The sequence below is a fragment of the Mirounga angustirostris genome, unplaced genomic scaffold (assembly GCF_029215605.1).
Source record: "Mirounga angustirostris isolate CCGP_5_RB_7025 unplaced genomic scaffold, mMirAng1.0.hap1 SCAF_8, whole genome shotgun sequence".
In the NCBI taxonomy this organism is placed as follows: domain Eukaryota; kingdom Metazoa; phylum Chordata; class Mammalia; order Carnivora; family Phocidae; genus Mirounga; species Mirounga angustirostris.
In genome coordinates, this window is record NW_026991716.1 from 130,162,268 (window position 1) to 130,450,625 (window position 288,358).

The 288,358-nt window shown below is 43.9% G+C and overlaps 1 protein-coding gene, 4 long non-coding RNA genes and 1 pseudogene across 9 annotated transcripts; 2 read left to right on the top strand and 4 right to left on the bottom strand.

Moving 5' to 3' along the window:
• Window positions 1-10,546: 10,546 nt before the first annotated feature.
• MTHFD1L (methylenetetrahydrofolate dehydrogenase (NADP+ dependent) 1 like) lies at window positions 10,547-196,650 on the top strand. Of its 4 annotated transcripts, XM_064598226.1 has the most exons (30): window positions 10,547-11,096; window positions 18,514-18,598; window positions 19,731-19,781; window positions 19,871-19,924; window positions 23,235-23,359; window positions 24,883-24,983; window positions 27,899-28,035; window positions 43,122-43,233; window positions 49,935-50,026; window positions 51,606-51,703; window positions 54,493-54,666; window positions 62,182-62,318; window positions 63,795-63,841; window positions 68,495-68,602; window positions 69,468-69,542; window positions 70,989-71,091; window positions 75,727-75,803; window positions 81,259-81,399; window positions 84,270-84,338; window positions 90,031-90,142; window positions 119,627-119,766; window positions 125,597-125,638; window positions 126,441-126,541; window positions 127,086-127,263; window positions 145,273-145,380; window positions 148,157-148,309; window positions 157,099-157,303; window positions 189,111-189,473; window positions 191,895-192,015; window positions 196,287-196,650. In XM_064598226.1, exons 1-28 carry the CDS (start codon window positions 10,873-10,875, stop codon window positions 189,140-189,142), a joined length of 3,081 nt encoding a protein of 1,026 aa, XP_064454296.1. In that variant the 5' UTR covers window positions 10,547-10,872; the 3' UTR covers window positions 189,143-189,473; window positions 191,895-192,015; window positions 196,287-196,650. The 4 variants fall into 4 exon arrangements, with proteins under 4 accessions (XP_064454296.1, XP_064454294.1, XP_064454297.1 ...); XM_064598224.1 differs by lacking the exon at window positions 189,111-189,473; XM_064598227.1 differs by lacking the exon at window positions 157,099-157,303 and having other exon boundaries at window positions 10,549-11,096.
• LOC135365627 (uncharacterized) lies at window positions 90,149-116,638 on the top strand. Its single transcript, XR_010413807.1, has 2 exons — window positions 90,149-115,786; window positions 116,232-116,638. It is a non-coding gene; the product is annotated as an uncharacterized LOC135365627 (long non-coding RNA).
• LOC135365626 (uncharacterized) lies at window positions 176,145-196,287 on the bottom strand. The gene is made up of 3 exons (XR_010413806.1): window positions 195,657-196,287; window positions 191,357-191,489; window positions 176,145-176,500 (listed from the first exon to the last, which is right to left on the bottom strand). It is a non-coding gene; the product is annotated as an uncharacterized LOC135365626 (long non-coding RNA).
• On the bottom strand, window positions 186,650-187,794 carry LOC123837133 (RNA transcription, translation and transport factor protein-like; annotated as a pseudogene).
• Window positions 196,651-200,018: 3,368 nt separating the features above from the next.
• Window positions 200,019-207,663, bottom strand: LOC135365628 (uncharacterized). Of its 2 annotated transcripts, XR_010413809.1 has the most exons (5): window positions 207,527-207,662; window positions 207,129-207,319; window positions 206,730-206,875; window positions 205,399-205,457; window positions 200,019-200,262 (listed from the first exon to the last, which is right to left on the bottom strand). It is a non-coding gene; the product is annotated as an uncharacterized LOC135365628 (long non-coding RNA). The 2 variants fall into 2 exon arrangements; XR_010413808.1 differs by having other exon boundaries at window positions 207,129-207,663.
• A 1,186-nt stretch (window positions 207,664-208,849) lies between these two features.
• On the bottom strand, window positions 208,850-226,569 carry LOC129045542 (uncharacterized). The gene is made up of 4 exons (XR_008505423.2): window positions 226,418-226,569; window positions 216,194-216,319; window positions 215,440-215,582; window positions 208,850-210,437 (listed from the first exon to the last, which is right to left on the bottom strand). It is a non-coding gene; the product is annotated as an uncharacterized LOC129045542 (long non-coding RNA).
• Window positions 226,570-288,358: the final 61,789 nt, after the last annotated feature.

Sequence of the window (288,358 nt, forward strand, 5' to 3'; positions counted from 1 at the left end):
AAAAAAATTAAGATGGGTTTTTCTGTGTGTAATTTCATGTTCCAAATTTTTTTGACAAAAAATTTATAGAGAACAGAAGCATGTTAATATAAATTGGTAATTATAGATCATTTCTTAAGCAATTCTATTTCCAAATATAAGCATAATACCCTACCCCAACATAACAAAAATATATGTTGCCTAACTTTCTTTATATAGAGGAAAATAACTTTTAAATTTTTCTTGAGAGTGTTTTAAAGTGGAGAACTTCTAAACCTCACACTGAGGATCCATCACACCTTTTCTGCCTTGAGGTTGAAAGTAGGTGGGGTTTTCTGTAAGTTATGAAAGGTCAATTTATTTTTTTTTAAGATTTTATTTATTTGATAGAAAGAGAGAGAGCAAGCAAGAGAGCACAAGCAGGGAGAGCAACTGTGGGAGAGGGAGAAGCAGGCTCTCTGCGGAGCAGGGAACCTGATGCGGGGCTTGACACCAGACCTTGGGATCACGACCCAAGCCAAAGGCAGATGCTTAGCCAACTGAGCCACCCAGGTGCCCCTTGAAAAGTCAGTTTAGAGAAGTAAATGATAGTAGAAAAACCATGCCCTATGTAAATTCCATACATAAATCCTTAGGGGACAGAAAAATCTTAAAAATCAGGCTTGTAATGAACTATAAACACAGCTGTTAAACATGAGTATTAACATTTGTTAAGTTTTCTTTTGTTAAAAGGAATTTTTTTAGGGACGCCTCAGTGGCTCAGTCAGTTAAGCAGCTGCCTTTGGTTCAATCAGGTCATGATCCCAGGGTCCCAGGAGCGAGTCCCACATCGGGCTCCTTGCTCATTGAGGAGCCTGCTTCTCCCTCTGCCTTCTGCCTGCTCTGCCTTCAGCTCCTCCTGCTTGTGCTCCTTCTCTCTCTCTCTCTGTCAAATAAATAAAATCTTTTTTTTATTATGTTAATCACCATACATCATTAGTTTTTGATGTAGCGTTCCATAATTCATTGTTTGCGTATAACACCCAGTGCTCCATGCAGAACGTGCCCTCTTTAATACCCATCACCAGGCTAACCCATCCCCCCAGCCCCCTCCCCTCTAGAACCCTCAGTTTGTTTCTCAGAGCCCATAGTCTCTCATGGTTTGTCTCCCCCTCCGATTTTCCCCCCTTCATTCTTCCCTTCCAGCTATCTTCTTTTTTTTTTTTTAACATATAATGTATTATTTGTTTCAGAGGTAAAAATTAAAAAAAAAACTTTTTTTTTAAAGATTTATTTGAGAGTGCACATGAGCCGGGGATGGGGGGGTGGAGCAGAGGGAGAGAGAGAATCCTCAAGCTGACACCCCGCTGAGCTCAGAGCCCAGAAAAACTCTTTTATAGGAGATCGTAAATTTCTTTTTGGAAGAATATTCTAAAATTTAGCACGTGACTCATTTGACCCCTTGAGATGGAAATTTTTTTTTTTTAAGATTTTATTTATTTGACAGAGAGAGACACAGCGAGAGAGGGAACACAAGCAGGGGGAGTGGGAGAGGGAGAAGCAGGCTCCCCACTGAGCAAGGAGCCCGACGTGGGACTCAATCCCAGGACCCTGGGATCATGACCTGAGCCGAAGGCAGACGCTAAATGACTGAGCCACCCAGGCGCCCCAAGTTGGAAATGTTTTTACCAGCTCAGTACATTGCCTGACAATTTGTACGTGTTCCATAAATATTTAATGATTGAATAGATCGAGTCAAAAACTTGTATGAGCACAAAATACGAGAAAAACAACGGGGTCTACTTTGCTTTTTAAAATTGCAGCAACCACCCTCAGAAATCCAACATCTTGGGATTTCTATGGGGTGGGCAGAGAAAAGCCTATAGGCCCCTTTCCCATTTCTTGGCTGATAGGATTCCAGGGATATTTACTGTGTGTGAGATTTCCAGGGACCTTTTCAACCAAGAATCGACATGGTCACGGGAGAGTCAGATGATCAGGCCCCTCTCTAGAGTTTAGACAGAACACCTTTCCCAAGAACTGGTTTTGAGAATGTGAGGACAGCCAAGAAGAACCAAGAGTGCAGCGGTGGGGTTGAAGTCAGGTGAGAGAGACGGGGAGAGCCCAAAATGCTGAGATGTTTTGGTGCCAAAAGACAAACTTGCCTACTTTACAACGGTGGTGCATGCCCGTGAGCAAAATCCACTTTATCTATGAAAAACAATAAAGCTTGATTTTCCTGACAATGGTTTAGACACCATCACACAATAGGGAAAAAAAAGAAGCAAGCAGTTCTACTTCATTAGTTCTAAAACCATGTTTATTCAGCTGAATTTAAAAGAACAAGGCTTGGATGGTGAGCGAATCATCTGCTCTGTGGGGCAAATACAAGCTCCCAGATGTCCTAGTGTTTGAATGCCAGTGTATAGCTCTCCACGGGGTCCTCATAGAACCGTTCACGCCAAGACCTTGGCCCAGACGCTGAACCTCGCTTGCACATTTTGAAAAAGTTTTAACGTAAAAATCTCAATTCCCAGCTTCTTTAAATGAAAAAAAAAATCTGGCTTGTTTGGGCCTGGACACTGGCAAGGCAACTCTGTGAGATCTGAGGAACTCTAAGGGCAGAAATCACCCTAAAACGTGGTGACTTGCTCTAACATTTGGGGAGACTGTTCCTTTGTTCTCCATCATAGACTTTATCAGTCAATTTAAAGCAGCCATGGAGTACTTCCATGCAGATGTTGTAGATAGAAAATAAAGGCTCTTAACATAAAACATGTCATAGAGGGGCACCTGGGTGGCTCAGTTGGTTAAGCGTCTGCCTTCGGCTCGGGTTATGATCCTGGGGTCCTGGGATGGAGCCCTGCATTCGGCTCCCTGTTCAGCGGGGAGTCTGCGTCTCCCTCTCCCTCTGCCGCTTACCCCTGCTTAATGCGCACGCGCACGTTCTCTCTCTTTCAAATAAAATATTTATTTAAAAAATGTCAAAGAAAGTCTGCTGTACCTGTTGCTGCTTTTTTTTTTTTTTTTTTAATTTGAGAGCAAGAGAGAGAGAACAAGTCAGGGGGAGTGGTAGAGGGAGAGGTAGAAACAAACTCCCCACTGAGCAGGAGGGAACCCAACATGCCTGAGATTCTCCCTCTCTCCCTCTCCCTGTGCCGCTCCCCCTCCTGCTCATGCTCTCTCTCTCTTTCTCTAAAATAGGTAAATAAATCCTTAAAAAAAAGAAAAAAAGGAATCCTCAGTCATAAAGGGCTACTAGCCTGTCCCTGTCCCACCTTTGCATCTGGAGGGAGCCATTATCTTTGGACAATAAACATATCTGTCCTCTGCCCCAGAGGGAGATCCTGTATCTTCCAAGACTATACAAATGTCCTTGCAGCAACAGCCTGGAATAAGACTAATACACTGCAAGAAGAAATGCAAAATAAAAGAGAGTTGTCTCAGAACGATGATACAATTCTGTGACATAGAAAAAAAATTTTTATTTATCCAATATTGTTAAGGTTAGAGAAAGATGGTTACTCCTAGCCAAATGAGAATATAAGCTGGTATAAATTTTTCAGAAATGAATTTGGTAATAGGGATCAATAACATCAAAAATCTCTGACTCAGAAATTATACATCTAGGAATTTATTCAAAGAAAAGCATCAGCTGGGCGCCTGGGTGGCTCAGTCGTTAAGCGTCTGCCTTCAGCTCAGGTCATGATCCCAACATGCTGGGATCAAGCTCTGCATCGGGCTCCCTGCTCGGCGGGAAGCCTGCTTCTCCCTCTCCCACTCCCCCTGCTTGTGTTCCCTCTCTCACTGTCCCTGTCAAATAAATAAATAAAATCTTAAAATACAATAAAATACAACGTTTAAAAAAGAAAGAAAGAAAGAAAGAAAGAAAGAAAGAGAAAGAAAGAAAGAAAGAAAGAAAGAAAGAAGGAAAGAAAGAAAGAAAGAAAAAGAAAAAGAAAAAGAAAAAAGCATCAGCTGCACTTAAAGATACATGTATCAAGTATCTCCAAGCCAGGCCTCACCTGCAGAGCTGGTTGGTAATAATGTAGATTTTGCAGAAATCTGTCCTGACCCTTGAAAAGTCCAAGTGTCCTCACTACACTTTTTAAATTTTTTTAAAAGATTTTTTATTTATTTATTTGACAGAGAGAGAGTTAGCGAGAGCAGAAACACAAGCAGGAGGAGTGGGAGAGGGAGAAGCAGACTCCCCACTGAGCAGGGAGCCCGATGTGGGGCTTGATCCTGGGACTCCAGGATTATGACCTGAGCCGAATGCAGACACTTAACCGACTGAGCAACCCAGGTGCCCCAGAAGGTGCCTCTTTGTGGTACTCTTAAAAGACTTTGAACTATCATACTTGTAACTTTCCATTCACATGCCTGTGTTCTAGTGGATAGTTGTGCATGATAAACTCAGTGAGACGGGTTCACAGTTGACTCCTTAATTATGTGCCTAGCATAGAACCTGGTATAGAGCAAATGCACTCTTATGTATAAAAATTATTTTAATTTCACGTGCATATTCCTTATGCTGAAAATGAAATTTCTTTGACTTATGTCCAAACGTCATCTCAAAGTGCACCGAAATGATCTCCATCCACTAGGGGAAGAACATTAGTGAGTGAATTTTTAAAGGCTTCAACATAATGGAGTCCCTTCCTTTGAGCATGGTTGACTTTTGCTAAGCAGACTAATACATATTTGAGTTTTGGGTAAATGGATTCCAATGTATCTGTCAAAATGAGATAATGATCCCTATGAAACAAACCTGGGATGAAGTATCCTAAATTTAGTTTCATAAATCTTTCTCTCCTATTCTTTGGTCACACAAGTGTGCATTATGAGCATGCAAGAACCCAAATCCCTTTCTTCAGGAATGTGAGCACCTTGGGCTCAGGTTGTGTTGACTTCAGGATCAGGCTCATGAGGAAGTGAAAGTGAACAGAAGACAAGGCCTGCATATCATACACATCAGGATTCAAAGAAGTCAACGCAAATAGTTTAACTGGCTTGATCAGCACAGACATTTGTTGTCCTAGGCCTTTTAAAGAAATTTTTTTTAATTACATATTAAGGTCACAATCATAATAGATTTTTTTTTTTTTTAAGATTTTATTTATTTATTCATGACAGACAGAGAGGCAGAGGGAGAAGCAGGCTCCCAAGGAGCAGGGAGCCCGATGTGGGACTCGATCCCAGGACCCTGAGATCATGACCTGAGCCGAAGGCAGACGCTTAACCATCTGAGCCACCCAGGTGCCCTTTTTTTTTTTTTTGACAGAGAAAGAGAGCACAAGCAGACAGAGCGACAGGCAGAGAGAGATGGAGAAGCAGGCCCCCTGCTGAGCAAGAAGCCCGATGCCTAACTGACTGAGCCACCCAGGTGCCCCTAATAGAGTTTAATTAAGCAGCAACTATTATAAAGAAATCATGTGCTATTAAATGGTCCTACATGTCATATACATAATGTCCCCCCCTTGTTTTGTTTCACTATTTCACGGTCAAAGCAAAGTGGAAGATCTAACTCCTTTAATAGCACTTATTACAACTCATGGTTCTCTGATTCAAAAAGTGTTTTATTACCTCAATGTTAAAAATAGCAACTCATTTTCACCTAAAATTATTTAAGATTAGAAAGTAGAATATTAGTTCAATTCGGGGCATCTGGGTGGCTCAGTCAGTTAAACATCTGCCTTCGGCTCAGGTCATGATCCTGGGATTCTGGGATCCTGGGATCCTGGGATCGAGCCCAGCATCAGGCTCCCTGCTCAGTGGAGAGCCTGCTTCTCCCTCTCCCTCTGCTACTCCCCCTGCTTGTACTCTCTCTCTGTCAAATGAGTAAGTAAATAAAATCTTTAAAAAATATATTAGTTCAGTTAAAAAAAACAATGTGTCTCTAGGTACGGGACATTATGACACTTGAACATATCATCTACTTTACAGATACAGAGTGTCACCTCAGAGGTATGGATCGCCATAGGCTTCTTTTTTTTTTTTTTTTTTTAAGATTTTATTTATTTATTTGAGAGAGAGAGAGCACATGAGAGGGGGGAGGGTCAGAGGGAGAAGCAGACTCCCTGCCGAGCAGGGAGCCCGATGCGGGACTCGATTCCGGGACTCCAGGATCATGACCTGAGCCGAAGGCAGTCGCTTAACCAACTGAGCCACCCAGGCGCCCTGGATCGCCATAGGCTTCTGCTGATGACTGAGAACAGTCTCCAAAGTGCCTTATCCAAAATGGCTTTGCTGCACATACATAGAGTCTAAGTGATTTCAATATCCGGGATTTCCAATAACAAGTTAGTTTTGTGGTTCCTCATTAGTTTGGCTTAGGTGTGACCTTTTTAACTTAATCTTTTCTATTCAAATTTCCACCCATACAGATTATTTAATTAAATGTTGAGAAGTCTTCTTTGGAAATTACTGTGCCATGCGGAGCCATGGAATTCCTAAAACTGCTGTAATTTCCTTGCAATTCAGGATGATCAGGAGGGTTGCCCTTTAATATGAAGATGTTATGTTATTGTCCACTTCTCTGTACTGTACTATTTCTTTCTCAGTTTAACAACTACTAGTTCTGAGTTTTCTGAGAACTGCTTCAGCAAAGGATGACTGAGAGGTCAGTGACACCCCCCACCCTCCACCCCCTTCCTGTCAACCTTCTTCCCATTCTTCCCTAGCGCACAGAAGGATCTCATTACAGAGCTACTGACAAATGAATGAAAGGATATTCACAGCAGCACTGTCACATCGAAAACTGGAAATAATACAACCAGCAACAGGGAGAGGTAAAATAAATCATGGTCTACCCACAAAATAGGTTATAATATATAACCATTTTTTCAAATGTTCTCCTTTCTAACATCATTAAATCAGATATATAGTAAGTGAAGAAGAGACATATATATATGTATATATATATATATATACACACACACACATACATATACATATATATAGTATGGTTGCAATTTTATAAAATAATTTCAAATAAGATCGAAATTATTGTTATGTTTCAGTGATAGTGTTATGAGTGATTCTATTTTTTACTTTATGCTCCTCTGTAGATTATAAATAAATAGTATATTTATATATATATATTTTAAAGATTTTTATTTTTATTTATTTGAGAAAGAGCGCGCACAAGAGGGGGTAGGGTCAGAGGGAGAAGCAGACTCCCTGCCGAGCAGGGAGCCCGATGCAGGACTCGATCCCGGGACTCCGGGATCATGACCTGAGCCGAAGACAGTCGCTTAGCCACCCAGGCGCCCAATAGTATATATATTTTTAAAGACCACTCAGCTCAAGCATCAGATCCTTTGTTGTCTCCAATTCTCCTCCAGAACAGTTAAACCCCAGCACTCCCAACACCTTATCTCACAAGCCTTTTTTGGGGGGGGGCGGGGGGGACAGCTTTATTGACATAGAATTCACATATCATACAATTCACCCATTTAAAGTGTACAATTCAGGGGCGCCTGGGTGGCTCAGTCAGTTAAGCATCTGTCTTCGCATTAGGTCATGATCCCAGGGTCCTGGGATCGAGCCCTGCGTCAGGTTCCCGGCTTAGCAGGGAGCCTGCTTCTCCCTCTCCCTTTGCCCCTCTCTCCCCACTCGTATTCTCTCTTGCACGCTCTGCTCTATTTCTCAAATAAATAAATAATTTTGGGGGTTAAAGATTTTATTTATTTATTTGACACAGAGGGAGAGAGAGCACAAGCGGGGGTGGGGGAGGGGCAGAGGGAGAGGGAGAAGCAGGCTCCCTGGTGTGGGACTGGATCCCAGGACCCTGGGATCATGACCTGAGCCAAAGACAGATGCTTAACTGACTGGACCACCCAGGCACCCCTAAAAAATCTTTTTTTTTAAGTGTACAATTCAATTATTTCAGAACATTAATGAATTTGTGCAACCATCACCACCATTAATTTTAGAACATTTTCATCAACTGTACCCATTAGCTATCACCTCCCCATTCCCCCTACTCCTAGCTCTAAGCAACCACTAATGTATTTTCTGTCTCTACAGATTTGCCTATTCTGGGCATTTCCTGTAATTAGGATCATACAATATGTGGTCTCCACTGTGATTTTATTTTTTTTAATTTTTTAAAAAATTTATTTATTAGAGAGAGAGAGTGAGAGAGAGAGCGAGAGAGAGAGCACAAGAGGGGGAAGGGTTAGAGGGAGAAGCAGGCTCCCCGCTGAGCAGGGAGCCCGATGTGGGACTCGATCCCAGGACTCCGGGATCATGACCTGAGCCAAAGGCAGTCGCTTAACCAACTGAGCCACCCAGGCGCCCTCCACTGTGATTTTAAATATCACTATTGTCAGCACTCATTAGGTGGAGTAGCTAATTGTCACTATTTTTTTTTTTAAGATTTTATTTATTTATTTGACAGAGAGAGACACAGCGAGAGAAGGAACACAAGCAGGGGGAGTGGGAGAGGGAGAAGCAGGCTTCCCGCTGAGCAGGGAGCCCGATGTGGGGCTCGATGTGGGGCTCGATGTGGGGCTCGATGTGGGGCTCGATCCTGGGACTCCAGGATCATGACCTGAGCCGAAGGCAGACGCTTAACGACTGAGCCACCCAGGCGCCCCGCTAATTGTCACTATTGTGGCGGAGCTACCATTGGAACTTCCTGAGAACAGAGACTGGGTAATTTTTTTTAAGACTTTATTTTTTAGAGTAGTTTTAGATTCACAGCAAAATTAAGAGGAAGATGCAGATATCTCCCATATACTCCCCATGGACTGGGTGATTTTCATCTTGGTGACCAGTTGTGCATGTTCACTAGTGTCCAATGAATGTCTGCTAAATGAATGGCCGCCAATTTATAATGAGACAAGCCTCCAAAGGGTTTATGATTTGCCCAAGATCATCACTGGCAGCAGGTGAATGAACCACTCAAGTCTCCTTTCCAATATTCATATGCTTGTGCAAGGCATAACTTCTGTGATTTTGTTTCCTCCAATATAAAATGGTAGTAATACCCACCTCACAGGGTTGTGGCAATGTTAAGTATTCCCCTACCCTACAAAGTCAAATTGTGTCAAATGAGGCCATCACCCTGTAATGAAAACTGCAGGCAATAGTATAAGATTAAGAACATGGCCAGGGGCGCCTAGGTGGCTCAGTTGGTTGGTTGTCTGCCTTCAGCTCAGGTCATGATCCTGGAGTCCTGGGATCAAGCCCCGAATGGGGCTCCCTGCTCAGCAGGAATCTACTTCTCTGTCTTCCCCCTGCTCATTCTCTCTCTCTCTCAAATAAATAAAGGGGATTAGAAAAAAAAAGGATTAAGAACATGATCATTTGACTCAGGCAAACCTCCATACAAATGACCTCTCTGGATCCATTTCCCCCAGGTTGAAAGTCAGGACAATATTCAACACATTACAGACAGTCTCTGACTTACAACTGTTCAACTTACGATTTTTCCACTTCATGATGGTGTGAAAGCAATAAGCATTCAGTAGATATGGAACTGCAACCAGACTTTTTCTTTTCTTGGGCTATCAATACACAGCAGTATGCTCTCCTCATTCTGGGGAGTTTTGTAGCCAGAGGAGGCTCCCAGTCAGCCACGTGGTCACAGGGGTAAACAACCCATATACTGACAACCAATCTGTACCCATATAACCACTCTTTCTTCCACTTTCAGTGCAACATTCAATAAATTACATGAGATACTCAACACTTTATTATTATTATTATTTTAAAGATTTTATTTATTTATTTATTTGAGAGAGAGAGAATGAGAGAGAGAGCACATGAGAGGGGGGAGGCTCAGAGGGAGAAGCAGACTCCCTGCCAAGCAGGGTGCCCGATGCGGGACTCGATCCCGGGACTCCAGGATCATGACCTGAGCCGAAGGCAATCGCCCAACCAGTTGAGCCACCCAGGCGCCCCTCAACACTTTATTATAAAACAAGCTCTGTGTTAGATGATTTTGCCCAACTATAGGCTACAGTAAGTGTTCTGAGCACTTTTAGGGTAGGCTAGGCTAACAACCTATGATGTTCAGTAGGTTAGGAGTATTCGATGCAGTTTCAATTTACATAGTTTCAATTTTAGGATCGGTTTATCAGAGGGTAACCTCATCATGACTCCAGAAAGATCTATACATTTATTAGGATTAAATGAAATGGCACTCCAGTACTTTGTACAGTGTTTAGCTACTGGAAAACCGGTGTTTGGGGTTTGCACTAGTTTTATTCCCGCTTTACTTGGGAATTATAATCCTGATAAGATTATAAACAAAGTATCGATAATCTCGTTTTAACTGTGCAGGCAGCTGAGGTTCACAGAAGATTAACTCGCCCAAGGCTACAAGTCAGCCTCTGAACTCCAAGACCCACGCATCCTTCACTGCTAGATCACCTCCAGCCTGAACAAATCCAAGCCCGGGTATCTAAGCCTGGGGTAGGCCAAGTGGCCTTCCGGGAAGCAAACTCCCACCTGGGGCAGGGTTTTTCAGCATCGTGGGCAGAGGGAGGATGTACCCTCTCTCTGGGCTGGACCAGAGGCCGCCCTGCCGCCCCACCCTCCTGCGATTTTCTTCGCTCGTCAGATTCCCAGCAGCGACGGAGGGCCCGAAAGCCTGCCTCCGAGGGCCAGGCCACTAGGAGCAGCCCGCGTCCCGCAGGCCCCCGCCCTCTTCACGTCACGGCCTCTAGGTGCAGGGCCCCCTAGGGGCTCCCGCTCCGGCTGAGGAGGAAGGTGCCGGTCCTTCCTGCCACACCGGCCCGTTACCCGCCAGCCGGTTCCCTGGCCCGGCGCCCGCCCCGCCACCCTCCGGGGGAGCCTGCCGCCGCCGCCTCTCTGCGCTCCGCAGCCACATCCCCGCCCGGACGGAGGGCCCGCCGCCCCTCGCTCTCGCCGCCTCGCGGCGCCCGCCTGCGCCCCGGCGCCATGAGCGCGCGCCTGCCGCTCTTCCTGCGCGGGCTCCGCCGTCCGCAGCAGCCCCCGGGCCCGCCGCTCCGCCTCCGAGCGCCCTGCCGCGCCAGCAGCGGCGGCGGCGGCGGCTGTGGCGGCGGGGAGGGCCTGCTCGGGCAGCGGCGGCTGCGGGACGCCCAAGTCGGAAGCAGCCGCGGCCAGGGCAGCCAGGCGCCCCCGGCGCGGGACTCGATCGTCAGGTGAGTGTCCGGCGCTCGCCGCCGCTCCGGCGCCGCAGGAGGTGGGGCGGCCGGGGCGCTCGGGTCTCGGTGAGGTCCCGGCCCCCCCATCTCCCCGCGGGTGTTTCGCCGGGCTCCGGCTCGGAGTGCTTGGTGCTAACTTGCTAGGGGCGCCCGGCGGCTGACGGGGGGAGCGTGGGCATCGCAGGGCGGGAGTTTGTGCGGGGCGGGGGACGGCGGCGCCCGGGCCGGCGCGGGCGCGGGCATCCCCGGCGGGTGCCGCGCCCCCAGCCCGCGCGCCCCGCTCCACGTGCGCCACCCCGGCCGGCTCTGATGCAACGGCGCCGAGCGCGGCGGGGCGGGGAAGGGGCGGCGCGGCGGAGGGCGGGAGCGCGGAGGAGGCGGGGCGCCGCGGGCGGGGCCGGGCGGGGGACGTGAGGCGGCCCCGGGCCCGGGAGAGGCGGCCTTGGCCGGGCGCGCGCGCCTACCTGCGCGGTCCTCCGCGGCCCGCAACGCCGCAGCCTCCTGCGGGTGGGGAAGCGTGCTTTCTTGAGTTACATGATCATTTTCTGGGCGCGTTAACGTGGAGCCGGGCCCACCTGACAACAGGCAGAATGCGGCCGAGGAGTCGGGCCCACTCGTGCCCCCCATCGCTGCACGGGTGGGCCGGGAGTCCCCAGCGCAGCTGCGTATAGAAAGTTCTCGCCCGATACAGAGATGACCTGCGGGAGTTCTGGGCCCAGCCTTTTCCTGCCCCCCCCCCCCCCCCACCGGAGACGCCACTTGTGCCCCTCCTCCCCCCACCCGCACCCCCTCCTTGTTCCTCAGTGGGAGAGAGGGCAGGAAGAGCCTTGAATGGCCCTTCCTGGAGAAGTGGGTTCACTGGGGAACTAAACCTGTGGAGCGAGGCACTCAGGACAAACCTGGACGTGCCGGGAAAGCCCTTACCTGCCTCTCCACCCCCAGGGAGGATTCCTGGTTCCAGGTTGCCTTGTCACTGAGTAGGCTGTTCTCCATCCATTCACATCCTCTTCCTTTTTCCTTCTGTCCCTCCTTGTGAAAGTAATTGCCTTTCCCTCCTCCGTTCCCAAAGCCCTTTATGGTGTAGCCGATGACTCTAAGGAGCCTTCTGCTTAAACTATCTTGTCTTCTTTCGGAATGTAGGAGTACTTAAGGCCTCTCTTCGGGTCATTAGAATTTCACCAGGGTACAGCTGAGCTCCCCTTAGTGGGTCAGGGTTTGAAGACCGTATGGGAGGCAGAAATCACCACCCCATCCCCCTCTTATTTTCTGGGTAGCTCTTAACGGCTACCTGACACTTTCTTCTTCATTTATTGTCTGTCTCCCCCAACCTCCCTGGAATGAAAGCTCTGTGGGGCCACGGCCTTGTCTCTTGTTCACTGCTAGATGCTTCCTCCTGGAAAGAGTGCCATGTGTAGGGTGGCCACTTGGGACATGATGGTGAATGCATCGCTCAAGATTTGGGTTCATTTGTAGATTGTATTCATGAATGTTCTTTTCATTGCCTGACTTAGAGATGAGCAGAATGGTCATTTGGGGGCCTGGGTCAGGATCCTGCTGGCCCTGGCGGCAGTCTCAATTCCTGCACTCCCGTGGGGGAGTGGTAGTCTACCTCACAGGGTTCCGGAAAGGAACGCGTGAGAGAACACGTACAAAATGCATAACCCAGGAACTGTCATAGCAAGACCTCCACAAATATTGGCTATTTATTTATTTATTTTAGAGCATTCTAAGCCAGGGGTTAGCAATTCTGCCAAGGACTAGATAGTAAATAGTGTAGGTTTTGCAGGGCAGTAGGCAAAATAGAAGCTATTTATGTAGGCACTTTTATGTGAGGAAAAAAACATTTTCATAATTTTTTTAATGACAAAGGCCAATTTTATTTATGGATACTGACATTTGAATTGCACATGATATTCACATGCTACAAAATGTTATTATTTTGATTTTTCTAACCATTTATTTATTTATTTATTTAAAGATTTTATTTATTTATTCATGAGAGAGAGAGAGAGGCGCAGAGGGAGAAGCAGGCTCCCAAGGAGCAGGGAGCCCGATGTGGGACTCGATCCCAGGACTCTGGGATCATGACCTGAGCCGAAGGCAGACACTTAACCATCTGAGCCACCCAGGTGCCCCTTTTCTAACCATTTAAAAGTGCAAAAAGCTGTTTTTAACCTGGTGTGTCAAAGTTTGCTGGCCCTTCTGTTCTAAACTAAGAAGAGAAAGTGTTGTACAATGAATTACTGCTTCATGGGATTATGGTTAAGGAATAGGTGCTTTGCTTTGCAATATGACTCCAGTACTTCCTAGGTGTGAGAATTGGGGCAAGCTGTTTGATCTCTGTTCATATACAAAATGGGAACCATTATCACCAGTTTCAAAAGTTGTTGTGGACATCACTATACTCTGCTAATCCTAAAAGGCATATTTTTTAATATCTCCAAAACTAGGCTTTAATTGATTGTCTGACAATTGCTGTTGGTCATGTGACAGTCATCGCCTATTTGTCATTGCCTGTACCTGTGGGAACCTGGCCATGCATATTGTTGTAACTTAATTGACTTATGTGCATCATCTAACAAAACTTTCCTCCAAGAGATTCCCCGAGGACTGGAGGAAATAGGGAGGTGGGCCTAGCTAGGAGTCACCTAGGATAGACATCCACAAATCTGTGTATGTTAGGTTTTGTTTTGTTTTTTAATTTCATGAAATATGCCAGAAAAGTGAATGAATAAGCTCCCTCAAAAGCGTAGTGACCTCTAATTTCTCCATTAATCCCCAACATTTCCATCAACAAGTCATGGAAGGGCTATTTTAGGAAATGAAATGATTTCTGTTTTTTTCTGATAACTGCCCAGTGATACCTGGTAGAATTGAGAAAGCTCTAACAAGAAAACTTGCAGAATGGGTGTCAGGAATTTAAGGAAAACCTCAGGGACAAGAGTGATACGGTTTTTCAAAAAATGCCACATCACTAACACCTTTGATGGCACAGAGGGTGATATTGAATGGAGGGAAAAAAAGAAACTGCCGTCAAGGACTCTTGAATCAAAAAAGTCACTTGGGGTGCCTGGCTGGCTCAGTCCAAGGAACGCACGTCTCTTGATCTCAGGGTCATGAGTTCGAGCCCCCACGCTGAGTATACAGATTACTTAAATACTTTTTTTTTTTTAAGTCACTCAGAAGAGTCATATCCTGAATGTGAAGAAGTTTTAGGAATGTTTCAGTTTGGTAGTTTTACTTTTTATGCTCATACGAGTGGTTTATGGCAAACAAAATATCTATGTCTAAATCAGTCTTAAAAATTCTTTTAATACTTAACAGAATACACCATTTGTGAAGAAAAGATTGTGCCATAGTTTAACTGCCAGCTTGTTTTTCTTTCTTAGGGGTTTGTAAAACAGTGACATGTCTTTCATTCTGTATCTGAAATTGGGTGAAACACAGCAAATAAGATTCGAGCTCCCAGATCAGCCCTGTGCATGAGTAGGAAGCAGGCTAGGCTGCTTTAATCAAGATACCGCCAAGTATTGTGGACCTTAGCGTCCAGAGGGAGGCAGACAGGGAAGGTAGGATGATGACCCTATGATGCCTGCTTACTGCTCCAGCACCTGCCTCCCAGCCAGCACGAGGGAAAGGGGGCCAGGGTGCTGGTGGATCTTTCTCTTAGCCGCACGTTCCTCGCCTCCGTCTGGCCAGTGCTCACAACCTTGTTGGCCAGCAGTTAATGTCATGAGCCCATCCAGTCACAGGTGAACCGGGAAATGCGCTCTCTAGCCGATGCCATGTGCAGCTCACGCTCTGAATTCTCTTAAAGAGGAAAATGAGTGGAAGTGTTCATAGGAAGTACCCAGTCATCCAAACCATCCTCAGTTGTGTCCATACTACTGTTACTATTATATTGAATGTATCCACGAAATTACCAGTGCTGTAGGTTTATTAAACGGCTCTGTGGTGCTTTCAGCCTGGGCTATTTCTCCGAATACTGATGGCTGTCCTTAGAAGACACTGTTTTGGAAATTTTAACCCTGTGTGTGCACTGGTACCTCTTTTGCCTTTGAAATCAATAAAGGGGCTCTGCATTCAGGGATGTCCTTAAATTGGTAGTTTTAAATAACCTTGTCAGCGGCTGCCTCTGAGACTCTGGCGTGGCCACAGCTAGCTGCAAGGGAGACTGAGAAATGAGGTCATTATTCCAGCAGGCTTATGCCCAGTGGACACATTATTTCCCAGCCAAAGGGAGACCAACTTGTTGTAGAGTGAGTGCTAGTGTAACTTGGGCGCCGGCATGCGAGAGCACCTGCCTCTAAGGTCCCAGACCAGCAGGTTCAGCTACTCACCGCTGACAAAATCCAAAGGCAGAGAGACAAGGGGTGAGACAAGAAGGAAATTTATTTCAGTGAGGCCAACACCAGGAAGATAGTGGACTAATATCTCAAAAACTGTCTCCCAAGTGCTGAAAATACTTCTAGGTTTATATAAGGAAAATGTGGGACTCAGGTTGGTGGGTACAGGCAGGTGGGCGGTCAAGGTCGGGTCATTGTCTTGGGGTCAATCACCGGTGGGGTCTTGCTGGCCCAGGGCAGTCCTTATTGCTTGAGGGGGTGGTTTGGGCCCCCCCCCCCCCCCCCCATCTAGGGATGCTTTGCCTTCCAAGTCTTTTGCCTGAGTTAAGAGATAAGCTGGAAGAAAGAATTTCATCAATTAGAAAGTTAAAGGTCAGGGGCGCCTGGGTGGCTCAGTCGTTAAGCGTCTGCCTTCAGCTCAGGTCATGATCCCAGGATCCTGGGATCGAGCCCCGCACCCCGCATCGGGCTCCCTGCTGGGCAGGAAGCCTGCTTCTCCCTCTCCCACTCCCCTTGTTTGTGTTCCCTCTCTCACTGTCTCTCTCTCTCTGTCAAATAAATAAATAAAATCTTAAAAAAAAAAAAGTTAAAGGTCAAAATGGAGGTAATTGAAGTCTTTTCCAGTAGTAGATACTTTAATCTACTAGTTACATTATAAATTCTTACAATCTTCTTCAGTAATGACACATGACAGCCTGGCTGGAGAGTCACACATTCCTTCTAGCTGGAAATTGACAAGGCAGCTTTTCTCCCAGGAGTGAGAAAATCTCTGATTAGAAACATTTATGCTACTTTTTAGATCTGTTAAGCCTGGTGACTGCTTTCGTGCTTACTTTACTTGTCACTGTAGGAATCATGAATAACCCCAAAGAATGAAACCTCACACTTACAAGAGGTGGGGAGAACTGGCCAGCTTTATTTGCTTTGTTGGTGACAGGTTTGTGCTTTTATAGAAGTGTTTGGTCCCTTCACGCTATTGAGGGTGGTGGTCAAGGCTATGAACAGTTTTTTGGGGAAACTGTTGGTGTCAAATGAGTATTTTTTAGTGTCCTAGGGTAGCCATAGGACACCTGTTTCACGGATGAGGCTACTGGAGTTGATTAGAGATTCAGTAAACTGATCATGCAGGTTCGTTGGAGGCCCACGTCCTGGTGCATGGCTGTTTTGCCTCTACCCAAGCCTAAGAGTCCCCTGGCTCCCTTGTTGAAAATGCACGTTCCTGGGCCTCACCCAGCCCTGTCGAATCTGACTTTCTGGGGTGAGACACAGAAACCTTGCTTCTTACAAGCTGCCCAGGTGATCCTCAAGCACATTGCCAAAAACCACTTGGGTCCTACGCTCCAGTGACTTCCAGAACCAGGCAGGAGGACCCACTCAGCCCAAATTAACAGTCATGAAAGGCAGGGCAACAGTGTGGCATGTGGCCCTCAGCCACACATTATGGGACAGGAGATTTTAGTGTTCATTTATAAGGCAATTTTTTTTTTTTTTAAGATTTTATTTATTTATTTGAGAGAGAGAATGAGATAGAGAGAGCATGAGAGGGGGGAGGGTCAGAGGGAGAAGCAGACTCCCTGCCGAGCAGGGAGCCCGATGCGGGACTCGATCCTGGGACTCCAGGATCATGACCTGAGCCGAAGGCAGTGGCCCAACCAACTGAGCCACCCAGGCGCCCCTATAAGGCAATTTGTAAACTTTCACATAGTCTCAGTTATTCAACACAATAATACAGTTTTTTCTTGGAGAATTAAGTTGCTTCAGCCAACTGTTTAGAAACAAAACAGACGAAAATCTTCACAGGCCACGTACAGTTGCGTGCCTCCCTATTCTGCCTCGGGTAGCCCAGTGGCAGGTGGGAAGGCTCATCCTGGTTGAGTTTTGAAGCCTTTCTGTCTCCTGAGCACCCCTCTCTTTTCCTCTGCCTACGGAAGAGCAACTTCCTCCAGGGTGCTCAGCAGCTTCTTTGACAACTGGGCGAAACTGAGCAATGCCCTTGTGCCCTCAGCCATGTACTACTGATACTGTGTGGCCGGAACGTCACCTTGTAGTTTTTGGAAGCTGTTCGGTGCACGTTAAGACCCTGTCAGACAGAAAACAAAACTTAGAGACGGTCTTAACACAGGGCCTGGGTACTGCCTCGGCTGAACCTTTTGTCTGTTATCATGAGAGAAGAAAAGCCAACTTCGTATGCAGGTGAGGACCACGTCACAGTGATGGGGGTGAAGGAGTCTGCAATCGCTCGTCCCAGAAGACTGCAGAAGGAGCATGTGACTTGTACCACATCATCTAGGGCTGCCCTGCCTAGGCTGGCACCCCTTGTCCTCCTCCCACCGGTGGTACTCAGGTGGTGATGGCACCTGCTGGGACTTTTAGGAAGTCCAAATGCAGACTTGGGTGGCGGGGCGCCCCGAGGACTGACGGGCTCTCTCCGTAAGAGGCCTGGGGAGAGTATCATATTCTGATGCAGCCCTACTGTTTCCGTTCCCATCCACCCTTCTCTTCCCCCACTGCCCTTTTCCTCTCCCTCCCCCGCAACCCTTCCTCCAACCTCCCCCTCCCTTCCCCTCTGTTTTCTTCCCCACCCTCTCCCTTCACATTCCTTTGAATTCTGGGACCTAGGATTTTTCCGTGACCCACCCGTTTATCTGACAGCAAGCCCCCTCCCCAGTCTCTGTTACCCTCCCCCCACCAATGTTTGCAGTCCCCATGGGACCCCCTAGGGATGGATGTGGGTGGAGGAAGGGGATTATTTAAAAAGAAACGCAACGGTTTTATTATAGCCAACTTGGAAAATACAAGAGAATTCACCCCTGGAAAATAATTGTTTACATCTAGTTTGCACGCCTCTGCTTATTTTTAAAATCAGATGGTCACAGTTTACTCTGTGTTGTACTTCAAGATGGTTATCCTGCCCCTCCTCGCCACACTTCCCACGCTTGGAGCGCATCCTTATGTCATCTAACTATTTTCACTTACAGGAACGAACTTTCTAGGAATATGTGTTGGATCGGTCCTTTCTAGTCATTAACAAAGACATGACTATGTGTTGGTTTTCTTTCTCAATGCAGAGAAGTCATTCAGAATTCAAAAGAGGTTCTGAATTTATTGCAAGAAAAAAACCCTACCTTTAAGCCGGTGCTTGCTATTATTCAGGTAAGCTGAGACCATGGTTCCGTGCTCCTCTTTTAGGATGCCTTTCAATGTAGAAGAGAATTGTCTGCAGAAGACCAGGGCATTTCTTGTCACAAAAGTGGTCTTCACAGGGAGGAGAGGGCAGAGATGAAAATATGGTCATGTCCCTCTTCCTTTGGTCATTTTGCTTCTACCAGGTCACTGGTTAGTTACCTCCCTGCCTGAATGGGTCTTTTGTGAGTTGCTTTGAGAGGTTAGGAGGTAGGCACCCACATCAGTTGTGTTACATAGGACATTATTGTGTCCATATGTGCTCAGAGATGCTTATCAGATGTGACTTGAACGTGATAAGGGGAAAAGTTCCCCCTTTGTTTCTGTGGAAGAAGGAGGCTTGATGATCTTACTACGAAACCTGGTAAAGCCTGCCATAAGCCTGAAGGGCCACACGTCAATACATGTCAGAAGGACTTGGCATTTCATGTACATCTCTTGACTGTGGCCCCTTCGTTCCCAACTGTAGTTGGTGCTGTTTGCCCTCCTTCTTGGCACCCCTATGGGGTAACAGGTGCAGAGCAGTCAGGAGATGAGCCAAGCCTGGAAGCTCACACAGCACAGCAGGTGGGCCGCCACCTCATTTTGGCACGCGTGTAATGTGTCAGAATAGCAGCCTGGAATGCCATCAGCGCTGTGATTTTCAAGACTGTGGAGCTATGCTCAAGTCACTTGCGTTCTTGGGGTCTGTCTCCACATCCCCTACAAAGCTAGGCAAGCCAGAAGGTTGAAAGAAAAGTGATCTAAGCCTGGACCTCCTGGGATTCTGCTTGCTGATGGGTTTCCAGGTACGGACAAGTCACCTAAAGCCCTGTCCGTGGTGTCCAAACACCCTTTAGAAAGGGTGCTGGCTGGGTGGCTACATGAGCCTTAGGAGGGCTATTACTTTTTAAAAATAACATAATTTGAAAGCTGAGAATTGATATGTCAATAAATACCAGCTATTAGTCTCCTTCTGTGAGCAATAAGATTCTGCATTTCCTTCTCTTTCTAATAAATTGGATAATTTATAATCACAAAATTAGCCTCTGTATTACGTTTCATGCTTTGTCAAGATGTTTTTGTTGCTGTTACATTCTCCTTCTTACTCCCATCTCCAAAGGCAGGTGATGATAACTTGATGCAGGAAATAAACCAGAATTTGGCAGAGGAGGTGAGGATTGTCGAATTCTACAAATTCATCTAATTTTTTGATGTTACATTCTCTCACAGTGACAGAACAACTTTGTGTTCCTTTTGCAGGCTGGTCTGAACATCACTCACATTTGCCTTCCTCCGGATAGCAGTGAAGCCGAGGTAACTACCACGGGCACTTGAACAGAGGGTGCTTTCCTCTTTAGACATAATATACCTGTTAGCATCTCTTAGTTGTCATTCGAAAAGATCAGTCTTGTCTTTGTGGCTGAATTCTTAGAGGGAAGAGTTCACTTTTCCCTCTAGTATAAATGCTTCTTGATCTGTTTGTCCCTTAATACGTGTTTCTGTTGAAGACTTGAGTTAGACTTGGTGACTTGGGTTGTGTTTTTTGGCCGCCGCAGCAGTGTCTAGTGGAAACTGTCTGGCTGTCGGGGTCTGGAGGACTAGTTCTGGTTTCGCCCTGTCGTGACAGGTTGTTGGTCCTTGGCCATTCCTTTGGCTTCCCTGTGGCGCAGTTGCCTTATTAAGAAAACAAAGGAATAGAAGGAGATAGTCATCAGCGTCCTTTCCAGGCAGATGTTCCGGGAGTAACAGCCTTTGCAATTGTCATCTCAAGCCTGGGAGAAGCAGCCACCCCCATAAGTAGTGGTGAGGAAATTGGCGCACGGGCCATGCTAGCATTTGGCCCTTCTGTGACTAGCCTTTCTTCAGACGGGCTGTGGCAGTGAAGATTTGATTTGACTGTCCATGATGGAAAACGTCAAGTAACAGAATATGAAATAACACAGAAGTTTATTTTTCTCATACATAAGTAAAGTTTAGAAGCGGGCTGGTATTGTGGCATCACAGGGTCACCAGAAACTTAGGCTCCTTCGATCTTGCTGCTCTATCGTCTGTTGGACTATCTCGTATCCAAATGGCAGATTCAACTCTGCAGATCACATCCACATTCTAGCCAGTGTCAAATAAATCCAGACTTAGTAAGGAGAGACATAATTGAAAAGGATTATTGCAGTAGGGAGTATACTCTGACCATAAGATCTGTAATCCTCTGAGAGGTAGGCCAAAGGGTTTTTCTTTTACAGGGAGGGGTAGAGAAGGCCAGAAAGAACCCAGTGTGAGAAAGTGGGATGAGAGAGGACCTTGATGGGATGGCAGGTCAGAAGATGTTTTACCCTGAGGCCAGACTCTTCTCAGAAGGGATTGTCTGCTAACCAAGTGAAGGGTGGGTCAAAGTTTAGCAACCTAGGGGAAGGAAGGAAACTTAACATTTTCAGCATTTTGTTCAGATGGAGGCAAGTAGCTCACCTCATCATTTATGAGACAGTGAATGGGCATTTTTAGGGCCTGTACTTGGTTCTTTGCAGTACATAGAGGGTGGGGGTGCTTTTTTAGCCTTCCTTGTTTTCCCAGATCATGGGGCTCAGTTCAACAACTTCTTGTCACCAGCAAGAAAAAGAAAGGACAACGACAAAAGACAGGCCCCCAGTCTCTTCCCTTCAGGAGCAGTTTCCTGAAAGTCACAGTTATGCTTCAGTTATGCTTCCATGCCAGTGGCCTGAGCCTCATTGCTTGGCCACGAAGCAAGGAAGGCTGGGAAATAATAGTCTTTCCACCAGGTGGAAATCATCAAATGATCTAACATCTATTACAGCGCCTAAAAACCAAGAGTCTATTGCTGAAGAAGAAGGGAAACTGTATCTGGGCAAATCGTTTCTGCCACACTTGTCTTTGTAATATATTACAGATATTGACCCCTGACGTACCAGCCTTAACAAATGCAGAGACATTTGTTGCCCCTTTGCAGAAGGACACCCATTGTCTGCATTTGGGTTGTTTGCCCCTGGTATTGCTAGCCCTTCACCTTTTTTATTCCCTGACTTATTTTTTGATGGAGTCATCTATTCCCTATTTTTCTCTGACATTCTAGTAAATGTAAATTTGTATGGTGGTGGTATTATTATGTTGGAAAAGAGTAAGGATCTTAATTTATTAATTAAGATTTCATTGTTGCGTCTGCCACATCCTAGGTACGGGTAACCACAGACCCCTCACTTCATTCTGGGCTCTCGTTCGATGTCACTCCCTCCGACCACCCCCAACCCGCCATTACTCCATTAGCCCTTTACCTTGCTTAATCTGCTTTAGTTTTCTTTTATTTATTTATTTATTTATTTATTTATTTATTTATTTGAGAGAGAGAGAATGAGAGAGAGAGAACACATGAGAGGGGATAGGGTCAGAGGACGAAGCAGACTCCCTGCCGAGCAGGGAGCCCGATGCGGGACTCGATCCAGGGACTCCAGGATCATGACCTGAGCCGAAGGCAGTCGCTTAACCAACTGAGCCACCCAGGCGCCCTGCTTTAGTTTTCTTTACCATCATTTACCATTTCCAGAGATTATACCATTATTATTTTTCGTTTTCCCTCATGTCTTCCCCACTGGAATATAAGCTCTCGGGGGGCAGGCACTTTATTCACAACTGTATTTCCTGTCTTAGAACTGGCACAGAATAGGTACTCAAAACATGCAATATCTGTTGAATGAATGAAAGCATGGTGAATAAATGAAACAAAGTTTTCTTTCTGGTTTTTGTGTATCAAACAGCGTTTTCCTCTCTTACCAGGTAGAAATACCACAGTGATTTTTGCTGGACAGTGAAACAGAGGTGGTAACGCAATACTTCTCACAGTGAGACCCATATCCGTGGGCTGGTATCTCTTTTACTTATGAACGAATAATATTGTGAAGTGAAATGAATCCATATATTATCTCCTGGCATAAAATAGAGATAGAGAGATAGAGCATTTCTTATTGAAAGATACACCTAGCCATTCATTAGCTTTTACATTTTTACATTACCTTCCCAAGTTGCACTTTGGTCTTTTTCAGAAATAGTGAATTATTTTAGTGTTTCCTATAAAAAGGAGGTATCTGTGCTTCGAATTTATCAATCACAAGCCTTTGGAAATGCTTTCTGGGTCCATTCAGATCCAGGGAACATGAGGACTTGAGTGATGGCTTCTTGGGGTTGACAGTTGGGAAGGTTTTGTTGAACACGTTGCGTTTGAAACACAGGGTTGTCTGGGCCAGTTTGGAACTCTTGAGATTCGTGCCTCCTGGTCTCCCTGAAGCTGGCAGTGTGTTTCACTCAAGTATAATCGTGGAATTATCTTTTGCCTAACTCAACGTTTGGTTTGGTTTGGTTTGGTTCTGTTGTGGCAGGGAGTAGCGCAATAAGAAAGATTGAGAAGTCACTAAAATTCTGCGCTGCTTTTGAAAGCTTTTATAAACATGATGAGAAGAGGAAATAGACTTTCTTCATTCTGCTTTACAGCAAGTCTTCAACAAGGAGTGAAAAAGAAATGATGCATTTTTATGAATCTATTTTTTTTAATGTAAAGCTTCTTCTGTTGGGTCTTATTTTTGTAATACTGATTTTAGGGTTGTTTTTTTTTTCTCTGTAGATTATAGATGAAATCTTGAAGATTAACGAAGACACCAGAGTACATGGCCTTGCCCTTCAGATCTCCGAGAACTCGTTTAGCAACAAAGTCCTCAATGCCTTGAAACCAGAAAAAGATGTGGATGGGTGAGAAAATATAAAAGAAAAAATCAAGTCTTATTGCTAAATGAGCTTTTCTACTGTGACTTTTTTTCCTTTTAGTTCCACTGTTTCAGCTGTGTCCGTAATTAAGAGTGGAAGAAATCCTTTAACTAGTTCAGGAATTTGAGGGCTTTTTAAATTCCGTATAAGAAAGTTACATATTTTGCAATGGGTACTTGCCCTTGGCTTGGGTGCCTTTCTGGAAGTAACGTCCTTCACATTGTCACATTCATTTGGTAACCTCCTGCCTGACTTATGGAGTCCTTGACCAGCCTTCCTCTTCTAAATAAGGTTTTCCTTGAAAATTCTGCCAGACCAAAGAAATACCCCAGAGTCCTGAGTCACCAGCAGTACCCCATGCTTCCTTAGTCCCAGGCCGGTTGAGAAAAGCAAAACAAGCACTTTTATTCATAACACAAGGTTTTATTTGAAATTAGAGGGGAAGAACTATAAATATGTGGTGTGCTAATATTGTGTCTTTGATTCACATCTGGCGTGACACCTGCTTTACGAGACAAGGAGTACTGCCCATTCATGTGGGCGATTTGATAGAGAGTAAAAACCTCATTTTCCTTCAAGGAAATAGGAAATGTTTTGTACTGCGACCAAAAAGAACATCAGGTATTTAGTGTTACGAGGTTATAAGCAAATTGAAAAATTAGACTCCCAATCCAGTGTGTCTCATGGGAGCTGGATTGGAAGGCTGCTGCCTGGCGGACACACCCAGGCTCCTTCCGTTACTCTAGCCTCTGTGGGCCCTCAGACCGAGGATAGACCCAAACACAGGTTGAAATGTTGTCATGAAAACATCTGATCCAGTACTAGACTAACTAGAAAGGAGAAGAAGCCCTAATCAATGAGAAAACATCCAGAACCTGAAGGTATCAAAGTGTAATTTCAAATCTTTTGTGAAAACTTTTCTGTCCCCATTTTGTTACTAACTTGTATTGAGACCGTCGGTTTCAGCTAGATAGTTATGGACCATTCGGTCCTGGATTTGAATGAGGAAGAGCACAGAAGCCATTAAAAGTACATGGTCACTCAGATTTTATTTCTGAGTGACCATGGAGGTAAGTACTGATGTTAAATGGGGATCAGACTTGTGAATCCCACGTCTTGCTAGGTCACCCCGGATTTCTAGGATTGGTCCTGGATTTTGATACTGATTGAGATTTAAATGCCCTCAAGGAAAGTGAGTTTGGCTACATGACAATGGTGCAACAGGGAGGCCTTGCATGGCCTTATGCTCTGGTCCTGCTATCCAGGCAGAACCAGAATTCCCAAGGTTGTCCCAACCCACAGGGGCCACTGCAGAGTTTCCCAAGGGACTGCTCTAAGAAACTCGTGGTCTTCATTCCTGCCCACTCCTTAATTTATATTTAATGATTTAATATAGCCTATCTGTCCAACATTGATGGGGATATTATTTGGGATTGATACTTGTGAGTTATAGATGAGTGAGTTTTGACAAAGTTTTGACTTACAACTTTCCTTTTTTTCAAATTCAGAGTAACAGACATAAACCTGGGGAGGCTGGTCCGTGGAGATGCCCATGAATGTTACATCTCACCTGTGGCCAGAGCTGTGATTGAACTTCTTGAAAAGTCAGGTATGATTGCTCCTTCAGAAATGCTGCAATTTTCTCTTTTTTGGGACTTAACTTGATTTGTTTTATTTTATTTATTTATTTATTTACTTATTTACTTATTTATTTAAAGATTTTATTTATTTATTTGACAGAGACACAGCAAGAGAGGGAACACAAGCAGGGGGAGTGGGAGAGGGAGAAGCAGGCTTCCCGCTGAGCGGGGAGCCCTATGTGGGGCTCGATCCCAGGACCCTGGGATCATGACCAGAGCCGAAGGCAGTTGCTTAACCGACTGAGCCACCCAGGCGCCCTCCACCCAGGCGCCCCTTAACGTGATTTTTAAATAAGGATTTCTTTCCAGAAGATTCTAACTGAAACATAGATAATACAAGTGATACTCAACATAGAAACAAGTGATATTCAAAGTCGACTCTTTTTCTCATCGTCTGGGAGATACAAATGACTATGACAAATTTTTCTAACAAGATTAACTGTATTATAGTTTTAAAAAGAAACTGGTAAAAGGCGAAAGATTTATGCGACCTGAAGAGAAACCAGAGTACCTGGGATCAAGCCCCGCATCGGGCTCCCTGCTCAGCCAGGAGCCTACTTCTCCCTCTCCCACTTCCCCTGCTTGTGTTCCCTCTCTAGCTATCTCTCTCTGTGTCAAATAAATAAATAAAAAATCTTTAAAAAAAAAAAAAAAGAAACTGGTAAAGATGAGTGGCCTGTTGTGAACAAAGGCTTGGCTTCTCTCAGGAAACACTCAAAATAACCACAATGAAAAATGTTCCAAGTTTCAACTTCTCAAATCTGTCAATATGTAAATGTAAATAAAACTTACATTTAACATTTAAATGAGGAAGCTGTCAGATATAGTTCAGGGTGTGGAAACCTTGATTGGGATTTATCAGTGAGCAGTATCTCTTTCAATAATCTGTATTTAATTTCCATAATTTCCATTGTTCTCCCCTTGACCTTTCTCTTTTATGTCAGTGACATAGAAATGAACAATTTCTTTTTCTTCGTTATCAGATTGATGAGTAAATTGTTACTGTGTGTTTTATATATTTTAAGGACTTTCTAGCTGAGTATATAAAAATTTAACTAACTAAATTTTTCTCTATTCCAGCTTAGTAAAAGAGAAGCAAATGTCCCTCCTCCATACCAAAACATACAACCATCAAACAAAAATTGCAAAATATTTAATATGCCAAATATATAAAGAACTTTTACAACTCAATACCCAATAATAGTAATAATCCAATTAAAATATTAGAAATGTCTGGGGTACCTGGCTGGCTGTCGGTTAAGCATCTGCCTTCGGCTCAGGTCATGATCCCAGGGTCCTGGGATCGAGCCCCATGTCCGGCTCCCTGCTCGGTGGGGAGCCTGCTTCTCCCTCTCCCTCTGCCTGCCGCTTCCCCTGCTTGTGCTCTCTCTCTATCTCCCTGTCAAATAAATAAATAAAATCTTTAAAAAAAAATATTAGAAATGTCTGAATAGACATTTTTCCAAAGAAGACATACAGATGGCCTACAAGCACATGAAAGAGTGCTCAATATCACTCATCATCAGGGAAATGCAAATAAAAACCACAATGAGATATCACCTCACACCAATCAGAATGGCTAGAATCAAAAACAAAAGAAGTAACAAGTGTTGATGAAGATGGGGAGAAAAAAGAACCCTCGTGCACTGTTGGTGGAATTGCAAACTGGTGCAGCCACTTTGGAAAACAGTATGGAGGTTCCTCAAAAAATTAAAAATAGAAATACCATATGATCCAGTAATTCCACTCCCTGGGTGTTTACCCAAAGAAAATGAAAACAGTAATTCCAAGAGATAACATGCTCCCCTATGTTTACTGCAGCATTATTTACAATAGCCAAGATATGGAAGCAAGCTAAGTATCTACTGATAGATGAATGGATAGAGAAGACGTGGTATACATATACAATGGAATATTATTCAGCTTTAAAAAAGTGAGGTTTTGGGGTGCCTGGGTGGCTCAGTCGTTAAGCATCTGCCTTCGGCTCAGGTCATGATCCCAGGGTCCTGGGATCGAGCCCCACATCGGGCTCCCTGCTCAGCGGGAAGCCTGCTTCTCCCTCCCCCACTTCCCCTGCTTGTGTTCCCTCTCTAGCTGTGTCTCTCTCTGTCAAATAAATAAATAAGAAATCTTAAAAAAAAAAAAAAAAGTGCGGTTTTGCCATTTGTGACAACACGGATGGACCTAGAGGGTATTATGCTAAGTGAAATAAGTCAGAGAAAGACAAATATCATATGATTTCACTTATATGTGGAATCTAAAAAACAAACAAAGGCAGAAACAGACCCATAAACATAGAGAACAAACTGGTGGTTGCCATGCAGGGTTTGTGGGCAAAATGGGTGAAGGGGCATAGGAAGTACAGGCTTCTAGTTATGGAATGAATAAGTCATAGGAATAAAAGGTACAGCAAAAGGAATATAGTCAGTGGTATTGAAATAGCGTTTATGTGACAGTACTATGCTTATAGTGGGCACAGTGTGACATATAGATTCAACATATAGTCGAATCACTTTGTTGTACACCTGAAACTAATGTAACATTGTGTGTCAACTCTACTTCAGTAAAAAAACTCCTCCAAAATATATACCAAAGTTCCATTAGAAGATTAATTTTTAATACATACCTCTAAGACATTAGCCATTAAGCTGAGATAAGCCATGTAGACACTTTCTCCATTTTGTGAATGATCAGGATGATGATTCTCAGTCACTCAGCCATAACATTCACAAAGAAAGAGTAAATCATGGCTGATAGTCATTATAGGCTCTAACTTGGCTCAGAGGGCCAAGTTTTAAAAGGTTCTTTTTCCTAACGCTAAAGCTGCATGGGAGAAAGGCTCTGAAGTTTTGATTATAATACTGAATTTCCATTTGGTGGATAGGTGTCAACTTAGATGGAAAGAAGATCTTGGTAATAGGAGCCCATGGGTCTTTGGAAGCTGCCGTGCAATGCCTATTCCAGAGGAGAGGGTCCATGACAATGAGCTCCCAGTGGAAAACACCTCAACTTCAAAGCAAGGTAAGCATCTTTCATGGGGGAAACATAATTTTAAGTGCTTATATTGGAAAAGGACTAGAAATGTATAGGCTAATCATTGAACATAAGAAGTGAGAGAAAGAACAGCAGAAAATCTCAAAGGATGAAAACAATAAAAAGCAGAGATTAATGAAATAGAAAGCAAATATATGTCAGAGATTATCAACTAAGCCAAAAGTCGGCTTTTGGAAGAGTCTAGTAAAATGGAAACACCACTAGCCCAAATAATCAAAACCAAAAGAGAACACCAGCAATGTTAGGAATGAACAAAGGGACATAACTGCAGAACAAAAATTATTTTCTAAAAAGGAGGCTATGAACTATTTAGACTGGTAAATTTGAAAATTTGTATGAAATGAAAACATCTAAAAAATGTAATTTACAAAATGGATCTAAGTAAAATTGATTAGACTTATATACATTAAAGATACTGGATCAGTCTACCCACCAAACATGCAAACAAAAGGAGTTCTACCATCATCAAAAAACAGATCATAATCTTTTCTCCAAAGAATAGAAAAAGAACACTTTCTAACCCATTTTATGAGTGTTCAAACCAGAGGACAGGATGCTTAAGGACAATTACAGACTCATTCCATCTGTGAACATAGATAAAATAATCATTATCAGAATGTTAGCAAACCAAATCCAGCACCAGGTTTGGGTCATCATAGGATTGCAAGCATGGTTTAATATCAGAAAATTCCATTAAAATCTACTGACATAATTCACAACATTATCAGATTAAAAACTATGCTGTCACCATCATAGATACAGAAAAGTCATTTGATAAAATCCTTTATGATTTTTTTCCTAAAAAACCTCTTAGTCTAGGAAATTAAAGGAATTCCTTAACCCAGTAAATATCTATAAAAAGTTAGAGCAAGTATTTCATTTAATAATGAAATATTAGATACATTTCTTTTAAAATTTGGAAAGATATAAGGGTGCCTGTTATCAGTACTCCTAATCAGCTCTGTATGGGAATTACTAGACAGTGCCATAATGTGAAGAAAGCGAGAATTTGTAATGATTGGAAAGGAAGACACCAGATTGTCATCAATCCTAGATGATACCATTACCTACATTAAAAACTCAAAAGAATCTAGGGCGCCTGGGTGGCTCAGTCGGTTAAGCGACTGCCTTCGGCTCAGGTCATGATCCAGGAGTCCCGGGATTGAGTCCCACATCAGGCTCCCTGCTCAGCGGGGAGTCTGCTTCTCCCTCTGACCCTCCTCCCTCTCGTGCTGTTTCTCGTTCTCTCTCGCAAATAAATAAATAAAATCTTTAAAAAAAAAAAAACTCAAAAGAATCTAAAAAAATATGAGAATGAGTAAGAATTCACTTGGGTTCTTGGATATAAGATCAACATGCAAAAACCGAATGCATTTCTAAACACCACACCCATAGTTAAAAGATTAATTATTTTTTAAAGATTTATTTCTTTGAGAGAAAGAGAGCACACGTGTGAGTAGTAGAGGGAGAGGGAGAGAAAGTCCTAAACAGACTCTGCACTGAGTACAGAGCCTGACTCGGGGCTCAGGTTCGATCTCACAACCTGGAAACCTCGACCTGAGCTCAACCAACTGTGCCACCCAGGCTCCCTATAATTTTTTTATTAATTTTTTTAAATTAATTTTTAAATTAGAGTTTATAATAGCAATGAGAATATAAGGCCCTTAGGAATATATTTAACAGAAGTTATTTCTGATCTTTTGAAAGAAATGTAATTTTGATGAAGGTCATTAAGAAGACTCAAAAACAGAGATACCATGTTCATGGATAAGAGGACTCAATTTCAAGAGAAGCGAACATGGCAGTATGTTGGTGGCTTTGCAATAAAGAGACTTGGCCTTGTTTAAAAAAAAAGGACTCAATATCTTAAAGATACTGATTCTGCCCAAATCAATCTATAAATTTGAGTCAAAGTCCTGACTTTTATTGTTTTGGAGAGTTTGACAAACTGATTCTAAAATTTAACAGAAGGGGTGCCTGGGTGGCTCCGTCGGTTAAGCGTCTGCCCCTGCTTGTGCTCTCTCTCTCTCTCTGTTAAATAAATAAATAAAATCTTTAAAAAATAAAATAGAATTTACACAGAGGTAGAAGGGCAAAAACAAGACAATGTTGGAGAGATCTTGAGCTGTAAATATCAATGTGAAAGAATCTTTTAATATAGTACTGCTGGAAAAAAAACATTTGCGAAAGGGTATATTGCATGTGACACCATTTATTTAAGGTCTAAAAGCAATACCATATATATCTATGCTTTAGGGCTACATATATAAAGTAAAAGACTAAAGAAATGTATGGTCCTTGAACCAAATCAGGAAACCATTTACCAGGACAAAGATGTGGATGTAGGTGGAAAGGATTACTAGTATTGGTCATGCCTTTTTTCTGGGCAGTGGGCTGGGTGTCCAGGTGCATTCTATCATCCTTTTACATTTTCATGGCTGGAACAGTTAATAAAGCTTTTAATTTCCAAAAATGGCAATGAATTTTTACAAATTTCATGCGAAGTGAAGTTAAATTAAAAGTGTGTTAAAGACAATAAAGTAACTGCAGAACAGCATCGAAAAATACATGTTCTCATGTTGCGCCATGAGAACAGATGCGAGCAGTTGTAGTCCTGCCCAGGGAAGGCAGGTGTCTCAACGACAGAGAAGTGTAATATTTGAGCGGCAGCTGGATCTAATCAATGTAACTCTCCCATTAAGACAGCTCAGAAACGTGGTCTCCCAACTAAGCTCAAAACCTATGTGCCTTTTTAGTGGTCACCACATGGTGGCAGCCTATTCAAGAAAATTCAAGGACTGTGCTTTGTAATTCAGAGCGAGAATTTTTGTTTTGGAAGCTTAGCGGCAGAAGAAAACAAACCCTGCTCTCAACTGAACAGCTGTGGTGAAAAAGAGAAAAATACCTTCATTGGCAACTGAATGTTTTCACAGCTGTCACAGATACTTTGCTGGTTGTATCTGTATTTTGGTAAAACAAAGACATCTTTCAAAGTACTTTTTTATTATGGAAATAAATCACCTTGACTCTTCTTTGGGATGGATAAATCTCATCCTACCTTTGAGACCGATCTAGTGGCTTTACCCTCTAGAGAATCTAGGAATTGGGTAACTTTCCTGTTTTCCAATATCCAGGAAGGTTCTCTCGAATAGTTCTAGTTCTTGTTGCACACACATTCTGCTTCCTGAGTCCTGGGTACTTACAGTGGCACCACCGTGAATCTCAGAGACTGTGGCCTTTCTCCTTATTGCTTCATCTTTGTAGCCAAAAATACGGGAAGGCAGGTTCAGGGCTCCTCATACTGGTCTTTGAAATTTATTTGGCTTCTGGCATTTGGCCCCCCCTCTACCTGGCCTACTTACTGCTTGTCACACCGCAAGACAAAGCCTTATTCTTTCCATTTTTCATGCCACCAGCTAGCACTCCACTAGCCAACTACCTCCCTGCAGACGAGCCTCCATGATTCTGCCTGACATTTGACTTTTCACTCCTCCTGTATTTTATTTCTAAAACACAAGCCACCGCTGGGCCTTGTTTCAAAGAATTCAGACTGCAGACCTCTGCAGACTACAGTGGTAGCAGGTAATGTGGTACCAACAGCACCAGGGCACGGGGTTGGCACTCTGGGGCACCTGCCCGGGTCAGGGTGTGTGTCCACCCTTGCTTGCCACGCCCTTAGCAAACCTTCCCTGTGAAAAACAGTGAACGTGGAAGTTTAACAAGAGTTTGGGATTCTTGTTTTCTCATTTCATCAACAACGAATAGTGCAATGTAAGATTATAGTACAGTTAGATTCTCCTTATCAGCAGTGCTAAGTGTTGGGGAAAGAAAAGGGAAAACAAAGGATTATGGCTATTAGGTCGAAGGGAATCATCTTTGCAAAGCATTTCTTACAGGCTGATTTGTACCTGACGTGAAGCAAGCTCCCCCTGTTGGCTGTCTGGTTGGGGATTTCCATCATGAAAGGTTTCGGGATCAGGAGGTGACCATGTAACATTAGAGACCTGCCTACCACCTCCTACACTACATGTAGGCTCTCAAGTTTGGGATGACGTGTAGGCAGTCACGGCCGACTGTGACCAGTAGGAACTGCCTGGGAGCATTCGGGGTCAGACACGTTTGTGTTCTCGGTAAGCGGTAGGACGTAGGCTTTGGTGACAAACAGCTCTGGGTTCAAGCCTTAGCTGTCACTTAACTTTTCTGAACCTTGTCTCTTCATGTGTAGAGTGGGGATCATACTCCTGCCCCCCTCATAGGGCTGCTGTGGGGGGGTTCAGTCGTACAAGTGTGCTTAGCACAAAACTTGGCACCTACGAACATCCACATTAATAGCTTGGCTGCTATTAATGGTGAGTCAGGAGAGACACTGGCCAGTTTCACAATGTGGAAAAGTCAGTGGGTCAATGAAATCATAAGGAGATAAGCTAATAAAATAGCGGGACCTGGGTCCCTCACTGGAAGCCCAGTAGACATGCTTCCAATGTATGGCTGGCAGAAGGAGTCGCTGTGGGAGGGCCTTGCAACATCTGGAGGTGGAAAGGATGAAACCAAAGCAAGACTAAGGGAGAGTGTCTGGGAGAGTGGGTGCCCAGCTTTGGCCTTTATCACTCCCCCCGCCCCCGCACCAGTATTACCAACTTTAAGTAATGTGGACCTCTTCCTTCCCGCAAGCTCTGTGTCCCTCAGAAGCCACTCTACTTCAAGTCCAGTCTGGTGGGGGTTCCTTGGTTATTAATTACTTCTTATGGGAATATATTCCTTCCTACAATGTTGAGGGATGTTTACATGGAGTTAGTTGAATAGAAACGGATTCTGATTATGCATAAAATCTCCATGGAGCCTAAGCATGAAGAATTGAGATTTGCCTTTTCAGAGTTTTGTGGAAAATAGACTTCTGTAATTTTCAACTTTACCGCTTTATGCCCATCTGAGTGTGTCACTGAAAATTAAGAATAAGTTTCCTGCTTTGTTTCTGAGCTTCACTTCTGGGTTTGCTAGAAGTTACGCATTTATACGTGGGGGAGGGGAAGAATGTCTGGGCATTTGTCCAAATTAGCTGCATGCAATGGAGGATCATGGGCTGTCAGTAAGCAAAAGCACGAAGTATGATGTTTTTGGGTAGGGTTCCTTCCACCATCAGAACACAGGCCCCACACTTATCTTCCCAGGCCCCTGGAGTAGAAGGTCTCCCCAGGCGGGGACTGGACAGAGCCCCGCCCAGTGAGAACTGGCTTCTCTCTGCCTCACCTTGATGAGTTCACCCTGATGCCAAAAGCAGTTTAAGGTGAGAGAATGTTCTGCATTTAGTATTTATGAAGTGGAGTGGTGCCCCTCTCCAGGGAAGAGAGGCTCACAGATTCCTTGGGGCCCTGCGTGCACACCCCCTTACTCACACTGCTAGCAGGAGAGCCTCTTCTGAATTTGTGGTTAGACACGGCTGGAGGACGGGGTGAAATGGCCTCCAGCTGTGACAAATCGGGTCAGTCCCAGCTGTGTGTAGAAGAAATAACCCAGAAATAAGAGAACCGTTTTATTTTGTTTTTCTCAGAGGATCTCATTTCTCCTCCTTCTGAGCACAGAGACCCTCAAAACTAGTACTAACACAAGAAGGGAAAAATACAAGTCTTTCCCATTTGAAGGATCAAAGGGTGTCTTTTTTTTTTGAGCAAAGCTAAGTGATTACAAAATCATTTCCAGTTTAAATTCACTACATAGCGTGGCTTATAGAAGGCTTTTAAAAGTGAATTGGAAAATTCTAAATAGACTTGTATGGTACATATGAAATCTTGAAAAAATAATAATCTTTTTTCCAAAGATTGGGGAAAAAATTCCAGCTTTTAAACTGGATGAGATTAGTGAGTTTACATGATTGGGTTTTTTTTTTAATATATTTTAATTTTTAATGCATTTGCCTTTTAAATGCTGTGGGAAGAAAACGTATAGTTACAAACCCAAAATACAATAATACTGGTTTTTCTGGAGATCTTTATGTCTTCATAAGGCTTGGAGTTAATGTTAAGTGACTTGCCATTTCTACCCGGAGGGCTCCTTTTTGCATTTCCTGGTAGGGCAGGTCTAGTGATAATGTAGTCCTTTAGCTTTTGTTAATATGCAAATATACTAATCTCTCCCTTGTTTTTGAAGTACCTTTTTGCTGGATGGAGAATTTTCAGTTGACAGATATTTTTTCTTCAGCACTTTAAATATGTCACCCCAATGTCTTCTGGCCTTCAAGGTTTCTGGTGAGCATAATCACTCTTTTTCACAAGAAGAGGCCACAAACCAGTGGCCTTATTATAATGGCAGGAACGGTACCTCACATTAATTGAGTCAGTGAGTCCTGTGAACCAGGCTCAGCGCTTTGCTCATGTTGTGTCCTTGATTCTGCCCAGATTTCCTGTTCGGCAGGACCCTCATTCTCCCCATCGCACAGAGGAGGAAACTGAGACTCAGAAGTAAAGAGACTTTCCAAATCTAATTTTAAAATAATGGAGGTGGCATTACAGCCTGAATTTTTAGCCACTGTCCTGAGTCAGCTCTCATTCCAGACAATCACAAAACCCAGTCTTTAAAAGTACCTTTACAGTCTTATCTTTTACACCCGAAAGCACCTGACAGCTCAGATGTGAAACGTCGGAGAGACCAAGGCCCAAGACGTTAGACTTGCGTTGAGTTCACTCTTGTTTTATTCCAACAGTTTATCACCCCACAGACATCCTTTTAAGAGAGGAAGCCGAAGTAGACTCAGTACTGTTCCCTCCCTGAGGCCTTGGACTTGTCACCAGCCCTCCAGGGAGGGTGTCCACCCTATTGAGAGGGTGTGTGGGGGCACGCTGGTCACATGTGGGGGCGCGCAGGATGGCGCCTCGACAGGGGTCTCTCTTCGCCCCCCACCCGCACCGGTTACAGGTGGCAAGGAGACTGCCCCGGGTCTCGGGGCACCACGGATCTTGTGCCAAGCAAATACCAAGGTTATTCAGTAACGTGTGACTAAGTGACCTGAGTCATGTAGGGCCCTGAGCGTTCTTTGACAGATTTGTCCATGTTCCTGGACTGAAAATGCCTTTGGATGTCACCTCCCATTCTTTTCACTCTTGCCACTCTCTGATCATTGCATTACTTAAGAACAGCAGATAAGGAGGTGAATGGGACTTTTTTAAAAGTCCCCAAATCAGGCTGATTATATCTAGCACTGGTGAGAAGAGAATTTGTGAGAGAACCTGCTGGAACTGACGGGCATGCCCTCCAGGGGACCACGTATGGTGACACACCTGTTAGTCGTACATAGTTTGAGGTGTATACTGCACAAAAGACGGGCTCCCTCCCTATGTCCTGTGGCGAACAGGCCGGTGACATCCCCTCCAGCGCACCTAGTGTTATCCCTATTGGCCCTTCTGCCCATTGGCAGAGCCTGGCTCCACCTTTCACCCCTTTTTCCCCAGTGTAAATGATGTTTAAGGAATTAAAATCTAATTTAAGGAATTAGAATACTTTAATGGGTAGGTATTAAACGTAATCCACAACAGTAAAGCACCTTACGTTTGGGTAAAGATTTCCTTCTCAAAGCTTTTTTCCTCTATCACCTCATTAATGTTACACATGCAAATGAAGTGTGGCGAGCCTAGTCACCCATGAGAAGCAGCGGAGCCTGCACTTGAACCGAGGTCTTGTAACCCCAGAGCATTCTTCCCACTGCACCTCAGTCCCCTTCCATCGAGTGCAACTTCTTCACTTTGCAGAGGAGGTGACTGAGGCCGGAGAGTGACTCGGAGGAAGTGGAATGCAAAAACGGCCCAACATGTAATCCAAGGTTCAGAATTGGAAAATGCGAGCGTGTTGGGAAATGCAAAGTTCAATTTCCCACAGCTGCCTCACCTTGCATTAACTCCACCAGGCTGCAGCTATTGAGGTTCGGGGTTAACAAAATAAAGGTAGATCGTCCTGCCTCTGTGAGGCCTGGCTGGCCAAGTGCTGCTTTGAGAACTGTAACTTGGGCCTTTTCCTCATTTTTGTGCCATGTGGTTCTGAGTCTTTGTCATACCAGATTCTCTCTCACCACCCACAGACTCTCTTCTTTCTCTCTGTGTCTCTTAGCCATCCTTTTTAATTTTCTCCCTGGAGTGGGAGGAAGGGAATTATTTTTGATGAATCAAAGAATACCCATTACCAGATGTGAGGTTGTGTTTGCCTTCTCTCGTGTGTTATAACCCACGTCAGCAGCAGGCGCCCCTGAAGATGGAGTAACTATCTTTTCTATCATTCTGGACACAGCTGAATCTCTTTGGTATTCTTCTCAAATACGGAGCAGTTAAGTATGTCGAATGGTGAAGAGGTGAACTTAGGAACATGTAGAAAAAGGAAGGTCATTTATTATCCTTTGGGGGAAAATGTTGGTAAATGAGTGCTGTAATCATAATCCCTAGCTGTCCATTTGGCTTGTAGTCATTCTGATTTATGAAATAAGCACAAGATAGGTCTTCATTTTAAAAGCCAATGATCGGGGCGCCTGGGTGGCTCAGTCGTTGGGCGTCTGCCTTCGTCTCAGGTCATGATCCCAGAATTCTGGGATCGAGCCCCACATCGGGCTCCCTGCACAGCGGGAAGCCTGCTTCTCCCTCTCCCACTCCCCCTGCTTGTGTTCCCTCTCTTGCTGTGTCTCTCTCTGTCAAATAAATAAAATCTTTTTTTAAAAAAATAAAATAAAATAAAAGCCAATGATCTGGGTGCCTGGGTGGCTCAGTCAGTGAAGCGTCTGCCTTGGGCTCAGGTCATGATCCCAGGGTCCTGGGATTGAGCCCCGAGTCGGGCTCCCTGCTCAGCGGGGAGCTTGCTTCTGCTACTCCTGCTTCTCATGCTCTCTCTCTGTCTCAGGTAAATAAATAAAATCTTAAAAAAAAGAAAAGCCAATGATCTGTTCTGATCGCAGAGGAGAGTGGAAAAAAGACGCACACGCAATTTGTGAAAGGAAAAGAATTCTCCCAGGATGAGATCACTTGGTGTGTGGGGAAGAGGGTAAGGGAATACCTTTTGCTGAAATCGTCGTTCTCTCATCTTGCCAAAGTATTACAGTATCTGAGTGAAAATGGGTTGGTGTTCTTATATCAGAGTACTTACACAATCAGTTATTTTAATATTTCTATTTGATAGCATGCTTAATATTTCGGTAAAGCGTGGATATCGATCCATAGGTACAAAGCCGTAATCCTATGGTAGAGGTTCAGTTAATTCAAATAAAAAGTTAGACGTCCTAAGTTAAAATAACGCATGAATAAACAGGGACTCTGCTCATGAGACACTCGGCCTGAATGAAGTCTCCATCTGCAGGGAACACACTTGACTCCAATGGCAGGGATTTGCCAGGCACAGGTGCGAATGCCCATTTCTACAGGAAAGTCACACATAGATTCCTAATTGCCAAAAATGGGTTTTGTTGCTTTTAGTTTGGCCATTGGGTGTCATTCAAACCTGTCTACTGTGCCCTTTCCCCTTCACCTGTCTGACTACACCACACTTCCTACGGGGCCACACCAGAGTCACCATTTGCTTCTCTTCTCTTTCCTGGAATCTGAGTTCTCCCAGGGGTGACTTAGGCCCCTTTCCTTCCCATTCTATCCGTTTCTCTCAGATCTCCAAGGTTCTGAGTCTAACTCCATCTGTCTGCTGACGAGTCCCAGCCTACCTCCCCTCCTCCCTGGCCATCCTGAGTTCCAAACCCCTGCATCCAGCTTCCCACCAAATGTCTCCTCCTCTTGCATGTTTCCCTCCCACTCCCTCCAACCCATTCTCAGTCCAGCTTCCAGAGTAACCTTCTTCCTAAAACACGTCTGGTGGCCTGAGGGCAACCAGAGTAGCCCAGTCTAACAGATACTTGTCAGTCAGCAAGAAAAGGTCAGCACATTTGGGAATTTGGCACTTACAGAAAGAAAAGTGACATTCCATTAAAACTTAAAAAAGGGGGGGATGGGGGGATGGGTTAGGAAAAAAAAAACCTTTGTTTTCTGTTTGTGGATTTCGTTAAATATCTATGTTCCTAAAAAAAAAAAGAAGAAGAACCTAACTCTTTTTAGGACTTTTTTTTTTTTTTAAAGATTTTATTTATTTATTTATTTGAGAGAGAGAGAATGAGAGACAGAGAGCATGAGAGGGAGGAGGGTCAGAGGGATAAGCAGACTCCCTGCTGAGCAGGGAGCCCGATGCGGGACTCGATCCCGGGACTCCAGGATCATGACCTGAGCCGAAGGCAGTCGCTTCACCAACTGAGCCACCCAGGCGCCCTCTTTTTAGGACTTTGCCATGAGATCGTCAAGGAGCCTCTGTGCCCTGTAAGACTTCACAGACTCTCCTTGTTGTTGCAAAGCACCATGAGGAATCTGCTGTGGAAGATGTGATCTGTAAAGTCACGTGACCGGGCTCACCCAGACGACAGTGTGTCCCAGTTCATCGAAAATGGAAGAATGAGGGACGCCTGGGTGGCTTAGTCCGTTAAGCATCGGACTCTTGGTTTCAGCACTGGTCATGATCTCACAGGTTGTGGGATCGAGCCCCGCATCAGTCTGCACACTCAGTGCGGAGTCTGCTTGAGGTTCTCTCCCCTGCCTCTCCCACCAGTCAAATGAATCTTTTTTTTTTTTCCCAAGGAGTAGAGAACATTTATTTGTAACTCATTTTATGAGGCCAGCATAACCCCGATACAAAAATATAACAAGAAAATTACAGTCGTTCTTTTAACAGACACACAAATCAGAGCAAAATATTAGAAAACCAAACCCAGAGAATATGTTAAAAGGATAATATGTCATGATCAAATTGGCTTATTCTAGGAATTTAAAAAATGGTTTGAATCAAAGAAATTTCTTTAAAAAAAAAAAGTGGAAGAACAAGTTCAAGGTACCCTTCCCTCAAGACCCCTCTCTGTACTTAGTGTGATGCCCCAGCTCGTGTGCAGAGACAGATCAAGAACGCCGATGTCCGTGTGGGCAAAATGACTAGAAATGGGGCGTTTAATCATTTCTTTTCCTCTCCCAGTGGTTTGTCCTATGCCCCCCTCCACCCCTCCATCTAGAAGATCCTAGTTCTAAAATCTTGTAAGCAGGAATTTTTTTTCTTCAGCTCCTCAGCGACCTCAGTGTCTGCCCCCAAGTAGCCCTTGAGGGTCTGAGGGGTGGCCGCTGAGGCTATTCACTAAGGAATTCTGGACCTTTTTTATTCTCTTTAAGTTACTATAATTTTAGAAGCACAGCTTTCCTGGAGAAAGGACCCATTGGTTTATTTTTTTGGAACTCTTTTCTGAACTGTGTTGATAACTTCTGAAGAATATAGAAACAGGTTGTATAGGTCTCGGGTAATATAATCACGATTCATCAAAACCTCTCTCTCGACCTTGGTTTTTTTTACTCATCCCAGCTTTTAGTATATATGTATATCTCATACCTGAGATTCCCATATGTGCCCACCCTTTCTTTCTTTTTTTTTTTGAAAGATTTTATTTATTTGACAGAGAGAGAGAGTGAGAGAGGGAACACAAGCAAGGGGAGTGGGAGAGGGAGAAGCAGGCTTCCCGCGGATCAGGGAGCCCGATGCAGGGCTCGATCCCAGGACCCTGGATCATGACCTGAGCCAAAGGCAGACGCTTAACGACTGAGCCACCCAGGCGCCCCTGCCCATATGTGCCCTTTTAAAACACATTGATAGCAAAAGATAAATTCTGTCTTCTAGTCAAGTGGGGGGGGGGGGCTGTACTTCCTGTAATTTGAATTTTAAGTTGCTTTTTTTTTTTTGCTAAATACAAAACCATGATGTTCCTTATGATCTTGAAATCACATCTGTCCTCCATCTCCCTCTGTCCATTTTCTGATGCTTGCCCCCCGCTCTTAAAAATCAATGACGTAGAGAAAGATAGTTTTCATGATATCTGAACTATACGTTACTCCCACATGCCCCACATTAAACGTCAGCATTTCTGTGTCTTGCTATTGTTTTAACATTTGGTCTTCTGCCTGGGGAGTGGGCGGTGCTCTGTAAGCTGCTTCTACTCAAGCCTCAGCAGAGAAAAGCAATATTTTGTTATGAGGTAGAGTTTCAAGCCAGGCTTTGGCCAGGGTCTTTCCCATTTGGGAGGAGGAAAGTAGAAACAGCCAGCGAGACGATAATTCTCCTTGAATTTTAGCTCATTAAAATCTTCCTTGCTCCTCAGTTGAGTTACTTATTGATTTAAGCATCTAGCAGTTTTCCTCTCCAGAAAGAATTAGCATCTCCAATGTGATCATTGCTAATGGCGGAGACTTTTGTCTTTTCTCTGTGGGATCAACTGTCCTCCAGTTGCTTATTAGCACAGCCCACTTTGGGGTTGTGTTTAAACACAGAGTTGCGGAGTCGGAATGAGATCCTGAGATTTATAGGTAATGAAAAGAACAGGTTGTATCAAAGGCACCACGTGTAGGAAACTAAGTGTTCTTAGGGGACTTGTGTGAACCTCTGATTCTTGGCTTTTTCCAAAATGAATGTTTCAGTCTTGTACATATTAACTTCCTCTTTATAGAAGTTTTAACATGTTCTGTTTTTGCTGCTATTGTGCGTGAAAATGTAGCACCATGGCGTTTCTTATCTGCTGATCCTTTCCAACAAGAGTTAAACATGGAGTTTCTCTTGAGGCTTAAACTGTGGTTGAGGATCTGCAGTATCAGTACATGAAGAAGTACATGTTTTTATTCAGATGTTTGAAATCCTCTTTCCTTAAGAACACTTTTCGCCCCTAAATACGACATCACCCAAAAATCTCGCTGCTTTTCACATCTGTCTGTGGAGAACGTGTGACATGAACTGCACCAGGGTGCTGGTGATGTTAGCGGTAAACTTCTGAATTCTGTTTCATAGTGTTGTGGTCCCACAGCATAAAAAAAAAGATGGTTGTTTTGGTAGGGACTTCTCTTCTTTTTAATGTGATTAGTGCAGTTGATTTACTGTGACACCATTTCAGTGTGTTCTTCCTGGGCCTTAATGAAGTACGATAGAGAAAAGCAGTGAGCACTGTTTGGCTCATTAGTGGGACCCAGCAAATGTTAATTCCCTTTTCCCTGTTGGCGTGATCAAACTGATCAGTGTTCCCGGGATGTTAACTTTAAAGGTTGGCTTTATCGGCTCTTTGAAAAAAAGCCATGCCGGGTGCCTGGGTGGCTCAGTTGGTTAAGCGACTGCCTTCGGCTCAGGTCATGAGCCCGGAGTCCTGGGATCGAGTCCCACATCGGGCTTCCGGCCCAGCGGGGAGCCTGCTTCTCCCTCTGACCCTCCCCCTTCTCATGCTGTTTCTCTCTCACTCGCTCTCTAATAAATAAATAAAATCTTTAAAAAAAAAGAAAGAAAGAAAGAAGCCAATTGTTACCATGTTCCTCTATCAGGACACTTGGAGCTTTTCTAGATCCTGGCGTTTTTTCTTCATAATCCAGGTAGGACCGTCATGGATTTGCTTTGCCTCGCTGCCATCTCTTGTTCCGAGATTTCTAAGAGACGTTAGCTGATGCAGCCTCTTGCCCAGACTGTGTTACAGACTCTTAGGTTGAGTTGCTCACCTGGTGCTTCCCTGGGCTCTTCAGCGATCAGCCTGTCCAAGCTAAGAACGGTTGAGGGCACGTGGAGCACGTTCACTGATGGGGTGGTTGGGTGGTGGTCACGGCAGTGGGGCTGTTTTCATGTTTTGTCTGCCACTCCTTTGTCTGATTCTAAAGAATCTGCAATCAGTTGCAAGGCACTGAAGTGTATGGAAAAAGCAATGGGGGAAGGAAAGCATTGTGGGAGAGTGGAGGCCGGGCAGCTGTCTCTTTCTCCCCTGATTGAGTGTTCTAAGACTGGCTCCTCTAGGGGAAACAGGACTTACCAGAGAGGTGCTTACACTCTCTGAGCCTCAGTTTCCTTGTCTATTAAATGGGTGTAGTAGCACCAACCCACATAGCTGACAAGCGCAGTCATAGCTCTTTTCCCCCACGGGGTCTCAGATTCCTCCTTTACTTTTCTGGCTCTTCACGTATGGATCCAGTTTGTGATCGTCGGTTGCTTAGTTGGGATGGTATGGGGACAGGTGGCCATTCTTTGGTTGAGGTCAGAGCCAATCTCTTCTAAATGTTACCTTCCTACCAGACATGTTCCTCCAGCACTGTTATTAAAATTGGACAGGACGGTTGTGATGAATGTGTTTTGTGCTAATAGTTGCATTCTTTTCCTCGAAAAAACAAAAAAACAAAAACGAGCAGTTTGACAAGAGACTAAGCAGAGCCTCCAGGAAAATGAGATTCTTTCTTGAGCTCTTGAAAATCCTCCCATAGATCCAGTAAAAGTTCCATATGGGCCTAATTTGGATTGTGTAGTTGAACAAGCCAGCAGCGCCGCCCCCCGCCCCCCCCCCCGACCCTGCGCCAAACTGGCCAGATCTTAGAGTGGCTCCCCTCCAACCCCCCCCCCGTCTTCCTCCTGAGCTGCTGCGTGAATCCAGATGCCACCCACCCCATACACCTTTCAGTCTCCTGCTTCCATCTGTGCAGTTTTCGTGGCCCCATCCTTTTTCTTGATACTGCAGTTAGTGGTGAAGACGTGTGGATGGCGATAACTGCCCACGGTGGAGGCCCTGAACTGACTGCTCCTTTTCCTTTTCTTTCTGGGATGTGATAGTCACGCCCTGTGCTGATTTGTGCTGCATTAGAAAGTCAGTGATGTGGGCGCCTGGGTGGCTCAGTTGGTTGAGCGACTGCCTTCGGCTCCGGTCATGATCCTGGAGTCCCGGGATCGAGTCCCGCATCGGGCTCCCTGCTTGGCGGGGGGTCTGCTTCTCCCTCTGACCCTCCCCCCTCTCATGCTCTCTCTATCTCATTCTCTCTGTCTCAAATAAATAAATAAAATCTTTAAAAAAAAAAAAAAGTCAGTGATGTGAGTCTGTCCATGTCATCCGTGTGGCACCAACCTCTGGATGGTCATCTACTGCATCGGAAGCTAGTTGACACGGATCGCTAGTCACGTGTCCCTGCCACAGATTAAAACGTGTGTGGTGTTCTTCTTTTTCTTTCTAGCTTCTTGAGGCCGATATTGTGGTCTTGGGCTCTCCCAAGCCAGAAGAGATTCCCCTTTCTTGGATACAACCAGGAACTACAGTTCTCAACTGTTCCAATGACTTCCTATCAGGTGGGTAAATGTCTTAAAATTGGTGTTGGGCTGCTGAAGAAAGGAGGTGAGATTGTTATGAGAAACGTGAACCTTATTCAGAAGAGAGGACATCCCTGAAAGGTTGGTCATCGTCAACATCCGTGCACAGGACAGGAAACTCAGAATGTTGATGTGCCTACCGTTTGGGTTACCTGATATTGAAACCATATTGTCAGGCAAAGAGAAGCCAAGATGCCAACCACAGTAGCCACCTCCTGCGCCCACATGCAGACGTGCCCCTGTTGGCCTCTCACGTTGAGCAGTCCAGTCACCTGTGACCTGAAGTAGATAATTTGTCCATGTGTGAGGTACACTAGAAATAGTGGTTTTCAGTCTCACACAACGAAGCAGAATCTGTTCTCCCAAAGAAACCTTAGGTGAATTTCCACATGTCAAGCAGATGAAAACAGTTGCTGGAAGGGATGGGAACGGAGACCAGCCCTTCTGCGTCTCCCCGATTGCCTCCTCAGAAACTTCCCTGGAGCCCCAGAGTTACCTCAGAGCAGTGTGAAAGTCACCATCAGAAACAGAGGTGGGGGCACCTGGGTGGCTCAGTTGGTTAAGCGGCTGCCTTCGGCTCAGGCCATGATCCCAGGGTCCTGGGATCAAGCCCCACATCGGGCTTCTTGCTCAGCAGGGAGCCTACTTCTCCCTCTGCCTGCCACTCCCCCTGCTTGTGCCCTCTCTCTCTCTCTGTCAAATAAATAAAATCTTTAAAAAAAAGAAAAGAAAGAAACAGAGGTGGTCTGAGGATGGTATTTCACCAAGGGATCCAGGAGTGCCTGGGACCACACGAGACCCACCTTCAAAGGAGCTCAGGCCGTGCCCACAGCAGGGCGCTCAGGCGAGGGGCCAGTAGAGCGGGCCCAGAGGGATGCCCTTTTCTCACTCACTGAAAGACACTCTTGAGGCTCAGAAAGCTTTCCACTGTACCTAGCCCACCTTTACAAGTCCCTGAGTAACATGTGTGCAAGAGACCCTCCCTCCCCATTACCTGCAGCCTTCAGATTTCAGCATTGGAGAGGACTCTGCTGAGCTGGCGTGGTGTGTGGCATTTTTCCCCAAAGATGGTCAGAAGTGGAGCCAAAGTGGGTGGAGGCCTCGCCCCTCTTCCACTTCTGCCAGGACCACACTGGGGTTCTAGATCTTGAAACCTAGACTGCTCTATAGGAGAGTGAAAGAGAGAATAGTATCAGATTGTGTGTGTGTATGTAAAACTTTGATCCAGTCACCTTGAGATAACTATTTTACATTTTTCCACCAAAAATGCACTAAACTTAATTTGATTGGAATGTAATAGAAGGAAAAGAAAACAATGTGATTATAAATGTTACTGAAATTCATATAATAACTGTTTCTTCAAAAAGAAAAATAATGGACCCACCCCTCTAGGAAATGTCCCGCCTCCCATAATTAACCAATCAGATTAAAAACCCTCTGGGGCTGCAGGGGGTGGGGTGGATTGGAGGATGCAAGGGATGATGCTCAGGAATTTCCCAGAATGCTCAGGTAGTTGGCTCTTGGATGAAGAGCACACAGATGAATGAAGGAATTAGAGGTATATTATAATGTGAATATAGGATTCATTGCTCCTTTTAGCAAATAGAAGGCTTGCACTGAATGACCTCTTTGAAGTATATGTAGTTTTGGGGTATAACTTTCTTTTCCCTCCTGAAAAAACCAGTGCCTAACCCATAAATGATGGGCATGGCAGATTTGCTCCTCTGCTTAGAATTTAGATTAGGAAAGCCAGTTCTGACTTTATGTTCTTTTAAATGAACGCTTCTTTGCTGTTATATTTACTTGCTGTTTTTTTAAATTAGAGTTTATATATTTAGGACAATTTTGGCATAACCCTGGCTGGTGGGAGAAGCTACTTTTTGGAATCCCTTTGAGCCCTATGCTTCAATATATGAAGGTGACAAAATTTTTTTAGTGAAACTGCCTTATTTTAATACATTTGTTTTGAGGACCTTTAGTTTTTTAAAGGCATTCATAAAAACATTCGATTTCAATGCAGTGATCCTTCTAGGGGAACAAAAAAGACCAAGGCATTATATTTTGACAGAACAATTATGTAGACTGACTATGGTTAGTTTATTTTAAATGTGTCTGGTCCCGTACTAGTAGTTTTCTTCTTGATTTTTGAATGCCTAATGCCCAAAATAGTACGTGACACAGAGTACATGCTCAGTTAATACTGAGTGTTGAATGAATGAATAAACTTGGACTCAGAATTGTACTGTGATTGCAGTTTTAAGTTAGTTGCAAATATAGAGATATCTCCTGGAACTTGTCTCCTCAAAAATAGGGCTGAGAGGCAAAGAGAAAGATGAAAAATGCTCTACTGATGAAATAGATTAAAAATGAACATTTTACAGTCAGCATTATTCATAAGAGCACGATATTTCCTGATAGTTAGTTTTAATTTTATTTATTTATTTTTTATTTTTTAGAGAGATTCCCCCCCCCCTTTTTTTTTCAAGATTTTAGTTTTGAGTAATCTCTAAACCCAACATGGGGCTTGAATTTACAACTGTGAGATCAAGAGTCCCACACTATACGGACTGAGCCAGCCGGGTACCCCAGTCAGTTTTAATTTTAACAAGTTTGATTAGTATGAAAATTTGATCTCTAAATAGATTGAAGAAAGGCTTTTCTCCCTTCTTTTTTGCATAACCTTGCCATCTTAAACAAAGAGACTTTTTAAAGCATTATTAAAAGGAAAGGTGCTTTTATTTCAAAAGAATTCTTAATAAACTGGTGATTGGGTAAAGGCAGGGTTTATAATGAAATTTTCACACTCATCTTAATGGTACAGGGATTCCCGCCCCCCGCCCCCGCCATAAAAATAGATGGGATGCGGTGATTTATAATGAGGTAATTCTATAGAGGCATTTTATTGAATACCTAATCCAGGAGAGGTTTTTCAGGTGGCTGATATCCCAGAAGCAGTGCTCAGAAAACAATTACACCTACCTTGTTGGATCTGTTCACTCTTCTGTGGCATGAGTCTAATGTTTAGATTTAAAAGAGGGACATGTATCTTCCCCAAATAGCACTGAATGATACTATGGTGCTTTACTCTGGCATATAAAAATCTGTGAGATGCCAAAGGGAAAATCTGATCTATTGGAAGTGAGTTGAGAAAGTGAATGACTTAATGATTAGGTAATAAATCCTTACCAAGTAAAAATAACTAACTGAAGAGGGATATGTTAATGTTCAGTTTTCTAGCTATAAGAATAATATTTTATTATTAAGTTTCAAATCACAGAAGCTGTGATTTTGTAATGCTCTGCTTGCTAAAGAGCAGAATTCATCCTAAGCAAGACCATTTCACACTCTTAATATTAAGACTTATTTCCTGGGGTGCCTGGGTGGCTCAGTCGTCAGGCGTCTGCCTTCGGCTCAGGTCATGATCCCAGGGTCCTGGGATGGAGCCCCGCATCGGGCTCCCTGCTCAGTGGGAAGCCTGCTTCTCCCTCTCCCACTCCCCCTGCTTGTGTTCCCTCTCTCGCTGTGTCTCTCTCTGTCAAATAAATGAATAAAATCTTTAAAAAAAAAAACTTATTTCCTGATGTGCCAAATGGGACAAAGGAGAAGCTGGTCTTAAGTCTTGGGCCCAGAGAAGAGTATCAAAACAGCAATTTGTGGGTCAGAGTATTTGACAGCATCATTTTAAGTGAGCATAGGTGTATTTAGTGTGGGGTGCATCTCGGGGTTCATGCTAATGATCTGGGGGATCCTGGGAGGCCTCCAGCTTTCTCTCTTATGGTCCCAAAGGGAGGTAGTATAATTAATGTAGTGGGAAAAGCATGGAATTTAGGTCAGATTGATCTTACTCAAAGAGAAGAGGGAGGTTTTGGTTTTGGTTTTCTCTTAATTGCATCGTATTTACAAGCTGTGTGACTTTAAGCAAATAACTTAAGCTCTCTGATCTTCAGTTTCCTTGTGGGTAAGGTGGGAACAAGGCTCTTGAGAGGAATAAATGAACTTTGCCTCACAGCACCTCTTTCTTAGGATTTGCCAACCAGTGGCTCTCCTCCCCCCTCCCTCCACTTCATTGTCCTCACACCTCTAGCATACAGAATAGCTGTAGACTTCATATTAGCAAAATGTTAAGTCTGTATTTGAAAATCAAGCCCAGGGAAGGACTCTTCCCAGTGAGTTTCTGAGAATGTAAGAAGGTTAGAGACCTTAGACACGCATGTAATATGGTTGTTCTCTTCGTGCACTTGGAATAAACTAAGGGTATTTGCTTATAAATTTTGAACTCCAATTATTCTAAAATCTGTTATATCTATTACCTGTTTCCCTTACCTTTTTTTTCCAGGAAATTCTGGAAGATTTGGACTTAGATGTTATTGCCGGGTTTCATTTCAAATTTTAACTAGTTCTCAGTATAACACATTTAATGTTCTGACTTTTTAAAAAAGTCTCAAGCTGTTTAGAATATACAGCTATGTGTTCATTCCTTCCTACTTCGGTATCAGTGATTTCAAAAGGGCTGTTTATATAAGTTGATACTAATATTTTAATTATATTTCTTTTTTGGAAGATTCTTACCTTATATTCTGTTTAAAAAGTAGTAAGACATTGTTATTTGATAGTGGAATTCAGATGTTTTAAGCTAGGAGTTCAATCCTTGCAAGCATTATTACAAACATTATATTAAGATTTCATTTACTGCATTTTACTGTTATCCTGTAAGATGAATATATTTAACTTAAAACTAATGGCCAGTGATTTTGAAAGTGTTATCTGTACTGATTTGTAATTTTTTAGCTTTTCCTGTTTTCAAAATTTCACATAAAGTTTTTTTGAGTTCCTTGTTCTCCCAGAGGATGAGAAAATATTTGAGAGTTCAATCTATGGGTTCATACAGCACTTTTGTGATAAGAAGGGTACCCTGGGCCAGACTGCAGAAAGCTGAAACGTTTCCATATAGCAGAGATAGCAGGAAGACCGAAGAAGAATTTGCGTTGGTCCCTCCCATTTCATTTCTGGCAAAATTCCCAGGGTGGTCTCAAAACAGCTCCTGTCAGGGAAAGCACGGTTCTGATTTCCAGGGAAAGCAATATGACACGTTAGCCTTAAATTTTCTTGTTGTAGCAAGTTTGGTTAGCAAGAAAAAATTATAAATGAAAGGCCATCTTTTAAAGTGATTCATTGACCTGTGCTTGGAAGAACCACAAGTTAATGAGGAGTGTTTAGTGGGAAGTGAAAAGACCCATTTGGTTTGGGACGGGACCCCTGGGACCCCTGCCGGACTCGCAGGCTGAGTGCAGACAGCCTTGGCAGGCCGAGTGTAGACAGCCTCCGGGTGGAGCCCTGCCTGTACACAGGCAGAGGGGTGAGGTAATGATTTCCTTTCTAGATTCTCTTTAGCCATGAAATTTGTTAAGAATGTTATTCCTGATGCACTGAGTTACCATCTTCATTGCTTCAAGTTCTCTGGGTTCAGAACTTTTTAACCAGGTCATCCCTAATATTAATATCGTAAAATACAGTTTCTCAGTTTCTATGGAAGAATGGTCATATCACTTTGATGGCAGGGTACTTGTGATTCTGTCCTGGGAATGTGCATTGATAAATTGATACCAGCTCTTGGCATATAGCTTTTTCTTATTTCCTCATCATTTAAAGATAGAGATAAAAATGAGAGAAGCATATTTCTTTTCCATAATGGTTGGACAAGACCTTTAGATCAGATCTCTAGTGGTTCAAACAAAACAAAACAAATCTCATTCTCTAGACTCTTGGCTTTTGCTTAAATATGATTTATAAAACTGTGAAGTGTTGCTAATCTTGAAATGATACCGGAGGGATATGATTTTCCAACACCCTTAATACATTTGACTATAGAACATCGCAAAACACTTACTCTTAAGTGTTTTGTGCTCTTTCTTGCAAAGGACTGTCAGCAAAATGGATAATTTAAAAATAGCGTGGTCCAAACTAGAGGAAAACAGTTTCTTAATTCAAAAAAGTTGCTATTAGAAATGTTTCTTTTCTCTAAGGGAGGATATAAACTAAAGCATTTTACATGTGTGCTTACTTTTCATAACCTCTGTAAGTGCCAACTGAAGAAAGGGGTAGAATCCTTCCACATGCCTCTGTAGTTTGAAAACCAGGTCATCCCTAAAATTAATGTCCTAAAACACAATTTCTCAGTTCCTATGGAAAATTGGTCTTTTCACTTTTATGATGGGGATTTTTAAAGTTATCAAAGACAGCCTGATCTTTCACACAGCACTTTGCGATTATGCTGTGTTTGAGTCCCCCTTCCTATACTTTATATACATAAGTGAAACTGCTTTTATTTCATATGAATCATTTAAACATAGACGTTAGATGCCCAGGACTTTGGTGTCACATTCAATTCTCACAGACTTGTGTGGGGTTGTAACTACTTACAGTAGTTAACAGGCCCAAAGTCACAGTCGCCGGTTAGAAGTAGAAGCACGATTTTTACCCAGTCTTGACTCTAAAGTCAGTCAAGAGCCCCAAGGCTGTGCCGGGGACTGGTGACCCACCTGGAGCTGTGCATGACAGCCTAAGTCCCTTGGCTGAAAAGGAGAACATCACTCAGTGTGCTGGCTTTTTACTAGGAGCAATTGGTTGTAAATGACAGTATCCTGAAAGTCTGTTGTTTTTTCCCCTCAAATTTTTTCTAGGGAAGCTTGGACATGGTTCTCTTGGGGTACATCTTCATGGTCTCATTGCAGAGAATGATGTCAGTCTCCTTGCTGCAGCTCTGCGGATTCAGGTTGGTTTGACACAGCTCTTTGAGAATTTTTGAGTTGAGAACTTTGATGAATAGTTGCCAACATTTTGCAAGTGTTTTCTGTTGAGCAGACACAGTATTAAGCACCTTACACACATAATGTCATTTAATTCTTACAACAGCCCTGAAAGATAATGTCATTCCCATTTGGTAGATAAGGCCTTTGGTGACATGACAAGTGTGGGACGGGGACCCAAATCAGGGGCTGTTGTTAGTTATCGATTGCTGTGGAATAAATTATCCCTCAAATTTTGCAACCTAGGACAATAAACATTTATTATCTCACAGTGTTTGTGGATCAGAGATTTGGGAACAGCTCAGCTGTATGGTTTTGGCTCAGGGTCTCTCATGCAGTTGAAATCAGGAGGTCAGCAGAAGGCTTTACTGGGGCCAGAGCCTCCCGCTTCCAAGATGGCTCACTCACATGGCTGTTGGGAAGATGCCTTAGACCCTCACCATGCAGACTTCTCAGTAGAGCTGCTCATGATAGGAGCAGCTAACCTCCCCCAGAATGAGTGATCCAAAGGAGAAGGCAAGGAGGAAGCCGCAGTAGGTTTTATGACCTAGCTGTCAAAGTCAGCCACCACCATTTACCTGTTTCCTCTTTGCTAGAAGCGAGCCACCAATCTAGTTCACATTCAGGGGAAAGGGAATCGGGCTCACCTTTCAAAGACAGGAGTATTAAAGATTGCGGACTGCTTTTTAAACCACAACCATCTATATGACCCAAAGCCCGAGATCTCCAGCTCGCCACCGTGCGAGCTATGCATTCTGCTGGCAGTGACCTTGACTATCAGGAGAGAAACCGGAGCCTATAATTCCAGCCACACTGGAATTAAGCAAAAGCACGTTTTAGTTTCTTTCTTACGGACATGGTATATACGATGAAAACTTCTTACTTCCAGGGGCGTCTGGCTGGCTCATTCGGTAGAGCATGCGACTCTTGATCTCAGGGCCGTGAGTTCAAGCCCCACGATGGGCATGGCGCTCACTAAAAATAAAGAAATAAATAAACTGACCCCCCCCTTTAAAAAAATAAAAATAAATAAAACTTGTTACTTCCAAATGGGATATGATACCTTTCTGTAAGGACTGTGTCGCATTTCAACTTAAGCCAAATTTTATTTCTCTGGCTCTCTTTGTGTATCACCATTTAACAATTCAGTGCTCTTGTTCTATTACATCAACTGTAAAAGGATCATACTTGAAATGGTGTTGCAGAGTTTGGAAGCTGGGCATCCAAGCTGATTATTCATGCATTCTCACATTTCCCTTATTTTTTCTCTTCTGAGATGGAGAACCCACTTTTATTCTAGTACTTGACGACTTTAGTGAACATTTAACCTATTTTAAAAGTACCTATATCTCACATTTTCCTTTTTAAGACAAACCTACAACGCTAATTACATGTGAACAAAAGTGTTCCTGATACTCACTTGGGTTATTTTGCAACTCTAATCCTTTTCATGACATAACATCCCTGAACAGTATCTTCATAGTTTAGATACATACCCTGTCAGCCTTTACTTGGATAACATGCTTTCCTTTCTGTCCCTTGAAGAACATGGTCAGCAGTGGAAGGAGATGGCTACGCGAACAGCAGCATGCAAGGTGGAGACTTCACTGCTTGAAACTCCAGCCTCTCTCCCCTGTGCCAAGGTATCCGCCAGAATTGTTTGTCGTGACATCAGGGCACCAAAGGGCCTCAGATATCCAAAGTTACCCATTGGGTGGGGGCACACTTCATGGTATTATGGCTTTGATGGTGGATAATTTTCTCTAATCACATTGCTGCACTATTTATTCTATTGTTTAAGCCCTAAAGATTAAATAGTAATGAACATGTGTACCATATTCTGTCAGTTCTAGGGTGTATATTTCTTTCATTTCTGAAGTCAGGATGTCCCTTACTGTTGATGTATCCTGCATTAAATGGCATTGTTTTTTCTTCTTAGTGGTCTATAACATAATGCTGTCTTCTATTTGACAAAATACAGTAATATGATGTTTGGAATATGCTTTCCAGTGTTAGAAATGCCCAACTCATCTGTCAGCTTGGTCTTCACAGCCACGTAGTGGGGGCATATGGGGGCATATGACCAGCCAAACCAAACCCCATTCTATGTGGGAAGTGAGTTTAGCTTTCCTCAGAACATAGTAATATCTAATATCTGACAGGGTATGCTGTGATATTCCAGATGGATATTTTCTTCAGAGTAGCATTTAATGAAGTGCAAGCTATATATTCTCTGCATAAATTTGGAAATATATACTGCAGGAATAATTCATTAGATAAGATATCAGAGCCAGAGGCAAACTGAGGGTTTTAGAGGGGAGGGGAGTGGGGGGATGGGTTAGCCTGGTGATGGGTATTAAAGAGGGCACGTCTTGAATGGAGCACTGGGTGTTATATGCAAACAATGAATCATGGAACACTACATCAAAAACTGATGATGTAGTGTATGGTGATTAACATAATAAAATAAAATTTTTTAAAACATGCTATTAGGGCCAGAGAAATGCATTTTCTAGCCTCATCGTGGGTCCCTCTGGCTGCCCCCCACTCCAGTGAATTGGCCCCACCCTCTTCGTCCAGGCATGCACAAATGCCATTGGAAAACAATGCACTGAAAACAACACATCATCAGTAGATAAAACCTCCAGGAATTGATGAATTTTTCATTTGATAACAACTTGCTTTTTAGATTTGATCCGTTTCCTTATGCCACAGCTGAACACTCATGGTTCCATTCTACCCACCTGGCTATGTTTTCACCCCTGAAATAGACTGAACATCATAGTCCCCTTCTGTGTTCATTAATACATAAATTCTAGGGAATGTGTGTTTTGTAATGTCACCCCTCTTGTTGTGTAATCTGTTTCATCAAATATCTTAAGTTACTTACGTTGTTAAAAGACTTTAATTTTTAAAAGTAAATGAGTACGTTCTACTTACAGAGAGCGAAAAAAAAAATGAGGTGGACTCTGCCAAATTGTGTACCAAAGTCTTTGCATAAATCTAAATAAATTCCACTTGGGGGAAGAAATGTTTTATTTGCTGAACCAAATTTGACTTCTGAGGTATGGGCGGGGGGGAGAAAGACAGGCTGAGTAGTTTATAAATTCCTCAAAAATCAGAACGATATCACTGTCACTCTTTAGCTAGTGAGGAGAAAACTTTGGAGGTTTTCTTAGAGTCGGTGTTTCCATTTAGGAGACTTGGGGAGGAGAGAAAGAGAAAACAGGTGTAGACAGGAAGGCAAAATGAAGTGGGAGCACAGGCAGTGAAGCAAGAGGGGGAGAACTGGAAATGAAAATGCAGGTGTAGCCGGGGAAGGAAGCATAGAGCTCAGCCGTCATCTGCATCCGGGCTGAGCTGCACTGACCCTCTCTGAGCTGCCGTACTTCGCGCACTTTAGAGAAGTTCGGGTTGGAAGTGGGTTCACCGTTACCTCGTGCCCCAGGGTCAGACTTCCGTGGGGTCGTGGAGGAGAACACAGAGCAGCGTGAGGGCCTCAAGTCGAGGATCAGCAGGAGCGAGAGAAAGAAAAATCAGAGCAGGGGGCCGCCTGCCAGTGGAGACTACGGGGCCCCCAAATAAGGGCCCCAGCGTGAGGCAGGGCACTGCTGTCTCCCCAAGTGTCAACCCTGATGACCTGCTGTCCCCAGCTCTGTCTTGTGCCTGCTACGTCTTCCTCTCAAACAGGTGCTCAGTCCAGCAGATGGATGGCCTGAACCCCCATTAAAACAAGTAGCTGAGCTCAGGAGCCCCAAAAGACTCCTCTGAGAAGCGCAGCACCTGCCAATTTCATAGCACTCCTATAAGCTGAACAGTGGTGTTCTCATCTTGCGAGGAAAATAGAATAAACAATTTGCCCAGTGACACTCAGGAGTTCCTAAACTTAACTGTGTCTGAACTTGAGCTTCGAGTGCTAGGTCCTTTTACTGACGGTTATGCGATTAATAAAATCTTTTGAAATGTGATTTTGGATTCGAAGTAGGAAAAAGAGAGGGAAAAGTATGGACACAGATGAAACAAAATAGCATTTCCACATTTTTGAATAGCCAAGAGACACAAGCAGCTAGCCTAGTAATAGTAAGAGCATTATGCAGTGACCCATCTATTCATGGTTAGTGAAGACAGTGATGACCCACAGAGAGCACTGTACTCTACAAGGAATATACAGTTCTCTCCTGTAGTATCGGTGTTATCTTTGTACCTGGGCGAGTTCTACGATCTTCATGAGTTTTTAAGAGTTGCTTCCCTAAAGAAATGTACCATTTTTTCATGCACATTAATTATTAGCAGTTGTACTTCATACTGTTTGGGAGAGAGGACCACAGAGCAATTGCTTTGATTGAATTTTTGGCGTGGCGTATGACTTTTCACTCTAGCAGTGACCACCTAAGCTGAGGAGACTCTCGCCTCTTATGTGTTTCCCCCACAGTGATCTTGAGATTTCAAAAGCACAGACTCCAAAAGCCGTGGATGTCCTTGCCAAGGAGATAGGATTGCTTGCAGATGAAATTGAAATCTATGGCAAAAGCAAAGCCAAAGTACGTTTGTCCCTGCTGGAAAGGTTAAAGGATCAAGCAGATGGCAAATACGTTTTAGTAGCTGGGTAAGACTACTTTTAAAATCTATTTTACTAAGAAAGCATGTTTATAAAACTTTCTTCCCTATTTCTATCTGTCGTCACGCCCCTCACATCCGTCGTTTTCTCAAGCTTGACATTTTTGTCCATTTCACTTGGTATTCCTTCATTTGACATGAGGTAAGTTTTCATTTTCAGTGCAAAACAAATTAGTCTCCTCCACATAATATAAAGTGTAACGAGTTGCTAATCCAGTATTTTATTTTTTTGTTTCTCATATTATGTTTTGATTATCCTTGTTCTGTCTTGGATTTTTCATTTAGTTTTTCTTTGTGATAAAAATCAAAATAAGAGTTAAAAGTAAAATATTTTGAACTGAGCAGGGGGGTATTTGTGTTCTACTCAGAAATAACATCTTAATGGAAAATGTATAGGTGATTTTCCTGTTAATATCCTTAATGTTTATTTATGTATTTGCATTATAAAAGTTCATTATTTCTCTTTTCTTGCATTTTAAAATTAATATTGGGCCATTTTCATTTGTGTTGGTCATTTTATAAAAGATAAATGCAGAGCTTTTGTGAAAAGGAGTGTTTATTTTCCCTCTTTTTAAAAGAAGAAATACGTTCACGGGCTGAAAAATGATAGAAAACAAGGGATTTAAAATATTTTTTCAGTGTGACCTGAGGGAACATCAGGAGACCATATAAATTCCTTTGTTGTCTTGAAATTTCATTGTGACTTAGTGATGATATATAGGCCAAGGCTTAAGGCACAAAAACCTGTTTGTTAACAGGCAGAGACATCTCTTACAACTGGACTCGTACTTAGCGCACTTGGTTAACTTTATTTTTACAGATATTATTATTAATGTAAACGCCTTGTTTCTTTTTCCGGTTATAAAGTCACACATCCTCATAAAGCCATTCCAAAATGCAGGAAAGTATCAACAAGGAAGTAAAACATCCCAAATCCTACCACCCGGAAGAAGGGGCTGGTAACCTTTGAGATCATCTTGACACAGGGAGTCTTTCATAAATGAGCTCATCTTCCCCGCGCTGTTCTGTAAACAGTGTGGTTATTCAACAGTGTGTCGTGTACCTAGCTCACTCCGTGTGGGCCAGTGTAGAGCTGGCGATCATTTTGCATGACTGTGTATCATTCCACTGCTCCCATCCTAGATTCTGGCACAGGGGGCAGTAAAAATGCCTGGGATGCGGGTGGACTCCATGTCACACATCTTCCCAGCACCGTGAAGCCCCCGGGTGGCTCAGTGGCCGACAGGTCAGCATGTTTCTAATTCCTCAAGGATATTCAGGCCAAAAAATGATTTGAAAATACCATAAGGATGTGCCACGATTTATTTAGCCCACTCTCTGTTGATGGGCACTCAAATTGTTTCCCATGTTTGGCCACTATAAATGATGATAAAATCAACAGCCCTGTGTGTGCTCACTTGTATACTTGCCTAATGACCTCCTTAGGAAAAGTCCCTAGAGGTTTTAAATTCAGTGTTTTAAAACTATTTAAAATAAAGATAAAACTACAATCTATAATTTCACCTCCTTAATGGCCAAATAATTTCTTCATATTTCTTTCCCTCCCCTTCTCTCTTCTCTTTCTCCAGCTCCTCTGTCACTCTTTTGGAAGGATAGACAGCTAGGGCTCTCAGAGTCACTCAGTGCCTGTGGTTTTAAGGAATTTATACCATGCCTGTGGCTTAAATCTCCCTCAGGCTTTCAGGCTCACTACAGTTGGACTCCCAGTCCTACCGGGGTCCTTTCCAAGCTAGGACCCCACCCCTGATGTCTCCGTAACTGAGCTGCAGGAAAGCTCCATGTTGAGAGGAAAGGCTGGCCTCACCTACAGGAGCCCCCAGGGCCAGATCTGCGAAAGGAGCCAGCTGACTTGGGGAGTGGGTTGGGGGACCACTGGGTCCCAGGGTATGGAGCACACATGGAATCAGTGTTGCTTTTCTGGAATGTGCTTGATACAAGTTTATTTTCAGAAGTAAACTCTGGGACATTCAGAACTTCAAAAGTAAATTTAGTATTTTATCCACAAATTTGCTTCCCTTTTTCCAGGCCCTGAGTGATTTTGGTAGGTGGATTTGTTGGTTTTCTCCCCGTGCTTAAGGTGAGAAGATTTAAGGAAAACCCAGGAGGATGGGCTCTCCGTATACCAAGGAAGAATCAAGCAGTAATTTTTCATATGGAGTGGCTGTGATTTACTCTTTTGGGCACTTGTTAATACTGGAAATAAAAACAAATCTATACGTGGCCCTGCCCTTAGCTGGGAACACAGAAGTGGTATTTCTGAAACAGAAGCTCTGATGGTATTGTTATCGGATTCTTAACTTGAAGCCTACCCTCAAGGCTGGCCGCATGCTGGAGAGTGACAGCTAGCCTGGTTTCCCAGGATTATGGCTGTGTGTCGGCCCATGCCCAGTAGAACATTGCTTCTTGTCCCACCCTGTCTCTTTGCTGGCATTGGTACGTGCATCTGAACTGAAGAAGCCAGGTTGTCGTATTGTCGATAGAAATGAAGTGAAACTTCAATTCTCAAGTACAGATTTAACCCCAAGAGATAAACAGTTCTTTTTCTGAAATTGTGGTATATGTTCCTTTTAAAACAAAGATCTATGAAGGAACAAAAATTAAATTGTGTTCCTTTCAACTGCATCAGGAAAAAAAGCTGTGGGGGTAGGAATTTGAGACGTACCTGCATCTGCAGGAAAGCCTGAAGAGTTTTAGAAAATATATACCACACTGTGTAAACCACACAAACAACGAATGATGTATTTTTTAAGTGTGTAAGCTGCCTTTTTAATCTAACTTTTTAATAGCTGGATATTTGAGATCAGTTTAAAACACCAGACAGTCATTTTATTTATAATCTAAAATGAAAAGTTCATTTGCGATAAAGACCGCCTCCATAGTTTTACTTTTGGTCACATCAGTTATGGAAAGTGACAATTGTCAAACCATTACACATGCTGTCCCTGCTTCTTCAGAAATAGAAAGGACCCCTCCATTAAATGGAGAATTATTTCCTTCTCCTGCAAGATTTTTTTTTATATTCTGGAAATAAGACTGGCTTACAGTATAAAATATTTAACATAATGAGAAGCAAAAAGGAGAAAACAAAATCTCTCATGACTCGGAAGTGTTAAAAATTTTTTATATTTCCTTCCAGGATTTTCTCTCTATATCTATCCTTTTTACACGTTGAGATCATGCTATAAATACCATTTGGTGTCCTGCTTTTATTTCTGAATACTGTAACATGAGTCTTTCCCCACGCTTTACTCAAGTAATTCTTCAGGAAACCTAAATAATATATTCGTGGTTGCACATTTGAACTTACGCATAAATGTGATTTAAATGTGTCAACAGTAGAAATAAAATATAAAACAATGGGATTTAAAAAAATCTTCTGTTAATAACCCAAATGCAGCACAGATTAATTCGCTTTAAAAGCTATTCTTCAAACTTCAGAATTTCTCATTCCGTCAGAATCATCTGTATTCCATCAGCTACACATCGCGTGGTATTTACACCTATACGTCACTGTATTTTCTTTGCCTGACAAAATGAAAAGTATTGGGACTTGTTCAGGGAAATATGCCAAAAGAATCTTAGGGGCTCTTGAGTTTTACATATTTTCCCAGTTACACTAATGAAAAGGAATTTGTTTGAGAACTTGCCTCGGAGTGCAGCTGTAGGGCATTGGATGTGTGTGTAGGCTCGGGCTCCGTTGGCCCTTCACCGATCTCTGTGCAGAAGTTTGTAGAACTTCTCTGAATTGCTCAGACAGAGCAGGTCAAAAAGAAGCCCAAATTTGTCTGTGAACAGACTGAATTTCACATTAAAGAGTAATTAAGGGCGCCTGGGTGGCTCAGTTGGTTAAGCGACTGCCTTCAGCTCAGGTCATGATCCCAGGGTCCATGGACTGAGCCCTGCATCGGGGTCCCTGCTCTGCAGGGAGCCTGCTTCTCCCTCTCCCACTCCCCCTGCTTGTGTTCCCTCTCTCGCTGTGTCTCTCTCTGTCAAATAAATAAATAAAATCTTTAAAAAAAAAAAAAGAGTAATTAAAATCATTCGCATCACTTTCTTTCATGTGTAGCATGCCAAATACTTCATTTGATTTTTTTTTTCTTTTAATATTCCTTTTGGTAAGTGTAAAAATAACCTTTACTGACTTTTTTAAGATTTTGTTTTTCTGCCTTGGAAAGCTATTTAAATATCCGTTGAGTTTTTTGCTACATGTATTTAGAAGAAACCACTGAGGATGGGGCCTTTGAACTGCTCACATCAGTCAAGTGCGATGGGAAACACAAGCCAGTGGACTATAAAGTTTGTTGTCAGGCATAAAAGCCTTTAAAAACTTCCCAGTCAGGAAGATACCTGGGATGAGTGATATATATTCACACGCTGCTTGAGCGTGTAGTTTTGGAGTGCCTGGTTAGACCCATGGCTCATGACAATGATACTGTTCTCGAGTCTAGATTTTGAGAACCATGCAGTTTTACCACTCTAATCTGCATAAGCAGTCTCTTTGACCTTGGAGTAAATGGTAAACTTCTTTTAGTATGTGTCTAAACTGTCACGGAGTACTTCAGTACATTGTTACTGTAGTCGACAGTAAACGTATTTGTCTTAGAAAAGACATCATTGCTTTGTCAAGCGTTTTTTGCTCACGTGTGCCTGGACAGGTGACAGAAATGCAATGAGAATAGGCATAGTCCTTCCCCTCAGCAAGCTTGTGGGCTGGTAGGCAGGACATCCATGTCAGGAAGCTCGTCATGATACCCTCAGAAAATTTACATAATAAATACACAATAAATGCTGTGGGACATAGAGAGGAGCAGATAAAGCTGCAGGGAGATGTTGAGGAAGAGAATGAACAAAAACCACAGTTCCCACTCCATAAACTCTAAGCTCTTATAGAAGAAAGAAATTAGGTTAACATGGTGCTCATTGTTTTCTGAATCAACTTGATAATTTGGAGTCAGAGTTAAGGATAGTGGGACAACAATTAATAAACCCAAGTCTGCAATCAAGTGTAGGAATGAGGTAAAATAAAATTTTCATTGTAGCTCTCCTTTTATTGCTCCCAATAAATACTTCCTGCTTTTTTGATTTTCTGAATTGTATTAGTTGGCAGGAAGCTAAGCGGTCCTGTGTTTCTAATTAAGAATTGGATGGTTAGCCGAAGTTTTGAGGAGGTCACTTCTGGGTGTGTCTGCTTTGGGCGGTCTCCAGCAGCTATGTTAGCCCATCCTTGGGAATGAAAATGTAATTCTTCATGTGACACACTGAAGCCAACCACCTATTCCTTTGCAGACAGTAAATGGTCAGTACGGTGCTTAATCTACCCTGTCTTTGATACCACACTTTTTTTCAGGCTGTCATAAGATTCTGATGCCTGTGGCTGACCAACTGCTTTTTTTCCTGTTGTACTAAGAAAATTGAAAGTTTACTCAAAGTGTAAACACTCACTTGTAACGGACTTCGTGATGACCAAGTGTCGTGTGGCTTGAGGAGTTTCGAGGTTGACTTCACCCAGCGAGTTCGGGTTGGCGCCCCAGCTCCCTACCGCCAGCCTTGTCCCTACTCGCAGTGATGGCTGCCGGGCCCTCACCTGGTGTCAGGCGTCTCTGCGTCACGTGATTCTGTGCGTACTTCCGTGGTTCCCTTCAGAGACTCCCCTGTCACACCCCTGCCTCACCCTCAAGGTTTCTCTCTCCTGCTCCTTCTGAGTTTCCTTTTGCTTTCTTCTGACCGTTCCTTACGAGAACATGTTCTGGACAGTTCTGTCCTTACCCCTCTTTGTACTGTGTTTACTCTCACTGAGGGATCTTTCCTGTTGCCATGCTTTAAATTGCTAATTAGTATGGTTAACAGCAGTTAGACACTTTCTATCCATACAAGTAACCTGGAATTTCTTCTGTTTCCATAGAAGTGACCTGGGGAAGTCCGGTGGCTTGCCTGGGTTTGACGGCCCCCTGTGCTGTTTACTGTTGCGCGGTCCCGGGCGAGTTACTGAACCTTCTCATTCCTCAGTTTCCTCATCAATCAAATGAGGATAAAAAAGAACCCAATAAATGTAAAGCACAGAGCCTCACATACTACCTACCCCAAACCTACCCTCAATTTTATCTGGCTAACGTTTATTCATTTGCCGGGTCTCAGCTTCGGTGTTACTTTCTCTCTGAAGACTTCCCTAATGCTCCAATCTCATCAGATCCTCCTGCCACGTGCTCTCGTAACACAGTCTCGTTGCCAAGTTTCTGTCCTATGTGTTTATCACTTTCATTTTAATTGCCAGTGGATCTGTCCATATGTCCCATCAGCTGTACGCTCTGGGAGGGCAGTGATGGAGTCCAACTTGGACTTGCATCCCCTGGATCTAGGGGCCTGGCACATAGTAGTACTTAATAAATGCTTAATAAAAGAAGGATTGATTGTATTGCCATGGTGGGTCTGAGGTCGTTGGGGACGGGATGATGTATCTAAGGACGTTAGTTCATTGTGGTCACATCACTAGGTTTCATAGGTCAAAAAAACTCTGATTATCAGTTTTGTTGTGATGGAGCATCCTGGACAACCTGATTCATGCCATCTAACTCACTGAGACCAAGTTGTAAGCCACAAGGACAGTTTTTAAATCTTGGAACACTGGTTAGAGTATGCTAAGGAACAGTTTTATGGGTCCTGACTTGGGAATATAATACACGCTGGTCCTCTTACTTGATGCCGTGATGGTGTAACTGTGGTGTGATGTTTGGTTTTGTAGGGTGTTGTGGTCAACAAGCTCCTCCAGAGTAGTTCTGCTCTCCTTAGTGTGCTGAGGAGTGTTGGGCGAATTCTTTCCCAATATTTGAGGGGCTGTTGGATGAGAAGGAATGGAGTTGAGTATGTCTGACTCCAGGAGATAGGAGCTGCTGGAATGCAGACGTCTCTTCTCTAGGACAAAAAAACTCTCTAACTGTAAAAACTATCTGGAAATGAATGGGCTGCCCTAGAGGTAATGAGCCTCCATCACTGTGTTGGAACATGGCAAAGACAAGCCCTGAACACTAATATCTAGAAGGAGATGGAAGAGTGGGGACGACGGGATGCCTTCCAATCCTGAGAATCTGGCCATGGATCACTGAGTAGGCCTTGTGCCCGCCCACATTGTGCTTCCAGTAAATGGCCCTAGAAGAGAGAATGAGACACAACATTGTCTTGATTACTTAAACCATTTGATGGATAATTCTATGCCATTTCTTGAAGCTGAGAATGTTATCACTGCTGAATAACTTTTCTTTTTTGGTCTCTTGCTGAAGGTGTGTCTGTATCTTGGCTTTAGCGTAAGCGTGGCCTGTGTCATGTGGGTAGACTATAAAGGTCCATGAAAATTGAAACACTTAAGTGAATTTTGGGATGATGTGTTCTCTTCCAGTCTCCTCTGATTTGGTTCTGGTACCTTAGGTTGATTTTGCATAGGTTGTTCAGGAAATATTATGAAATTCACTTTTCCCCCTCTCCAAACCAGGATCACACCCACCCCTCTTGGGGAAGGGAAAAGCACAGTGACAGTTGGGCTCGTACAAGCAATGACTGCACACCTGAACATCAACTCCTTTGCCTGTCTCAGGCAGCCTTCTCAAGGACCAACTTTTGGAGTTAAAGGTATGTGATTTAACAACTGGTACATTTTTCAGAGCAAAATTTGGGGCAGAGAAAAGTTGTGAAAGAACATTATCAACAGATAGGGAGTTAAAACTTGTCGGAGGAACTGGTACATTTCATCCCCACGGGCACCCCCCCACAAACACACTCAGTACGTGGTGGTCACCCCAAGGTGTTCCTCCCGCAGACGGGGCTGCAGTGCGGGGGGTTCAGCCGAGCCCCCCAGGAAGCCCATTTCCCTGGTTCCCTGGAGCAGTCGCTGGGCCCGTGCTCACCACTCCAGCCTTGGGCAGAAGCCTTCGATCTCATCAGGACCTTCTTTGCCAAGCCATTTTGCAATTCTGCCATTCATATTGGTGTTTTATCATCCCTGCCACAGAGAAAGGCCTTTCCCTCCAAACAGTTAAAGAGCCTTTCAGTTGGGCCTGAAGGCTCATCCTGTCAAAGCTGCTGTCAGGCCTGCCGAGCTCTGGAAACTGACTGGCCATGGCCAGAGATGTGGTGAAATTTCTGCCGTCTGTGCTGGGCCCACATCCGGCACCTTCACACTCACTACTCCTCCGCTGATTTATCGTGAGGTCATCCTTCAGCTCACATTACAATAGCATTTATTGCTGCGATTACTATTTGTTCTTGGCACTTTGTGGTTTTTAACAGGATAATATTTATGTTACTGTCACAGCTGTTAATAAGCCCTAGCTCATTAAATACTGATAACTCATAGGATGTCATACATTATGCGGCGGAATGAGCACTAAACTCGGAGCAAGAAGGCTGTGGTTTAAATCGTGGCTGTGTCTTTTACCGCTGTGTGGCCATTAGCCAGTTGTCACCTCTCTTGAGCCACATCTGTGATCGCGCAAAATGGTTTATAGTATCTGGCTTACTGGGTTGTGAGGACCAAATGAGAGAGCATATAAAAAACATGGCACACTGTAAAAAGGACAAGACACGGAAGGTATCACTCTTGTTTAAAGAAAGCTCAATCTTTTTAATGTAGTAACTGAACTATTTCGAGCAATAGTCAGCATACCAAACCTTACATACTATTATCTAAAATCAATTGACTGAATTTTATAATGTGTTAGTCTGAGTTCACCAGATGGATCTTTCTGAACAAGGTTTTTTGGTACTTCAAGCACGTGCAATTTAGATAACACAGAGCTGCATAGATCTGAGAATAAATGAATAAAATAATCTCATGTTTGCTGTAATGACATTTGCTGTATTATTTTTACCTTTTTTTTTTTTTTTTAAACCAAGAAACTGAAGTCCTTCCATTGCATAGTTGGACAGTCGGGACTTTTTTCCCCTTTTATTCTGCTTTGAAAGACAGTTAATGTTTTTTACTACCTGTTGTTTCATCTTGGGGGTGGCCTTCCTGCTGGGTTTGGGGAGCTGTGTCCCTAGGACCCCATTCATCCTGTGTCGCTGTACTTGGTAAATGATTTCAATGGTACCTGCTCTATTGTTCAGGAGGCGCTGCAGGTGGCGGATACGCCCAGGTCATCCCCATGGAGGAGGTAAGATCTCAGCGAAAAACATGTCATGTGTCATTGTTTTCCCTTCCTGGAACCTTTTTTCTGGGCCCCATAAGCCCAGGCCCATAATCCTTTATCCTCAGTCCCAGAATCCTGAAGGCTCTGAAAACCAAAAACATTTGCATGACTTACAGTGGTGAAACCTGACATTTACTGTTACGGGCTATTTATGTCTATGGCATTTGGTATAAATATTCATATATTTTGCTGCAGATTTGATTAATAGATGCGGACCTAGACCCTGCTTCGGTGTATTATTAAAAAATTAGAGGTATATCACACTATGTTTCTAAATTACCAAAAATTCTGAATCCCAAACCCCACGTGACTCCAAGGCTTCTGGGTAAGACAGTGGAGACGTATCTCCTCCTCAGTCATCAGTTATACTACCCAATTCAGGAGGACTTGGACTCCTCCCTTGGGCAAAGTGAGACTCCAAAATAGTTCTGAAGAGGGGCGCCTGGGTGGCTCAGATGGTTAAGCGTCTGCCTTCGGCTCAGGTCATCATCCCAGGGTCCTGGGATCGAGCCCCACATTGGGCTCCCTGCTCACCAGGGAGCCTGCTTCTCCCTCTCCCTCTGCTGCTCCCCCTGCTTGTGCTCTGTCTGTCTTTCTGTCTCTCTCAAATGAATAAATTTTTTAAAAATCTTTATAAAAAACAAAACAAAATAGTTCCTAAGAAAAATGGGCAAGAAGGGCCAAAGGTGTCCATTCTTGTTTCTGTAAGAACTCCAACTCCCGCATAACCACCCCCTTGTCCCCTGCATCTGACCATCTATCCAGGTCTCATCACTTCTGCTCTCTGCACTGGCCTCTAAGTTCTGGTCCCAAGAAGTCTTCCCCAAACCCGAGTCTGAGCCGGTTGCTTTCCTGTTGAGTGTATTTCAGTAGTTACTCCATCACTGTCTGCAGTATAGCGAGGCAGGTCCTCATGTGCTGCTCCAGCCTATCCCTCCAGCCTCCTGTCTCAGGTCCCCACGAGCCACCCTCCCTCTCCCCACCTCGTCAGACTCCCTGCTGACTCCTGCCCTGTTGTCTCTTGATTCCAAGCTTGGAGCGTTCTTCCCTTCCTGTCCTGCCCTCCCTGCCCCAGCCTGTCCTTCTCTAAGTTTTGTTCTACCCCCCAGATCCCCTCCTGTTCTGTTGCTCTCATCCGGTTCAGTGGGCCATGGTGAGTTAGCGGCCGTAGACCCAGCACTCAGCCCAGCGCCCAGCGCCCAGTAGAGGCTCACCAGGAAATGTCCGTTGGTTTCGTTGAATGAATAGGAAAGGTGTTTACCTGTGAAGGCCTGAGTGTCAGGGAAGCTACAGGGAAAATCTGGACACTTTTCAAGTATTGGGGGTGGGGTGAGAAAGAATAGTTCGGGGCATTGCCGAAAAGATAGCCCCGAGCCTCCCATCTGAAAGGCGGTGAGTAATATTCACAAGCCAGGACGACCCAGAGCCTGGAGGCCAGGTTGGGGATATGGAGTACAAGGAACATGCCCAGGGGAATGGCTCGAGAATTTCTGCGCAGATATTCAAAGGGCGTTGGTGTCCTCCTGTCACATGGCATCAGCTGCATGGCTCAGACTTGGGGCAAACTTGAGGCATATGATAGTTGCAACTGCCTTATGATCATTAAATAAGCCAGAAACAATCAGGCAGTTTGTTCCTTGAGTTCCAAGACCTCCCGTATCTTCTTCATCTCTCTATCCCCAGTTCTGAGCACAATGCCCGGCACTCAGACCACATTTGTTGACCGACTGCATGAATAGACAATGTGTACCAAAAGAACTTTAGTAAATAATCATGGGGAAATGTTTGAATAAATTCCAGATGGGTTGAGGAATTGAAGGTGAAAATACTAAGACTTGAAGGGTGAGAAGGAGCCAGGGTTGTGCAGAATGGTGGGGGGGAAGTATCCCAGGGAGTGGCACCTGCTCGGGGGACAGCACTGAGGGGCAGGAAGGGGTTTGGTCTTTTCAGGGAACAAGAGGCCACCAGCATGTGTCCATGGGCCAGCAGGGGTGGAGGGAGTGAGGTATAGAAATGGACGGGGACCAGCTCTTCCAGGCTACGGAGTTCATGGCCGAGAGCCTGGATATTATTTGAATATCATGGTCCGCCATGGAAGGGATCTTGACAGAGTAATAATATTGATATAAACTGAGTTTTTTAAGAAGAGGGCTGGCTTCTGTGCAGAGAATAGACTGCTAGGAGTCCAGAGCAGATGCTAGGAGTCTAGTAAGGAGGCCCAGGGGTAAGATGGTGGTGTGGCATTGAGGACAGAGAAAGGATGGTAGTGATGTAAGACATGTTTGCTGGGTTTGCAGAATTAGATGTGGGGAGTTAGAAAGGGGGAGGGCATCCAAGATAGTGGGCTGAGCAACTCCATTTATTGAATTGGAGGATGGGGGGCAGCGCGGCTGGGTGGCTTAGTCAGCTAATTGTACCACTCTTGATCTTGGCTCAGGGTCATGAGTTCAAGCCCCCCATTGGCTCCACACTGGTCATGGAGCCTACTAAAAAAAAAAGGATCAGAAATGGAGGATGGGTCAGCGGGGAGTCCGCTTCTCCCTCTGACCCTTCCCCCTCTCAGGCTCTCTCACTCTCTCTCCCTCAAATAAAAAATAAAAAACCAAAATCTTTAGGACGCCTGGGTGGCTCAGTTGTTTAAGAAATGGAGGATGGGGTGGTAATGGCCATGTGGCTGGAGATGGCAGGGGCAAAGGGGTTGTGGTCAGAAGAAGAAGAGAAGCCTGTTTGGGGCCAGTGGACACCCCAGTGGATATCAAATAGGCAGCAGGGAAGAAAAACAAGCCAGTTGTAACATGACGGAAGGATTCAATAGAAACATCAGAAGAGAAATATTAACTAGCCAATGATTGTTTATTTTCACTAATAATCAAATTAATCTACATTAAAACTTCTACCAGGTATTTGACTTACCAAATTGACAGAGTTGGATTTTTTTATAATAATAATAATAATTAATAATAATAAATTTTAGCAGTGAGAGATTGAAATATACTTTCATACACTGCTGGGAAGCAGATGTTGGTAAAGCTCTCCTGGAAGGCAAGTAAAAATATGTATCAAGTGCCTTAAAAACAGTATCATACCTTCTGGCCCAAATAAATCCATTCTTAGTTTATCCTGAGCAAAAACTGGCTGTGTGTGCAAAGATTTAATTTTAAGCTATTTTCACACAGCTTGTAGCATTAAAAAAAAAATGGGGAGACAATCTTAAATGTCTAATAATAGGATATCATATTAACTATATTTTGAAGACTATTTAATGATGTAAAAATGCTAGTAATATTAACACTAAGTATAAAAGTTAAGGTGTAAGGGCACCTGGGTGGCTCAGTCTGTTGAGTGACTGACTCTTGATCTCAGCTCAGGTCTTGATCTCATGGTTGTGAGTTCGAGCCCTGTCTTGGGCTCGCACTAGGTGTGGAACCTACTTAAGGAAAAAAAAAAAAAGCCAAGGTGTAAACTCTTATGGTGTTATGATCTTGATATTAAAAATGACAAATTTTAGGGGCTCCTGGGTGGCTCAGTCGTTAAGCGTCTGCCTTCGGCTCAGGTCATGATCCTAAGGTCCTGGGATCGAGCCCCACATTGGGCTCCCTGCTCAGCAGGAAGCCTGCTTCTCCCTCTCCCACTCCCCCTGCTTGTGTTCCTTCTCTTGCTTTGTCTCTCTCAGTCAAATAAATAAATCTTTAAAAAAAAATGACAAATTTTATAAAATATACATATGTAATTTTTCATATTTTCTACTGATCATATACTTTATTTTATAAAATGAGGTTTTAACTGATCAGCTGGTGTTTCGGGGTGGTATTTCAATTCTTTCAAAAAGCAATTTTGGTGGTATTATCAAGGTCTTTTAACCACACTGCTGGAAATATATGGCTTATTAGCAACTAATTTAAAAATATTATTTGCATGTATTCTTTGTAATTGTAGCCTTCTTTGCAAAGGTGAAAATTTGGTAGCAATTTAAATGTCTGGACATAGGAGACTGAAAACTTTTGGTACATCTATTATACAGACCCTATGAACTGTAACTACATATAAACAAGATTATTACATTAAAATACGTAGTAATAAGTTCTTAAACAAAAAGTTACCAAATGTATTATAAGTATTCTGAGTCTACAAATAATTAACATGCATGCACATAAGACTGGAAGGAAAATAACAGAATAGAGTCTCGAGGGTGATACATGTTTTTTACTTCTCAGACTGTCATATTTTATATTATTCTATTGTTACTGTTTGTTTTATTCCCTGCCTCATTTTAAAGTATATCTGATATGACACCATTTTCTAAATCATAAAAACAATGCATGAAAAACAAGGGCCACAACATACTTTATATGAGGATCATTAAGGCCATCAGAACGTCTCACCCTTAACCCAAGAACGAAAGACGAAAGAATCTGTGGTGAGCCAGTCCACTTAAGAGTTCTCTGGTGTCAAGTGGAAAACTCTGACATTGATTTTTTTATTTAGGCTGTTTTGTGGACTTAGCTCATTATAAGGGTATGTGTAATTAGCGCAATAGTTTATTTGTTCAGAAAGTCCCTGGAATTACTGCCGTGCTTGTCGGAGACAAGTAGAAAGATGTTTTCATGTCATTTATAGTTCAACCTTCACTTGACCGGGGACATCCACGCCATCACCGCTGCCAATAACCTGCTGGCCGCCGCTGTTGACACAAGGATTCTGCATGAAAACACTCAAACCAATAAGGTGAGGAAGTTTCCTTGTTGGCCCTTCTGGGCATCTTATCCTGGGATTTCTGGATTCTTAAGAAGTTCATGGGAAAGCTTTAGAGTCTGTAAACTGCCTGAAATTGTATTAAACATTTTGTGAACTCTCTATGTCCTTATTTCTTGGGGAGAAGATCCATACTTTTGGTCGGATTCTCAAATGAGTTTATGACCCCTGCCACGTTGTTGGGTGAATTATGTTGTGCGTTTTAAGGCAAATATTCTTTGAGACAGGACTTCAGTTTTAAAGGCAGTTGGTAGGCCAGTTCTCTTCATTCCGTCCAAAGGTCCAGTCTCTGCTCTGTACTAAGGGGATTGGAAAGATACCTTTTTAAGCCTGTAATGTAGCCATTCTAGATGTGCTGTGAAAGAGATTAGACCCCCTTGTTGGGCTTCAGGTGCATGCAGCTGATGTAAACACACACCTGATGGGGATAGAGTACAAGTGCTAATTCCTCATAGACATAGGACATGGATAAAAGTGGGACTTTCTGGCCTATTTACAAGGGTCCTGACTTCCTCCAATGAAAGTAATCCCTTGTGAGTTTTGGAAGCCAAAGACAGATAAATATTAATTTGATGGTTGTGAGGCTGTGTAGATAAAGAAATATTTATATTTATGCAAAGTCTTTTGCAATGTTCCTTATTTCAGATCTAGTCAGATTTATTAAAAACGATAGAACTTAAGGCTACATTGCTTATATTAGCCAAGAATTTTAATAGGGTCTCTAATCTAAACAGTTTGGTTATAAATGTAATGAACTTTGTCATATCCTGTGAATTATCCAAGTTCATAGTTGGCTCTTAAGCTTATGTGGTATTTTATTTTTGTTTTGTGTTTTTAGGCGCTGTATAATCGACTTGTTCCTTCAGTGAATGGCGTCCGAGAGTTTTCAAGCATTCAGCTTGCTCGGCTGAAAGTAAGTTTGCAGTTAGTGGCTCTTCAACAAGAAAATAATCCTAGAGACAAATCAGAAAAATGATCAAAGCCAGCAGTTTCGAACGTGATTTGATTTTTCAGACACTCTTTGGGGAGTTACACTCTAGAGACAGAACAGTGTTAACAGAAGAGAACCCAAAGCCTCAGACCTGACTATGCCAAAGAGCAGGTGGACAAATTAGTTCCCCTCTAGAGGTCCTAGTTCCTTCAGCTATAAACTGAGAGGACTGCTTGCAGATCTAGAGTACCGTAGTCAATGGACAAATCAAATTTCCGAGAGTTCTTCTCTTTCATGAATTTTCTTTGATTTCTAGGAAGTAAGATCTAGCCTCCGAAAATGTATCTCTGTGAGGTTTTATTGCAGGAAGATGCAAAGGTTGTACTAGTAGAAGCTGTCTTGATTCTCACCCATATTATCATTTCCTAGTTCTGTTCGTTGCTGTCCTACTTATCACATTGACTCCCCCCTTGCTCTTTTCAGAGACTAAAAACTAACTTTAATGGTATAATAAGCAGCAGCCACTGATGAGTGATAATTGGTTTTAAAAACTCATCCCCCTGGGCGCCTGGGTGGCTCAGTCGTTAAGCGTCTGCCTTTGGCTCAGGTCATGATCCCAGGGTCCTGGGATCGAGTCCCACATCGGGCTCCCTGCTCGGCGGGAAGCCTGCTTCTCCCTCTCCCACTCCCCCTGCTTGTGTTCCTGCTCTCGCTCTCTCTCTCTCTGTCAAAAAAAAAAAAAAAAAAAACCTCACCCCCCCTGCTTCTTCCTGAACCACGTTTGGTTTGTTTGAGAATACTGTACAATATACCAACCTCAGCAATCACAACATACATCATTTCTGTTGGCATTTGTATTTTCAGGTTACTTTCTTACACTTCATTATGAACTTTCTTAGAATGTTTCCTTTACAGAAAGAGATGCACTGAGAGTTTTAATCCTTTTTTTTTCCCCCACAGTGAATTAGAGATAACTTGTTTTAAAAAAAAAAATAGGTATCAACTTGGCCTGAGTTATTGGTATTTATGTTTCAAAGAAGAGCTAATGAGCTGGAACATCAATTATGTGGACAGCAGTCGATGTCCCTTCTGAGTAGAGCACGTGTGACCACGTTGTAGCACAGTCCCGAGAGTCTCTGTGTCCTAGCAACCATACCTCATTTTCATGTCATTTTAGGGTATATTGCAAATATCCATGTCCTCCATTTCAGGGATATTTGGGCATCTGTTTAGGAATTGGCCTAATCTACAATTTACTCAAAGTTCAGTGTAGTTTTGGTGTTTTATTTTGTTTTTGGTTTGGTTTGGTTTTTAGTTCAGTGTAGTTTTAAAAAGACTTTCCAGTCATGGAAGAAATAAAATAAGAGGGATAATTTGGGTTACATTTTGCTTTCTCTTCCTCACATATTTTCCCCTCTTCATCGTTAGAAACTGGGAATAAATAAGACCGATCCAAACGCACTGACGGAAGAGGAAATGGGTAAATTCGCCCGTCTCAACATCGACCCCTCCACCATCACGTGGCAGAGAGGTGGGTGCTGGCTGCGGGTCGGGATGACATTTATTCATCACTTTCCCAAGCGCCCGGTTTCATTTCTTCCCCTCAAGCTCCCAGCCTGGGATCTGGAATCCCGCCATGGGCCTCAAGCACTGCTCTCCCCTCAGCCTCACCTCCTGCTGTGGAGGCAACGTCACTGCCCATCTTGCCCCAGCTGCCCCGCCTGGCTCTGTCCCATTCACTCACCCTGACACGCGTCCAAGGAAGATGACTTAGTTTTCTCCTCCGTGGCTAGGAGCGCGTGACGATGCTCAGAGTGTCTCGGGTGGGTTAGGAGGTGGCCTGGGTTCCTGACCCTTCTGTCTGTTCTCCTCAGACCTGCCCACTTGCTTTCCTCCTTTCTGCCCGCTTCCAGAACCTTTTTTATCAGATGCCTAATGGATTGCAGTTACCTTGTAATAGAAGTTCTTGTGAGCACTGCCATCTCCCACTTCAGTAGGTTTATAACGTAGAGATGTTGTTCTGTCACCTCTTTGCTCAGAAGCCCCCAGTGTGTTGATAAGATCCTGTGTGGGGCACAAGGGCCACCACAAAACTTGTCCGGAAGCACCACCGCGGTGTGGCCCCAGTGGCTTTTCCTCCCTGTCTGCTTTCCAGACAGCTGGGCCTAGCCTCGTCCTTCCACCTGTCCTCCCACCGGACACAGCCCGGGTCCACCCCATCATGAAGCTTCCCTTCTGAGAATCCACTTCACCAGTTCATTAAGAACTTAGTGTTTTCCCGCAAGCCGTGAGGTGGAGAGACAAAGGCCAGAGACGGAGCCTTGGCTCCACCATGTATGAGCTGTGCAGCTTTTAATGAACGACTTACTCTGTCTTCTCATCTGTAAAATGGAGTAATAATTACCAGCTTCTGCCTTGCATGGCCTCCCTGTAGCACAGAGTGCTTTGCAAATTCGCTGGCGCTGCCCAAGCCATCAGTAGTGCCACCGAGGGAGTAGTTGCAGGAGGGGGTTTTCTGAGTGTGGGTCTCCCAAACTGAAGGAGAGTAACATCATTTTGGAAACTCAAAAACAATGTTTCATTTAGGTCCATAGGTTTTAGATCCTACCAGCTTCATTTTTAAGTAGCATGTTCCATTTAGTTGGCTCTTTGTTGTGATGGTAATTTTAAATGGATCTAGAATATTCCTTTGTGGATGAACCACAATTTCCTCTGCTATTTAACAGACATACATTAATTGTAGTAATGGATATGAACATTATCAGCATTTTATTGGGAAGCCTACTGACTTTTTTAAATAACGGAGTGGCCACTTTTATCTTTTTAAAATTTTTTAAAATTATTTATTTATTTATTTATTATTAGAGAGAGAACCAGTAGGGAGAGGGGCAGAGGGAGAGGGAGAAGCAGACTCCCCACTGAGCAGGGAGCCCAATGTGGGTGATCCCAGGACCCCAGGATCGTGACCTGAGCTGAAGGCAGATGCTTAACCAACTGAGCCAGCCAGGCGCCCCTGGAAGTGACAACTTTTAAAAAGTTATTCCAGATAAATACTAGAATTATATGATTGTTTATGGCATGAAAGTGAAGAAAATGTTATTGGTATAGACAGGCAACCTGGATTGGAGGAGTTTAGAATGACATTTGCTAAGTAGTTTGGCTCTCGCTCTCAAGAATTAATATAAAAAAATGGAACTCTTTATCATGTGAATTGAGGACATTTAATGTAGGGTCTTTTTCCTTTTTTTTTTTAAGGCAGTATGAGATTTGACCTAGAAATAGTGTAACCCTTGTGATGAGGTTAGGTCCTTATATGATTTGGTAACTAGGGGGGACGCTCAGGGACGGCGTGGTGCTGAACACCTCCTCTCAGAGTATATGAATGGTGTGTATTTATGTAATGGCCACCCTTTCTGTCTCTGTAAGAAATGTAACTGGTGGTTCTTTCATCCTGTGCCTGCTATCAGACTATCAGTAGCTTATATAAGACCTCACTGGGGCGCCTGGGTGGCTCAGATGGTTAGGCGTCTGCCTTCGGCTCAGGTCATGATCCCAGGGTCCTGGGATCGAGTCCCACATCGGGCTCCCTGCTCCTTGGGAGCCTGCTTCTCCCTCTGCCTCTCTCTCTCTCTGTCTCTCATGAATAAATAAATAAAATCTTTAAAAAAAAAAAAAAAAGACCTCACTGCCTGGCAACCACGTGGGACCAGAGCCCATAGACTATTCCAGAAACAATTAACATAGAAAGAAGGAACAGTAGCCATCGAGTCATTTTGCGGTTCCTAGAGGAGCATGAGCCCCTGCCTGTCTGAGCACCGTCCCAACCCCAGCCTTCCCTTCCCCCTGTCTCATTGGTTCATCCACCTCCAGGCCATTAGCCAAGGTCCCGCAAGCCTCAGTCACCCTCAGTGAGGTGACATCAGTGACTGGTTCCCAGCACTGCCCCGACAGTCTTGCAGGGAATCATGACAGTTCTTCCACCGAAGCCAAAACAGCGGCCCTGCCCCTGACGGAGTACCTTGTACCGCCCAGAACCTGAACCTCTATTGTTGTTCAGGAAGCTGCTAGGCGTGCCCTGGGTGTTCCTCAAGACCCGGGCAGCATGGTAGTGCCCAAGGCCCCCTTCAGACCCACACTCCCTTGCACCTTCCTCATCTCCCCTGTGCAAGTCAACGCCTCCGATCAGAGATTGACGTCTTGTCATCTTTGCATCCCTGTCCAGCTTGCATGGGACCTGCCACAAAATTGGCCCTCAGTAACTATTCCTGGAATGAATATGTGCATTCCGCATTCCACCTTTAGGTCTATCATTGAGAGGCCAGGAATTAAGCATCACTAACTTAGGGTTCCTTTCTGGCATCTATGTTGTGTGTAGGAATTTAATTTTCATGTCTCTTCCGTAGCCCTGACACACCCACATGCCTCCCCCCAACGAACATCTGAAGCCCGCTGGACTGTGAGGCGCCCCGCTCTGCCAGGACCCCACTAAATGCACACGCGGGCTTCCGATGCCCGTGCTTCGGGCGGATCCTGCCAGCCTTTTTTATTTTTTTCTTTTTGGTTTGTTTGTGTTCTCTTTGCTAAATAACAGCAGCTGCTTTTCCATTGCAAACATCATACCCATCTTATGCCAAGATTGTGTACCCCGCACATAAGAGTGGGAAGTGTTTTTATGGTGACTGCTCCATGGGTCTTGGGAATAAGTACTAGCTAGTGAGAGTTTTGGAAAGTGTTCCTTTCTCTGTATAGACTCTGCTTGGACCTTAAAATCATCAAGGCTTCTGTGTGTTTGATGCGTGATGTTTGGATGTGCGCTTGAGTGTGTTAGCGTGTCTGAGTGCGTGCGGGAGAGAGGGCGTGTTGTATGGGGAGTGGGACCAGCTGAGTCAGGGAACAACGGGTGGGCGAGGTGGGCAGGCCAGCTGGTGCTTCGTTGTGAAAGAAAAGGTTAACATTTTTCATCCTACAGATGCTCTCAGTCCCAAAATGCAGAATTCTTGTCATCATTTTTGCCAGTGCTGTATAATGCGTTTAGGAAATTGGCTCTAAGTGTCAGGGTGGGAGCTTGTTGTTTGAAGCTACATGAATTATTAGTGAAACCTACGTCCTTCTCACTGATTTCCTGCCATTGTAATTTCGGTTTTCACTCAACAAACCTAGTCTTTACAAACAAATACAAATCAGTGCAGTTCAGACCAACCAGTGAAAGCCATACAAAGAATTAGTGCCTGCTTTGATCAGAATTGACTTCTCCCCCCCACCCCCCCACATTCCTACTTTATTTATTGTATTGGGGCAAAATGTACGTATCATGACATTTTAACCATTGATGAGTGTGCAGTCTGTGGCATTAAATACGTTCACAAGGCTTATGGCGGTTGCTATACCATCCCCAGTGTCTATACCCGAAACCTTTCATCATCCCCAAGAAAAACTATGTACCCATTAAACAGTAACTCCCCACTCCCCCTCAGCCCCTGATAACCACTGTTCCACTTTCTCTCTCTGAATTTGGTAGTTCATCTAAGTGGGATCATACAACATTTGTCCTTCTCCATCTGGCTTATTCCACTATGCATAATATTTTCATTGTCTGTCCGCGTTGTTGTTCATTCCCTTGGTTTTGGCTGTGTAATTTCTACAGACCACATTTTGTTTATTTGTTCACCTGTTGGTGGATGCTTGGTTGTCCCACCTTTGGGTGCTGGGAATAATGCTGCAGTGAACATGAATGCTCAAAGACGTGTTCAAGTCCCTGCTTTTGGTTCTGTTGGTTATATACCTGGGAGTGTCATTGCTGGATCTTAACAGTTGTTCAGTGTTTAACCCTTTCAGAAACGAATTGGCTTCTTCTTATGACTCAGGTTCAATGTAAAATGTGACCACTTCAGAAATGGTTTTCCTTTACTACCTAGTCAAAAAATGGCACCCCACGCTGACACACTCTATCATATCACTGCCTTTATTTTCTTACGGCACTTACCCCGGACTGATATTTTCTTGTTTATTCGATCCCTCTCTATGTCTGTTCACTGGAATATCAGCTGCAGCATAGCCAGACCTTGTCTCTTGCTCCCACTGCCTCCTTGGCACTCAAAACAGCTCTAGACACATGGAGGCAGCCAGTCCATACTTGTGGATTGAAGACACTTTTTCTCTTTTTCAGTATTGGATACAAATGACCGATTTCTACGAAAAATAACGATTGGGCAGGCACCCACAGAGAAGGGGTATTCCCGGCAGGTACGTGACATTTCTTCATGGGAATGGCTTTGTTCTTGCTAGCATTGGTTTATACCAACCCTGAAGCTGGTTCTCTGCTTCTCTCTTCTCGGTCGTCCACCTGCAGTGGCCAGTGGGTTTCTCATCATTTCAAGGTGTTGCTTCCCATCCCTCAGCAGGACTGGGAGAGGATCAGGAGGCAGGAAGGCCCTGGTATTTTCTTACCATCCTTTTCCTGGGTGACTTTAGTTGTAGTTCTGGGAAGAACCACTCAGGGTGTCTTTTGAATATAAATTTTTACATATTTTATTGCAAATCCACCAAGTTAATACTACATCTGCTTAACAGCTGAAAAAAGAAAATCTCAGGGACACCTGGGTGGCTCAGTTGGTTAAGCGGCTGCCTTTGGTTCGGGTCATGATCTCAAGGTCCTGGGATCGAGCCCTGTGTTGGGCTCCTTGCTCAGTGGGGAGCCTGCTTCTCCCTCTCCCTCTGCCTGCTGCTCCCCCTGCTTGTGCTCTCTCTGTGTCAAATAAAGAAAATCTTAAAAAAAAAAAAAAAAAAGAAAATCTCAAACACATTACTCAAGTCTCATAAACCAAAGAATAAACACCCCATTATTTAATAGCCTGAAGTGTTTTTAAGGATTATATCTTATTACCCAAATGCAGAAAATGCAGAAGGTAAATTATGATGCTCACCTTCATTTCATGTGGAGAAGGATGCTTAGGGAACATAAAATCATTCTGTGATTTTTCAATCAGGTGCAACAAGCCTCTAGATTATAATAAACCTTATAATTTAAGATGGTATTAGATTTATGGCCTTTACGTTGTCAAATTTTTATTAGTGAAAAAATAATCACTTTTACTATAATATTCAGTTCTCATACCTAATAGACTTTTGGACCATTGGAAATTTTGAATTAAGCAGCGAATATGAGAACTGAATCAAGACAAACTAAGCCCATGTACCTTCCCTCCCTGCTCCTCTGTATCCTGGAACTTGGACCCATGAACTGATTTCCAACAGTTAGTCCAAATCCATGCTAGAAAACCAGAATCATTGCCATATAATTTCGGGAAGCTTCTGAAAGCTGGGAAGATGGAGTTGGATTCGCGGAGGAAAGCACAGCCCCAAACATGATGGGAGTGTTCTAGGGGTCTCTACATTCAAAGGCAAGAGATGTCCTACTTCTGAGTTAGAGTGGGCCCACACATCCTTCAGCGTCAGTGGATGGGGACAGCTCCCGAGAGGGAAACAGGCATCGTCCCGTGACCCCTATGCTGGGCTGCAGCACGGGAACCTGAGTATGGTCCTGAGGCCCGTGCCTCAGTGTACCACCCAGCCCGGGGACCCCTCACGTCCCAGTCACAGACTTGCATGTGTACTGTGCCTCCTATAGGCAGTGAAAAGCATCTTCCTCAAAGGAAAGCAGTATATTGTGGCACTTTTTTTTTTTTTAAGATTGATTTATTCAAGAGAGAGCACGAACAGGAGGGGCAGAGGAAAAGGAAGAGAGAATTTCAGGCAGACTCCCACTGAGCCTGGAGCCTGACGTGGGGCTTGATCTCACCACCCTGAGATCACGACTGAGCCAAAACCAAGAGTTGGACGCTCAACCGACTGTGCCACCCAGGTGCCCCGATTGCAGCACTTTTTTTAAGGAAAGGGCAACCGTTTCTCACCTCGTGGATGGCATCCGAAGGACTAGCCATGGCCCTGTGAGTGTGCACAGGCCTGGTAGTGGAACATCGGCGAGTCCTGGGTCCTGCCCTCTCTGATCTCTACAGGTAAGCTGGGGTCGTCAGAAATCAGGGCCACTGACAGGTAAAAATGAGGATCAAAGCCAGGCATCACCAGCGTCAAAAGTAAACGTGCATCACGAAACGTGACACCAAAGCCAGCAAAGGGACGCTCATGATGGCCAAGGAAAACAAGATGGCAAGTCCTGTGGGAGGAGTCTTTACAAAGAATACCATCGGTATCCTCAGAAGACTGAGAGAGCCTTCATACAAGGAAAAATGCCTGCTGTGAAAAAAAGAGATGAAAATCTTGGAAGGAAAACCATGATGTGAAAATAAAAATCGAGTTCGTGGACTGGATAAGAGAATAAGCCTTAAGTGAATTAGAGAGGGCAGGGCAAGCCTAGGAATTCTGTCTGAACACGGTACCAAAGGGAAAGCTGTAAGTGTAAAGAAAAAGACGGAAGACACGGGAAGCCTATCAAGAAGTTCTAATATGCATCGCATAGGAGGTCCAGGTGAGAGCAAGAGAAGGGAGGGAAGAATGTGTTCAGGGAAATAATAGAAAGCAAATGCACCGGCTTGATGCAAAACATGAATTTGCACATTTGAGACTCTGACAAGGGCCACGCAGGATGAATGTAACACTCACACCAACACTAAGGGTACAACAAAATTCCGAAGAGCTGCCGCAGACAAAGAAGTCCTGGCTGGTCCCTCAGGAGCGAGCCCCGGGTGGGCATCAGAGTGCTCACCGGCAGCACTCAATGCGAAGTGGCCCTGGGAAATGGATTCCGACTCCTGAAGGAAAAGGAGTTTTCAGACTCCTTGAGGAGAAGAAAAGCAACAACAGTCGGGCGTGCTGAGTAGAAGATGCAAAAGCATCCGGACAAGTCGGACACGTCAGCGGCCGCTGCAGGTGTGGACGTCACGGACATGAAATGCAGAGCCCCGAAAAAAGAGACCACTTTGACATCGTAAAAAGTTAAGCTCTTGAACATGAGAAGTGGACACATACAAAAACATCAAAAGACCAGTAACAGAGTGGGAGGGAATGTTTGCATTGGCTATAACGGAGGAGTAATACACCAGACTTAAAAAGAGCTTCCACGATGTGCTACTCACATACTCTGCTCCCGGTGCGGCCTTCACTGCTCACCTTTGCCGCCGGGGCTGCCTGGGGGCGCCTGGGGGGCTCAGGCGGTGGGGCATCTGCCTTTGGCTGGGGTCATGATCTCAGGGTCCTGGATGGAGCCCCGTATCGGCCCCGCTCAGCGGGGAGTCTGCTGCTCCCTCTCCCTCTGCCCCTCCTCCTGCTCGTGCACATGCTCTCTGTAATAAATAAAATCTTAAAAAAGCAAAAAACCGGGACTGCGTGTCCCACAACTCCCTCTTTCCTTTGCCTGCGCTCTTTCTCTTGCATATTTTCTGCCTCTCCCTCCTCAAACGTGAGTTTTATAAGGGCAGGGGTTGTATTGTCAGAGCTGCGAACTTTGTTATAGAGCAGCATAGGTATTCAATAATTGCTAAATAAATGCATAGAATAAGAGCAGTTTGTAAACACAAATAAAATGCCAACAAGTGATCGTAAAACTGCAAGTTAAAACAATGAGGTACTATTTACCCGTGCGCTTATAAAAACAAATAAATTAGTATTGAATGTTACTGAGTTTACAAAGAAGTAGAGGCATTTATACAGTGTTCGTTGGAGTTTAAATTAAGTGTCTTGGATGATTGTTTGTACTAAGATTTGAAATGACCTAAGAATTCAGCGTTAGGATATAGAAAAAGTAAAGGTGGAGGAATTTTTGCCCATGTGCAAGAAAAAAAAAAATCTATGTATAGGGGTATTAACTGCAGCATTATTTGTAATGGTGAAATTTGAAACAGTCTAAACATCCATCAGGAGGGGCAGTTTCATATCTTCCGTACATCATTCTGTACCGTAGACATGGCAGGTCCCACATCCGGCTCCCTGCTCAGCAGGAAGTCTGCTTTTCCCTCTCCCACTCCCCCTGCTTCTTTTCCCTCTCTCGCCGTGTATCTGTCAAATAAATGAATAAAATCTTTAAAAAAATAAAATTAATAATTATTTCTTTTTTAAAGATTTTGTTTGTCAGAGAAAGAGCGAGCAGAGAGAGAGATAGCACAAGCAGGGGGAACGGCGGGTAGAGGGAGAAGCAGGCTCCCCGCTGAGCAAGGAGCCCGATGTGGGACTCGATCCCAGGACCCTGAGATCATGAACTGAGCCGAAGGCAGATGCTTAACCCACTGAGCCACCCAGGGGTCCCAATAAGTGATATTTAAATTGACCTAATTTGTTTCATTTTTGATGTTTTTCAAGGTACAAAATTTTGAAGTTATAATGACTACAAATGTAGAGCTTATGTGTGTATTATAAATGCTACTTAATTACTTACATAGTTAATATTTTAAGAGTATCTCTAGTTTCATGTTTTGCATAGAAAGCCTCAAAATTTTCAGGCATTTTTAATGTGCACCGTTTATAATGGAATAGTAGTATAGAGGATCCTAAATATCATACAATGAAAAGTCACTGATGTTTAGAATGTGTTATATTGAAAATGTAATAATTGAGCATAGTTGTATTTGACTTTCAGGTAATATTTTTTCACTACATCCGTGACTAATGAAATCTCAACCTGGAAGTAGCCAGAAAGCTCCTTATTTCCTTCATTTCCTTTCTTGTCAGTGACAGAAAGGGACAATAAAATGTTTTCAAAGGTGACCCCTGCCCATTTCCTCTCTATGTAAGGTTGCATTTGGCTGCCGCACAGGCCCCTTGGGAAGAAGAGAATTCAGGCAGAGCCGAATGAAGTGATTTTGTCCAGTGGCTGAACTATGAGGAGGAGGAAGGCATGTTCCTCGTTTCTCTTGTGGTTCCTGTTGGACCGCGTACAGCCTGCAGGGAGAGCCAGGAGAGGGACTAGCAAGGCCCAGACATATTTCACAGAAAGTTGCTTCTGTCCAGTGTTCATTGCTGGGCACTTCAAGGTCTGATGGGGCCAAGCCCCCATGGGCAGCATAAATTTGATTCTGTGTCACCTTTTGACTTGGGGGGACTATACATGATGGGGTGTCCACACTGCTGTGTGAAGCTCTAACTCTGGGAAACCGGCCCCAGCCACCATCTCTCACTGTCTGCTCCTCATCTCTTTGCTGGACAGACAAATGCCACCCCTTGGACACACCAACGATAACAGTGGAGCAGCCAGCAGGTGTTTATTTAGGGGACATGTACTGAGTGCCTGCTGGGTTTCACACCCCGTCCTCCACGCTGGGGACTCAGGAGTAAAGCCTTCCCAAGGTTCTTGCCTTCGTGGCACCACTTTTGGTCGTGGAGAGACGTGCGTCAGACAGACAGTTGCATTAATCATTAATTACAAGTCTGAGACATGCTGCAAAAGCCAACCACAGAGTGCCACAGGTGGGGGTCGCAGCGGTCCAGCCAGGCTGAGTCCTGCTCAGCAGAACAAAATCAAAGAAGTGCCTGGTCATCAGTAGAGAGCCCGCCCCAGAGGGCACCAAGCACAAGACCGTGCATGTTTCCAGCAGTGCAAACACTTGCGAATGTGAGATTGGCGCTTTGAGGCTGGATGCCCCGCCCCCCCCAGGCCTTCAGGAAATTAATTGCTGAAATACCGCTCCTGGTGCAAATGGACGTCCAGATGGCACTGTCGCTGACCAGTACTTCTGCTTTGCCTTTTCAGGCACAGTTTGACATCGCAGTGGCCAGCGAGATCATGGCGGTGCTGGCCTTGACTGACAGCCTGGCGGACATGAAGGAGCGGCTGGGAAGAATGGTGGTGGCCAGTGACAAAAATGGGCAGCCCGTGACAGCCGAAGATTTGGTGAGTGTGTCCATCTCAGGAGCTCGAGAGAGCTCGCCGTGGCCCTGTCCTGTGTTCAGGAGAATGGAGGTCTTCTTACCAGCATGTGTCATAGAAATCCCAGGCCATGTCTACACTCAGGTTTTCCCCTCACAAGCCTGTTTGTTTTACAGCGTCTATAATGTGCTCGTCCCTGGCTGCAACCAGAGCACATGACATTTATTTCCTAAGCCTTCCAGGACTCTTGGCAGCCCCGATCTGCGCTCTCTGCGCTGGGCGGGGCAACCTGTTAGCTCACGGCTTTTTCACAAAGGGCGATCATGCCTGCTTTAAATGGAGGACAGATTGCCTTTCCAAAGAATAAGAAGAAAGTGACTCCACCTGTATGAAAGGGAAGATAGAGTGAAAATTGGCCCTGGCTTGTTTAATTCTGTGTTTTATATTCGGGTGTCCCGTTACGACACCAGATCTTCCTCTTAATCCGTTTTACTCATCTAGCTCCCTTTTGAGTGCAATGATGCCTTCTATTAGCTTCCTGGGTATCCTGGCGCGTCACTGCGTCTTGTGAGCGCTCATTCTAATTTAGCATGCTCATCTTTTTTCCTCTTCGTAATTACTTTGCTGTTAACTTAAACCCTGTTGGTGGTATAGCTGTTTCATGTGCTTGTGCGTAGATAGGACGTAGGCATTAGGAAAGCCATTAAGCACTCTGATCTTCAGCTAACTTTCCCACATACGGCTCACGTACCGTGATGGCAGCTAAAATGCACGCTGATAGTTGGAAACGGAAAAGGCAAATTAATATTTTAATTCTGAGGGCTTAGGATGTAATTGGAATCCTTTGCCAGAGTGTCTTGATTACTTTTTGGCCACTTTTGGAGAGATGAATCTGACCGACTCATCTCGTAGGTCTTGTCAACTCAATTAGGTATTTTTATTAGCAGCCCCTAGGATGCTTCGTGTAAAGCTTGACAAGAAAACCCAAATCCAGCTTGCTGTAAAGGTACTGTTTTTTAAACATTACGAACATTGCGACATTTCTACGGAAACTAACATATTATGGTTTCTGTATCAGTATATTTCCCTGTATCCTCTTAATCTTAGGTATCAATAAATAGGCATCCGAAATAGTTTGAAACTTAATCTGCAAATATGATTTCTCTACATTTATTTTTGCGTGTGTGTGATAAAAACCTCAGATCTGAAAATAAACCCCAAGTTTACTCTTTTTAGTCATCTTTTGTGTCTCTTGTTTACAAAAAGCTCCTAACTTCTTCCGATTATGTTTTATGCAGCTGGAACTATCAATAGCTGGTCTTTCATGGAAAATTGAGGGAGGATTTTAGGAGCTTCTGTCTTTTGGTTTCACTATTTTATAATTTTTTTATATACTCTGATTTGGCCAAAAGGACTTACGTATTGCCATGAGAATTCGAGTAGATGGCTTCTAAACGTTTCTCCTACGATGATCAATTTTGGCAGCCCTTGAAGAATGTATCCAGACTCTCTCCCCCTGGACTCGGGATATGGAACAGGTGCAGGGTTCAGAGTGACCATGACAGCCTCAGAGCTACTCTCTCTTCATGGGCTCGAGGATAGTCAATGTGTTAGGAGCAACATAAGATGAGAGATGTCCCAGGAAAATAAGGAGGTGCACACTACCTGAGGCAGTCCAATCGAAATGTCCACCTTCCATCCTTCTCTAGTTTCTTGCTTATACTGGGAAGTATAAGCAAACACAGCATCCAGAAAGCTCAGCAGACATCTACTTTTGCTGTCTGCTTTGTGTAAAGAATAGAGAACTAATTTCTTTGAGCCCTTCCTGGCCAGCAGCTCTCACAGTAAAACATCCTAATATTATTTGTAACAGGTAGGTGACATTTCTTATGCTTTGTACAGGAAAGCAGAAAATAAATTGGATTTTCCTGTAAACCTTACACCCTCAAGATTCTGCCACCTGATGTGTTGAGATCTGTGACGTGCCATGTTTATCTTTTCAAGGCGATGTTCCCACGGCGTTTACTCATGGTTGCCTTACGGTCTCGGTGTTTTGAAGGCACTTGGCCAATGTCTGTCGAAAAGGTGGAAGGGTTTTGTATTGTGGGTTTTGTTTTTCTAAAGCTTTCCTTGTGGACTTTTTTTGGCCCACTTCTTCCAACAGTTCTCAGATTTCTCCCGTTTCGTCCTTCTCCCGTCTGTCTTTTCCAGGAATGGGAAACTGGGGCGCAGCGGGAGCCCCACCCAGAGCTTTGTGGGCTTGGGAGGAGGCAGCTGCATTTTATGTGCAGGTGACATCAGCTCTGTTCCAGGCAGACAGACAGCCGGAGGCACAGAAAACGAGAAGCTTTTCCAATGTAGCCGCTTCCTGAGTGCCTTCTCTCTCTGTGGGATGATGCATTGGGAAACCAGTGGTTTCTTCGTTGCTTTTAGAAAAATGGGTGCTTTTAGACTTTCCCCTTTATCCCTCTCCGTTTCCTGCTCAGTCAACAGCCTGATTTTCCTACTTTATCTGATTTCTTCAGGCAATAGCATAATCTCTGGTAATGAAAAAATAATGTGCGTAATTGCCAGAAGACACTTTTAGGCAGACTGAAAGATCTGCTTTATGGCAAGCCTCGTAAACACCATCAAGGAAGGTTTTCTTAAAAAAGGCGAGGACTGCCAGTTCCCCATCACATCACATCTTAGAATGGTTGACATCCATTCAGGTGGGGGAGAGAAGGTTCCAGCCTGTGTTCCCTGCAGCTCGGAGGTGAGCGCAGCCTGTGGGAATGCCCACCTGTGAGGCAGGCTGCTCAGAAATGGCCACAAGATTCACCTTGGCACAGATGATCTTTTGTCAGCAATCTAAAGCAGGTTTTGTTTTGTTTTGTTTTGTTTCTCTCCTTTAGGGGGTCACAGGTGCCTTGACAGTTTTGATGAAAGATGCAATAAAACCAAATCTGATGCAGACCCTAGAAGTAAGTGATTTTCTTTTTATAGAAATTGTTGACGTCAGAGAAAGACAATTATCATATGATCTCACTGATACGCAGAATTTAAGAAACAAGGCAGAGGATCATAGGGGAATAGAGGAAAAAATGAAACAAGGCGAAACCAGAGACAAAACCATAAGAGACTCTTAATCTTAGGAAACAAATTGAGGGTTGCTGGAGGGGAGAGGGGTGGGGGGATGGGGTGGCCGGGTGATGGACTTTGGGGAGGGTATGTGTTGTGGTGAGCACTGGGTGTTGTGTAAGACTGATGAACCACAGACCACTACTCCTGAAACAAACAATACATTCTATGTTAATAATTTAAAAAAATATTTATTGTGATAAAGGTCATAATAGCTGCTAGTATTGAATTAAGTCTACAATTATTTTTTACATATTAAAAAACATTTAAATGTTTAAAAAAAGAAATTGTTGACATTGCATTCATTGCATTGTGTGTGCATCCCCACACAACGTGAGCATTTCCAGCCAATGTGAGCCCACAGGGAGTATCAGAATAAGTCCTTGGACCTCCGAAAAAGTTAAAAGTGTATGTATAGGTTCTTTCCTTGGGTAATGCAGTAGAAACATAAAAATTCTGTATCTAATATGTCGGTAAGTTGTGGAGTGATGTTTACGTGATGTTTTCTGTTTTGCCTTTTTTGGACTTAGCTTCTCATAATCATTAGGTTTAGGGTTTTTTGGTTTGTTTTTCCCAAACAAAACACAGAGTGTATGCTAAGAAATGCTTCCCAGGAAAACATGCTGTACCCCCCTTTCATAAGATTTACCCTGCTCTTGCCCAGAGGACAAGTAGGTTGGAGGAAGACAAGCAGAATCTCCATCCATTTATTCATTCAGCCGATAGAAAGCTCAGTTTGAATGTACCCTCTGCCATTTACTGACTGTGACCTTGGCCAAGTGTTTACTAATCTCAGCCTCTATTTTCCCCCATGTAAAATGGTGATAGTAAGGAAGACTAACTTAGCAGGGCTATTGTGAAGATTCAGTATTCACTGAACCCATGACTTGGGCAGGCCTTGCGGTAGGAGCTTAGGACAACAAAGTCCCGCCCTCTTGGAGCTTGTCCCTTGGTGGGGGAGACAGAGGATAGAGAAATGAGTCAGTACATAGCATGTCAGCTGGTGGCGAGGACTGAATTAGAAAAATAAGAGGGAATGAGAGAACAGAGAGCAAGGTGGGTGGCGTCTGATGACCAGAGATGTGAACAAACCAGGAGACTGAGCTGCGTGTGAGGAAGAGCTTTCTGGGCAGAGGGTAACATGTAACGCAAAGGCCTGTGGGCAGGGATTTGCTCTATAGTCAGAAAGGCTCCAGTAGAGAACAAGAATCCAGATGCAAGGCAACATGACAGAAATGGCAGAACCAGCCAGACCTGGAAGGTCCGAGGTGAGGGTGCAGTGCTGAGCCGGGGGCTAAGAGCACAAGCACCTTCTTAGTGGGGCCTCTCCTTCCTGCAGCATGAGCTCCTTCCTCTCTCCTGCCAGTCCATCGGCATGCAAGCAGGCTCTGATATAAGTCATCTTAAAACAAAACAGTCCCCAAAATTCCCAGTACCCAGTGTCCCCACCTAGCTACTGCTCCATTTCTCTGCTCTCTGTCACAGTCAGATACTAATGTCTATGACCTGGGTCTCCCCTTTGTCACCTGCCTCTCCTCAGTAACTTCAGCCTGACCTGAGCTTCCACATCTCCTGGATGCTCCTGTCATGGTCACCTGCCCCTCCGTATGACCAAGTCTTTGTTTCTCTGTCCTTCTCTGTGTGGCCTCTTCACAGAGTCCGACCCAGCTGATGTTTCTTCTTTCTGGAGCCCTTGGTTCTTCTGGCTTCTGGGACACCTCGTGGCCCTGGGCCTCCCACTGTCTTCCCCTCCATCTTGTTTGCTGGCCTGGCCTTGGCTCAGCTTCTAAATGTCAGAGGGTCTGAGCCCTCACTTCTCCAGCTGTACTTACCCCCCCATCAGCCACGTGCTGACCCCCAAACTTTTTCTTTTTTTAAGATTTCATTTATTTATTTGAGAGAGAGAGAGAGAGTGAGCACCAGCAAATGGAGCAGCAGAGGGAGAGGGAAAAGCAGGCTCCCCACTGAGCAGAGAGCCCGATGTGGGGCTCCATCCCAGGACCTGGGAACACAACCTGAGCCGAAGGCAGATGCTTAACCGACTGAGCCACCCAGGCGCCCCATGACCCCTGAACTCTTGTTCTGAATCTCGTGACCTCAGAATTTCAGAGTTGTGGATGTACTTGCTGAGAGCCATTGCATATCAAACTTGGTTATAAAATAGGGTCTTTGATTTCAAACCTAGTCAGTGGTTCCAGCCAAAATCCTAGAAGTTGTCCTGGAGCCTGGTTCCCTCTCCCTGGCACCCCCCCATCTCCATCCCTGCGGAGCCTCCCTCCCTCCCTGAAGCGTCTCCAACCTGTCCACTTCTCTCGCTGCCCTGGCCTCCAGCGTACCCTCCCACCTTGCCACAGTGGCTACTGCTAACACTCTTTCTTCCAGAATCCTTTCTCTGCTCAGCCACCCGAGAGCTCTGAAACTGAATCAGGTCCTGTTGCCCTCCTGCTTAGAGCTCTTGGGTGGTTTACCCTGATCCTCATTCTGGCTGGAAACCCTGCAGGATCTGGCCCTTCCCTGCCTCTTCCCTCATTCTCTCTCTCCCTGCCTCCCAATTTCATGTGTCTGGCTCCTTCTTGTCCATTAGGACTCATGTCCTTTAAATCTCAGCACCCTGGAGAGGCCTTCCCAGGCCACTGAGTCCAACACAGCCCCAGTCATGAGTCCTACCACTGTCTTGTCATTCTGGGCGTGGCACAGAGTATCATCCAAGAGTTTCCTACTTCTTTGTCCATCCATCCACCAGGATGGGAGCAGGACCTTTTCCACCTGGCTCACCACCAGATCGCAGCTGCTAGAAAGTGCTTCGCACATATTAGGTGCTCAGCAAACATTTGTTGAATAATTAAATGAATACTTACTATTTTTACTATATGGCTCCTAAAAATATATATTTGTTTAATAAGTAAGTGAATGAAAATAAAAAACTTATAAAGAAACATGCTTTGCTTCCTCATAACACTTCTCCCTTAAAAATGAACATGTTATTATCATCATTATTGGGGATAATCAGCTTACTGTTTTAAATACTTACCTTTCTTTTATTTTTTTAAGATTTTATTTATTTATTTGACAGAGAGAGACACAGCGAGAGGGAACACAAGCAGGGGGAGTGGGAGAGGGAGAAGCAGGCTTCCCACTGAGCAGGGAGCCCGATGCGGGACTTGATCCCAGGACCCTGGGATCAGGACCTGAGCCTAAGGCAGACGCTTAACGACTGAGCCACCCAGGAGCCTTTCTTTCTTATCTTTCTTAAATTAAAAATTACCTACACCTTGGGCACAAGCACAATCTTGTGCTCTAGTGCTCATGTTCGGATACACTTGATTGTTACTCCCATAGTGGACTTTCAAGGGTTACTGTGCTGCAGGTTGCCGGGAGACTGGTAGTTCTCAGTTCTGCACGTTAAAATCTCCTGGAAAGATTTTTTTTTTTTTTAAGATGTTATTTATTTATTTTAGAGAGAGAGAGAGAGAGAGCAGGAGTGCAAGCCGGGGGAGGACCACAGGCAGAGGGAGAGGGAATCTCAAGCAGACTCCGCACTCAGTGCAGAGCCCAACACGGGGCTCGATCTCAGGACCCTACCATCATGATCTGAGCCCAAATCAAAAGAGTTGGCCACTCAGTCGACTGAGCCACCAAGATGCCCCATCATAGTTTTTTAACTAAGTACTTAACTCTGTGTACCGTATCATAGCCATAAATATTAGGTGAGCATGTGTGTCTCTGTGTTTCAGTGTCTAATAATGATGTTCGACAAATTTGTCCATTCAGACTCCAGACTAGGAGTTTGAAAAACAGGGCTCTAATACTGCTTTAGTGACTAATTCACGGTGAGGCCGTTAATTTTAAATTAAAACGCTGCTGACCTAGTCCTTAGAGTGGTTATCTCAGGAACAGTGAGGTGTTTGTGCTGATCTGGCCACACCCTGTCACCTGTCCCTCACCAGAGACCAGTGTTTGGTGCTTCTCAGACCGAGGGCCTCACTGAATGCCACAGTGTGTAGACCCAGGGACGGAGGCTGTGACCTTGTCCTCACAATACTGTCCCCAGCTCCACTAGCTTACCACAGGCAGCCACGTTCCCGGACTGCAAGGGGAGGTGATGGAGACTTGAAGTTCTTCTAAACAGTGTTTTCTTCAGAGCTTTTAAAAGGTTTATCTGGACAGAAGTGAGAAGTTAAAGAGAGGTATACAGATCTAGACACTAGACACACACGTGAAAATATCCATAGGCACCTACGTTTGGATTTCCTATTGCCAGCTTTATTTCCACAGACATTTGTGTGACCTCATCAGGACCCTGTCATTGTGCCTCCTGAGGACTCTGGGAAGAAAAGTAAATAGAGAACTCACAGAATGGCTTTGATAAACTCTGTCTTTTTCATTCTCAGAGATGATTTTCTTTCACTGCCTTTCTTCCTGCTTTTGTTCAGCTCTCTCGTCTTTGAAATATGTTCGGTTAGCAGCCCATCATGGTTCGTGGGAATTTTCCATGGCTCCCAGCCTTCCCCCCACCCCCACTCCCTGCCTCCCCCTGTCAGTAAGAGGGCAGCCTCTGTTTTCACAGGTGGAACCAAGGCCTCACAGACACACCCCAGTGGCCCCGGCTGGGCTCGGAATAAAACCCCAACATTGCAACGCATGTGGATAAATTCCCTTAGATAGGGCTACAGTCTGTTCTCACTGATAAAGGAAAACTATAGAAATGGCATTTAAAATGAAAATATCGACCGATTTTCTTTAATGAATTAAATCTAAAAGTTTTGATAATTCCTTTATATTGAGGTTGATTTGGTGTTTTATTATTGTTTTTGCCTTTTTAGTAAGAATTACTCTAGCATTGTACCAAGAGTGAAAATTTTCTTTGCTTTTATTGTCTCAATACTTACCAGATTTTTAATATGTAAGCCAGTTAAACAATGAGAAAGACTTAAAACAGAATTTGTAAAAATCAGAAGAACAAGTTTATTATTGTAGATATAAAAACGAGCTATAATGAACGTAAACCTTATGGGATTGTCCTTCCATACTACACAGGTCATTAATTTTATTGATTTTTTTTTTTTTTTTTGCTTTCTTTAGATTTTTCTTGAAGTGATTGATTTCTCAATGGAGGAAAAAAAATAAATTTAAATAAGCCTCTTAGACCATTGGGGTTCAATTCTATTCTTTAAAAAATAAATATATATAAAATGCAAAATACTGTCAAGTGAGGTAAATAGTTTACTTCATAGTCAGTGAGGCAGCTAATGAGTGCTTTATCAAAATTATAGTAGGAAATAATCAATCCTTATAGGTTTTTCTCCCTAGTTCAGCATTTAGTGTAGAATGACACTGTTGTAGAATATACCAGGAATTTGGTCCTTTGAGAGAGTCAAGGTGTTTTCTTTTTCTTTGAGAGAAGTTGCACACTGAATATGCAGTATTAATAAAAGCAGAATGGCTTCAGTGAGTCTTTAAATACCAAGACTCACCATCTTGGTTCATTCCTCCCTTTGTCTTTGAGGGTTTTAATTTGTTCTTCAATTTCTGTAGGGGACACCTGTCTTTGTGCATGCTGGCCCCTTTGCTAACATCGCCCACGGCAACTCTTCAGTGTTGGCTGATAAAATAGCCCTGAAACTGGTTGGTCAAGAAGGATTTGTAGGTAAGTCATTTCTGTTAAATTTAGTTGTAGAATATGGAAGAAATCTAAAAGTTGATGACTGAACAAGAGCGCTGTCCATTCTGACTCAAAATATATTCTTTTAGACCGACCTTTCAAAGATGGTCTCAATATTGGAAAAGCACTATGGTCTCGTCTAGACTAGTAAAATGATGTTGTGTTTGAACTGTTGATTCGATGTCAAGTACCCATGGGTTTGCATATGAGCTCAGACACTTGCTGCTAGAGTGATTTTGGACACATTTTAATGACCTCTGAGCCTCAGTCTTCTCATCTATAAAATGGTGACTACAATATTGTAGCAAACCTTATGGAGTTATTGTGAAAACCAAATGAGATTATTTATTGATTCAGCCAATATTTACTGAGGACCTACTATGCACAAGGCATGCTACTCAGAGCTGGAGATACACAGTGAGGAAAACAGACCCAGCCCTGCCTTCATGGAGCATACTGCCTAATGCTGTATGTCATTAATAGAAGAAGTGCTCGTTAACTGTTAGCTGTTATTAGCAGTCGAAATCAGTTTGCTCTTCCTCAAATTGGAGTATGTTTTTGTGTCGAATGGAGGGGAGATTCCCAGCCATTAGACTTGGAAATTTTAATTGGTAGGACTTCAGATGTTGTGCTGCAAAGGTGTCCTTTGGTGGCACCTGCTGGTCTTCGGTTTTCGATGGAAATTCCAGTCAGGAAGAAGGGGTAGCTGCCATAGAGTTTGCTCTGTCAGGGCTAGTCCCAGTCCCACCCGTGAGGTGGAAGCAACAAAGGGCAAACAAATAAGGATTCTTGGAATAACACCATCATTTGACATCAGACAGACCACAGTGGCAGATTTTTCACATGCCACCAGGTAATTTCCACTCGCCACATTCGTGCCTGTAATCATCAAGTCTAGCAGTTGCTTCTTTCACACTAATCATCAGCCTTGTAATCAAACTCAGAAGTGAATTATTTTACTAGAAAAGATTCTACTGGGCTAAAGAACTTAGCACTGCACTTTTATGCTCAGCCATTATAAAGTTCACTTAGAGTTATTGAGACCGTTTTTAAGAATTCCCTATAGACATGCAGTCAGGATCCAATGAGAATTTATGTAGTTCATTCCTCAAGGTCTGTATTGTATAGTTCTTGTGTACTTTGCTGCTTTGGTACGGAATCTACTATGAGAGTGGCTAGACTTGCCATCTAAATGGATTTGCTCCATTGATCACAGCATAACTCTAGAGCTAATGGACCAGGAGTCTGGGAAGGGCAGGCACTGAAAAGTTGGGTGCTTATGTGAAGTGGTGGTTCTAATGCATCAACTCCACAAATGAAAGAGCTTCTAGAAGAAAACACTCTATTATGTGCTGACAGAGCTCTCTGCTCCTGTGCCAATCCTTACTTTGTCCGTATACATTTACAGAATATGTGTTATCGTGGCAAAGCATCTTTAAAGGTATAGGCTGATGATGTTTGCAAAACATACTGGCTTTCTGTGTGACCTTGGACCATCCATTAGCCTCTCTGGGAGTGTCCCTGGTAGACATTCTCATGTGAAAAAGGTGAAATGAGGAATTGCGTATGGATGGGCAGCCCTGACCCTGAGATCAAAGCTGTGGGATCATAACCCTACCTGGTAGTGTGACCTGAAGTAAGTTACCTAGCTTCTCTAGGGTTCAATTCCCTCCTTTCATAACTGCAGTATTTTAATGAGTAGTATCAAGTGAGAAATGGCTGTGTAAACCATGGCAAACCAGTCAAATGTCAGTCATTTTGCTAATGCTTTCTATGATCTCTTCTAGTCTAAGAGGGTGTAGGTGGGGGGGGATTCAGTGACAGAAATCTGCCCACTGCCGGATGGGTTAGGGTGCTAGCTCTAGAGTCAGAGTAACTGGCTCTACTCCTTTCAAGTTGTGTGACATTAGGCAACTTAACCCTTCTTAGCCTCAGTTTCCTTATCTGTAGAATGGGGCTTTAAATAGAACCCTATTTAAACCCCATAGGTTTGAATGAGGTTTGAATGAGACTGCTTGCTAAGTCCTGGCACAGCATCTGACACATGGCAAGACTTGGTGATAATTCTTAGCCACTTCTCATTATTACTCTCCCCATCATTGATCCTTGACTAATAAAGGTTAAATTTCCCCTTTTTCATTTAGGGTTTTGGGGTGGTTCTTTTTTTTGTGGGGGGAGTGATTTTATTTTTAACTGTGGTAGAATACATCGAACAAAGTTTATCATTTTAACCATTTTTAAGCACACCATTCAGTAGTCAAATACTTTTGCGTTGGTGTGCAACCATCACCACCATTCATCTTGCAAAACTGAAACTCTGTACCCATTAAACAATAACTCCCCACTCCCCATTCCCCCAGCCCCTGGCAACCACCCTTCTACTTTCTGTCTCTGAGTTTTTGACTATTCCTCATATCGGTATTTGTGCCCTCCTGTGACCGGCTTATTTCACGTAGCATAATACCCTCAGAGTTCACCCATGTTGGATCATCTGTTCAAATTTCCTTGGTTTTCAAGGCTGAATAATGCTCCAATTTATGTATGCCATGTTTTGTTTATCCACTCATCTGTCTGTGAACACTTGGGTTGCTTTCACCTTTCGGCTTTTGTGCATAATGCTGCTATGAACGTGGTACGCAAATAACTCATGTTAGTTTTAATTCAACTAAAGATCGCGCTTCATTATGTATAACTGTGTGACAGCAGTGACTTGCAAAATATATGTAGACTCAAGACCCATAATGTTAAACTCTCACGAAGGAGGTACCCTAATGCCATGGCTGCACTGGAATGTGGGAAGCAAAGCCAAGGTGTTGAACTGTGGGAGCAGGGCATGCCTGGAAACAGTGCTCTTAGCCCCCTTGCCTGGTCAAGCCTGGTCTGTGGGCTACATTGGATGAAATTTCAATTAATAGCTGGTTCCTCTAAACATTGTTTTAAATTCTTCTAATCACTTTCTGTCATAAGAATGGTCTCATTCTAATAAAAAATGTGGGTGTAGTCTTATATGAAATAACTCCAAATCTCATTCCAGTTTAAGTCTCTCCAATCTTGGGCCTGCATTTGGCTGATAAGGAGAAGGGAACGGTAGCTTTTTCTCTGTCCCCCGTTAACGTGCACTTAGTCTGCCTCTGGCCCCTCTAGGGTTGAAGCTTGGACATTCGATGGTACCCGTCCAGCCTCTTCCAGCAGAGGACCCGCACTCTTGGCAGAAACCCTCTGGGCAGTATCCCTTTGAGAAAGTCCTACTGCTAATTCAGTACCTGATCTCCAGGCACCACAGACCTTTGACCTGTGACCTTACCATTGGTGAGAGTGCAGTTACAACTCTCACCTGAGTCTCTGCTCCACTGCAGGGGCTGTTTCTCTTCAGCCTGCAGACTTGTAGTCATCTCCAACCCACCACTGTGCCCCTGCCTTAGAGGAACCTCCAGTTGTGCATTTAGAGCCTTACTCGTTAGCTCCATATCCTTTCCACTGGGATGTGGGCAGTGGGATTCTGCACATTGATAACTTGCTTTGAAGAAATCCTTTCCTGGCTTCTAACTTGATCAACGCTTTGAAAACTCAAGGTAGCTGTTGGGCTCAAGGATACAGAATCTATTTTCAAATAATGTCTTTGCAAATGCTGCTAGGTTTAGCTTCACCCTTTAGCATGAGAACAATTGACACTGTTTTGGGGCTTCAGACAAAAGTGAAACCAAAAGAGCCCCATTTTAACATCCTCCCACAGAAGTTAAATGCAGTAGACATAGGTTTATCTGAAGTCTGTGAGAGAATTTATGTCCTCAGAAAAGTCATTGTTTATAGGAGTCTGTGCCTCTTAAGATATAAAAAGCCCAAATCCAAAAGAAGATTGATAATTTGGGTTACGTTAAAAGATAAATTCTGTATGATAAAAGATACAGGATTTCAAAAACAAGTGACGGACTAGGAGAAACCTTTGTAGAGGTAACAGACAAATGACTAACATTTGGAATGTATATAAACCACCAAGAATTATGGATTGATTTTTTAAGACAAGTAAGCCAATAGAAAAATGGGCAAAGGATTTGAAAGGGTAATTTACAGAAAAAGAGCACCCTGACAGAATTTCTGGGTCAAACTGAAAATGTGCAAACAATCTAGCAACTTCAGTTCTATGTCATACCTTGGAAAAGAAGTAACTGAAGATTTATTTAAGTCCTTTGAAATAATTGACTTCAGTACACATGTATTGAGCTTCTGCTGTTATGTCAAGTAATATACGGTGGGAGCTGGGAATCAGAGATACAGGACATGTTTCTTAGCCTCCAGTCATTTATAAGGTGGTGTGAGGGATAAGCCCATAAACAGAACCTCAGTGGTAAGTGCAATGCACTTATGAGATTAAGTATCCTACTGATTAACGAAGAACCTTAAGAGATGATAGGCATCTCTTAGATAGAATTTTCCCGATACTATGGGTTTTGTGAGATATATTTAGTCTAATTTTTTGTTCTATCCTAACACACACGGGGAAGGAATTATTTTGTCTACTCTGCAATAATTATTCCAAGATAATGGGATCAATATTCCGTTTAGACTAAAAATAGAGTGAAATTTATTTAATTACAGTTGACCCTTGAACAGTTTGATGGTTGGGGCACTGATCCCCATCCTGTGTAGTTGAAAATCCCCATATAACTTTTGACTCCCCCACAACTTAACTACTAATAGTCTACAGTTGATTAGAGCCCAATCAATGACATAAACAGTCAGTTAACACATATTTTGTATGTTATGTATATTATATACCGTAACCTTAAGATAAAGCAAGCTAGATAAAAGAAAATAATATCTTTTTTTTAAAGATTGTGGTGGTAGAGGGAGAGAGAGAATCTCAAGCAGACTCCCCAGTGAGCGCAGAGCCGGACGTGGGGCTCCATCCCAGGACCCTGAGATCATGACCCGAGCCAAAATCAAAAAGAGTCAGCTACTGAACCTACTGAGCCACCCAGGAACCCCAAGAGAATATAGTATTAAGAAAATCATAAGGAAAAGAAAATACATTTACAGTACTATACTGTATTTATCAAAAAGAAAATCTGAGGGCGCCTGGGTGCCTCAATCGGCTAAGCGTCTGCCTTCAGCTCAGGTCATGATCCCAGAGTCCAGAGAATGAGCACCGCATCAGGCTCCCTGCTGAGCAGGGAGCCTGCTTCTCCCTCTCCTCCGTACTGTGCTGTCTCGCTCTCTCTGTCTCTCTCTCTCTCTCTCTAATAGATAAATAAATCTTAAAAATATATACACACACACACATGTATATATAAAAAAAGAAAATTTGTATATAAGTGGACCTATCCAGTTCATACCCATGTTGTTCAGTTAACTGTAATTGCACAAATTTGTCAGTCTAGACCAAAATAGCCCCTGAGAATTTGGGGGTAAAATGCTGTGGTCCCCGTGATAGCTATTTCTATTCCTCCTTTAGCCAACAGTCCTCATGGGAGTCCACTTAACCTCCATTCACTGCTGTAAAAGCAAACATTTCTTTGGCATCAAATCCTAATCATGTGTTATTTTTTAAAAAATAAGAAGAAAGAAAAGGAAAACAACATTGAGTTTCTAGGCTTTAATAAATTATCTCATTTTTAAACTATTTGTAAGGATTTCAAACTTACACATGATCCTTGGTTTTTTAAATTTGCTTTCTGTTTTCTTAATTTGGTTTGGATTCCCATTTCGAATGAATACCTTTCCTTCACTCTGGAATTCAGCATACACTTGTACGCATTTAAGCTAGGAGTTCTTAACTGGTAGCTACCAGCCACCCCTCCCATGATTAAATACAGAATTCTATACGTACCTATATAGTTGGTTGGTTGTGTTTTTTTTCTTTTTTAACAAGAGAAGGGCTCCATGACTCTCGTTAGATTTTTCAAAAGGGTCCATGATCCAAAAAAGATCAAGACCCAGGGTCTCCTCATAGCCTAAGGGATGCTGTGTGGCATTTCCCCATACTTCCTTTATAGTGACCTATACGAAGCTTTGGTGGCTTTTAACGTTCCACTTACATTTGACATTTAGCATCCTCTTCCAAAGTGCTGGGCAAGATGTTGCCTGAATTGAGTGAGTCTTCTCCTTGGCATCTGCAGAGAGCGCCACTGACCTGCCCTGGGTTCTCCCCAGGCTGCCTGGGTACATAAGCAGAGCAGACTGTGGGTCAGGAGAAAATGTTAGACCAGTGCCTGGTGGTTAAATCATGCACTGAGCTTCGCCCTGAATGTTTCAGGATTAGGGTTTCGAGATCAGAATAAATAACCATGGTCATTCTAAGACAAACTGAGGGGGATTGGGATGCAAAGGCTCGTTAATATTTTCATTACAAATGCTGCCATTCTCTGAGCGGTTCCCAAGCTACAGACCTGTGTTCCAAACCAGCCATCACCTGCATTCTCACCGAAGCCTGAAACAGTTCTGGGGGGTGGGGTTGTTATCCTCGTTTTTACAGATGACCCAACTGAAGCCTAGAGAGATTACAACATGTGTCCTCTGTCACCCAGCCAGTAAGTGGCAGAGGGTGCAACCTCAGGGCCCCCTCCTGCCAAAACCTGTGCAGACGGTCAGTTGACCACTGTGCCTACAGTGATTTTCTCGTTTCTCTTTAGCTGGTTCCCACCCACTCCCATGAAAAAACACCAAGTTTCAGATGACCTGTCTACAGGGGATGGCCACAACTTAAAATCGTACCAGTATAATTATACTCTGCCGAACTGTAATAATGTCTGCCAACAGTGGTGGGATACTTTTGGGTTTTCTTTCATTTCTTTTTTTTTTGTAAATTATTATTATTATTATTTTTAATTTTAATTCCAGTGTAGGGACTTTTTTTCTTCTTCTTCTTTTCTCCTGACCACTTTAAGAGATGTTTCTCCCTAATACAGTACTAATTAGAAGGTTATCTTGTTGAGTCACAACATCTTACTGCTCCCCTTACTTATCCACTGTCCTTTTGCAAAACGTTTAAATCTTGCTCCTTGGGCTTCAGGAAACCCTGCTCGCAGCTTCAACCAGTCACCGGCTTGTTGTCTGTTTCCATTTTTTATTGCCATCAAATTTTAAATATCCTTTCATTTCAGTAGAAGAGAACCAGACCAAACTAAACATTCCTACAATTTCACCCACCCTTTAAAAAAATCTGACGTCAAGTGGTCTCCCAGCTTTCTAAGCTGGAATTCTCCCAGACCGCACTCTGTTTACATTATTTAGAAGCACAGATCTCAGCCTAGGCTCTATTTTTGTTAGGATACTTCCAATTTTTTTTCCTCCAGTGATTGTATCCGTAATTAAATCAAGGACAAGAAGTGCAGAGGTGTCCGTCATGTGCTAATCTTCGGGGAAACTACTCATCGCCAGTGATGTTCTTTTTTTTTTTTTTTTAAAGATTTTATTTATTTATTTGACACAGAGAGAGAGAGACAGCAAGAGAGGGAACACAAGCAGGGGGAGTGGAGGAGGGAGAAGCAGGCTTCCCGCCAAGCAGGGAGCCCGATGCGGGGCTCCATCTCAGGACCCTGGGATCATGACCTGAGCCGAAGGCAGACGCTTAACAACTGAGCCACCCAGGCGCCCCACCAGTGGTGTTCTTTAAGCCTGGTATTCAGAAGCCCAGTCAGAGAAGGTGGTTTTCACTATCCCGGGAGTTCTGACATCTCTAATGTAGCTTGAGACCTGATCACATTCTCCCTCATTCTCGAGGCTGGTCCTTATTCCACCCCACCTTTCTCTGCCCGTGCTTCTGTATAAAGTCACCCTCCCCTCTTTCATCAGCTAGTCTTCTGCCCTTAAAAAACGTAAGTGGGGAAAAAAAGGTGAAATATACTGAGTATACAGTTTCCAGGAAAATATGCAGATTAATATAATAAATGCCTGTATTCCCATCATTCACTGAGTTGTGTTAAAATCATAACATCGCTATGTGCGCTTTAGTTTGTTGGGGTTTTTTTGTTTTTTTTTTTTTAATTTTATTTATTTGTTTGAGAGAGAGAGAATGAGAGACAGAGAGCATGAGAGGGAGGAGGGTCAGAGGGAGAAGCAGACTCCCTGCCGAGCAGGGAGCCCGATGCGGGACTCGATCCCAGGACTCCAGGATCATGACCTGAGCTGAAGGCAGTCGCTTAACCAACTGAGCCACCCAGGCGCCCTGTTGTTTTGTTTTTTAAATAAAACATTCAACACAGAGTTGAGGTCCCTGTGAATCCCTCCCTGATCTCCTTCCCTTTTCTGCTTCTCTAGAGGAAGCCACTCTCCCAATTTAGGGATTATCATTTCCAGGCGTGGTTTATACTTTTATTCCATAAGTACGTATCCGCAAAAGATCTACAACAGAGATTCCTGGACCTTCTCGTTTCATGTAGTGTCTCAGCAGTTTTTTCCTAAGGCATATGAGGCCAACAGAAATACCTAACACATCCATTTATTAAGTAGTTAGGTCCAAACAACTTAATGGATATTTATGTCTTGACACCTTAGTAGCTGCCTGAAAAAAAGAATACATACAAATTGAAAGGAAAGATATTATTTCATTTTTTTTTAAAGATTTTATTTATTTGAGAGAGAGAGAGAGCACATGAGAGGGGGAAGGGTCAGAGGGAGAAGCAGACTCCCCGCCGAGCAGGGAGCCCGATGCGGGACTCGATCCCGGGACTCCAGGATCATGACCTGAGCTGAAGGCAGTCGCCCAATCAAGTGAGCCACCCAGGTGCCCGATATTATTTCATTTTTAAATAGCCACCATAACTTATTATTGAGATGTGTGTCTTTGTTGGGCACTGAACAACTTCTCGGTCCTTGAGATCGGTGGACGCTTCAGAGTTCATTTCCTGTTCCCCAGTGGCTTTCACACCGTTCGTGCTCTTACTGCAGCAACAGTCAAAAATTTGGCTTCACAAACATATGTCACTGAAAGGAGTGTAGGGCGATAAAGTGGAAACCAGGAACTACCTCAGAGTAGAACTTGCAGGGCTCAACAGATGTCAAGTATTACCGAGCTTCCCTGCAAACTTGAAAACACCCCATGGCTCCTCCAAGTTCAGTGCAGTGGCTCAGGACAGCCCAGCACGTCAGTTTCGGAACCGCAGATATGCAGCATGTTTCTGTAGCATTTTATAGGTTTGAAAATTTTATGCATTAATAAATCTTACTATCTGCATTGCGCTACAAGAGAGATCAGCCAACTTTTTATATAGGCTTTGTGTGTCATAGCATCTCTGTGCAAATATTCAGTTGCAAAAGGCAGCCACAGGGAGCCCCGAAAAATGCAGGAAGGAAGCCATGTTCCAACAGATTGATTTATTCAGACTCTGACATTTGAATTTCACCTAATTCTCACATGCAATGAAGTATTATTCCTCTTTTGGTTTTTTCCCCCAAACATTAAAAAATGTAAAAAAAAAAAAAAATTGAAGACTATAAAAAAGTTGCAGGCCACCTAAAAGCAGAAGGCAGGCTATTTTTGTTCAAACTGACATTCCTGCGTTTATCCGAGTAGCTGTGATCAAAGAAGCCTCATCCAACCCGTAGTGAAGTCTTCCTTGGCATGAACATAGGCACATGCATTTGTGCGCTCTTCCTTCAGGGGCACTGAGATTCCTTTCTGGTGTTCTGTTGCAAATAATGCTACCGGGAACATTCTAGTTTGTATCTCTGAGAATACGAACACAAGTCTCCGTGCAGCAGTCTTCGAGGGTCTGTTCCCAGGAGTGAGGTGTTAGGTCTGAATATGACCACTTGGCCATTATGTGTTGTAACACATAATGTAACTTCTCCTGTCTGTGCCTTGTCTTTTAAATGTGTTCATTGTACCTTTTCTTTTTCCATCCTTTCTGTTCATGATTTCTGCTTTTGGAGTCACAAAGATCATTGATATTGGCTTATAAAATGCTGCCTCTTACATGTAGGCCTTTAAATATCTCAAGGTTTCTGTTCGTTTAGGGTGGCCCTTTTCCCGAAGTCATAACATTTGTGAAATTTTTTCCTCCTTGGTGACTCTTTCGGAGGTGGCTGTCAGCGCCAGCCCTTAAAAACAAACAAAAAAGGCCCAAGCAGGTTCCGTAGATTTAAATCAATCAGGAGCTCAGCTCCCCTCGTTCCATGCCCCCTTTCAAGGTCGCTGCTGGTGGTGGGACCTGCACTTGGAACTGCTCTCTAAGCCACCTACTCTGGCCAAGTGAGGGTCTCCCTCCTACTCCGCCTCCCCAGGGAAGAGCAGCGACCAGTTAGATGGTCTCCGACACTGCTTGCCAGGCGCAGAGCCCAGGCTTTCTGCAAGGAGATCCACGCATCATCTCCCCCTCCCCCTGACTAGTCACCTCTTGATGCTGGACTTGCCTTGGCAGTGGTACCTGGTTTTTGGAGAATTGAAAAGCTATCCTACTGCCTCTTCTAATTCTATGTTGTCCAGTTCTGAACATTTGTCATAAACGGTCCCGTGGGCCTTTGAAAAGAAGGTTTAATTTTATGGCCTATTTACTTTTCTGTTTGACAAGATACTTTGAATAAAACTATCTTAACTTTTGCAATACTGTCAGTTCATCTATTTGGTTATTATTTGTATTGCTGATATGGTCTCTAAATATAAATCAATCCAAAAGTGTTTTTGAGATAAGGAAGAAATAACTTTCACTATAGAAGATGTCAAAAACTTCAGGTCTTTATGATCTAGCTCAGCAAAAAAAGGAGTATGTGATGATACCAGTTTTCTAGAATTGATTTGCAGAAGAAGAATACAAAACATTTATCCCCTTTCTTGTGGGAAAGTAGTTGAAGAGTTTTTAATTAGAAGCCTAGTTTCTGTTTGTCTTTTTCCATGGTGCACATGGGATAGTAAATTATGAGAAGTCATGCCCCCCACCCCATTTCTCTGCCTCTCCACGAAGTGCCCACCATCCTGAATTTTGTGTATTGATGATAAGACTTTTTAGTTATTGCTGCCGACTTACATATATTTTGTATGTATCAACTCTGTCATAAATTTTTTTAAAAAATTTAGAAACAGGATTTGTTAATTAACAATCACCAGATTTTACAACCTGATCTTTCAGAGTTTTGGTGGAATTAAGTTAGAGTAATATTAAGTTACACTAATATTTTTTGTTTCCTGTTTTGGCTGATAACAGTTTTTAGGTCATTTTCTGCTACATATGCTGAAAATCAAGATAATGGAGATGATTTTCCATAGAGCAGCCAAATATAATAGATTGCCAGCTCCAGCTGCCTAGGTTTTTTATTTATTTTTTATTCAAGTAGAGTTAACATACAGTGTTGTATTAATTTCAGGTGTACAATATAGCGATTCAACAATTGTACGCGTTGCTCAGTGCTCCTCAAGATAAGTGCACTTCTTAATCCCCGTCACCCATTTAACCCATCCCCCCACCCCCCTCCCCTCTGGTAACCACCAGTTTGTTCTCTATAGTTAAGAGTCTGTTTCTTTGTTTGTCTTTTTTTCCCCCCTTTGTTTTGCTTCTTAAATTCCACTTATGAGTGAAATCATATGATATTTGTCTTTCTCTGGCTTATTTCACTTAGCATTATACCCTCTAGGTCCATCCACTGTTGTTGCAAATGGCAAGATTTCATTCTTTTTTATGGCGGAGTAATATTGCATTGTATATATATCCCATCTTCTCTACCCATTCATCTATCGATGGACACTTGAGTTGCTTCCATTATCTTTGCAACTGTAAATAATGCTGCAGTAAACCTAGGGGTGCATGTATCTTTTCGATAAATATCCAAAGAAAACTAAAACACTAATCCAGCTGCCTAGGTTTGAATTGCCCTCTGCCATGTGCTGGACGTGTCCTTGGGTAGGTCACTTAACTTACCCAAATCACAGTTTCTCCAGTACCTATCACAAGGCTTATTCTGCAGATGACATGCAGTAATGTTGGAAAAAGTACAGACCCAGACCCACACGGAACAGTGGATGCCAGCTACCATTTCCACCTTAAGATGCTAAGGATCTTTACTTTTTAGATAACTCTTCACAAATACTAATTCAGTTTTCAAGTGAAGAATAGCTTTGTGAGTACACTTGATGAAACTCCTATGAAACTCATAGAGGGATTTGAGTTCTGCCAGTGGGAAACACTGTTGCTTGTATCTCTTCTTATACAAAGGCATCCAGGACTATCCACACCAGGGATCTAAGAGATCTAAGGGGATTGGATTGCTTCAAATACCCTCCTTTCGGGTTAGGGAAATCCTTCTAGAAGGCCTTGTTCAAAATACTCTGTGGTTACCAGGGAGAATGACGGATGCCCTGGAGCCCAGTGGATTCACAGGTGCATGATATCATTCCAGCATATCCCTGTCTTGCCTAAGCCTTGCACTATGGAATGCAAAAGAGCTCAAGAAACTGAAACTCAAAAATTGTTGAGAAACAATGCAGAGAGTCTTTGCAATGGCATTAAACATGAAAATTAAAAACATACGGTCTGAAATTCAACTGGCATATTTAACATCTCAAATATACTCTGGTGCCAAAAGGGATGCTAATCACAACATGAGGGATTCAGCTTCTTATTTGGGAAAGACCATCACTGCCAAGGGGAGAGAGGCAGGAAGCAAATCATTTTGCAATCTGAAAAAATAGAGTAGCTAAGTCACGTAGGATATGCTACTTTTACCCGTCTTGCAGAGCCAATAGGTCCAATACTCTTGCTTTTATTTCCCGGTGCACTTGTGTAAGAATTTCACCTAGGGGAAATGTAAGTATCTTGGGAACATCCCACATGTATGTAATATAAAACAAGTACCTTTTGTTTGTTAAAGTAATGTTCTAATCATTATAGAGGACTCAGAAACTTTTCATAAGAAGAAAATTCAAGTCCTATCCAGTATGTCCATACAGATATTTCACATTTTGTTCTAATCCTGCCCTTCTTCTATGCAGGCTTCCTTGTAAAGGACGTTGTAATCCCACTGAGATGAGTTACTCACTTTTATCTATTTATGTAGACCTTGTAGAGTCTATAGGTCCAACACTCTTCTGAAAAAAGGCCATTCTCCAAACTGTTTCTCTCTTTCTGCTGCACCCACCCCCACCGTTCCCCACCGTGTAATCTCTTATTGGGGAATTTTCTTTCCGACATTCTGCTGGTCAGTTCTGAGTTTCATCCTGCTCAGCTCTTAGCCACATCGGGTGGGGCTTCTCTCCTCTTCCTTAAAGCTCTTTCTAAATGTCAGCCTCTCCTGGCTCTCCTCCCAGCTGCTATTTCCAGGGCTGTCCCTTTGTGGGAGCGCCCCATCTATATACAGCTGTATCCCTAGCTTCTCCATAAAAAGTCATTAAATGTCTTCCCAATTCAGAGAACTTTATAGAGGCAGGGAAGGGAACAGTTCGTAACTTTTTCATCAATATTTCAATTACATTAGAAGATGTTCCGAGTGGTCAGGTGTTTGCACACATATGTAAGACTGAGTGCACAGGGTAGGCATGAATGCAGAAGGATTAGGTGTTCTTGGCCACTCAGATGTCACAAGTGGTTATTGGCATTGGTGACATGATCTTCTGAAAAAGCACACAACTCGTGGCAAAGTTAAGGCTAACCTTTCTTCAGTGTTCACTGTTGTTTGCATTCGTTGAAAAATGGGCATATATTGATAGCTTGAAAAATATTATATTTCTATGTAAAACAAACTAGGGGGAAGGTTCTAGCCCCCTATAATCATAAGCAGGTTTTTCAACTACAAGAGTGTCTGGAGGGAAGATCCTGTGGGCAGGGGACAAATTTCTGTGGGACCACCCTGCATGTTGCAAGATGTCCAGCATCCTGGCCCCACCCACAGCTCCTCCCACTCACTAGGAGAACCAGATAGACCCCCAGGTGGTACCCCTCTGTTGGGCACTGACAATCCTTCTGCACCTCTGTTCTTTCATCTATAAAGCCAGGGAAAACCATGCATCTAAAGCACATAGAGAAGTTCCTGGCATGGATAAGTTTTACTCCTAGGGACAAGAGTTTACCTTCCTTGAGGACCTGCTGTGTGCTGGGCACCCTCCTGGGGGCTTTATAGGTGTTATATATGTTCATATGTTTTATAACAACCCTAGGAGATAGTTACCAGGATAACCTCCTGTTCTAGGAGAGGAAATGGAACATCAGGGTGAACTATTAGTTTGTCTGAAGGCAAACAGGTAGTGCAATGAGGATCAGGGATTTGAACCTAAGTCCTTGGCCCCAGAGCCTTTGCTCTTCCCGCTGTGCCTTACTGTTTCCTCAGTGGTCGCTGTCATTCCATATCATCATCATAGGGCCTATGCAGAGCTCCTAATGGGCACTAAATGTTTTTTGAATGAAAAATTATTAATGCACATGAGTTGGCTGAATGACTTACCTGCTGGTAAATGTGTCCAAATTTCCACTAGGCTTTTAATGGTGAATATGGACATATTTGCCAGGTAGTTTGTTGAAGCAGTATTTAAATAAAGAGCAATTAAATAAAAACAGTAAAATGTTTGGGGAAAGTTTTGAAAGAAGTTTTGAACTTTAGGAATATCTAACCTAACCTCAACTGTTTACATTTACAAAATGCCAGTTTATTTTCAATGAGATATCTAGCCTATCCCTCGTTAAGATTTATGCATATTCTGGGGCGCCTGAGTGGTTCAGTCCTTAAGTGTCTGCCTTCTGCTCAGGTCATGGTCCCAGGGTCCTGGGATCGAGCCCCGCATCGGGCTCCCTGCTCGGCGGGAAGCCTGCTTCTCCCTCTTCAACTCCCCCTGCTTGTGTTCTCTCTCTTGCTGTGTCTCTCTCTGTCAAATAAATAAAATAAAATCTTAAAAAAAAAAAAAAAGATTTATGCATATTCTAAATAATGTTCTTAATGTAATTGTGCTTCCCATCATAAAACGTGGAGTTAAAGTAGACCTTTATCAGGTTTTACGGAGATTAGTACTATGAAAGTTAACATAAAATGATTTTAAAATGTGATCAAGATTAAACTTGAGGTTTGAAATTCACAAAATGCAAGGCTTTTTAAGGAGGTTATTAAGATCCAGTGTTCAGTGAATGACTTCTAAATTTCCATTGTGTGACTGTTATTTTACCCTATCTTGGCTGAGAACTTTCAACCTAAAAAGACTCAAATTACCCTAACCTAATATGTGAATTGTAGTTTAGAAAATTATAATTCCATGAGGTTGTTTTAAACTTTTAGCAATGTTTGGTATAATTACAATATTGTACTGTTCTTATTCGAAGAAAGCAGTAGAATTTCTGGCAAGGAATATTAGGAAACTGGTAACTGTTAAAGGAACAGTGGAGCCTTTTGTGGACCTCTTTACATCTTTTGGGGGGCAGAGAAAGAAACATTAATTATTAGTGTTTTCTAAAACCCTCCTCTCTTCCCAGATTCAACCATAAAGTTGTTTGGGTTTTTTTTAAAGATTTTATTTATTTATTTGACAGAGAGAGAGAGATCACAAGTAGGCAGACAGGCAGGCAGAGGGAGAGGGAGAAGCAGGCTCCCTGCTGAGCACAGAGCCCGATATGGGGCTCCATCCCAGGACCCTGGGATCATGACCTGAGCCGAAGGCAGATGCTTAACCATCTGAGCCACCCAGGCGTCCCAACCATAAAGTTGTTTTATCTATTAATACTTTGGGGGGGTTTTGTGGCTTTTTAAAAGATTTTATTTATTTAGGAAGAATGACAGAGCACAAGCAGGGAGAGGGAGAAGCAGGCTCTCTACTGAGGGCTTCCAGAATGATATTGTAGAATTACTGTTGCCAGGACTCCCGTGAAGATGGTGTTTCTTTCCACCCCCACCTCCCTCACATAAGTCATTCCCGCTTCCCGAAGGGGAACAGTTGGGGGGTGGGAAAGGGCAAGAATCCTATCCAAGGGTGCTCCCTCCCTAGGAAAGGGCTCTGTCAGCAGGTAAAAATGTGGGTGCTGTAAGACCTGCAAGACTATCTCCATGTATTTCCACAAACACAAGATCACAGAAATACAATGTCCAGTGAAAAAGCAGGTTGTGGGATTGTAAGTACAGTCTAGCATGTTCATAAGATACAAAAATAGCACTGTCTTTTGTTTATGCCTTTGTATGTATGTACAAGTAGGAACGCAAGACCTGGATAAGCACCAAGTTAGTAAGAGTTTCCCTCTGGGGATGTGGGGAGGAGGGAGCTCAACTGGGGGCCCAGGCACAGGAGATGGCAGGGGGACCTCAGCTCTCTCTATGTTGTTTACCTTCTTTGTAAAAGGAAAATAGGCAATTGTGGCAAGATGTTAATGTTTGTTAGTTATGCATTGGGGGAAGGGTGGAGAGGAAATTCAGGTCTGTAATTTAGGACAGAGGCTGAGACCAGAGCCTCTGATTGGCAGTCCTCATTAGAATGTGGTCAAGTATTTAGCATTTTTGAGCTAAATCTAGATGTTAATAGTCATGCTTAGAGGGTCAGGGCTTTACATTACTTTCTAGCGGAAGTGATGGATGAATGCCAATAGCTGATGTAGTCAGGCCGGCCCAGCCAGGTGGTGAGGCTTCCTCTACACACTGAACTGGGAGAAACCGAGGCTGTGTGCGCTGCTTTCCAGGGGCATCAAGGATGGCTTATTCGGGGGCGCCTGGGTGGCTCAGTCGTTAAGCGTCTGCCTTCGGCTCAGGTCATGATCTCAGGGTCCTGGGATCGAGCCCCGCATCGGGCTCCCTGCTCAGTGGGAAGCCTGCTTCTCCCTCTCCCACTCCCCACTGCTTGTGTCCCCTCTCTTGCTGTGTCTCTGTCAAATAAATAAATAAAATATTAAAAAAAAAAAAAAAAAAGGATGGCTTATTCGTCCACGAAGTGCTCCTTATTCCACACTGAGATGTTCAGTTATATTCGAACGAATGAGGTTCTTAGAAAATTTTCCATATTTTCGGGGCACTTGGGTGGCTCAGTCGTTAAGCGTCTGCCTTCAGCTCAGGTCAAGATCCCGGGGTCCTGGGATCAAGCCCCGCATTGGGCTCCCTGCTCCTCGGGAAGCCTGCTTCTCCCTCTCCCACTCCCCCTGCTTGTGTTCCCTCTCTCGCTGTCTCTCTATCTCTCTCTGTCAAAATAAATAAATAAAATCTTAAAAAAAAAAGATCCTGGGATCCTGGGATCAAGCCCGCATCAGGGTCCCTGCTCAGCGGGAGTCTCCTTGCCCCTCTCCCCTTCCCCCTCCCCCCTGCTCATGCTCTCTCTCTCTCTCTCTCAAATGAATAAATAAAATCCTTTAGAAAATGTCCATATTTTCAAGTGTTGAGGCACACGAACATTCTGAATGTCAAACACCAACAATCTGAGTACCTTCTCTTGATTTCCCCCCATCTTGTTTAGTCCTTTTTTGTTTTATAAAATTGCATGAATGCTTTGGTTGAGTATGGATTTTTATTACTTTTTAGGGTTAGGCAATAATTTAATGATGTAACTTCTAAAAATATTCAAAACAACTACAAAAACAGTTTTTTGCCTCCAAAAAGCATTTCTTTGTTTAGTACATAACACACACAAAGGAGATAGCATTGAGAGCAAGAACTGTTCTTGAAGTCAGATGAGCAGGAAACCCTTTGGAGTTCCACACGTATAGCCTGTCCTTCTGCATCCTGGCATACATACTTGTTCCTGCTTTCCTGCCTGAATTCTGGAGCTTGTGATCAGACCCTCTTCTAACAGTTACTTTGCATCGCATAGCTGTGGGGAATTTATGGGCACATCTCAACCTCTAAAATGTCAGCTCTTTCATCAGCAAAACTTTAAACAAATCTCACACATCTTTTCTAAATTAGAAATGTAACCTTGACCGCAGTCCCAGAGTTACTATTGTGCACAGAAAGAAAACACTGCGTAATGTTGAAATAATGTGCAAACTGAAATGATAGAAATGAAAAATGCTTTAATGTTTCTGAATAGGCTTTGTTTTCACAAATGCATCAGTTATAATTAGGTTCACTCACAAATAACAGCAACAGCGAAAGAAAGGGGCCCAAAGCAAATGCAAGTTTATTTCTCTGTCACATGAAAGAAATCCAGTCGACGGGAATGGCAGCTCCTCAATCATCAGGGGCTCTATGCTACCTAGTAGTCCAAGATGGTTACCCAAGCCCCTGCCATCACATCTGTATCCCAGCCAACAGGAAGAAGGAAGAAAGGCACACACCCTTTTTAGGAGCCTTCCTGGAAGTTACACCCTACATTTCTGTTAATTAATTACCTTAGTCACGCTTAACTACAGCTAAGCCATACTTAGCTACAAGAGAAGCTAAGACATTTTCTGATTCTACATGGTCTCCTTCAAATAGAAAGGTGGGTTGATAACCCACGGTCAGCATGACATAGCTCCAGAGGTTTTCCAAACATATATAGTTGAGTTAATGCCACATCACCCATGTCACCATCTCCTTTTTGACAGCACCTGCCAGGTGGCCAGGCTGGATGGAGGAGAGGCAGACTTTTGGCTTCTCTACATAACCATGCTTAGGATTATTTTTAAGTCAGCCAAACCGACCAGCTCACTTTCATTCTTAAGTACATCACAGATCATTTTTGAAGAAGAGTTTAGAACATGGCCAAAAGTAAGACCGGTTTTATAAATCATGACTCCTTATAATGGAATATTATATAATAAAATATTATCTGGCAGATGTTAATATCTGCCATAATGAAGCCTTGTATAAACGCTTACCTTTACCAGTATAATAATAATATTTCTATACACTTAGCATTTCCCTGTATAATACAAATAATCCTATTTTAATCAGCAGCTTTACCCAAGTCAGACTCACTTGTAGAGGAAAGGCCAAGCTAGGGACATACCAAAGAGAAGTAGAGGAGAAAGAAGTGGCAAATTGAGGGTTCACTCTTCGTTTATACAAAATGAGAAGTAAGGCAAACTGTGGTTTCAGCACCTTTGGGGCTTAGGGATAGGGTAGAGGTCAGGAGGTGGGAACATTAGAATTATTCCTCATTATTTGTTACCTTTTACCTAGAAAATATGCTACCAGACATCTCAAGGGTATCTTTCCTCTGTCAACAGTAGAGTGATAGCCAGGAACATAGATTCTAGTGAAAATAGTTAAAAGTGCCTGATTTGTTTTTTTTCTTCACATCAAATTTTCCAATAATGTATCACTAATAATATATCCATTTTTTTTTAAAGATTTTATTTATTTATTAGAGAGAGAGAGTGAGAGAGAGAAAGAGCACAAGAGGGGGGAGCGGCAGAGGGAGAAGCACACTCCCTGCTGAGCAGGGAGCCCGATGCGGGACTCGATCCCAGGACTCCAGGATCATGACCTGAGCCGAAGGCAGTCGCTTAACCAACTGAGCCACCCAGGCGCCCAATATATCCATTTTTTAAACAGAAAAAGCCTATACTGAAAATAAGCCAAAGAAAAAATTTGTGCATGCCTCCTTTTCAAGGTTGTTTTCTTAACTTGGAGCTTTTTACAAATGTAAACATGAATTACTGGTCTTTTCAGCGTGTTCTCATTTTATTGTCTTAAAATTGGATCCTTTCAAGGTCCAGTCCTGTTGGACAGGCATGGGGTAGGGGGGGCTAGTCTTACGCTCCTGTCTGTGTCACAACTACCACAGGAAACGTAGAAAGCAGGACCATGCGGACCATTCCTGCCTCCACGCCCAGCAGTAGAGCCTCAGGATCAGTGAGAGGAACATTGCACCTGCCATCCTAAATATAAAGATCATTGTTGATAACACTGAGCTTGCGGTCATTGTTCCTTGTGAGCTCCCTGTGCTGACTGCACGAATGCTGAGCAGAATGGAGCCAGGCTTGAATAATCATGACATTGATCTTTCAGGAAACGAGTAGGACTAGACATGAATGTAAAAACAGCAGGTCTAGCCTCCTCCCTTCTTAGATAAGAAACCTGCAAAGTAGAGTCTGGGCCAGTGACCCTTGGATGTTTTGACCAAAATTGAGAGCCTCAAGTACATTTTTTATCACACATGCATGTGCGCACACATGTGTGCATGTACAAAAAAACTGAATCACGCCTTCTGAAACAATACTACTTACTCTTGTGTGATGTATCTTAATAATTCCTATACTGTTTCTTTTTCTCTTTTTAATTCTGGGTGCAACCCCATACGTTAATTTTGTGACCCACTAATGGGTCTCTGCCTTCAGTTTGGATAATCCCAGCTCTGCCTGTTTGTTGAATACATTGTCATCTTCCAGCTTTCAAGTTTAAAATGTTTTCTTCTGTCTGTCTTAGTTTCCTCTATTAGAAGTTGCCCTGCTAGGAATGTTGATGTATTTCATTTGTTCTCAAGCTCCATGATCATAGTTTCACTTGCTGGGTTTCTTGTACTTGCAGAAAAAGCTATTACAGGTTTTTTTATGTTCCCCCCCCGCCCCGGGAAGCTTTCAGATAAAATATATTTCTCTTTTGACCTCTTTACTTTTTTCCTCCTTGTGTTTGTTTTCATAAAATGCTCCATGAAAATTGTCCTATTTCATCTTTTGATTATTGTAGGGTGAGACAGGTTAGAAGCAAATCCTTTCCGAATTGGCCTCTCTTTTGAGTTATTTTCCTTGTGTCCAGTTCTTGGGAGCAGCAAGAGAACAGCTCTGCCCCCATGCAGTCATCCGAAATTCCAGGCCTCTAGCCAGAACTCTGGGACGCCATTGTTTGCTAAAAACAGAAGGGTTAAAACCCTGGTCATGGCGATGACATTGTACAAATGCTCATGATTGCAACAAGAAGACGGGAACTATTTGGATAATGGATTCATGAATTTAATTCAGTTGGATTTTTATAAGGGAGGTAAAAATAACATGTATAATTTAATTTTCATCTTCAACATTTTTTTCCAAAATTAAATTTCACTTTGGTCAAAATTATTTTATAAAATAGGATGATTAATGACGGTTTCAAATAATGGGAACCAGCATCTGTAACTAATTAATTCCAGAGGAAGGAAATTCTGGGTCCTGACACCAAAGCGCATCTTAGTGGCATTACTGGTATTTCCAGCGTTTTTTTTTTTTTGTCATTACTGAAAACTTATGGTTCAAGTTGATCTATGTCCTTTTTATACTTTGCTTATCTTTTTCTTTCCTTTCCCCAGATACATCCTCTATAACTTTCTCATGCATTCTATACTACTACCAAAATTCTCTAATATATGTATATAAGCATTGCCATCACCAAAAGGGTAAGTGGAAAGGCTCAGGCTAGTATGAATACTGTTTAATTACTGATTTCTTTATGTGGGTCTCCTAATATGTGCCTGGTTGGTTCTACATATTCTTAGGGAAATTTCACCTTAAGACATTGAATAAGGGCGCCTGGGTGGCTCAGTCGTTAAGTGTCTGCCTTTGGCTCAGGTCATGATCCCAGGGTCCTGGGATCGAGTCCCACATCGGGCTCTCTGCTCAGCGGGAAGCCTGCTTCTCCCTCTCCCACTCCCCCTGCTTGTGTTCCTGCTCTCGCTATGTCTCTCTCTGTCAAATAAATAAATAAATAATCTTTAAAAAAAAAGAGAAAAAAAAAAAGACATTGAATAAAAGCAAAGAAGAACACAGATTAAATAGACAAATCCAAAAGAGGAGAAGGGATTTGATTTTTTATAAAATTTCATAGACTTAAGATGATTTGGATCCTCAAAATTAATATGTGACTTTGAATGGAGTCTTCCCTGAGTTTATCTGCAAACAGCTGCAGCTGGATAGACATGTTTACATAGGGCAGAAAGAGTCGGTTTGAAGAGTCTAGTTTCCACTTGCTTTAGCACTATTCAGGAATTACAGCCCATGATGCTTCAGAAGGAAGTCTAGTCCAGCATATTCCTTGCTTCCTCCTGTACAAAGGTTTTATTTTTATTTCTGATTTGTTGGGAGAAAATAAGTGCTGACTACATGGAGGCTACAGTTTCATTCCTCCCTCTGTTGAGAAGAAATTCTTCCGAGGATCCAGTTAGCAGAGTCGGCCCTGTGCAGACATATTTCTTACCTCAACCCCTTTTGAGCCAAGTGGATTTGCAAGGACTAGTTCTTCCGTGAGCCCTCTCACAGTCCATAAACTCAAGTTCATGTCCAAAAGGAATGGGGTACTCAGTATGTCATCTATTTGATACCTATGTTTTTGCATGTATCATAAAGAAAAAAAACTATTGCCGTGATAAATTGGCTATGAAATCTGAAAGTTTTGATATTCTGAGGACACATGGAATCAAGGGCTCCTTAGTTACCCAGCAGGTGGAAATTCCACTAGTAATTCTCAGGACAGCATCAGGCATATCAAGTAGCCAGAAACTCAGGGAAAAATGGTCTTGGTGCCTCAGTTTAACTTTGTCTCAGAGCCAAGGAGGGGTTTCCCCAAGGTAAAAACAAACATGAGAATTTAGATCTAAAGCAGTTGTTGCCTTTTCTCCCACTGCGTACGTGGTGATAACGGGAACGTGCAAGAGAATGGGCATTGTTCGTTTCCGCAACCAGTCATGGGAAGGCAGATGCCTGGCTGGAGGAGGCTGGGAAGTCAAGTTTTGGGGGCTGACTCTCCCAGTGGAAGGGGGCCATTGGTTCTCGGGAGGCCAGGTGGCCGAGTGAGTGTTCTCTGCTGTGGCCCACTGCTGCGTTGGGTACCAAGCCCAATGGAACTGGTCTGGGGAGCTTCGTCTCTGGGAGCTCTTTCCTTGTTCTCTCGTAAACTCCCCGCTGCTGCCCAGGACTTGGCCCTGTTGGCACACAGACCAAAAAGTAAGAGAGGATTGTGATTCACAATCCCTAGATTATTTGCTCCAAAAGAGAAAACAAATTTATGGATTCCGTTTAAAAAAGAAAGAAAGGCGTATCATAATGAACAAGACTCCAGGTTACATGCTTTCTGTTACCACAGCAGACCCATATTGCAATGAGAAAACAAGTCACCAATCAGAGTTCAGGAAAAGAATTCAGAGCTACGTTTCCTGTACCAAAATATTGAAGTACATGGTATCAAGATTTTTGCTGGAAGCACCACCTACCAAGCAGTTCAGCTGGAGAAATGTGGCGTGATTAATTGGCTCGTGGACAGGACGGCAGGGCCCGGACACTGGCATAGACCGCAGTCAGATGGGCCTTGGTTTCAGCCTGAGCTCCATCCGTCAGGGCAGTGTGAGCTTGGGAAGAATGGTTTATCCTTAGCCTTACAAGCCGTATGTGACAGGTCAAGGTCCCTCGCAGGTACTGAAGGGTGAAACGAGACCGACGCCGTCTAGTATGTTGCCTGACACACAGGCAGTGCTTAGTGAATGTTAGTCTCTGTGCTCTCCCTGTGCCCAGTCTCTAATTAGAATAGCTTTCCCCATCGTATATGTTTCTTCTTGGCAGGAAGACCGACCACTGCTCCCACCTGTGTTGTTCCATATTGATTTTGTTCTGTCCATCCTTCCTTTCTTTCTCGGTGAGGGGAGTGCAGCATCCCCCAGTGAGGCGCTCGCTACTTTTCATCTCCAGGAACTGCCGTGGTGTAGTGAGCATGCAGAGATTATACTGCCATTATCCTATTTCAGGAACTTCTGGTATATACAGGTATCGTTAGCATAACAATTTTATATAATTTTTTTTATTCCGGCGTCTAATGGATTTGTAACATTCTCAGGAAGAGTATCTAGAAAGTATAAGACTCCTTCGTCATGCTTGAACCACAGCAATAACAACCTCTGTTGTTATTTTGGTAGATAATTCTAGTTTGGGGGTTTTTTTAGAAGGGGGTTGGTGAGAATGCTGTGCATTGTAGGATATCTGGCAGCATCCCTGGCCTCTACTTCCTAGATGCCAATTACGACAACCAAAAATGACTGCAGACATTACCAAATGTCTCGTGGAGGGGGAGGGGGAGGAGGTGGGCAGAATCAGCCCCATTAGAGAACTACTGATCTATCCTTAAGGTTTGTGATTCCATAGTAATGGGTTCAGTAAATGTACCAAAGCATGAACCATTCAGAAGTCAGTGTGCTACCCCTGAAGCTAATAATGCAGCGTATGTTCACTAAATTGAGTTTAAATTTAAATTTTTTTTTTAAAAAGAAGTAAATGTGAAACAGACTTGAATTCAAATTTGCTATGTAGTGGCAAATAAATAAAAATTTTGAAATACCAGAGGGAATTCAAGCAAGAAAAAGTACAATGGGGAAAAGTCAGAAAGATGTTCCTTTTTTTAATGAGGTGATTCGTATTTCTGATCTTGGTCATGTTAAAAATGTACTCTGTTTCCTCCCTAAATGAAGACATGAGTACATACATGAGTGCTTAAGGGCCAGGCAATATAATAGAGGTTCAGTAATTGTTAGATGAGAAAAAATGGAGGTTTTTCCTTAATGCTGAGATGCATGTGTTTAATTAAAAGTGCAGAAAGCGTGTAGTGCAGAAGAGAGCTCTGAGCTGAGCATCCGAGGGACCCGGGACACCATCTCAGGAAGGTAACTGGCCAGGCACTTGGGAGCCCCGAGGAAGTTCGTTCCTCAGAACTCTAGAATTTTGTGAACCCCTAATTTTTAGGTCCCCCCTATGAGGTAGTGATGTAAATGCTTTTTTTTTTTTTTTGTAAGTTAGCTGATTGGTACTTGCTTATCTGAGTCCTCATTGTGATGAAAATCTTCAATGCATTGTGTACTGCACATTGGACACATGATAGGATAATTTGACGTAGAAAAATCATCCCTCTGCCTCATCGAAGAATTTCATGGACACGGTATGTGCCTGCCAGTCGTGTTTTATTGCCGTTTCTGTTCAGTTTGTCCGGTGTGACTTAGGGCGCCCTCGCAGAGCCTCACGGAAAGCAGGAGCCTGGTTGTGCAGGATCGGTTGTCACTTTCCACCTGAACCTTGAGCTCTGTTTCCTGCGAAAGTGCTAACAGTTTTTGTCCAAACAGCTAGTCCCTTCCCAGCGCAGACCCACCGACACTTCCTTTCTGAACAGATTATGGGTTATAAAGTTTGATTCAAGCCTTGCTACCAAATCATGACCTAGCAGCTTCTGTGCTTACACAGAAGAGTATCAGTCAGTTTCCTGTTTTCCGTCATGTTGTAAGGTGAATAGCTGTGACCTCCGCGCCCCCCCCCAAAAGAGATTGCCAAGACAAATAATTGTTGTGGCACACGCAAACATTTCCCTGCGAGCCTTTTTAAATATGCAGCTTTCAGAGAAGCATATTACATGCTTTTCAAGAATGCAAAGTCATAGTAAGTACCCCTGCTTCATGACTCAAGAACAGCTAGCTGTCTATTAAAGTCAACATTAAGTAACTCTTTAGCAGGTACGTCTTTTAAAATTTATCAATAGCAGCAAATAGGGTAAGTGACTAAATTGCTTATTTCAGATCACTAGGAAAACTTAACTTACAGGTTGCTCTGTTGACCATTCTCAGGAAGCGTCTGGGAACTGGAACCTGCCGGTGGGAGTGGCTTGTCCCCTGCTCACGTCAATACACAGATACACAGCAGTGCGCGCTGTCCATTTCCAAGCTGATACGTGTGGATGTCGCCTTAGGAAGTGGTGCTTCCTTGTGTGACTAGCGACTCTGCTCCAGCACACCTTTTCCACACTGTCTTCCTTAGCAGCCAGCTATTCAAAAACAAGTAACCTAGAAAATGATTCCATGCCATATTTCAGAGCCGTCTGCAAAGTGTGAGAATCTGGCACTTTCTTCTGTTTTCTACACATTATTTGCCTCCATATTTCCTTTGCATTGGGAAGCCACAGCCCCTGGACCTTTATTACTGTATCCTGTTTCCTTCCCCAACTGCAGTTCTCTTTGTTGCTGCTTTTTTTTTTTTTTTTCAGTTTGTCTCTTAAAATACGAAATTAAGCTTAGCTGGCCCACGTAGACATCTGCATGGTCATACCTTTATCAGATATGACATTTACACCTTTTATTAAGCCTATTTTGCTCCTGTAAGGGAAAAAGGAAGCATGATAGGGAGATATAAGAACATTGTTAATTATTTAATTTTATTTTTTGTATCTTCCTGTCTCCACTGAACGATGGCCCTGACTCAATCACCACTGGCTCTGAATCCCACCCCGCTAGTTTCTTCACATCTCTGATAACTCGTTCATTTGTGTGCGCCAGGTACCGTGACAGGTAGCAGACCTACAGAGATGAGGAGGACATGGTCCCTGTCCTCTGAGTGGGAGATGCCACCTAAGTCTAATTGGGATGCCGCATGCAGAGATAGGTATGGGCCCGGTGAAGGAGCAAACCAGAGGGCCGGGAGGGGCAGGAGGGCTGACCATCTCCCCTGAGAGGATTGGGGCAAACTTCTGGAGCATCTGGGCCGAGGCTTGGACAATGAGTTAAAGAAGAGAGGTGGGAGAGAGGAACATTCCAGTTGTTCCCATCTGGAGGAGGGTCAGAGGTGACAAACATAGTATGTGTGGGCTCTGCAGGAAGCTTGATATTAGTAAAGCACAAGATTTCAGGCAGAGTGAACATGGACATAGGCGCGTGCTTGAGGTTACATCGGGGTGGCCTTAGTTTTTATGATAAGGAACTTGAATGTTTTCCTTGAGGCAGTAGTGAGCAGATGAAGGTAGGAGAGCATGGCGACTACATGGCGAAGTTGAAGGAAGAGAAGAGATGGTTTTTGAAGTGAATTTGAGCTTGCAGCTTTTCAGGGGAATGAAAGGATTATAAATGAACTGTGCTATTAATACATTTGTGACCAAGTGTTAGAAAACTGCTATTCTCCTGCTCCCTTTTTGTTTGTTTTAGAGATACACACATTCATCCAGTGCCCACTGTATGCCTTGCAGTGTCAGTCTCTCAAACAGACATGACCCCTTTCCTCTTGGAGCTTAGTCTAATAGGGGAGCATCAAGTGGAAAAGGCATCCAACTGGAAAGGCCTTGGCCAAATGCTGCACACATTCGTCTACTTCCAACTACAGGGCAACACAGAGCAGTTTTTCCAATATAACAACATTGGGAAAAAAACACACACGCCACTCTGTTACTTGTATCCCTACTCCTCAGAGCTGATCAGACCAGAGAACAGGTCATGTTGGCTGAAGTAACGGACTTCTCCGGTCATCATGGATCATTTCTCTTCATCTTCCCAAGCTGATTTCTGCTCTTGCTCTCTCCTTTACCTGTGAATCCCTACACTCCTCCCTAACCTCCCTCCACCCCCAACTCCTTACTTCTCTGCCTGGAGAAATCCTATTGTCCCCCAGAGCCTGACTCCATCATCCCCATTCTCCAACCCTACCCTGCAACATCCCCATGCACCACGTCCCCCTTCTCTGCAGTCCAATAGCAGACAGTCTCTCCCCCTCACCTCCCTGAAATGCTTGATGTTAGGGACCCTAATCCTGGGCCATTACCCTGAGCAAAATGCCTGGACGTAGCAGGAATTAAACAAATGCTTAAGAATTGAGTATGATTTCTAGCAAGTGGGAGAATTGTTCTCTTGGTAATAATGATGCGGACCATTTCTGTAAGCTCCCACTGTGCACCATAAAGCAGTAACAGAGTACTTGACATGTGCTATCTCGCTTAATTCCCCCAACAAGTCAAATGAGGACATTGAGATTCTAATAGGTTAAGTAACTCACCAGCATTCGCTTGTTGGTTGTCACTGTTCAGTTGACAGCTCATATGCACAGCTGTCCGGACTGGACACGGTCTGTCTGATACTCACCAGGAGGATGGTCACCTTTCCCCTACTGGGAGCCCACTCTGTAAGGACCACTGACAAAACCAACTGAACATTCCTCTTCTGGGGGCCACTATACCACTACCATATGCTAAAATCACCACTGCTTTTCCCAGAGGGTACCACTGAGATAGGGATTGTTACTGTCCATGATCTCTCGTTTTGACCACCACTAATCAAATCACTAGAGTTGTCCCAAATAGTGGTAAAAAGGAATGTCTTTTGCTTCTTTAGCTCATTCTGCTATATTACTTATTCAAAGAAAATAAAGGACAAAGTGACTTTATAGCTAAATTCATTCCAAATTGAATATTTTTAAAGAAATACTTTTCAACTTGTCAAAAGCATATCAACAGTCATAAAAATTTTTTACATCCTCTGGCACCATGCTCTCACCCTTGGGAATTTATTCCAAGAATATAATTTGAAAGAGGTTAAATCTCATATGCACAGATATTTTGCAGCATTATTCATATTGGAAACAACCCAAATGTCTAATAACAGGGGGAACAATTTTGTAAATCTTGATACATCAACCTAACAGAATTATAAGCTGCCACTTAAGATCATAAACTTTGAAAGTTTGTAGTACAGGGAGAAAACTCTGAAAATTTTAAAGTAAAGGAGCAAACTACAAAATTCTACCTATTCTGTAAAAATTATACAGGCATATGAAGTACTTAAAGGAAACCATAAAGAATTAGAATGACGGGTTGATGTATTTAGAATTTGAAATTATATGTGACACTTCATGATTTTATTTTCTGAATTCTTGTTAAAATGTGTGCATTCAGTGACTGCTCAAAACAAATACCTTCGTTCATTCACATTTTAAATGTTTTGATTTTATCTTAGTAATTTTTTTACTGCCAATTCCTGTCTCTTCCATAAATTATGGCCTTGGTTGGACAGTCAATATATAGTGCATATTTCATAAATGTTTACTTCCTATTGCATTTAGATTATTTTTTTCCTAGAGTGTGCGTCTCAAATTTTAGTGGGCATTCATCTCACCTGGGGATCTCATTAAAATGCTTCTTCTGATTCGCTGGGTCTGAGGTACCTAAAATCTGTGTTTCTCATAAGCCCCCTGGTGGTGCTGGTGCTGGTGCTGCCCATCCCAGAGCTCTCCTCTGTGTGTGGAAATGATGCTGCTGACCACATGCCAGTCAATAGTCATATCTTGGAGGGCAATGTTAGGTATTCTCTCAGTTACCTCCACAGTAACATTTCTAGCAATTTGGGGGCAGAGGAGGGGATGGCTAAAGATGAATGTCGTCTGTGCTTACGGAAGAAAGATGCTATCTGATCAAGCCTGATGATTAATCTTCTTAAGCCACTCAACTAACTTTGAATTTTGTCAATCGACAGAAATGACCAGGTGGCATTAAATAAATGATTCTATGCATGCTGTAAAAAAGTAAGAAGGGTCTTCTATGGTAATCATGCTAGCAATGTCCTTTGATGCAGTCTGGAACCCAATTAAAAAGTTGACACCATCTGTGGTAAGAAATGCTTTGCTTTGGGTGTCCATACTGGAAGAAGAATCTTGGCCTTGGCAATGAATCCTTAAGGCATGGTGGTCTAAAGCAGAGTGGAGAGCCATCTTTTTAGAGAACGGAGAGAAGAGGAACATTTTCTATGACTGTGGGAAAATCGGTGTCCCGTTGCATAGGAACAAGATGCAATGCATAGGAACAAGGTGATGGGGAATTTCAGCTGTCCTTTGAACCCGAGTCATACCGACGATGGCCAAAACTTACTCTTGTTTTGAGAAGATGATAGCAAGTTTCCACCTTGATTCTCCACAGTAACTGAAGCTGGCTTTGGCGCTGATATTGGAATGGAGAAATTTTTCAACATCAAGTGCCGAGCATCTGGCTTGGTGCCCAACGCAGTCGTGCTGGTGGCCACGGTGCGTGCTCTGAAGATGCACGGAGGCGGGCCAAGCGTAAGTCTACTTCCTTCCCAGCAAAACACGTTTTATGTATTTATTTTTTTTAAGATTTTATTTATTCATTTGATAGAGAGATAGAAAGCACAAGTAGGCAGAGTGGCAGGCAGAGGCAGAGGGAGAAGCAGGCTATCCGCTGAGTGGGGAGCTAGACTCAGGGCTCGATCCCAGGACCCCAGGATCATGACCTGAGCCAAAGGCAGCTGCTTAACCGACTGAGCCACCCAGGCACCCTGCAAAACATGTTTTAAAATTAAGAGGAAGCAGAATTTCACATCTGAAACCTTCAAACCCGCTCCATAGCTGTGGTATTTTTATTTTATTTTATTTTATTTTTTTAAGATTTTATTTATTTATTTGAGAGAGAGAATGAGAGAGAGAGAGCATGAGAGGGGGGAGGGTCAGAGGGAGAAGCAGACTCCCTGCCGAGCAGGGAGCCCGATGCGGGACTCGATCCTGGGACTCCAGGATCAATAACCTGAGCCGAAGGCAGTCGCTTAACCAACTGAGCCACCCAGGCGCCCAGCTGCGGTATTTTTATACGTCTCCTTTTTCACATGTCACCATTTTGAGGCACTTACCATTTGGTAAATTCCAGTAAATGGTGACACTCACAAAGTCATTTCTAAGCAGTATTTTGGGAAGGAGCATAATGTGAGCACTTTTGAGTCCCAAGATTTATACCTGAACCTCAGGTCAACATTTTATAACCCTATGGTGATGGGAGGATGGAAGCTCTTGTTCCTGAGCAGAGAACATAAGGATTAGAGTGATTGCTTTTGTGGGTGAGGTTTTTAGTGTTTGTACAGATAGTTTCTTGGTTCACTGATGCAGTGTCTCATCAGATTTCATCTAGAACTATTTTCCTTCTGTTTCTGCTTATTCTGATTTCACTTTATAGCTCTGTTATAGCACTGAATTATTTCTAAAAGAGCTTTGCTTGGAAAAGATGCCCTATTTTAACATTTTTTACAGACTTTTGGTATTAACCTGTCATATATGTAATTCACATACATCTGAAAGAAAATTTTTTCCTCTTTCATTTTGAGGTTTCTTTCAAAGGGAGAATAAGAAATGTTATACTGAGTAACATACTTCATCTTTGAAATAAAATTAAGTTGGAGTGTCATTATCATTTATAATATTGTTATATTAGACAAACTACCAAATCTGATTGCTTAATTGGTAATACTGTGTATACAGAAATCACATAATCAATGATTATTACATAGCAAATAACATTTTTGCCATCATGAAATACATCTCTGATGGGCATTGTATAATCATGTTAGCAATTCTTTGTCCTAGGAGAGGCTGACATTATTTTATCCCATTTTATAGAGAAGGGATTTGAGGTTCAAACCAGTTTGGGGAATGTGAGCAGTGTGACCTGGCCTGCTGAGAGCCAGATCTGAAGTCTGAGGTTTAGATCCAAATTCCTTTCTCTGTCCACCAGGCAGAGCTGAGCATTAATGAAGGTTAAACATTTTCTGAATCCCAAGTCCACTAGTAAAACCAAACACTTCAGTAGTTCATTGTAGCCGAAAGCTTCATCATTAATTCAGGTATAAGACTGACACATGTATTATTAAGCAGTAGATCCTAAAGAATTCTGATTTTGTTCAAAACACCATTTGTTGCTACAATGACTCCTTAACTTTAGATTTTGAATCTGTATACCAATTTCCATTTCTCCCTCACTGTTTTGCACCCTGAACGTTATAAAATCAAAAGACTTTGATACTGGAAAGGGCTTAGAGATTGTCTGAGTCTGGCTCAGTCCTTGTAAAGATGAAATGACTAAGCTAACAGAAGGATTCAGTGATTTGCTTCCTATCATCCATCTTCTTAAGGGACTCTTGAGTTCTAGTCGAGTGTTTTTCCATAGTCTCCTTTCTGTCCCATAAAAATTCTCTGTGTGATTTATAATCCTATTTTAGTTCCTCTTAATGTATGTACTTGTTTTACAGTGGTTGCTTTTCCCTCTGACCTTACTCTTGTACGTCTTCCACTTCACATCATGGTTCCAGCCCCAGTGATTGTTAACAGGGCTCACGATTGGTAGGCACAGATCTGGGTGGAGAATGATAGAAGGAAAGGATCGGGAATCCTGGGAAAGCTTAGTATCCCTCTCCTGAGCTCCAGAAGAGCCTTCCACATCACATTGGTTTATGACTGTCTCTGTGTGTCTCCCTTCTCTACTCTGAATTCTTTGAGATCAGGGACTATGTCTTATTAATGTGCGTATCCCTAATAGAGCTATAAAGTCTGTATCCAGGAAGTGTTTTCAACAACTAAATGATAAATGAACTTTCATCTTCTTAATCCTATACTCTGTATTAGCAATCTCAGTGTCTTTCCTTCTTACTTGAAACAACTCTGTGGTAATGTTTTTGATCCATTATAATTTCTACTTCCTTTGGGTATCATTACACAAATAACCATGGCGGCCTCTTATGTTTATTCAGCTTGTTTTTTTTCCATAATCTGTGCAGTGGAAAATCCTGTCACCCTTGAACTTGCCCATTTTAGCCCCAATAATTCTAAATCATATCCTGTCTTCCAAAGTGCTGACCATTCATGCTGCAATGTAAGAACGAACATTGTTATACTTATGGATCTTGACATCCTTTACCATTAATTCTTTAAAATACATTGTATTAAGAACCAATATGCTGTGTATTTATGCAAAAAGAGATGTATTATAAGGAATTGGCTCACACATCTCTGGAGGCTATCAAGTCCAAAATCTACAGAGTCGGTCAGCAGGCTGGAGATTTAGGAGGGCTCATGTTCCAGTTCCAGTCCCACTGTGAAGGCAGTCCGCTGGAGAATTTTTCTTGCACAGAATCTTTTTGTTCTACTAGGGCCTTCAGCTGATTGGATACAGACCACCCACATGGTGTGCGTGGAGTAGGAGGCAGGGCACGGATCTGTTTTACTCAGAGTCCACGAGTTTAAATGTTATTCTCACCCCAAAGAGACCCCACAGAAACACTCAGAATAATGTTTGACCAACTATCTGCTACCCTGTGGCACAAACTGATACCTAAAATTAACCATCACACCCATTGCTACTGATTTTCTTGCATGGTGCAATCACCAGATCTTCTTTTCTTTCTTTCTTTTTTTTTTATATTAATAACCAATTGGTCTAGTACTATTTATTTAAATAGTCCCTCCTTCTGTCTTATCTTTAGGCCTACTTTGTGATACATGTGTAGGTCTTTTTCTGGAATCTCTCTTCGGTTCTGCTGGTCTATTTACATATAATTGTGTCTGTGCTGCCCTGATACCTTTATGGCAAACTCCACACCAGGGTGTTCTGTTTCTTCATGCGTGCCCGGCCTGGTATTGGTCCTTTTGACTTCCATATGTATTTTAGAATTAGCTCATAAAGTTCCATAAAGAATCTTTTCAGGATTTTTATTGGAAGGGCATTGTATCAATAGATCAATTTAGGGAAATTTGACAGGTTGCCGTCTAAGATGATGGGAATGCCTCTTCACTGATTTGGGTCTTTTTAAGTGTATTTTAATAACGATTTACAGTTTATTCCACAAACGGCTTCTTCATCTTTTTATGGATTTGCTACTGTGTACTTTACATTCTTGTATAGTTTAACAGGTTACTTCTGGATTCTTATATGTTACTTTTATGTCCACTGACTTTTTAAAGTATAAGGTCTAATGGACACAAAACTTTATATTAGTTTTAAGTGTGAAATAGAATGATTGGACATTTGTATACATTACAAAAGGATCACAAATCTAGTTAGCATCTGTCGCCATGCATAGTTAAAAATTTTTCTTGCAGTGAGGGCTTTTAAGATCTACTCTCGGGGTGCCTGAGTGGCTCATTGGTTAAGCATCTGCCATCAGCTCAGGTCATATCTCAGAGTCCTGGGATCAAGCCCCGCATCATCAGGTTCCCTGCTCAGCAGGGAGTCTGCTTCTCCCTCCTTCTGCCCCTCTCCCTGCTTGTGCACATGCGCACGCGCGCTCTCTCTCTCTCTATCTCAAATAAATAAATAAAATCTTTAAAAAAATCTACTCTCAGCAACTTTCAAGTATGCAATACAGTATTATTAACTACAGTCACAGGCTATACATTACATCCCTGTGACTTTAGAATTGTCTTAGTAATTGTACTAATTTATCTGTAGACATTTGAGAGTTCCATGTGGGCAGTCATGTCTGAAAATAATGACAGTTCTGTTTCTTCCTTTCTAATCTTTATACTTTTTTCTTGTCGCTAACTAGGTCTTTCTAGTTGGCAGTGCAGTTATTAGATAGGGGTGGTAATAGTAAGCCTCCTTTTATTATCCTGATCTGGAAGAGAATATGTTTAATACTTCTTCACTACATATGATTTTTCTGTAGGTTTGTAGTATATATTTTTTATCAAATTAAGGAAACTGGCTTCTATTCTTATTTTGCCAAGATTTTATTCTAAATAAATGTTGAATAACTTTCTTTGTCTATTGAGATATGTTTTTTCTCTTTAATCTATTAATATTACAAATTATATTACTTACTCAACTTTAATACTTCATCTTTAAACTGCCCTTGCCACCCCCTACATTGTTGTGAGAAATAGGCCCCAAAACGGGGAAAGTAATGGCAATTACCTTAACATTATTTAGAATTACTTTAACATTATTTAGAATTTATTGAGAATGATGGTACACCTTATATAAGTCAGGTTTCACTCAAATTATAAGTTCCATTTTATGCTAGGATAATGGGCACCAGTAAGAAAGTTCTCAATGTTGGTTCAAGTTAGAATCACCTATACTGATCCTGGGTCTCACTCCCAGAAATCCTGGTTAAATTGGTCTGGACATCAGTGGTTTTTTTTTTAAAGATTTTATTTATTTATTTGACAGAAAGATAGCAAGAGCAGGAACACAAGCAGGGGGAGTGGGAGAGGGAGAAGCAGGCTTCCTGCCGAGCAGAGGGAGCCCGATGCGGGACTCGATCCCAGGACCCTGGGATCATGACCTGAGCCAAAGGCAGACACTTAACGACTGAGCCACCCAGGCGCCCACATCAGTGTTTTTTAAAAGCTTCCAATAAGACTTATGTTCAGCTAGGGCTGCCAGTTGTTGGTTTAAAAGTACATTTTGTGCTTTTAAATGCACCTTTTCAAAAAGTGACCATGATTTGTTTTTCCTTTAGATCTTTATCAGAGTAAGCTTTTTTTTTTTTTTTTTAACAGCAACAACAACAAAAAAGGACAGGATAAAGTGGTCAAGATTCCCAGTAACAATAAATAAATCTTCCTCCCTTCAGTGTTTAGTACGATGCCAATTAACCACCATTTATTTTTTTAAAGAGAAGAAAACCAAGCCCCCAGAATGGCAAACACATTGGCAAGTTGCTGATTTCCAAGCGAGTTACCCTTGTCAAATCCACTCAAATCTTTTCAATAGATTTGGGCTTTTCAACACGCCCAGCCTGCTGGGTACGGTTAAGTAAAAGGCATTTGCTCTAAGAGTTCCCTGCTACCGTTCTGTACCCTTGTGGATGTATTTGGCTTCCATGGAAGTGGGTACAGGAGATGAAGTGGGGGTTGTGCATCTGCTGGGTGGTGGCGTGCACAGGATTGGAGGTGGGTGCAGATGTGCAGGCAAAAGGTAGGGTGGGAGAAAGGAAGTCCTTCAGCCCCTACAGAAACAAACACTGCAGTCCAGTAGGGCTCATTCGGATGCATTTTCCATGAAGCTGCTAGAAATTCAACCTACCTGGCTACTCTTAAATACAACAAGTATCAGAATAAGCATTCTAATGGGTTTTTTCTTCATTTCTGCCTTTTCTTGTCTCAGGTAACTGCTGGTGTCCCGCTAAAGAAAGAATATACAGAGGAGGTAAGAGCAGGTGTCTTGAAGGCTTATGTGCAGAACCATTTAAATCCAGTTAACCATTGTCTAGCAACTGAATCTCAATCAGTCAATGAGTCCTCCACCAGTGGCCTCTTGGGAAACTGCTTTTCTCATGATCCCGGAGGAAATGGGTGGGGGCGAGGGATCAAGTCCATTCATTTAATTCTTCATTCTTAAGAAATGATGGATGTAGGAGTCACATATGTACTGTTTCCTACCCTCTGAGCAGCCGTCAGACAGGAGCCCAGTCTCCAGCACAGAAACAAATAGGAAGCTTACACCCGTGTATTCTTCTGCTAAGGAAAAAACTGACTTTTGGAGCATATACATTTGGCTTTAATCACTCACTTGAGCTGCTTGACTCTTGGGTAAATAGACTTTGATTTACTGGCAACAGAACCTCTTAGCTCCTACAGATGGCACCCGGGATTTGAGCCGGGAATGGCCAGGCCACGCTCCCCACCCTCCCCGGGGCCTTGTACCAACCTACAAGAGAACGAGCACATTGCTTGTGCCTTGGCCACCAGTCAGCAGCAGAAATAGCCGCCTGGCTCAAGACCTCGATACACCATTGGACCCAGACTGATTTCAGAAATTATTTTGAAAATGAGCCTCCTCCTTCTGTAAGCCACCTTTTCTTGGAGGAAAAAGTGTTTTATGGGCTTGTTTAATAGCTTCTAGGACAGTAAAGGGAGCAAGATGGAAGCAAAACCCGCCAGAGTGGACTGGCCAGTTAAGTTTGGCAGCATTGGTGGGAGGCGTACATGGGGGTCTGGTTTTCTTCCAGAACATCCAGCTGGTGGCAGACGGCTGCTGTAACCTTCAGAAGCAGATTCAGATTGCTCAGCTCTTTGGGGTTCCCGTTATTGTGGCTCTGAATGTCTTCAAGTAAGTGAAGCCCCCCCACTTAAAATATGTTCCTCTTGCTGGGCCACCGTGTGAACTCTGTGTCTCGAGGGTGTTTGGTCTTTCCCGGCTTCATCTAAAACTATATAGAAATATTCTGCTCCTTCTGTTTGTTTGTTTGGTTTGGGTTGGGTTGGTTTCATTTTAACAGAAGTTTCCCAAATGTTTATGGGAAATGAAATCTATATAGTGAGTTAACATTTCCTTGGCTTTTATTTATTTATTTTTTTTAAATTCCACCCGGCATTTCTGTCTGAAAGACTATGGATGATCAAAGGGTTAGGTTATGGGATTTTCTCAATAAAACCCTTAACAACTTGAAATATTTGAGTCCTGTTGGAGAGGTTTTTTTTTTCCCGCCAATGCTTTTCTTTAAGTCTGATTTATCTAAACACAATGTAACCACTTCTGATGTTGAGAATATATTCAGTGTTAGGGAGCAAAGTTCTGTATGAACGGTTAGTCTTTCTTTAAAAACATCACTAAATGAATACAGATGCAAAACCACAAATGTTTTCATCACTAGGACTGACACCCGTGCTGAGATTGACTTAGTTTGTGAGCTCGCGAAGCGGGCTGGCGCCTTTGATGCGGTCCCCTGCTATCACTGGTCCGTCGGTGGGAAAGGGACGGTGCAGCTGGCTCGGGCTGTGAGAGATGCTGCCAATAAGGGAAGCCGTTTCCGGTTCCTGTATGATGTTCAGGTAAGCTCCACCTCCCCTGTGCATCGGTCCAGTGGCGGGGTGGCGGTGGGGGAGGGGGGTGAGGCACACAGCTTGTCCCGTCCAGATATGGAAAGTGCAGGGGAAAGAGGTTGAACCACCTGACCAAGGCCCATGGCCATGGGCAGAAGCTATCCTTGCCCCAGGGCCTGTGCTCCCAAAGCTACCCTCTACTTCCCAGGAGCAGGCCTGAGTGAGGAGGGGCTTTGGGGAACAGGATTCTACAGCTGACACATTCAGGGCTTGCTCTTTTGAGCAACTTATGTTTTTTTCCTTTTTTTTTTTTTTTTTAAAGATTTTTATTTATTTGACAGAGAGACGCACAACAAGAGAGGGAACATAAGCAGGGGTAGTGGGAGAGGGAGAAGCAGGCTTCCCGACAAGCAGGGAGCCCGATGCGGGGCTCGATCCCAGGACCCTGGGACCATGACCTGAGCCGAAGGCAGACGCTTAACGACTGAGCCACCCAGGCGCCCCATCTTTTGAGCAACTTCTTAAGGCTTGTGAAACCATGAGCAGTATCTTCCTCGTCTGTTTCTGCCATAGTTCTCATCCTTCATTGTGGTTTTCTGGAGCTATATGTATGATATTTGTGAAATATGTTTAATTGTATAATCCACATAACCTGACACTTACCATCTCTACCATGTTGGGGTGTACAGTTCAAAAGTGTTAAGGACAGGGCGCCTGGGTGGCTCAGTTGGTTAAGCGACTGCCTTCGGCTCAGGTCATGATCCTGGAGTCCCGGGATCGAGTCCCGCATCGGGCTCCCTGCTCGGCAGGGAGCCTGCTTCTCCCTCTGACCCTCCCCCCTCTCATGTGCTCTCTGTCTCTCTCATTCTCTCTGTCTCAAATAAATAAATAAATAAATAAATATCTTAAAAAAAAAAAGTGTTAAGGACATTCACATTGTGGTGCAAGCACCACCCATCTCCAGAGTTCTTTCTGTCTTCCAAAACCTAAACTCTGCACCCATTAAACCCCAGCTCCCCATTCCCACCCCCACCCCCAGCCCCACCCCTGGTAGCCACCCTTCCCCCTTCTGTCTCTACGAATCTGATTGGTCTGTATATCTCATATAAGTGAAACCATCCAGTTCTGGTCTCTTTCATGATGGGCTTATTCTCCATCTCAGCCCTTTCAGGCTGCTGGAAGGAACAGCACAGACTGGGTCGCTAATGAACAACAAAGTTCAGTTTTGGAGGCTGGGGCATCCAAGATCAGGGCTCGGGCAGGCGTCTGGTGGGGCTGGCTTCCTTTGTCATGCACGGCTGTGTTCTCATTGTATCCTCAGGTGGAAGAGAACTGGGGTCTCACTAGGGTCTGTTTTAGGAGGGCACTGATCCCATTCCTGAGGCTTCCCGTCTCCTGACCTAATCACCCTGAAAGCCCCGCCTCCTCCTAATTCCATCAACCTAGTTGTCCCCAAAGTCCCCATGTCCCCTAACACTGATCACATTGATGATTAGTCTTTAACATATGAATGGCAAGGAGAGGGTACAAACACTCGGTCTGTATCATTTACTTAGAGTAATGTCAGGGTTCATCCATGTTCTTGCATATGTCAGAATTTTCTTCCTTCCACTGTATGTATATGTCACATTTTGTTGATTCATTCATCTGTCAGTGACCATTTTGGCTAATTACACTTCCTGACTCACATAAACAATGCTGCTATGAACATGTGTATAAAAATATCTCTTTAAGACTCTGCTTTCAATTCTTTGGGGTATACACCCAGAAGTAGAGTTGCTGGGTTGTCTAATGCATTTCTTTTTTTTTTTTTTTTTTAAGATTTTTTATTTATTTATTTGACAGAGAGAGGGAACACAAGCAGGGAGAGTGGGAGAGGGAGAAGCAGGCTTCCCGCCGAGCGGGGAGCCCAATGTGGGGCTCGATCCCAGGACCCTGAGATCATGACCTGAGCCGAAGGCAGACGCCCAACGACTGAGCCACCCAGGCGCCCCTGTCTAATGCATCTCTAAACAGCTGGATAATGAGCCTTCAGTCAGAAAACCTGAACTTCCCAGGACCTCACTCAGTTCATCTTGACACCCAGCTGCACATCTCTATTTTGAATTCTGCGGCTTCAGCCCTGGCTACTGGATTTGTCCCCATTGATAGCCCATGATTGTCAGGGTGCTCAGCCTTTAAGCTGGTTGCTTCTTCTCCCATTCCTTCATCCCTCGCACATTCTGTGGGTCTCTCAAATGTCACAGACAGTAACATCGCTCCTCCTTCCAGATCAGATGCATAAACCAACAGTATACGTGGAGAGAGGACATAGCAGAGTCACATCATCCAAGAGCTTGACGTTAATCTTACTGCTAAGCCTCATGCTTACCTAGGGCTTTCTGTGTGCCAGGCATGCAGTCACCTCGTGCCTGTTAACTGCTTTAGTCTCGGCATCCCTGTTAGGTAGGAACTGATGGTATTCGCCCCATTTTATACACATGGAAACTAAAGTACGAGGACATTACATAGCTTCCCAGTGTCCCATATCCTGAAAGAAGCAGAGCTGGGAGAGTATCTGGAATGATGGAGGTGATCTTCCTGCTCTGTTCTTCAGAATTCAGTACTGTGTTCGAAAGTGGGGATGAGGGTGGGGAACTACTCCTTAAAGGGGGGACCCACCTACAGAGGAAGGACGGCGGTGACAGGCACAGGATGGACGTTGTGGGCCCTCCGTAAATGTGTGTGAACGGATGAATTTCAGGACCGAATTGGGATAGTTAGGCCACAAAAGGTTTGTCATGTTGAAAGGCCATGTCATGAACAAGAGACGAGCATGTTCTGGGATACAGAGTGGGTGGAGATCAGTAAAGGGAGGAGACCCAGGTTCGACATAAAGAAAAATGGTCTAGTTAGAAGAGGTGAGTTCTCTGACCCTGGAGATCTGAAACAGAAGGTAGATGCGGCCCTGTGTTCCTTGCCACACCTTCCTGCCCCGGGCGAGCCTGCCCGACTGTCTGCAGCGCCTGTCCCCGCCCTGGGCCCTCTCACACAGACCACTGTCAGGGGCCTCACTCTCCCTGGCCTGCTCCAGGAGCCTCAGACCACTGCCATCTGATCTGGAACCACCCCACTCTGAGTGGCAAAGGCAGGTTCTGAATGACTGATTTCACAAAGTAGGGCTGTTTTCAAGGAAACCTTCCCAAGTAAAAAGAAGGTGGGTAAAAGAGAAGAAATGTTCCTGAGTTAACGCTGTCTCACACATGCACTACCCTAACGATGAACCCCTTTCCTTTCCGATATTTTATTTTTCTTTCTGAATTCCCATTCTTCATGGAGATAATGCTGTTAAAATGTCTGCTTCCCTATAAATAGGGGGGAGATTTATAGTACTGTGGACTAAAGTCCTGCGTTTCCTAGGATTCTTGCCTCCTTTGCCAGCATACTCTTCTCCCTTTTCTTATAACACAGAAATTAGATGTGGATTGCATAATTATTTATTAGAGAACCAACAACATCTCAGCGTATCGCCGCACAACGAGAAGAGCAGTTGCTGCTTCTGGCTCACTGCGTGCTGCCTCCCTCATCGCTGTGTTCCTCACTTTGGCAGGATGATTCTAGATAATAGAAGACCATTTACAGTCTTCTCTAGAAATCTGTATCCCTTGGTGCAGTCTGTAACACAGCTCAAACGTTTCTTCCCTCCTCGTTTCTTGTATATCATGTTGGTGAACCTTTACAGGCTAATTCAGGGTTTTCCTGAAACTCCATTCCCCCACAACTAACCCTTTAGCGCTTGGCAGGTTGATATGTGTGGGATTACCCTACAGGAAAAAAAGAAGTAATAAAGTACTTTGGATAAGTCACCCTGCTGCCTTTGCTTCTGAGCGCAGACTGAGCTCCTGTGTGCCTTTTGCTATCTCCCCAGACTGTGTTCCACCAGGAATGCATCCCGTGCAGGGTTGATGGCGTCTCATTTCTGCCCCAGTTCTGCATTACAGAAGGAAGTCACCTGAGACCATTCAGAAGCATTTGACATAGTATAGGAGGGCAGGACATGATTGCTTTTGTATGGGAAGGAGGAATCATCTCAAAACCCTATTGGAAGGAGGAACAGCTAGGGAGCATAAGAAACACTTGACCTCAGAAACACTGTGGGGCCGGACAGCTCCCAGAGCGAGAGGCTTGACGATGGTGAGCCTGGAGTTAAAGCAGGAAACAGGCTGCACTTCTGACTTGGGGGTCTGTGCTGAACTTGATAGAAAATTGAGTTAAGCAGCCACTGTTCTTCAGAGAACAATTCTGCACCTCTTTTATCAGAGTAGCTTCTTTTTTTAAAAGATGTTCTTCTTAGGGTTAGTGGCTCAGTCAGTTAAGCGTCTGCCTTCAGCTCAGGTCATGATCTCGGGGTCCTGGGATTGAGTCCTGCATGGGGCTCCCTGCTCAGTGGGGAGTCTGCTTCTCCCTCTCTCTCTACTCCTCCCCCCACCCCCACTCATGTTCTCTGTTGCTCTCTCTCTCAAATAAATAAGTAAAATATTTTTTTAAATAAATAAAATAAAAGATTTTGTTTTTAGATTATCTCCACACCCAACATGGGGCTCTAACTCACAACCCCGAGATCAGGAGTCACACGCTCCACACACTGAGGCAGCCAGGTACCCCCAGAGTAGCCTCTAATTCAAGAGTAGACAACTTCCTTTTTTTTAAGTAGGCAACTTTTCATTATGGAACTGGGGGCAGCTGGTGATTAATTCTGAATAATAACTTTTTAGAACAGGGAATAAGAGGGGCCCCTGGCTGGCTGGCTCAGTCGGTGGAGCACGCGACTCTTGATCTCAAGGGTAGTGAGTTTGAGCCCCACATTGGGTGTAGAGATTACTTAAAAATAAAATCTTTTTAAAAAATGTTTTAATAAAAAATGGACCAGGAAATAAGATGCAGTGGCCGAATTGCTCAAAGGAAGTTTATCCGGTGAGAATAAATATGTTTAAACTTAAGTTCATGGTTTCCTTACAGCCCTTTGGGATGATCACAGTCCCTTAGAAGTCATCTTCTCTGTAACTTTTCCTTTTGTAGTAGGACTTTTGACAGATCTTTACAGTTGACCAATATCTCCATTCCCGCAAGCGCGTAGGAAAATAGTATAGCAGAAAGAAAAACGAATCTCTTTTTACGGTTCATTAGCTTTCAAATCCCTGTTCCATGCATTACCTCAAGCACATCTCACCCAGTGCCTTGGGGTGTGTGGGCTCAACTCTGCGTTTCAAACCAGAAGCAGAAGCTTGGAGAAGGTGAGGGACTTGCCCCATAGCAAATGGGCAATTGAAAACATAGTATGGTTGAAAGAAGAAAGCTTTGAGGTCATGCAGAATTAAGTTTAAATCTTGACTGGGCCTCCTACGATGGAGACAGAGTTGAGCAAGTTAACTCACCTCTCTGAGCCTCAGCTTCTTTATCTAGAAAATTGTGTCTGATATGAAATCAGCACCTGTGAGTTGCTGTGAAGACCAAATGAAAAGCCTCAGAGTAAAATGCAGGAACACAGGAAGCTGGCAGTCAAGGTCAGCTGTCCCTCTCTCCTCACACTCACTTCTGGAGGAGAGAGGGCTTCCTGAATTGACCTTCAAGAATTGTCTTGCAACGCAGGTGACTGTGTTGGGCTCTAGGATTGGTTTCCTGTTCAAGTGGGTTGAAACCAGGAATTAGAAACCCAGTTTCCTATTGCACCAAGAATGAAAGGCGCCAAGTTAAAGGAAGATGTTCAGCATTCTTTCTGCATTAGAACTGGGAGCCATAAGGGATAGAATAAAAAGTCAGTCACTTTTGCAGAGGCCTTGGGGCCCCGAAAGTCAGCTTACAATCCGACTCTGAATCTTGTGGGTTAAATCAGGAGTTAAGGTTGAAAATCATCTTCGTATCCCTCCTCTAACCTTGCAAACATTTCGAGGTGTAACCTTGACAGCGAGAGAGGACAGTGTTTGTTTTTTATTAGAAGGTCTTTCCTGTGCTTTGTGTGAAGCCACTCTCTTGATCGCAGCAGGGACTGGATGGAGGGAGATCAAAACAGACCTGCTGGGAGGGAAGACTCAGCCCAGGGCAGCCAGCGTCCCTGATTTCTGAGCTACTGCACTCTCACTGCCCACACGCGTGTTGAGGAGAGTTTGCTCTCCTGCTGGTCTGTTTAAGGCAGGGGGATTGGGAGCGTGGTATTTAGGTTGGTTATTGAGGAACTGTTTTCTCTTTCTTAACGATTCAAACTTAAACATACGTCAGTTGTTAGGGTTGCTTTGGGAGCTCTCTTCTAACTGGCCTGCAGGCATTTGCATCTAGAACCTCAAATTTGAAATAAATATATAAAGATAAGTGTAAGTACTTCCCTATATGTATATGTAGTTTTTAAAATTGTGGTACAGACACACATAATGTGAAATTTCCCATTTTAACCATTTTTAAACATACAGTTCTGGGGCATTAAGTCCATTCACATTGTATATATAGTTATAATTTTTTTTTTAAAGATTTTATTTATTTATTCATGAGAGACAGAGAGAGAGAGAGAGAGAGGCAGAGGGAGAAGCAGGCTCCCAAGGAGCAGGGAGCCCGATGCGGGACTCGATCCCAGGACCCCGGGATCACGACCTGAGCCGAAGGCAGACGCCTAACCATCTGAGCCACCCAGGCGCCCTATATAGTTATAATTAATAGGATTTTAAAACCTAAAATGATATTTATGCACATCTCTGTATGTCTTTTATATTTCCCAGTAATTGGAAAAAAAAGAAAGAAAGAAAAGAAAAGAAACCCCACTGTAAGGAGAAGGGATGTGCTTTGTTTTTGTTGCCCTGGTCCTTGTACCATTATCTCCCCCCTCAGGCCCTTTGACCTCGTCTGGCTCCTTCCTCCCTTTTTCAGACTTGCCCTTGGCCTGCCTGCTCCCAGTGTCCCTTTGAGCTCTCCCCGCTTGCTGTGCAACAGAATGCTTGGAGTATTCTATTAGAAAGCGGCCCCTTCTATTTTCCAGACAGTTCGGTATCTCATTCAGAAATCCTACACTCTCTCATGTTCTGCTTTCTATTATGATCCAGCTCTGGTCTTTCAAGTCCATCATCAGCCTCTTGTCCCTGGCCTCCTTTCCACAATTCAGCTGCAAATTCCCACATTGCCTTCCCTTAACCAAACCACACCCTTCTGCAGACACACCTCAAATCTCCATCAAACTAAGATTCTGTTTCAGCCCTGGCTTCTGTGTTTTCTGTCAAGTCTCATTTGGCCTGCAATGTATCGCTTCCTCGTCAGCCTACTAGCTGCCTCACCCTTCTGTCTTTGGTAGGTTTCATCAGATCAGAGCCTATTGTTAGAACCCGCCCAGCTTCCTCAATGCGGTCTACTCTGCCCCACGTGATTTTGGCGGGCACGTCCCAGCTTTGCTTCCTTGGTGCTAGAAATAGCACCTGACAGGAAAGAAAGCGTGGTCTGTATCTGTTTCACTTGGGCATTCCACAGCGCTTCCTGTAATTTCATTTAAATGCTCTCTTGTCACTAAGATAGAAGTTTCCAGAAATGCATTCTTGGATCTAAAATCATGGGCCAATTAAGAAAGGCTGAGGAATGTACAGTGGACCATCAGGGTCCCCCCTCATTAGCCAGCCACCTTCTACCACCACTCCATCCATTCCCCGGACATTCTGACTTAAATTTAGGTGACAGGAGACCATTGTGTAGGGACAGTATCCTTATCCACTTAAGGAACGTTACTTAATATTATCACAGATACTATCCTTAAAGGTACCACATACAACATACCACTTTAAAAGAAAAACCTTCAACTTTAGGGTTTTAGGGAAAAAACACTCAAAACAGCATAGGTTTTCAGTCACTCCAGTATCGGAGAGTTTGGGGACTTGTTTTAGGAATAATTTTTTATCAAAAAATGATTTCTGTTTCCTTTCATGAAAGGAGAGTTGACCCTTGAACAACACAGGTTTGAACCTTGCAGGTCCACTCATGCGAATCTTTTCCAGTAAATGCAGTACAGTCCTGTAAATGTATTTTCTTTCTTATGATTTTCTTAATAACATTTTCTTTTCTCTAGCTTACTTCATTGTAAGAATACAGTCTGTAAGACATGTAACATACAAAATATGTGTTAATCAACTATTTATGTTATGGGCAAGGCTTCCAGTCAGCAGTAAGCGATCAGTCATTAGGTTGGGGGTGGGGGGGCAGTCAAAAGTTATTCATGGATTTTTGACTATGGGTGAGGGTGGTCAGTGCCCCAGCTCTCACATTGTTCAAAGGTCACCTGTAGTTTACTGTGCTCTTCAGTGAGACTGTTACACCCAGAGTTTTTTCTTTGGACGCACATCTCCAGGAGATCCATGAGGGAAATTATGACTCCTGCTGAACAGCCAAGAAAAAGAGACACTTGTAAAAACAAGGGCTCCTTGCACGTGAGAATAGAACCCAAACCACACCTTGCATTCATTTGTCTTAGTCTTAGAACACATCGAGGTTTATAAGCAAGGTTTGTGGAAAGAGAATCAACACATATGCCATCAAAATACATTATGTGTTAGTTAGCAAAGCCACATGCTCAGGCCACAATCATCCTTTCCTCGTTTGGATGGGAAGAGATCATTAAAATCACCTAAAGGGGGGGGAATCGGGGGCGGGGGGAGACGAACCATGAGAGATTATGGACTCCAGGTAACAAACTGAGGGTTTTAGAGGGGAGGGGATGGGGGAATGGGTTAGCCAGGTGATGGGTATTAAGGAGGGCACGTATCACATGGAGCACTGGGTGTTATGCGCAAACAATGAATCATGGAACACTACATCAAAAACTAATGATGTAATGTATGGTGATTAACGTAGCATAATAATAAAAAAAAAAGAAAAAGGAAAAAGACTATCCCAAAATTAATAATACACTATATGTTAACTAACTTGAATCTAAATAAAACCAAAAAAAATTTAATTAAAAAAAAAAATCACCTATTCCTAATGTTCCTTCCTTGACATTGCTGTTATGTTCTATTTGAGAATATAAAAGATCACCCATGTGAATTCCTTATGGTCCTCATTTGATGTAGACAAATAGAGATTCATTGGCGATGAGCATTTTTTCTGTTCCCGGACCCCAGCTATATCCACCACACATCCCGGTTGCCTTAGGAGAACGAGATTCCTCTGGGAGTCTTCTGGGTTAACCTGTTGCTCAGAGCCAACGAGCCAGCAGGGATAGCTGCTCAGTGAGCTGGCTCATGGAAGTCAGCACGTCCACCTTTAGTAGCTCAGATGTGCTGGTTTTCAGCCAGGGACAAGCTTTTTCAAAGATACAAGGGTCCATTGTTCTCAGTAAGAGCACTGCCCCCGTGACACTGAAGTATGTTGCAATGAACCCCTGATACCTTCTGTGTGCTCGGGATAAATTAACATCGATGGTTTCACGTTATACTTTCATTTGAAGTACCAGAGAGGCTATTTATACCAAACTGCACTTGTAGATCATTTAAAATTCATGCCTCGGGCGCCTGGGTGGCTCAGTTGGTTAAGCGACTGCCTTCAGCTCAGGTCATGATCCTGGAGTCCCTGGATCGAGTCCTGCATCGGGCTCCCTGCTCGGCAGGGAGTCTGCTTCTCCCTCTGACCCTCCCCCCTCTCATGTGCTTGCTCTCTCTCATTCTCTCAAATAAATAAATAAAATCTTTAAAAATAAATAAATAAATAAAATAAAATTCATGCCTCATTTAAAATACAAAATAGGAATTGACGTACTTACTGTGGGTCCAGAGATTTCTGTTCAACTAACAAGTTTATTAATTGATCCTTCTCTTTAAATATTTTATGGGCATTGGAGTACATTTTGCTGGTATCACAGCATAGGATCGCTTAACTTAATTTTTAAGTTTTTCTTTAAATCCCAGTTAGTTAACAGACAGTGTAAGATTAGTTTCAGATGTATTCAGTGATTCAACACTTCCATCCAACACCCGGTGCTCATTGCAACAAATGCACTCCTTAATCCCCAGGATCGCTTAACTTGTATGAATTTCAGTCTATGGCCTTGGTAAAACAATAGAACTTCCAGTGTGGCTGCAGAATGTGTTCCAGTACTTCAACAGTTGTGGGCTTGAGAAATTCTGGGTTATTGATAGTAGAGTATTATTGCTTAGTGTTTTCATGGGTCTCCTAAGAGACCCTCAGGGCTGGTGACTTTAGAACTTGACCTCCCAGTAAAATGAGATGCAACTATGTTGTAATACCTTCACACTTCATTTTCTTTGATTCTAGAAGCTTTTTAACTCTTCTTTTAAATTTTGTTCTATTTTAGTTTTGTCCTGTTTCACTTTCTTCTTGTGCATTTTCTTCTTACGAAAAAATACTTTAAAAATTTAAGTAATTGCTTTTCTGGAATTTGTAGACCAATTTTATTTCACTACAAAACAGGTCTTAAATAATTTAATAGGGGCGCCTGGGTGGCTTGGTCGGTTAAGCGTCTGCCTTCGACTCCGGTCATGATCCCAGGGTCTTGGGATCAAATCCCGCATCAGGCTCCTTGCTGAGCAGGGAGCCTGCTTCTCCCTCTCCCTCTGCTGCTCCCCCTGCTCATTCTCTCTCTCAAATAAATAAAAATTTAAAAAAGAGAGAGAGAACATTCCCACCATCACAGAAAGTTGCCATTGGACACCTCTGTTCTAGAGTGCTTCCATTTCTTAAATATGCATTTAAGAGGTCTGGGAGGGAATAAATGTAGAATATGTTCAGAGTTATGATCTTGGTGAAGATGAAGATTTAACATGACATTAGTTCAAAAATGATCAAAGATACTAGCATCAACACCAGACTTTGTGAAGGGGCTTATTAACATGTTAAGCAATTGTGCATAATACACGTAGAATAGTCCTATTTCCAGAAGACACTTTGTGTTGCCATTCACACCTTGACACGTGCCTTTCCCTTTGTGTAGAATCACCTTTCCTTTCCTTGCTTAATTAAAACCTTTCCCGTCCTTCAAGCGTGACTCGACTTCCTTTATACATGTCACCCACTTTTGCTGATTCCTGTGCCTTCCCCTCTGCCCTGAAATTTTCCGTCTTCTTCCGTCTTTAGTAGTAATGCTTATGCAGAGCCTTTATCACACACTCTTCTGTCACGTTTGTGTGATGTGTCACTGTCCCCACCCCATCAGAAGTGCTTTGTTCAAGAGGTGCCCAAAGTCCTTTGCCTATCATGACATCTTGAAAATACTTGCCCTCGGTGGTAATTTATTCATTCAGATGTTTGTGGAACGCCTACTGCGTGCAAGCCACTCTCCTAGACCTTAGGGAGAGGAGGGTAAACGATGTGGTGCACAAAGAAATTAGTAAATATTTATAGAGTCGGGGAAAGCCAGGAGTGATTAATGCATAAACATTCATAATTTATTTTACCATTTTATTTGTTTTCTAGAAATTGCCATTTAGAACAAAGCAGTGTAAATGAATATCAAGTTAAGATCAAGATCATTGGAATGAGCTTGGCTCTTTTTTTTTTTCTTTTTCCTTTAACGGTTGCACTTCTCCCCCAAAGTGAGCAGAGGTACAACAGGAAGTCCCTTGCCTACGGACATAATATAAATAGGTTGTATGCAATGGGAACTACCATATCAGCATGGTTTTTGTTTTCATATTAAACCCAAAAGGTATATGAACCGAGATCATCTTTTTATTTTATTTATTCACTTGTACATGTGAGTGAAAAAGAAGAATTGTAGTAGGGTCCTGGAAGGATTCTGGTCTTGGGATACATAGCTCCATCTGCTGATCACTCGATTCATTCAGCGTGGGGCTGCAGGACACACGCCAGGCAGGGGACGGGTGGGGTGAGGTGGGGGGGAGGGGGTGCATTCTCTTCGGCTCACGTTGGACAGCATTGCACGTGTCAGAGCTCTCAGGGGAGCACCCTCACCTTCTCCAGGCATAGCAAGACTGGGGGCAGGGCATCAAAAATGTGGACTTGCCGGGGGCAGGTATCAGTACTTGTTGGGAAGCATAGAGGTCTGGCATCTGAGGGTAAGGAGGGGAAATAAAGCACCCAACTAGGACTCATGCAGCTGGCCCTTTCCTGCTTTTCTACACGTTGTGTTTGGGTCATCTGTCATGTTTGGGTGGTAGCAATTTTCCTATAGGAATTTAAAAAAACCGTAATTACACAACTCACAAAGTCAGTCTGGCACCTGCTTGAAATTCGCAAAATACTTTCAAGTAAACATTAGAAAGGAAGGCGGTTTAGTCGTAGACCAACAATATGTATCTCTGAATGCCCAAAAGAATTGAAAGCTGGGTGTCAAGGAGGTATTTGTCCAGCTGTGCTCATCACAGCATCATTCCCAACTGTGAAAATGTAGAAGCAACACAAGTGCCCAATGGTGGATGAATGGGTAAGAAAAAATGTGGTGGATGCATACAATGGAATAGGAAGGAAATTCAGACACAGGCTACAGCATGAATGAACCTTGAGATTCATGCTAATTGAAATAACCCAAGTGTAAAAGGACAAGTGTTGTCTGATTCCACTTGCACGAGGTCGCTGGCATAGCCAAAATTCAGAGACAGAAGGTACAAGAGCAGTTGCCAGGAGCTGAGGGCAGGGAGTTAGTGTTTAATGGAGCCACGGTTTTAGTTTTGGAAAATGAAAATAGTTCTGGAGATTGGTTTTACAACATGAATGTACTTAATATGGAACTATGTACTTCAGAATGCTTAAGATGGGGGCGCCTGGGTGGCTCAGTGAGTTAAGTGTCTGCGTTCGGGCTCCGGTCATGATTTCGGGCGTCGGGCTCCCTGCTTAGTAGCCATGTGGGGCTGGCAGCTACTAGACTGGGAAGCATGTATATAGAACATTCCCACCATCACAGAAAGTTGCCATTGGACACCTCTGTTCTAGAGTGTTTCCATTTCTGCTTCTCCCTCTGCCCTTCACCCTGCTCGTGCTCTCTCTCTCAAATAAATAAATAAAATCTTCCTTAAAAAATAAATTAAAAAAACAAAATGGTTAAGATAGTTAACTTTCTATTATGTATATTTTACTCTCACTGAAAATTAAATATACATCTATTTCTTGAAATGACATATATTCCTGTTTAAAAACCTGTAATGCATCAGCTAAATACCCACTCACACTAATTCTTCACTAATCATCCTTCTACTATTACCCTGTTCACATGTGAGCTCTTTAATTATTATCTTAATAGAAATTGCTGACCTTTTCGGGCACCTGGGTGGCTCAGTTGGTTAAGCATCTGCCTTCGGCTCAGGTCATGGTCCCGGGGTCCTGGGATCAAGCCTCTCGTTGGGCTCCCTGCCCAGCGGGGAGTCTGCTTCTCCCTCTCCCTCTGCCTGCTGCTCTACCAGCTTGTGCGCGCGCTCTCTCTCTCTCTCTCTCAAATAAATATTCTTAAAAAAATTGGCTGACCTTTTAATTTCAAATCATAACCTAGAGCTCAGTAAACAGTGCACTGTGTTCATTAAGTATGTTATAAGTAGTACTATCTGTTTTGTTGTCATTTTGTTTTACTTCCGGAGCAAACGTAATTCTCTTTGTCAACCCTGTGGCCCTTGCTCCATAATGATAGCGCTTAGGGTTGGTGCGGAGTGACGTGCACAGCTCCCCTTCTCCACGTTGCTTCAATGGTGGTAGCAGAACAGTACACAGGTCCTACCTGCCCATCGGAGGGAGGCGGGAACCTAAAAAGGGGCCGTGTTCTTTCTTAGGCCCCTCGCCCCGGAGAGGCCACCCAGCGGTGCTGTTGTGCCCATGGGGACACTGCCTGTGGCCCAGGACCCGCTCTTACACTACTTGGGGAACACAGTACCCTGAGATCGGACTCCCCCCGACCAAGCATGGTCATTGTGCTTGCTCTGTGTGATGCTAGAAATATTTTCCAGCATCCTCTTAACTTCTGTTTCTTAAAAAGGTTTGCTACTTGCAAAGCATTTATTGACCAGCAGAGGAGATCATATTAGCTTAAGCGCAGGGTCGAAAGCAAGCACTTCAGTGCCCATCAATATGTTATGCTAATGAGTGAGATCGGAGGTTCAGTAAAAAGTCCCTTCTCGTTGCTGTCTTCCGCACATCAGTACCTGAACTTTCTTGTAATCCTTACAAACGTTGGACCACATGGAATCCTTGTGTGGTCAACGGGTGATACTCATTCTCCAGGCGGCTGTATTACATCCCACCTCTAGCTGGTCCTTGACCTCCAAGAGTTTATGGGCTGGGCGTTCTTCCCACCTGATATGAATGTGGTGTCATTCACAGTAGAAATCACTCTAAGGCTCTCTCTGTAGCCCATCCTCAACTTTGCACTCATGCAGTAACTCTTTCTACAACATTCCTTATACTGATCTCTCCTGGAGTGGACAGGTCACTGTTTAGGGAGGCAGCTCTGGTTATTACAGCTTTTCCTTAAACATTGGGCTGAGAATGACTTCACTCTCATTTCTGCCCATGCTCCACATTCTGCCTTCCTGGAAAATAATGATCATTTCTTTCTGGAGTTGTTCCTACTAGAGGTGCAGATTATTTGCTGATTTCTTCTGTGACGTGGTTTACAAAAGGCCCCTTTGCCATCTAGTAGATTTCAGTGTCATAGTTTGATCCTGGGACCATTACCATCTGATGTCCATCAGTGCACCCTAAAATAGCCTGAACTTCGCCAGCAGCCCCTCACTGCCAGGCCCTATTGAACCCCTGGTCCTGTGTAGCACCCATATATGTTAAGAGCATTCCAGGGCCATCTGGACAGACGAGAAGAGAAGGCCTACATGTGCTTTGGGAGGCTCAGTAAAGGCTTCCTGGAGAAGCTGACCTTGGATATGGACCTTACAGAGCTCAGGCAGTCTTAGCCCAGACTGAGCTTGCAGGATTACAAAGAGGCTTTATGTGTAAGGGCCCAGAAGCAAGAAGACATGGGGAAAAGTTAAGAGATGCAGACCTATCCTAGGTATGCTTCAGAGCACATATTGTGCAGATCCTTAAATGTCACAACCAGATTGTGTTCTTCAGTAGGCCATGGCAAGCTGAAGATTTTTTAGTTTTTCTTAGTTAGTTACCTTCTAGGGAGGTTAGACTGTGGTAGAGTGGACGGTGTATTGAAAGGGAAGAGACGGGGCGCCTGGGTGGCTCAGTTGGTTGAGCGACTGCCTTCGGCTCAGGTCATGATCCTGGAGTCCCGGGATCGAGTCGCACCTTGGGCTCCCTGCTCAGCGGGGAGTCTGCTTCTCCCTCTGACCCTCTCCCCTCTCATGCTCTCTCTATCTCATTCTCTCTCTCAAATAAATAAATAAAATCTTTAAAAAAAAAAAAAAGAAAGGGAAGAGACCAGTTAGGAAGCTTCATGATGGGCTAGACCATGAGCATCTCAACCAAGGCAGGAGTACTTAGAAGGATTATTGCCCCCACATCCTCACCTCTACTTGATATTCTCATGCTTTTTGTTCTTGCTAATCCGATGAGTGTGAATTGGATTTTCATCACTTTAGTTTGCCTTTCATTGATTATTAATGAGATTGGGCATTTTTTCATATGGTTATTAGTCACTCCTTATGCCCAGAATTAAATATTTGTTTGTCTTTTTCTTCATTTGTAGGAGGTTTTTTTTAATTCATTCCAGTAGCTAATCTTTTTTTTTATTCTTGTGTTAATCCCCATACATTACATCATTAGTTTTAGATGAAGTGTTCCATGATTCATTGTTTGTGCATAACACCCAGTGCTCCATGCAGAATGTGCCCTCCTCAATACCCACCACCAGGCTAACCCATCCTCCCACCCCCCTCCCCTCCAGAACCCTGCTTGTTTTTCAGAGTCCATCGTCTCTCATGGTTCGTCTACCCCTCCGATTTCCCCCGCTTCATTCTTCCCCTCCCACTACCTTCTTCTTCTTTTTAATCTTTTGACTTTTAAATATTTGCATGTATCTACCTTCTCCCAGACTGTTCCTTAACCCCTACCCTTATTTATGGTCTTTTTTTTAATACAAGAAATTTTAAATTTTGATGTCATATCTATAAATCATTTCTTTTAGGGTGTATCCTGTTCTTGTTTAAGAAATCCTTCCCTACCTCATGACCGTAAAGAGAGTTCCCAATGTTTTGTTCCCATTATTTAGTTTTTTAATTTCAAAAGTTTTGCCTTTGTTCTGTATTGGGTTTATTTGGGTACCAGTTGTGAGGTAGGAATCTTAATTTTATTTCTCTCCAGCCAAAAGTCAGTTGGATAGTCAGCCCTTTCCCTGTTTTGTGTCATTTCTACTATATACTATCCCACACCTGCTGTGGTATCCTTCTGGGTTCTTTCTTATCTTCCATTGATTGATTTGTCTAGTCGTGTGCCAATACCATATGGAATTAATTACCATAGTTTTGTAGTATGATTGATACCTGGAAAGGCCAGTCCCCTATCTTTCTTCTTTTTTTATTTATCTTTGAAGTTATCTTACCTAACTATGCTCTTACTCTTTGTTGTGAATTTAAGAATTGGTTGGCCAAGCATCCCAAAGTGCTCTTGGGATTTTTATTGGAATTGCATTGAGCTAATAGGTTATGTTTAAGAGAACTGACATCTTTATAGTATTAAGTCTTCTCACCAATGAACAAAGTATTCCTCTCCATTGATTCAGACCATCTTTTATTTCCTTCAGTGAAAGGGTATAATGACTTGCACCTTCATTTATTATTTGTTGAAACGTCCAATATTTCAGTTCCAGACTACAGAATAACTCTATAGTAATAAATGCTAGAATAGTGAAAAACACATTTTAAAGCAGTTTGGGGTTCTATCAGATTGAGGGGATAGAGCTAGCTTTTATTTTCTCCTGTTGGATAACTCTCCTTCCTGTGTGTATCAACAGTAATTCATACAAATGTACCATTTGCCATTGCCGAGCAAAGTTTTGGAACAGGCCATGAAAGACTTCTGCCCCTTGGTTGACATTCATTCCACCAGTGGGCACTTGGCCCAATAGCTATTCACCAGACAGTAAATCCACTAACTGCATGACACCTGTGTATGTTCTCTGCACAGTAAAATTATGAATGATTTTGTCAAATGATTGGCGTAAATAAGGGTCACTTTATCTATAGCATATTCCTTTCCTAATGAACCATTGTTTTTTCTCCAGATCACTTTCAGTATTTTACCAGCCATCGGCATCCGGGCTTCCCATCCAGCATTATGGAAGGTTGTTTCTCTGCACCCCACACACTCATTTGCCCATACCTAGCCTTCTTGGATTCTTTCCCAGCCTCCATGATTTCCCATAATTTGCTAAACTGACACTAGTTTCAACCTCTTATTTCCCAATTAAGTGATCACATCAGCATTTAAAATATCAGCCCATTCTGGGGTGCCTGGGTGGCTCAGTCAGTTAAGCATCTGACTCTTGATTTCAGCTCAGGTCATGATCTCAGGGTCATGAGATTAAGCCCCGCATTGTGCTCCACGTCTGCTCCTCTCAAGTCTGTTTGAGAGTCCCTCTCCTCCCTCTCCCGCTGCCCCTCCCCACCCCCGCTCGTGCTCTTGCAATAAATAAATAAATAAATAAATAAATAAATAAACAAATAAAATATTTAAAAATATGTATCAGCCCATTCCTACTCACAAAAAAACGTACTTGTTTTTAATATTGCTGTGTTCTCTGTCATATAACCTGAGTTCAGAGGCACTTAAACACCAGCATTAAGTATTTGTTCAGGAGACTCCTGTTCTGACTTATAAGACCGTAGTATAAGGTACATTTTTTTAAAACAATGCAATGGATAAAAATGATTAACTAGATAAGCAGCCTTGGTTGGCTCAAAATCTAAAGCTTATTGATGCTTCTTCATACTCTAAGGGTGATAGAGGAAAGAGTATTTGCTTCAAATGCCACGGCTCTTGAGGGGGAAATCTGGTAGGAAATTTTAGGCGACTGCAGAAAAGCTCACTCAGCTTTCCTTCAGTTCTTTAACCGGATTAACATTAACGATTTCATTGTCATTTGTGTTTCTCCAGCTTCCAATTGTAGAAAAGATAAGAACCATTGCGCAGGCTGTGTATGGAGCCAAAGATATCGAACTGTCTCCTGAGGCACAATCCAAAATAGATCGTTACACGCAACAGGTAAAAGTTACACTTTTAAGGGGAAAAAAATCCGCCTTAGGCTCTTAAAATACTCACCTTGACGTAAGGACTGTTATAAGTCTCACCAGCCGAACATGATTTAATCTACGTGGTCTACAAAAATTGAATTAATATCCGTGGGTTGTTTGTTGACTATAAACAGAACAGTCGGGCGAGGGTGTATACCCTCTGATAGATACATCATTGACTTTCGTGGTTATCAGGTGGCTGATATGGGTGGTGTCGTATCTGTGATAAGAGGTGGTTAGTCCCTCCTGCTCAGCCAGAAACACTGAAACTTCTTGGATGTGTGGCTGTGTGTCAGAGCTGGATGATGTGTCGCACCCCCTCTTCATTGCAGGGCTCTTCCTATCTTAAAAATGTTACACGGTGCTAGGTAAGGCAAGTCGTCATGCAGCTTTTAAATATGGGGGTGTTTGGTGTTCCTTTTTTACGCAAGTGGTTCACTGGCTTGGTGCTGAGATTTTCCACCCAAGTTGAAGGTCCTGTCACCGTCTACCTCTAGAGAGTGACAAAGGCAAATCAGCAAGTGGCTGTGAAGGTGGTGGGGACTCAGCCGCCTGAGTCTGGTCCTAAAAATGATCATGTTTCATGGATTCCATCCACTGCAGCTCATTCAGCCACCCCGACCAAAATGACCCTAAGCCCCGGATGCCCCCTCCGGTTTGCTATGATATGATAGAAATCAAAGCACTTCCAAGAGCTTCATCATGAGCATCACGGATCTCCTTTTTTCAATTCCCAACTCCTAAATCCTATTTGTAAATCGTATTTGACATTATGCTGAATATACCAGTGCTGACCAGAGTATTCTCCCAGGTTTGGTAAGATAGTCAGCAACTTGTTTGTTCGTAGAATTTTCCAAGTATGACCTCGGCTTGTGCTTTTAAAAAATAAATAATTCCCTTGGGGCACCTGGATGGCTCAGTCGGTTAAGCATCCAACTCTTGATTTTAGCTCAGGTCATGATCTCAGGGTCCTGGGGTCGAGTGCTGCATCAGGCTCCACGTTCAGTGGGGAGTCTGCTTGAAATTCTCTCTTTCTCCCACTGCTGCTTCCTTGCATGCTCTCTCTCTCTCTCTCAAATAAATAAATAAATCTTTAAAAAATAAATAATTCCCCAGAATTATTCTACACACCGGCAGGATCTGCAGTGAAATTTCACTAGTATATAATGAAATGAGTAAAGTGAGGTCATTGTCATGAGTCTTTTTTTTTCACAAGTTTTTAATAATATTTAAGGACTATTATTTATTCTAACATTAGTTCCTTCCCTTTTTTTCAGTCTAAAAAACTTCTTTTTTATATGAACTAATGTGGTGCTAGTATATACCATATTGGTTTTTTTCTTTTTTTAAAATATCTGTACTGGCGGGGCGCCTGGGTGGCTCAGTTGGTTAAGCGACTGCCTTCGGCTCAGGTCATGATCCTGGAGTCCCGGGATCGAGTCCCGCATCGGGCTCCCTGCTCGGCAGGGAGTCTGCTTCTCCCTCTGATCCTCCCCCTCTCATGCTCTCTGTCTCCCATTCTCTCTCAGATAAATAAATAAAAAATCTTTAAAAATATATATATATCTGTACTGGCAAAATGTTAAATTGGAAACCTACATCAGTTCAAATTATTTCACTAGTTGAATGATCTCTAAGACCCAAAATTCCTACCAGAACAATTGTGATTGTCCCCCAGCAGAATTCTGATCATTGTATGAGAGTATTCCAGCATTTCAAAAAAGAAAGGCCCCACCCCACAAATGAAAATACCCTAAAATCGTCCAAATACTTTTAAATTGAATCATAAGAAAGTCTGCATGCGTTACCTCTGAAGACTGCATTCCTTTTATCCCTGTCTACTGAGGGAATATTCCTTAAAAGTTATGTGTTCAGTATGTGGTTGCCATTAATTAGCAAAGTCTCTAAAGGGACACTATGTACCCTTTAATCGGAACCAGGCTGCGAGGACACTGTCCTTTTTGTGAGACCCACATGTGACTTCCTGCCCTTTCACCTTTGGAACTCTGGGTCAGGCATTGCCTTTGGTCCTTAAAAATAAGAGGCTTAAAAAGTGACCTCATCTTAGTTCATATAATGTAATCGCAGATCAAATAGCCATGATTCATAAACCAACACAAAGGGACCCTTTGCTTCCTGACAGCCTCCAAGAATGAAGGAACAACAGGACTGAGAGCCTCATTACAGAGCCTTTCTCCAGATTACCTTTCTGAGCCCCAGATATTAATATCCTTGGAAATAGTTTCAACAGCTGCTATTGCTTCTACTTTGCCTGAAAATAGCCACACTTTCTCCCAAACACACACGTCATGGCGCCTTCCTTAAGGAGATTTCTCCGAGATAAATAATAGACACCCTCGGGCACCTGGGTGGCTCAGTTGGTTAAGCGGCTGCCTTCGGCTCAGGTCATGATCCTGGAGTCCCGGGATCGAGTCCCGCATCAGGCTTCCTGCTCGGCAGGGAGTCTGCTTCTCCCTCTGACCCTCCTCCCTCTCATGCTCTCTGTCTCTCATTCTCTCTCTCTCAAATAAATAAATAAAATCTTTAAAAAATAATAATAATAATAATAGACACCCTCAACCACGTGACGGTCACTTGGAAATGAGGGTTCATCCCATCTTCTTGCCCAGTGAACCGGCACCTGCCGTGTGCCTGATCTGAGCCTCGGGGATGGTGTGTAGTCAAGTTGAACACACACAGGAGCCTAATTTGTACTCAGTGAACACCTTTCCTTTCCTTTCTTACAGGGTTTTGGAAATCTGCCCATCTGCATGGCAAAGACCCACCTTTCTCTATCTCACGAACCTGACAAGAAAGGTGTACCCAGAGATTTCATTTTGCCCATTAGTGATGTTCGGGCCAGCATAGGTGCTGGGTTCATCTACCCTTTGGTTGGAACGGTGAGTAGCATTCTCCAGAAGCCTCCCCCAGGCTGTGTGTCCTGATGCCTTCAATCCTTATGTTCTGCCTACACTTTGCAAGCCAGGTGTTAGGAAATAATAGGACTTGCTATTTTTCTAAACATTCTCTTCCACCATGTAAAACTCCTCTGCCGTCATGGTTTGGATTTTTCTTTTTCTTTTCTTTAAGATCAGGTGTTCAGGATCTCTTGAGTCATAAAACTGATTCCACTCACAGAACTCGGAAGAGAGTAACTTGGTACAGTTCGGTCTGATGTTTAAACAGTGGAATGGCTTAGCATAGTGTCTCTGGACCTTTTTCACATTATTGTATTCAAAATGATAAGATTTTACTCTATTCAGATAAATGGAGGTGCCTGCTCATGCCAGGCTCATGCTATGTTAAGAATATAGATGAAAGCAGATGTTGAACAGGGGAGAAGCAAGGATAAACATGACAGAAGTGAGAAGAGGGTGAAGGACCATACTCTAGAAATGTCTACATTTACAGAGCCCTGCAAGGAGTCTGGGGGGACCCGTTGAAGGTCTGGGGGGTGTAAGGAGACCAGGGCTTCTTTATAGCCAACACAGTGATAGACCTTCCGTTGGTAACCATCAGTGGCCAAAATCTGACTTCTCATGCTTGGAGTGCTCCTGGATTAGATTTAGAACAAAAAAAGTCTAAGTCGCCATTATCCTTATTGTTGTTGTTACAGATTGATCCAAGTCCAAGCAGGAAACATTATAACAATTTTTTTAATAAGCCCATATGGCTCTGTTGTGCTGTAAATAAGCAGTGGATAGGCAAAAGTACATAAAAAATGCAAGATTTTTGCCTTGATGTTTATACATTTCATCTGATGTTGGGCAAAATGTTTTCAGTAGGCATCTCTTGAATTCTTTATTGCATCTGAGGCGTAGAGTTACCAGTAGGGGTGTCAGGAGCACAAGAGCACCTAGAAAGCGTGGAATTGGCATTCTGAATGCCCTCAGCCAGGGGTAGCAAGAGCAGCTTCCGACTGAGGTGGGTGAGAGAGGAGGGTACGTGGAAGAAGAGAGTCACGAGTACTTCACAAAAGCCGCAACCTCCGACCCGGGGAAACAGTGAATTTCAACTCAAGGGCACAATGTACATGACAGGCCCAGAGAAGTCCAGTGTGGCTGGGGTTGGACGGGATGGGGAGGCTGAGAAATGGCATTGGGATAGCAAGACGGGGCCAAGCTATTACAAAGCTTGATTACATCAACGGGAACTTGGGTTTTTCTCCTGTGCACACTGGGGAGTCACTTCAGGATGGTTTCTGCGTTTGTTTTGGGTTTTTGTATTTTTTATAAGAAGAAGAAGGTGATCTGATTTTTATTTTAGAAAAAGAGCTCTGACAGCCAATGGAGAATGTTCAGAGGGCCAAGGGCCAGAGCCAGGGAAATATCAGTTGAGGCCAGAGTTCATCAAGGTCAACACTGCAATCACTGAAGCTAACGTGGAGAGAGAGGCGACTTTGAGACATATTTAAGGGTAGCCACCTACACATGGGGTCATGGGGTGGGCCACTCGCAGCTTGACTGGGATGGTGGTGCCGTCAGTCCTGGAAGGAACACGGTGGGAGGCAGATGGGCAGAGCCAGAAATGAGTCTGGCTTAGATGTGGAGGACTGCGAGGGTTAACAGGATATATAAAGTGGTCTGTGGATCTATTAGAAATACAGACACAGCACTCAGAGGGAAGGAATAGAAAGGAAGGCCTTGAGAGTTTTAAGAATATAGATGAAAGCAGATGTTGAACAGGGGAGAAGCAAGGATAAGCATGACAGAAGTGAGAAGAGGGTGAAGGACCGTACTCTAGAAATGTCTACATTTACAGAGCCCTGCGAGGAGTCTGGGGGGACCCGTTGAAGGTCTGGGGGGTGTGAGGAGACCAGGGAATCCCACAGGAGTCCGCGGGAGGGTAGCAACAGTGTTGGTACAGGGAGAAGGGTTGAAATTTTATGGGTGCCGAATGACCTTTCCAGAAGGGAGGAGGGGCGTGATTGCAGAGGGGCACAAGGGAACTTTCTGGGGTGATGGAAATACTCTGTATTTTGATTATTTTGATTGTGGTGATAGTTCCATGACTATATACCTTTGTCAGAACTCATAGACCTACACAATAAAAAAGATGAATTTTACTGAGTATAACTTAACTATACCTCAATTAACAAAAATGGATAGTGAGAAGAGTTTGCTTTTTATGCTCCCTAGAATGGCCTCAATGATGGCAGCTCCTCAGTGCTAAAAGTCTCCTGAGCGTTGGTCAGTGAAGGCCTTTGCTTAGGAATAAGAGCACAGCCTGGGAGAGCAGCCCAGAGAGACTGGAAGACCGAGAGACGAGGGGCTGTGCTGCGGAGCGGGGGGCGGGGGGGCAGAACCGAGGAGAAAGTCAGCCTCCTTCAGAATCTATCCTGTCTTGCCCAGATTAAAACCCCGCAGTATCTCACCCAACAAATTCGTTCATTCATTCATTCATTCATTCAGCCAGTGTGCATAAGGCACTGTGTTCAGCGCTCTGGGTAATCCCCCAAATAAAGAAGCTTTCAGTTCTAGCAGCTTACAGCTAATAGAGGTAGATAGAACTGAATTAGAGAGACAGTGGTTTGGTATAAAAATTAGGAACCAATAATTGATAGCCTTAATAGTTCTGAGCATTTGATAGTCATTAAATAAAAATCATCATATAATCTAAAATCCTGTGGTCACTAATAAGCAAATGTATGCTATGCATCCTTGCCCGTCCCGCCACCACCACGTGTGAGAGCAGTTCTGACATCAGAATTCTAGAACCGCCGCTGCTCCACTCATAGGACAACGACTGTGTGGATTCGACCCCGGGGGGGTGGCCGTGGGCTCACTGGGTGTCCTGAGGAGAGCCTTCTGCCACCGTGTGGCGCCCCCACCTCAGGGCAAGGCGGGGAGCATCAGTGAAACAATCCAGCCTGAGGAACCAGGAAGGAAGTGGTGTCTGACTAAAGAAGTTCCTGGAAGTCAGGGAACGGTCACGGTCACATGGAGGCGGTGGCCTTAGAGGTCCGCTTTCCATGCCGGCAGGAAGTTGCGCGTGGATCAGGGCAAACGCACCGCTGGGAGGCCAGGATCGCCTAATAAGGGCTGGTATTTACTTTTACTTGATCCCATTTTGGCCCCTGCCCCAGTCTGCTGAAATGCTTCCAACATTCATCACCCTTGCAGGAGACACGGTGTAGTAATTTCCTGCCGAGATGACCGAGAGAAAGGGGAATGGGGACACCGGAGGGGCTGGTTCCTGCAGGTGGGAAAATTCTAGCATCGTGAGTCACTCTTACTCTTAATCACAAAACGTGCTTATTTGAGTACTTGTGAAACACATATCCGTCTATCCACTCCGGAAGGAAAGCCCAAACTCAGACCTCAAAAATCAGAAAGCTTCTCATTTTTTCTGCAGTGTTCATTCATTCTCTCAGTCTCTCATACAACCACGTGGAGGTGAACAAGATCAAGTCCTTCCCTAATGGGTCTTATGATGTACCCTAGTAAAAGAAAACATAACAAGTACAGAAAGCTGTGGACTTGAGAACAAAGGAGAAGCACCCTCTGACTACGTAGTAGGTCTAAAAGGGGAGAATGTCAATAAAGCAAGTCTGTCCTCAAACAATAAACATCTCCAGCCCTGCTGACTTTGAGCAATCACGCGGTAAAATGCTGGGGAGTTCAGTTTTCCCCTCCAGATTTAGCTTTGTAAATATTTACTGCCTAACCTCCCCTCCCCCACTGTCTTTACTTATAGGCCGATGTTTTTTGCCATTTAATTTTTTCATCATGTTCTATTTACTTATTACACAATACAAAAATAATGGTAGTAAATACCATTAACTGCCGTAGACCCTTCACCAGTACATTTCACTTTTCCCCAAGCCGTTTGTATAGAAACACCCAATACAAGGATTACGCAGCTTATGGACATCTGAGGCCTTTATTACCACTCTAACGTGCATTCACAGAGTTTCCCATCTGGCTGTAGCTAATTTTTCCTTTGTAAAATAAGTCTTCATTCCTACTAAGCACCGTATGTATTCTTGTTTCTCTTTAGTGACATACTTACGTATTATTTCTGGCATATTATTGAAAGCTCCAAAATAGTACAAGATTCTTGCTCAGCTCCTCACTACTTAATGAATCTCCCTGTAAGAAACAGTTTAACAAATACAGATCTTTGATGTGGGAAGAAAAGAGCAAATTGTTTTCAAGATTTTCCTACCCTGTATTCTACAGATTACCCTGTTACGTTATGTTTCCAAAATTCTTTCAAAGCTCATGGTTTATGGTGTTCAATAAACCGAATAGCTTATAAAATTTCTCCAAAACAGTCTTGGGCCAAAAGAAATCTACTAGGTGGTCTTTGTCTTCTGGTCACATTGTTTTGATATTGTCTTTAAGTTTCTATAATTTACAAGGGCTCTTTAATCATGTGGCGTAAATTTCACGACATAAAAATATTAGCCTGTAAGTGAAGTATGTGCCATGATAGAATTGAGAAGTAAATTACACCCCACATAGAGAAAGACTATGAAAGACACCAAAATGGTAACACTGGGCTGCTATATTATAAATAGCTTTTTTTCTTTACTTTTCTGCTTACTTCAGTATCTGCATGGAGCATGTGGCCCTTTTATAACATGAAAATACAATAAATAGTGGCACCTGGGTGGCTCAGTCGGTTAAGCGTCTGCCTTCAGCTCAAGTCATGATCTCAGGGTCCTGGGATCGAGCCTCGAGTCGTGCTCCCTGCTCAACAGGGAGCCTGCTTCTCCCTCTCCCTCTGCCCCTCCCCCTGTTCATGCTCTCTCTCTCTGCCTCAAATAAATAAATAAAATCTTAAAAGAAAAGAAAATACACTAAATAGGCAGGTGATTAACTAAAAGCACTTGGAAACAATGTTTATATAAGGCCAGTCGGTTGCCAGGGAGTCAGGACACATGTGCAGCAGGTGGAATCTGGCAGGTCGCATCACCTTGCCCATCGCAGCTGCCCTGCAGGGTTTAAACACCTGTAAAGTTGAGACACTGAAGGAAGCACAGAGGACTTAGGATGTTCCCATAAGAAATGCACCCCTGAGTGTGGTTCGTCTGGTTCTGTCTAATGTCTGCTGGCCCCAGATCTGCTATGGAAGCACAAGACTGTGTTTTCTCTGCTCACTTGTCCAGGGGCTCTTCTTGGCCACCGTCATGGGGTAGAGAGCAGATGAGTATGTCCTCCCTTCTCAGGCGCTCTCACACAGCTCTGCATGGAGCTCACAGCTGCATGGAGAGGTGTCCAGCTACCTGTGAATTCCACCAAAGGTCCATTTGATGTTAGTGTTCAGTGTATCTGACTATTCTCTTTCAAACACGCACCGAGCCTCCCAAAGAACTTAGAAAGAAGTCCTCATGTAGTGAGGCCCTCTTGAATCTGAAATCTTCTTTATTGACAAACATGGGGCATAAAATGAGGACATGACGACTCTCAGGGACAAGAATATGGGCTAGAATCTTGGGGTTAAGCAGCCTCCTGGTTCACACCTAAGGGATTATGTTGTCCTAGGCTGCTGATATGGGGATCACTGCCAGGTAGAGCATTTCTGGGAGGCAGAGCTGCCCCTTGAAACCGTACAGAAATAGACTGAGTGCTTTCGCCTCACAGACTGACAAGCAGAGAAAGACATCTTGGCTGGGGACTAGACAATGCAGCGGGTCAAAGCTCCCTCCTCCCTTCCCATGCCCTTCACTTTGGTCCCTGCACTCTTCCTGGAGCAGAGCAGTGTTGGTGTGTTTTTTGCTCCTGCCATGATTGGCCTGGCCTGGACCCATCACGGTGTGCGGGTCTATCCAAGGAAGAGGGGCCGAAAGATCAGTGGTAAAGCAAGCAGTTTATGGAGCGAACAAACGAACGAGCACTGGTGTGGCCTTCATTTCCACTCTGACCTGACCCGGCTCCATCTCTGCCCAGGTCTGACCTGGTCAGCCGCTGACTGCATTGCTTGGCCGGGCTCTGGAAAGCAGGAAACTGCTGGAGTGTAGTTGGGAAGTGAGTGATGTCATCCACAACTCATGCTGGGTGGAGACTTAGTGGACTGGGGGGCAGGGGGTGGGGGGAGTGAAAAAGTAGACTGTGGCCCCACCCCGCTAAGTCATGGCCGGTTTGTTCTTTCTCATGTTTTGGTTAAGCTCACTTTGTAAAAGTATGTCCTGAATGTTTAGTTTCTACTGGATCTGATTCAGGTCAGCGACGTTATTCTCAGGCTCCGTGGGGATATGTTCTCTCCTCTGTGTGCCGGCCCCACTTAGGGACATGTGGTTATAAACTTGCTTCACTCGGTTAAGCATGAAGGTGAATTAATTCAGACCTTGTAGGTTCAAATCAAATGCATCACTCCCCACATTTTCCAAAGATTTATGGCCAGTTACGTAGTGAAAAAATTAAACATTCACTCTCTGGGCTGCACTTTAAGATTTTATTTATTTATTTGACAGAAAGAGAGAGAGAGAGCACAAGTAGGCAGAGCGGCAGGCAGAGGGAGAGGGAGAAGCAGGCTCTCCGCTGAGCAGGGAGCCCGACGTGGGGCTCGATCCCAGGACCCTGGGATCATGACCTGAGCTGAAGACAGCCACTTAACCGACTGAGCCACCCAGGCGGCTCCCCCCACCGGGGGTGTACTTTAAATGCAGTGGATAAGCAGTCACGTAGTAAAGGGCTCACTGTCCCATGAGATCATGCGGAACTCCCTTGGCCATGGAGCATCCCTCAGACCCTCAGAAACTACAAAATCACCCCCTCCTTTTTACTCCTTGCCCTCCCTCTCTTGCTTTCCCTGCCTTCCCACCCCAATCCTCCCAAGTAAACAAAGAATTCTAAGCTGATTTCTTTTGAGTCCTGCGAACAGCCTTTCTGTCTCCCCTGCTCCTTGGCTCTGGTTACCCCAACCACCTGAAATGAACCAGCCTTCCGCCCTGTTCATGGCTCTCCCTCTGCAGCTGGGCTCTGTTTCTTCATACCATGTCCTTTCACTCCGTTCCTGGGGATCTGCTTGGTTTCCTCTGCCCACCCAGCTTGGGACCCCTGCCCGCTGCTCTTCCTCATCTCTGCATCAGAATTTCCTGCTTTCTCCCCAACATGCCTTCCTCTGGCTCAGGCATCCACTTGGCCCCTCCCCCCGATGTCCCTGCAGCAGGCTGCCTGGTTGCTTTGTGACCACATCTTCCTCCCCAGTGTCCAGAGGCCAGCTACACGTGTGTCTGTCCAGCAGGAGAGAAGTCGTCCCTGTCTTCCGGTGTGACATGTTTTAGGGGAAAGGAAGGTGACCAGCAGCACTCTCGAGTTCCAGAAACCGTTTATCAGATTGACGAGCCAGGGGAAGCTCTGTGACTCATGAAAATGACATTTGTTCTCTATTGCAGAAGGTTGCCTAGGTCCAAGTCCATTTGCTTACAGGATCTTTTTTCGCCCCTAGTTTGATGCTGATTTATTTTTAGCATAAATATAAAATTACTTTAAATGAAATTGGCCTTGGCTGGGGTAATAGGCTGAGAAATAACATTTTCAGATATCTCTGTCATTGAGTTTAAGTTTTCACCTATGGTTATCAATCCCCATGTGTTGGTTCTTTCTTACTTTTCTACAAACCGAGAAGAGGGTGCTTACAGTGCTTAGGCATCCAGCCCTACAATCGGTATATTGATCTTTTGTTTTCTCTAGGGATTGGTGAAGTATTGGCCCGTTTCTCCTCCACTTCCATCTACAGCCTACTTGTTTTCTCCCTGTGTTTGGTTTGGATTTAGAGCATAACATTGATAATGGAAGCATTCCCCAGTCCAGAACTTCTGAAAGACACCCATAGAATTATCTGGTACTCCTGGAGCTTCTCTTTAATTCTGTGCCTCTTTGTTGTATACTTGGATATCCCAGTCTTTAGTAATATGCATATAATCAGAAGCAGCTCAGTAATTTATGTGAGAGAAATAAAATTAATACAAACGAGAATACCGGTTTTCCCAACTAAAGGGCCCAGCAGTCCTCAGAGTCAGTTTGAGGGCGTGGTGGGAATGGATGAATAGAAAGAGAAGCTAGATTTATCGGAAAATATCACACTTTAAACCTACAATTATAATTTTTGAGGAAAATATAATTGATAATATCTGAATTCAGGGCAGTTTACAGGCCTAAATATATGTGTTCATTCATGTATCCACCCATGGATATCAGATTTTTAAATGTTAAAATACATAATTGACATATTATGTGTCTCCATAAAATATCTGCTGTATATCACTTTTGAAAGAATTGGTTGTCCTTTAGTCTTTACTAGGTATCACTGAAAATTCAAAATATTTTATACCAGTGAGTATCACAGATCTAATTTAATCAGGGAACAAATGTAAAGCTCTTAGGTATTGGGGATATAACTTATGTTAGATTAAGTGATCAAATGGAGGTATTTATTTATAAGTCCCTGGACGACCCGTAAAGAAAATTCATAGACATATTGCCAACCCCCTGTAAGAATTTGCTGGGGTGACTGCATTAAGTATTAGTAATAAAGGCACCACAGTCTGCCAACGAGGAGACTTAGGGCTGGCAACAGAAGTTGCTGCATCAATCATGGACATCATTCTTCTGTTGGAGACTCATTCCAACCCCAAGAATCAGCTCTAGAGACTGTAGGACCCATAAAACTATCTTCCTTACACTTTCCAAAATCCATCATCCCATTCCCAAATTTATCTGTGTTTCTCCTCTGAATACAGACTTCCCCAAACTCCAGACCTTCTCCCCAGGACTGGCGTTGGGGAGACGGTCCCCTGCGACACCTGCTCACGTCCAACCAGTCCATCTCTCACTTGAGTGTGCCCTTGACCTTGTGCCGCCAGCTCCACCCAGCTAAGAGGTGGGGTGTCTGTGTCTTTCCCACGCCGCCTTGCCCAGCATCTCCTGTTCATCCAGACCCTCCTGGTAAGGACCATGTCTTCAGTTCTCTTGACCTTTCCACCCTTGGAAGCCCAGTGTAGAACATACATTTTGAGCCGCCTGTGTGTGTTGGTAGCCTGCCAATTCCACAGAACTCTCTGCCGGTGTGAACTCACCCTTCGTATGATCCCAAAGTGAAGTTCCAGTTGGGAAAAGCAGTCTTCTGGGAAGTTCATAGCAGTGGCTTTAGTGCCCACCAGCCGTATCTGCTCATAACCCCAGCCTTTCCCAATCAGTGCCCTAGCCTTTCTTCTTGAGCCCGTTACTGACTATAAACCAGGTCCAAATATATATATATATATTTTAAATATTTTATTTATTTATTTGACGGAGAGAGAGAGACAGTGAGAGAGGGAGCACAAGCAGGGGGAGCGGGAGAGGGAGAAGCAGGCTTCCCGCGGAGCAGGGAGCCCGATGTGGGACTCGATCCCAGGACCCTGGGATCATGACCTGAGCCGAAGGCAGACACTTAACGGCTGAGCCACCCAGGTGCCCCTAAGCGTTCTTGATAGATGGGCTTATTAATATCTTGCAGCTCTATGTACATGTGGTGGTGGGGTCCTGTACAGTCTCTTTCTTGTAGCAGGATAACTTGCCTTTGCTACCTGAGGGTCAAACCAACTAGGATCCCCAGGCAGGAGAGCCTGCATCTCTTGAGTCATTGTTTCCTTATGTCCAAGTCTGTGCCCAGGCTCTGGCCATCTTTTTTTTTTTTTTTTTAAGATTTTATTTATTTGACAATGAGAGAGGGAACACAAGCAGGGAGAGTGGGAGAGGGAGACGCAGGCTTCCCGCAGAGCAGGGAGCCCGATGTGAGGCTCGATCCCAGGACCCTGGGATCATGAGCTGAGCTGAAGGCAGACGCTTAACCTACTGAGCCACCCAGGTGCCCCCCAAATATATTTTTATTACTGTGCTTACATACGGACTCGCAGACCAAGTATCCCACCAAATGGTACGGCTTGGCAGTCTGGCCATTTGTGTGGAAACTGCTTATCCACATTTTGCATGGATGTATCCAGTCCTCCTCCTGTGTGCTGCATCTTCCATCCCTCCTTCTCCTCCTCCACACAACAGTATTTTAACCACAGGTCAGACACTGTTCCCAGTGCTTTATACAGATGAGCTCATTACTCTCCATACCAGCCCTCGGAGCATGGTTGATGATAAATGGCAAGGGAGAGTGCTAGTGTTCTGAATATTAAAGCTTATGAGGTCTTTACTCAAGAATAACTTAGATTGTAAATGTCTTGATGTTTTCTTTTCGTGGATCAATCAGTGTGTTTTCATCGTGCCAGGTGTGTTAAGCCCTGACACACATAACAAAGCATAAAATGTGATGTCACCCTAAGGGGGTTGGAGAATATTTGGATTAATAAGGCGTCAACATTTTCAAAATCGCAACAAATAGCTTGTGCGTTTGCTTGCCGAACGAAAGATGTAAATGATAAATGCAATAGAACTTCAAAGAAAGCAAAGGCCACTTGGGAAGATTGGTTCAAGATGATGGCTTTGAATGACATACTGAGGTGTACTAGGGCTTTTGAGATTTTGTGGGCAGAGAACCACCCTGGTCGTGATCTCCTGAAGGAGAGACTGAGGCCAAGAGCCTTTGAGGGGCCTGTGCCAAGGTCTGAGTGAATGTCATGGGCCGGTGACGGGGAAAGGACAAGGGACGTGGAGAGGAATGTGTGTGTGCTGGGAGACCAGTAGAAGTCACAGGAGCCAACAAGGGATGGAATGTGAGGAAGGAGTGTCAGGTGCCTCCTGGGACCTAGAAGGCTATACCTGGAAAGAGCAAAGATGGCAAGCTGCTGTGGCCGTGAACGTGGAGACTTACATGTTGTCTGAGGTGCCCACTGAACTCTGAACTTCCTGCCGAGTCATCTGTGAGACAGAAATTAGTTTCCTGCACTGCCAGGAGTGACACTTGGAGAGTTTTTTACAATGGAGTGATGTACAATTTCTAAATTTTGTTCCAATTAAAAACATTTTTGCGTGTCCGATTTGCACGGTGCACGGAGGTTACCAAGACCAGAAACACCCAGCCCCTGCCCCAGATGCCTTATGCTGGGGGAGGCGCTAAACACGTGCATGCCAGCAACGTGCTGATGGTGCCAAGGTGCAGAGGGATACTGAGGACTCACGTCGCTTGTGAGAAGGAGCAGCAGTGCAGAGAACCTCCCGGCTGTGCCCTCGAGGTGTCCTGAAAAAGCAATGCTTACGGGGTGGGGGGCTCAGGTGAAGCGTTCCAGACACAGCAGTGGGCAGGAGCCCCACCATGGAGGGCCTTAGTGGCCATAGCTGGGAGTTGAATACAGGGAGGGTGAGCCATCAGAAGACCTTAGCCAGTGGACTGATGTGAGCAGACCATTTCAAAAGCTAGCAGTCTCTCAATGGTGGCCCTCGGGGGGGGTGCTGCATGCCCACAATGCGCGCTCTCCGGGCCATTCTTTATTGTCTTTTTTTTTTTTTTTTTTAAGATTTTATTTATTTGACAGAGAGAGAGAGCACAAGTAGGCAGAGAGGCAGACAGGGAGAGGGAGAAGCAGGCTCTCCACTGAGCAGGGAGCCCGACGTGGGGCTCGATCCCAGGACTCCGGGATCACGACCTGAGCCAAAGGCAGCCACTCAACTGACTGAGCCACCCAGGCGCCCCTCTTTATTGTCTTTAAAACAGAGAAACAAAACCTCTAGCAGTTTCCATCACCCAGGCTGTGTGAGTCCTTTTACAGGATGGATCTTGTACCAGGTAACCAAGGAGGCTCGAAGTGTCAAAACGGACAACTCCGGGCTGGGTCAGGGGACAAATGGGGTGCTTCTGCACTGTAGGGCTGCCTGTGGGGACAGTGGAGAAATACTCTTTCTATATCCATTTAGTCATTAAGCCTCAATTATCTGGTTTCTGAGTGAGCTGTTATTTGCTACGAATCAAAAGCTTTTAAAGTTGCTTCAAACTACATTACACAAATAAAGAGAATTGGCCTACAAATAAAGGAAGCAATCTCTTCTGTGAGGCGCCATGCATTATTTGTCTGACTTGCACAGATATCGCCGATCCATTAGAATCCTCCGCTTCCATCTTCTTTGCTGCTCTATCACAGTTATTGTAAGTCCACTGGGACCAATAACCTGAGTTTCCCTTAGCTTTGCTCTCTTTTTTTATGGCATGGTTGAAAGCTATTTCCAAATGGCAAAGAGTTAGCTTGTCATCAAACCTATAAAATCACAATGATATGTGAAAGGCTCCCTTTGAGCAGTGAAAAATCCTGAGTACCGCTTGTATTAAGAGACAGTTTTTAGTTTGGGCCTGCAAATACTTGTTACAAGGACTGGTCTGCTAAAGGTCAGTTTGAGGATGGGCAGTCCAGCTCCCAGATCCACACTGGTATTGGCCTTCTGTCCCTAATGAATTTAGCAGATTACTCCTTTGGAGTCCTTCATGCTGATTAAAAACTATTTACTTACCAGTACTTTTCACGTGGGTAAAATCATTACATAGATGGCTGTAAGTTCTCTGTTATTTATAATAACCATCACTGACTTTTTCTTCAAGCTGTTTTGACAGCTGGAGGTCATTTTATTTTTGATAAGTTTGTCATAAAGAATGGAATGTGCTCGATTTTAGAAATGGAATCGTTTTGGCAGGAAGGCGCAGAAGAGACACCAAACCACCTAACAATGGGATTCCAACAGGACATCCATTCGGCTTCTTTGAAGCCCTTTTAGTTTTCATTCAAGGCATAAATTGGAACCTTATATCTTTCTGTTGAGTAGGAAGTATTTCAGACGGGGGGGAAAAAAGATGGCCACCACCACATCACTGGAAAAAGAACAGAAGTTTTAGGAAGAATACATTAGGTTCACAGATGACTGCTTCAGATAGATTCTTCTTCTATTTGGACAGTAGGCAGTTAATAGGACGTGGAAGCTTTGGTGGGGAATATCTGCAGCCCTGAAAGAACATTTGCCCATAAATCCTACTCTAGTGCTTCTTTGTGATCACAGATTCAGGCTCCCCAGCTTGATGGAGTGTCCAGTTCATCTCAAGTGCCCCAGCCTACTCTGCATCTCTCCCTGACACCCCAGTCCTCCCTCCTGGGTTATTATCCACATGCAGACACTGCTCCCTGTGTATCATAACTCTAAAAACAAAAACTCTGCCTACACTCGTTCAGTAAATGTTGACAGATCTGCAGTTGTTAACTCTCTTTTTTTCTGTATCTCGACAATGAGCACATGAGCAGACATCTTCCTAGCCCCAAAAGAATCCATTCTTTTCTCCTGAGTGGATTATGTAATTTTTAAAAAGATTCACTGAAGGGAGGGTTAAAGATACTAATGTCTGGATAGTTTCAGGACCAGAATGATTGTCTCTAAATATATTCCATGTTTGTATGTTTATGCTGTTTAATGACTTGGAGAAATAATTGATTTGCTTAGTGGAAAACTAAATGAGATTCATAGCCCATAATTCAACAATGTGAAAATGCATAGAAAAACAGCTAGAAAGAAAGGGATGCTTATATAAATTATAAAGGTAATAAAAATTAAAACTGTAATCAGAGCGAACATTTACTGAGCACTCGCTGGGGGTCAGGTGGTCTTTTGGGCAATTTGTATGTATTGGTTGATTTAATGCTCACAGCGCCTTTTCCAGGTAGGTAATATCATTGTCCTTGTTTTACACACAGGGAAACCAAGGCACAGAGAGGTTAAGTAACTTTCCCTGATCAAAGAGCTAGTAAGGGGCAGAACCACCATTCAACCCTCGCATTGCCCCGTAAGAAATAGTATACCATCTTTGTACTGTTTGTACTGATTATATGGTCTTATTTTCACATCCTCGGAGTTACTGAAAGTGACCCTTGGTTCTGGTAACCATCTAATTAGAAAGAGTGGTTCAAATGATCTACTCCAAAACCAATCCCATTATGGGAGCATATGGTATCCAAAACCATATTGCTTGATATTCATTAATTTCAATATAATCTTTAAAATTGTAGTAAGTCAGGATAAACTTTCTGAATAATTTTTCTACTTGGTTAGCAGAAGGCTATGTCACTCAAAAGGTGAACTTTTACTTGTGACGTGTTGAGATTTTCCTGTGACTTTTTCTAGTTGGAACCTTTGCTTTGAGTATCTTTGAATATCAGCCAGAATAACACCAGCCACTTTTTAGGGTGCAGATCTTAGCATTTCTGTCCCCCATTAATTAATGTGCTTGGAGCAGGTCCAGAACTGTTTTCAAAGCCGAGTCCTGGCCTCTGTGTCTTTGGGATGGATTGATCATCTCTTTAGGTGAGAGACTTGATTCGGTTCCCTGATTTCACAGATACATTGTCAATCCTGCCAGCAGCATGGTTGATCTGCCAGGCATAAGAACACATTGTGGTCAAAGAGATTCACTCCATGCCATTGCCAGAGATTATAATCTTGAACTATCAGCTGCCTGGCTTTTTATCAGGCCTGCTTGGAAATGGTGATTCTGAAAGACTATGAAGTCTGTCTGTCCCTCTGGAACAGTGTCGTCTTTTGAGGACTTTACCAACTTGCTAATGTGGCACACTCCTCTGACCTGGGGCCCCTTCTAGATAGCTCCCAGGAAAGGGTCCTCTGGGTTCAATAACTTCTTTGCATTCCTTTTATACCATGACTTCTGTTGCAGTGTTCACAGCTCCAAGCTATGAGACCCGTGTGCTTGTCTTTTTCTTAGAAAGTAATGGGTTGTAGTTCTGTGATGAGTCCTGGGAGGGTGGGGACTTCCTATTTGTCCCTGAGTCTTAAATGCCAGGCCTCGCGCTTAACACACAGTAAGTTCCAGGTATTGAATGACTTTCTTCCAGTCCTAAGTGTCAATAACATTTGGAGGTTTTTTACTTTGTTTTCTCTGCTTCTTTCCCTGGAGAATGAAAGAACATGTTCAAGGCACATCCTAGGCCTGAGCGTTTTCCCCTTTCTGCTTTGGTTTTTGAGAAGGTCTAAAACTATTAAACAGCTGAGCCCTAATAATTTTAGGATGTCTTGACCACACACCTACTGCCTTGACTTCTATTCAGTTTATATTTTCTGCGATCTTGATTTCTGTCAATCTAATTTTTAAATTTTATTGAAGGTAAGCTCCCTCACGTTCTTTGCTGAAAACCTTCATCTCCTGGAACAGATATACGGAAGGTTAGGGAGCAAAACATAAGTAATGATACCACGTCAGCACGTTCTAAGACCAAAGAGATCTAGACTTAAAATAGACACATCCATACAAACGAAGATGTATTGCCACCTTATCTTTCTCAATTAAAACACGCCAAGGGGGGGACGCCTGGGTGGCTCAGTCGGTTAAGCGGCTGCCTTCGGCCCAGGTCATGATCCCAGGGTCCTGGGATCGAGTCCCATATCGGGCTCCTTGCTCAGTAGGGAACCTGCTTCTCCCTCCCTCTCCCTCTGCTTGTGCTCTGTCAAATAAATAAAATCTTAAAAAAAAAAAAAAAAAAAAAACCACGCCAAGGGGGCGCCTGGGTGGCTCAGTTGGTTAAGCGTCTGCCTTCGGCTCAGGTCATGGTCCCAGGGTCCTGGGATCGAGCCCCGCATTGGGCTCCCTGCTCAGCAGGAAGCCTGCTTCTCCCTCTCCCACTCCCCCTGCTTGTGTTCCCTCTCTCGCTGTGTCTCGCTTTGTCAAATAAATAAATAAAATCTTTATTTTTTTTTTAATTTTTTATTTATTTATTTGTGTGAGAGAGAATGAGAGAGAGCACATGAGAGGGGGGAGGGTCAGAGGGAGAAGCAGACTCCCCGCCGAGCAGGGAGCCCGATGTGGGACTTGATCCCGGGACTCCAGGATCATGACCTGAGCCGAAGGCAGTCGCTCAACCGACTGAGCCACCCAGGTGCCCCAATAAATAAAATATTAAAAAAAAAAAAAATGACATGCCAGGAAATAGTCTTCTCCTTGAGGAAAGCAGTACACAGAATCCTTACTCTCGCTGCCATTCAGTGACAACCCATGGCTTATGTACTGAGCGTTTCACTTTCTTTTCTTGTTTCATTTCGGCACCTAGTAAGAGCTTAGGCTGACTTCCCATGTTGCTATTTTGATAAAGAAGAAACAGCTTCACACAGAGAGTTAAGCAAGACGTGCACCTGGTGCAGCTTGACCCCCTGGGAGGGTCGGGGCCATGTTAAGGTTCATGGAGGAGCAGGACGTATGGGAGCATTGAGTGTTGGGGTCTGTCGCATCTGTTTCTGGCCTGTGCACTGGTGGGGGAGGCTGCATTTCTGGTCTTCCGGAAAGCTCCTTCAGCACACTTTGCCGAATTGTGTTTTGCTGGCTGGCTTATAAGGGTGACCTATAGGCTGACCGCCATCAAAAGTCATTCATTCCCTTATATGTTTGTAAATTTTTCAATATGATAGATGGTAATTAGCCTACAGAAGCCCATTGACCCCCCCCGAGATAGAGCTGTATCATGAAAGTTAGGGTTTAGGGGGAGAGGTACGATTTGTCCCCCAAGAAGGAAAGGCTGTGGCTCATGCGCACCCTTGACCCCACGCCTTCCAAAAGCCCTGGTCCCCTCCTTTCCGAGGACTCCTGACCCCACCTGCATGGCTGGGTGGGCGTGGCCTGGCCAAGCAAGTTGGGGGTGGGACATCTGCACATGTGCACCAAGGGTTGTTTTTTTTACTGTTTTAACTTATTTGATAGCAGTTCACCAATATTATACATTTCACAGTACTTCTAAAGAACGTTTATTTCTAAACCAAAAGACAGCTAATCAGTGAAGGGCAGGATGGTGCAGTGGTGAGTGCACTGAATTTGGACACCTGGACTGAAAGTCTTGCCTCTGCCACAGAGCAAGTCCCTATACCACTTAGGTGGGATGATATCCCCAGATCCCTGGTAGCTGTAAGCCTCTGTAGTTATAAAATTTAAGAATGTTCTTCTTTTTTTATGAGAAATGACAACTACAAAAGGATGCAAATGTGTAAAACCTATCCCTGAGTACTGAGGCTCTTCTCTTACCATTTTGTTAGTGTTAAATTCGTTCCTGGGAACTGTTAGAGATGTTGCGTATTTCTTGCTAACCAGACTACATGGAGATTGGCATGCCCCAGAATGGTTCCTTGGGTGTCCTTGACATGGCATTCAGAACCCTCACCCTGGAGACTGGCAGTGCTCTGTGTCCTGTGGGCAGGTATAGATCAGCCACGAGATGGTAAGGAAAGGCTCCTCCTTGGTGTATTACATAATGCACCAGGGAATCATCCGTTTTATTTATGAGGAAGTCAGTGCTTCCAGTAGATTTTGGCTTTGCTTGGTTCCAGACTCAAATCCTTCATGTAATGTAGGGAGGGAACAGTAGAGACTTGGAGAAAGATATTAGGATTTAAATGAAGGGCAAAACAGGCCAAGGTCAGTAAGCGGACATCTCTAAGATAAACAGCTCTGAATTTGTGGGAAGCGATTCAGAAAAATCTGATCAAAACAACTCCGTTAATATTTACGTAGTGAAGAATTAAATTCATTACCCCAGGGTGGAATGTGGACAGCAGAAGGTATAAGACCACCTGGAATTGAGAAAGGGGGACCCTGAGGAATACAGTTTTATTGCTGTCACCAAGAGAATCCAGGTGACCAAGTTCTCTCATTGAAACTAATTTTCTCATTGACTAATCCACTTCCTTTAGATACACTTTAGATACTCAGGCAAACAGTGATGATTCATTAGGCCATTCTAGCTGAATGAATGCATCGCTGTGCAACCACACAAATTCCTTATTTCTGATTCACTCCTTCGATATTTATGGAAGAGTGCTGTGTACTAGGCCATGAGAAAGAACAAGACAACAAAGGCCTGGACCCTAACCTCAAGGAGTTCAAAGGCTGGTGAGGGACAGCAGTTAAATATACGGATGCTTGAAAAGCCGAGAGCTCTTCCCTTCTGAGAGACCAAGCACGTTAACATGCTCCAAAGCCCATGGGAGCAGGTGACACTGAGGGCTGGCAGGGCTAGGGAGGGCAGCAGGCAGGACACGGGGTTGCCTGATTGTGAAGGATGAGAACAAGTTAGCCAGGTGATATGGGACAGGCATATAAAGCATCAAGGCATTAGAAAGCATGGCTAAAATTCTGTGTGATAGTGATCGTGTGTGCAAGCAACAAGATTCTGAGTGAGTGTCAGCAATGACGGTGGGCAGGAAGGCAGCATCCAGGGCCAGGGGATTTTAAACAGAGCAATATCATGATTGTGTTCACATTTTAGAAAGATTCCCTCAGACAGCGGTCTGGAAGGTGGAGTGGAGAGAAGAGAGATTAGAAGCATGAAAACCTAGTTAGGAGGTGGTAGTAGGGGGATACACGGGTCTAGACGGAGGCCTAGGGAGATGAGAGGAGGAGGCAGGTGTGAGAGATACGACAGGGGTCAAAGAAACTGGGCTGTATGAACAGGAGAGGGGAGGAGAGAATTCAAGACGGACTCACATTTCTGACTTGTTCCTCCAGTAGGTCTGTTTGTCCTTTATTCAGATAAGCAATAAAAGAGGAACATACAGCTTTGGGGGGAAGATAGCAGAACCCAAGACTACCCCCAGGTTCAGTGAGTCACTAGAGTCACAGACTGCATATAGTCACACTCGGGGCTATGACTCTTAGAACAAAATCAGCAGAGGGAAAAGGCACGTGTGGTGAAATCCCCAGGAGGCCAGGCTCAAACTTCCAAGAGCCCTCTTCCAGGGAAGTCACACTGGACATGTTTAATCCCTCTGGCATCGAATTGTGACAACACATATGAAAGGTGGTCTGCCAGGGAAGCTCATTAGAGACTCAGCACCAAGGACTTTTCTGGGGGGGCTGATTGCGTAGGCCCCCTCTGCCTGGCACATACCAATTCCAGACTGCAAAAAACAAAGCATCCTCAGTATAAACTATGCTGCTAGGGGCGCCTGGGTGGCTCAGTCATTAAGCGTCTGCCTTCAGCTTCAGGTCATGATCCCAGGGTCCTGGGATCAAGCCCCGCATTGGGCTCCCTGCTCGGCGGGAAGCCTGCTTCCCACTCCCCCTGCTTCTCCCTCTCCCACTCCCCCTGCTTGTGTTCCCTCTCTCGCTGTATCTCTCTCTGTGTCAAATAAATAAATAAAATCTTTAAAAATAAATAAATAAATAAATAGAATAACCTTTAAAAAATAAAATAAATAAACCATGTTGCTAGCCCCCATTGGGAGTTAGAGAATGGAAGGAACCCTCCCAGAATCCAAGTTGTAGACACCAGCCTTGCAAGCAGGTCCAAGGATAGCATTCTCGGGCCTGTTATGTTAACTCTTTTCTGCACAATAATGAATTCCGCCTCGAACATGTTGAGTGACGCATCTGTCATTAGTTCAAGTGAAGATATTCACTGGACAGCTGGGTATTGGATCTAGGGTTCGATGAAGAAATCTGTGCTATAAATTCTGGAGTCGTTAGCACCTCAAAATAGTTATTAAAACCAAAGTCAGACAGTGAGAAAGCCCAACATTGTGTTTCTCCAGATCCTCATGCTAGAGGTCACCTGGTCCAACTGTCCCAATACATAAAAGAGAAAATGGAGGCCCTTCAACGTGCCCCTGGTTGCACGTTCTTCTGTTCCACATCTGTTGCTGTCCCATCATTCCACACTGTCTCTCAAAATGGCAAAGTCATGCATTGTCCGTAAGTGAATAAAATGGCATAGAATGGCATTTATATTACAAAACGGGCCCTTTGTAAGTTTGCTTTCTGCAACTTATTTCACCAAAAGCCTGATTCTTAGAACCTGAAAAGTCAAGTTGATCACATCAAGGCCTCCACCTGGTTGGAATTTCTAAGCAGCTGCTAAGCCAGTCACTGATGTTCAGTCAACCTGGGGTATCAAAGGGCAATACGTGACTAAGACCTGTTTCTTCTCTTTACTCTCGTGTCTATTCATATTTTTATGTTTCCAGGCACTTTGTTAGCTACCACGAATAAAAAAATAAATCTGACAAAGTCTTTGCCATCACATTACTTATATTCTAGGGCCAGGAGCAAGATTTAAAAAATGCATTTTGTATATTTAGTGTATGTTGGGGGCAAGAGGGAGCAGGGTGACCCCTTGGATATGGGAAATGAAAATAAGTCAAACTCAAAACAAGTTAATTATTTGCTTGAAGCTCTGATAGAGGATAAGGTGGAACTTGAAGACTGTAAAATGAGGTTGCTGCATATTTATTCAGTTTTGGATTTCATTCTTGGGTGGCCTTAAGCTTAGCTAGAGCAGACAAGAAAGCAGTAAGATTGCTGTTCTGTGAGACATCATTTAGCTCAGCACATGTAATTTGGCTTTGGTTCTAAGAGGTAACCTTGGTGCCTAAACACTTAACCTTCTCTGATGGCCACTCTGGCCTTTTTGTGGCTAGACTGGGTGCATTTACCGGTGTGTGCTGCTTTCTGTGTGGTTATTAACAGGCAGTTTTGCATTATTCTCAGTTGTCTCAGGGGATATGGTAAAACATGTACAAAGTCAAACTCAATGGTAGAATGTAGATTCTAAACCAAGTTTCAATCATTTGTATCATCTGAGCGTATATACTGAAAAAGAATCAAAATACCTCCCTCTCGAATCTTTATTCCTCTCTCAGCTTCATTTACTGTCTCATTTGTCATCAGAACAGTCTTTGCTCTTTCAGCTTCCCAACATGATTAATTGACATTGTGCAGCATAGCATAGGAAAAGGGGTGAATATTTTGCAAGATGGGTAATCCAGTTAAACGCCCATCTCTCTCTTCCTTTCTGTTTTACCAACGAATATGTCTCGTATAGATGTAAGAGCAGTTTGCTTATTTCCCTGTTCAGAATTCTGTGCTTTTAGCATAGCATGTTTCCTTTCCATGAAGCAAGCCAAAAGTAATATTGACAAATTCATGAAGTCCTCCATTTGATACTGCTGCAAACTTATGCAAATGTGTTTAGACATTTAAGCAAACAGAATAATTAAACACCCAAAGCCAAGGATGGGAAGGGAGAAAGTAACGGCAGTTGTCATATTACATTACCTGGCCTCACGTTGGAAATTAATGTAGGGTTTGAAAGCATACCTTTAAAACCAAAGATCTGAATTGTGTTCCAGTTTTTGGTTTTGTTTTGTTTTGTTTTTTTCCAAGGGGGCAATAATTTGAATAGAGTACAGTGTAATATTATAGTTGCTGCAAGGAGTTGTGAGCATTTGGGGGAGTTTAAAAGATAATCAGTGTATCTTTGTCATGAATCTTTCCACTGGGACCCGGCCACTCCTGGATGAACTCACAGATTGAGAGTTCCTCAAAATATATAATCAAATTGTTTGTCTTAAAAGTACACTATCTTAAAGTCCTGGAAAATCAGAGAATGAAAATAAGGTAAATATTTGGCAAAAATAGTCAGTTTGAGGAGTTGTCTCTTAAAAACCACTGATTTCACTTACAGAGTTCACTTGCAAAGAAATTCACTTTGTTTTCGTAAATCTAAAATTTGTCTCTTTATGCCATTTCTTACATTCCTGAAACATTCCCTTAAAGTGTTAATTTTTTTTTTAACTTGTCAGAAATAGGGGTTTGATTTTTTTTTTTGCCATTTTAATGAAGATTGGCTTAATACCATTCTTCAAAAAATATATATATATGTATAAAATATTAAACCAAATCATAGCTTATAACTTTTCAAGATTAGCAAACATGTTAATATTCTTAAACGACCTCCTGCACATTTATTTACAGTTTTGCGCCTATGGTGTGATTTAATTTAGGAGTATCTGAAATTCCACTCCAGGCTAACAGCAAGGACAGGTTAGGGAAAGGAGGAGCTTCTAAGGCAGGCAAGTGAGCATGCAAGCCTTCCTTCCCTTGTCTGTGGGAAGGAGGGCCTGCCCGGGGACTCGGGCGCCACAGCCCCACCCCCACCCCCGCCCCTGGCGGCTTCTGGCTGGGCTCCTGCCTCCCTCCAGCACCTCCCTTCCCCAGAGGCCGAGGCCCTGGGCAGGGGCCTGTGGTGGAATCATTCCTAGCCAGTGAGTCCTGATGCTCACTGTCAGAACGCTGTTCTAGTTGCAAATAAGAGAAACTCAACTCAAACTTAGACACAAAGAAGGAAGGCGTTAACCCAGAAAACAAACAAGTTCTAGGGTCATGTGGCTCTAGCCACAGCTGAGGTCAGGATTCTGTCTTTTGCTCTCCCGTTCTCAGCCCGGCCTCCCTCGGAGCAATGCCCTTCCTGTCACCGAATGACCTACTTCACACTTAAAACTCACTTATCTCGGAGGAAGAGGAACCCTCTCTGTCCTGTCATCTGCTGCATCGCAGGATTCAGGAATCCCCCGACAGGTCCTGTTTGCTTCATGTCCCAGTGCTGACCCCATCACTGCAGGCAAGGCAGGCCCACCCACACCACAGGGAGTGGCCTCTGGTTACAAGAAAACCGCGATAATCGTGCTGGGCAGGCAAGACCCCAAAGGCTGTGCCTGGTCTGTGGAGCAAATAAATCAAGCATCTCCCATAAGGCAGAAACTACGATCTGTTTAGTTACGGGCAGAGGGGTAGCATACATGAACTACAAAGCATTATCACTTTAAAAGCATTAACACTCAGTGTTAACACTCAGTGTCCTTCTCATGACACATTTCCATGCTCAACGGATTCTGCCCACAGGAACTTAATTTCTACTTTGAAAAGAAGTCCCCATACTCATAAAGGTTGGATAGCATTCGGTGTTTTTTAAACATAATGATTTGGCTTAAAAAGAACCACAGGAAAAGGGGGTCGATCCTTTGTCTATGGCTGGCCCTTCCAGAAAGTCAGCGACCAGACTGCGTCCTTGTTGGGATGATTAAGGCCCCTCCCCCCGCCAGCCCCCTAAGAAGGGTCCTCTCAAACTTAAGGTTTCTCATCTTATTCCCCCAAAATTCCTACCGTTGCCCATCTCATTCCTTTCATGCTCAGTGTGAAAGCGGCGTATGCAGGTCTTTGTTGTACATATGTTAAAACCATATCCATTTCGTTATTATAAAATCAACTTCTGTTAGTTTCACCACTGAACAATATCGCAAATTATCTCATCCCTCTTTTAAATCACAATTTTTATTAGCTTCATAAGGAATAGATAACAGCTTCTTGCCTGCGAACCCTGGAAATAAGATTGCATGTGAACTATAAGTAAGGTAGATGACTGTATGTAAGCACGTATCTCTGTGCACTTGGGGAGTGAAATCTCTCAAACCCCATGACCCAGGCCCACCACGTGGTCAGTTCTCCAGGAACTGGAACAGAAGTAGCAGCCTGGCAGCTTGGCATCACCATTAATTCCTTCCTTTCTGCCGATGTCCCGCGGACACGGTGTCCCACGTATTGCATGGGGCTGCAGTGCCTGTAAACCCCGGGCGGTTACTTTTGATTGCACGTTCATAGTTTTTAGCAAGGCACCAAGGGACATCCAAGATGACTTGAAAGTAGCATTTGAATAACAAGTTGACTCTCAGGCATGGCTACATGAAAGAGATGATTAATGCTAAACAGATAACACAATTCTGATTCACTCCATTGGCAGCAGAGGAGACTTCTGGGTAAACAAACCGAAATAGCAGCTAGAATACAGATCTGATAGCAGCCCTGTGTTTTGATTAAATCAAAAGATGACAAAGGGGAGTTTATGCTGCCCTCCTGTCTGCAGCCACGGAGGCATGGCTGCCTGACCGCACCGTAATAAGAAACCACATTGTGATTTTGCGGACCACCAGTGCCTTTTGCCTAGTGACCCATTGAGAGGAACTTGAGCCAAGATCTTATCAGGGATGAAGATGGAGACACCTCAGGATTTTCCAGTATCATTTTTCACTTTTTACTCTTGGACGCGGTTAATAACACTACCGGGGCTTTCAAATCCTGAGGCATTTCCTCATGGCTCCCAGTAGCCGCTGCGGGTCAGCTTCGTCTTGAACTGAGGATTCAGTTACAACATCCATATGCTTCCCAGCCCACTCTCTGACCTTTCTTCTCTTTCAGGACTTTTGCAGGCTTTTAATGTTTCCATTCACAAATCCCAGGAGACTCTCTCGATACTCTGAGTATCCAGCCCAAATTATTTTTTTCCAAAGTTAAATAGAAATTTCTTAAGCTTCTTAGGAATCGCATAAATTTTTGAACCTAGAAATCATTTACTTACAACATAAGACAAACTTGACAGAATGTAAAAGCTAAAAATTCAAGAACTTTCTTACGTGGGCCAGAAAGGAACCATTTTCACCACACCTAGCATTGTCAACAGTGATACATTCATGGGACCGACCGTCAGTATTCTTAAGAATGGCGTCAGTACTTGTCCACAGCCTTATTTCTTTTGAACTCAGCTCATTTCTTTGAAGCAGTGGTCATGGTATCCAGCTTTGATTCCTTTCGTGTGGACTTCTGCCAGTGTGCCTGATTTCATTAAATTTTTGGAAGGGACTAAAACTATGGTATCGTTTTATTGCAGTCCGTACATCAATCATAATTTGGGACGGTCTTGGTGAAAGATGAGGAATTCAGCCTGGGATGCTGGGAAAGGCGGGTCCAGGGGCAGGGGGTTGGGGGGATGGGGTACCTTGAGTACTGACTTCATGTTTTAAGTTCAGCCACCTCTACCCTATGATATTTTAGCTGTGGCTTCATTCCAAAATGAGTGCAGTCATAAGGCCCAAACCCAGGTACACGGAGATCACAATGTTTTTAATTAGGTACTTTTTTTTTTTTTTTTAGTGGGGTGCCCCTAGCCCTCCCGGTTATGTAGCCAAGAGGAGTAAGGGATGGTCAGAAACAAGCCAGGTGCTCTCTTGCTGGCTTGATAGGCCACAGGACTTTTGGATGTTGGCCATTCGTGGCAAAGGCTAAATACAAAATCCATCCAGTAGAGTCTAGCTTACTCTGTGCTTCTTCCCTTTACCACTCCTCACCCTCGATCAAATTCGCCACTGTATTATCCTCCTATTGCAGTCCCTTACCCGGGATTTATAACTTGGGTTTTTCATTTAGGAAAGTGCCCCTTTCCACTGTTAGATAAACCGCTCCGCCGTAGCAGCTTCCCTTCTTCCAGCAGGCCTCGGTGTTTCTGGAGTAAGCATCGTGTCCTTGGTTCTGCTTAACTGCCTATCCAGGGATCACTTCCCTCCTAAGTTCCCTCTGGTGACCCTCCTGTCTCAGAGCCAATCCAGGCCTTTGGGCCCACTTGCCAGACAGTCCTACATGACAAAGGGCCAGGTCTAAAAGGACAGTAACAAATGCTAGATCACTCCAACTGCCATCTCAGAATTCTGAGATCATAGATCTCTCAACAATTCCCACTGATAATCTGAACACGCCATAGAACCCTTGTTTTCTATTTCAATGCAGAGTAGAACACTAACCTCTCCCACATCGAGTAAGCACTCTCTTATATTGACATAGGACCTGGTTCCATTGACTCTTAGCAAGAGTTAAGTGTCATTCTTTCAGCCTTCAGATGACACAGAGACAGATAGACTTCCCACCTCTGGCCCAGGTGGAACAGAATGTTATAGCCTTAGGTGCAAGAAGAGGTCACATCTCCAAGAAGTGAGGAGATTAAAATTAAAGAAAATCAGGTTCCAAGTAAAACTTTCATCTACAATCTACAAATCAGGTTTTATGAAGTAGATTCTAAATTTTAAAAAATGCTATACATTAATACTACCACTTATAATTAAGTATCTTTTTTTTTTAAAGATTTTATTTATTTATTTGAGACAGAGAGAATGAGAGAGAGAGAGCACATGAGAGGGGGGAGGGTCAGAGGCAGAAGCAGGCTCCCTGCCGAGCAGGGAGCCCAATGCGGGACTCGATCCAGGGACTCCAGGATCATGACCTGAGCCGAAGGCAGTCGCTTAACCAACTGAGCCACCCAGGCGCCCTATAATTAAGTATCTTTTAACTTGAGAATGATTCCACCCCACCAATCCCCTAAAACACTGAGAATATACCAGGTTAATGCCCCTTTTGAAAAATGTGTTTATTGTTCAACCAGTAATCTAGATTCTAAGACTGTCACCAGCCTGTCTCATTCAGTTGACATCTGCACTTCACTAGTTACAAAATGTTTTTGATGTCTTTAAGGAAAGTTGTAGAATACCCACATTCTTCTCAAGTTCTCTTTTAGAATGGAAGTCAACAAACATTGTCCATAAAGGGCCAGATGGTAAATACTTTAGGCTTTTCAGACTGTACAGTGTCTGTCCCGATTCATCTCTACTACCCTAGTGCCAAAGCAGCCATAGACAATATATAAACAAATGAGTGTTGCTATATTCCAATAAAACTTTATTTACAAAAATAGGAGGCCAGCTAGATTTGGCATGTGGGCCATTGTTTTTCAACCTGTGATTTATAAGAAGAGAGGTCCATGCAATTTTATGTTTGGGTAATAAATACATCATACTGTCTTAGGACCCCCTAACCTCTTTTCCATGGGGAACTATTTTTACTTTCCCAGTGTCCCCAAGTACTGGCGGGAATGAAATGAAAAGGGCCTGAGGCAGAGAGCCAGTCCTCATCCTTTCCCCTATGGAAATCCCCACTGACTGCAGGGAGGGAAGCAGCTGGTTGGGAAGCCCCCCACTAGTCCCAGTTCATTTAGGAAAATTGGAGCCCTGCTCCAGTCACTTCTGAAACATAACAGCATGTGAAACAAATCTAGGAGATGTTTGTGCTTGAAATTATATTTTCACATAAGCACCAGATTGACTTTTGGCTTCCAGAAAATTACATTACAATAGGTGTAATGGTTGGGGGGAGAGAATGAGGAAGAAGGAAAAGTGAGATTTTAGTGAAAACGAAACTAGGCTGGGAGACAGATGGTGCTGATATAACTGTTTGCTGATGGAAAGTGCATCTACATTGATAATTTGTGTTCTATATATACATACACATATATGTAACGTAACATATATGTGTATGTATATGAAATATCCAGGCTTTATTGGCTTGGTTTCTGTGGGAAAATAGCTAATGGGCTGATGGTATCACTGTACTTCAACATGCTAGTGAATTACTCAGACACTTGTCAGATGCCTGAGCCACAGATTTATTTGAGAATGTGCCATCATGAGAAGCTTTCATTCACCAAGGTCACTGAGAGGCCAGCTGACAGAGGCACACTGAACTTCAAATGGTTCTTGCGTCTTGTGTTGGTAGCAAAGCAAGAAAGTAAGGAGCTGACTTGCCAAAAAAAGAAAAGTTCAGAGAAAACCAGTTTGTTCTGATTGAGAAAAGCAGATAACTAAAGAATCCTCTTCTTTTAATATTGGTTTTCAATTTGTAAACTTAAACGTAAAAGTATGTTGCTTTATTCCTAATCATTTCTACAGTTTGCTTTTTTTTTTTAAAAAGTACACATTTTAATCTGAATCACGAGTATAGAATTTCTCATGTTCCCTTTTAAAGACTGCAAGCTTTTTACTCACACACACACAGAGAATTCCTGTATTTATTTTACATGTTAATAAATGAATGGAATTTTGGCTCTGGGTTTAAGAAAGTGATTTAATTTTTAGTCCTTTGTATTGTGCCATTGGACCTTAATTTTGTGAATATAATTTTATTCTTGGACTACATATCTTAGAGTCCAATTCTGTTATTATATGTAAAAATACCATGTTTCCAATAATCTTACCTAGTAGGTAGAGTGAGTGGCATAATAGTAACCTTTAAAACCTCCATCAGCCTATAAAATTCATACTCAACATTTATAACATAATAATATCTCCCCCAATGACATATAACAGTCTTAAAAGTAAATTGCATTCTAGTGAAGATAGAAAAAGAGGGACCAGATTTACCCTTCCATTTGAAACAACTAAAAAACTAGGCGACGTATTTGAGAAAATATCACACAAGACTTCAGACATCAGGCAGCAAAGGATATTGATCCCTGAGAAATGGGAAACAAACAAGATGAGTCCAACAAGTGGCCTCCACTGTTGTCTAGAGAAGAGAGACTCCATGCTGCTGTGTAGCAAGAGGAAACCCAGAAGGCTTCAGCTGTCTCATGGAGTTGAAGGCATGGAGCTGGGGGTCCAAAGCATCTGGAGTTTGCAGGGCAGATGGCAGAGACACAGAGAGAGAGCGAGAGCTCTGAAGTCCTGCTGAGGGTCGTCCTTGAGTTTTCAAGTGAACAGTTCCTGTGTGTAGAGAAAGCCAAGAAAGAATCACCCAAAAGAATGAGAGGTACCAGTGCATGGCTCCCACAGAGAGCCAGGAAGAGGTGCCTGCTTCCGGTGCTTTAACCTCATAATCAGGGGACCCTGGTTAGAATACTAAGGATCTTGCCTCAGTAGGGAAAAAGATAATCCTAGACTAGATACAGTTCCGGCCCCACCCAACAACACTGTAAAACAAAATTCCAGAAGATAAACTTGTTTCTAAGTAACTAAATGTGTCCCAGAACTAAATATAAAAATACAAAAATATCCTGGATCCAACGAGATCAAATATCTGACAACCAATCCAAAATTACCAGGCATGCAAACAAGTAGGAAAATACAACCTATGATGAGAAAAGTCTATCAAAATTAACCTGTAAATGACACAGATGATAGAATTAGTAGACAGGGACATTAGAACAGTTATTATGATGGTAGTCCATATATATGTTCAAGAAACCAGAGGAAGGACTTAACATGTTAAATGGAGCCAGAAGACATAAAAATGACAAATCAGACTTCTAGAGATAAAAACTATAGTGTTTGAGGTGAAAAAAATATTCTAATTAGTAACAGATTAGATATTGCAGAAGAAAAGATTAGTCAACTTGAAGACATAACAGTAAAAACTACCTAAAATGAGACAAAAAAGGCTAAAAAAAGTGAAAAGAGCATCAGTGAACTTTGGGACAATTTCAGGTGATGAAAAATACATATGATTAGAGTCCCACAGGAGAAAAAGAAGAGGAGTGAAAATATTTTAAGAAATAATGGCCAAGGGGCGCCTAGGTGGCTTAGTCGTTAAGCATCTGCCTTCGGCTCAGGTCATGATCCCAGGGTCCTGGGATCGAGCCCCGCATCAGGCTTCCTGCTCTGCGGGAATAAAAAGGTAATGTCAAAGGATGTAGTGTACAGCATGATGATTATAATTAATACTGTATTGCACATTTGAACATTGAGAAGAGAGTAGGTCTTAAAAGTTCTCATCACAAGAAAAAATGTTTTGTAACTATTCATGGTGACAGATGTTAACTAGACTCTGTGGTGATCATTTCTCAATATATACAAATATCAAACCATTATGATGTACACCTGAAACTAATATAAAGTTATAGGGCAATTATACCTCAATAAAAAATATTTTTAATATAAAAAATTGCTTAGGGCCAATGATAAAGAGAAAATCATAAAAATAAGCAAAGGATAAAAGACACATTATGTACAGAGGAAAAAAAGATAAATTGGCAGCTGGTTTCTTGTCAGAAAAAATGCAGACCAGAAGACAGTTGGGTGACATCTTTAAAGCACTGAAAGAAAATTCTCAACCTAGGTTTCCTTACCCAGTTAAAATGTCTTTCAAATACTATGGTGAAATAAGGACCTTTATTAGATAAGCAAAAGCTGAAAGAATTGATCACCAGCCAACCTGAAGTATAAGAGATATTAAAAGAAGTCCTTCAGGCAGAATGAAAATTAGACCAGACAGGAACCTGGATTTACTCAAAGGGCTGAAGAGCACCAGAAATAGTAACCACATGGGTAAACATAAAGACTTCTGTTCTTAGTATTTAAGTCTCTTTGAAAGATAAATGACTGTATTAAACAAAAATAATAGAAATGTGGGGTTTATAAAATATATAGAAGCAAAATATATGACCACAATAGCACAAGGTCCCTATATGAAGTAGAGTAATATCACTCGATGGTGCACTGTGAAAAATTAAATGTGTGTAGCATAAACACTAAGGAAACCACTAAAATAATATAGCAAAGAGTTGGAGTTAATAAACCAACCGAAGAAGAAAATGAAATCGTTAAAAATACTCAATCCAAAGAAGGCAGAGAAAGAGGAGACAAGGAACAAAGAGCAGATGGACAAAGAGAAAAAGAATAGCAAGACAGTAGATTTAAACCGAACCAAATCAATAGTCACACTAAATATAAATAGTCTAAATGACAGAGAGTTGTCAGATTGACTACAAAGGCAAGTCTCAAATATATAACAAGAAACCCACGTTAAATGTAAAGACATTAAGTAGTTTAGAAAGAAAAGAGCTGGGAAAATGCTAATAGCAATCAGAAGAAAACTAGAGTGGTATCAAAACAGAACTAGAGCAAAGAACATCTCCAAGGATATTAAGGGTGGTTTCATAATTGTAAAAGGGCCATTTCATTAGCAGGACATAATAATCCTATGTGTTTGTGTCTCTAATAACAAAGCTTCAGCACACACGGAGCAAAGCTGTAAGGGAAAATCGACAAAGCCACAAATATAGTCAGAGATTTTAAAACCCCTCAGAACAAATAAACAGAAAATTAATAAAGATATAGAGGACCTGGACAATACTACAGTCCAACTTGACCTGGCTGACATTAATAGAACACTCCATCTAACAACAGAATACACATTCTTTTCAAACATACACAGAATATTTGCCAAGATAGATCGTATCCCGGGCCACAAACTAAGTGTCAATAAATTTTAAAGGATTCAAATCATACTAAATAGGTTCTCTAACTACAATGGAATTAACTTAGAAATCAACACTGGGGAAAAAAAAAAATCGACACTGAAAGACATCTGGAAAAACCCCAAATACTTGGAAACTAAATAAGCCACAGAGGGGAGAGAACATTTGCAAATCATCTATCTGATAAGGACTTGTAGCCAGAATATAGAAAGAAGTCTCAAAACCCTATAATGAGAAATCAAACAACTCCTTTAAAAAAATGAATAAAAGATTTGAATGGATACTGCTACCCAGGCAAATATATGGGTAATAAGCACAGGAAAATTAGGGAAATGCACATGAAAGCCCCAGGGAGATACTAGTACATGGCTATCAGAATGTCTAGAATTAAAGAGACTGACTATATAGGGGAAGGAAGGGAAAACTGAATGGGAAGAAATCAGAGAGGGAGATAAACCGTAAGAGACTCTTAACTCTAGGAAACAAACTGAGGGTTCCTGTAGGGGAGGTGGGTTGGGGGGTGGGCATGAAGGAGGACACATGATGTGATGAGCACTGGGTGTTATATGCAACTGATGAATCACTGACCTCTCCATCTGAAACTAATGATGTACTATATGTTGACTAATAGAATTTAAATTAAAAAAATTTAAAAAGACTGACCATACCAAATATGGGTGAGGATGTGGAGCAACTGGAACTCTCCTAAGCTGCTAGAAGGAATTCATGACAGCACTACCCTTTAGAAAATAAGTCGATAGTTTATTAAAGTAAAATAAATAAATAAATAAATAAAGTTAAATGTACCTACCATATGACCAAAAAAAAAATTTCCTTTCCTAATTATTTACTCAAAAGAAATGAAACCTATAAAGACCCATATAAAGATCTGTATATAAATGCTTATAGCAGCCTGTTTTGCAAATAGCATACCGTAAACTTTACCCTTGAACATGTGCAGCTTATTGTATGCCAAGTTACTAAATAATGCAGTTTTTTTTTTAAGGATTTTTATTTTTTTATTGAGAGAGAGAGAATGATAGAGAGCATAAGAGGGAGAAGGGTCAGAGGGAAAAGCAGGCTCCCTGCTGAGCAGGGAGCCCAATGCGGGACTCAATCCCAGGACTCCAGGATCATGACCTGAGCCGAAGGCAGTCGCTCAACCAACTGAGCCACCCAGGCGCCCTAAATAATGCAGTTTTTAAAATAAAGTTGTGGTGGGTCGCCTGGGTGGCTCAGTCAGTTAAGCATCCAACTCTTGATTCCGGCTCAGGTCATGATCTCTGGGTCGTGGGATCGAGCCCTTCGTAGGGCTCCATGCTGAGCATGGAGGCTGCTTGAGATTCTCTGTCTCCCTCTCCCTCTGCCCCTCACTATCCGCCCCCCACGCACACGTGCACACACACTCTCTCTCTCTAATAAATAATAATAAAATAAAAGTTGCAGTAAGTAGAAAAACAAGAGAAAAGGTGTTTAAAAGAGGAAGATACATGTGTTGATTTTCTATTTTCTATGCTGTGTAACAAATTCCCACAAATTTACCAACTGAAAATAATACACATTTGTTATGTCACGGTTGTGGATCAGGAGTCCAGGTACAGATTAGCCAAGTTTTCTCCTTCAGGCTGCAGTAATGGCTTCAGCTGGGCCTGTGGTCTCATCTGAGCGTGGCGCTCCTCTCACAGCGTTGTTGGCAGATTGGAGCTCCTTGCAGTTGTAGGACTGAAGGCCCAGCTTTTCGATGGCCATCAGCTGGAGGCTACATGTGGGTTTTGTGGCCTTCTCAGCCCGTTCATAACGTGGTACTCACTGAAAGCCAGCAGGCGGGACAGGCGAAGCGCTATCCCATCACCTCCACCATATTCTGTTGGTTAAGGGCGAGCGACAGGTCTCAGCATGAAGAAGCAGTTCCTAGAAGTCACGTGAGGGTGTATCTACCACAAGGTGGGTTCCGCAAATGGAAACAGACAATAGAAAGGACTAGCAGGGAATCCCCAGGATCGTGGCAAAGAGAGACCCCCCACACACACACACACGGTGGTTTCGTTGGGCTGCAGGAAAGGCCACAGAGGGCACTGGCAGGCTGCAGGGGGGGCTCATGTCATGCTTGGCCACAGGACGCGGGCCTGGAGTGCCGTCCCAGGGTTCTGGTGCGTGAGTGATGGGCACGCCGCAAGCTGAGCTCATGACCACGCAAGACCGTTTCTAACTCTAGGAGAGGCGGGAGCTGCACCAGAATGGCAGCGTGTTCAGAATACGTGTGGTGGCCTCACTCCGGGTCCTATTTATAGCCCGGTAAATCCTGACCTCACCGGAGGTAATGATAGGTATGTCTTTGAGAGAGGGAAAGAGGAGGGGAGGGGAGCGCGAGTGGTAGAATGTCAGAACTAAGTCCTCATCTTCGGTCAGAGAAAGCCAACAGATAATAACTGACGTTGCAAAATCCAGAGCAGCGAACAGGAAAAAGCAAAACTGGGAGTGGGGAGAGGCTTCCTCTGTGGAGTGGGAAGGCCGTCGGAGGGCCGGCGGGCAGCGGCAGGTGGGGAACTGTCCCCTCGTACGGGACGCCTTGAGGAGCCATGTACATGATTCACTTTGATAAAAATTAAATTTAAACGAAGAGCATCTGCCATCGTGCTCTGTTAGCCTGTTGCCTTGTTTTGAATGTATTCATTCTCTGTGTGAGAAACAGAAGGGGGAGGGCCGTGAATGGTGAATGATGCAGGTAAGTGGTCCACAGTGTTCTCTTTCTTCCAGGGCGTTAACCCAGAGGAAGCAGGTCTGGGCAGCTGCTGTGCCCCCAAGTGTTAGAGGCCCCGGGGATCAGGGGTGAAGAGGGAGGGGAGAAATCCAGGAGGGGTGGCTGGCTGCATCCACGCAGTCCTGTAATTATCGTCTGGCCCTGCCATGAGAAAAAAGGTTCTGTTCAGAGAAGCCTTGGCGAGGAGCGGAGTTAGGACTTTTTCAGTCCAGGCATCGGGGAAAGTGACGGAAGAAAAACATGTTCTGTTGACCTGCAGGAAAGGGTGTCTAGGGAAGGAATTACCCACATGAGGACGGTGTGTCCGCTCGCTTGGGCCACCACCACAAAGTACCACGGACCGGGGGGCTGGAGCAGCAGGGGTCATTTCCTCACAGCTCTGGAGGCCAGAAGTCCAAGACCGAGGTGTCTGAAGGGTTGGTTTCTCCTGAGGCCCCTCTCCTTGGCTTCCGGGTAGCCTCGTCCTCACTGAGCCTTCCCTATGTATGCATGCGTCTGGTGGCTCTTCCTCTTACAGGGACACCAGTCCTATCGGATCGGGGCCCAGCTCTTAGGACCTCATTTACTCAAAGCCCTGGCTCCATCTCGTCCTGTTGGAGTGGAGGACTTCACCACTTGGAGGGGGGGTGCATAATTCAGTCCATCATGTGCCTTACAGAGACCCCCCCGTCTGAGGTCCTGGGCCCTCCCCAGCATCTGATCTGAACCCCCTTACAAAAAACATTGCAGAACAAAGTAGAACTCTAGTATTTAAAATAGTTAAATTAGGTGGCATGGTAGGGCCTTGGAGGAGGCAGCTCCCACCGCTCTCCTCCTCCGGGCAGGCTCCCTGGACCACCTCTCTGCCTCGGTCCCAAGAGCAGCATAAAGGAGACATTAAAGAAATGGGTACCATTTCCCTCCAGCTTGGCGTGTGTTCCTGCTGCAGGAGCTTCTTATCCCTGGGGAGGAGCACCGCAAGGGTTGGAGGGGCCAGGCTGGGCGAAGACAAAAGGGAAAGAGTGAATGATGGGGCAGCTCTGTCGCTGTAACAAGCACCTTGGGGAGAAAGAGCAGATCAGCTAAGTAAAAGCAGTTTTCATCCCCCACTCCTGCCTTCCTCCTTCCGGTTCTCCCCTTCCCCTGCCTCTTCTCTCCCCTTTAAGTAGGTTACAGAAAAATGATTTAATTGCCATTAGGACCTTGGGATGAAATCCATGCCCAGAACATCTCAGTTAATTTTCAGATGACGAGCTTCCCAGAAACCAGAATTTGATTACTTAATATCAAGTTTCCAAACGGTGAAGCATTATTCAGTTGGTTTGTTTTGCCAGCGCTGCTGGGGGTGCTCGCGGCTTGCCATTTGTCCGGCGGCTGGCTGATGACCGAACGTGCCCCTGCCCCCCCCCCCACACAGGGGTCTTCATCTCCTCCCCACTCAGCCCAGGTTAGAGTCACGCCTGCTTTCCGGTCATCATCACGCTTCTAGAGGCTTCTCCTTGGAAAAGATTTGTCCTCAATAAGAGCAGTCCCTGTTTGCTTGAGTACTTGAGGGCTGGACTGTTGTGGGGTTAGCTTCAGATTTGATTATCATAAGTAGGAAGACCAGAAAGCCTGGCTTTTAAAATTGTTTGTAGGGCCAGAAAAGTTACGGGAGAATCTCACCAGACCACCGAACATTTTTTTCTTAGAAAAGAAATCTATAATTCATTTTAGATCAGAATTGTTCTCAAATTTCCTTTTCCCGTGTCTACCGTAAGTAACTTACAACACACTCACTTCAAGACACGGTTACGGTTGTCCATTCTGTAATAAAATGATAGTAGCATCGATTGTGGGTGAAGTACTAAACTAGGATCCTTTCTTTACCTCGTTTGAGTTTTGAAATAGACCCTGTAATGTAGATATTTTGATACTCAGACTGTATTTCCAGGTAAGGAACCAAGGCTCAGTGAAGTAACTTACTCAAGGACACACAAGTCCTACAGGCGTGGAGCCTGTCCCACCCCAGCTTGGTCCTGAGTGGGTTACTGCCGCCCCACCCCCACACGTCCCCTGAGAGCCTTTGCACTGGTGATTCCTGTCCTCATGGGCCCCAGGGAAGGCCACACAACTGCCTAGAGCCCGTTGCTGCATCTTGTAAGTGTGGCTTTCATGGATCTTTTTGGTAATGAATAAAAACAAAGGCCTGTAAGTGACAGAGAAACCAACTGGTTGGTCCAAGGTTAGCACTGTTTTAGATTTGTCTATTTTAGATTTTGCCGTCCCTCTAAAATTAGCTACCAGAACAAATTCCAAACATAGTTATGAAATAGTTTCCCTGGAATTTTTAAGTAAAAAATTGATGTGGCTCTTCATTTATTTCAGTGGATTATGGTATTTACACATTTCAGAGGGGAGTAAATAATCCATGTCTCACAGAGGATCTTTAAAGAGTAGCAAGCCTGTTATTTTTAAGAAAAAAACTCTTGGTGTTGTTGTATGTGTATCATTTTGGAGATTTTTTTTTTTAACAGTCATAAGGTATTTACTCACTGCTAACTGCTCTGACTAGATTTTTAAGATGTAATTTGGAAAGATACGACCCCAAGCACAAGCCATGTAACATGTCCTTAAATAAATGTTATAGTTTAGAAGGAATCCAGGCTAAAGTTGTAAAGTAGCTGAGTTTACTTTACAAATCCATGTAAATTTATTTACCTGAATGCCGTAGCTGAGAAGTCAGTAGCTTGATAAGACGGGGTGATATCCAGCCGTGGGGACACCCTCCTGCCCCTCCGGGGCTCTGGCACACTTCCTGCCACCCAGGGGCAGTGAACTCAATGCCATGACAGCGGGGGCGTAGTGCTCCGTGGGCATGGGTAGGGCCGGCTCTCGGGAGTCACACTGCATTTGAATTCCAGCTCCATCAGGTCTGGGCTGTGTGATCTGAGGCACATGATTATGCGTTTCCATGTCTTGTTTTCCTTATGTGCAAAGTGGGGATAATAGCAGCAGGATAACACTGGCCTTGGAGGGTTGTAGGAAGTACTGGGATACAGTGCATGTTAAGTGCTGGTATGTATATGGCACTAGAGGTGTTACCATTGGAGTTGCCAGGGCACCAAGTTATTAGTTTGAAATTGATAAATGAAAGAAAGAAATCCAGAAAAAAAAAGAAGAAGAAGACATTCTTACTTGCTTGGATGTCTTGGGGTATGAGTCTTTGGCCTAGAGCTGCCCACATAGCAGGAAGCCTGAGGATGAGGCCAACACCCAGAGGACAGCAGAGAGAAACCTGAGGGCTGCAGGACCCAGCCAAGCCAAGCCCTCAGTGTGCCGCCCCTGAGCTTCCAGGCACGGGGACTGGAAGGACGTTGTCTTACTGAGCAAGCCAACGTGAGGGCATTCCCGAAAACCACAGATAAAAGCGGACTAAGGAGTACTATCCCTACAATCAGAACAAATAAAGGAAAAAATTCTGGAGTGGAGGGAGACTTCTCAAAGTCTTTCAACTCCAAACTGTTAGTCCTTTATAAAACATGGGAATTTTTTAGCTGATGCTTGAGGCACTGCAAAAAAGTTGCAGAATTTCTTCATTTCCTTTGTGTACGTCTGGTCAGTCAGACCCTGCATCACATTTATCTTTGTTTCTCTCTAAAAGGACTCCTGCCATCTCTCCTTTTCCAAAAGGCAGGCCCGTGGACCTCACGCATTGAATGTGTTAGTGACAACTCTTGACTCACACACGCCGGCGAGCATTCCCTTGTTTAAGGGGAGTTTTACCAGTTACCTCTTTCCAATGTTAATCTCCCTGAAAATCAGATTTCAGAATTGTCCACGTGGAATTATCCGATTTCTGTACAAAATGATAGAAGTATACGTTATAGAGACACATGGCTTGAATAGGAAGAGAAACTTCCCCAGGAGTTGACACAAGAAATTGTTTACAGGGCTTCCATCTGGGAAGCGTATAAGGACAGGAGGACTCTGCCTTTTACTTCTACTGTTTTTTGCTTTTATGTTTAAAATATTTTTTTAAGTAGATTTTTATAAATGGAAAGAAAAGTTAGTTAGGGACTAGCTTCCTACCACTAAAAGAAAATGATAATCATCCCTCACAGAAGATGAGAAGAATAACTGTGCTTGCTCGTTCTTTCATTCAAGGCCATTGACATAAATCAGAATAATCTCAGCTGTGTAATACTGACAGGATATGTGAGCACAATATGGTAATGTTTATAATAATCGAACATGACTTAGTCTTAGAAAGTCGTAAGTTAAGAATTTATTACAGGGCGCCTGGGTGGCTCAGTTGGTTAAGCGACTGCCTTCGGCTCAGGTCATGATCCTGGAGTCCCAGGATCGAGTCCCGCATCGGGCTCCCTGCTCAGCAGGGAGTCTGCTTCTCCCTCTGACCCTCGCCCCCCTCATGTGTCCTCTCTCTCTCAAATAAATAAATAAAATCTTTAAAAAAAAAAAGTATTTATTACATAAATTCTTGTTATATAAAAATCATAGAATGAAAAAAAAATTTTTTTAACTAAAAAAGTAAGGTGACTTGGTCCAAATAGCCCAGTGGACTGCTTTATTGGTCTGTCCATCTGGAAGTGGGGACCAGGTCCTGGTCACCTTCGTGTCCCCATAGTGAGCCCTCAGCAAAGGTTGCTGAGTTGAATGAAACATCACCGCGTCCCTTCACACAGGAACAGGATCTCATCAGCCACCAGGAAAGATAAGGGCACTCCAACAGGACACACCCCCATGCTCTCAAGAGTATCGCTAGCCAGTAACCAGAGATCGCCTTTGGAATGTGGTCACAAGCTGTGCAGGTGAATGTTACCTAACTGCCCAGGTAGAAATCCCAGAACATCCCTCTCTGCTAAGTCAGGCAAATGGAAATTCCAGTGGTAGCAGCAATATCTGTTTTTATTAGAATGATTTTTCATATCCTTCTCTTTCAGTCATTGGACATCTATACTTGGCCATTTTTCCTTATACATCATCTTAGAGTAGCTTATTTTGTATTCAGAGAAGAAGGGAAGAAACAAAGAAAAAGCCCCATCCTCAAGAAAGTTTCTTTTTTTTTCTTCCACTTTCCTGAACTTTATTAAAGAAAAAGCAGTGATGGTAAATCTCGAGAACATAGTCAATTTTCTAGGATTCTTCCCTTGAAAATGTGACATTTGATTTCCAAACACATGCCAGAGCGTACATGGTTCCCAATTGTATTAAGTAGATGAGAAGCTGAAATCCTAAAATGTTCATCTTCCAACTTTCCCCAGTCTGTGGTCTGTCTTTGGATCAGCAATAAGTGCCTGAACAGCTACTATGGCTTCATGAATTTTTGTCCGTGGCTCTCTGAGCTCTTCTATGTGCAGCAATCGCAGAATTTGAGCAGCTTCATTAAGAACTGCATCTCCCGTGTCAAAACCAAGAATATGTTTGTCTAAAGCAACAGGCAAGCCCTCTTTCGTTTGATTTGCTTTAGCAACTGCATCCTGGCTCAGGCGCTCCTGGACCAAAATGCGAATTGCCTTAAGCCTTACCAGGTAATCATCATGACGCTGAATCTGAAGAAGGTTGGCCAAAGCCATTACACCAGCCTTAAAATCGGGATTATTTACATCCAAGTTGATCAATGGCTCTGCATTTTTAGCTGCATTGTCAGCATTTTTTGTATTACCAGGTACCAAGTCCTTGTATTTTTCAGCATTATCTCCATGTTCAAGTCTAACAGCTAAACCAAGAAGCCAGTCAATTGCTTCTTGTCAATCTTGAATCTTGAAAGGACAGTTAACGTCTTTGAGATACTTTTCAAAGAACTTGGATCAGTCACTGCTGTGGATGTTTCTTAAATTACCTCTGTCTTCAGTCTTGTAGTGTCTGATTTTCTGGTCCTCAAGCCAAACAATAAAGTTTCTAAATTCTGTTTCATCTTTGCAGTTGAAACCAGCTGGGTTGTGGTAGTCGAGGGCCGTCAGCTTGTGTCGACCATGGTCCCCGCGTCTTGCTCTGGTCCCCCGGGCTTCGGCCGGGAGAGGACAGACGAGAAGAAAGTTTCTTTCTGTTTGTTTCCTAATTCACTAATTATCCTAGTTTCCTAATTATCCTCCATTTTTACTCATCTATTTTAAAAAGTATTTATTGAGGCCTAATATTGCTAGGCACTGTATTTAAGCTTGATCTTAGCCAAAAGGTTGAGAAGCAGGACTATAGTTATAACTCAGAAAATACTTTCGCTTAATGAGGAATGTACATTTTTGAGTTATTATTTCATAAGAATCTTTTTATTTAAGTTATATCATAATGTAGTTAACCACTGCAGTCTTTTTCAGTTCTTAGAACCAAGATGATATATATCAACTGTGCTCTATCATCTCTTGGAGGGAGGGAGGAAGTGTGCAGAGGGAGTCCACCTCGGATCATGAGCTGCAAGAATAAAGTAGTGCATAAAAATACTTGTTTCTGAACCAAAATAAAACTGGGTGATTTATTCAGTATGAAAAGTAGTAGATTGAAGGAGAAGTCAAAAAATTACACAAATACAACAAAACTACAACGATATGTTGGCTAAGTAGAAATTATGATTCCATCACTTTAAGAAACAGAAGTTTTAGTAATTTTTCTACTCATGCTAAGAATATTCTTTTACTTACAATGACTACTTTGAAGTATATGAATATTTTCTCTTGAACTAGGTTTAATATATGTTTATATCATAGAACTCATCGTTTCTCCAAAATAAGCTTAACCAGAAATCAGTAAAGATTTGGAAGATTCATTGTAGTTAAAATGGGGGTCATGAAGGGCAAAAGCCCATGTTTTTCAGCCTTTGTGAAAGAATCCATTAATGCAGCGTGACAAGTAAGTACAATTTAGTGGCTCCCCTGTTATTTTAAGCAGGGGGCCTTCTTAGAGGACATACAAATAAAGTCAACACAGATCACCTCTGACCCCAGGCGTGGGGCCAGAGGTCAACTCCCAAGGGCTGTCCAAAGTCTTTCTTCCCCATAGTGCAGTTCTGACTCTTGTCTGGGGCCACAATCCCTTGATAACAGAGTTTTTTATTGGAGAGAATTTGATGTGAGTGTATTAGGTCTTGCTACCATAATTCCATATTGTGTCTGCTCAGCAGGAGAACTTTTATTTTAAAAGGAGATTTACTGGGGGATGGCTCTCTGTCCACGGGGCAGGGAGTCCCTTGGCTCTTCAGACTCTGTGTGCTTTCCCGTCTGCTGTTGCCGGTCCTGACTCTTGGAAGTGACGATTGCATAATTGGAGAGGAACGTGGGAGTCTTCTGACGGAACTACTTTTCCCCCATTTGAGAGAAATAGGTTGAAAATAGAGGAAACACATTTCACACCTCCCAGCATTTAATATCTTGGCTCCTTTTAGTTCCCAGTTTTGCTCCGAAGGCATCGGAATGACCAAAAGATGCATGCTCGGCTCTGCTGCAGCCAGTAGACCAGCTCCTGGATCGACACGAACCACACTCTCCCTTTGTCAGCCTCCGTCCTGCCTCAGCTAAAAAAGTTAATGATGAAGCGTTGAATTTTCACGTCGGTAAACTAGATAAACGAGCAGGCAGGGGAGTGGTGTTCTCTATAGTAGAAGCTGCCACCGTGGCTTTGGTCGGACGGGCCGAGATGCACAGCGTTCTTCCTCGGCCTTCTCACCGTGTGTGGAGGCAGGCCTGCCTGGCACCGAAGTCGGCTCTGGGGCCCATAGCGTGGCGGCCCCCAAAGCAGCAAAGTCTGGGTAACGTTCTTCCAACTAAATGTGCCTTCGACCCCCAAAGCTGATTCAAGGGATGGGGCAACATGGCTGTGGCTGAATGTGATCAGACATCTCTTCTACTACAAGATGCTGGTTCCTTTTCCCAAATCCACATCCCCCCGCACACACACATTATGAAGGCATCGCCACATGCCCACGTCAGAATGTAGTCAGGCAGGGAAACTGCTATAAAGTACCACTGTGGGTTATACACAGGCAACTGGCGAAAAAATGGCAGCAGGTGCCACCACTGGCCTTGTGTTTGGGGTCCCAGGGCCAGAAGAGTAAGCGTGGGCTTCTTCCTGGGGTCCCTCGGTTATGTGCAGCCACTGTAGTAACCAGAGAAAAATGTCACTGCTCTGCTAGGAACAGAGCCTTAACAGGGCTAAGTAGGCGTCCACATAAGTGAAGTCTGAAAACACAGGAAGTCGTACCCCCCGCCCCCCCGCATAAGCAGGCTGTGTGCCGAAACTTTATTTGCAGTTAATTGTTTGGAACGCAGAGCACGTTTTCTCCAAGACATGTTAGAAATGGTAGCTATATTCCAGCAGGCCTCAGAAGCCTTTTTAGCCCATAATATACCTAAAGTACCGTCCTGTGCAATTAGCAAGACAGGACCTAGCCGTGCCTCACAGTGGGAGAGCGTACCCGTGGCCCCCTCACCACACTCTCGGGGAGCAGGTGGTTAGTGAGGCCAACGGGTGGACGGATGTCCCCCACCTACGGCTGTCAGGGGTGCAGCGGGCTTTCCGGTCCCCTTCCTCCTCACCGCCTCTACCGGGCGAGCCCCCTTGCCAGTGCGAAAGGAGGCCTCCTCGGCCACGTTGTCCAAGCGGCGAGTCTCAAGCAGTCACATGCACACGAATCACGTGGGAATTGCTAAAATTGCAGATTCTGATTCAGCAGGCCTGAGGCAGGTTCTGAGATTTGAGATTTCAAACAGGCTGCCAGTGATACCGATGCTCCTGGTCCACAGACCCATGTAGGAGAAGAGCATCGTGGACGGGTCGGGTGCGGGGGGGGGCGGGGGCGGCGCACAGCACAGGGGGAAATGCCAAGTCAGTGCCGAAGCAAGTGAGAGAGCTGAGCTCTGTTGCCAGGTGGGAAGAAGTGGGCAGACCGTGGAGCTCTAAGTGCTAGCTGTTTCACAGCCTCATCTCACTAGAGTGTTCTCCGGCCAGGACAGGCAGGAGTTTTGCAAGACACAGCACTTAATCCTCGAAGAAGAGCGAACCCAAGCACAGTCCCAGGTGTCTTTCTTCCACACGACTGCATGCACCATTGCTTTACAAGCATCCTTTTTGTGCAAAGTGCAATATTAAAGCATAGTAGGAAATACTAAAATAATAAAGAGTAGATCATCCAGGAGCCTCACAATGTAGGTCCTAGACCGTGTTTTAGTGTGTGAGTCACCGGGGGAGTCAGCAGTTTTCCCCAGGATACCAAGGGTTTCTGGTGCAAGTGGGCAGAGACGCACTTTGATAAACTGATCTGGACACACTGCAGCAAAGCAGTGAGGAGTGGGGGCCTGGTTTTAATCAGGTCTCCCCCACCGACTTGCTGGATGTCCTTGAGCACATGCCTTTGTGCCTGAATGCGCTCTGTGCTATCCAGAAAGTGGGGCTGAAATTAGTACCCACCTCTCAGGGTGGCGGGGGACTTAATTAAGTTATCCGTGTAAAACCCATAACCCCCAGAGTGCCCCAGCGGTCGTGGTGGTGGTTCAATGAGTCATTTGAGGTTATAGGCCCGGAGTCCAATTTCCCATTTTGCTACTTATTACCTGTGTGACCTTGGGCAAGTGGCTTAACCTCTGTAAACCTCCGTGTCCTTCCTCGTAGCATGGAGATAATAAAAGCACCTACCTCACGGGGTTGTCGGGAGGGTCAAAAGAGGGAAACTTGGCACAGCATCTGGGGCGTAGTAAGCGGTCAGCAAACATCAGTTACTGTTCTTAGGGCAGGGCAGAGCAGCTGGTTCCAGACTGTCCTCCGAGAGCTGTAGATTTTACAAAAACGTGTCTTGGGGGTGAGGAAAAGGCTATTGTCCACTTCACCCACCCCCGCTGGCCCCTTCAAGCAAAGGGGCTCAACTTTTTTAAAGCTGTCATTTAGAAAGAAAGGGTTTGAAAATCAGTCTCAGAGCTATGATGTGCTGTGGGGCCGTGGAGGGAGGTAAGTGGTCTCCATTTTCAGGAAGCTGACATCTGCCTTTTCTATTTCATTTCCTAAACAAAGATTGAAATAGCAGATGGCGAATTTAGAGAGCTACAGGTATATAGGACCTAAAGTTACGGGAGGCTGAATTGAATTACATAGGTAGTTCTGGTCATTAGATGTACCGTGTTTGGAGTGATCGCTTGGCAGCATCTGCTAATAGCTCATGTTCTGTTTTCTCCTCTAGATGAGCACCATGCCGGGACTGCCGACCCGGCCCTGCTTCTATGATATAGATCTTGATACAGAAACAGAGCAAGTTAAAGGCTTATTCTAAATGAACCCAACTTCCACAGGACCCAATTCAGGTAGGCTACTGTGCTTTCTACTGTTTTTTTCTCCCCCCCCCCCACCGCCCCCGCCCCACCAAATGTTTTTTAGTTTTATTTTGTTTTGGTTTTCTGATATGTACTGCAAAATATGGCCTGATAAGTAATTTCCTGACTTGGTGGACTGTGAATTCCTACCTGATAAGGGCCTGTGGCTTGGGCCACTCCTAGACGTGGATGTACAGTTAGATGGGCTCCTGTCCAGTGAAAGTCAAATCATGTCCCCTCTGAGTATAGATTTGTCTAAGGCACCTCTTGCCACAAAAAAGGAACCCTGTGGGGGCTCTTTCCCTTGCTTGGCCCTGCCTCTCCTTCCGTAGCTGGCACGAGTCGCTTTGCCATCCCTGTCCCACGTCATGCTGGCGTCAACCCAGCGAGGTGAGCAGTTTTATTTCGGCGCCACGAAAACTCTGGCCCAGGAAGGCCAGCAGCGTGCTCAAGTCGCACGGCTAATAAACACAAATGCCGAGGCTCCACCAGGACCTGCTCACTGTCTCTCACCCCATCCTTGATGCCCAAGCCAAAGGATGCCCTTTGCATTTCAGTCACAGAGTAAGTGAACTTTGGCCCGTTCTAGAAGATGGTAACCAGTTATTTGAGCAGACCTATAATTTGGGGATCGCCGGGTGATTTTTTTTTTGTATAACAAAAGATACTTATTTGGGTATTAAAAGCTATGACTTTGTCCAAGCTCTTTTTCGTCCAGGTATAATAGGCCTATCTCTCGCTGAACTCTCTCATCGAATGTCATTTTCCCTTCCCACTCATTCATCCAAGGCTCCTTTCTGCTTCGTGAACTGCCCAATCCCGTTTCTAGGCTTGCTGGGCAGTCGTTCAAAGCCCATCACTTGACCCTTGCATGCACAACTGGAAATGGATCCGGTGTTGCAGGAGAAAACCACTATACAAAGCAAACGTTCCTTCTCGGGAACTCCTCAATGTATTTTTTGCTGTTTTGTTGTTGTTGTTGCTGTTTTTTAAGATTTTATTTATTTATATGAGAGAGAGAGCAAGACAGCACAAGCAGGGGGAGCGGCAAGCAGAGGGAGAAGCAGGCTCCCCGCTGAGCAAGGAGCCCGATGCGGGACTCGATCCCAGGACCCGAGGATCATGACCTGAGAAATTAACCGGCTGAGCCACCCAGCCCCCCCCGGACTCCTCAGTATAATGACCCCACAAACAGTCTCTCTGTTTCCTGTGCCCTCACGCATACGGCAGTCAGGGACCAGCCAAAGGTCTGTGGTTATTAAAAGTACAAAATATAAAAATGTGAACGTTCGGATGACAGTCAACTTAGACAAATTTGGGCATCGGAAGAGGAAATGTCCCATAGCAGTCAGACTCCAGATGGTTCCATGCACTCGGCTGCAGTGGGCTTTGTGGTACCTGCTGCCGACGCCTACCACGTGGGAGACTGCACTTGCTGATGTCTGTTTCTCTCCTTTCCTGCTCACCTCACCCTCTAGGAAATCGCATGAGACTTAATATGAACAGGAGATGCCAAGAAGTCACCAGAGTTCTTGCTCCTTTCCAGGGCTCCCCTGTGGTGCTTTCACTGTTGTCAGAAAAAGGGCCTGATTCATTCTTCTGGACGGCATCAAACAGAACTAATTAGAATAAGCTCTTCAGTCTTTGGTTCTGATTTTTTCCCTCCCCTTTTGGTATCTCATCCTGAACCTTTATCATACTTCTGAGTCTCAGCAGGTTTCAAGTGGACACAATAAAGTCTGGCGGATTTCCTGAAGAATTCAGATACTCCCTTCGTCCCCATGTGCAGTTAGGCTGAGTACAGCATCAGACTGACTCTAGTCCTGCTCTAGATGTTAGTTATTTACCAAAAAAGCTTTTTCTTGAAGCTCATCTCTTCCTTGAACAACTGCCTTTAGAGCAGAAATGTTCGATGATATTTAATAATCATAAATTCATCTCGAGTGTGGTTGCTGCCCAGCACTTCTATGGGCAGGGTTTGTCATCCCCAGTTTATAAACCACAAGGTTTCGGGGCTCCCAAGGGGAGCACCTGGGCTCTGTGCTTTGGGTCTTTTTTTTTTTTTTAATTCAAATTTTAGTTAGTGAACATACAATGCAATATTGGTTTCTGGAATTCAGTGATTCATCACTTACATATAACACTCAGTGCTCGTTGAAACTATCTTTCCAAGGAACCGCTCAAAAACTGTTGATCACCATTATGCTCCAAGAGAAAGGTCAGTGAGTGCATCATCCCGAGCCGTCCTTGGAGTACACAGTTGGGAGCCCAAGCCACTTAAATAAAAGCTGCTGGGGACTAGGTCCTCCATCCTGTCTTTACCATCTCATTGACATCTGTCTAGCTAAAATAGAATATTTGGAAGCTTAATAGGTGGGAAGTTCTTAACTCTTTTTGGGGACGCCTGAGTGGCTCAGTCAGTTAGCATCCAACTGGATTTCGGCTCAGGTTATGATCTCAGGGTCCTGAGATCGAGCCCCAAGTTGGGCTTCGCCCTGGGTATGGAGCCTGATTAAGATTCTCCCTCCCTTGGGTGCCTGGGTGGCTCAGTCGTTAAGGGTCTGCCTTCGGCTCAGGTCATGATCCCAGGGGCCTGGGATCGAGCCCCGCATCGGGCTTCCTGCTCTGCGGGAAGCCTGCTTCTCCCTCTCCCACTCCCCCTGCTTGTGTTCCCTCTCTCACTGTGTCTCTCTCTGTCAAATAAATAAATAAAATCTTTAAAAAAAAAAAAAAAAAGATTCTCCCTCCCTCTGTCCCTGCTTCCACTCACACACTGTCTCTCTCTCTCTCTCGCTCGCTCCTCCCCCACGCCCCAAAAAAAGAAGAAGAAAAGAAACTTGTCTGGGCACTCTTTGATTACTTATCAGTCCCATACCAAGATAGAATGTTTCATATATTCTGTCTTCATAAAATTCTGAAACTGGTTTTGGTCTTCTGAATAACAGGATAACACTGAATAGCTGATTCCGTTTTAAATTCTCACCGTAGCTATTGCCTTTCCAATTCGTAAAATCTATATTCAGACTTTCTGTACTTCTGCCAACACTCTCCCTTTTCTTAAAACATGGAACCACCTACTCTAAGCCCCTTTAAACACAAAACCACTGGATACTGAGGTCACGTGGCTAATCAGCTGGTCTTCCACCACGCATCTCAAGTTTGGAAGGTCTTTCCAGACTTGCCCTTCTTGGGTTATTTCCAGTCCATGGAGCACCACCCCCCCCACCTTCCTCCACAGGAGTCACTGAACCTCAGGTAAAGGAGCAGCACCAAAGTGACTGAATGAGGCCAGCCCCCTCTCTGGGTGGGGGGGGGTTGGGGGCTACACCAGGCAAACCTCCCTTCCTCACCTCAAAAATATTTCCTTTTTGTTAATGATGATTATGCTTGCAGTACTTGTTTTCTGTTTACTTCCCTGACTTGAGTCAGATGCTAGGGGGGTATTCCAAGTTCCTGGTCCCCTGTCTTCATCCCTGTCTTCTCTTCTGAAGCTAAGCAAGCATCCTTTCTGGCTCCAGACCCCTCCCTCATCTGTGGGAGGCCTACTCGCTATATTTCAGCCAAATGTGAACTCCTGGCCCCACAGATAAATTCTTGCATGTATAAATTCAGATTAAAGGCCCAATACCTGCCTTTACATTTCTTCTGCAGTGGTGGCCACGTATTTTCTGGAACTGAGGTGTTTGCTTTGTTTGTTCTCTCTAAAATGTAGTTTGATCACTTCTATTTCAGAAAAGATGGCAGGCTCCAGCAGCATCCGAGAGTCTTAATATTCTTTGAGAGAAAACAGCAAAGCTTTAACATCAGTAAGAAGGGCCAGATCTCCTCCCTTCCATTCACGCCCTAAATGCATTTTTCAGACCTCGCTTTCTGTGCCGACCAGAAAAGAGAAACCGAAATCCGAGGCGACAGGATCCCTAATCTAAAATCCTGAGCGTTCTCACTCAGCAGGATCTTAGAGACTGTAGAGCCCAAATTTAGAATTTTGGGGTTTCTGCCTGATCTTCTAGGGGGTTCCGATCGCTGCCTGCGGTATTTACGCGGACTCGGTCACAGGGCGGTGCAGCATCCGATTTTCCACGGCTCTCAGGTAAAAAGACTCCAAACAGGGATCCCAGCCTCGGCCTCGTCTTGTGAAGAGAATCACTTATCTGCTGTTGAATTTTCTTTCGGTCTCCGGCTTTTTAGAGCCCTATTAACAGTTTAACACCACAGGGTAAAGAGCTGTTCTTCAACCCCGGAAACATGTTTTTGTCTTCCAGGCTCGGGAAACAGACTACTCCTTGCCTTTTTGCTGCCGTTGGAGAAGAAAGTGAACTTGAAATATGCCTCTTACGCAACGTGGGAGAAATGGAGAAATAGGCCAAAGATTTTTTCTTTGTTCAAGACTGAATTCTGTGTGCAACCGAGGACAGTGTCCAGTAAAAAGGACCTCCACCGAGTTTGAAAGAAACTAATTTATTTTCCGTTTCTGCAGAGTTTACATTATTTCCCACTGCTTACACTTCAGAAAGTTTATTTTATGGGGATGGAAGGATTAAAAGAGTGTGAACTAAAAGGTAGCATTTTCCACTCTGGAGTTTTCTATTTTGTCTTTGGACTGCAAATAAACATGTATCTAGAAAACCAACCAGCAAGTTTTCCATGCCAGATAAAACTCTGCTCTCTAGAGGTAACTGTTCACGCTGGGGTTGTGACCTGACACCAATCTTCTGGAAAATTGGGACTACAACCAGGGCTTTGGAAACCTAACAAAGAAATCACACACACACACTCACACGCACACAGAAATATCTGGTCTGTTGTAAAATCTTCTGACTGCCAGAGAGTTGTAATACCCTGGAAAACAAAGTACATTTTATATCCAGAACTGTTCTCAGTGCCAGTGAAGTTTGCATCACTTACCTAAAAACTAATAGGTTGATGCTTATTTCTTCCCCCAGCGAAGGAATCTCAATGGCCATTAAGCTCTCCAGGCCCATAGGGCAAAGGAAGGCGACTCTTAAAGGTCAGGTGTTTGGCAAATGTTTGTCCATTTGTCCAACCCTTCATTTGTAGGAAAGAATGTTCTATGGCCTGGACCCCCTTCCCGGGAGTTGCTGACCCTTTTTTGTTTCCATGTCTCCCTACAATAACATAAAATTACATAAAAGTTAAGACAAAACCAAGGATTCAGGAGCAAACAAGAAGTGATTGTCCTCGAAGCAGTATAAGTAAAATAGTCACCATAAATGTCTTACATGTCCTGCAGGCACATCCTGCAGGAGACCTTGCCATCGGATCTTTCCTGCGTCTTCTTGCACTACACCCTTCAGTGACCCTGCTCAGTAGTTGCTCTGCCCATAATGTGTCTTTATGCACAATTTAATTTGTTCCAAAATGTAGCTTAATAACTAGAAAGCCTCGGGGCACCTGGGTGGCTCAGTTGGTTAAGCGTCTGCCTTCGGCTGGGGTCATGATCCCAGGGTCCTGGGATCGAGCCCCACATTGGGCTCCCTGCTCAGCGGGGAAGTCTGCTTCTCCCTCTCCCTCTGCCGCTCCCCCTGCTTATACTCTCTTGCTCACTCTCTCTCAAATAAATAAATAAATCTTAAAAATTAAAAAATAAATTTAAAAAATAAGAAAGCCTCCCCACACCAAGCCTGTGTCTCAAGAACGATTTTGCTCGTTCCGAAGGGTGTGTGTAGCGCTCCCCGTCCCCGTCCTTTATCAGGAAGTACACCTCTGCAAACATACAACCAACTCGTCTAACACTTTGAAGGTCTTAAGGGTCCACAGTAAACTTGTTCTCCATGGGATGCCCTCAGGAAGCAGTCTTGCTCAGAAATTCATTTTTAAGCAGTCGCCTTCTGTTATTTGACTTTTCATAATTTTCCTCTGCTATTCAGTTTCATTTTCTGTTTTTTAAAGTGTTTTTACAAAACATTTTTAGAAATCTATATTTCACGGGCTTTAGACCAGAGACTTCTTCCCTTACCTCCTTTCACCAGGCAGTTGGCCAATAAATAAACAAACAAACAAATAAATAAAAGCATCCTGAACACAGATGTGGGAGAGCTTTTCAAACGCTCACGATGAACGGCCTGTAGCCCAGGTGTTGCTGGGCATCCCAAACTGTTTTCCGCTTGTGTGGCCTCATTTACCTCCCCTAGCTGTCCTAAGGCAAGCTCTGATGGATTTGTTTTCTCCCATTCACTAACCTGCTACAATACACTCCTGCCAAGTGATAAGGAAGGTCTCTAGCAGGTTCATCAACGGGCTTATCAACTCAATGACTTGAGGCCTTCTTAGACTGGAGAAGGTGTTATTTTAGGGAAGAGCTGGTTATCTACCATCTCTTCGGAGGCCAAGGCCTAAGGGAAAGAAATCATACAACCTTTGACATGGTGGGTTGTTTTTTTTTTTTTTTTAAGATTTTATTTATTTGAGAGAGAGAGAATGAGAGACAGAGAGCATGAGAGAGAGGAGGGTCAGAGGGAGAAGCAGACTCCCTGCTGAGCAGGGAGCCCGATGTGGGACTCGATCCCGGGACTCCAGGATCATGATCTGAGCCGAAGACACTCGCTTAACCAACTGAGCCACCCAGGCGCCCCGACATGGTGGTTTTAAGTGAGAAATCTTCCCAAGAAGTGTAGATCCTGATCTCTCTCGGCCTCTATAATTGAAATGGGAGAAAGCACCAACAGACCCAAAATGGCGGGGGACCCCGGTGACCCACCCCCCCACCCTCGATGAGTGGGGGCTTGCTCCCACCCTGCTCGCAGTCCTGTAGCATCCACCCTGGCAAAGGTTAAGACCCAGACCAGAAGAAGCCTCTGAGAGCTCCCAGGGAAACACACCATGGGGATTAACTGATAACAAGGGAGAGATGAATGCAGACTCAGGAAAGTAGCAGTCAGGCCCTTAGCCAACCCATTCATTACTATTCTTTTTATTCTTCTATTTCTGGGGTTATTTTGTTTGTTTTAACTGGAATGTGCTGACCCCGTTAAAACAATATTTGAGTATTCTTCACACTAGATATTTAAAAAGAATCCTCAGGTCTGACATTAGCCAGGTGGGTTGGTTGGTCTGTTTATAATTTACACATTCCCATAAATAAGAGGATATACGAAACTTACCTTATTTATTCCAGAAAAATCTGCATACACATATTCATCCATTGCTTTTGTATAAATGTGTATGTACGTGGGGGTACAAGTTAACTAATAATAATAAGTGCATTTTTGTAGCATTTGTTACAAACCTATAATACATATCCATTGAAGAAGTTAACTACTGTGGCAGACCAGTTGGTTAGTAAACAGACCTTCATGTGGTTCCTTAAACTCTAATAGACAGACTGACCAGCCCCTCCCCAAAAAGCTCTTCTATAGCTACACTTCAAACAAGGGAGAATACACTAGCATTCAGGAGTCCATGAACTTAAATGGGGGGGGGGAACTCCCATCTTTGTTTTTAGTAACCTCTAACCGTAATGTAGCAATTCCTTCAATTATGTATGTCAGCAACAAACCACAGCAGTAAAACAGTCCCTGGGTCTGCCACCGAAAGAAACCACTGGTGTTTTTTTTTTAATTTCTAAATTTTTCATTGTTATGTTAATCCCCATACATTACATCATTAGTTTTAGATGAAGTGTTCCATGATTCATTGTTTGTGCATAACACCCAGTGCTCCATGCAGAATGTGCCCTCCTCAATACCCACCACCAGGCCAACCCATCCTCCCACCCCCCTCCCCTCTAGAACCCTCAGTTCGTTTTCAGAGTCCATCGTCTCTCATGGTTCATCTCCTCCTCCGATTTCCCCCCCTTCATTCTTCCCCTCCTGCTACCTTCTTCTTTTTTTTTTCTTAACATATATTACATTATTTGTTTCAGAGGTACAGATCTGAAACAATCTTGCAAAATTTACAGCGCTTACCAGAGCACATATCCTCCCCAGTGTCTATCACCCAGTCACCCCATCCCTCCCACCCCACCCCCACTCCAGCAACCCTCAGTTTGTTTCCTGAGATTAAGAATTCCTCATATCAGTGAGGTCAGATGATACATGTCTTTCTCTGTTTGACTTATTTCGCTCAGCATAATACCCTCCAGTTCCATCCACGTCGTTGCAAATGAAACCACTGGCATTTTAATAGGACATTGCAGTTTCTGCAGCGATTCTGAGTAGCACTGATGCGCATCATGGCCTCAAAAGGACAGCTATTAGACCAGCCACCTCGTCACCTCACCTGTAAGGAAAGAGCCACGTATATTGCTATCATCAAATTTGATTACCTTTCAGTATTTTAATAATCACATTCCACTCTCACATTGGCTTGCTTTAAATTCATACGTGGCATTTAAAAACCTGATTCCAGGGAGCAGTGTACAGATTTCACCACACTGGGAATGGGATCCGTGGCACAAAAAAGGTTATGGTGGAATTCTAGCAGCCTACATCCTGCTTCTGTGGTAGCATTGCGTGGCTCTGGGGTGTTGGCATGTCTACATTTGTGCCCCAGGTCACTCCTGAGGGTCCCTGCTCCATCCAGGGCTCCTGCTCTGAATCTTAAGATTCTTGTTCTGGGAGAAGCACAGGCAGGCAACATAAAAGAAGCCTAACTCAGACGGTATGAGAGAAGCTCTGGAAAGTGCAGAGTGTGTCAGTGTAGGGAAAGGAAATCAACCTATGGGTTCCATGACTGAAGGGCTCGTGTTGAGGTGTTCCCCACTGAACCCCCAACCCCCAGAATGGTGGACGGGAGAGGGTGGCCGTTGATCGTAGGTATTTTCTGAGCGCATTCACCCATCCATTCGTTGAGCCTATGTCAGCCCACTTGAGACTGGCGTCAGAAGTGAGGCAGAGGCAGTCTTGTTGGGGACCCTGCCCTTTAATCTGTGGGGTCCCCACTAACTCCATGTAGTGGGTGTCAGGACTGAATTGAATTGAGTCGCAGGAAACCCAGCCAGGTGGTGTAGGAGACTTGGTGTCAGACCGTACACCGATGGAGGAATTCAAAACAAAAGGTCTCAGTTCATGTCATGAGAAAATATTGAGATACAGAAGCGTCAAAAGTGTCAGGGGGAGGGGCGCCTGGGTGGCTCAGTTGGTTAAGCGACTGCCTTTGGCTCAGGTCATGATCCTGGAGTCCCGGGATCGAGTCCCACATCGGGCTCCCTGCTCGGCAGGGAGTCTGCTTCTCCCTCTGACCCTCCTCCCTCTCAGGCTCTCTGTCTCTCATTCTCTCTGTCTCAAATAAATAAATAAAATCTTTAAAAAAAAAAAAAAAGTGTCAGGGGGAAAAAAAAGTTTCAGAAATCATGGGGCAGATTTCATGGCCTCAAAGGATTGCCCTGAGACCCCAGATCACACTTAGAACCACTCTTAAAGGGAGGCCTTCGTTTTCAGATTTGGTGAATTGGTCAGTTAAGTTTGGTTTGACTTCAAGCCCTTATCCAACAAGAGACTGGCAACATTTCTGCTAAAGCTTCCTGAGAGCAAGCCAGTGTCTAGAACCCTGGGCGGATACCATTGGTGATTGGAGATGAGACAGAGCTAAATAGCCAGTGTCCCCCTATTGGGCAGTTTTTCATGCAATATGAACTACAGATGCATCATGTTCTGAGCATACATTGAAATAACCATAGATTCAGGCGCCTGGGTGGCTCAGTTGGTTAAGCGACTGCCTTCGGCTCAGGTCATGATCCTGGAGTCCCGGGATCGAGTCCCGCATCGGGCTCCCTGCTCGGCAGGGAGCCTGCTTCTCCCTCTGACCCTCCCCCCTCTCATGTACTCTCTCTCATTCTCGCTCTCTCAAATAAATAAATAAATCTTTAAAAAAATAAAATAAAATAAAATAAAATAACCGTAGATTCAAGAGACTATCCAAAGAACCATTCTTAATGATTACTGCTGGGCCTTCCTACAGACCACAGTAAGATGTTGGTTCTAGGACAGAAGGTGGATGTCACAAACCAAAAAGAATGGAGAAAATACTTGAAGAAGTCAGACCACGTCATTGAGCCTTTGGCATGAGACAAAACAGAATGAAATTCTTCCTGTGATCTCAGCCTTACCATTGCAGGAAGTCATCCCAAGTCATCTAATGCACATTCCTCTCTGCTGTGTAAGCTCTGGGGTAGGCACTCTTCCCGGGTCCAAAGTACGGTCTCCTGACCTAGCATTGTTTTCTAGAGTCCCAGGCTATGGGTGTGTCATTTCAGCTATAATTTTTCATGGACCAGCACTGACTGGCCACAACTGGTGTATTCAATATAAGCTAAGTGCATATGAGCCAGTTGAACATAGAAATAAATCCTCTCTGGGCAATTAACAGACTCCCAAGCATTTAGGCTAGTTTTATATGTTTTGTTTTGTTTTGTTTTTTAACTGATCCCAGGACTATCTGCATTAGAATTACCTGAGATGCTTATTAAAAATGCAGCTCCCCATCTCCATTTAGACCTAATAAATTGGATTCTCTGGAATCCTGGGAATCTGTATTTTGACAAGTTCACTAAATTTTTCTCCTGCATACTAAAGTTTAAAAATTAACCCCAAATCCACTTTTGTATAACCATTGTGCCTAATGCAGTGTATAACAGGTAGACGGGGCTAAAGAAAGACTCGTTGGAAGAATGAGTACACATTTGTAGCCTTCGAGGCCCCGCCTGTATGTTAGGCATCACCACCGTACCTTCTCACTTCCTGATACCTCTTCAGACCCAAAGAATTAAATGCTTTTTCACACATTTTCACCCTGCCTTATCAGCTCTGCACTCTCTAGACTCCAAAGGCTCTCAAGTGTAATCCTTACGCCATCTTGGCAACCACAGACCCTTAGGCAGGCTCAATGGACAATGAAGAAGTGTATGGGGTCAGTGAAATTCAGATCTCCCACCCCAGAATCTTGTCTAATAGTCCAGGATGAGTTGAGTGCCTTCCCAGGCAAGGCTCACACTAAGCTCCGTATGTTGAGGAGGACAGTCGGGCTGAGGGAGGGGAGCTGGTGAAAGGATCCCAGAAGCCGCTGGAAGGATCCTGGAGGGACGGGCTGGGCTGGTGGGGGTACCTGCAAGCCACTTGGGCTGGCCCTGGAGCAATGGCTTTTCACCCATGTGCCCTGCGTGCATATGTACATGCATGCTTTGAGTTCATTTTCATAAAATCCCACTGAGTGGTGGGCTTCCCTTCTCTTCAGCACCCTAGGTTTGTATTTTTGTCTCCTGAAATGCTTTGCAAATCAAATCTTGCAGAAACTTTGTCAAACCATATTTCATCGCAGGATTAGTAGGAGACTACGGGCAGGTTTGTTCTGTTATGGCAGGGCAGAGCCCAGAGGAGAGGGACTGAGTTTGAGGTTGGAGTGTTTATGTAACAAATCAGCTAACTTTAAATATTTCTCATGGTGGCTTAGTGCCGCAAACTCTTGCCCGGCACACCACCCTGAATGTCCAATGTTTACTCAGCCCTGTGTGGGTACCTCTATTTATGTGAAAGGACCCTGCTCGTTTAAAGCCAGTTAATATTTTCAATCACACATCATGTTGCTGATGTATCTTACAGTAAGGATTGCAAGGACAATTTTTCAAAACAATCAGACCCCTTAAATTCCTGTGCACACTGATGAACAGATATATTTAATGCATGTTCATTTGGCAAAGTCATGCAATTAAGGAATTTTTCTTCTCCAGATAATTCCATGAGCCCTGATAATTTTCCTCCAAGTCAGCCTCTTGATTACCTCCCCACTCGACAGAGACAGTGTGTACCAGACAAATAGCTGAACAGACACCCTGAAGGGACTGGAAAGGCTCTCCTGGGTCCAGAACAAGCCAACTATATGAGAAGTGATGCTTTCCAACTTCATCATAGAGTTGAGAGCCAGAAAATATTTCAGGGGCTAGAGGAAAAAGTGCTGAATAACTCCCCCATTCCTCCCAAGGCATTCTATACTTTGGCTTCATTACCAAGTTTGACATGTGAATTCCCAGAGTATCAGACAAGCCCCCACACCCAAAGTGTGAGTACAGAAATGCATTCCAGAGGCAAACGTAAATCACTTTAAATTATTCATGCTGCCACGCTCACCATTAGAACGGATAATTGACCAACTGTAAATATGTAGAAACAGAAGCGACCGACACAGAAACATCGGCCCCAAACCACAGCTGAACAGAAAACATTCGGAGGTGCCGAATAATTAGGGCGAAGGGAAGCCAAGGAAAGTGGGAGGCCCTGGTTCTGAAGTGACAAGCAAGCTGGGACTGAAAATTGGAACCAGCCACAGAGACAGGAGGTGACTGAAGAGGAGGGATGGTGTTTGGCGGGAGAAGGAGGGAGCGGGGACGAGCTAGGCTGGCAGGGAAAGACAGAGCTGGGGTGGGTGCTGGTTTCTGACAGATCTGAGCTCAGCGAGGCCAAAGTGACAGATGGAGCCGTGGCCAACATGAAAAAGAAAGTATGCAATGCAGAAGATGTTTGAGGGCCTCCTGGAACCACGAGACCACGCACATGGACATACCATCTCACCTACAGCCTTCCACCCCAAGACACCCCGCTCCTATGCCCAGTGAGCGAGGGGGGCAAATGCTCCTGCAGCCAGCGGCAAGCTGGGAGCAAGAATATGCTAACGTAAGTAGTTTGGGATTCCTCCGTTTTAAAAAAATGTAGAGGGTTCAAAGCAGCTGGTTAGAACACACAGGTTTGAGGAGGAAAAGACTGTGATGGCGTCCCCCCAAAACAGCCCCATTCACCACTACGGTGGGTTCCCGTTTAAATACACGAAAGTCATCGACAATAAGAAACTCCATCCAACTCCATCCAAACCTAATGAGGTTGGCATGCAACCTGAGAATTCGAGCCCAAAATTAGCTGGCGACGTTGAGAGTTGCTAAGGAAAAATCAAGCATGAAGAGTTCAGTTCTTAGCAGATTTTGGAAGTGGGAGCAGAAATGTGAGCAGATGTCCCTCATCCATGCAGGCACCTAATGGCGGCTGGTAGCTCTCGGACCGAGCCAGTCAACAGCCTGGGGACTAAAGTAGAGCAGCCCCTGCTCCCCACCCCCCTGCCAGGGAGGGGAAGGAACCGTCTACAAGAAGGCTCAAGGCAACCCAAACTGCAGGAACAGGGAATCTGTCAGTAAAGGCAGAGGTCTATTTATTTAACTGCCAGAGAGATTGTCTCCAACATGTGGAAGAAGAGAGTAACTTGAACCCGGAGCTCGTGCCCTGTCTTACAAGGCCAACAAGCTCTCCCGACCAGGACTTTAATATCAGTGTGACCCAAGTGGGCAAATGTCCTGGGAGGCAAACCCTTCTTCCTACCAGGTGAACCAGGCCCCCACAGAGAGGATGCAAAGAAGCATTGTTTGTACAAACTTACCAATTCCACACCAACTCCATGTAGAAATTGCAGGCCCTGACCATACACTGATTCTGGACCTAAGTTAGGCGATCAAAACAGGGAAATTAACGTTATCATTGGTAATATTTCCACCTAGATAATTTTAGGATAATGTTATTTAAAAATCTGTGGTCTTGGGGCCCCTGGGGGGCTCAGCTGATTAAGCATCTGCCTTCTGCTCAGGTCGTGTGGTCCCTGGGTCCTGGGATCAGGCATAAGGCAGGATAAGGCAGCTTAGCAGGGAGTCTGCCTCTCCCTCTGCCCCTTCCCCTACTCACGCGTGTGCTCTCTCTCAAATAAAATCTTTAAAAATAAATAAATACAAATTAAAATAAATAAAATTCTGTGGTCTTATGGAATCACCTCTGAATAACCATATCTGAGAGGTAAATATCATCTTTCATGGAGTATTTGATTCAACCTAAGAAACATTTTTCAGCGGAAGCTAGGTGGCTTACTCAGTTGAGTGTCCAACTCGTGATTTCAGCTCAGGTCATGATCTCAGGGTCTTAGGATTGAGCTCCACGTCAGGCTTCATGCTCAGCGGGGAGTCTGCTTGTCTCTCTCTCCCTCTGCCCCTTCCCCCACTCAAGTGTTCGCTCTCTCTCTCTCTCCCTCTCACATAAATCTTTAAAAAAAAGCGACCCAAGCTAATGTCACCTCCATTGCAGGATAAGCTAAACTAGCTTTTGCTTCCAGGGCTTAAATGGTTTTGTCAAGGGATTTTCAAGTCTGGTTTCCACACTGTATTTTGTTTTAACACTGTTTAGTAGCCAACAGTAGTAATTACTCAATTGAATGAATGAGGTAACCAATTCATTATCAACATGATGTTACAATCACCCAAGATGGCAGCAGGAAGCTGGACAAGAACTTCTGAGTCAGGGGCCATTGGAAAAAGTATAGGCTTGCCCTGGTGGAAAATGGCATGAAGGATGGATACACTCACCTCACATGGGCCGAAGCATGTCCAGGGGTCAACGGTAATGCAAAGTAAATAATTTATAAAGCTAGAGGAATTAGACATTTTCCTTAAAGATGTTCTCCATCTGCTTAAATACTGTATCCTGGTTGAGACTGCAAGCCTGACAGGCAGAATCAGGTAACGTGCTAGAGTCTGAGTGGTGGGAAAGGGGTCTGGAGGGAGGAGGGGGGACCCAGAAAGCCCTGGAAATTGCTCGCCTGCTCAGGAACCCCACCAGAGGTTGCCATGAGTGCAAATACACTCCAGGGCCTCAGTGGACAAGAAACCCCCAACATGTAGCTAACCCCTGAGGAAAAAACCCCATCTGCCTCCAAAGAGGCCTCACCTTTTAGACGCGATGCCCACAGTGAAGGACCTGTGTGAGGGACGGGCCTGGGCTCTGAGGAAAACTGATGACACAAAGCCTTCCCCTGAGGCAGCCACTCTAGAACAATCTCTTCCTCCTCCTCTCAAGGTACCCTTGGAAAAGGACTGGAGAGAAAATACAGTCATTGGTGTGCTTTATGGATGGGGATGGGGTCACTTTATTACCTGTTTGCTAAGGGTGTTTCGGTTTTAAGATGACCTTGTGAGAGCCATTCAGGGCAGACAGTAAGGCATCAAAATAACCAGGAGGGCATTTCCAAAGTCAGAGCTGCGTCCCCCTGCCCGCACCGGCCTGCCTCCCCAAAGACCCGTCCCCCCACCCACACAGAGTCGTCACACGCAGAAAAAGTGCTCAAACCTGAACAAGAGCAAAGCTTTGACGGGATATTTCAGAGGAAACAGAAATTCGAGGAGCCGTCAGCCCTCCTGGTTTCTCCAAGACTGCTCTTAGGCGCTTTCAGGGTGGGACCCAGGGCGTTCGTGACATCCCTGCCTTCTCAGACTCCAGGTCACCTGCCGCTCTGAACCTGTCTCTGATTCACTGGCAGCCTGCTGGTGGCCAAAGAGTAACGTCCCGCAGAACTCAGTGCCCCTGGTCCCCACCACCATCCATCCCAGTCACTGCCTTAGAGGAGCCCTTTCCTTCAGGCCCCCGGTCTCCCAAGCTTACAGCCCCCCTGCCTGGGGCCCCGGGGTCTTTGTATAGAACTGCTGATGGCAAACAGGGCCAATTCTCCCCACCGTCTCAAATGTCACCTCAAGAATGGAGAGATCCAGGGTTTCCTGGGTGGCTCAGTCGTTTAGCGTCTGCCTTCGGCTCAGGTCATGATCCCAGGGTCCTGGGATCGAGCCCCGCATCGGGCTCCTGCTCAGTGGGGAGTCTGCTTCTCCCTCTCCTACTCCCCCTGCTTGTGTTCCCTCTCTCACTGTGTCTCTGTCAAATAAATAAGTAAAATCTTTAAAAAAAAAAAAAAAGAATGGAGAGATTCAGATTCTTAGGATGAAACCACAGATTCACTCTAATACAGCTGAACTTTTAATACAGTTTTCACAACAATCCAACTGTTTTTATCTCTGCCTTATCAAATTAAAAATACATGGTCAAGGGGGTGCTTGGCTGGCTCAGTTGGTAGACCATGGGATTCTTGATCTCAGGGTCGTGAGTTCAAGCCCCAAGTGGGGTGTGGAGCTTACTTAAAAAATAATAATAGTTAAAAGTTTTTTTAAAAATACATCATGAAGAATATCATCGTCATTCTAAAGCACAGATGGGATTGTTTGGTTGGGTTGTTACCGTAGCAATGAAATTGACTCCATGCAATTGCAGTTTATCCCCTTTTTTAAGCCTGCTTATTTACATAACGAAAAAGAATTCCTCAAAAAGTTACAAATAGAATTACCCTACAATCAGGCGCCTGGGTGGCTCAGTTGGTTAAGCGACTGCCTTTGGTTCAGGTCATGGTCCCGGAGTCCTGGGATCGAGTCCCACATCGGGCTCCCGGCTCAGCGGGGAGCCTGCTTCTCCCTCAGACCCTCTCCCTTCTCATGCTGTTTCTCTCTCTCTCTCTCTCTCTCTCTCAAATAAATAAATAAATAAAATCTTTAAAAAAAAAAAAACCCTATAACCCAGCTATTCCACTCCTAGGTATATGCCCAAAGAATCGAAAACAGGGACTCAAACAGAATCTTGGTAACCCATGTTCATGGCAGCATTGTTCATAACAGCCTAAAGGTGGAAACAACCCAAGCGTCCATCAGCTGGTGACTGGATAAACAAAACGTGGTCTATCCACACAATGCATGTAGCTGGGACGTGTGCTATGGCGTGGATGGACTGTGGAAACATCATGCTGAGGGAAAGAAGCCAGACATAATAGGACGAATATTGTCTGACCTCACTTCTGTGAAACTATCCAGAATAGGCAAATTCCTAGAGACAAAAAGTGAATTGAAGGTTAACAGGCCGGGACTGGGTGATGAAAAAGTTTGGAATTAGGTAGTGGTGATGCTTACACAATGTTGTGAATGTAATTAATACCATCGAATTGTATGTATTTTAGCACAAAACATTTTGAAAAAAATCAGGCTTTTTATTAGTATGACAGTTTCTGGCTCCTAGAGCAATTATAATTCTTACTGGCTTGTATTTAAAGTCTTCGTAATTACATTTTCTCCAACACACAACTCCAATTCTGAATGTCCTTAGAACTCAGCCGGCATGACCGGCGTCTAACTGCGGACGGCCTGGAAGTGCCCTTGGCTGGCAGATGGGTCCAGAGCGAGCCACCGAGCCACAGCCGCCTGGCCTTGTACCCAGCTCTCTGCTTCTTGCCGGTGCAAGCGGGCAAGGCGCTCACCCTAGACATCCTCGGTTTCCACATCGTGCAATAATGACAACTATTTTACAGAGCTGTGGTGGAGAGAAAGTGTGTTGTGCCATGTGCTTATACAGTGCAGGCACATGCAAGTGCTCACAATTAAGCTATTATTCTTCTTCCTGTTATCACGACAGAATTCAGTAGTTCTTAATGAGTCATTGCAATGTAAAGGGGAAAGGATGAAGATGTACTCACAGCTCCCGAGAGGAGCAGTGGAGAAGGGCTCCCCGGCTGATGACGGCACTCAGTCCTGGGAGTCGAGAAGGGGCATGAAGCTCGCCTGAACATTCCCCCAATGGCCAGGCTGAGTCTGCGGGTGGCTCCTTGGGGAAGCAGGACGAGCGCCGGCTGAGACATTCTCGGGGTCCCTCGGCCTGACACGGAGGGAGCCCCTGGTCCCCGGCAGGTGTGAGTCACAGCCATGGGCAGTGGACCTGGCGTGTCCTGTCAGCGTAGTTCTGGTGGCCCTGGTCACTGGCACATCGTCGGCTCTGCTCCTGGGGTGCATCAACCCGCTGAGACCCTTTAACGACTCCCCAGGCCCTCCACAACCATGCCACTCCAGACCCCAGACTCCCAGAGCGGTGTTCGACGTGGCCGCTGGCTCAATCTGGATTCACGTCCGGCTTTGACATCAGGTGCCGGGCCTGGAGAGAAGAGAGTGCTTGGGCAGGGTAACAGGATCTCTCTCATCAACAGGCCAGGTTCCCGGCTGTTCTTCGTCTGTGCCTATAACATAGGATCAGCCCTCTCCCGTAGGAAAGAGCTCATGTCTTGCTTCCCTTCACTACAGTGGTAGCAACACCAGAACTCTACGAGGGACCACAGGGACTGAAGGATCCTGGACAGATGGGAGGCAGTGGCCGGAAGCCCAAGTCCACACTGTAAAACCAAGTCCTGGAGAGTCGGGGGGCTCCTCTCCACCTGGCCCTCACACCCAGGGATGGAGAGCAAGTAACAGACAGCACCCGCACACCCAAAACGAACAGTGTTCCTGAGGAAAAGCTACGGAAAATAATGCGATGCTCTATTCATAGCTGAAGATAAGGGGGAGAGCTCGAGATTTTACGTCGTAACTATAAGTGAGGATACCCTGGAAATTTACTTTCCCAATTCAAAATCTTTTTTGTTGTTGTTGTTTTTTTCTGATCCAAAAGTACACTTATCTGGCACCTGGATGGCTCAGTTGGTTAGGCCTCCAACTCTTGATCTCAGCTCAGGTCTTGATCTCAGGGTTGTCTACAACCTGGGCTGGGCTGGGTTGGGCTCCATGCCCAGCGTGACGCCTACTTTAAAAAAAAAAAAAAAAGAAAGTACACTAATCATTGGTTAATGGGGACGAGGTTCAGTCTGGGCAGACGGAAGATGCTCTGGAGGTGGATGGTGGTGATGGTTGCCCACCAGTGTGAATGCTCACTGAGCCGTGTGCTTAACGGTGGCTAGAGAGGTGAATTTCATGTTGCGTATATTTTGCCACATGAGAACAGTTTCTTCAAGTACATTCATTATCGGGCACCTATAAAACTTTTCACCCATTTTATACAAATTTTGTCTCCTCATTTTTGTTTTTGCTTTTTTTAAGATTTTATTTATTTGACAGAGAGAAAGCACAAGCAGGGGGAGTGGCAGGCAGAGGGAGAAGCAGGCTCCCCACCGAGCAAGGAGCCTGATGTGGAACTTGATCCCAGGACCCCGGGATCAGGACCTGAGCTGAAGGCAGTCGCTTAACCGACTGAGCCACCCTGGTGCCCCTTGTCTCCTCATTCTTACCCATTTTATCTCTGGGGTTTAGGTAAGCACCAGTTCAGATTACCAAATTCTACTCTAATTATGTGACCTTGAACAAGTCATCTCACTTGTCTGATCTTTAGTGGCCTCAGTTATAAAATGAGCAGTTTGGAAAGAATTGTCTGTTACGGTCTCTGACAGCTCTGACCGTCGAGAATCAAGAACAACCACCATTTATTGAGAGCGTGCCACGTACCAGGCTCTTGGCTACACATTTTACCAGCATGACCTCATTCAAGCCTCACTGGCTCCCCTGAGGCTGTCTGATTATCCTCAGCAAACTGAGGCTTAGAAGGTTTGGTGAGTTGTCCATGAACAAGTGAGCAAGCGGGAGGAGCGGGATTGGGTCGTAGTTGTGCGGGACCCCGAGTCCAGGCTGCTGCTTAGTCCCACAGCAGGAAGAACGTCCAAGCCAAGCCACCAAGGAGCTTTCTCCCTGGAAAAACTATTAGCCTGGAAAATAAGACCTATGTCCAGCCAGGAGCCGTTTCTTCAATGCTTTTTTCTTCCACTTGGTGAGGAGGCATCAGGGGATGGCAGGCTGCAGGGCGTGGGCAGGGAGCCGGACAGACAAGCCGGTCAGTACGCTGGCTCTTGCGAAGTCTGGTCCTCACAGTACGTCTCATTATTTCACCCTAAGCTAATTGAAATCCCCCCAAATTAGATACATTCCTATTTCAGTGTAATTAAACTATGTATGAGAAAACAAGCATTATTTTTAGATTATGTTTGCTCCTAGTCCCACCACTAATACATTCAAGAGTTGATCTCCTGGGCACCTGGGTGGCTCAGGTCCTGATCCCAGGACCCTGGGATCGAGTCCTGCATCAGGCTCCCCCCATCAGCAAGGAGTCTGCTTCTCCCTCTCCCTCTACCCCTCTCCCCTGCGCTCTCTTTCTCTCTCACAAATAAATAAATACAATCTTAAAAAAAAAGAGTTGATCTGATGAGCAACCCAGCTCTGAAGCAGGCATTAGCTAACTCTCATTTGTGCAGTGAAGATTCACTGACCTTCACATCTTCTCCATTTTAACCATGATCTTTTCTCTCACCTTGTCCCCAGCAATAACTAGAGCTCTTAGCAAGAAGCACAGTGGGCATGTCCATGCGTTGCCCAGTGACCCTCAGCCAGAGGAGCAGGAAGAAAGGCAAGAAAAGGCAGCACAAGCAGGGGGAGTGGCAGGCAGAGGGAGCGGGAGAAGCAGGCTCCCCACTAAGCAAGGACCCCGACTGGGGGCTCGATCCCAGGACCCTGGGACCATGACCTGAACTGAGCTTTGGCTGCCATGGGATATAGAAAACCAGGCAATATTTAATTTGTTGACTAAAATCATGGAAAATTAACCCAGGAATTAGATAACAAAAATTAAAAATAAAAAACATTGGAACATCCATGCAATGACACTATGGAGACGTGAACAATAGTAAGTCAGGTCTCTAATGGAGCAAATCATCATTCAAGTCAACAGACGAAGCTTGGAATTTGAAGGCAAGTTGAGCAAACATCCTTGCAGACATGGAGAGAGATCTGAAAACAGTACGAAGATCCTTAAACAAGAAGCAACCAATGCTACAGCCAATAGCCTGGAAAAAGAATCCCATAGGACACAACAGAAGAATAACGCAGGGGCAAATAACAGAAATCGAAACCCCAGTGCACCTTTCTCCTCAATACTTCAGTGGCTATGCTCACCAGGGCTCAGTGGAGAGGAACTTCACTGCAGCCAGGACTCCAGTGACTAACGTTTCTATCCCGTTGGATTTATTCACGCTTAAGATACCACATACAGGGCTTAAGCGTGGCTCAGTCGGTTAAATGGCTGCCTTCAGTTCAGGTCATGATCCCAGGGTCCTGGGATCGAGCCCCCAGTCGGGGTCCTTGCTTAGTGGGGAGCCTGCTTCTCCCACTCCCTCTGCCTGCCACTCCCCCTGCTTGTGCTCTCTCTCTCTGTCAAATAAAGAAATAAAATCCTTAAGAAAAAAAAAAGATACTACATATATATATATACACACGCATGCACACACACACATCCCTCATTTCTTAGTCAGAATTCAAATATTCTCTTTGTTTTTCCTATCAAGGTCATCATTAAAAGGGCCTTGGGTGATACCTTTGTATATAGACTTCTGCAACCAAAATCTGTTGCCTGGTGTGGGTATAAACCAAGTGAGCAGCACTGTATTAGTTAGTTGTGGCCGCATAACAAATTACCCCAAACCTTAGCGACTTAAAGTAAGGGTTATCGTTTATTATCTCTCCTGGCTCCTGTGGGTCAGAAATGTGGGTCACAGAGGGCGCACGGTTTTATCTCTGCTCCATCAGGACTGGGCCTCAGCTGGAAGGCTTGCAGGGTGCGAGCTGAAATCACCTGAGGGTTCACATTGTGACACTTGATGCTGGTTATCAGCTGAGGGCCTGACTGGGACTGTTGGTTGAAACCCCCACACATGGCCTCTCCATGTGGCCTGGGCTTCTTCCCAATATGGTCGCTGGGATCCAAGAGAGAGAGCCAGACAGATGCTGTGTCTGTGTTATAAGCTAGCCTGGAAGTCACATGGCTTTATTCCCACCATCTATCCACTTCCCTGCCCTTATAGAATTCTGCTTTCAAGCTGATTGCTGTAGACATGTTCTCCATGGTACAAAGACTTCATGAAGGAGAGAGTCTTAGGTGAATCCAAACAAATAAAGCAGGAATATTTGGTGTCTGGTGACATGATGGGACATAGGATTAGAGAGGCGTGTTGGGGCCAGATTTCAGATTATTAAATGACATATTAAAAGTGTGGTCTTTTTTTTTTTTTTTAAAGATTTTATTTATTTATTTGACAGAGAGAGAGATAGCGAGAGCAGGAACACAAGCAGGGGGAATGGGAGAGCGAGAAGCAGGCTTCCTGCTGAGCAGGGAGCCCGATGTGGGACTCGATCCCAGGACCCTGGGATCAAGACCTGAGCCGAAGGCAGACGCTTAACGACTGAGCCACCCAGGCGCCCAAAAGTGTGGTCTTTATTTGAGGGATGCCAAGGAGCCATAAACGTATTTTCAGCAAGGGTCATCCTCATGGCTCTGGAGAGGATGGATTACAGAAAAGAGAGGCAACAGACAGGGGGGCCAATTGGGAGCTAATTAAGGTGTTGCAGGTGAAATATGTCAGGAGTCTGGACAATTATATTTATCTATGTCTCTGAGCCACCAATCTATACCATCTGTCCATTATGTTCCTAATTATAAATTCCACGAGAACCCTAAATAGTTCCAGTATCCAATATTAATAGATTACAGGTCTTAAAGATATATATTTGATATGTAAGTTTGTATCTGTAATCATACGCATAGAACAAGTTGCCTTAAAATTACATTTACTTAACATGTGGCTATGAAATCTTACAAAGCATTGCTGTTAGTTTATAAACCCCACAGACTTCCTCCTATAGCCTCTTGGACTTGTTTTTAATATATTACTTGAATATATTACTTTGGTCTATCTGTCCTTTTCTGACTTTGCTTAACCCTTAGCATAAGCCAAAATCATTGAACAAATTACATCCCTGGTTCTCTAGAAAACGTGAGTGATGGTTGAACTGTGATTTAGGAGTTCTAGGTATTCATGGGGTAGGGTAGGGGACAGGGGCATGTCGCAGACCTCTCTAAGAAATATGATGAAAACTCACAGCCAATTTACGCACTCCCACTCAAGGTTACTGTCTCATGAGATGGGAAATAGCTTTAGGGTACTGGCCTGAGTCAATAGGGTCACATGAATCAGCTGTAAATTGTCACCTGCATTAGGTCAGAGTGGTCACGGGTATTCCTGGCCCTGAAATGAGGGCTTGGTCTGACTTGAGGCAGTGGCTCATCTCTTTGAACTTGAGTTTCTCAAGATGAGAATGGTGATGATGAAACTTACCCCCTGGGAGTAGCATCCTGACGTGCTGGCCATCTGCTTGGAAATCTGTATTCCCTTTTGTGCAAGATCAAGGCAACTGTAACCTGTCCTTTCAACGGACCCTGTGGAGGTTGCTTTTACAGCTCTGACTGGTAGTTTAGTTTACTCTTAGATTGCTTTATTTAAACTCTTATGTAGTTATATAAACACACCTCAGCACAATTTATAGGCTTGCGATTCTTTCTATCATAGCTGGCTTGTTTTTCTTTTTGAAACAAACTCTTGAGTCTAGACTTTGTCAGGTTGATACATGAGTTTGGGGACTGTTTATACGGAAACCATATACACATTCCAGAAATACACTTTGTTACCGATCTGAAATAAAGATGATGAACCTTAAACTCGTAAAGAGATGCCCAAGAAATCGTTTGAAGTGCAAACTCTGATCTATTACTAAGAAGAGAAACAAAGAGGTCCTCACAACTGGCTTTGTTGTTTTAAGAAGAGCCCGGTATTAGGGAGAGAGCAACTTTAGATCAATATGGGAGAGAACTTTCTCATGACACAAAGCATGCACAATGAAGGGGGCTGGGGAATCTCTACATGGTGACTTACCTCTGGAGAAGGGCTGAAACAGAGCTGATTGACCATCTTCAAGAAATTGTAGGAAAGCAGTCAATCAACTAATGGGAAAGAAGATGGATCTCCTGGAGGTACTTTTCAATTCAAATATTCCATCTTAGATTTCTCCAATGAGCCTATGAAGATGAAGACGGGATTGTGTTAATGACTCAGCCCTAAAGAACAGATCTTTGTAAAGAGTGAACTGTGGGTGGGCGCCTGGGTGGCTCAGTCGGTTAAGCGACTGCCTTCGGCTCAGGTCATGATCCTGGAGTCCCGGGATCGAGTCCCGCATTGGGCTCCCTGCTCGGCAGGGAGTCTGCTTCCCCTCTGACCCTCCTCCCTCTCATAGGCTTTCTCTCTCTCGCAAATAAATAAAATCTTAAAAAAAAAAAAAAAAGAGTGAACTGTGGGTAATGTGTGGGGTGAGTGGTGTGGTGTGGGGGGGGGGTAGTACATAGGGTGTTTTAGGCCAAGTGTGTGGTCCAAAGAACACATTTCTAAGCTTTTAAAACATGGACAAATTGTACTCAATAAGTCGGTGTTCAGTGACTTCTCTTTTCTAGGGCTGAGAGAGCAAATCTAGAAATGGCAGTTTACTTTGCCAACCTGGCATGGACTGGACTGTCAGGAGGGGGGATTCCAATCAAGGCCAAGCCTACAGAAGAAGCAGGAAGAGGAGCACCTGGGTGGCTCAGTCGGTTAAGAGGCAGGAAGAGGAGTTCACTGGTCTGCAGAAGCAACTGACCTTCCCAGCACACTGATGATCAGACTCGCGCTGTTGTGCATGAGAAGCCAGCCAGTCCCCGAAGCTTGAGGGTACATACTCATCACAAATATCCTGGACATCATCACCTGGTCTCTCTAGAACCTCCTATGGATCAGCACACGAAGAGTGATAAAGTTCAGAAGCTGTGTCTTTTCATAAAAAGGGCAACGTGTACCTATCTTGGTACATATGAACGAGTTCTTTCTCTGGGTGCTGCGAGGGGGTAAAGATACCAAGGTGGAGCTGCGCTCCCATTGCTTTCTTCTACGGACTGCCAACTCACTTCCTGGTACGTGGAGGACAGATTTTCATTTGCCTGCCCAGTATTCAATCACCTATTTCTAGAAAGAAAGAAGAAACAAAACAAAACAAAACATTTCCTCTTCCTTTGGAAAAATCTTGGGTGATTCTGATGGAGCAAAGCTCATCACCAGCTCCAGATATGAGCTAGTGACCCGGGTGTGCCAGTCACTAGGATTGGGAATGTGACCAAAATTAGGTTCCTAGGACTTTGGGGGAGGGAGTTTGCAGAGGAACAAAGTTTTTCCACTGACATTGCTGAGTTGGTAGGAAGTGAGCCTGGAGCTGCCAGGTACCTCCTGGAGATTGGCATCTGCAGAAGGAAACAACAGAAAAGAGAGCGGAAGAAGGAGAGAGGGATGCATCTGGAAGACATGTGTTTCAGCCACTGGATTCAACGGACAAAACCATTCCTTACCCTTTTTAGTGACCGAGCCAATAGAAGCACTCTGTTAAATGACACCCATTTGAGTTAAATTTCTATCACTTTCTATCTCAAGAGGCTCCATAAATCAGAACAAAACTGAGTTATACTGACACACTGTGAAGAGCCCAAGCCTGTCCCCCAGAGTGGCACCTGCCAGGGTGTCTGGCCGGGCTACCTTCAACAGGGCCAGTGAGAGTTTCTGATTCATGTCTGAGATCTTTATTGTCTGGGCTTTGGAGATACGATTATATTTTTTAAAATATGATTTGCTGTCCATTAGGGAAGTCTCATGAATCATTGGGAGTTTGGTCTGTGGAGTGATTTTGGAAATATAAGTGGCCCAGCAGGTGACTCCCCATGCATCCTTGAGGATTAACATTTATAAGGAGCACTGAGATATAGTCATCTTAAAAAAACATTGCTCATTTTAACTTGACTTTTCGCATTTGCTGAAGTAAGGCAGGTTCGCATGGTCTCAAGTGAGTTAGGTTTGGGCCTGGGCAATCCGTTTCTTCATCCTGTGCTAGCTCACGTATAGGGGAGTTCTGTGTTCTCAATTTACGATGAAGTGGGGGCGCCTGGGTGGCTCAGTCGTTAAGCGTCTGCCTTCGGCTCAGGTCATGATCCCAGGGTCCTGGGATCGAGCCCCACATCGGGCTCCCTGCTCCGCAGGGAGTCTGCTTCTCCCTCTCCCACTCCCGCTGCTTGTGTTCCCTCTCTCGCTGTGTCTCTCTCTGTCAAATAAATAAAAAAATCTTAAAAAAAAAAAATTTACGATGAATTGTGGAAAACTTAAGAAAATTATCTCATGCTAGAGTCTAAGGGAACGGGTTGGCCATACTGAACATTTGGAAATTTGTTTTCTCTGAGGGATTATGGAGTTTCCAAATTCACTTTACTAAGTATACATGTTTAATTTGCATCCAATTAGATAAAGCAGCTGGAGAAAACATGGAGCACGTATTAATTCATTAATTCAGGCGTCAGAGTGGGAGGTTAGGCACAGCCCTCACTCAGATGAATGCGTTTAAATTGCTCTAATCTACAAATTGGAGCCAATTTTCTGTGGTTTGAAAGCTTTTCCAAGCTTTAAGTGTCTCCTTTATAATGTGTTTTCTGCAACACTCAGAAAGCTAGTGCTGAGGCAGTCCCACTTTTTAGAAGCAGGCTTTTGAAGCGGGGGGTGACAGGATGGGGTTTACATTTTAAAAAGATCATTTTGGGGCGCCTAGGTGGCTCAGTTGGTTAAGCGACTGCCTTCAGCTCAGGTCATGATCCCAGGGTCCTGGGATCGAGCCCCGCATCGGGCTCCCTGCTCCGCGGAAAGCCTGCTTCTCCCTCTCCCACTCCCCCTGCTTGTGTTCCCTCTCTCGCTGTGTCTCTCTCTGTCAAATAAATAAATAAAATCTTTAAAAAAAAATAAAATAAAAAGATCATTTTGGGGCTGCCCGTGGGAGGGACTGGAGGAAAGCAGGTGGGGCAAGAAGGCGAGTTTTATGATAGTTCGGTCAAGAAATGACAAGGAGGTGACCCAGGGTAATGGCAGAGGGTATCTGAGAGGCAACTGTTTAGTAGGGCACTGGTCAGAGGTGTAAGAGCGCCCCCCTAACATTCACACGCTGAAAAGATACATCCATCCAGAACCCGTGAACGTGGCCTTATATAGAAAAAGGGGTCTTTGCAATGTAACTAAGTTAAGGATCTTGACACGAGATCATCTTGGATTAGCCAGGTGTATTTGTGTATTTGGCATCTGTTCATCATAGGGCCAAATACATTAAGTGTATTTTCTTATCTGCTCTATTCTCGAAGCTCTGACATTTGGGGGCCTCACAGAGAAGGGGAGAGACCCCAACCCCCAGGGCAAGCTAATTGCTAAAGATGATAACAACCTGCCCAGGATTATATACACCTTTATATGCAAAGCCATCCTGAGTCCCCAGCCCCAACCACCTCCTTATCCATCCCACACACCAAGCCAATATTTCTCCTGCCCTAAATCATCCCAGGCCAGGTGCCAGGCATCTAGGGACCATCCTATAGCCCACAGCCTGCCCGAATCATTCAAATGAGCCAATCCTAAAACATTTACTATGCCTGCCTTGGCTTTCCCAGAGAAACTCCACTAAAGGCTGGACCTAGGATTTCCTCTCCTGCTTTTCCCTCCTGCTTTTGCCTCCTAACCAAACCTGGTGCTCCCCATGTGGCCTGAGTGGCATGGTGTCCCCCTCCTCTGGGAGATGTGAGCAATAAATTCTTCTTTCAATGGCATTGACCAAACTATGTGATCACTCAGTCTCCACAAATAAAAATATCAGTGCAAAGAAGACAAGGGGCCCCGAATCCAGTGCTGGGTGTCCTTACAAGAGACAGAAGGGGAGAAGACGCAGAGACACACCCAGAGAAGAAGCCACAAGAACATGGAGGCAGAGACCGGAGTGATGCTGCCTCAGCCAAAGAGCACCAACCTGGAGTCACCAGAGCAGGGCCGTTGGAAGGAGCATGGCCCTACCTACCTTCTAGAATGAAGAGAGAATAAATTTCTGTTGTTTCAAGCCACCAAATTTGTAGTGATGTGTTGCAGGAGCCACAAGAAACTGATCTTGCACCCTACTGAGAGACACTTCCAGAAATTTTATCTTGTTTTTCCTTGTGTTAAAAGAGGGTATTACCACGAGTTTTAGAGACTAAAAATCACCACCTTAAAGCAGATCTGCCTTATTCTACAAAGAATTACTAACTGCAAAGAAAAGTCTCTCCTGCTGACATAGAAAACGACTGTAATAAAAGGCTTTCATCACGGAAAGGGAGAAGCTTCTCAAATGTCTCTTTAGAGATGTGGTTTATATATACAAGGGAATATTACTCAGCCACCAGAAAGGACGAATACCCATCATTTTCATCAACATGGGTGGAACTGGAGGGTATTGTGCTAAGTGAAATAAGTCAAGCAGAGAAAGACAATTATCATATGGTTTCATTCATATGTGGAATATGAGAAATAGTGCGGAGGACCGTAGGGGAAGGGAGGGAAAACAGAATGGAAAGAAATCAGAGAGGGAGACAAACCATGAGACTAGGAAACAAACTGAGGGTTGCTGGAGGGGAGGTGGGTGGGGGATGGGGTAACTGAGTGATGGGCATTAAGGAGGGCATGTGATGTGATGAACACTGGGTATTATACACAACTGATGAATTACTGAACTCTCCGTCTGAAACCAACATATATGTTGGCTAATCGAATTTAAATTTAAAAAATAAATTAAATAAAACGTCTCTTTAGGAGTAGGAAGGGGTGGGAAAGCACTTATTGAGAAAGATAGGGAGGCAGTTGACAACATGAGAGTCCAGCTGAGGTTTGGAATTAAAAATAATAATAATAATAAAGCTAAAATATATTGATCTGCTATTTGCCAGATACGTTAAACACCTTTTGGCCTTATCTCATTCAGTCCTTCCAATAATCTTATGAGCACTATTATTATCCCCATTTTATAGATGAGGAGCGTGAAGTGATACCAGTATACCACGCTGAATCAGTTTTCCAGCTGTGCACATCAGTCAGGCGTAGAAGCAAAAACAGGGAAGATGGTAGGACTGATTCACAGCAGTGCATCTGTTGGTCAAGATGCAGGGGAAAGACAAGGACACAAAAATCCTGAGGGATATTCATTTACTCAACAGGATGCTAGTGCGTGAAAAATTAGTTCAAGGGACAACTGAGAGAACTAGAGTGATACCATCCATAGAACTTTCTGCTGTTCTGCCATTAGCCACATGAGCCCATTGTGCACTTGAAATATGGTTAGTATGACCAAGGAACTGAATTTTTAAATTTTATTTAAATTTAAATAACCCGATGTGGCTAGTGGTGACTGTATTGGACAGCATATAGGTATAGAATGTGGGAGAAGGAGCTAGAAGGGAGCTGAGAAATGAGAAATGGGCGGAGGGAGGGGCTGGTCAGCCCCAAGAGCAGGTTTGATGGGTGTGTGGGAGGGAGAGCTGAGAGTGCTGTCGGAATTCGTTATTGGTCTTCAAGATTTCAGAGGTGGGTAGTAGCTTCATGCAATTGCCAAGGTCCACACCGTATCCGGGGAGCAGATTACAGAGTGGAAGAGAAACAAAGGTGAGGATCACCGTGGTGCAGAGAAAGTCAAAGAAGTGATAGGTTCCGGTACAGCATGGGCTGTCCACACAGGGGGAGTCATCCAGGACGGTGGCAGAAATGAACATGGAGAGGAAATCTGAGAACGACTATAAAACTCCATATGGCGTCGTAATCTCTGTGGACGGAAGGAGAGACGCAGGGCTGGAGGCTGGGCAGTGGGGAGAAGGGGACATTGGCATAAGGCAGCAAGAGTAAACCCCTGGAGTGAATAGTGGGGTGTGGGAGGACGCTATGGGTAGATCCGTGTCCCCCCACATTCCTACGTTGAAGTGCTAACCCCCAGTACCTCAGAATGTGACCCTTTTCAGAGTCCGGGCCTTTCCGGAGGTAATCAAGGTAAAATGAGGTCATGAGAGTGGGCTCTAATCCAATATAACTGGTGTCCTCACAAGAGGGGAAGCTTAGAGACAGACGTACATAGAGGGAAGACTAAGTGAAGAGACTCAGAGAGGAGGCAGCCACATTCAAGCCAAGGAGAGAGGCCTGGAACAGACGCTCCCTCACAGCCCTCAGAAGGAACCGCCCACATCTTGATCTCCACCTTCTAGCCTCCCTAACTGTGAGGCCATCAATCTCTGTTCTCTAAGCTGGCCCTTTTGTGATGATTTCTTAAGGTAGCCCCAAAAAACTAATACAGGGGACCCACAGAGCAAGCTTCTTTCTCTTGATCCCTGGAATTCTTTCAGAAACAGTGGGGCTCCTCACCTCCCTCGTTAAAAGAATTAGCTTGAGGTGAGTAATTGATCTGCTTCTCACACTTTGACATTTTCCTTTTTCCCTCCTGGCAAATAAAGACTTGTTTGCAGCCAGCCAGCGGTCTAATAATTAAGGGGGTGGGGAGGAGACACATCAAAGTGGCAGACCACACACTGTCCCATATGCCGCCTAAGCCACGCCTACCCTGGGGGCCAGGGGAGTAAAGGCCTGCAGTTGTCTTTGGGGAGGGTTTGGGGGGGGGAGGGGGAGGAGGATCTGCCCATTTGGCTAATAAGCATCCTGAGTACTGATGTCCAGGCGCCACGCCTCTGGTGTTTTTATTCCCATGAGCCCGGCTGCCTCGCTCTTTCCCCCCCACTTTCCCCCACCACCCCCCCTTCGAATCAACCATACTTTGTGTGGGTCTTTGGGCAAAGGGAATGTAGGAGCCCCAGATCCCTGGCAAAGTTTGCCCTCTCCCCAGTCCTGACCTCTCTTCCAGTCTTTGGATCTCCGCTTTAACGGAAGGTCCCTGAGAGCTCGAAGACCACTTTAGATCTCAGAGGAAGGCGTCATGCATGACAGCACTGTTAGAACACAAAGCCATCACCTCTAGGTGAAAGCAGGAACATTTAAAATCTCTATCAATAGGGGCGCCTGGGGGGCTCAGTCGTTAAGCGTCTGCCTTCGGCTCAGGTCATGATCCCAGGGTCCTGGGATCGAGCCCCACATCGGGCTCCCTGCTCTGCGGGAAGCCTGCTTCTCCCTCTCCCACTCCCCCTGCTTGTGTTCCTGCTCTCGCTATGTCTCTCTCAAATAAATAAATAAAATCTTTAAAAAAAAAATAAAATAAAATCTCTATCAATATAGCACCAGGAAACAAGCTTCAGCCTGACATCACAGCTTAGCATCTACTTAACCTTTTTTATTTCATTGATTTTTCTATAGTTAACACAGACCATCAAGGAGTTACGGGAAAATTGATAAAAGGGAATTAAACTACACTTGGAAAATGTGAAGTTCCATACAGATTGTAAACCACCTTTCTTAGCTGGGGTTGCTCTTCATCCTCTGTACCGCTCATGTCTCCACTGTCACTGAACGCAGCAGAGGGTTCAATTCTGTGTTCTCTCCATCAGCCTTTAAGCCGTGGATACCAGGACCGTACGGCTGAAGGAGCCTATTTTGCAGGAGAGTGAGAGAGGCTTTGTGATTATCTGCTTTGATAAAACCCTTTGCGGGATGAGGGAGGGGATAGCTAGCTAGATATAAATGCTCTGGTTCAAGGATTTTACATATGTATATAATATATATAAATATTGACCAGGGCTCAGCAATCTTTTCCTGTAAATATATGTTTTACAAGCCACCTACTGTCTCTGTCGCATCTTCTTGGTTTTTATTACAATCCTTATAAATGTAATGACCATTCCTAGCTCTCAAGCTGTACAAAAACAGGCCACAGGCTATGGTTTGCCAATCCTTGAGATGAACAATTTAGATGGAAAAGTTTATTGGTATTTGGAGTTTCATAGAAAATGTTACCAAGATAATAATGTGTCGTGAGTAAGAAATAGGAAAATAGAAATGTTTAAAATCTGATGAATAATAATAATTAGGAATAATCTGATCTGAGCAACTCAGGGCCAATTTTTTTAAGAAAATGCTTTAAATATTAGATGTTTAATATTTACATATACCAATGTTAGTCTTTTTTTTTTTCAAGATTTTATTTATTTATTTGAGAGAGACAGAGAGCATGAGTGGGGGGAGGAGCAGAAGGAGAGGGACACCCAGACTCCCCATTAAGCACAGAGACCAATGTGGGGCTCAATCGCAGGACCCTGGGATCATGACCTGAGCCGAAGGCAGCAGCTTAACCGACTAAGCCACCCAGGCGCCGCTCCAGTGTTAGCCTTTAGCTTAGAGAGGGAAAACAAAAAACCGTCATTTGGCTTTCCCGTGTCAAACTAGAATTTTAGTTTCTTGTTTTCAAGTGTATCTTTCTGTCATTTTCAAAGAGAAATGTGGCCTTTTCTTCCTCATTGAAATTTCTTCCACAATAGACAGGGTTGAGTATATGAGGAAGGACTGGGTTTCATCAAAACCTGCTTGTTGAAATCAGAGAGGGCTCGAAGCCTAACAGGAGCAAGGACATCTGAGTTCTAAGCAGCCAATCTTAGCCCCATGAACTTGAGCAAGGACCTTGGGCTGAGCTTCTCTCTCAAGGATGCATCAGATTAAATCATGTACAAAAGGGCTTTATGAATGTTAAAAGCATTTATACATGTAAGTTATTATCTTTCTCACTTACCATTCTTTTTTTGTTTTTTTTTTTTTTCTTTAGGTAAGCTCCACATCCAGGTGGAGCCCAACACAGGGCTTGAGCTCACAACCCTGAAATCAAGATCTGAGCTGAGATCAAGACTCCGACGCTTAACTTACTGGGTACCCAGGCGCCCTTCATTTACCATTCTTTCTGCCTAAATATGCCAGTACTCAAAATGATTTTCAAAAGGCATTAAAATCTTAAAAATAGGGGCGCCTGGGTGGCTCAGTTGGTAAGCGTCTGCCTTCGGCTCAGGTCATGATCCCAGGGTCCTGAGATGGAGCCCCGCATCGGGCTCCCTGCTCCGCCAGAAGCCTGCTTCTCCGTCTCCCACTCCCCCTGCTTATGTTCCCTCTCTCACTGTGTCTCTCTGTCAAATAAATAAATAAAATCTTAAAAAAAAATCTTAGAAATATATTCATCCCTTCCCATACACGTATTCATTCTTTAACAAACACTGACTGAGAGCCAGATGCTGGAGTTGCACTGGTCAGGAAACAGAGGGAATCCCGCCCCTAAGAGTTTAAGGCCTTAGAAATTACTGCAATTATGGCCCAAAGAGAAGGGGAGGCAGTATCGGAGCGGAACACCTGGTTCTTGATGCTGTGCTTTGCTTTAGGGATTTTGAATCTTCTGCAATTAAATAAGGTCAAGATATATGCATCAAATAGGCATCAGGTGCCTAGTGAGTGGCTAGTAATACATTTAACATGCACGATTCAAAAGATACAGAAGAATTTGTAGCCAAAAGTCACTGCACTGAGTTAAATAGTTTCCTCCAAAAAAATTCCTGTCCACCTGGAACCTACGTGCGTGACCTTATTTGGAAATAGGGTCTTTGCAGATGTAATTGAGTTAAGATGAGGTCCGGCTGGGGCGCCTGGGTGGCTCAGTCGTTAAGCGTCTGCCTTCGGCTCAGGTCATGATCCCAGGGTCCTGGGATCGAGCCCCGCATCGGGCTCCCTGCTCGGCGGGAAGCCTGCTTCTCCCTCCCCCACTCCCTCCGCTTGTGTTCCCTCTCTCGCTGTGTCTCTCTCTCTGTCAAATAAATAAATAAAATCTTAAAAAAAAAAAAAAAGATGAGGTCCAGCTGGATTAGGGTGGTCTCTAATCCAATATGACGGTGTCCTTATAAGAAAAGGAAAATTTGGACACAGACACCCAGGGAGAACATCATGTGATGATGACGGCAAAGATCAGATTGGAGTAAGGCACCTTCGAGCCATGGAATGCTGAAGATGGCCAGCAACCACCAGAGCTGGCAAGAGGCAAAGAAGGATCCTGCCCTAGAACCTTCAGAGAGACCCCAGCACTGTTGATACATTGATTTCTGGAGGCCAAAGGCCTGAAATCAAGGTGTGACAGTCCATGCTCCCTTTGAACACTCTAGGGGAGGATCCCTCCTTGCCTCCTCTCACCTCTGATGGCGTCAGCAATCCCTGGCGGTCCTTGGCTTAAAGCCACACAACCTCAGTCTCTGCCTCCACTGTCACACGGGGTTCTCCCTGTGTCTGTCTCTGTGTCTTTTTTCCCCTTTTTATAAGAACACCACCCTACTGCAGTATGAGCTCCCCTTAACTAATTATAGCAGCAACAGCCTTATTTCCAAATAAGGTCACACTCTGAGGTTCCCGGAAGGGACAAATTTGGTGGCAAAACTATTTATCCCAGTACAGATGGCAACTGTCACATGGAAGGAGAGATCCCCAAAGCAGGGTGCGTAGAGTGAGAACAAGTCTGAACACAGACTCCCGGTCCTCCGCTCCCCCCCACCACTTCCCTCCTCCTCCTCGCCTTCCCTCCCCCTCATCCTTTTCTCCTCCTCCCCCCTTGCCCTCCCCCATCTCAGCCCCTCCCCCTCCTCCCCTAAACCTCTCCTCCTGCCCCTTCCCCTCCCCATCCCTCTTCCTTTCCTTCTTCACATCATGGAACTGATATTTGATGAATGACCGTCATCTGCCAGGCCTGTGCTGAGCTAGGGATGCAGGGGTGAACAAGGCAGGCACTCATCCGGGCGCATGGATCTCAAGAGGCCAACAGGTGGGCAGGGAGCGGCAGGGCGCTGTGCCCTCAGGCCTGAGCCACAGAAGCACAGGGGACAAGAGGGCACCAGTCAGTGCAGCCAACCCAGACCTGGATGGGCAGGAAAGTCTCCCACAAGAAGGCACATCTGGACCGAAGGGTAAACAGTGAGTGTCAGCCGGGGGCAGGAACACATGCACACACACACACACTCGGGGTCCCACACCCTCCAGCTCAGGATCTCCATGGTTTTCTCACCAGCCTCTTCCTCAGGCAGCTCCATCCATCAGAGCACCACGCAGCTGGGAAGACCAGTGGCCTGGGCCTGCAGCACCTGTGTGGTTGCTAACTTCTCACATTTCCCTGCCCCGTCGGGGAGCGACAAGAGGGCTGGGAGAGCCTCCTCCTTGTCAGAGCTGGACCCGCAGTGCCCAGGAAAGGGCCTGGCAGAGGCGGCACCCAAATTACCCAAAAAGGAGTTGAGCTGGACTGATGCACATTCCCTGGAAGACTGCCCGTTCCACTCCTGAGGAGGAGAGTCGGGGAGCAGTCTGGGGGAAGCAAAGCTCCTGTACAGAAGGCTTTTTACAAGTGAGAAGTACACTCGGCAGATGCTCAGGATCGCTCATCTGCTTAGATCACCAGCCCGCACTTGGCACTTGGTGAAGGTGCCTCACAAACTGGAAAGCGCCTCCCCAGAAGAGAGTCCATTTTTTTAAATGTATTATTTGTTTCAGGGGTACAGGTCTGTGATTCATCAGTCTTATATAATATCCAGTGCTCATTACAACACATACCCTCCCCAATGTCCATCACCCAGTTACCCCATCCCTCCACTCCCTGAAGAGAGCCCATTTAAATGAAATTCAGTCAACAGTGAATGGGGGTATTTGGGCAAATTCAACTCAAACAGAGTACTCCCTACGTTGCTCATCCACTATACGGAGCTTCTACTATCAAAATTACTCTTGTTCTTGGTATGAAAATAGTGCACAAAGCCTGCTAATCAGTAACTTGCTGATTGGCTGTGAGTCGCAGGGAACATCAGGGGCCCCCAAGAGAAATGTTAAAACCAACTTCCTTTAATCTTTGGAAGATCTCAAATGAAAAGGGTCCTCGGTGTTCTCTACGTTGGTCTCCCCATGATGCCCGGTCTTTCCTGCTGTATATCTATTTATTTTGTCCCAAGCTGATTGCCAAGATTGCTCTGGTTGGGACAGAACTTGAGAGTGGTGTTTGTCCAAACCTAAAGCTGTTTCCAGCTGGCCCTGAACCTCCAGATGTTTCTCTACAACAGCTGAACACAGATAGGAGGTTGGCCTACACACTGCCGAGGCTCCTGACGAGACTGCGGGTCTCCACGTGATCGTGACCTTGCCATGAGGGTCCCCATTGGTAGGAATATTTACTGAGCACTTACTATGTACCAGGCACAGTCATTTATCCCTCTCATCACCGATGCGGAGACTGAAGCACAGAGAGCTTAAATAACTTGTCCAGAATGTAGCAGGCCGGGGACATAATGGCAGTTAGGCCGCTGAGGCGCTATGATTAGCCACTGGGTCACATAGCTCTTGTCCAGGTCTTGTCTTTATTGTTGTGGTGGCCCTTTTGAAAAAATGCTTAACACTTGAAAGGTGTCCAAAGTCACTCAGATGCTGCAGGAAGTCTTCAGAGGAGGTCAGAGGCAAGGAGGGGGCAGCTCACAGAGAGCTCACACACAGAGAGGGCGTACATCCAGCTGGTGGCGGCATGCCTATCTCCTGACATAATTATTCACCGTGTCCCTTTCGCTCACCAAAGTATCCCAACTTGGATAATCAGTTCCAGGGACATCCTAGTTATATACTCTAAACTAAGGATGTGGGCTTTATCCACCCAGTTGCATCAGCATGAAGAGGACCCAGTTGAAAACTATTGAGATGATCAACTAAACAGACTTAGATGTGAGCAGGTATGAGGGGGTCTCTAGGGCTCCAGCTGGGCCAGCAAGTGCCTGACAGTCTGCTGTGGGTGGTTCTACACTGCAAATTACTTGGGTTTTGTTTTTTTTTTTTAATGCAGATTCACCCCAGTTTAGACTCTCCCAATCAGTGTGTGGGTGAGGGGGGGAAGCTGCAGGGTTAACAGGCTGTCCACGTAATTTTCCTGTACACTAACATGTGCTGAGCGAGCAGACAGGGGTAGGGAGGGGGAGCAGCTTTGCTCTGGGGCTGGGGCTGCAGAAGGCCATCGGCTTCTGGGTGGGTGGGAGAGAACATAACGTAAGAGCCATAAAAAACTCAACAGCAGCTTCCCAAAGGCATGTGGGGAGGCCCCTCATACCAAATGTCTTGTACCAAGAGAAAGCAACAAACTAGCCGAGGAAAGAACAGCAGGAAGGAGAAAGGCAACCCCAGCCAGGACTCCGCAGAGAACATGGGGTGTTTGGTCGGCCAGGGCAGGAAGTGAAAATCCAGGAATGTTGTCCCGACGCAGGCTGTCCCCTCACATGCCATTCTCTCCAGGGCCTCCTGCATCCTGTGCAGGTTGGGGAGCGACCCTCCCAGCCCCCTGCCAACCTGGGTCGGGCTGCAAATAGAATTCAGGCCTCTGGGTTCTTAAGGGAGCATTCTGAGGGGCGTAGAAAAGAATGAAGGGGGCTGGAGGGAGAAAGAAAGAGAAAAGAATAGTCAAATGTAGTACTGTTTGTCAATGTGGGCAGGAAAAAGAAGACCAGGTGAGTGCCCCTGACATGGGGACAGCAGTCTGTAAAGGGCACTCTGGGAAGGGCACCTCCTCCATGCTGAGCTGAGCACTTGCCTCCCTCATTCTGGCAGGAGCTGCTTTTCTCCCCTCCCATCAGCACAAGGAAGAGGTTTGCTGGCAGCTTTCTTTTATGTACACTAACCCTCGGACACCGATGATGTGTGTCCATTTGGGCTCTCCCTCGCACGTAATGTGACTGCCTCTTATACAATTGCTGGAATTCTCAGGACCCTCTCTCACATTCTAAAATGCGGAGCCCAAAGAGCCGGGAGGATCCAATCTGCTCTGTGCTCCTGGTTCTTATTTGCCAGACTTTTAATATTGTTTTAGGACATTGCTGCTTGTGTTCAATTTATGGCTCATGGGGAGCAGCCAGTCTTTCTCAGCAATATATAAACTGGAAACATTCTTCCTTCTTTCGTATCTGGGTAGTTTGCTCTTCACTCAGTTGAACTGTTTTTTGTCAAATAGCGTTCCAAACTTTTCCCCACTGTGTTTCTCAGGGAAGGAGTACTATCAGATGTTCCTGTCTCGGTGATCAAATAATGTGGGAGGGAAAATGTCATCCCACGGGTCTCTTGGAGATTTGCCATGGCGTTAGCATGTAGAAGGTTCTGACAAGTCCTGCAGTTGTCTAGTTTAGCATTCCCCTGCTTCCTAGCTTGCTCCTGGCCCGGCATCATTCTGACCTCCCAGGAATGAAGGCTCCCCCGGTGCTGGATTGACCCCTTCCCGTGCCCATTTTCCTAAATCCTCCACAGGAAAATAACATTTCCTACTGTGTGGCTGATGACAAGTTTCACGGTTTTTGTTTCCTCCGGATGAAATAAATGCCTTTCATTGCTTTTGTTGATGTTCTTGTTGTTGTTTTTACAAATACTTTGCACTATTATTATAAATTACATCTTAATTACAGACAACTCAGAGAAGCAAAAGAACCTAAAACACCCACTCTCTTAAGAAAAACCACTGTTGACATTCCAGTCTAGATTTTTCTATGTATTCATACATAATATATAGACTTATGTATTTTTTAAATGAGATCATACCGTAATGTGTTTTTCTACAAGTCAGTTGGCAACATCTTTCCACATCAGTAGCTACATTTCTGTAATGTTATTTTAATGGTTGCATGGGATTCTCTAAATGGCTGCCCCATAATTTATTTAATTGATCCCCTCTGGTGAGACATTCCGATTGGTTCCAACTTTTCCCAAACTGCACTCTGATGAACATATTTAAATTTTTCCACCTTTTCTTATTTATTTCAGGATAGACTCCCAGAAGTTGATTTATAATATTTCCTTTACCACGACACAGACCCTGAGCTACATGGAACGTGTCCCGGTCCTCGTGATGGTTCTATTAGCTTCCTGCAGTGGATGCAACAAATAACCACACACTTGGTGGCTTAGAGCAGCAGAAGTTTCTTACCTCAGGTTTGGAGGCTGGAAGTCTGAAATTGCGGGTTCCGCAGGGCCACACTCCCTCCAAAGGCTCTAGAACAGAATCCATTCCTAGTCTTTTCCAGCTTCTGGGGATCAGGCATTCCTTGGCTGCTGGCTGCATAACTCACATCGCTGCTTCGGTCTTCTCATGGCTTTCTCTCCTTTTCTCAGAGTCTGTGTCTTCTCTTCTTTTATAAAGACACTTGTTACTGGATTTAGGGCCCACCCAGATAATCCAGGATGATTTCAGCTCAAGATTCTTTTTTTTTTTAAGATTTTATTTATTTGTCAGAGAAAGAGAGCAAGAGAACACAAGCCGGGGGAGCGACAGAGGGAGAGGGAGAAGCAGGCTCCCCGCTGAGCAAGGGGCCCGATGCGGAACTCGATCCCAGGACCCCGGGATCATGACCTGAGCCGAAGGCAGTTGCTTAACCGACTGAGCCACCCAGGTGTCCCCTCGAGATTCTTAATTACATCTCTCAAGAACGCTTTCTCCAAATAAAGTCACATTACAAGTTGCAGGGGTGAAGGCAAGGGTGTATCTTCTGGGGGACCACTATTCAACCCACTGTAATGTTCTTCCAGACCACGAGGAGTGGGTTTCAGCACACACATCTACATACGTCAGCCGTGGGCTGTCTTTTCAAGTGCGATCTTATGTGGAAGCCCAATATGCAAAGGGATGACCTTGAGCTGTGTGGCTGGGCGCGAGGAGACAGGCATGCAGAAGCACACACTAGATCAAGGCCACAGAGGGTCGTAGGGACTCCAGGACTCGAGCCCCTGCTGTCTCTTTAAGGAGGTCAGAGGGAGGCCCAAGGTGTACTTGCCGTCCCGGGGTTGGGGGGAAGGACTTCTCCTTACCCTCCCTTTTTGGATCGGGGCTCGGCCTACACGGGGCCTGTTTGCTTCACCACGAGGAGAATCAGGCACCCAGACAAGGTCGGCACATGATCAGCTGGACTTGGGCGGGAATCACATGGAGGTCCTGATTTACGGTTTTTTAAAAACCAAATCATTCACATGCTCAGCAAAAGTCCTCAAAGGACATTCCTGAGTTTCAGTGGGAGGAAAAATGAGTTGCTTTATGAGCTCTTTCAGCATGTTTCTGGACTGTTGAAGGTTTCAATCTGCTGCAATGTTACAACCTTATCTAGAAACCAGGCCTGAGCGTCAAACAGGCTGTCCCTGAACTCACAAACGACCGTGTTCCAAAAGTTCATTTGTAGGTGAGTTATTTGCAACTCTGAGTGCCTTTTTCCATATATTCCCAAAGCCTGTTTATTCCTACTGTAAGCAAGAGAGAGCCCTGCCCTTGATCCTGGCCTCACAGAGCTTCCCTGAGCTTCTCTGAGCCCTGGGCTTTCCCAGGCCCGAAAGCAGTGGAGGAAGGGGAAGGAGAAATGTGTCCTAGGATCTCCCAGGGCTTCAGCAGCCAGGGGCATTGCTGGGGGGAGGCACCCAGGACGAGAGGGTCAGGGGCTAGGGCTGTCACCCGCGGGGGAGGGCGCCCGAAGGGTGCCGAGAGCCGCAGGTATATCCCTCCACACAGATACGAGGCCCGCAAGGCCAGCCTGCCTGTGTTGTCGCTCTCTGGTCAGTGAGGGTTCAGAGGCTCTGAATGGATTTTCAAGGTCTATTAAACTACTTAAGGCTGCGGTCGCAAGGACCACAAACTGGGCGGCTTAAAACCACAGGATTTTCTTCCCTTGCAGTTCTGAAGGCTGAAAGATTGAGAGCGGGGCATCAGCTTCTGGATGTTGCCTGCCATGCTTGGCATTCCTTGGCTCGGGCAGCTACACTCTGATCTCTGTCTCCGTTGTCACAGGGCCGGCTTCCCTCCCTGCCTCTGTGTCTGCACTGACCTCCTCACTGTTTGTCTCGGGTCCGTTCTTACCAGCACAGCAGTCATATTGGATGATGTTTCACCCGAAGGACCTCCTCTTCATGTGGATACAGCCGCAAAGAACCTATTTCCAGGGGCGCCTGGGTGGCTCAGACGGTTAATCGTCTGCCTTCAGCTGATCCCAGGATCCTGGGATCGAGCCCCACATCAGGCTCCCTGCTCCAGCGGGGATCCTGCTTCTCCGTCTCCCTGTGCTCCTCCCCCCGTGACTTGTTCTCTCTCTCTCTCAAATAAATAGTTAAAATCTTTAAAAAAAAAAGAAAGAAAGAAAGAAAGAAAGAAAGAAAGAAAGAAAGAAAGAAAGAAAGAAAAGAAAAGACCCTATTTCCAAATAAAATCACATTCCCAAGACCAGGAATTAGGACTTCAGCACAACTTTTGGGGGAAGACAATTGAACCCATAACAGAAGGCATACAACTTCATCCCACCCAAAATAAATATAATCTCCAATGGCTCTAACGCACAACCATAGAGCCTCTGCCTAAATACTGCCAGTGACGGATGGGAAATCGATACTATTTCCAAGACACTACAGTCATGAGCTACCTCCTTCCTTAATAGGATCCAAAATCTAGACTTTCATTTACTGAGTCCAGTTTTCCTTTACGAGGCTGCACAGAATAATTCTAACTTTTGACAAAATCCTTTCTATATACGAAGCCCTCCCAGTCACCCTCCATATATTTTCTTAAAGCTAAATTCTCCAGCTCTTCCTATGACATGGTTTTAAGCCCCTCTTAGGATCCTAGCCACTGAACTTTGTACCCGGTCACTGGTCTAGACCCATCCTAAGAGGCTTCCATGACTGAATGCTCCCAATATAGGTGTGGTCTGACAGATCCTGCAATCAGGGGGTTCATTTACCTCCTGGGAATTGAGTATCACACATCTATCGAAACCTAAAGTTGTGTTGAGATTTCTGTTTTGTTCTGGTTGGATTTGGTTTCTGTTTGCTTGTTTGTTTTGCGATGGCCATAGAGCTTAGTGGCCAAGCTAGACTGTTGAGGAAAATCAAGTTTGCAGTCAGCTGAAATCTCGGCTTTTTCATAATGATCCTCTTACAGCACACCTTCCACTCGTTACTGCACTTTTTCCTTTTGGACATTCTGTATACTGATTCCTATTGCATTTTTATCTACTGCCCTCAGTCCTCCTGTAAAACATCTAGGCTCTGTGAATCTCAATCCATCGTTCCTGCATTGGTCATCCGATCCAATCCTGGTCATCTGCCCTCCGACAGGAAAAGAAAAGGGGGTAAGATATATAATATTTGTAAGACCCTATTAGGCTGGACTAGTTATTTCTAATTTTTTCATTGACGTCAACACACAGAAAAGTGCACAAACATAAATATACAGGTCAACGAACTCTCACAAGCAAATGCCTGTGTAACCACCCATGTCAGGAAAGAGCACATTAAGCTGAAAATGTTTTAATAAGCATTTTTTTTAAATCCTCAGACCCATTTGGTAATTATTTTTTAAAGCTGGTTCACCAATGATAAAACAGACTCAGAAAAGTGAAGTGATATGTCCAGCATTCCATAGCCAGGAAGTAACAAAGCACAGAATGACCCCCCGACAAAGTGCTCTTCCCACCTGCTGACCCTGGACTTGAAGGATGAGGGATATGGCCAGTACCCAGATGAGGTGGGTAGAAGGGCATCCCGAAGGGGCACCTGGGTAGGTAGCTCAGTCAGTTAAGCATCTGCCTTCGGCTCAGGTCATGATCCCGGGGTCCTGGGATTGAGCCCCGCATTGGGTTCCTTGCTCAGCGGGGAGCCTGCTTCTCCCGCTCTCTCTGCCTGCCACTCCCCCTGCTTATGCTCTCTCTCTCTCTGACAAATAAATAAATAAAATCTTTAAAAAAAAAAGAAGAAGAAGAGGTCATCCCGAGCAGGACAAACCAGGAGAACGAAGGCCAGCAGGCAGGAGGCATGAATGGGGATCAGGTAGTTCAGGGTTCCTAAAGCACAGGATCCTGGCAGAAGAAGAATGTCGGGAAACCAAACCAGACATGGTTGATAGGCTCACAGATCTGCATGGTATTCTGTACCACTGGAAAAGCTTTTTTTTTTTTTTTAAGATTTTTATTTATTTGAGAGAGAGAGAGCATGAGAGGTGGGAGGGTCAGAGGGAGAATCAGGTTAAAGGGGGCAGAAGGAAATGATGGGCTAAGCCCTTAGGAAGCTGGCCCAAGAGGCTGCCTAAGGACCTAGAGAGGCTGGTGGCGAGGTCCAAGCCGCCTGCCAGGAGCATCCCTCCTACAGCTAAAGATACCACGTGCCGTCTAAGCCTTCAGATAAATGAGTCAAGTGGTTCTAGTAAAATAAAATGTTAACCTTGAGCTAAGTAACTTCAAAGCATTATTAATAGTCTGACTCACTAAACAACCAAGACTTATTCTAGCATGTTTGGATAAAACCAAGCAAAAGGGGCTAGAAGATTCCCACAGTGACGTGGGACCTCTAACCATTTCTCCTCCGGCTAGTGTGGAGATGAGTCATTTTCTATACAGAGTACGGAACAGCTTTCACAAAGGAAAGAAATAAATGGACCTTTCTTTGATGATCCAACGAATAGAGACCAGCGATACACTTGTTTTATTTTCAACAGTTTTACAAACTGTGGGAATAGGTAAAGACCAACCAAATGAGAAGAGGCAAAGGCTACTTCCTCAGAGGTTGCTACAGCAAGTGAGTCAGCTACCGTCACTTGTGTTTGGCAGAGACTCCAGAGCAGAGAGGTGGGGAAGCTTCGGGTGAGCCTCGACGACAGCTGTTGGTGTGGGGAAGCTGTGGGCAGCTAACCAGAAGGGGGGCGGTCTGTGCGATTGGTGAGGGTGCATATCTGGCTTTCTGTGGTTGGTCCTAAGTTGGAAACAGGGTGAAAATTAAGAAAGCTGTCAGTTATTAATCAAGTCCTGGCCATTTGGGGCTTATTGGTATGGCAGTTGCTATTTAGCCTTCTGGATTGTTACTAGAGATAGCAGTTTGATTTCTTACAAGTCTGACTTCCAGCCAGCTAGTTTCCCGGGCTGTGTATTGTACATCCAGGACTGGTTCCCTTGGCAGGTTACTACAAGTTTTGGAGCAGAGTTCCAGTTTTACAGCTAGTCTGGCCATCATCCATTTGTATATCCAGTTTCTTGAAATGAACGAGGTGAAGAAATAAACTTTGAAAAATGGGAATGAGCAAGGCATAAAAGCAGAGGCATGGGGCGGGGAGAGACATGCAGGAGGATGGATGGGAACGGTCTTAGAGAAGTGAGAACACAGCTTTTTAAAAGAAGAGTCAATAATGCATGTGACCAAGGGCACCTGGATGGCTCAGTCGGTTAAGCGTCTGCCTTCGGCTCAGGTCATGATCCCAGGGTCCTGGGATTGAGTCCCACATCGGGCTCCCGGCTCAGCGGGGAGCCTGCTTCTCCCTCTGACCCTCTCCCCTCTCATGCTGTTTCTCTCTCGCTCGCTCTCTAAAAAATAAATAAAATCTTTAAAAAAATAATAATAATAGGGCGCCTGGGTGGCTCAGTTGGTTAAGCGACTGCCTTCGGCTCAGGTCATGATCCCGGAGTCCCTGGATCGAGTCCCGCATCGGGCTCCCTGCTCGGCAGGGAGTCTGCTTCTCCCTCTGACCCTCCCCCCTCTCATGTGCTCTCTCTCTCTCTCTCAAATAAATAAATAAATAATCTTTAAAAAAAAATTTCCTATTTCTAAAAATAAAAAATAAAAATAAATAAAAATAAATAATAATAATAATAATGCATGTGACCAGAGCACAGGAAGGGAGGTGATTGGTGAGGATAACAGAGATGGTCTGGGTCACAAAGGGCCTCGAATACAAGTTGGAAGAGTTAATCGCTGATGCTGCAGACAGTGGGGAGCCCCCCCAAAAAACTTGCAAACAGCCTAACAGAGAGTCCAACGTGTGATGTAAGTCTAGAGATAAATCTAAAGCCCCAATCTAATCATATTATTATTCCCCTGCTTAAAACCATCTGGAATGTTCTCTCCCCTCCAGCCCTTCTCTGTCTGATAAACTCATCTTCATCCTAAATTCAGCATCACTTCTGGGAAGCTCTCTGAAACCTTCTAAGGCTTCTAAGGGAGTTCATCACTCCCCCTTTGAGGACCTTGGGGTTCTTCCTAGTCTCCTAAACATAGCACTCAGGAGTAGGATTCAGTTTCCTGGATTACCTCCCCCACTAAGGCGTTGTCCTGAGAGGGCGATTCTGCTTGATTCATCTTTGTACGTCCGCTGTTTGGCAAAGTGCCTGGAAAAAATAGACATTTAAATGCATGTGTTGTCGGAGCTGTCAGATAGATAGAGGATAACCTGGCGAGTGAAGACACTGGATGCAGAGGTGGGGCTGGAAGTGCTGGGGGCTGTGGGAATGGAGATATTCGGGGCAGTGGCTCCTAAGCCACAAGGCGGAGGGATGGGGTGGCGGCGGGCGGGGGGGGGTGCTGCTTTACATGCAGATCCTTGGGCTACTTCTAGATCTACGGACTCGGAATCTCCAGGACTGGGACCTCAAATCTGAAGTCATTGACAATTTCCTCAGGTGGCCCTCAGCCAAGTTTGGGAACCACTGACAGAGGTAGCACCATGGATAATATTTGGATATTTCACAGAAGGCGGGGATAAAGGGAAAAAGAGAGTTGTGTAGGCCTGAGAATTGATCATCAAGGAAGATGGACACGCCATCCGGAGAGGGAGTCCTGGAGAAGGCAGGTGTTCAGTTGCTTTCACACAAGTTGGGTGTGGGGTGCCCACCTGAATCTGGATGAAGATGTCACTTTGGCAGCTGGAGATTGGACCTGATGCTCAGCAGTCTGCTCCTATGACCTTGAGAATTTAACGTTTGGGTACAAAAAAAAATCAAGCTTCCATAATCACTCTGTCCTCTGTAGTTTAGCAGAGAGAAGCAAAAATTGCATTTACTTTCTGTAATTGATTTAGGCAAGTAATTAGTAGTGATAATGTAGAAATAGCTAACTACATTAAATGCACTCCCTATAGTCCTGGAGTGAATCAGTGTTTGCATAGTTGCTTATTTATCAGTTACACGATTGCCTTAAAAGAAATTAAAGGAAAGATACCTTTGCTAAAATATGAACTTTAAAAATGACCACTTTTCAGGGCGCTTGGGTGGCTCAGTCATTAAGCGTCTGCCTTCAGCTCGGGACATGATCCCAGGTCCTGGGATCAAGCCCCACATCGGGCTCCTTGCTCAGTGGGGAGCCTGCTTCTCCCTCTCCCACTCCCCTTGCTTGTGTTCCCTCTCTCGCTGTGTCTCTCTCTGTCAAATAAATAAAATCTTAAAAAATAAAAATAAAAATGACCACTTTTTAACTCTAGGGAATGTTCCTAATTGACTTGAACATCTGTTTGTACAAATAAATCCTGGCTTCATAAATTGATACTGGACAGCCCACACACCCCCCAAAAGGACAAAAACCATGTATGCAAAACATCTGACCTAATCAATTTTCAGATTAATCTGAAATTACTATTTGAATTCGGATTTAGCAAATGTCATGGATCACTGCACTGGGGCACAGATATAAACCTGATCTACTAAATGACATAAAATAGAGAACAGAGTAATTTCTCCAGTGAATATGAACAAGCTCTGGAACCCATATGGGTTATTTACATAAAAATTGGATTTTCCTCTCTGAGTTATCTTTTTCTAGTGGACGTCTGCAATACGGTCTGTTGAGTTCCCTGCTCCACTGTCCTTATCTATGTGGCCACCATAGTAACTCCCTTGTTCTTTCGGGAGTCCATCCCACTGGCCAAAATTTAGGTCCATGGCCTGGCACCCCTATCCCCATGGGCTGCTAGTTCTCTCCTGCAGGGTGTATGACCCTAGTGCTGGGAAGCTTAAAGGTAAGACTTGGGAACTGACAGTAGCCACATCCCCTACCCTTAGGAGAACTCCTTTTAACAGAGAATGAAGCCCGAAGAAGAGAATGGGAGAAATCCTGACTCACTCTACTCCTTGTTCCAGTAGTTTCTGTGGCCGAGTTGGAATGCTCACATCTCACAGTCTGATTGGTTCATTCTTCTTCTGACCCTATCATCCAAGAATTCTTTTCAGCCTAATCTAGAGGAAGATGGGTTTCTAGTCTCTTGAAACCAATGCACAATTTCGTACAAATGTACAGTCAGCTCACCCTCTGAGATCCTAACTTTCCTTAGAGACAAATAGCTGGAACAGGAATCAGTGGGATGAGATGATCTCGAGTTGCACTGGGTCTCTCCAAAAGATATGCTGAAGTCCTAACTCCCACTACCTCAGCATTTGACATTCTTTGGAAATAGGGTCACTGCAGGTGTAATTAGTTAAGATGAGGTCATAGTGAAGTAAGAGAGCCCTTAATCAATGTAGCTGGTGTTCCCATAAGAAGAGAAGACAAAACAGAGACAGAGATGCTAGAGGGAGGAGCCGCCATGTGACCGGGGGGGGCAGCGAGTGGAGCCGGGCGTCTAGAACTCCAAGGAATGCCAAGGATTGCTGGTTGTCCCCAGAAGGTAGAAGAGACGCAAGGAAGGATTCTTCCCTCACAGGTTCCACAGGGAGCATAGCCGAAACTTTAATTTCCAAATTCTCGCCTCCAGCACTGGGAGACAATACATTGCTCTTATTTTAAGCCCCCCAGTTTGTGGTACTCTGTTTGGCAGCCCCAGGAAACGAACAGCCTCTAATATACTTTCTACCTAGAAATTGCAGGGCTTCGGTGCTCCGGTGAGGTTGAGAAGGGGCAAAAAATACCGAGCTCTTTTTCTTCCTGCGTTCAGGAAATGAACACCTAAATTCCCGGGGCTGGAGGCATCCATCCGCGAAAGGAGGCAAGACTGAGGGGATAGAGACTTGCCCTACAATGCTTTCTACCCTATAGGTGTCAGTAGAGGTTGGAGACAGACGCTTCTCTAGGGGAGCTCTTCAGACACTACCTGACATAGAACAGACCCTCAGAGAAGGTTATTCTCCTAGCTAGGTTATGCAAGGAACAGAAAAAAATACATCCAAGAGGTTTGTGATGAACTTACCTGCCCTGAGCTTTCCTGTCAACACCGCACCCCAGCTCCGTGGCGTTTGCTTCCACTCCTTCTTCAGATTTTTGCCAAAGCACCAGAATATTAAGGGCTCTTCTTTAAGGAACATTAATTCAGCAGCCATCAAAAAAATGAAATCTTGCCATTTGCAACGACATGGATGGAACTACAGGGTATTATGCTAAGCAAAATAAGTCAATCAGAGAAAGACAAGTATCATATGATCTCACTGATCCGTAGAATTTGAGAAACAAGGCAGAGGATCACAGGGGAAGGGAGGGAAAAATGAAACAAGAGGAAACCAGAGAGGGAGACAAACCATAAGAGACTCTTAATCTTAGGAAACAAACTGAGGGTTGCTGGAGGGGAGTGGGGTGGGCGAATGGGGTAACTGGGGAATGGACATTGGGGAGGGAGGGTATGTGTTGTAATGAGCACTGGGTATTATATAAAACTGATGAATCACAGGCCTGTACCTCTGAAACCAATAATAACATTTTATGTTAGTAATTAAAAAAGGAAACATTTATTTAGAATGTCTTGCTTTACCCAAAAACACAAATCCTTCTCAGTTTGTGCTGTGTTGTCTTCACCAAAAGAAAACCTAGTTGGCAGGGAAAAAAAACAAAAACAACAAACCCACCTTTGGCCTCCATGGCTGCCCTCCCCCTTACGCCAAGGGGGCAATGTCTCACACATTTTCTAGTGTTTGAAGACTGTGTACGATCACAAGTAGATTTTCACACAAACGTAAGGTGAGAACACTGTGCTTTATTGTCCTGTGAGTGAATCTTCAAATCCATGCCTTTTAACTCACTCTAATATAAGAAGTTAATTGTATTTGCACAACATAAATCTGGGTATTTCCCTAAACTTTAAATCATTCACACTAAACAGAAGTGGGCATGTCAGGAATACGGATCTCCAGAAAAAACTGGGGAAGAGATTAGCAAGGGTATTTAAAGCTTTATTTTTTTAAATTGTGTTTACCTATTTCCAAAGTAACCAGGAAACCAGTATGCTCATTGATTTACTTGAGCTTCCTTTAGAGAGACTGTATTCATTTTCTAGGGCTGCATAACAAAAAGACCCACAGAGTGCGTGACTTAAACAAGAGAGATTTATTTTCTCACAGTTCTGGAGGCTACAAGTCCATGATCAAGGTGTCGGCAGGATTGGTTTCTGCTGAGGCCTCTCCCTTGGGCTGACAGCTGACTGTCTTCTTGTCTTCGTGGTGTCCCTTCTGTGTCTGTATCCTAAATGTCCTCATTTTTAACTCACTCACCTCTTCTAAGACCCTGTCTCCAAATGCAGTCACATTCCGAGGTATTGGGAGTTAGCATTTCAGCTTATGAATTTGGGCAGCACTGAATTCAGCCCCTCACAGAGATCTCGCATCAGTTAGAATTAAGTTCAACCTCACTGAACAACAACACTAGAATTAAATAATGGTAGTTTAAACAAATACAACTCTTTTTCTGTCTCATGAAAGACTGGGGGTAAGCAGTGGAGAGCCAATATGCCAACTCCATGATCGTCAGAGACCCCAGATCCTGCTGTCCTACCATAGCTGAGCACCCACCCTGAGCACCACTTTATGATGCAAGATAGGTTTTCAAGCTTCAGCATCTGTATTTTTGTTTGCATTCCAGCCAGCAGAAAGGAGGAAGGGCAGAAGGAGACTGCCCCTTCCTTTCGAGTGAGATTCCTTAAAAATACTACATCATACTTCTGCTTTTATATAATTTTATATAATTTATTATACATATAATTTATATACATTGCATATGTACGTGCTTATATAATTTTATATATATAATGCTGCAACAGAAAACAAAGAAACAAATATCCTATAAAAATATAGGAGTTGTTTGGGGCAGATCCAACCACTTTGGTCTGTAGAGCCTCAGCCCAGTGATCTCCATTTGGTGAACTGGCCAAGGTCAGAGCTGCCTTTGGAACGGAACCATGGAGTTGGACTCCGGCCTCACTGGCCTGGGCTCTGAATCGACCACACTCACAGAAATCTAGGACCTGTAAGAGCTGGTTCTCACCCCAGCCATGGTGCCCTTTTCAGAGTTCATTGGTCTCATACCTCCATGCCATGGCTCAATTTGTTCACTCTACGAGTTCACTCTTCCCTCCACCTACATTTGCCTGGGAAACACTTGTTCAGTCTCCATGATTCAGCCACTTCCTCCTTCCAGAGGCCTTTTCTGACTTCTGCCTCCACTATAAGCTCCTTTGAAATTCATAGCCCTACGCTCAAGAAGTCCACAGCCCTATTTCCCATCTGGGCTGTGAATTTCTTGAGATCAGGGACCACATCTTATTCATCTTTATATCCTCAGGCATGGAATATCTGATGAATGAGTAACTCTCAGAACTGGAAGGGATGTGGACGTGAATCTACCACATCTGTTACAAGCAGTCACCCAGGGCTACTTGAATGCCAGCATCGCTGGGGAGCTCATTATGCATAGACACCCGCTGTATCCGTTAGGCTAGTGAATGCTAATGAATGAGGAAACAAATTATGTTACATCTTCAGTGGGCATTTCATTTGTATTCAGATATAAAGTTTACTTACACCAGAACACTAACAAATGCTTTAATTGCACTTTCACAGGATCAAAACAAACAAGGAAACAAATACATTTCTAATTCTGTGCTTGCCATTTCTACATTTAATAGGTATTTAAAGAATGCATACAATGTATATTGTATGTTATTGGGGTGCCTGGCTGGCTGTATTATTGGGGTGTTATTGGGGTGCCTGGCTGGCTCAGTTGGAAGAGCTTACAACTCTTGATCTTGGAGTCATGAGTTTGAGCCCCACGCTGGGTGTAGAGATTACTTAGAAAAATAAAATCTTAAAAAAAACCCACAACACCGTGTTGTTGTCATAGGTGGAAATTTATGGTTCTTGCTCTCAAAGTATGTATATTCGAACTGAAAAGTCAAGACAAGACTTGGGTGGTCAGAGACAATATATGGCTAAGTGCCAAGGAGTGGAGAGCCCATCAGTCCTGGGCCTGGGTAGAAGGAAGAGAGGATGAGAGATGTAGGCTGGGTTGTCAGCAATGGTTCAGCTCAGGTCTGGAGGGGAGTCCACTGCAGGTAGGAAAGCACAGTGCTAGGGAAGGGCAGGGACGAGGTAGTACCATATGCTTAGGACATAATAGAATCCAGACTTTGAGCAGTGGAAGGGGTCTTCACAGATTGACTAATCCAGTGATTTTTCCAATCACGTTAAGCCACGCAACCTTTTATTCCACTGAACAATTACTTAGAGACAATAAATAAAATAAACAAAAGTGGAGCTCATCTGGCTGAGGATTCAGTCTTGAAAGATGTGAGAAACTCAGGCATAGCCTTTATAAGAGAAATGTAGAATGAGGTAAATATAAGAATTTGTTAACATACATAGCAGCAGAATTGGGTAAGAGGAGAAATGCCCATTGTTAACAAATTAATTTATCACTTTTATGCCATTTCTTTTTGTTTGTTTTATTATGTTATGTTAATCACCATACATTACATCATTAGTTTTTGATGTAGTGTTCCATGATTCATTGTTTGCATATAACACCCAGTGCTCCATGCAGAACGTGCCCTCTTTAATACCCATCACCAGGCTAACCCATCCCCCCCAACCCCTTCCCTTCTAGAACCCTCAGTTCGTTTCTCAGAGTCCATAGTCTTTTTATGCTATTTCAACTCAAATCCCAATGCAGGCTTTACAGACCATTTTTCAGAAGATGAGTTTAGAGTTAGGGGAATAACTCTAACATTTAAAAATATATTCTAAAGCTGAACAATTTGCATTCTATACACTTTATAATACTATAATACCTTGTAATACACTGCTACTAGATTTTATTACATAGAACAGTACAATTAGGATATTCAACTAGACAGATCAAAGGAATATTACATAAAGTCCAGAGATAAACTTTATTTATGTAAGAAAATTAAATATATGATAAAAATTCCTCACAAAAATAAATAGGAAAGATAAAGAAAAGCTGAATTTTCTTTGGGAATAATTGGTAGGTTATTTGGGAAGAAACTATTAGCTATTCACTACAAGTCTACACCAAAATAAATTCCAAATGATTTAAGATTTTAGTACGTTTTTAAATGCAAAAAATAAATGAAATATAATTAAATAGGTAATAAACATCTGGATAGAAAAAATGACATTCTATACCAAGGAGGAGTCGAAGAAATCAAAAGATGAACAGATTTTCCTGAATACGATGTTAAATTGCTCTCGGTCAAAAATAAAAAAAACCAATAACCAAAAATAAAATGCCAACAGACTGAAAATGCAAATGACAAATATGACACAAAGTTAACAGGCTATTTATAAAAGATCATAAAGTACATAAGAAAAATCACTAAGACCTCACCCCTAAAAATAGATAATCAAGCAAATAAAATTAGTAAGTACATATATGGAAAAATGATCAAATATATTAGTAGTCAAGACCTACAGACAAACTTGTTTGTCTCTCTAGCCAATTAACCTATTTAGACAAAATAATATGAGATTCCTAAATTCAAGATATTTTTAGATATCTATCTTAAAAATAAGATAATGTGGGGGCGGCCTGGGTGGCTCAGTCAGTTAAGCCTTTGCCTTTAGTTCAGGTCATGATCTTGGGGTCTGGGCTCAGTGGGGAGTCTGCTTCTACCTCTCCCTTTGCCCCTCCCCCTGCTTGTGCTTTCTCTCTCTCTCTCAAATAAATAAATAAAATCTTAAAAATAAAATAAAATAATGCTGCAACTTGAGAAAAGCTTGATACACAAAGACATTCTGGGCAGTATTATTTATAATAGCAAAGAGCCAGCGTGTAAATGAGTGAATGAGTTAACCCACAACAGAAGATTAGTTAAGTAATATGGAATACGCCAACTCAATGGCAGATTATGCATTCATTTAAGTTGTTTTATATATAAAACATGTAATAAAAAAGTGATTTGATGTTAGGGGAGGCAAAGTCAATGATGTGTTACCCCTGGGGTATTCTCAATTCTTAGCCAGCCCAGTGCCTAATCCATACATAACAGAGACACAACACAAACCTGGTAAATGAATGAAAATAGTACACACACGGTATGATTTTTGACCATGTGAAACAAAACCTACTTACAGAAAAAAGAATGAAAAGAAATATAAATTAGAGTAGGAGTATTGCCACTTTTTTCTACTTTTCTGTAGAAGGTGAGAGGCGAGATCCCAAATGTTGCATGGTAAATATTTAGCATTGTCTATCACACTTCAGATTTAACTGTGTATCCTGTATTTTTATTTGCTAAATCTCGCAACCCTACTGGACATCAGAGTTGATATCTTTACACTTAAATTTTAAAGTCTGTGGAACAGAGATGTTCCCTTTGATGAGCCCTTCATTGGAAGTATATGGTTGTTTTTTTCCTCACATATAATACATGTGTATGCGCATATTTTTCCGTGTAGAAAAAGTATAAAGGGAGAAAAAAAATCACCCCAAATTCCACCACCCAGAGATAACCACCACTTACATTGTATTTAAGACATTCCATACATACAGACTTACATATGTAATATTGTATGCACAGAGAATCACAGTATATATGCTTTCCTGTAATCCCGCTTTTTTTCGGTTTTTGTTTTTTGACTGCCAATTTCGCTGCCTCTCCAGAGGTCTGACTTCCATGAAATCTCATTTACTTCTATTCCCAGGGGGCCACCAGGACGTGGGCTACATATGCAGATGATTAACTAGTAGTTTGTTATTTTTATGGCAAACCACATAGGGCCGGCTTACCGAGGGGGCCTTGCTGGAGAGGGTGGAGCCAGAACCCATGATCCAAGCCCTCGAGGAGTCTGGAAAAAGGCACACCATTTTGGAAGAAATACATTCGTGTTGATTGCTATTTACTAAGCTTTGCTTATTTCATCTCACTTTACCTATTTTGTTCCAGAAACTTCCTTAATAGTTGTGAAAACATGGCACAATAAAAACGGATATTTGGGAGAGAGGCTCAGCCACAGCAATCCTAACAGCTGAGATGAACATTTACTGAGCAGATACTCTCAGCCAGGCACAGGATTAGGCACACAAAGATTATGAAGACCAGGAAAACGTGCCCCAGTCCTCGAGGAAGCTTAAATTTACAGAACATAAAATTAAATAGACACACCCATGAGTCTACCACCCAGAAATACTACTATTAATATTTTAGTGTATGTCTTTTCAGATTTAATAGTTATAATAGCTAATACTTACGGAGCACTTACTGTGTGTGGACTTTGTTCTCAAAAGTTTTGCTCTTCACTCATGTAATCCTCAGAATCGTGTTACAAGGTACTATTCTTAATTATATTGTACCAATGAAGGCATGGAGACAAAGATTTCAACTTACCTGAAATTACACAGCTACAAAGGGCAAGACCCAGAGTTTCTCTGTAGATGATGATTGATAGAGAGATTGATAGATCAGATCCCATTGTTTTGGAGACCAGATTTTGAAACAAATAGCACACAGCATTTATTATGTGCCAGTTGCCATTCTAAGTGTTGTACATGGGTTGATTTCTTCTATCCGTAAAGCCAGCACGCACAAGTTATCTTTATCCAGACTTTTTTAGGGACCACAGGTGACTCTGAGGACTGAAAGGGTGGCAGAATGCCAAGCAGACCTGGGATCACCCCAGATGTCATCAGAGCATCTGTCAATAAGTTCACGGAATTCTGGCTCACCTGAAACACAAGGGAGCTTAAGAGGAGCTTTTCAAGCCCGCTTTCTCAGCCTCGAATTTCATGGTCATGTCTGAATGAGTTTATCTCTGAACCCATCTCCAGGAAGGCTCAGGCAGGAGTGATAAATGCCCACGCACAGGTGAGCCACAGTCCCCGACCTTTTGATGTATAATTTCATCCCTAGAGCTGAAAAATGTAAACAATTTTGCTCCAAGCTATCAGGTGGTTTCGTGGTAACAGATTCTCAATTGACAAGGAGTGGGAACCTTTTAAAATGCGATCCTCTGCCTGGGGAGAAATGAGCACGCCCTCAAAGAAAGGCTGTCCCTCGGTGGGGCATGGTCCGACTGCTGGGATCCCCGTCCCTCGGTGGTGTCTCGTGAGGCTCTACCCCAGGGAATGCGCCAGGGTACAGTTTTAATTTCCTCTCATCCTTTCCTTCCTCTTGGGCAAAATAAATCTTAAAGCTTATATTCACTTTAGTATATATACATTTTAAATATACCCTATAAAGCCATAGGCGTAATGAATTCAAGATGCCCACATCAGAGTAATTCTGCCTACTAGCTGTGTTTTATAATTTGGATTCAGCATTCTTAGGATTTTTTTTTTTAAGATTTTTTTTTTAAGTCATCTCTATACCTAATGTGGGGCTCAAACTCACAACCCTGAGATCAAGATTCACACATTCTACCGACTGAGCCAGCCAGGTACCCCCAGCTTTCTTAGGATTTTTGATAGGAACTGACTTCCAGGAATATGAAAAGAAGGATAATGATAAGAGGTTTCAAACGGCTGCTCAGTCTCAAACATTATTTTTCTTGGAGCCTGAAAGTGATCAAAGGTGAGTAAAAAGTAGAAATACATTCCTCTTGAGGTGGGGGGATGGCTCCGGGGTGAGATGCACAGGGAGGAGGGACACTTGAACTTCCTGCGCTCCTCTCCCTGACCCCCTTGTGCCCTGTGACTTATGACGGGTCACTGAGCCCGTGGCCCTGTGCAATTTCTGCATTTCTGGGGTAGCCCCACCTTGCAGATGCCAAGAGAAACACATTCCACTGGAGGGGTCGGAATGGTCAGTCGTCTGTGCTCCTTGTTGAAGAAAGAGGAGCAACCTTCCCGAAGAGTTCAGACATGCCAAGGTGCGTTCAAAACGCAGTGAGCTCTGGTTCCCCAGAGCAGTTATCACAACTTTTTGGGTTGACCCCTGCCCCCCTACCCCCCAATTCCACCTCTGGGAAAAGCCTCCACGGGGCAGGCACAGTCTGCTCACTGGGAGCCCCAACTAGCTCACTGACCATCAAAATCTACTCACTCACCCCAAAGAGGGGTTTACTGCATTTCAAGGGGCAGGACAGTCTCTCCAATCTAGGGGAGCCTTTAGAAGTGGGGGCAGCAAAGGGCCACCCTTTAGCCTGGCTCACACCCTGCAGCTTTCTCGTGAATGCAGACCAGTTGTGCACGAATGTGACCAGGGCACATGCTTTCGCCCAGAATGCTCACCAGGAAATGTAAGGATCTCTTGTTCCTTGTAACATTAGACGAAGTTTCAGAACACAGAATCCCAGGCCAGGTCAGCAGTGGGGAGGCGCGCTATCTTAGAAGCAGATGGAACAAAAGATTGGGTCCCTAGTTCCTAGGGTGAGACAAAAGGGCAAGATGTCAGCCCAGGACCACCCAGAGAAAATTAAATACAGATCAACTTTTGATGGCTTATGTTCACAGAGGGGAGATAGAGTTTTGATCTTGGGAAACACAAACACCGCAAACTTTACCCATAATCACTGTTTATCACACTCCTATCCTGGAGTAGCAAGGACAGCTAAGTAGCCACAAATACGCCGTGGAACCAGAGCTTCTGTTTCCTGCCACTCAGCCCGTCCTCTGTGGGCTGGCGTCCTCCGTGGGCTGGGAGCTGGGTGTGATGCCAAAAGAAAGAGCCTCGGGTTTTCCCAGCCATTGAGTAAAGAGGAGAAAATGGGTCCTACGGGGGTCAGCTCCCCTTCTCAACTCCAGGTTATGACCACAGACCACCCTGGCTCTGCCTTGGAATGAAGGGCACTCCACCCACCTCCACCACCCACCCTGCCACCCAGCCTACCGCCTACCTGCCAGGTGTGCGCCTGGGCTCGTGCCCACCTGGGATCACAGGTGGGATGACTCTAACTATACTCCCGACCCCAATCTTTTTTTTTTAAGATTTTATTTATTTATTCGTCAGGAAGGGGGAGAGAGAGAGAACACACAAGCAGGGCGAGCGGCAGGCAGAGGGAGAAGCAGGCTCCCCACTGAGCAGGGAGCCCGTTGTGGGACTTGATCCCAGGACTCCAGGATCATGACCTGAGCCGAAGGCAGTCACTTAACCAACTGAGCCACCCAGGCATCCCATCGACCCCAATCTTGTTCAGTTGTTATTTTTTTTAATTTATTATTTTTTTAAAGATTTTATTTATTTATTTGAGAGAGAGAGAATGAGAGAGTACATGAGAGGGGGAGGGTCAGAGGGAGAAGCAGACTCCCTGCCGAGCAGGGAGCCCGATGCGGGACTCGATCCCGGGACTCCAGGATCATGACCTGAGCCGAAGGCAGTCACTTAACCAACTGAGCCACCCAGGCGCCCCCAGTTGTTATTTTTTAAAATTTAGTATGAAAATTTACAAACATACTCAGAAGTAGAGAGCATGTTACAACAAACCCCAGATTCAGCAATTATCCAGATTTCCACCTTTCTTCATCTATATCCTGTATTTTGCTCTTTCTTACAGCAAATCCCAGATATCGTGTCATTCCAGTCCCTCATACTGCAGGAAGCATCTCTAAAAACACAGAGGTTTTCTACATAACTGGAGTTTCACTGTCACTCCTAAAAAAAAAAAGTTATTCCTCAATATTATCTAAATCACAGTCCATTTCAGATTTCCCCTATTTCCCAAAACTATCATTTTTGGTTGGTTGGCTTGAGTCAACAGGCAAAAAAGAGCCACATATTTCATTTGGTTGTTAATGGTCTTACACCCTAGAGCAGCATCTCTTACTTTCTTCTTAACGCCACTGACCTGCTGCAGAAACCAGGATAGTTGTCCATCAACCCAAATCTTTCAGTCTACCCCAGCGACCTCCAGCCTAACCTCCACCCTCTGATAGTGTGGCAAGATTTCTTTTCCTTTGGTGCCCATGGTTCTTGGTCACGCTGCTTTGAAGAATGAAGGGGTAGACCAGACAAACAGTGGCGGGCAGCAAAGCAAAGTTTATTGAACGACAGTATTTGAAAAACCCCAAGAGGGAGGGGAGCCTAGAGGTTTGCCGATTTGGCAATTAAATCTAGAGGGTTTTATGGGCCCCTTGGTGTGGGCTATTTTAACCAGACTAACCCTCCCTGCGCCTGTCACCCAATCAGGTTTGTGTCCACATGCTCATCTACCAACCAGGTAGTTGTTCACATGGGAAAGGGTAGAGGGCTCCTTCCTGGGTGGTGTTTTGTAGTCTCGGGACCCAAGAGGGCAGGTGATCGCCACTGCCCTAAGGTATGCTGGCCAGCCACAGGCCGCCAGATCCAGCTTTTTGTTTAAATATCCCACTGGCTGTCGAGCTGGGTTAGGACACCCAACGCCATTCCCTTCTTTCTGTCACATAGAAGTTATAAGTCCTCCCAGTAGGAAAACTTAAAGCTGGGGCATGGAGTAAAGCCTAGAATAACAGGATGGAGTCTTCTTCCTTTTATTCCTTTTAAGGGTAGTTTCCTCTAAGCGGGGGGCGGGGGGGGGGCGCTTGTCCCCACTGCCTTTCTTCCCACTATCCTCCATCAGTAGGAAGTTGGGCTTGAACAAGAAGATGTTATTTGCACCGTGTGCAGACACAAAACCAGAAACTTGGTCCCATCTGGCCCCAACTTATCTTTTCCAATATATGCACAACAATCCATCCGTAGATCTTCCATTGTAACCAAACAGGATTATGTAACATTTCTCAACCACCCTTTATTTCCCATCTCTTTACCTCTGCTTTTCCCTTTTATTTTAATGTTAAGAGCTACTTAACATCGTGTGAATGTACCAAGTTTATTAAGGCATGGCCCTCAAATCTCACACTTGGAGAGCCCACACTTTGACCAGACCCGGAATTTCATACCGATGCCCTTCCACCAAATCCAGAGCCAACCCCTCGGGCCCTCCCTTGCCTGCAGCACTGAGCCCCACCTCGGTTTATTGAATTCCCCTCCTTGCTTCCACTTCCCTTGACTGCTCTGCCCTCAACACCCAGAACGCTTAGTCCATCCATCCCACTCACTGTCCAAGTCCAGGATCAATCCACCCTGGTGTCTTTACTCCTACTACAGGCTGCTTCGAGGAAAAAAAAAAGAAGCACACAGATCACAGTCACTGGACATGTAGAGTTGCCCACCACAGCCGCGTGCCATTGTTACCCACCGATCTGGGTGCTTCTCACTCACTAGTCAGCAATTTCCATCCTTTGCTCATTAGCTCCTTCTTTGAAATATACGGAGGAGTATTGCTCAGGTATTTTGTAGAAAATCCCTCTCTTGGGATTTGTCTGATGTTTTTGTCATGGTTACACTGAGGTTATGGGTTTTGGGGGGAAGAAGAGGTAAAGTGTTGGGCGCCTGGGTGGCTCAGTTGGTTAAGCGACTGCCTTCGGCTCAGGTCATGATCCTGGAGTCCCTGGATCGAGTCCCGCATCGGGCTCCCTACTTGGCAGGGAGTCTGCTTCTCCCTCTGACCCTCCCCCTCTCATGTGCTCTCTGTCTCTCTCATTCTCTCTGTCTCAAATAAATAAATAAAATCTTAAAAAAAAAAAAAAGAGGTAAAGTGCCGTTTTTATCACGTCATGTCAAGTGTATGTACTGTCAACATAACTCATCACTGTTGGCATTGACTGCGACCACCTAGCCCTGATGCTATGTGCCAGGTTTCTCCACTCTGAAGTTACTCCTCACCCCTTTCCATATGGTACTCTCCACAAGGAAATCATCATGTGCAGCCCACACTTAAGATGTTGGTCACGATGCTACATCAGTGTGGACTCATGGGTATTTATTTTAGGTGATAATCCAACAGTTTTATTTACTTTGTTGGTCAGATTGTTCAAGCTTTGGAAACTCTTTCCATTGACTCCTTTTTGTCTCTTTGATTCTAAATTTTGGTGAATACATGGCTTTTCCATAAATGTTGTTCTCATGTAGATTCCCACCAGTTATACCTGTGATCGTGTCTTTTCCCCAACCCCTTGCCAACACAGTAGTTACGGGATTTTTTACCTTTGTCAATCAAATAGGTAAGCAATGCAATTTCATTTTAGTTATACTTTGTATATCTCATATTATGAATTAGGTAAGGCAAAGTTTCATGGTTAAGGATCATGTGCATTTTGTGTGTGTATGAGGCTCATGCCTTAATATCCTTTGCCACCTTTTCACTGAGAAGTTAGTCTTTAATATTGATTCTTAGGAACTCAAATAAAGTAAGAAAATCATGCATTTACATATATATCTGTTTTCCCTACTCAAGTATTAAACCCTGGAATCAAGAACTGTATTCCATACATATTTATGGCCTCAGTCAAGGCAGAGAGGCTGGCAAGTGATATATATTCAAGAAATATTCCCCCACCGGGGTGCCTGGGTGGCTCAGTAGGTTGAGCATCTGACTCTTGGTTTTGGCTCAGGTCATGATGTCAGGGTCGTGAGATCGAGTCTCATGTGGGGCTCAGCATTCAGTGCAGAGTCTGCTTGAGATTCTCTCTCCTTCTCCCTCTGCCCTCCTCCCCACCCCACACACTCTTGCTCTCTCTCTAAAAATAAATAAATCTTAAAAAAAAATATTCCTCTACTAAGGAGCTTTCACGTATTTTAGGCTTTTATTCTGAGAGAAACAAAGTTATATGCATTTTTGCATTTAGACACCAAAGGGAAAAGAAATATTATGTCTCAGCCTTCTGAGGAGAACAGAGGACAGAACTCCGTGCCCTTGAGAATAGTTACATTACATGTTGGTTCTCAGGGGAGAGATGTAATTTTAAAAAGCATCTTCAACTTACCAATGGTTTTTCTTTTTCCTTACACATACTGAAGAAAGTAAAGCTCAAAATGGTCTTTTTCTTGGTGAGTAGGTTAGTATTAGATTAGATGCAACCCTTCCTCTCTTCAGAAAAGCATAAAAACTGCTCTAGACCAAATGATAATCTTTTGTCCTTTCCTTTCTCCTCCATCTTCCTGATCCTTAATTTTTCAAGGTCACACTCCCTTAGAAAATCTGATGAGAATTGTAGACCCGCTCTCTACAAATATTTGCATATGGTGAAATTTTTCACATATAATTCCATGGAGCTCATGAGAGCCTGGGTCCATGGACAACATGTTGTTCATGAAAAGGCAGCTACTTCCCTCCTACATGACCTTGAGCAAGTTACTCATCCTCTCTATGACTTGGCGTCCTCTGCTGTAAAATGGAAGCTAAGAATATCATTGTCTCATAGGACTGGTGATCTTGGTGAGAATCAGATGAGATGATAAGCACAGATGCTTACCCCAGTGCCTGCATCTGGTCGGTGTTCAATAACTCCCTGACCATCTGCTGGGAGTGTCTAGGTCCACAGGACCAGAGACTACAGTTCACTAGAGAATCCCAGGCTAGGAAAATCATCATTGTCCTCAGAGAATCCCAGGCTAGGAAAATCATCATTGTCCAAGCAGGAGTCTTCTATTACACTGCCATGCTCACCAACTACCACAAATTACCCATCCTATTTAACCTAATGGGGATTTATTTCCTCTTTATTATTTGGCAGGACCCAGACAGACATCATCAGTCTTTTCCAGGGCCTGGTATTTCAGATTCTGATATTCACTGTTCATTTTCTCTATCACTCCCTCTTGGTTTCACCAAACAAATAAGAATGGTTTAAAGTTCCCTTGAGGGGCGCCTGGGTGGCTTAGTCGTTGTCTGCCTTCGGCTCAGGTCATGATCCCAGGGTCCTGGCATTGAGCCCCGCATCGGGCTCCCTGCTCAGCAGGAAGCCTGTTTCTCCCTCTCCCACCCCCCCTGCTTGTGTACCCTCTCTCACTGTTTCTCTGTCAAATAAATAAATAAAATCTTTAAAAAAAGTAAAACAAAGTTCCCTTGAAAAAGAAACATTTCCAAACCAGTCCTGGGGTGGTTTACCTCAACAGCTTCCTAAAAAGGTTGATGAGATGATTTCAAGTTCCGAGACACCAGCCAGCAGGGAGAGCATCGAAGATGAGGTTTTTGAGTCATAATTCTACAGAAGATCCTTCTTTGTGAGTTTCATCACAACGAGCGTTTTAGACATAGAGGCTCAGCAGGCCACCAGCCTTGCCTACTCTACCTCACCAAGGAAAAGGGCACATAAACTTCAAAACCACTGCATGAACATTCATGTATATTTTATCTGTTGTGCCCCTCTGGGATCCTGAGACGCTCTGCTTGCCTAGGCTGCTGACTCCAACACAGACCTGGGCGTCCGCACAATGCCAGGTGATGGAAAGCCTACGACAATGAGCTATGTATCTCTTAAAGTAGAAAATTATTCATTCATTTATTCATTTATAGATCTTTATTAAGCATCTACCAAGCTCCAGGCATGTTTTCATCATTAGGGATATAGCAGTAAACAGGACAGATAACATCCTTGGTCACATGGAACTTATATTCTGATTGGAGAAAATAAACTTAAAAACACAGTACAGATAGTACACAAGATTATTGCAGGTAATGATGAATTCTAAGAAAATGAAAGAGGGTGATACAATAGGAAAGTGGGGGGAGCATGATGTTAGGCTGGAAGGTAATGCAGGTCTTCTCTAAAGAGATGTCATTTGAGCAGTGACTTAAAGGACAAGAAAGAATCCATTGCAGATACCCTGGGAAAGGGCCTTCCGGGCAGTGGAAATAGCTGGTACAAAGGCAGGACTGAGCTCAATGCGGCCTAGGGACAGAGAGGCCCACCAGGGAGCACACTGAGAGAAGGTGAACCTTGTCACAGGTGGACACGGGCCCCTTCATCTGCCTCACAGACTCTGTCTAGAGTGAGTCATTTATTCTGATGGCAAGAAGAAGCCATGGGAGGGTTTGAAGCAGATTTCAGATCTGTAGGATTTTGGTTTGGGCCCCTGAGTGGATGGCGGCCACATTAACTAAGATGAGAAAGATAAAGGAAGAGTGTGTTTGTGAGCAGGAAGGTTAGGATGGATTAAAAATTCCATTTTAGGGGCACCTGGGTGGCTCAGTTGGTTGAGCATCTGACTCTTGGTTTCGGCTCAGATCATGATCTTGGGTCATGGGATCGAGCCCTGTGTCAGACTCCTCACTGAGCAGCGAGTCTGCTTGAGATTCTCTCTCCCTCGGCCCCTCCCCCTCCTTCTGCCTCACTTTCTCTCTCTCAAATCAATAAATAAGTAAGTGAATCTTTTTTTAAAATTCCATTTTAGACCTTTTAAATTTGAGATGCCTGTCAAACAGTCTTGGAGAAGTCCAGAAGGCTATTGAATTGATGAGTCTGATGTTCAAGAGAGAGGTCAGAACTAGACATACAAATTTGGAAGTCATCAGCTTTCAAATGGCATTTATAGCCATGAAACAGGGTGAGATCACTGAGGGCAAAAACAGAGAGAAGAAAAGGGGCTTCGAACTGTAGAGCCCAGCAGAGAGAGAGGAGACCAAGAAGGAAGAGTCAATGTAAAATGTAATAGGAGTAAAACCAGGAGAGAGTGGAGAAAAAACAAAAACAAAAACCAGAAAAGATGGTGTTTCAGGAGGAAGTGGTCCACCACTAAATCCTACTGTGAGGCCGAGGAAGATGAGGCCCCACCCCTGGTTTTGGGCCAGTGGGAATCACTGGTCATCTTGACACCAGTCATTTCAGTTGTGTGGTGGAGAAGGAGGCCAGCTGGTAGGAATTGAGGACAGGGCTGTGGTTAAACAGGATGGGCAATTTCGAAGAACTTTTGCTGTGAGTGAGAGCAAAGAATCGAGGCAGTTGCTAGAGAGCAACACGGACTCAGGATTTTTTGTTTGGTTGGTCGGTTGGTTGTTTTTAATGACGGGGCACTCATGGGTCTATTGATGGGAATGAGCTAGTAGAAAAGGAGACATTGATGACGCCAGGGACAGAAAGGAAGCTACTGGAATGAAGTCCTGCAACTACTCTGCAACCCCTTTTGAGGATGTTTAAGAACAGCTTCCTCTGAGGTAAGATTAAATGGAATATGTGGAGTGTCCCAGAGTATGACACTACACTGAGAGCTCTGTGTGGGGGAAGGTGGGGAGGTTGGGAAGGTGGGGGAGAAGAAGCAAGAGAGAAGAAAGAGAAATTAGCATTCACTGGGCAGTATCCCTGTGATGGGCAAGCATAGGAACTATGTGGTGCTTTTGTCCTTTTTTTTTTTTTTAAGGTTTTGAGTATTTATTGCCTTTGTTTTCACTTTGATTATGGTAAAATGTACACAATATAAATTTTAGCATTTTAACTATTTTCAGGTACAAACGCCGTGGCATTTAGTACTTCACGTTGTTGTGCAACCATCACCACCGTCCATCTCCAGAACTTTTTCATCAACCCAAACAGAAGCTCGGTCACCGTTAAACAGTAACTCCCATTTCCTCCTCCTCCCAGTCCCTAGTGATCTCTACTTTCTACCACTGTGAACTTGCCTCTTCTAGGTCCCTCAGAAAAGTGCAATCATGCAGTATTTATCCTTTTACGTTTGGCTTATTCCATGTAGCGCATTTTCAAGGTTCATCCACAATGTAGCCTGGATCTGAATTTCATTCTTTTTCATGGCTGGATAACATTCCGTCATGTGTATCTACCATAATTTGTTTATCCATTCATCTGCTGGTGGACATTTGGACTGTATCCACCTTTTGGCTCCTGTGAAGAGTACCACTATGAACATCGGTGTACAAATATTCGAGTCCCTCCCTGCTTTCTGTACTTTGGGGCACGTATCTAGATGTTGTCCCATTTATTTTTTGCTTGATGCTCATAGCCATCCATAGTCAGATATTCTCCAGGAGGGGGCTGGCTTCCTTCCTTCTTCCCTCAATGGGGATTTGTATGCTTCCAGCTTCCAAGACATTCCCCAAACTGGATATTGTCCATTGCTTTTGCTCTCAGCCAGGCTCAGCGTCCAGATGAGCCTCTAGCCCTCAGCCTCCAGCCACCCAGCTCCTGCTTCTGCAGAAGGGAATCCATTCACAGGCTCTGATGGACAGGGGAGAAGACAGGGAGGCAGACCATTTCTCTTCCTCGCCCGGTGACCCCAGAGACAGGCCCTGATATACTGCCTAGGGGTGGTTGAGTGTAAACGCTTAATGCATTTGGCTCGTAGGTGAACTTCATCCCATTCTTCGGCTCTTTTGGCGTTGGAACAGAGCTTTCTCTCCTAAATTGTGCTGTTTCTGGAAGGAGCTAAAATCTGAATTTTCCAGGCAAAATAAGTCCTCTGATAGCAAGTGACAAAACCATGGCCATGGATATTTCGGATGTGCCAAAACTTAACACTTTAAATGCCAGAAGTTATCATGTTAGCATGATAATAGGTGGAGCTAGGAAAATTATTTGCAGAAAGCAAGTAAAACAATATGCGACCACTTTTTAATAGCAAAAATTTTCAGGCGCCTGGGTGGCTCAATCGGTTAAATGTCTGCCTTTGGCTCAGGTCATAATCCCAGGGTCCTGGGATCCAGCCCCACATTGGGCTCCCTGCTCAACAGAGTGTCTACTTCTCCCTCTCCCTTCTGCCCCTCCCCACTCTGCCCTCCATGCCCCCCCCCCATGCTCGCACGTGGGCGCTTTCTCTCTCTCAAATAAAATAAAATCTTAAAAAAAAATTTTTTTTTAAACAATGAAAATTATCTGTATCCTGCTCCACAGGAAACAAGATAGTCCCTCCTTTAAGATATAAAAGTATCTTGTGGTTCAAAAATAACTGGTCACTGGGGCACCTGGGTGGCTCAGTCGTTCAGCATCTGCCTTCGGCTCAGGTCATGATCCCAGCGTCCTGGGATCGAGCCCCACATCGGGCTCCCCGCTCGGTGGGAAGTCCGCTTCTCCCTCTCCCACTCTCCCTGCTTGTGTTCTTTCTCTCTGTCAAATAAATAAAATAAAATCTTAAAAAAAAATTTTTATTAAAAAAAGAGAAAATAGCTGGTTTCAGCATTGTTTCAGCAGTTTCTCTCAAAATAGGATTTTACTTTCTTTTTAAAATGTTCTGATCTGCATGATTCTACAGAACTTGGTTCTGTTTACACAAATCATCCTAGAATAAAAGGCAAGTTAATGGCTCAAGGCGCGATGGGGTGGGGGGGGTATATTCTTTCTTAGTATTTCTGGCTCCCTTCTGGATTGCAAGAAGCTATCAGGACCCCAGGATAAGTCCCAGTGGCAGGGGGAGGGGGTGAGGGAAGAGCAGGAGTTGGGACTTGCATCAGACACACAGGCCATCGATGTACCAGAACGTTCTGTGCCCCCCCCCCCCCGCCAGCCGCCGCGCAGCCGCAAATGTGGTCACACGCACAGTTCATTTTTGTGGGGGCGGCAAAGCCCGTTTTTCTTTCTCATTTTCTGTCTTGACTTTCGCTCTGTTCTTATAAACTTTGAACTGAGCTTAAATGTATCTTACTTTCCTAACACAGTTTTGATATATTCTGTTTCTTAATCATTAACACAGGAGATATTTTTCCTGGAATTTTATGAGGTTTTGCTGTTTTTATTGTTGTTTTGCTTGTTTGTTTACTCTTTGACTCTGTCTAGAACTTTTTCCGAAATGGGGTTTTTGTTTGTTTTGTGTTTTAGTTTCCCCAATGTCCTTCTGGAGTACTTTATTGCAGTTATATTTGTCAACTTACCCTTTTTCCCCATTCCTCTTCAGTAAATATTTTCATTATAGCTTTCAGGTTATGTTTTCTTGAACTTATTTTATAAAACTAATTCTTCCACGTGTAGTTAAATGAAACTTAAATCAGTCTTTGGATGGTTATTGACTTCCTATATCCAGTTTCACTTGTGTATCCTCTGGAAAATCATGGGGCAGACTATAACCATAAAGTAGTTTGTATTATACCCTTGTTTAGATCCTTTTACTTGGAAAGATCCTTTATCTATCGCATTTAAATTCCTATATGGTATACATAAAAAATTACAAAAGCTTCAAGAACTAATATTCATATAATTTTTAATTCTATAAATGCGTTCATTCCTACTGAAGTCAGGAAAAAGTAAGAATGATTCCTATCATATTATTACTCAACACTCTTTTGTAAGCCCAGCAAATGAAATCAGACCTGGGAAACAAAGATGCATAAATATTAGAAAAGAAGGGACAGAAAAGATGGCGAGTTAAGGATGGTATCTTGGATTACCCAGAACATCCAAGAGAAGCCTGTTCTTTTCTTTTCTTTAAGATTTTGTTTTTAAGTGATCTTTACACCCAGTGTAGGGCTCGAACTCACAACCCTGAGATCAAGAGTCTCACGCTCCGTGGACTGAGCCAGCAAGGCGCCCCAAGAAAATGAGATGTTTAAAGCAGATACTTCAAAAACACAGAAAAACACAGAGAAAATAACAACAGAACTCATTCATAATCCCTCTACCTGCAGAACACTATCATTAAAACTAACAATGTGGTTTATATCTTCCATTATGTTTTTGCACATGTGTGTGTATGTTCATGTGTGCATCTGTGTGTGTAATATCTTTATTCCAAACATCTACTATCTATTTATACTGCCATTGAATTTTTTTTTTAAGATTTTATTTATTTATTTGAGACAGAGAGAATGAGAGAGAGAGAGCACATGAGAGGGGGGAGGGTCAGAGGCAGAAGCAGGCTCCCTGCCAAGCAGGGAGCCTGATGTGGGACTCGATCCCAGGACTCCAGGATCATGACCTGAGCCAAAGGCAGTTGCTTAACCAACTGAGCCACCCAGGTGCCCTGCCATTGAATTTTAGGTAAAATATAAAATGATCCTCAGGAGAGGCTTCTTGGTATCACCCTGGCCAGAATTTAGTCTTTGCTCTGAGAAGGATAATGAGGGCAAAGCACAGGGGCATACACCCTGACCCACAATTCTAAAACCCGAAATCTCCAAAGCACAAAAATATTTCTTTTTTTTTTTTAAGATTTTATTTATTTGACAGAGAGAGAGAGTGAGAGAGAGTGCACACAAGCAGGGAGAGGGCCAGAGGGAGAGGGAGAAGCAGGCTCCCTGCTGAGCAGCGAGCCCCATGTGGGACTCGATCCCAGGACGCTGGGATCATGACCTGAGCCGAAGGCAGACACTTAACCAACTGAGCCACCCAGGCGCCCCGCACAAAAACATTTCAAGTTCATTTGGTAACAAACCTTGACCTGCAATGACATGAGCCTGGTCAGTCTTAATTAGTGTTACTATTCATATCATATGCAAATAGGTTGCTGCACGGCAATGGGAACTTCCTTGAGGCCCCACTGGGGAGTTTTATACTCGGTGTCACCTTCTTAAAATCCAAAATATTCTGAATTCTGAAACACAGATGGCCCCCAGGGCTTTGGGTAAGGGATTTTGTTCTTGCCATATGCTGTGCAGTCTCCAGGCATGCCAAAAACATAAACACATGCATGCTACCATCCATGAGTTCACAAAATTGAAATGGCAATACACATGCAGAAGAAAAACTTTCAACCTTTCAAATAAGCCTCTAAACAAAGAGGTAGTCCTGGTCTGCATTGAAGTGAAGAGAGATACGCCCTACAGCCTATGAATATTCCATATGTGTGTGTCCCAAGTAATACAGGATCATGTTTGATGGATAGAGACTTGGCCTAAAATACAGAAGAGATGTGCTTGACAAAGGGAGAAGGAAAAATAAAGATTATCTGTAAGTCCTATATATTAGACACTTCCCATCATAAGCAGCAGCAACCTGTGTATGAATTAAGCATAAAACAAATCTCTTGTCTCCCGTTTATGAAAAGTCCAGATGTGGATGAGCCACCTGTTGGGCACTGGGCTCTCCCTCAGTCTGTTCTCTTTACTGTTCCATGCTCAGGCAGGCTTTTTCTACACGGTGGGAGAGATGGCCAGTGGCATGTTCAGTTTATGGTCCCTCCAGGCTGCAGTCCCGGAAGGGACGAGAGAAATCGTCTCTCCTCCTGCATCCATCTCAGCCCCTTAAAATGATCCAGCCTGGCATCTCAGCTCGTACCTGTTGTAAGGAATGGGGGACGTCGGCCAGCCTGAGTCACATCTTGGACTTTGTCACTGACAACCATACTAGAGTCACATGGGTTGGGAGAAGGGCAATCATAAAAGCCAAAGGTGGCAGGGCAGATGAATTAAAAAAAATAAAATAAAGGATTAGATGTGTCTAGCCCAACACGAGACTCTTCCTCCTCAGAGAGACCCTTCGCTTTGCTGAGGAGGCTCTGCAGGCAGGAAGGGGAGCTGAATCGTGCCAGGAGTCACAGAGGATCAGAGAAGCCTCCAGGTGCCCAGGCACTCTTGGGTCACAAATGTTGATGTTTCTGCACATGAAAGAGTGACAATAATCACGGGAGGGATTTCAGAGGGATGGTGTAGGAAAGAGCTTTCAAAGTGCCTCCTGCTAAATTAGGCGCGTCTTAAGATGTTTAAAGGAAAGAAGAGAAGTGCGTTGCTGGAAGGAATGACAGAGTATTACGGGCAAAGATGCAGCATTTATCTGTATAAACGATCTTGCCCCTGGCGAGTTGGAATATCCATCTTGTGAGTAGTTCCCTTCTTCTAAACATGAGAAATGTTTGGATCTCTTCTGAACGGAGACGAGCTTGTGAGGACAGGCTCATGTTTGATGAATATAGCCCTGCTCTAAAATACAGAAAAGAGATGCTTGACTAGGGGAGGGCGGGGGTGGGGAAGAGAGCATTTATAATCTCTGGGTATAAACCTGACTTAATATGAATTAAGCAAAAAATTAATCTGTTGGCTCGTTTAGAGAAATGTTTAGAAGAAGGAGAAAATTTTCTGACGAAGGGTTAATCCTTTTGTAATTCTGACATTTGGAGACCAAGAGCATCCTATATTCAAGCTTCAGTAGCTTTCTAACTAACTTGTTGAAGGTTGCCTGGGAAATGATGTGTTGATGTTCCAGCAGAGGTGGATACAAAGGCCACAGGACTATGTCTGCAACTTTTTGCAAAATTAAGTTACAGTTGCTGTTTGCAAATCATGGCAGAAGAAATCTTCCAATAGATGCTACTTACTCAGTCACGTGCCCACACCCCGATACTTCTTATGTTAACATTGTGATTATATTTTGGGCCATCCTTTGTTTTGCCCTTGAAGGACAAAGATTAAGTCTTAAATGCAGAAGTCAGAGAAAGAGATGACACATTTCGCCTGGCCTAGAATATTCATTTTGCCTGGACTAGAATACTCCAGATCTGCCGAGTTAGGTGCATGCGAAGCTGGATAGCCTCCAGCTACAGACCAACCCCCAATCCATTATCACTTACTGCAGATTAAAGAAGAGAGTAGATGAACCCCATAATGTGCTGGGCATTTACACAAATTGTCTTTGGATTTCTCACAACACTGAATAGAAGGTATTAGCCCTGTTTTAATAAATAAGCAAAATAAGGCTCAAAGAGCTTTACTTGCTTTCCCATGACCATCGGCTCAAAGGAAGTAAAGCCAGGGTTCTAGAACTGAACTGTGTGATTTCAAAGCCTGAGCAAGACTCTGGTCCTGGCTTCATGCTGGGTGGTGTCTTTGGGGGAAATAATTAAGCTGTAGAACACCTAGCTTTTGATTTCCTGTTACAAAGCCTCCTCTCCTTACCAAATATAGACTTATGATCATGAAGATAGAACATAAAAAGCACAGTCCAAGGAGCTGAGAAAGCAGAAGAATTGAATACAACTTTTGCCCACCAGCGCTTCACAGACTATCTGGGGAAAGAGAACCCAAATATGAAACAATAAACAACAACCTAAGAATGGTGTTGGGCTGAGCAACCAGAGAGCAGAAAAGACTCAGAGGACAGTGACAGAGACTCTCAGCAACCCCCTTGTCCATTTCCCCATCCTTAGTAAGACAACTCCCCCTGCCCCTCCTAGCTGGGACTACAGCCACCTGGAATCTAGACTACATTTCCCAGCATGTCTTGCAGCTCAGTGTGACTAAACGCTGTCCAATGGGATGAAAGCAGATATGACAAATGCAACTTCTGGGGAGGATTCTTAAAGGAAAAGAACAATACCATACGTCATCCCTTCCACTTTCCTGCCTGTTGGCGCTTTGGCATCCTTCTGGAATCATGAAGCTGGACTGGGAGTGGAGGTCGCTCAGGGCAGAACTACAAGATGAAGGGAGCCCAGAGATCTGACTCTGTGTGGCACAGTTCTGCTCTGGACTGCAATCTCCATTCTTTTATGTGAAAGAGAAATAAATGTCTATTTAATTTAAGCCATTGTTATTGTGGGGTTTTGTCATATTTAATCTTAACTACTAAAAGGGCACAGTTCTATTGCTCCTCCTCCTTTCCCCCCAGATCCTACTGTGTGTCTTTTAGCAAGTCACTTAACCTTTTCCAGGGTGGCTGGAAGAACCCAACGAGACAAACCAGTGAGAGAGCAGAAGAAAGCACTTGGAGATTTTAGATGGCCTGTTGTGATACAGTCTGGTGGGCCGGAGAGGGGTGTGGGGGTGCTCTCAGGGAGTCTGGGGGGTGAGGAAAACAAAAGAGCTATATAAACAAGACTATTCAACGCACAAACTTAACATTCTTTGAGAGTTCAGAGAAAAGAAAATCTGTGTGCTGGAGGAAGTGGTTAAAGATTTGATTTAGGAGATGAGTATGAGGTGGACATTAAGGAATGAATCCAATTTAGTTTGTAAATTGTGACTCTTTTTTTTTTTAAGCTTTTATTTTCATTCCAGTTAATTAACATACAGTGTTATATTAGTTTCAAGTGTACAATATAGTGATTCAACCCTTCCATACATCACCCAGTGCTCATCACAACAAGTGCACGTCTTCATCCCCATCACCTATTTCACCCATCCCCCCACCCCGCTCCCCTTTCGTAACCATTAGTTTGTTCTCTAAAGTCAAGAGTCTGTTTCTTGATTTCTCTCTCTCTCTTATTTTTTCCCTTTGCTTGTTTGCTTTGTCCCTTAAATTCCACATATGAGTGAAATCATATAGTATTTGTCTTTCTCTGACTAACTTTGCTTAGCATTATACACTACACCTCCATCCAGGTCATTGCAAGTGGCAAGATTTCATTCTTTTTTATGGCCAAGTAATTTTCCATATATCAAAAAACACTAATAAATATGCAAAGAATAAAGAGAAAGGCATCCAAATACAGCACTAAAGTAAGTCAGCAGCACATCAAAGAAAGACAAGAAAGGATCAGAGAAAATCTTCAGAAACAACCACAAAACAAGTAATAACGTGGCAATAAATATACATCTATCGAGAGTTACTTTGAATGTAAATGGACTAAATGCTCCAATCGAAAGACATGGGGTGACAGAACGGATAAAAATAACCAAGACCCATCTATATGCTGCCTACAAGAGACCCATTTTATTTTTTTAAAGACTTATTTATTTATTTGATAGAGAGAGCACGGGGGTGGGGAGGGGGTGGTGGAGAGGTAGAGAGAAGCCCAAGCAGACTAACTTCGCTGAGTGCGGAGCCTGATGTGGGGCTCAATCTCACGACCCTAAGATCACAACCTGAGCCAAAACCAAGAGTCATCCGCTTAACCAACAGCACCACCCAGGCGCCCCCAAGAGACCCATTTTATTTATTTTTATTTTTATTTTTATTTTTTTAAAGATTTTATTTATTTGAGAGAGAGTGAAAGAGAGCACAAGCAGGGGGAGGGGCAGAGGGAGAGGGAGAAGCAGGCTCCTCACTGAGCAGAGAGCCAAATCGGGGCTCCATCCCAAGACCCCAGGATCATGACCTGAGCCGAAGGCAGATGCTTAACCAACTGCACCACCCAGGCCCCCCCCCCCAAGAGACCCATTTTAGACCTAAAAACACCTGCAGATTGAAAGTGAGAGGATGGAGGGCACCTGGGTGGCTCAGATGGTTAAGCGCCTGCCTTCGGCTCAGGTCATGATCCCAGGGTCCTGGGATCGAGTCCCGCATCGGGCTCCCTGCTCCTTGGGAGCCTGCTTCTCCCTCTGCCTCTCTCTCTCTCCGTCTCTCATGAATGAATAAATAAAATCTTTAAAAAAAAAAAAAAAGAAAAAAAAAAGAAAGTGAGAGGATGGAGAAACATCTATTATGCAAATCATTGTCAGAAGAAAGCTGAAGTGGCAATACTTAAGCTGTGACTCAGCTACAAGTTATAGAAACTCAATCTAACCCTCCATTAAAAAAAAAAAAAACAACAGTGGGCAGGGAGGGTGCGTTGATGGTTGGGTCATGTGATTAAGAAGGCAAGAATTAAACTCAGGGAAGGCTGGATTGAGACCAAATGACGTCATTGGGATGTGGTCTCAGCCCTGCTTTCCTGAGCTCACCCCATTGTCAGAAGGCAAGTGGTCCCATCTGGCAGCCGTGGATTGACAGCCCATCAGCCAGGTGGCTTGGGTGGGGACTATCTCCTTCCTTAGGGCTGCACAGAAGTCCTCAACCTACCTGAATCCCCGTAACTCTGCTTCTGCAGACCTCGGCATGTTCCCATCCCTGGCGTGGGTGGGCAGAGAGCTTCTGTGGCCCCAGTCCCTCCCCAGTGGCCCAGATTGAGATTTTACAAAGGGTGGCTGTTTGAAGGAAAAGCAAGATGCTGTTGGTGGTAGAAAGGAAATGGATGCTGGGAAGAATGTTGTGTGGATTTTAGGGCAGAGGAGAGGAAAAGCAGAGATGCAGAGTCTGGAAGGAGTGGGACAGAGTAGGCTGAATGGAAGAGAAAATTCAGGTCAGCAAGAAATGCGCTGGCAGGAAACCCCTTCTTCCTCACTGTATCAGTTTGTTAGGGCTACCATAACAAAATAGATGGCTTAAACAACTGAAATTTATTTTCTCCCAGTTCTGGAGGCTAGAATTGCAAGATCAAGGTGCTGGCAGCGTTCGCTTCCCCTAAGGTCTCTCTTCTTGGCCTGCAGGTGGCCATGCTCCTGCTGGTCTTTTCACAGGCTGTCCCTCTGTTCATGTGCACCCCTGGTGTCTCTTCTGCTTCTCATAAGGACACTAGTCATATTGGAGTAGAGCCACCCACATGACCTTATTTTATTTTATTTTATTTTATTTTATTTTATTATTTTATTTTATTGTGGGGCTTAAACTCATGACCCCAAGATTAACAGTCATATGCTCTTTTGACTGAGCCAGTCAGGCACCCCATGATCTCATTTTAATCTAATCAGCTCCTTAAAGGCCTTATCTACAAATACAGTCACCAATACAGAGGCATTGGGGTTTAGGACTTCACCATTTGAACTGGAGGAAGGGAAACATAATTCAGTCCATAACACTCAGTGTTGTCAACAAAGGCACAAAGGAAACATATAGATCATGGATTTCTCATATAATTATAGAAAATGTAATGATTGCAGCTGAATGGTGTGGGCGCACAGTTCTCAGCAAATCTTCTGTGTTACCCTGAATCAGTAAAAGCTGCCATCTTGAATGATAAATCTGTCCTCTGTAGCCGCTAGTCTTCTAGAACCCTTAGCCTTCTGGAATGGCTCTGCAGTGGCCTGAAGGCTTCTGCCTCCTCACAATGCTTATGTTGAAACCCAATCCCCAATGTGATGGTATTTGGAGGCGGGGGATTCGGGAAGTGATTAAGATAGGAAGGCAGAACCTTCATTAATGGGACTTGTTCCTTATAAAGGAGACCCCGGAGAATTTCCTTGCCCCTTCTGCCCCATGAGGATGCAGTGGGAAGAGCCATCTATAAACCAGGAAGGGGGATCTCACCAGACACCAAATCTGCCGGCACCTTGATCTCAGACTTCCCAACCTCCAGAACTGTGAGAAATACATTTCTGCTGTTTTGGGGGGTTTTTTAAAGATTTTATTTATTTATTTGACAGAGACAGAGACAGCGAGAGCAGGAACACAAGCAGGGGGAGTGGGAGAGGGAGAAGCAGGCTTCCCGCTGAGCAGGGAGCCCGATGCGGGGCTCGATCCCAGGACCCTGGGATCACGACCTGAGCCGAAGGCAGACGCTTAACGACTGAGCCACCCAGGCACCCCATTTCTGCTATTTTTAAGCCAGCCAGTCTATGGGAGTCTAACATAACATCCTGAACGGACTAAGGTTCTAAACCAGTGCATAGCCAAAACCAATCAACCAACCAAACCAAAGAAACTAAGAGACTAGCAAATCAAAGGTGTACTTCCACAAATGTTCTGCAACCAGAGGGCTACCTGTGGGAAGGACAGTGACACTCCATGCCTTCCTGGGCAATACCAAGACGTGTAGAGCTAGGGTGGAATGAAGACCCATCACCTTATACAGCGTTCTCTCCAGAGGAGGCACACAGGGAGCAATGGTTAGGTTGAATTTCTCTAAAAAGAAAGCGAGGGATGCCTGGGTGGCTCAGTTGGTTAAGCTGAGTCTGCTTTCAGCTCAGGTCATGATCCCGGGGTCCCGGGGTGGAGCCCCACGTGGGCTCCTTGCTCAGTGGGGAACCTGCTTCTCCCTCTGCCTGCCACTCCCCCTGCTTGTGCTCTCTCTCGACAATAAATAAAAATCTTTAAATAAATTAATTAATAAAGAAAAGAAAAGAAAAAGAAAACAGAAAGAGGGAGAGGTGGTGTTACGAGTTGCCTTTGTCCTGACAACAGACATAAAGTGGAAAAACCCTCAACATCTGGAGCAGTGGGGGATGGAAGTGGAGGGTAAAGACACCTGCACTTTGATTCGGAAGCCCTTGGAGCCCTATGCATGAAATAAGATACCTTCCAAATGTATCCCAAGAGGAGGGGAAATGGGAGGAGGAGAGGGCAATGGATTTTGTTTCTTGGTCACCAATCAAAAAACGAGACTCTCCCCCAGCCTCATCCTATGGTGATGATTCTCTCCCCATCCTATTTATTTTTTTCACAGCACTTATAATTGTTTAATTCCTTTCTTCTAGTCTACCCCCACCACCTCCAGAATAGAAGCTCTAAGACAGAGGGACTTTTTTGTGGTCTTTGCTATGTCTTCAGTACTCAGGACATAGTAGGTGCTCAGAAAACAGTGTTGAATGAATAAAGGAGAAAGCAAAGACTGTCAAAGACTTCTTTAATAAAATAAAGGTAACCATGCCCAAATAACCAATAACTCTACAGAGAGCTTGGCAATTCAGAACGCTTCATTCCATGAAGATCATGCATAATTAATATATGTATGTTGGTTAGAAAATTCGTGGTGGTATCATGAAAAATCAGGTTTAGTTGTTTCTCTGTTTCTTTTGCAATATTAATAGCAAAAACAGGGATGCCCAGGTGGCTCAGTCGGTTGAGCGTCTGACTCTTGATTTCATCTCAGGTCATGATCTCAGGGTCTTGAGATTGAGCCCCACGATGATGGGCTCGGTGCTGAGTGTGAAGCCTGCTTGGGGTTCTCTCTCTCCCTCCCTCTGCTCCCCACCCTCCCACTCACATGCACTCTCTCTCTCTTAAAAAAAAAAAAAGAGGCAAAAACATAATTTCTTGGTTGCTTTTATTAAGCTTTTTGTGAACATATGTATTAACCATGTCTTTTATATTCTATTTTCTAATGCTTTGACATCTGGAGCCTTGTGACCCTGGAGGGACTTCCCTGCTGGGGTGGTGAGCCAGTTCCTAGAGATAGTAAACAACTCACCCATGAGCATGCTTTTTTTTTTTTTTTTGAGAGAGAGAGAGAGAGAGAGAAACAGCATGAGAGGGGATAGGGTCAGAAGGAGAAGCAGGCTCCCCGCCGAGCCGGGAGCCCGATGTGGGACTCGATCCCAGGACTCCGGGATCATGACCTGAGCCGAAGGCAGTCGCTTAACCAACTGAGCCACCCAGGTGCCCCTGAGCATGCTTTTTAAACACAAATCAACCAATCCAGAGCCCATACCCCAATACTGCTTGATAGGGCTCTCGAAGTCTGGGTCACTCACTATCCACTGCCCTAATCACCCCAGAGCCAGGTACTGGACAACTAGGACAGACCCTATGCCCCAGAGCCCACTGAAATTATCCAAACTAGTTGATCCTAAATCTTTTTACCATGCCTCCCCATTCCTTCCCACAGAACCCACAATAAAGTCTCCTGCCCACAGTTTCTCCCTTCCCTGTTGTTCTTTTTCTTTGTTTTAAAGATTTTTTTATTTATTTGACAGAGAGAGACACAGTGAGAGAGGGAACACAAGCAGGGGGAGGGAGAGAGGGAGAAGCAGGCCTCCCGCGGAGCAGGGAGCCCGATGCGGGGCTCGATCCCAGGACCCTGGGATCATGACCTGAGCCGAAGGCAGTTGCTTAACAACTGAGCCACCCAGGCGCCCCTTTCCCTGTTGTTCTTAACCAACCCAGGTGCTTCAGTCTGTGGGCCCCCTGTGTGGCATGCCCCCCCTCCTTGGGAGTTGTGAGTAACAAACTATATTTTCAATGGCAATTGTCTCCTGATCTGCTGACCTTACTGTACCTCTAATTTTCTATGAATATACAACAGTTCAAAAACAACATACCAGTTATACACTCAGTGGTAAGTAACAAAAAACCCAGTTCAAATGGCCTGTTTGCCATGAAGGAGATGTGTTGTGAGTTGAGCGTCAGGACAGTTGGTTCATTTCAGTCTCCACTGATGTTGTCAAAGACCCGGTGTCTTCCAGTCCCTCGTCTGCCCTTGGCAATGTCAGCTCACGCCTCCATTCCCTGACCCATAGGCTTCCTTATTCAAACCGAGGGAAAGGGACCAGGTCCCTTCTGGAAGCTGTCTCAGGAGAATGGAGCAGCTCGATCTGAAGAGATCCAGCGAACCCCTTCGCAAAATTAGGGCATCGCTCCCTCCCTGGGCAACAAAGGGACTATGTGGATGAGATTGGGTTGGAGCCATATGTCTTTCCTTGAATCAGGAGGGCAGGCAGCTTGCAGGAAGCATGGGAGCTGCATAGGGGAGTGCATGGGGGAGGTGTGGACACCTGAATGGATCCTGAGCAGTAAGTTAACAGGAAAGGGGTAAGTGCACGTTGAGCGGTACCATGATGTCCATGCAGTAACATGATAGTGATACAAGTATAAAAAATAAAGAAGTAGCACAAGGCAATAACCTGTGTTGGAGTAGGTGGTGATTTAAGAGGAGGGGATGGGGGCGCCTGGGTGGCTCGGTTGGTTAAGCGTCTGCCTTTGACTCAGGTCATGATCCCAGGGTTCTGGGATTGAGCCCCATGTTGTCAGACTCCCTGCTTAGTGGGGAGCCTGCTTCTCCCTCTCCCTCTGCCCCTCCTCCCACCCCGCTCGTGCTCTTTCTCTCTCTGAAATAAACAAATAAAATCTTTTTTAAAAAAAAAGAAGAAGAGAGGATAAAACTAACAAAGCAGCTGTAGTATCTATCACATTTGCAAGTAAAACCTATCTTTGGTGGCTTTTACTAAATTAGAAGGGGGCAATTCACTTCTCATGAGATATGATCCTGATTTTGAGATGGCCATTTAAAAAAAAAAGTCATGGGGTGCCTGCATGGCTCAGTCGTTGAGCATCTGCCTTTGGCTCAGGTCATGATCCCAGGGTCCTGGGATCGAGCCCCGCATCGGGCTCCCTGCTCGATGGGAAGCCTGCTTCTCCCTCTCCCACTCCCCCTGCTTGTGTTCCCTCTCTCACTGTGTCTCTCTCTGTCAAAAAAAAAAAAAGTCATTACAATTATATTTTTCATTTCTATCTTACATTTGCCTGTCTCATCTTTTAAGGTTGTAAACTTGGTGGGAAAAGAGGTCATACGCTTTTATAGCATTGCAGTATTTAAAATATCAAGCAGCAAAAAAATCAGGGTACCTTTTAGCCTGAGAATTTTAATGCATGTTTATTGCTTTTCTTCAACAGTTTCTCTCATTCCACACACACACAGACATTAGTCCTCCCTGACTCCCACCCCCAGACACACACACATTTAGTCCAAGGAAAGATGCGCTATCAAGCAAGAGCACAAATCTTCAGTAAAGTATCAAGGAAGGCTAATGTAATTAGTGTCTAGGGTGGAAGGAATGCAAAAAAGCATGTAATGTAGAAAGGTTATTTGTGATCTGCTTCTTGAAAAAAATGTCTGCTTGATTTGTATCTTTCTCTGGCTCTCTACAACAGAGGTTCACTCCCCTCTGCCACAGACCCATTTCCAATCACCAGGCTTGTGTGGATTTATGCTCTCTTCCTGATTTAATAGCAACTCCCAGAAGTGCTTTTCGGCATCACAAGATGGAGGATGTACTAGACATTCTGCAAACATAGATCATATTTATCACCAAATTTGAGATAATTGTGAGCAAAGAAGAATAATTATAAAATTCACATATTATGCTACTGATTAGCCCAACCATAATGATTTTTAATATATGGATCATGCCTTGATTTTTGCATTTGGTGACAGTAATACACGCTATGAAAACAAGACTAGTAAGCAACATATTATTTGTTCCTTCCAACAAAAGCAGAATGAGAAAATGGATGTGAAAGCACTTTGTGAATCCTAAAGCACTATACAAATGCAAATTATTGTTATTGATTTCATTAGTTGTTAAGCTTTATTTTTTTATTTTTATTTTTTTAGATTTTTTTTATTTATTTATTTGACAGAGAGAGACAGCAAGAGAGGGAACACAAGCAGGGGGAGTGGGAGAGGGAGAAGCAGGCTTCCTGCGGAGCAGGGAGCCCGATGCGGGGCTCGATCTCAGGACCCTGTGATCATGACCTGAGCTGAAGGCAGACGTTTAACACCTGAGCTGAAGGCAGACATTTAACGACTGAGCCACCCAGGCACCCCAGTTGTTAAGCTTTATTGAAGGGAAGAAAGATAAGAAAAAAACTGCATAGGTTAGCTCATTTTCTTCCTTTACTGTCATTCTAAGTACATTAGAGTTATCTATTTGTTTTCTAGGTATTTTAACATGTTCAGGTGGCAAATTCTACCCTGATGAATGTTTTCACAGTTCAAAAAGTGGTCTGCTTTCAATGCAAATTTTGAAATGGGCAAAAGACTTGAACAGGCATTTCACAAAAGAGGTCATGAAAAAATGTTCATGATTAATCAGCAAGAAAATGGGTGGCACCTGGGTGGCTCAGTCATTAAGCGTCTGCCTTCGGCTCAGGTCATGATCCCAGGGTCCTGGGATCGAGCCCTGCATTGGGCTTCCTGCTCTGCAGGAGGCCTGCTTCTCCCTCTCCCACTCCCCCTGCTTGTGTTCTCTCTCGCGCCGTGTATCTCGCTCTGTCAAACAAATAAAATCTTAAAAAAAAAAAAAATCAGCAAGAAAATGCAAATCAAACCCACTTTATTTATTATTAACTACACGCCCAACAGATTGGCTAACATTGATGAGAGCTACCAATATTGAGAACTGGCAAGTATGTGGAGCAACTAGATTCTCATAGACTGCCAATGGGGATGCAAAGTAGTACCTTTTGAAAAACTATTGAGAGTATCTGCTATGGTTGAATTTATACACCTCTTATGAGTGTATTATATATCCCAGGTATGTATCTTTGGTGGGCAGAATAAAGACCACCCGCCTTCCCCAAAGCTATCCACCTCCTAATCTTGGGAACCTATGACTTTATTATCGTACATAGTGAAAGGTAAATTGCAGATGTGATTAAGATTACAGACCTTGAGATGGGGAGAATTATCCTGAACTATCAATGGGCCCAATCTAATCACATCAATCCTTAAAAACCCAGAACCTTTCCCACTGTGGTCAGAGAGAGGAAACTATAACGAAGGAACAGACAGAGACATGTGGCCAGAGAAGGATTCGAAGGCATCTTTGCCAATTTTGAAGATAGAGACAAGGTTGTAAGCCAACAAATGCAGAGGCCACTCACTAGAAGCTGGGAATGACTCTCAGCTGAATCAGCAAGAAAATGGAACTCAGTCCTACAGCAACAAGAAACCGAACTTGCTAACAACGCAAATAGGTGAGATCATACCTGGTGAGACCGTGGCCAACTTCTCACCTACAGACCTGAGAAGTAACAAACAGGTGTTGTGTTAAGTGAGAACTTTGTGGTAATTTGTTGCAGCGGTCATAAAAAGCGAATACAATACCCAACAGAAATGTGTTTGTGCACCAGAAAATACGTACAATAGTGTTCACAGCAGTATTATTTGTTAAGAGCCTCCAAGTGGAAACATCCCAAGTGGCCATTTACAGAATAGGTAAATAAAGTGGCCTGGGCGTACAATGGGAATGTGGGGAGGTGAGAACAGAGGGTGGTGACAGCCCCCAGATGATGTTTGGTGGCATTTCTCACAGCATGAGTGGAGTATGGAGGACTGTGGGGGGGACAGACTGTGTGGTTTCATGTATGTATATAAAGCTCAAAACCAGCCAAAACTTTTTCCACTGATAGAGGTCAGAACAGTGTCTTTACTGGGGGAAAGAATAGGGGAAAGGCACAAGGGGGCCTTTGGGGGTGCCAGAAACATCCTATATTTTGATCTGGGGTGTGCTTTTCTGCATATAGGTTATACTGCAGTTTAAAAGTTCATATAAAAAGTGATCTATCTGTTTAAGTTATGAAATGTTAAAAAAAAAAAAGGTACCCTCCAGACCACTTTGTAATGGTTATCTTTTCCCTCTCATTTACTCTTTGGCTTCCCTGATTTTGTCATGGAATATTCCCCTTAGGCCAGAGGAATAGGAAAATCCAGTGAAATGCCACTGAATATCATGACACATTTGAATGAATTTAAATGAATATACTTTCTCACATTCAGCTTTTATATTGCATTTATTTGTTTATTTTTCTTTAATCAGTTTTTTCTCCCCAGAAGCAAGTATTACAGTTACCATTCTCTTCTATTTCCTTTCAAAGATTTTTCAATCACATTGTGTGTGTGTGTGTGATTTTTTTCTTTCTTTTTTTTACATGAGTGTAAACTATACATTTGGGTCTGTACTTGCTTTTCTCACACATGAGCAGAATCATAATATTTAATAGCTGAGTAGATGTTGAACCATCAATCATTTGACTCAATTCCCTATTGATGGACATTTAGGTTGTTGCCAGTCTTTTGCTATTGTACACAACAATGCAATAAATACCTTTAAATGCCCATTATTTTGCATAATCACAGGCTACTTTTCAGTAATTTATTTCAAATCAGTAATCAGTGGTGTTAACATTTTTTTTTATTTTAAAAATGGACTACCTACTGAAGAGAATACTCTTATTAACGAATTCATTCATCCAAAGATACTTTACTACCTAACTTCAGGTTAGACAAAGCCTAAACAAAAAAAATTAATCATACATCTATAAAGGATATATTTTTATTTTATTTTTTATTTATTTATTTTTTAAGATTTTATTTATTTATTTGAGACAGAGAGAATGAGATAGAGAGAGCATGAGAGGGGGGAGGGTCAGAGGGAGAAGCAGGCTCCCCGCCGAGCAGGGAGCCCGATGCGGGACTCGATCCCGGGACTCCAGGATCGTGACCTGAGCCGAAGGCAGTCCCCCAACCGACTGAGCCACCCAGGCGCCCAACGATATATTTTCTAAATGATGTATTAGTTTCCTGAGGCCACAGACTGGGTGCATGGCTTCAAACAGCAGAAATTTGTCATCAAATAGTTCTAGAAGCTTGAAATCCAGAATCGGAGTGCTATCAGAGCCATGCTCTCTGCAAAGTCTCTAAAGATAAATCCTTCCTTGCCTCTTCCAATGGCTTCCCACAATTCCTTGGCTTGTAGATATATCCCTACAATCTCTGCCTCCAGCTTCACCTGGCTATCTTCCTACAAGGACACAAATCGTATCATATTAGAGGCCCACTCTAGTCCAGTACAACCTCTTCTTAATTAATTATACTTGCAATGACCCTTTTTTCCAGATAAGGTCACATTCTGAAATACTGGGTGTTAGAACTTCAATATATCTTTTGGGGGTAGGGGAAGTAAGACACAATTCAACCCATGTTATGGACTGAATATTTGTGTTCCTCCAAAATTCGTATGTTGAAATAACCCCCAATGTGGTGATATAAGAATAGTACATGATTTGGTACTTTCCTGAGGAAACAAATAAATATTATATACAAGTGTTGTCAGCATTCAGCAAATATTTGAAAAGTGCCTATGAGGTGCCAGGCCTTATTCTAGGAATTGAGATAGAACTCTAAAAAAGCAGGCAAGGGGCGCCTGGGTGGCTCAGTCGTTAAGCGTCTGCCTTCGGCTCAGGTCATGATCCCAGGGTCCTGGGATCCAGCCCCAAGTCAGGCTCCCTGCTCAGCGGGAAGCCTGCTTCTCCCTCTCCCACTCCCCCTGCTTGTGTCCCTGCTCTCGCTATCTCTCTCTCTGTCAAATAAGTAAATAAAATCTTTAAAAAAAAAAATTAAAAAGCAGGCAAAATTCTCTGCTATTTTGGGGTCTCAGTGAGACAGACAATAAACAAATAAGTAAAATGTGTCTTATGTTTAGACATTAATAAGCACTAAGAAGAAAAAATAGAGCAAGGAAGGAAAATGTAAAGGATAGGGAGCTGAGTTAGAATCTGAGAGATTGTGGTCCTGGAAGGTCACACTGAAGAGCCTCTTGCATAAAAACCTGAAGGAAGTGAGCCTTGGGAAGGCTGCAAGAAGAGGAAGTGCAAAGGCCTGAGTCAGCAGGAGCATATCCGATCTGTTCAGGGAAGGGCCTGGGGCCAAAGAGGCTGCAGGATGGGCAGGATGGGCGAGGGACAGCAGGGAGGTCCCAGGGGAGAATGGAAGCCTGCCACACTGGGGCCATAGGAAGGACTTGGTTGTCCTCTGAGTGATGTGAGAGCTTCAGGAGTGTTTAAGCAGGGGAGTCGCTCCATCTGACACAGGTTTCAATATGGCTGCTTTGTTAAGATCAGGCTGAGGGAGGGGGTCAAGGGTAGAACCAGGGAGACCAGTTTGGAGTCTACTGCAATCATCCAAGCAACAAATGATGTGGTTTGGACCGGGTTTGTGGTGATGGGGTGGGGAGGTGTAGTCCTGTTCTGACCCTATACAGAAAGTCAAATTGACAGTATCTGTGGTCAGACCAGATTCAGGATGCAAGAGGGGAAGGTGCAAGGGTAGCCCAAAGGCTGTTAATCTGAGCAATCAAAAAGACAAAGTTGTCATTAACTGAGATGGGGACACTGCAGGAGGAACAGGCTTAAGGGAGAATACAAAAAACAGTTTGGGACATACTAAGTCTGAGAAAGCAAGCATGAGTCTGGAAGTTCAGGGCAGCAGTCCAAACTCAAGAGATACACTTTGGAGTCTAGCACATGAAGGGCATTGAAAGCCGCAAGACTGTTGAAATGATGTAGGAGGTGAGTGTCGATCTCAAAAAAGGAAAATGAATCTGGTTCCTGAGTTTCAGAAGCCCATGGGACATCCAGGTGGAGACTGAAAATACTAGAAGAGCAATTTGACTTAAAAAAAAAAAAAAAAAAAGACGTTTGCCAATAAGCAATAGCTAAAAAATGGAAGTGAACCCTTGGAAATGTCAATGTTTATATGGTGGTTAAAAGGCTAGCAAATACAAATTTGGGAGTGGACCAGGGAGGAGGGGAGAGGAGGGTGAGGAGGAAGGGTTGTCCCAGAGCCAGGAGATGAAAAAGTTTCAATGAGGAGAAAAGCAGAATGCCACAGAAAGGTAAGTGGGCTGAACTGAACAGGGACCACTGGATTTGGTAATTAGGAGGTTTTTGTTGCCTTTAGAAATCAGATTGCAGGGACGCCTGGGTGGCTCAGTTGGTTAAGCGACTGCCTTCGGCTCAGGTCATGATCCTGGAGTCCCGGGATCGAGTCCCGCATCGGGCTCCTTGCTCGGCAGGGGGTCTGCTTCTCCCTCTGACCCTCCCCCCTCTCATGCTCTATCTCATTCTCTCTCTCAAATAAATAAATAAAAAGAAAAAAAAATCTTAAAAAAAAAAAAAAGAAATCAGATTGCAGTAGATGGAGGAATAATTGAAGTGAGGAAGTAGGGTAATATTATCTGAAAGGAAAATAAACTCCCATTTTCTGGCCTACCCATACGCCTCAGGTTGATAAATCACGTCTAACTTCTTTTCCCTCCTCCTGTGTGGAGATGTCTGGGTCCTCATTTAGTGCTTCCTTTTGGAGGATTCCGGACTCCCAGATCTGCCTGACAAATGCAGCATTGATGCTGATCTCTGTTCCTGAAATGCCTTGTCCTTATGGGTTCAAATGCCATCCCTGGCTCAGATCCCAGCTCAAACACTACCCCTCCTGGAAGCTTTCTCTAGTCTTTCCAGCTTCAAGCTATCTTTTTCTCCCCTGAATTTGTATAATATTTATCTGCACATCTCCTAAAGTACACTTGGCTTTAAACCCTTATTTCCTTTTATACATTTTTTGATGCTTTTTGACTTTTCTTCTCTACTAGACTAAAAACTTCAGACAGGATCCACGGTTGATTCACCTTGATATCCCCAAGGATATCACATATCTTCACATTTACACTAGATATTAATATTAAATATATGCTGACCATTCAATAAATATTTGTTTAGTAAATTAATATAGGGAGACTAACTGGACCCAACAGGATCACATAAAATAGAGTCCAACAATTGGCACAATGTGCATTTCTGTAAATTAAATGCTCTTTTTGGATGAAAAGAGGAATTTCAAAGTCAGCAAAGAGTTAAATGCCAAGTACCTGAGCCAACCCCAAAATCCAGAAAGTAATGTAGATGTCAGTCAAAGGTGGAAACACCATAGTAAATCATGGGCTATGGGATGAATTGTGTCCCCCCAAAATTCATATGTTGGCCCTAACCTTCACACTGCAGAATGTTACTGTTTGGGAGATGAGGCCTTTAAAGAGGTGATCAAGTTAAAATGAGTCTCTTGTGGGGGGCCCTAATACAACCTGACTGTGTCCTAAGAAGAAAAGGAAATGAGACACACAAAGGCAATATAGGGAGGCCTTCTTTGGAGTCAGAAGTTGGAAAGTGTGATTCGGGGAGGCCATGCTTTCTGCCTGTAGACAAAGACTAGTGTAGTGAATAGGAATGAGGCCAAGGGCGGGGTCTAGAGATGGAAAGACTCTGGAAGATGTTAAATCTCCTGGCTGCAGTCGTTCCAATGGGCCAGCTGGATTCTTTTTTTTTTTTTTTTTTTTTAAGATTTTATTTATTTGCGAGAGAGAGAATGAGAGACGGAGAGCATGAGAGGGAGGAGGGTCAGAGGGAGAAGCAGACTTCCTGCTGAGCAGGGAGCCCGATGCGGGACTCGATCCCGGGACTCCAGGATCATGACCTGAGCCGAAGGCAGTCGCCCAACCAACTGAGCCACCCAGGCGCCCAAAGCCAGGCCTTCTTAATACCACGGTGTCTTCGTCTGCTCTGGCTGCCATAACAAAACAAATAAACAACAGATATTTATTTTTTTTTCTGTTCTCAATCAAGGCTGATGTTTCGCCCTATGCCCTGGTCATGGATTCTGACCATCATCCCCGGAATCTGGTTCAAATAACCCAGAGAAGGGAGTCACTGGTATGACCTGCTGTTCAATGGAACATAGGCAGGGGGCCAGGTAACAGAAGAGCACGGCTGCTCCCAAGAGACCTGACTCAGGAGCAGTTCTCAGAAGGAGAAGCTGCTCCTGGGCACATCAAAAAATACATGTCTACCAAATGTGTAGTTATGGCTTTTCTTTTCCAAATGTTAAAATATAGTAACTTCCGGGCGCCTGGGTGGCTCAGTCAGTTAAGCGACTGCCTTCGGCTCAGGTCATGATCCTGGAGTCCCGGAATCAAGTCCCGCATCGGGCTCCCTGCTCGGCACGGAGTCTGCTTCTCCCTCTGACCCTCCTCCCTCTCATGCTCTCTGTCTCTCATTCTCTCTCTCTCAAAAAAAAAAAAAAAAAAATATATATATATACAAAAAAAATAAAATATAGTAACTTCCAAAAGGAAAAAAAATGTTGGGGGGCGCCTGGGTGGCTCAGTCAGTTAAGCGTCTGCCTTCAGCTCAGGTCATGATCCCAGGGTCCTGGGATCGAGCCCTGCAAGGTAGGGCTCCCTGCTCGGCGGGGAGTCTGCTTCTCCCTCTGACCCTCCCCCCTCTCATGCTCTCTCTATCTCATTCTCTCAAATAAATAAATAAAATCTTTAAAAAAAAAATGTAATGAATCTGTTTTAAGCTCTTGTGTAAAGTCCTTTAGAAAGAGCTTCCAAATTCCTACTCTTGAATATCCCCTGGTAGCTGGAGGAGATAATTTGACTGCTGAGATCTCATTCACAGAAGAGGCGAGAAAGAATGATTTGTTTCTGGGCATGTTGAATTTCATAGAATCTTAGGGTCATAATTGAGTGGTTGATTTCCAGTTCTTCCAGGCACAACCACACCAGGGAGAAATGATTTTAAAAGACGGAGATTTAGCGAGAGCTTAATAAAGTTTTCAGGTGGCTCCCAAGGTTCTCTTAATTTCCTATGTACTATTAAAGAGCGACTCATGTCCTGTGGTTAGAATGCTCTGGTAATGCACCTGTGGACAGAAATGACTGCATAACACAATAGGATCTGCCTAAGTGTCCAAACAACAAGCAAACATAACTGAAAATGGCTAACAGCTGTGTAGAATGATCCCAGGGTAGCAGCCCTGACCCAAAGTAAAATGCTGCCGTAGGGACAAAAATCACAGAAACTTCCAGTGGGCGCTCAGGACATGTGTTCCAGCAGAAACCCCAGAGCTCTTTGTGGTTTGTTTCTTTCCTTGGCTTGTGATGCTTGCAGGGGGACTGCATTCCCAAGTTCATAGGACCAAGTACAGCAGAGAAAATACCTTATTACGTATTGTTGGTTTTAAAGGAAGGCTATCCTAATAAACAAAGAAGCAAAAGTTAGAAATCATGCCCAGTCCAACCTGCCAGAGACGTAGAACCATGAATGTAATAAAGAATGACATGTCACAGGGCACCTGGCTGACTCAGTAGGAAGAGCATGCGACTCTTGATCTCAGGGTTGTGAGTTCGGGGAGTCCCACATGGGGTATAAAGATTACTTAAAAATAAAATCTTTAAAAAAAAAAGAAAGAATGATATGTCAGGGTCATTTTATAAACATTGGTTTAAAATTTTGCTCATAGAGAGCTAATTCATTATGGGTTCATTATGGTTTCTTTAATATCTATGTTTTACAGTATATGGTACCTGTCTAATTCTCCCTGGGGAAAGGTGTCTTGATCTTTCATGAGATGAAAAGCACAGCAGCATAGATTTGCAGTCAATATGCCAGAACATTGCCCCCCTCCACACTTTCATTCCCTAAATGTTTGGAAATTAAAGTCATTAATCTTTTTCTTTCTTTCTTTCTTTCTTTTAATCATAAGGGCCCTACTGGCATGGTGATTAGCAATTTTAGCCTAAAAAAAAAAAAAGAAAAGAAAAAATTCTAGCACAGCTGCAAAAAACAAAAAACAAAAAGCAGCGAACAGAACAGCTGGGAAAACCTGATCTATTTTTGCTTTCCATTTAGGTGGAAAACAAAATTCCCTTTCGGAAAGAATTCTCCCCCCCCCCAACCCACTCTGCTCCATGTATCTTCTCTCTTTTCCTATAGCTTTCATTTGGTTTTTCTTTCCCTAATGCTGTTGTCTTTCCATTCAATGGGCATTTCCTTAATTTTTCATTCATTTAGCAGATACCCATTCTATGCTTGGTACAGGTGAAGTACTGGGCTGGGCACTGTGGGGCCGTATAAAGAGGAATTAAGCTGAAGTACTGATACCAAAAAGTTTATTATCCTAGTAGAGGATCTGACTGGTACATAAATGAGAATAACTGGAAGTAAAAGGTGGAAAGGGACCAAGTAAATATAAAGTGACATAGAAACTCAGAAGGAGAAAGATTCATTCCAGCTTGAGGGTTCAGTGGAAGTTCACAGAGGAGGTGTGTAGATAAAGGGCATTCCAGGCAGAGCAAAAACAGCGAGAGCAAAGGCATGGAGGCATTTTAATAATTTTTAAAAACATAGAGAGATTGAGTGACTAGAGCAGCAGTTCTCAAAGTGTGGTTTCCAGACCATCAGCATCTGCATTCCCTGAGAACTTGCTAGATAGGTCGCTCGTGGCGCCCCACCCAGATCTTCTGAACCAAAATCTCTGTGGTGGGACTCAGCAATCTATCATGTAATAAGCCTCCAGGAGATCCTGGTGCATATTCACGTTTGAGAGTCACTGAATGAGGGCATATGACATGGGGTGTCTATGAGGTGGGACATCAGCTTTAAAAGTAAGATTGGAGAAATGGGACTACATCAAAGTTAGAAACCTGTGCATCCAAGGACACATTCAACAAAGTAAAAAGGCAAGCTCCAAGATGGGAGAAGACACAGTTGACCCTAAAATGAGGAGGAACTGCACGGGTCCACTTACATGTGAATTTTTTTTTTCAATAAATATATTGGAAAAACTTTGGAGATTTGTGACATTTTGAAAAAAACTCAAAGACAAACCATGTAGCCTAGAAATATTGAAAAAAATTAACAAAAAATTAGAAGTTAGGTATCTTATAAATACATAAAATATATGTAGATTTTATCATTTATTATCATAAAATATATACAGATCTTTTATGAAAAGTTAAAATTTTTCAGGGTTCATGCACACAAGCATTTACGGACTGTACATTCGGCAGTTGAGAAAAATGTAAACAAACAAAGTTGCAGTATTAAATCATATTTGCATAAATTAACTGTAGTACATTCTGTCCTATTGTAATAATTTTGCAGCCACCTCGTGTTGCTATTATGGTGAGCTCAAGAATTGCAAGTATCAGCCGCAAGGACCTGCTTAAAATGCGGGTGATGCTAATCATCTCCCTGTGAGCAGTTTGTCTCTCCAGTAAATTGCATATAACGGTGAAGAGTGCGGGACGCCTGGGTGGCTCCGTCGTTAAGCGTCTGCCTTCGACTCAGGTCATGATCCCGGGGTCCTGGGATCGAGCCCCGCATCGGGCTCCCTGCTCCGCGGGAAGCCTGCTTCCCCCTCTCCCACTCCCCCTGCTTGTGTTCCCTCTCTCGCTGTGTCTCTCTGTCAAATAAATAAATAAAATCTTTAAAAAAAAACAAAAAACAGTGAAGAGTGATCTCTTGTGGTTCTCCCTATTAGTAGTTAAGTTTCGGGGGAATCCAAAATTATACACAGTTTTGGAACTGCAGGGGGAGGGTGGTACTCCTAACCCCCGGGTCAACTGTATTTGCAAATCATATATCTCAGGGGTTAATATCCAGAATGTATAAAGGATTCCTATGGGGCGCCTGGCTGGCTTAGTCGGTAGCGCATGCAACTCTTAATTTCAGGGTGGTGAGTTCAAGCCCCACATTGGGCATAGAGCTTACCACAAAAAAATAATAATAATTTAAAAAGGATTCTTGGGGTGCCTGGGTGGCTCAATCAGTTAAACGCCTGACTCTTGATTTTGGCTCAGGTCATGGACTCAGCGTCCTGAGAGGGAGCCCCGCATGGGCTCTGCACTGGGCATGGAGCCTGCTTGGGATGTTCTCTCTCCCTCTCCCTCTGCCCCTCCCCCCCCCCAACTCCCACTCTAAAAAAAAAAAAGAGGATTCCTATCACTCAAAAACAAAAAAATCAAATAACCTGATTAAAAAGTGGGCAGGACGCCTGACTGGCTCAGTGGGAGGAGCGTGAGACTCTTGATCTTGCAGTTGTGGGTTCAAGCCCAAGTTGGGTGTAGAGATTACTTAAAAATAAATAAAAATTTTAAAAATAATAAAACAAAAAATAAAAAATGGGCAAAGAACTTGAATAGATACTTCTCCAAAGATGGTGTATAAATGACCAACAAGTATATGAAAAGATGCTCAACATTAGTAATTATCAGAGAAATGCAAATCAAAATCACAATAAGATATCATCTCACACCCATTAGGATAGGTACTATCAAGAGGAAAAGGGGAGCCTGGGTGGCTCAGTGGGTTAAGCTTTTGCCCTCGGCTCAGGTCATGATCCCAGAGCCCTGGGATGTAGCCCATGTTGCACTCCCTGCTACGTGGGGAGTCTGCTTCTCCCTTTCCCTCTGCCCCTTTCTCTCACTCTCTCTCTCTCTCTCTCTCTCTCAAAAATAAATAAATAAATCTAAGAAAAAGAAAAAACACAAAATCAGTGTGGGTGAAGATGTACAGAAACTGGAACACTTGTACACTATTGGTGGGGTTATAAAATGGTACAACCTGGGGGCGCCTGGGTGGCTCAGTCATTAAGCGTCTGCCTTTGGCTCAGGTAGTGATCCCAGGGTCCTGGGATCGAGCCCCGCATCGGGCTCCCTCCTCGGGGGGAAGCCTGCTTCTCCCTCTCCCACTCCCCCTGCTTGTGTTCCTGCTCTCCCTATCTCTGTCTCTGTCAAATAAATAAATAAAATCTTTAAAAAAAAAATGGTACAACCTGTATGGCAGAACAGTATGGAAGTTTCTCAAAAAATTAAAAATAGAAGCACCATAGGATCCAGCAATCCCACTTCTGGGTATGTATTCAAAAGAATTAAAAGCAGAATCTCAAAGAGTTATTTTCACACTCATGTTCATAGCAGCAATGTGCACAATAGCCAAAGTGGGAGCAACCAAGTATTTATTGGTAATAGAGATATGGATAAGCAAAATGTGGTATATAAAGACGTTATTATTCAGGTATATATAAGGTATATAAAGGTTATTATTCAGCCTTAAAAATGTAGGAAATCCTATCACATGCTATGACGTGGATGAACTTTGAGGCTATTATGTTAAATGAAATAAACCAGTCACCAAAACTACCAATACTGTATGATTCCACTTGTGTGGTGTGTAAAGTAGTCAAATTCCTAGAAACAGAAAGTAGAACAGTGGTTGCCAAGGTCTGGGGGGAGGAGGAAAAAGAGGGTTGTTATTTGGTGTATATGGAGTTCCAGATTTGCAAGATGAAAAATCTGTGGAAATCTGTTTTACAACAATGTGGATATAGTTAACACTACTGAATTGCATACTTACAAATGGTTAAGATGTTAAATTTAGCCTTATGTGGTTTTTTAAATCACAATTTAAAAAGAAAAGGAAGGCTGGGGTAAGTGAGGGTTTGGAATTCTACCTCCTTTTCCTTCCTTCAGTCTATTATGAGTCTATTACTCCTTTCTTTTCTTGCATCTGGTCCTGGGGTTTTCTTTGTGGGAAATTTGTTTTGCTTTGCTTGGGGCTTTTATTGTTTTGGAGGTGGTTGTTTGCTTTTTTTTTTACTACTAACTCAATCTCTTTGTTATATTTCTTTTTTTTTTCCTTTGTTATATTTCTTTTCTTTTTACTTTTTTTTTTTTTTTTTTGCCTTTGTTATATTTCTACTCCAATTTTCTATTTCTTTTTGAACCAGTTTAGGTAGTTTGTATCTTTCTAAAATTTTTTACGTTTCATATAGATTATCTGATTTGCTAGTATGCAGTTGTTCAAAATAGTCCTTTATAATGCTGTTTATTGGAGCACCTGGGTGGCTCAGTCGGTTAAGCGTCTGGCTTGGGCTCAGGTCATGATCCCAGGGTCCTGGGATGGAGCCCTGCATCAGGCTCCCTCCTCAGAGGGGAGTCTGCTTCTCCCTCTGCCCCTCCCCTCCCCTTGCTCGTGCTCTCTCTCTCTCTCTCTCTCTGGCTCGCTCTCTCTCAAATAAATAAATAAATAAAATATTTAAAAGAATAATACTGTTTATTTCTTTTTTTTTTTTAATTTTTTTTAAGACTTTATTTATTTGCATGAGAGACAGAGAGCATGAGAGGGAGAAGGGTCAGAGGGAGAAGCAGACTCCCTGCTGAGCAGGGAGCCCGATGAGGGACTCGATCCCGGGACTCCAGGATCATGACCTGAGCCGAAGGCAGTCGCTTAACCGACTGAGCCACCCAGGCGCCCAAGATTTTATTTATTTATTTGAGAGAGAGAATGAGATAGAGAGAGCATGAGAGGGGGGAGGGTCAGAGGGAGAAGCAGGCTCCTCGCTGAGCAGGGAGCCCGATGCGGGACTCGATCCCGGGACTCCAGGATCATGACCTGAGCCAAAGGCAGTCACTTAACCGACTGAGCCACCCAGGCGCCCAATACTGTTTATTTCTTTAAGTTCTGGCATAATGTTTCTTCTTTCATTCCTGACTTTAATAATTTGAAACTTCCCCCATTTCTCTTGGTCAGTCTAGCTAAAATTTTGTCAATTTTGTTGATCTTTTCAAAGATAAACTTTGGTTTTGTTGATTTTCTCTATTGTTTTCCTATTCTGTATTTCATTTATTTCCATTACAATCTTTATTATATCCTTCCTTCTATTTGCTTTGGGGTTAGTTTGCTCTTCTTTATCCTGTGTCTTAAGGTGGAAGTCTAGATTACTGATTTGAGGTCTTTTTTCTTTGTTAGTCTAGCCATTTAAACTATGAATTTCCCTCTGATCAGTGCTTTAGCTACATCCCATAAATTTTGGAATGTTGTGTTTTCATTTTCACTTATCTCAAAGTATTTTCTAACATCCACTGCTATTTTTTCTTTTATTCGTTGTTTTTTTAGGAGTGTATTGTTTAATTTCCACAGATTTGTGGATGCCCCAAATTCCTTTCTGTTACTGACTTCTAATTCCATTCCACTGCAGTCAGGGAATATATATTTTGTTTGACTTTCGTTCCTTTTAAATGTTTTAAGACTCATTTTATGGCCTGACATTATGGCCTATCCTGGAGAGCATTCCATGTATACCTGAGAAAAAGGTATATTCTGCTGCTATTGGGTGGAGTGTCCTAACATCTCTGTGCATTAGTTCTAAATGGTTTATAGTGTTGTGTATTCTCTTTCCTTGTTGATCTTTTGTCTAGTTGCTCTACCTAGTATTGAAAGTAGGGTGTGGAAGTCTCCAACTACTATTGTTGAATTGTCTATTCCTTCATTTCTGTTGGTTTTTGTTTCCTGTATTTTGCAACTCTGTTCATTGCATATATGTTTATGTGTTGGTTTGCTAGGGCTGCCAAATATCACAGAGTGGGTGGCTTAAACAATAGAAATTTATTTTCTCATGGTTCTGGAGGTTGGATGTCGAAGAGTAAGGTGCCAGCAGGGCTGGGTTTTTAGTGAGACTTTTGTCCTTGATTGCAGATGGCCCTCCTCTTGCTGCTTCTTTATATGATTGTCCCTCTGTGCACCCCTGGCGTCTCTCCATGTGTCCTAACCTTCTTTTTTCATAAGGACAGCAGTCAGATAGGATTAGGAGATACCCTACAGGTTTTATGTTAAGTTAATCGCTTTTTTAAAGTCCCTATCTCCAAGTACAGTCACATTCTGAGATGCTGGTGATGAAGGATAGCTGGAAGAAAGGTAGGCAGGGACAAGGCTCTGCACCACCCCCAAGAGGAAACCACCCTTAAGGATTTTGCACCTGCCCTGGAAGGAGCCCTCCACCCTTCCCCAGGTGATAGATAGATGACAAAAACCTGATTGGGTGACGTGTGCATGAGGGTTAATCAGATTTTTTAAAACAGCCCGCCAACAAGCCCATAAAAACCCCTAGACTTAGAAACTCAGGTGGCAACCCTCTTGAGTCCCCTCCCTCTTCAGGAGCTTTGTACTATCACTCATAAACTTTGCTTTGTTTCTCACCACTCTGTCTGGTCTACCTCTTCTTCATCCTTCAAAGCAGCGTGACCAAGAACCATGGGCATTAAAGGAGAAGGAAATCCTGCCACACTGGGAGTTTGAACTTCAATATGTAGGGACGCCTGGGTGGCTCCATTGGTTAAGTGTCTGCCTTCAGCTCAGGTCATGATCCCGGAGTCCTGGAATTGAGTTCCATATCGGGGTCCCTGCTCAGTGGGGAACCTGCTTCTCCCCTTGCCTGCTGCTCCCCTCCTGCTTGTTCTCCCTCCTTCTCTGACAAATAAATAAAGACCTTAAAAAAAAACCACTTTAATATGTAAATGTGGGGGCGGGGCACAATTCAGTCCATAACAGTTTATAATTGTTGTATCTTCTCGATGGATGTCTTTCTTTGTCTTTATTAACATTTTTTTGTCTTAAAGTTTATTTTTGTCTGATATTAGCATAGTTATTCCACTTCTTTTTTGGTTACTGTTTGCTTCTACTTTCAATCCACCTGTGTCTTTGAATCGGAACTGTGTTGCCTGTAGATAGCAAGTAGTTGTAATATGAGCTGGTTTTTATCCATTCTGTCAATATTTACTTTTTGACTTGAGTGATTAGTCCATTTATATTTAATGTACTTACTGATAAAGTAGGATTTTTGGCTGCAATTTTGTTATTTGTTTTCTATGTCTTATGTCTTTTTGTTCCTCTATTCCTCTACTGCTACCTTCTTGTGTATTATTTTCTAGTGTGTCATCAATTCCCTAGCTGTTTCTTTTACTGTTTTTTATGGTTTTTGTTTTTATGTTATGTATGTTAATGTTTTTACTGATTTTTTTAGCTATCTTCTAGTGGCTGCCCCAGGGATTAAAATTAACATCCTAATATATAACAACCTAATTTAGATTAACACCAACTTAATTTCAATCCTATATAAAAACACTGCTCCTATATATCCATTCCCTCTCCCTTCTTTGTGCTGTTATATCATACAAGTTACATTTTCACTCTGGAAAACAGTATGGAGATTCCTCAAAAAGTTAAAAATAGAACTACTCTATGATCCAGCAATTGTGCTACTGGGTATTTACCCAAAAAAGACAAAAATACTAATTCAAAAGGATACATGTACCCCAATGTTTATAGCAGCATTATCTACAATAACCAATTTATGGAAACAGCCCAAGTATCCATCGACTGATGAATGGATAAAGATATGGTGTATGTATATATATACAATATATACAATGGAAGACTCCTCAGCCATAAAAAAGAATGAAGTCTTGCCATTTGCAACCACATGGATGGAGCTAGAGAGTATTATGCTAAGCGAAATAAGCCAGCGAAAGACAAATACCATATGATTTTACTCATACGTGGAATTTGAGAAACAAAACAAATGAGCAAAGGGAAAAGCGAGAGAGGGGGGCAAACCAAGAGAGGGGGGCAAACCAAGAAAGAGACACTTAACAACAGAGAACAAACTGATGATTACCAGAGGGGAGGCAAGTGCGGAGATGGGTAAAATAGATGATGGGCATTAAGCAGGGCACCTGTGATGAGCACCAAGTGTCGTATGGAAGTGTTGAATCACTATATTGTACACCTAAAACTAGTATTACAGTTTATGGTAACTAAATGGAATTTAAATAAAAACTTTAAAAAAAGTACAGTGGTGACAATACCGCGAATGAACGGTATACCCATGAGAATGAATTGGAGCTACAGCTCGAGGTAGAGACAGCTAAATGGTTGACTCTTACTACTTTATTTTTTTTTAAGATTTTATTTATTTATGTATTTGAGAGAGAGAATGAGATAGAGAGAGAGAGCATGAGAGGGGGGAAGGTCAGAAGGAGAAGCAGACTCCCCGCCGAGCAGGAGCCCGATGCGGGACTCGATCCAGGGACTCCAGGATCATGACCTGAGCCGAAGGCAGTTGCTTAACCAACTGAACCACCCAGGCGCCCAACTCTTACTACTTTAGTACCATGTGTGTGCAGGTATGTCCTTAGGTGATATCCCTTTTGTTCCCAGACTACACCGCATGATCAAATTAGCTTGCAAATTACGCTATTTCCAATATATATATATTTTATTTTGTTAGGTTAATAGAGATACTCTGGTATTTTATTCTTGGTATAGTTTACTCTTTCACATTCTTTGTTGGAAATAATTTTCTACTGTGTTGTGTAGTGTTATTTAATAAATGAACATTCTTGGAAACCAAATTGATCTTTGAATCCTAAGTGAAGAAAAAAATAAGGCTGTGTTATCTTGAGGAACTTTAATTCACATATCTGAGTCTCATTTTATTATTCATAAATTGGGGATAATAATGAAAGCATTTAAATTAATGCATGCAACAACAAGGGCACAGAGTAGGCATTCAAGAATGATGAAGTGCATCATTTTTATTGTCATTTTGTTGTATTTTGTTTCCATATTAAGAGAAGTAAAACCTGTGTATGTGCTCAAAAAATTACACTTTCATATGTTGTGTGCCCAT

What these genes read in the sequence shown, in the direction of transcription:
- MTHFD1L (XM_064598224.1), top strand. Translation starts at nt 10,873, where the DNA reads ATGAGCGCGCGCCTGCCGCTCTTCCTGCGCGGGCTCCGCCGTCCGCAG. An exon ending in AGGTCATCCCCATGGAGGAG is followed by an intron (nt 63,842 to 68,494) that starts GTAAGATCTCAG and finishes TGTCATTTATAG; the next exon opens with TTCAACCTTCACTTGACCGG. An exon ending in GGTTCCTGTATGATGTTCAG is followed by an intron (nt 127,264 to 145,272) that starts GTAAGCTCCACC and finishes GTGTTTCTCCAG; the next exon opens with CTTCCAATTGTAGAAAAGAT.